Source organism: Trachypithecus francoisi, unplaced genomic scaffold, assembly GCF_009764315.1.
Source record: "Trachypithecus francoisi isolate TF-2019V2 unplaced genomic scaffold, Tfra_2.0 Lachesis_group2, whole genome shotgun sequence".
In the NCBI taxonomy this organism is placed as follows: Eukaryota; Metazoa; Chordata; class Mammalia; order Primates; family Cercopithecidae; genus Trachypithecus; species Trachypithecus francoisi.
In genome coordinates, this window is record NW_022681465.1 from 75,393,978 (window position 1) to 75,682,335 (window position 288,358).

The 288,358-nt window shown below is 37.9% G+C and overlaps 2 protein-coding genes and 1 long non-coding RNA gene across 7 annotated transcripts; 1 reads left to right on the top strand and 2 right to left on the bottom strand.

The window, feature by feature from the left end:
- Positions 1-10,844: 10,844 nt before the first annotated feature.
- MROH2B (maestro heat like repeat family member 2B) lies at positions 10,845-81,649 on the bottom strand. 4 transcript variants are annotated; one of them, XM_033179452.1, is made up of 42 exons: positions 81,133-81,649; positions 79,999-80,060; positions 77,426-77,536; positions 75,653-75,812; positions 74,793-74,891; positions 71,297-71,451; positions 67,796-67,936; positions 67,000-67,092; positions 66,841-66,910; positions 65,417-65,530; positions 64,443-64,516; positions 62,136-62,258; positions 60,665-60,778; positions 58,950-59,106; positions 58,771-58,811; positions 58,006-58,147; positions 57,384-57,427; positions 54,789-54,896; positions 44,947-45,063; positions 42,290-42,397; positions 41,584-41,736; positions 41,268-41,294; positions 40,478-40,597; positions 40,179-40,258; positions 32,165-32,300; positions 31,973-32,068; positions 31,627-31,716; positions 31,132-31,252; positions 28,663-28,760; positions 26,124-26,276; positions 23,179-23,336; positions 22,537-22,663; positions 21,859-22,046; positions 20,576-20,716; positions 18,780-18,894; positions 18,023-18,169; positions 17,595-17,777; positions 13,493-13,648; positions 13,017-13,148; positions 12,501-12,603; positions 11,436-11,501; positions 10,845-10,983 (listed from the first exon to the last, which is right to left on the bottom strand). In XM_033179452.1, the coding sequence occupies exons 1-42, from the start codon at positions 81,158-81,160 to the stop codon at positions 10,877-10,879; spliced, it is 4,758 nt and encodes a 1,585-aa protein (XP_033035343.1). In that variant the 5' UTR covers positions 81,161-81,649; the 3' UTR covers positions 10,845-10,876. The 4 variants fall into 4 exon arrangements, with proteins under 4 accessions (XP_033035343.1, XP_033035344.1, XP_033035345.1 ...); XM_033179453.1 differs by lacking the exon at positions 42,290-42,397; XM_033179454.1 differs by lacking the exon at positions 13,493-13,648.
- Positions 81,650-81,716: 67 nt separating this feature from the next.
- LOC117065061 lies at positions 81,717-147,893 on the top strand. Of its 2 annotated transcripts, XR_004429807.1 has the most exons (6): positions 81,717-81,997; positions 82,379-82,534; positions 91,223-91,279; positions 124,353-124,459; positions 125,458-125,544; positions 147,475-147,893. It is a non-coding gene; the product is annotated as an uncharacterized LOC117065061 (long non-coding RNA). The 2 variants fall into 2 exon arrangements; XR_004429808.1 differs by lacking the exon at positions 82,379-82,534.
- A 3,281-nt stretch (positions 147,894-151,174) lies between these two features.
- C6 (complement C6) lies at positions 151,175-229,535 on the bottom strand. The gene is given in 19 exon segments (XM_033179456.1): positions 151,175-151,943; positions 158,154-158,395; positions 158,844-158,934; positions 162,759-162,947; positions 163,915-164,047; positions 167,937-168,048; positions 168,345-168,405; positions 168,408-168,515; positions 175,594-175,819; positions 177,148-177,314; positions 187,925-188,047; positions 192,191-192,431; positions 196,965-197,165; positions 201,974-202,112; positions 212,003-212,144; positions 216,082-216,226; positions 217,863-218,019; positions 219,431-219,593; positions 229,319-229,535. Coding segments are annotated over 18 exon segments (2,802 nt in total). The 5' UTR covers positions 219,574-219,593; positions 229,319-229,535; the 3' UTR covers positions 151,175-151,761.
- Positions 229,536-288,358: the final 58,823 nt, after the last annotated feature.

Sequence of the window (288,358 nt, forward strand, 5' to 3'; positions counted from 1 at the left end):
CTTGTTAACTTTCTGTCTCGTTGATCTGTCTGATGTTGACAGTGGGGTATTAAAGTCTCCCATTATTATTGTGTGGGAGTCTAAGTCTCTTTGTAAGTCTCTAAGGACTTGCTTTATGAATCTGTGTGCTCCTGTATTGGGTAGTAAGCTATTCATGTTGAATTGATCCCTTTACCATTATGTAATGGCCTTCTCTGTCTCTTTTCATCTTTTTCTGTTTAAAGTCTGTTTTATCAGAGACTAGGATTGTAACCCCTGCCTCTTTTTGGTTTCCATTTGCTTGATAGATCTTCCTCCATCCTTTTATTTTGAGCTGGTGTGTGTCTCTGCATATGAGATGGGTCTCCTGAATACAGCACACTGATGGGTCTTGACTCTGTATCCAATTTGCCAGTCTGTGTCTCTTAATTGGAGCATTTAGCTCTTTTATGTTTAAGGTTAATATTGTTATGTTTGAATTTGATCGTGTCATTATCATGTTAGCCGGTTATTTTACCCGTTAGTTGATGCAGTTTCTTCCTAGCTTCGATGGTCTTTATATTTTGGCATGCTTTTGCAGTGGCTGGTACCGGTTGTTCCTTTCCATGTTTAGGGCTTCCTTCAGGAGCTCTTGTAAGGCAGGCCTGGTGGTGACAAAATCTCTCAGCATTTGCGTGTCTGTAATGGATTTTATTTCTCCTTTACTTATGAAAGTTAGTTTTTCTGGATATGAAATTCTGGGTTGAAAATCCTTTTCTTTAAGAATGTTGAGTATTGGCTCCTACTCTCTTCTGGCTTGTAGAGCTTCTGCCAAGAGATCCGCTGTTAGTCTAATAGGCTTCCATTTGTGGATACCCTGACCTTTCTCTCTGTCTACCGTTAGCGTTTTTTCCTTTATTTCAACTTTGGTGAATCTGACAATTATGTGTCTTGGAGTTGCTCTTCTCCAGGAGTATCTTTGTGGTGTGTTCTCTGTATTTCCTGAATTTGAATGTTGGCCTGCCTTGCTAGGTTGGGGAAGTTCTCCTGGATAATATCCAGCAGAGTGTTTTCCAGCTTGGTTCCATTCTCCCCATCACTTTCAGGTACACCAATCAGATGTAGATTTGGTCTTTTTACATAGTCCCTTATTTCTTGGAGGCTTTGTTCATTCCTTTTTACTCTTTTTTCTCTAAACTTCTCTTCTCGCTTCATTTCATTAATTCGATCTTCAATCACTGATACCCTTTCTTCCAGTTGATTGAATCGGTTTCTGAAGCTTGTGTATTTTTCACATAGTTCTCGTGCCATGGTTTTCAGCTCTGTCAGGTCATTTAAGGACTTCTCTACATTGGTTATTCTAGTTAGCCATTCGTCTAATCTTTTTTCAAGATTTTTAGCTTCTTTGCCATGGGTTCGAACTTCCTCCTTTAGCTCGGAGAAGTTTGATCATCTGAAGCCTTCTTCTCTCACCTCGTCAAAGTCATTCTCCATCCAGCTTTGTTCCATTGCTGGCAAGGAGCTGCATTCCTTTGGAGAGGGAGAGGTGCTCTGATTTTTAGAATTTTCAGCTTTACTGCTGTGTTTTTTTCCCCATCTTTGTGGTTTTACCTACTTTGTAGGTCTTTGACGATGGTGATGTACAGATGGGGTTTTGGTGTGGATGTCCTTTCTCTTTGTTAGTTTTCCTTCTAACAGTCTGTAAGACCCTCAGCTGCAGATCTGTTGGAGTTTGCTGGATGTCCACTCCAGACCCAGTTTGCCTGGGTATCAGCAGTGGAGGCTGCAGAACAGCAAATATTGCTGAACAGCAAATGTTCCTGCCTGATTGTTTCTCTGGAAGCTTTGTCTCAGAGGGGTACCCAGCCGTGTGAGGCATCAGTCTGCCCCTACTGGGGATGCCTCCCAGTTAGGCTACTTCAGGGTCAGGGACCCACTTGAGGAGACAGTCTGTTTGTTCTCAGATCTCAAATTCCATGCTACTACTCTTTTCAAAGCTGTCAGACAGGGACATTTAAATCTGCAGTGGTTTCTTCTGCCTTTTGTTTGGCTATGCCCTGTCCCCAGAGGTGGAGTCTACAGAGGCAGGCAGGCCTCCTTGAGCTGTGGTGAGCTCCACCCAGTTCGAGCTTCCTGGCCACTCTGTTTACCTACTCAAGCCTCAGCATTGGTGGGCACCCCTCCCCCAGCCTTGCTGCAGCCTTGCAGTTAGATCTCAGACTGCTGAGCTAGCAATGAGGGAGGCTCCGTGGGCAGGGGACCCTCTGAGCCAGGCGCGGGATATATTCTCCTGGTTGCCCTTTGCTAAGACCCTTGGAAAAGTGCAATATTATAGTGTGAGTGACCTGATTTTCCAGGTGCTGTGTGTCATAGTTTCCCTTGGCTAGGAAAGGGAATTCTCTTACCTCTTGCACTTCCCGGGTGAGGCTATGCCTCACCCTACTTTGCCTCTCACTCCGTGGGCTGCACCCACAGTCCTGCACCCACTGTCTGACACACCCCAGTGAGATGAACCCGGTACCTTAGTTGGAAATGCAGAAATGCCCCATCTTCTGTGTTGCTCATGCTAGGAACTGTAGCCTGGAGCTTTTCCTATTTGGCCATCTTGGAACCGTCTCTGCGTCTTTTCTTTTCTGTTTCTTTTCTTTTTTTTTGAGATGGAGTTTCACTCTTGTTGCCCAGGCTGGAGTGCAGTGGTGCAATGTCTACTCACCACAACCTCTGCCTCCTGGGTTCAAGTGATTCTCCTGCCTCAGCCTCCTGAGTAGCTGGGATTACAGGCATGTACCACCATGCCTGGCAAATTTTGCTTTTAGTAGACATGGGCTTTCTGCATGTTGGTCAGGCTGGTCTCAAACTCCTGACCTCAGGTGATCTGCCCACCTCAGCCTCCCAAAATGCTAAGATTACAGGCATGCGGGAGTCACTGCACCTGGCCACCTCTGTCATTTATTTATATATTTCCTTAGTCTAAAAACCATTCAGGTAGTGTCTGATTTACCAGTTTATCTATTCTGTTAATCATGTCCTAAAGTGCTGATATTATCATTTTGCTATCTTGATCAAGAACTCCTTTTGGTTGCCCACTGTCTTCTGAATAAAGATTAACTTAATTTGTCATTCAACGTTTGGTCCCTTTGCTGTTTGGTCATCCTTATCTCTTAACAAAACTTTTCTGCTATTGTCAAAAGGGCTTCACTTTGTCCTCTGTTGAATGTAACAGATCAGGAAACTGCCACCATCAAGCCCTGCCCACAGGCCTATCTGCCCCATCCACAGGGCAGACACATTCCCACTGTCTCAACCCTGAGCACAGCCTCTCAGGATTGGATAATGAGTGGTTTTCTTACAATTCTACTGGAAGCAGATAAAGATAGATTCGAACACCCCCTATTCTCTTTGAAAAATTGAAAAAGTCCTGGTTAACCTGTACTGCAGGCTAATAAGCAGTTTCCCAGGCTCTCCATCTCCATGATAGAGCCTCTTTTGACCACGGTGCAGTTAAGAAAGTGCTAGGGTATTGACTATTTTAATCCTCAGACCCAGAGTATTTGGAGGAAGTGGCAGGTAATGTAAGAGAAGCAATTTCTTATCTTGTGTTTTTCAGTGGCTCTCAAACTGAAAAAGAAGCTATGAGTCACATATATTTGGAAAGTTATATTCCCCAAATTTATCTTGCCTTTAGGATAACCACATAACTCAATAAATAAAATCCAGGACAGTTTGTCCAGAAGGAATACAAATAAGTAAGGATGTTTTTGTTGGATAAAGAAAGTCTGACAAAGTAGAAGTAGAAAGCAAATGTCCTTTTTTCAGGTCATGACTTGGTGATTTTATACAAACACACACACATGTACACACACACACACACACACACACACACCACACACACACATTTTTGTAATGAATTCCACTGTCCCTCCCTCATGTTCCTCTCCATTCTGTCACATTTTCTACTTGGTTTAAGGGATACCAGCAATGAATAAGATCCCTGGTTTAAGGGATACCAGCAATGAATAAGAAAGAGAAATCCCAAGAAATGATAATTCCCAGGTTGCAGCTACATAAAATTGTTTATCAGAAAGTTTTTCTCTGCCAGGACTCTTGATTAGCTCACAGGTTACTAGCCCCTCTAATTGACTATGCATTCTCTACTTCTATACTCAGGAACTCTGAAGGATGATGGTGGGGTTGGAGACTAGCTCAAGTAAGAGTAAAGCACCATTAGAAAACTTTGCTCTAATTTTAGAGCCTGGTGAGTGCTTCAGAAGTGCCTCTTTCTGTACTTTATCCTTTGAAACAGTGGCAGTACTGGGGCAATTCCAGTTGAGCAATTTCTCTGGCTTCTTTCACTGGAAGCCTATTTGTTTCTTCCTGCCTGTGATCTTTGTTCTTCTTTTTTTCTGGTAAAACTGCCTTCATGGCAGGGTCAGCCAAACTAAACAGGCCTGATTTACCAGCAGAACATTGGCTTCCACTGTTGGGTTAAAGGGCAGAGTTCTGAGTATCAAAATAACATAATTTAGAGTTCTTCAAAGCAGTGCTCAGCCATTAGGCAGTTCATGAACATTACAAAATCTCCATCCTAAAGTAAACATAAATTGAAAAATGATTATGTGTGCAAATAATAGTGAGAAAAACAACAGGAGTGAGACTAAAAGAAATCTGTAATTTCTCCAAGAATACTTGAACATGCTTTTCCTCTGCAACTCTATTTCCCCTAGACCCTAAAGGAGACTCTATTAGCCCCTTCTCACACTACTATGAAGAAATACTAAAGACTGGGCAATTTATAAAGGAAAGAGATTCGACTGGCTCACAGTTCTGCATGGCTGGGAAGGATTCAGAAAACTTACAATCATGGTGGAAAGGGAAGCAAACACATCTTTCTTCACATGGCAGCAGGAAAAATAAGTGCTGAGAAAAGGGGGAAAAGCCCCTTATAAAACCATCAGCTGTCATGAGAATTCACTTGCTATCATGAGAACAGTATGAGGGTCATTGCCCCTATCATTCATTTACCTCCCATCAGGTCCCTCCCATGACATGAGGATTATGGGAACTACAATTCAAGATGAGATTTGGTTGAGGACACAGCCAAGCCATATTATTCTACCTCGGCCTGTCCCAAATCTCATGTCCTCACATAAAACACAACCATACCCTTCCAAAAGTCCTATCAAATCTTAACTCATTCCAGCATTAGCTCAAAAGTCCAAGTCCACAATCTCATCTGAGACAAGCCAAGTCCCTTCTGTCTATGAGCCTGTAAAATCAAAAGCAATTTAGTTACTTTGTAGATACAATGGAGGTAGAGGCATTGGGTAAATGCACCCATTCCAAATGAGAGAAACTGGCCGAAACAAAGGGGCTACAGGCCTCATGTAAATCTGAAATCCAACAGGGCAGTCGTTAAAACTTAAAGTTTCAAAATGATCTTCTTTGACTCCATGTCTCACATTCAGGGCACGCTGATGCAAGAGGAGGGCTCCCATGGCCTTAGGCAACTCTGCCCCTGTGGCTTTGTGGGATACAGCTTCCCTTCCTGGCTGCTTTCATGGGCGGACATTGAGTGTCTATGGCTTTTCCAGGTGCATGGTGCAAGATGCTAGTGGATCTACCATTCTGGGGTTTGGAGAACAGTGGCCCTCTTTTCACCGCTCCACTAGGCAGTACCCCAGTGGGGACTCTGTATGGGGGCTCAGACTTCACATTTCTCTTCTGCACTGCCCTAGCAGAGATTCTCTATGAGAGTTTCGTCCCTGCAGCAAACTTCTGCCTGGACATCCAGGTATTTCCATACCTCCTCTGAAATCTAGGTATAGGTTCCCAAACCTTAATTCTTGACATCTATAGACCTGCAAGCCCAACACCACATATAAGCCACCAAGGCTTGGGGCTTGCACCCTCTGAAACAACAGCCTGAGCTTTACATTGGCCCCTTTTAGCCATGGTTGGAGCTGAAGCAGCTGGATGCAGGGCACCATATCTCGAGGCTGCATAGAGCAGGGTGACCCTGGGCCCTGTCCACGAAACCATTTTTCCCTCCTATGCCTCCAGGCTTGTAATGGAAGGGGCTGCCATGAAGGTCTCTGATATGCCCTGGAGACATTTTCCCCATTGTCTTGGTGATTAAACTTCAGCTCCTTGTTACTTATGCAAATTTCTGCACCCAGCTTGAATTTCTTCCCAGAAAATAGGGTTTTCTTTTCTATCACATCATCAGGCTACAAATTTTCCAAACTTTATGTTCCGCTTTTTATTGAATGCTTCACCACCTAGAAATTTCTTCCTCCAGATACCATAAATAATCTCTTTCAAGTTCAAAGTTTCACAGATCTCTAGGTTGGGGCAAAATGCTGCCAGTATCTGCATAGCAAGAGTCACCTTTCCTCCAGTTCCCAACAAGTTCCTCATCTCCATCTGAGACCACCTCAGCCTGGACTTCTTTACCTATATCACTTGCCAGGATTTTAGTCAAAGCCATTCAACAAGTCTCTAGGAAGTTCCAAACTTTTCCACATTTTCCTGTCTTCTTCTGAGCCCTCTAAACTCTTCTAACCTCTGCCTGTTACCCAGTTCCAATGTTGCTTCCCCATTTTTGGGTATCTTTACAACAGCAACCCACTCTCTGCAGTACCAATTTACTGTATTAGTCCCTTCACATGCTGCTGTGAAGAAATACCCAAGATTGGGTAATTTATAAAGGAAAAAGGTTTAATTGACTCACAGTTCTGCATGGCTGAAAAGGCCTCAGGAAACTTACAATCATCATGGGAGTGGCAGCAAACATGTCCCTCTTCACAAGGCAGCAGGAAAGGGAAGTGCTGATCAAAGGGAGAAAAGCTCCTTATAAAACCATCAGATCTTGTGAGAACTCACTCACTGTCACAAGAACAGCATGAGGGTAACCATCCCATCATTCAATTACTTTCCACTGGGTCCCTCCCACGACATATTGGGATTATGGGAACTATAATTCAAGATGATTTTTGTGTGAGGACACAGCAAAATCATATCAGAGACTCTCTCACTTGAGTAACCTGCCTGTGTTTGAACTATAGAAATGAACCACAGAGGGCCCTGGGGGAGTGACTAGGAAGAGAAGTATCAAGGAGGAGGACTAGTGACAACTCTCTGAGGGGGAAATGGTAGAAATATTTGTTGAGGATGAAAAAGAGATCTAAATGTGTCTCCTGTTACAAAGCCTGACTGTGGTGTACTATATGTTATGAGAGCAGAAGACTTTGATGGGGTCTGGCAAGAGGAACAACTATGAAGAAGCCAGAGCAGGAGCACCAGATGCTGAGCTGAGATCTCCTGAATTAGAGGGGCCACCTCATCTTCAGTCTCCTATGAAGGGCAGCAATATTCACAGGGTCAGGAATATGGCCACATGGGGCTGAGATCATCAGCTGGGTTTATATACCAACCATTAAGTTTATGCTAATATTTGTGATTATAATGATAAATTTGCTAATATCATTAATATTTATATTGCATAGTTAACAATACAAATATTAATTAAACAATGATTCTGTGCTGGGCTTCTAAATGCTTTACTTGTGCTATAGAATGAATGTTTGTGTTTCCCTCTAATTCATTTGTTGAAACCTAATGCCCAAGGTGATGGTATTAAGAGCTGGAGCCTTTGGAAGTTGATTAGGTTCCACCCCCATGAATGGGATTAGTGCCCTTATAATAGAGGTCTGAGGAAGTTTGTCTGCCTCTTCCACCATATGAGGACACAGCAAGAAGGAACACAGCAAGAAGGAACATATGAAGAACGAGTCCTCACCAGACACCAAATCTACTGGCACCTTGATCTTGGACTTCTCAGTCCCAGAACTGTGAGCATAAATTTTGTGGCTTGCAGATTACTAAGATATTTTGTCTTAGCATCCTGAATGGACTAACATATTTAGTCAGATAATAATAATCAAATTATTATCCTGATTTTACAGTTGTGGAAATTGAAGTACAGAGAGGTTAAGGGGTTTTTCGAAGTCAAATGGCTAGTAAGTGGTGGATCCAGGATTTGTGAGAAAGAGAGTCTTAAAACAAATCTTAGAACTGTCTAAGATGAGGGTTTAGACAGTTAAAGTTTTCAGAGGCAATATGTGTTATGTGTGGCCATTCTACCTAATCTCTATCAATCAATCTATGAGAAAGGCCCTATGCTGCATGCCAGGATGGGGGCTGTGGTGGAGATATATCAATACCCGACAAAGTCCTATGTGAGTGAATTTACACTCTTGTCGAGGATGTCCTATAGTTCTGGGGTGGCTCAACCCAAATTCTATTAATACTTTTTGCCCTACATTCTGAAACTGTCCTGTGCAATACCATAATTACTAGCTACACATGACTATTTAAATTTCTGTTAATCAAATTAATTAATTAGGTTTGATTTTTAAAAAATGGTAAATAATAAAATTATTAAAATTAAATAAAATTAAAAATAGAATCCCTTAACTACCTACATTTCAAATGCTCAGTTGATACACATGGCTAGTGACTACCATGTTGGTCAGTACAGAAAGAAAAAATGATTTCCATCATTGCAGAAGTTATATTGGATAGCACTATTTTGCAAGGTCATCTGACTTAAAATATCTGCCAAAAGATTTCAACTAACCCATCTCTTTTGCCTTCTTTTTTTTTTTTTTTTTTTTTTTTTTTTGCTCTGTTTCACATATGTTGTGCTTGGGAATAGCTTCTGACTCCATTAAGAAGTTAATGAAAGCCATTACCCAGAAAATGCACCTATGCAATTCTATGCAGAAATTCTTATACAACTTTGGTGGGATCATGGACTCTCTGTGTAACAGTTACCTACTAGTGCCTAGCAAATTAACTCAAAACCTAGTGGCTTAAAACACCAAAGTTTTATTATTTCACACAGTTTCATGGTTCAGGAATTTGGGAATAGCTTGGTTAATGATTCTGGTTAAAGATTCTCATTAGATTTTGCTTGAATTGCTAGATTTTGCTAATAAAAATATAAGATGCTCAGCTAAATTTGAATTCACGATAAACAAGAAATAATGTTTTAGTGTAATATATAACTAGGTTATATTTTTACCAAAAAAATTCAACATTTATCTGAAATTCAAATTTAACTGGGCAGGTGTATTTTATCTCAAAATCCTAGGTTGCAATCAATGTGTGAGTGAGCTGGGGTTTCAATCATCTGTAGACTAACGGGCTCTTGGGTCTATTCCAGAGATGAATTCACTTACATGCCTTGCAGCTCAGTGCTCATTGCTTGCAGGAGTTTTTTTTTGCTACATGGACCTCTCCACAGGGATGCTTGAGTGTCCTTACAACACATCATGAATGAATCAAGAAAATGCACTGTCACTTATGACCTTGTCTTGGAAGTCATATTCCATCATTACTGAAATATTGTATTGGTTGCACAGGTCAGTTTTATTCATTGTAGGAGGGGACTTCCTGGGGGCATGAATACCAGGAAGCAGGAATCACTGGGGCTATCTGGGAGGCTGGCTCAATTCCTTGGAATTTATACACAGATTTTATAGAATATGAGCTCCATGAAGGCAAAATTTTTCTATTTTCCCTCCCTGTTGTGGTTCCAGTGGCTATAAAGATGCCTTATAAAATATATAAAATGTATTCAATAAATGTTTGCTAACTGAATAAAGAAATTAACTCCTAGTCCATAATCTCTTACCCAAAAGATTCTATTGCTCCCTAGGTTTTATATAAACAAAGATGTTTCCCCAAAGAGCTTGGAGATGAAGATATTAGAATATAAGTAATAAAAATTTGCAGGGACATTCTAAAGTAATATATTAACAATGGTGCTAATAAATGATCATGATAGTGCTTTTAAGTGAGTGCCAGTATCTGTGTTAGAAACTTCATTTTAGGGCTGGGGGCTGTGACTTTTGCCTGTAATCCCAGCACTTTGGGAGGCCAAGGTGGGTGGATCACCTGAGGTCAGGAGTTCAAGACCAGCCTGACCAACATGGTGAAACTCTGTCTCTACTAAAAGATACAAAAATTAGCTAGGCATGGTGGTGGGTGCCTGTAATCCCAGCTACTCAGGAGGCTGAGGCAGGAGAACGGCGTGAACCCAGGAGGCAGAGCTTGCAGTGAGCTGAGATTGCACCCCTGCACTCAAGCCTGGGTGACAGAGAAAGACTCCATCTCAAAAAAAAAAAAAAAAAAAAAAGGAAACTTCTTTTTAAGTACATAATTTCATGTATGTGACCTCTCACTTATGAATTGTGAAAAACAAGAAATAATAATGATCTCGATACTATGAAGAAATGAATGCACTCACGCACACACACATACACGTGCTTGTGTGTGTTCATATGCACTATTGCTCTGGGATAAAAGTAGAAAGGAAATGATGACATTTAATAGAATGTCAGACAGGGTCTTTTGTAGAAAAGTTCCTGGCATAGTCTTGACACATAAATTATAACCTGGGAGAGAATAGGTAGGTTAAAGTTTATCATAAGATTGATTTTAAAAAGAGGAGTGTGGGTGGTAATTCAAAGCTGACAAAGATCTGAGAGGAAAGGGCTACGTGTGGAAAACAACAGTGGACCTCTTTTTAGTGGCAGCAGAATTGTGTGGGTCAAGTTCTGCCACTTTTTGATATCTGCTGGGACTTACTTTCTCAAGATAGAGGGCTATCTTAGGCAAAGCCATGTGGCTGTCACTATCCAAATCACAGGTTATTCCTGAAGTGAACTTGTGGGATTTGCTTTTTGCTAATGGAAGCCACCAAGGAGATTCTTTAGAGGAAGAAGTATACCACCACTTCAATATCCCCATCCTAGGCAGCATCTCTTTCCTCAAAATGCTGCAAGTTTGTGAGGTAATAGGATGAAGACAGGGGTCAGATATAGGAAAAGCCAGCAGTTTATTTCTTGATGGCTTACAGAGGAATGCTTGTCTCTTTACACCTTCTCAGGAGGGTCTGCAAAGCAGCCTCAGCTGCTCTCTGGACACTAATACATGGGTCTCGACGAAGTGCTTGGAGCCCTGAAATGGCAAGAATAGCAAATAAGCACATGAGGAGAGTCAGAGCCTAGCAAGAAGGGCAAACCAAGCCAAGGCCCAACTTTTTAGCACTGAGGGTCAGACCCAAGTGGGACTCAGGTCCTCATGCTCACATTTTATCCTAAAAGGTAGGATGTGGAACTACAAGAACTGCTTTTAACATTGAAATAAGGGAAGAGAAGCCCTGACCCTGTGATCAGTAGGTTTAGGCAATTGGAAAGTTGTAGTCTATTGGTGTTTCTGATGCCTGCAAAGAGCTGGAGCTGGAGGTTGCTTTATACCCTGGAGAAATTCTAGTATCTAGAGAGCATCAGATACAATAATTGGTGCTAAGATTTTCAAGTTCTGGGTTCACATGGAACTTAGAGTAGCAATATTTTCTCTTTTCCTAAGAAAGTAACAATATGCTGGGAAGAAACTAGGTTGGTACTCACGTGTGATCAGTTGTTCTCTGTCTAGTAACTCCACATATTGGCTGGTCAAATTGAGAATAATGGCATCTAAAGTTAATAGGAGACAATGTTACTGATTTCATTATAGAGGAAGAAGCCATGAAAAGTAGATCAGGTTAGACTCTGCATCTGGTGAGAAGGTAGATGGTAGGCTGGTGAATGAGCAAACTATATGACTTCCTTTGCACCCCCTAAAATGACGTCAGGGTGACTTCTATTGGGTCCAGAGTGCCATGTCTGCAAGTAGTCACTTATCCAGAATATTTGGCAGAGTTCACAGAATGATCTTCTGAGGAGGCTAGTTGTTGTTGGGATTTCAAATGTGTGTAAGATAGGATCTCTGTCTTCAAAAAATGTATAATGTAGTTGGGGGATCATATATATGAGTCAAGAAGGAATCCTCATATTTTAAATTTGGTCTTAAAGGTGGTGAAGGGAGTGGGTCTGTAGTCTCTGGGCTGAATTAGTTGGAACAGGCTTCAAAGTAAGACTTAGAATTTCATGATAGAAGGATCTTTAGAGATTTACTTATGTTTTATTTTATACATCAGACAGAGAGGTAACATAAAGTTAAGTCAATTTCCAGAATCACATGGCAGAGCCAGCAGTTGCTGGCCCCCACATGAACATACTTCCCACTTGTATCATGTTGCCAAAGCTCTCAGCTTGAACTGAGCTTTGGATGTTGAGTGTGGGTTATCTTATGAGATGAGGTGAAGAAAAATATTTATGTAAGAGCAGCAGCTGGGAGCAAAGATTTGGGAAAAAGAAGGAGCAAGGACTTGGAGCCAGAAGAAGCATGAAGGGCTCAGATGGGAGGAGAATTAGTGGAGGTGAGTCAAGAGAGGTCATGAGTTTTCACTGTAAAAGGAAGCAGGTTTCTTTGAGGGAGGATGTTACAAGATGTAAGATAAAAGCCCTTCCTGGGATTTAATTTAAAAAGTTATATTGGTCATACTAGTGTTTATACTGGACAGCTTCTGGTCAAAGCAAAACTAGATGGAAAGAGCAGACATATCTGGGTAGGAAATGGGAATGTGTACTCACCTGTGAGTTTGACAGCTGCACTCCTGATCACCTCCCAGCTGCTAGTGAAGAAGGTGAAGGAGTGTGTGTGGAGGATCCACAGAATTTCCTGTTTTTTCTTGGCCTAGAAGAGATGTGAATTACAAAGAGGGCAACTGGAAAGTGAACCTTTGTGACATTCAGCATCCTATAGGTCCTCAGAATGGATCTGTAAAGGCCAGTGAGCACTCATATAGCCATAAATTAATTGACTGAAAATTGTCTTATGCGTATTTTGATCTACATTTAATCAGGAAGGCATCAGAGTTTAAGGGATTAATCAACTGATATGAATTTTAGGAACCAAGGAGAATATATCCCAGTCAGGACTTGGGAATGGAGCAGAGGGTCCTGTGGCAGGATACCAAGGATCACTGCCATCCTTCCAAGGCAGTTCTGGCTCTGGCCAGAGATTCCTTGCTACATTGTTTGCCCTTCTGGGATTTGTCTAGACCCTTGTCCTGCCTTTTTTGGAGGCGGCATCTATTGGACACTCACCAGTTTCACACAGAATTGCCTATAGAAATCCCTGACCCTTGGTAGATCCTGATGAAGAAGATGGTCTAATACCCTGTAGAGTTCCTGGAGGCCCAAAAAGCGAATGCAGACCATCAAGACATCACGGCAAGCCTGGAAAACAGAGTTTTCTGTATCACAGTCCAGAACATTAGGATCTCCTTCCAGAAGGGAAAAAGTGCTGAACAGTACTGGGAAAGAAGCAGTAAAAATCAGTGGTGTGAATGGCTTTATAGTCATTGCTGGCACCTTCCCAGTTTCAAGGATGGAGGAGTAAACTCGGGAAGAGATGGCAAGAAGAACCTAGAATTGGAGAAGAGGTTTTCAGATTCAGTTCTAAGGGGTGACTTTAGATCTGGCACTTTAGATCTGGCTTCTGGTGCAGCTAGACCAGGCTTATTGGTGCTTCTCAGGCATGGGGAGAGCAGGAGGTGCAGGTGTCTGTGGAGAGCACTTACAACTCCAATCTTGGGGTTGGGATCCCAAAGATGCAGAAGGAATGAGATCAGGCTCTTTTTTATTTCTTCAGCAAAAAAAATCTTCCACCTTCTTCCTGTTAGGGATGCTAGGTCCTCAAATAAGAAGATGGCAGTCAATCTCACATCATCCTGCTCCTGTGGTGATGAATGCATGTCGTGGTGAATATCCTCTCAGATGCCATTCCCTGCCAGCACACTCTCAGCTCTAATCCCACCCTTCCCACTTCAGCAAAAGAAGGCTGGAACCCAGGCACTGGTCCATCATAGTCACAGCCTCTAAATGTTCCAAGAACTCGCTTTCTTTCCCTGAAGCTTTCTCTCCACACTACATGAGTTTAAAAAAACCCTGGGTCTGGGGTTTATGTGATGCCAGAGAGTTGATTTCTGTCTTTGAGTAGCCAGTGGGGAAGTGTGCCCATGACCACAGGAATGATACACAGGGGTACTCATAGAGAAAGCCAGGGAGGGCTTCTGCTAGTTGTGTATTTTACTTAGTTTGGTTGCATTACTAGCTTAGAATTATGGGGTCTCTAATCTTAATTGTCCAAGGCCTAGTACTGTTCTCCATGACACCAAATATTTTCTAAAGGGATTACAGGCAGTTTGGGAATTTGGGCCTTGGTTCTTAGAGAGGTTAAACACAGAAGTGCTTAGCTCTACTCTTGAGTATGTGAAGTTATGGAACTTTCTTGTTTTTTTGGTCCAGGATGGCAAGCAATGATTTTAGGAAACCAAGAGAGGCCAGGTGCGGTGGCTCATGCCTGTAATCCCAGCACTTTGGGAGGCTGATGCGGGTGGATCACTTGAGGTCAGGAGTTTGAGACCAGCCTGGCCAAAATGGTGAAACTTTGTCTCTACTAAAAATGTATAAATTAGCCAGTCCTGGTGGTGTGTGCCTGTAGTCACAGCTACTTGGTAGGCTGAGGCACAAGAATTGCTTTAATCTGAGAGGAGGAGGCTGTAGTGAGCCAAGATCGTGCCACTGAATTCCAGTGATGAATGAGTGGGACTCTGTGTCCAAAAAAAAAAAAAAAAAAAGAAAGAAAGAAAAAGAAAAAGGAAAAGAAAAAAGAAAACAAGAGAAAGGTGGTGGAGGAGAGGAAGATGGCCTCCTGCTATCTCGTTAGAGTTATGTTTCAGAGTTCCGACAGGGAAGAAACGAAGTGAGATGAATTTCATGGAAGTTTTTTTTATTTTTAGGCCCAGAAAACCAGTTTAAAATACCCATATGAACAAAGAGGGATTAAAGAAAAAGCAGTCCTGAATAGCAGAATATTATTTAGATAAACAATAAAGTTAATATAGATCTTCTAAAAAAATGATGGTTTGTTGGGAAAAGGCAGGAAAAGCTCAGATGTGACTTTGTATAATGAAAATGAAAGTAGAAACACATTCTTTAGATTTATGAGGAATAAGGTCAGGATATATTTTTAAAAGATATCTCTTTAGAAAGAGAAAGCTAACCAAAAACAAGGTACCAGAAAAGTAGAGCAGCATCTGGTTAAACAAGTTTGAATTTTGCAAAATCAATGAGCTAATGATAGGTCCAGGAACAATCAACCAATCGAGATGATGAAAAATCTGAAAGAAAAAGTGGCAAAAGTGTTTTGGGTGCTGGGAGAAATATTAGAGAACGTCTAGTCCAATGTCCTCACGTTTGCTTCAGAACATTGAGTCACAGAGGGTAAAGCGATTGCTCAGGGTGACAGGGTGGGGAATAGTAGCAAGAAGGGAATGGAGCATGTGGCAGCAGCCACATTTCCTGTTCTATCATTTCATTCAAGTGTCACCATGTTTTGAAAAGTCTAATAAAGTATTTAAATATTGAAAGAACCAAAGAAAGGAAACTTGGAGATTATAGAGAGCTATGCTTAATCTACAGAAAAATATCGGGGCAATAGATCATAGAGTTAAATATACTTATGTAAAGATGGCATTACTGGAGAACAGATAAGAGCTAAAGTTTTGTCCAACTTTACTTTTATGCACACATGATGGAGCTGACACCTATTAGAGATGAGTAAGGTCTGAGCTAACAACCAGCAAGACTTTAGCACATTTTATCCTTCTCTGATGACACTGAGAAACATTATCTTGACCACGAAATTGTTAAGTGGACTTGTGATTTACTGGACGCTCAGATCTAAAAGAATGATTATCAGATCAACAACAATCCAGGAAACTTAACAGCTGGGGTTCTGAAGGAGTGACTTCAGCCCTGTGCAATGAAGAAAAAGAATATCGTTGTTATTTTTACCCCAGTAAGCATTTTTGAGGACAAGATAATTAAAAGTTGCTGGGTTTTTTGTTTTGTTTTGTTTTGTTTTTTTTTTGGAGACAGAGTTTCACTCTTGTTGCCCAGGCTGGAGTGCAGTGGCATGATCTTGGCCTTTCTCCAAGTGATTCTTGGCCTTATTCAAGCGATTCTCCTGTCTCAGTCTCCCGAGTAGCTGGGATTACAGGCATGCACCAGCACACCTGGTTAATTTTTGTATTTTTACTAGAGGTAGGGTTTCACCATGTTGGCCAGGCTGGTCTCAAACTCCTGACCTCAAGTGATCCATCAGCCTCAGCCTTCCAAAGTGCTGGGATTACAGGCATGAGCCACCATGCCTAGCCTAAAAGTGATATTGGTTAATTGGAGGAAATAGTTGGAAACAAGCAGAAAGATATTTTCAAAGGCCAGGTTTAGGCTAGCACATACACAAGAAAAACTGCAAAAATACAAAACTGAAGAATACTGTGGGCATATATTACAGACTAAAATCTAGAGGTTCATATAGTTAGCATGCCAAAATCAAGAAGAAAGGGCAAAATTTTACAAAAATGGAGCAAAGAAATAGGAAAAGGTTGGATTTGAGAGCTAATATTTCCTTAGATTCTATTCAATACTTCTTGAGCCTCATTTAGAGGTCCAACTCAGTCACAGGCTTGCAAAATATTTAATGAGCAGAAAAATTAGGTTTATGATGAATAATGAGGGAAATGAAGACTGCTCAAGTAAGGTAAACAGGTAATCAAATAAAGCCTTAATGTTTATGAAGAATGCACTAGAGAAGGCAACTAGCAGTTTTCCATCTCCTCTGACAATAGCACATGAGGAAATAGGTTTAGATTACAAAATAATAGGTTTGGGTTAAAAATATTTTTACATCGATGGCAATGAATAACCAAAAATAAATACTAAAATGTGCTTCCTGGAAGGCATAAGGGAAAATTACCCTCTGCCTAGGACTGCTCACTGATCTTTTTTTGAAATTGGGATTATGGAGCAGGCAAACTTTTTCTCTAAAAGGCCAGACAGTAAATAGTTTAAACTCCGTAGGTCCTAAGGTCTCTGTAACAGCCAATCAACCCTGTTAGTGGAGTGTAAAGGCAGCAATAGACAATAAGTAATCAATGAGTATGGCTGTGTTCCAATAAAATTTTATTTACAAGAACAGGCTGTGGGTGGGATTTGGTCCATGGACTGCAGCTTACTGACGCCTAGATAAAATGAGTCTCTGAATGTTGGAGGTGGAAAGATAAGTGTTAGAAGCAACATTGTCTTTATTCAGGTCCTAGTTCGTCTTTGAGCACTGTCATAATTTATGCTTCCCCTAAAGCAACCTTGAGATGAGGACTTAGGTGCAGGTAATTTATTGGGAGGTGAGCCCAGGAAGCATGCGAGGGAGTGGGAATGAGATAGGGAAGGGAGGAAAGCCAAGAAAGGAAGTATTAATGAGTGTGTTACTGTTATGAACAAGTGGAGCTCAATCTTTCTAAGGGGCGAGGAAGCCGGGAAATTTATTTACAAACTCTTGTTTCTTATTGTTTGGGGGTCCTTCCCAGGGCATTTCTTCCCCCAACAATTCTGGCTCACCCAGCTTAGACCAATCATGACTGCCAAGCCACAGAGCACCCTCAGGCAGAGACACACAGGAAGCCATCAGCTTGTATGGAGATTGTCTGCAGGTGACTTGTCTGGATCAGGTCAAGGAATATGGGTGGGACACTGACAAGGTCTTCTGTGAACACTACCTAAACCTTTTTCTGTTCCTTAACTTCTGGAGAGGGAAGATTCCTAAACAGGCTCACTTACATCTTCAAAGAAGGTCCTTGTTTGCAGCACTATTTCCTTGAAGTAGAAGCTCACGTCTCGGGCTGTGAGCAGATTCAGGATTTTTTTTAGAGCCTTCAAGCTTTCACAGACGACTTCGGTGCGAGCCAGGTGATACAGGCCTCTGATGATAGATTCTAGCATTAACTGCTTATGTTTCTTCACCTATTTTGAAATAAGACCTCTTAATCTTCAAAATTGTTCTATGCGTATCTGGAATAGGGAAGGAGTCCTCAGACAAGAGGACTGAAATTTTGTCAGGGTCACACGTACTTCAACCCAAGAACTACTACTTCAGCAATGTATCTGGATTTCCAATTAATTTTTATGCAACTACTAGGTGTGGGTTAGGAAGTAATTATTTCAAAACTCTACTTAAGTGAACCATTTCCCCTTAAAATGCCTTTTACCTTGTGAGGAGCCCCAGATGCTGTGTTGCCGAGCCCTCGGATGGCCATCTGCCTCAGAGTGGCGTTGGAGTCCCAGGCACTTTGATCCATCCAGATCAGCACATCTCGCAGATTCCCATGCTTCCAAAGGATTGGCTCCTTCATGAGCTGAAACCAACACACTCCTCCCCTTTAGTTAAGGGTGTGGCCCCCCACCTCAAGAGAGTGCCAAAGACATCATAAGTACAATTAAAGAGAGGACCCCACTGCTTGTGGAGCAGAGGAGGAAGCCCTCTGGGGAACCAGCAAGCCTTGCTGAAGCTGAGCTCTAGATGTGAGCAGCGCACAGGTCAGGCTTACATGGTGCTGTGAACCCGGTTACCTGCATAAGAGATGTCAAGTCTCAGTGGAAAATGGGGCAGGGAAAACAGGAATGACTATTGTTTTCCTTCTCTGGATTGGCTGGAATAGTCTTTAGGCCGGAATTTGAAGCATCAGTGCTACAATGCTTTGTTTCATCCCTCACAGATTTATTGTCCCCTTTTCTCTGTCTTGTGCAAACTAGAGGGCAGGAGGTGGGTGAGGTGGTTTATTTTTCCTCTTTCATCCCCTGCTTAGGTACCATATCTCTGGCAGTAGCTGGTCTCTCCTCTATTAAAGCCCCCCCCCACCTTTGAAGTCTCTCTTCCCTGGTTCCAGTGCACATTGGGCTCCAGACCCTAAGAGAAATACCCCAAGGGGACCCAGTGAGTATGCTCTGAGGGCTGCTCTCCCTTGCCTCAGAGAAGAAAGCGGTGCCGGTTATCCGGTAGTTCTCCGAGGAGGAGGTGAGAGATGAGAGCAGCTGTTCCATGATGTCCAGTATGACTCCGTGTTGCCACACTGCCATGCTCCTAGAAAATGCACGTTTTAGCAGAGACTTATTTTTCTAAACAATGGAGGAAATCTTAGTCTATTTGTTCATCAGGCAAGTAATTTGTCTAAAAAGGAATGCTTGGCTGGGGGTGGTAGCTCATGCCTGTAATCCTAGCACTTTGGGAGGCTGAGGCAGGTGGATTGCCTGAGCTCAGAAGTTCGAGACCAGCCTGGGCAACACGGTGAAACCCCATCTCTACTAAAATACAAAAAATTAGCCAGACATGGCAGTGTGCACCTGTAGTCCTAGCTACTCAGGAGGCTGAGGCAGGAGAATTGTTTGAACCCGGGAGGCAGAGGTTGCAGTCAGCCGAGATTGCCCCACTGCACACTCCAGCCTGGGCGAAGAGCAAGACTCTAGTCTCAAAAAAAAAAAAAAGAGACACTTGATGAAAGCCCACCAGGGCTTAAATTTTAAAATGACCTATCCAACTGTCCAATTTAAATGTAGTTTGAAATCCCATCAAAAAGCAGGCTAAGGACATGAATAGATAATTCTCAAAAGAAGATATACAAATGGCCAACAAACATATGGAAAAATGCTTAACATCACTAATGATCAGGGAAATGCAAATCAAAACCACAATGCAATACCACCTCACTCCTGTAAGAATGGCCGTAATAAAAGAAATATTTAAAAAAAAGATGTTGGCATGGATGCCATGAAAAGAGAACACTTTTTCACTGTTGGTGGGAATGCAAACTAGTACAACCACCATGGAACAGTGGAACTTCTTGAAGAACTAAAAGTAGATCTACCGGTTGATCTAGCAATCCCACTACTAGGTATATCTACCCAGAGGAAAAGAAGTCATTATACAAAAAAGATACTTGCACACGCATGTTTACAGCAGCACAATTTGCAATTGCAAAAATATAAAACCAGTCCAAATGTCCATTAATCAACGAGTGGATAAAGAAAATGTGGTGTGTGTGTGTGTGTGTGTATATATATATACACTATGGAATACTACTCAGCCATAAAAAGGAGTGAAATAATGGCATTCACAGCAACCCAGATGGAACTAGAGACTATTACTCTATGTGAAGTAACTCAGGAATGGAAAAGCAAACATTGTATGTTTTGTCTCATATGTGGGAGCTAAGCTATTAGGATGCAAAGACATAAGAATGATACATTGGACTTTGGGGGTTTGGGGGAAGGAGCAGGAGTGGGGTGAGGGATAAAAGACTACACATTGGGTACAGTGTACACTCCTCAGGTGATGGGTGCACCAAAATCTCAGAAATCATCACTAAAGAACTTATTCATGTAATCAAACATGACCTGTTCCCCAAAAACCTACTGAAATAAAAAAATAAAAAAAGCTTTTGAAAAGCTGATTAAAAAAATGTTCAACAGAATTCTAGGTATGTGAATATTAAATATTTCTTTCAAAAAATAAGTATAGTTTGTCTAAAGATATTCACCTGAATCATGTTTCTTGAGGTGAGTGGTGCATGTGGGGCTGATCTTACCATCTCTTCCCACTCCCTTTTCCTTCTTCCCTGTTTGTCCTCCTTCGACTATTAGTCCTAAGTGAATCATTATGCTCAGTGAAGTTGCCTGTATTGCACGTTTTTTTTCTGTCTTTTTGTTTGTTTGTTTTTGTTTTTGTTTTCTTCTTTGTATCTGGTTCTAGAAAGTCTGCACATTACCTGGCCAGTGAACATACGCCTACGTGATGGGTACTAGGACTGCTGAGGAGAGTCCATAAGTTGTCCCCCTCATCAGATTCCTTTGCAAGGCCTTCTCTCATGGCTTGGGCTTGCAAACATCTTAGAGTAGCAGTTGAAAGCCTAAAGAAGACAGTCAGCGTTACAAAACTAAGTCAACCCTTATAGGGAATTGCAAATTCCCAAGTTTACTTTCCCACTCCTCACAATGCTTTCCCACCCTTGGACTAGGGGATGTTGTGTAAGGGAAAAACAGGCAGCCCTATGCTCACATTTTAGCCTTAGGATCCTTGGGGACATTCAGATGACATAGACCAGTAAGTAATGCCACAAAATCTTGTCAACACTCCCCCCATAAGAAAAAATAAGCCATAAGAATAAAAAGTGAAAAATACCATATTTCACTGATTCTAAAACAACATCTCTGAAATCAGGATGCATCTTGCAGTAGATGTGTGTTACAATTGTTTTTGGCCAGACAGTACTTGTGACGTAGTTACTATTGTCTGTGCATTCACATCTGTTGCCTGTTTAGGTATAGCTCTTTATATTACCATCATTTTAGTAAAGTTACATGTATTATTGGAACTATTACTTTTAATAGTAAAAACAGATATTACTTTTGCACCAACCTAATACATGTGTTGAATCTAAGTGGTGTTTAAAGTGTCTTTAAAAATGCTGCACTATAATTTTATATTGGAATGAAAAGTTATGCAAAAGGCAAGGAAACAGAATGATGTGATATAAAATGAAAATTTATACCTCATAGTCCTAAAAGAGTTCTTTTGATAAGTACAGAATAAAAATTTTAAAGTTTAAGAAAGCATTGATTCACTGCTTACTTTGGAGTCCTTTTCTGTTTTCTCAATGGTATGCAAAAATGCTTTTTTTCAATTGCTGAAGTCTCAGAGTTTATGAAATATGGTATTTATTTTTATTTTTCTTCTTTCCCTGGTGGACTTGAAGATCACAAGATTCCAGCCTCTCTAGGAAGATCTCAATGATAGAAACCAAAGATAATACAGTAGTTCCTCTAGGAAAGAAAGCATAGACCCTTATTCTTTAAGTGACTATTCTGTGTAGCTACACTGGATACTGGCTCAAGAAGAACTATGGTGTCATGGCTTAGGGACAGTAGAGCCTTGTTTCTTCATGGACAATGGATGTTATGACAGAAAGGGCAGACCCTGACTTCTGCAATGCTGCTCCTGGAGTCTGGGATTAGGACTTCTGTGGAAGATGCTTCCTGATTGGCCATTTACCTGCAGGGGTCTGGGATCTGCTGCTGTTCTCCCTGCTGCATCACATGCCGCCTGCGGCTCCAGGAAGAAGTGGGCATCTTCTGGCCCAGTGTGCAGCTAACCAGCTTCAGGAGGAGAGTGAACAGCTCTGGATACAAGCCGGTGACAGAGGTGCCTATTGAGATCACTTCATACACAGCACAGGCCACCTGAGAGGAGAAAGGGCCTCTTGGTCAGGCAGTCTCATTTCCTCCAACACCATCTTCTCTCTGGGCCGATTTTCAACTTTGTTTTCTCCACCAGTAAAAACACATAGAAATGGGAGGGTTTATTGTCTGGAAATTTCTCAACTCAGGGACTGCCATGTTAGTCCTGTGACTGCCAGGGGATACTAGTCATGTAAAATAAAATGTTTTCAGCACTGGGGTTTTTCAACAAAAACGGGTCCTTCAGATATCTTCCAGATTAATCTAGAAATATAGATACATAGATTTTGGGGGTGGGGGTTGATGAGAAATTTGCTTCTAAAAATGACCAGCCACAGACAAAAGTACAGCCATAACTATAAACTGAATAAAGTTAGGGTATGAGAGAAGAAGGAGGTGTCATTAATGTGAGAGCACCAAGCTCCACGTGGGGATAGATCATAGAGGATGGCACAGTCTCAGGCAAGTGATGGGTTTAGGCTGTCCAACTCACTGAAATTGCCTCAACCCTGGCGATGTCATCTTCTAACTTGGTCTCCAGTTTGTCTATTAAGGCTTGCAAGAGTTTCCCACTGGAGGCTGGCTTTTCAGCCAGCGCCTTCCACAATGTCTTTGTGTCCCTAGGGTGGCAAAGCAGGAAATTGGTAGATAAGGCACAACCCCTCAGGCTCTAAGCTTCTCCATCTGACTCACTCTAAAATCACATTATGACTAAACATAATTTCAAGGGCAGATGGACATGTTGCCATGCCTGGGGATAAGAAAGATGTTTTACATAACAATTCAGCAACCTAGCCTTGGGTTACAGAACTTTGTTAAAGTCCACTAAGATGGGAACCTCTCATGTAGGTGCATTCTAGGCCACCAGAAAAAGGAGAATATTCACTTTTTAATATTCTCTTATTCCTATGGCGTATGGTTAAAAATATTATTATGCAATACATATATATCTTATATATATGAAAAGCACTTGGAAAAACCTTATTTGTGATTCAAATACCAATTGTTAAATTGTTATTCAGATGAGCTATTTTCAACCTTTGTTTGCTATCTTGCTCTCAAACCATAAATCCCTCCCCAAGGCCTTTCAGAGTGGCCTTCCCTAGGAGAAGGAATCAGTTCAATAAGGATCTACCTGTCAAAGGGCAGAGGCTTCTGTAAAAGGTTGACAACAACTGTTTCCATGTGAAAGCTGGCTATTTGGGAGATGGCTTCTAGCATGAACTGAAAACTTTCTTCTTTTTGTCTGAGGACTGGCATGTGATGGTAAATTGTGCTTAAGATCTCCAATAGCTAAAGAGAAAAAAGCCAAGTCAAACATTAAGTTGCCATTTTCCCTCTATGTGAATGACTCAGAACAGGTACCTGTCACGGGTGGGCAGTTGATGAATTCTAAATAATGTTAAAAATAATAATTGATTTCACATGTGGCCTATTTCTCACTTAGGAGGATTATTCATGAATTGGGTATTTATTCCTAATTCAATTTAGGAAACATTTTGTGAAAGAGTGTATTATGACAGTTTCTATGTTTGCCATTGTTGGAATTTACCAAAGATGAAAAAGATGTACCCCTTTTGCAAAAGGAGTGAGTGACCCAATAAAAAATATCAATCATAGACCTAAAGGCCTGTAGTTCAAGGCAGTCTATGGCAAATGGTATACATGAGGTGCATACAACCAGAATCCAGGAGGAACCGATTCACATTGGAGGGCCATTTGGTTTGGGTCTTGAAGCATTTGTAGCAATTTCAAAAGACAAGGTGGAGACAGATGGTGGGGAAGGGCATCCTTGTCAGAAAGAAGAAAATCAGATAAAGATGTGAAGTTAAAAGACATGAGAATAGGTGGAGCACAGAGGATTTTTAGGGCAGTGCAACCACTCTGTATGATCTTATACTGGTGGATACATGTCATTACACATTTGTCAAACCCATGACTGTACAACACCAGGAGTGAACTCTAAACTCTAAAGTCCATGGAACTGTGGACTTTGGGTGATGATATGTAATTGTAGGTTTACCAATCATAACAAATCTACTCTGGCGGGAGATATTGATAGTTGGGAGGCTGTGTGCATGTAAGGGGAGTGGGTAGATGGGAACTGTGCTTAATTTTGCTGTAAACCTAAAACTGCTCTAAAAAATCTATTTTTTAAAAAAAACCATGGGAACATGGGCATAAGAAAATGCTGAGATTTCTAGTGTAGGAGAATGGTCCAGGCTGGAGTGTAGAGAGAATAAGGGTAATAAAAGGAAGATGACTTTATAGAAAAGATGAACCCAGATCTCAGAGTACTGAATGCCACCTTTACGGATTTGGATGTCAATCTGTGGGCAGTAAGGAATGATATCATACATTTGGATTTTTGACGTGGAAAAAGGCATATATCTATGCTAAAGTAACTTTGCTTCTAGTAGACATTTCTCTCTCTTATTTTGGATAGACATTTAAGTTAGACATTAATTTAAAATATATTTTCTCTGAATTACAATTCCTTAGTTATAAATAGCCCCCCTTTATGATTACCACAGATTCCCAGCTCAATGAGGGTTGGAGAGTATTTAGGTCCCTATTGTAAGCCTTTGCCTACTGTGTGAACAACTCTTTATGCTATACACTCAAATATATGGACATTCCACATTTATCAATTTATCTATTTTGGCTGTCCAGTGCCTACCACATAGTATATACTCAATAAATGTTTTCAAAAAGACTTATTGAAAAGTAATTGGCACAGAGGAAATTTTTTTTTTTTTTTTTGAGACGGAGTCTCGCTCTGTCACCCAGGCTGGAGTGCAGTGGCCAGATCTCAGCTCACTGCAAGCTCCGCCTCCCGGGTTCACGCCATTCTCCTGCCTCAGCCTCCCGAGTAGCTGGGACTACAGGCGCTGCCACCTCGCCCAGCTAGGTTTTTGTATTTTTAGTAGAGATGGGGTTTCACCATGTTAGCCAGGATGGTCTCGATCTCCTGACCTCGTGATCCGCCCGTCTCGGCCTCCCAAAGTGCTGGGATTACAGGCTTGAGCCACCGCGCCCGGCCAGGAAATTTTCAATGCCCTTAACACAAAAGCTGTGCTTTGGAGAGTCTTTAAATTGAGAGTAGTTGACTGGACTATAGGGACAAGAACTTCTTTCTCTTACTCCCTTTGAATTGCTTTCATTTAGTTAAGACTTTTTCCTTTTTTTTTTTTTTTTTTGTTTTTGAGACAGAGTCTTGCTCTGTTGTCCAGACTGGAGAGCAGTAGCACAATCTCAGCTCACTACAACCTGTGCCTCCGTGGTTCAAGTGATTCTCCTGCCTCAGCCTCCCAAGTAGCTGGGATTACAGGCACCTGTCACTATGCCCAGCTAATTTTTGTATTTTTAGTAGAGACGAGGTTTCTCCATGTTGCTCAGGCTGGTCTCAAACTCCTGTCCTCAAGTGATCTACCTGCCTTGGCCTCCCAAAGTGCTGGGATTACAGGCGTGAGCCACCGCACTCAGCCCACTTTTCCCTTCTTATGAATATTTGAATAACTTTTATTCTGTTTTTGACTTCAGAAGGGAAAAGAGAGGTATCTCCACTTGGAGCTCTTAACCAAGCTTCCTGAATTTAAATCTTGTTCACTCTGCTTAACTCTCCAGTTGGGAAGAAGAATTGAGGACTTTCCCCAATCCAATGGTTATCAGACAATAAACACTATGGGGTGTGGGAGAAAAGCCTGAAGAGTAGCAGTGAAATTAGAAACTCCTGCCCTTGGCGGTTGTCTCAAAGGCATCCACATGGTCACTCTTATCCTTACAGCTCTAACAACCCAGTTTTCAATCATCCAAATGGCCTTGTTTCAAAGCTGCTTCCTCTAGCCAGAGTGAGACAGTTTGAAAAGCTTTTACATTAAAAGACAAGAGAAGCAATTGAGACAGGACCTCAACATGAGCCTTGTTGTTAAACACACAACGTGGGTCTCTAATGAGGCCTCTTGAGGCTGTACAAGCCTTTGCATGCTGTCCATCAGTGGACAAACAGAGGCAGTGGCTGACTTGGCATTTTAGAAGTGACAGAATTCTGCTCAGTTGTAAAACTGGCTATCAGTTCACCTGATCTTCCAGAGCAGCTTCCTGCTCCTTCAGGACAGTGATCATCCATATGCCACAGGCCTTTGTGCATGTGGGGTTGAGGCTCTCCAGACCATCCAGCATTTCCTCTAAGAACATGAGAATTTCTTCATTTGGGATGAATTTGCTGACAATCTGAAAATGCATGCAGAAAGATTCATGTAATCAACCACCCCATTTTATATCTAGATACTTACAACATGCTGTTGTGGTTTGTTTTAAGGTATTAGAAGCCACTGAACTTTTCAACAGTTTTGACTGAGGCCCCAGAAACTAGAGAAAATACTAGAACAGGGCATAGACATGACCTTTTATTACTAAGCAAACTTTTCATGGAGTTGCCTTTTTATCATTTCATATTTATTGAATCCTAAGCCTGCTAAGGCAATTTCCTCTCCAAGCCTAAAGTTATAGCATACTGCATAGGGAAAAATAATGCAGAATGTTTATATAGCAATATATACATTATAAATTCCTTTTACATACATTCATATATCATAGAAACATGTCTTGAATCTGCCACATAATACCTAAACCTTGAGGATTCAGGAAAATCTATCAATATGTACTAAGTACCATGCTGAATAGTCAGGTGGTGGACAATGTACATATGGAGTATGGGTTATTATGAGCCTTGTTTCTTGCTCTTCCATATTTCAATATTAAGAACAGTCCATAAAAGGTCAATAAAATGGAAGAACTTTGCAATTGTTGTCTCTAGGTGCAAGCACTATACAGAATGCTTCGTTGATAGCAGTGTGTGAATTTCAGTGTGTATGTCTGTGTGTGTGCATTAATGAAAAACGGGTGGGAAGGCAGGTGAAAAGTTGGTGTTTGAATGAGTTCCAGGATCATTATCTGGGGAATTAACTAAGCAAAATGGTAATGATTATGAGTTTGTAGACATGAGAAAGTTCCTATTTACAGTGGTCTTCCCCTTGCATTAAGTGGCCAGATGATATTGAGAAGATATGAGCTCCTTTCCTTGAATATTTGCACATCCAAGCCATTTGCTGAGTTATTATGGTTCTAAGATCAAAGGACTATGCCATGGCTACCATTCTATGTAACTCCAAATGCTTGCCTGTTGTCCAAGATTCATGATTAGCTGTTTTGTCTCACAGTGGGTTGGATGTTGATTCAGGAGCAAAGGAAAGAAGGGAGCTCATGTTTTTGAGCACCTATTATGTGTCGGGCACCTTTTAAGGCATTTGACATATGTTCCGTTCCTGTCTCCAAATGGCTTCTCTGTCATTTGCTGATCAACTACTCGTGTCTCCGCTACAGCCACCTTCCTTGGTCCTCATTGCCTCATTGGATAGCTGGAGTCTTGCAGTTTCCTCCAAACTGACTTCCCTAATTTTGCTCTTAACAGTCTACATTCAAGTCTCCACATAGCTGCCAGAGTGGCCCTTCAGAAACATAAGTCTTGTTGTGTTTTTCCTCTCAGAACCACTGTTAGCCTAGAAGAGGCATTTGCACACTAGGAATATGAGCCCCATCCTCAAGATATTTCACTTCTCTCTTTAAGTATATTGTCATAACGTACTGATTTTGCTGGATCCTTTATTGCCACCTGTGGAAAATTGCCATTAACATCAATATAAATCTGTAATGTCTACATTATGGATGATGTTGTCACACATGAGGGTGCCTTTTTGCATTTCAAAATTGGCATAATTATGTGTAGTGGCTTGACTCTTCTCAGAACCCTCCATTGGCTTTTGATTTCAAATAGAGCAAAAAAAAAGTTCCTTAAAAAGGCTCAGAAGGCCCTTGGATCAGCCTCTGGTTATCTCTTGGATCTCATTACTCCGTCTTTCTATACTTCAGGGGCTTTGCACTTGCTGTTTTCCCTCTGCCTGGAATTCTCTTTTCCAGATATTTCCATGATTATCTCTTTCAGGGTGTCCTTCTCCAGAGGATCACTTCTTACCTATTCTTTATTCCCTTTCTTGACTTTATTTTTCTTGGTTATCATTATCTGATATTATGTTTATTTTTTGGATTTCCTTTACTAAGATGCAAGTTCAGTGAAACAGGAATTGTATTTTCTGCTTTCTTAGTGCCTAGAATAGAGCTTTGCATATGGTAGGTGCTCAAGAGAAGGGAGATAAGTGAATGCATGACTGAATGAGTGATTGAATTGGTCGGCCAGTCCTCACAACAACCACAGAATGGTCTTTTGTTTTTGTTTCTTGAGGATGAGGAGACTGAACTTCAATCAGTGCACACAGAGTACATCTGATTAACTCCAAAGCTCTTGTTCCTTCCACTCCAACCCACAGCATCCCACATTCTGGGGAAGAACACTTGGTCTACAAAGTTTCCCACCATATGAAATGATCAGTAGTGAGTGTTGACTAGGCATGTGTACTCAGAGTTAGAAAATGACAGGACCATGACTCCTTCAATCAGCTTGAATATCTATCTTCCTTTGCAGTGGGGAGTATGTAGCTTATCCATTTGGAAATCAATCCAGAATCTTTATATCCACTGGCCACTCCTCCGTATTTATTACCTTAGCTATTTTAGAAGAAATCTTGATCTGAACCTGCACGTCATCACTTTCCAGCCCTTCCTGCAAACCCTGCAGTCTTTCCACTTCCAGGTGAATGCCTAAAATCAACAAAGGGAGAAATGTTTAAGCATTCAAAGACCTGACAGGCATTGACGAGGCTGGCTACATTTTGATATGACTCTAAATTAGCTGCTGTCTGTTGAGATGGTGAACATAAGTGCTAACATATACTGAGTGGTTTCTACATGCTGGGCACCATGCAAACACTCTGCATACAATGATCTCATTTATTACTCATAAGCATTATCTGAGGTAGACTCTCCTGTTCCCTTCTTGGTTTTGCAGATGAGAAGGTGGGAACAGAGAGGTGAAGACATTGCCCAAGGCACATGATGAATAAAAATAGGAGAGTCTGAATTTGAGCCCTGGTCTGTCTGACACAAATGCCCAGGCTCCAACTACTCTGCTATGCTGCTATCTCTCTTGGATTTCTATTCTTCAGTGAGCTCCCTCATTGGGGAAACTGAAAAGTAACTATTGTAATGAGAAGTTTACATCAGCAACTGTGTAAGTGATTGTTGATATCAATTTGTAAATGCAGGCCTAACTAATAAAGATTTTCTGTTTGTTATTTGAATGTATATTAATCATGGAAACTAACACATGAACCATTCTATGGAAGGCAGCCTAGCCCAGCACGATACACGTGGACTTTGAAGTCACATGCGCCTGAGCTCAAAACCCAGCTACTCTACTTTCAGTGGTCCAAGTAACTGGAAACTTCTTAATTTCAGATTCTCCCCTTTCAAGACTAAATGTCCATGAGTATTGATGGGTATTTAATTTAGCATCACACTTGTTACTTGTGTCTAGTAGGTATTTTAGTAGTACATGTTCTTTCTCTCCACCATGCTTGTTTGGTCCATCAGGGAAAATGTCAATGTAAATTACAAAGTATGGGAGTTTTATTAACAAAGAGTGTTTGAGGACCTGAATTTTTCATATTTTAGGAAAACGAAGTAGGCTAAAGGAAAAATAGGTAGAACAATAATAGAATCCAAATTCCTTTTTTCCTATGAGTTCCCTACAGGCATATTTCTGTTATTACTGTAATGGTTTTTTTTTTTTTTTTTTTTTGAGACAGTCTCCTAGGCTGGAGTGCACAAGTATGATCTCGGCTCACTGCAACCTCTGCTTTCCAGGTTCAAGTGATTCTCTTGCCTCAGCCTCCCGAGTAGCTGGGATTACAGGCATCCACCACCACTTCTGGCTAATTTTTTGTATTTTTGGTAGATGATGGGGTTTCACCATGTTGGCCAGGCTGGTCTCGAACTCCTGACCTCAAGTGACCCATAGACTTTGGGCTCCCAAAGTGCTGGGATTACAGGGTGAACCACCATGCCCAGCCTGGAATGGTTCTTTAGTTCTCACTTCCTTAATTCTGCTTTTTTCCTGACTTGGTAAAAACGTATATCCTTAACTATCTTCCCATATCCCAAAGGACTTTCATACCTACTTTGACTCTGCTGAAGAGTTTTTTCTTTTCTTTTGACTGACTGTCTCCCTCTAACCAAATCCTACCTTTTGGCTTTAACACACTTATAAAATGTGAATATTTGTACTGTAATATCTCTGTGTCCCCAGCATTAGAACAGTGCCCGACACATGGAAAGGCACTCAACAAATATTTTGAATACCTAAAAGAATGATGTGTGGAACATAGGCAGGCATGAGGTAGCATTAAGTCTAGACTGTTTCTGGCTGCGCCTGCTCTGCAGAACTGCACACACACAATGTACAGCTGTCCTTGATGAAACATGGACTCAATTAACCTGGACAGGAAGCCCTGATTGTTGGTTTCAGCCTGAGACGGAGGTTTAAAAATGCCTAATATTCTGTAGTATTGACAGTTATTCACACGTACTTGGAGAGCAGGAGGAGCTCCTGCTCTGAAAATTTCCACAATGTTCTGTCTCTTGGAGAGCTTTGAAAGGCACTTAGTACCATGATAATACTGCAATTTTCTCCTGAAGAAAACCATGTGATAGAGGAAGCATTGCTAATATGCCCAATTGCTTAGTGATTTAAATCGGAGACTCTCAAAACATCTTACCTACTTTAATGGATCTTTATAATGCTTTGGTGTTATTATCTCTATTTTAAAAAATGGGAAAACAGAGCCACCGAGGAAAGAAATACTTGTTTCAGATCTAGGAGACAGATTCTGTGATATAATTAAGGTATTAAAACAGAAATTGCTGAACTGGAGAGGGAAGGAGAAACAGAGAGAGAGAGAGAGACAGAGAGAGAGATGGGGAGTGGAGAGGAGAGGAGAAAAGGAGGAAAATGAGGAAAGAGGAGAGAGGAGAGGGGAGAAAGGAGAGAGACATAGGTGCATAGGAGAAAAGCTGAGAATAAAAGAAGATGGGTTTCTTTTCTTCATTTGTGGGCTCCCCACCTTTCCCTCACCTTTTATATAGAACAGACCAATAGTTGAGCTAACAGCCGCCTGACGGATGGTGGGCAGGGTATCACAGGAGTGAGGAGCCAGGAGTCCAAGCAGTGAACCAATTTTAAAGTTCTCTGGTGCCTGCAGGATAAAGGAGGCATCCTGTTGTGATGAGGTAGCTTGGTCATATCCCAGGATATTCCCAACACTGGATCTCAAGTCTCTTATTTTCTCTCTGCAGGTCCTTAGAATGAAATCTGATCTTGCACTTTCTCCTAAAAGATGCCTATTTTCAAGGGCAGTGGAAAAGTAAGCATGCATGTAAAGACAACCCAATAGCTCAATTTGTATGTGTGAGCTGCACTCTGAAGTTAGAGCTCTCTCCAAAAGTACTTCAAAAAGCACTTTGCTCTGAGATGCAAGATCCACCAGGCAGGAGTTTTGGATTCCAGACATCTCAGAGATCCCTGCTGTTCACAAGGAATAAAGTCTATTCATTCCAGAGGATTACTTACCGCAATATCATTTGTCAGCACTTTCGCTGTGATCTGGAAGGCTCTTTCTCTTTCCCACTCTTTTTGTGAAACAAGCCACATTCGGAGAAGCTGTTGGTCAAAGAATAAATGTTTTTTCTTTAGTATTCTTCATATTCATCTAGTTTCATATTCTCTCTTTCTGTCTCTGCCTCTTCTGTAACAGGGTGCTCGCTTCCCCACAATTTTTAAGTAGATGGCTGTATGTGGGGTGTGGGTGGGTCCAGCTGGATGTATTCATGTGAGGAAAATGCAGTAGAGTTTGGAGTGGACATTGAAGAACAGGTTAGGGAGAATGAGAATCAGTTTGAGTGGAGGCTCTACTCACATTAAACATTTCTTGACAGTCCTCTGCATTCACATTATCCCACATCATGGTCTTCAGAAGTTTTCCTAGGGCATCCATGGATCGTTCATAGAGAAACTGAAATCAAATACGTGTGTGTAAGTCTCAGGCTGGGGTGAGACAGTAAGGTCCCACTGCAGATTTTCATTCTGCTTAGGCCTTACTAGTGCATACTTGAATGTGCTCCTTGTCCTTATCTGTCTGGCCTTCACTTTTCAGATTTTCCAGAGGTGGAAGGGGCAGCAGCCTCCGAATATTCTCTTCAAGAATGTTAAGGTGATCTTGTAGTGAGAGCTGAGGTTTCAGTTGACTGAAATGAGAACCAGGTGGAGGAATGGATATTACAACGACCAACAGAACATACCCAGTGGAGTTCCCAAGAACTGCCAATCACATCTGACCATGTGACTAATGTGTCACATTTTCTGACATGTTGGGATGTTGAGAGAGGTGGTGACAGGAGTAGGGAGAGATGGGAACATAGAATCAGACTGCATTGGTGAGCATAGTCAATACGCCTCCATTCTTTAGATTGATGAACAAATCACCGCTCACTTTGTGTTCCTTAACACTTTATTATATGATCTGTGACAGCTTTAACCCACTTGTTTTCTCCATCTTGTGTGTGTGTGAGAGAGAGAGTGTGAGAAAGAGAGAGAGACAGAGAGAATGCCAGAGAGATATACATGTATCTCCTCAACTAGATTGTAGGTCTGCAGCAGTGACTTTTATCGATTTCATGTGTCTTTTCATGTTCTAAATAGTGCCACATATACTATAGATTCTTATGAATGCACAAGTGAACAAATGACACTGGAGTGTTTCTTCTTTTCTGCCTTTCTTTCAAATGTTTACTATAGACTTCATGAGGATATGAAAAAGTCTAGACATGACTTGGAAAAATGTACATGTTCAATAAGCATGAAAAACCACATTTACTTTTAAATAAATGTAAGTTAAGACAACAAGATACCATTAGTCAGCTACCAAATTAGCAAAGCAATTAAAAATGACACCATCAGGGAAATAAGGTTCTCTTAGAGAGGAATAAAATTCAGTATCAGCTGGGAAAGCTCTATGTAGTATTCTTGTCTTTATTGTTTGGTTCACTGCTAATCAATGTATCAAAGTATAATTTATGTATAGTAAGCTGCATCCATTAAAACAATTTTGAGAAGATTCACACTCACGAAAACACGACGGTTAGATAACCAATATAGAATATTTCTATCATACTCTATTTTTTTCTATTCCCCTTTCCAGGTTATCTTTTCCTCGCCATTGACAACCACTGATTTGCTTGCTGTCATTAGAAATTAGTTTTTAAGTTCTACAGCTGTGCTGTCTCTAGCCACATATGCTAGTGAACATGAGTTGTGGGCTGATCCGGATTAAGATGCAATATAAGTGTAACACATAGGATTTTGAAGATTTAGTATGAAGAATAATATAGGCCGGGCGCGGTGGCTCAAGCCTGTAATCCCAGCACTTTGGGAGGCCGAGACGGGCGGATCACGAGGTCAGGAGATTGAGACCATCCTGGCTAACACGGTGAAACCCCGTCTCTACTAAAAAATACAAAAAATTAGCCGGGCGAGGTGGCAGGCGCCTGTGGTCCCAGCTACTTGGGAGGCTGAGGCAGGAGAATGGCGGGAACCCGGGAGGCGGAGCTTGCAGTGAGCTGAGATCCGGCCACTGTACTCCAGCCTGGGCTACAGAGCGAGACTCTGTCTCAAAAAAAAAAAAAAAAAAAAGAATAATATAAATTATCCAATTTTAAAATACTGAATATATGTTGAAATAATATAATAAATATATTGGATCAAATAAAATATACTATTAAAATTAATTTTATCATTTCTTTCACTGGTTTAAAAGTGGTTACCAGACAGTTTTAAATGACATATGTGACTTGCATTGTGTTTCTACTTGACAACACTCTTCTAGAGCCTGGTTAATTCTTAATTCTTCTTCGAGGTTGATTTATTTGAGATTTCTACAAACCTCCCTCATTTTTGTTAACATGGCAACCTGTACTTTCTCTTATCTTGCCTCTTACCACATTTGGAGAAATTACGTGGGTGCTTCTTACATCTGTTTCCCCCAGTAGGCTGACACTCTGTCAGGGGAGTTCTTGTTCATCATCACTCTTTTGCAACCGAGTTCACTGACTGATATGACGTAGATGCCACTTAATAATACTTATTGAATAAAACCATCAACTATTATACTTAAAAGTTCAGAAAATAATTTTTTGCACAAAGGTGTTCATCAAAGTATTATTTATAGTTTTTAAAATAGGCAACAATTATATATAACAATAGGAGGTTGGTTAAGTCAGATGAGACATATTTATTCAAAATATTAGGCAGCCATTAAAGATATATTTGTTACCTCAATGTAATCAACATCATATGTTAAAAGCTTATAACTAACATTATACTCAATGGTGAAAGGCTGAAAACATCCCCTGTAAGATCAAGAATAAGACAAGGATACCATTTTTACAACTTCTATTTAGCATAGTACTGGAAGCCCTAGCCAGAGCAATTAGGCAAGGAAAATTAAAAAGGCATCTAAATTAGAAAAGAAGAAGTAAAACTATCTCTGTTTAGAGATGACACAGTCTTATATGTAGGAGCCCTAATGACTCTACCAAAAAACTGTGAGAACTAATAAATGAATTCAGCAAAGTTGCGAGATACAAAATCAACCTACCAAAATCTGTTGCATTTCTACGTACAACTGATTTGTTAAGAAATGAACAAACTGAAAAGGAAATGAACAATTCCATTTACAGCAGCATCAAAAAGAATAAAGTACTTAGGAATAAACTTAACCAAGTGAAACACAGAAATCCACTAAACATTGTTGAAAGAAATGAAAGAAGGCACAAATAGTGGAACGGCATCCTGTGTTCATGAATTAAACAATAATGTAAAGATGATGAGATTTTAATATTGTTAAGATTAGATCTACAGAGTTAATGTAATTCCTATCAAAATACCAAAGGTGCTTTTTGTAGAAATAGAAAAATTCATCCTAAAATTCATATGAAATCTCTAGAGACCCCAAATAGCCAAAACAATTTTGAAGAGGAACAAAGTTGGAGGTCTTATACTTACTGATTTCAAAACTTTTTACAAAAGCACAGTAATCAAAATAGTATGTAATTGGCATAAAGTTATACATGTAGGCCAGGTGTGGTGGTAGGAACCTGTAATCCCAGCATTTTGGGAGGCTGAGGTGGGCTGACAGCTTGAGCCCAGGAGTTCGAGACCAGCCTAGACAACATGGCAAAATTATGTCTCTACAAAAATAGAAAAATGAGCTGGGTGTGGTGGTGCTCGCCTGTGGTCCCAGATACTTGGGAGGCTGAGGAGGGAGAATCACTTGAGCCCAGGAGGTCAAGGGTGCAGTAAGCCGAGATTGTGCCACTGCACTCCAGCCTGGGTGACAGAGTAAGACCCCATCTCAAAAAACAAAAACAAAAAAAGAGACAGATGAATCCATGGAATAGAATAAAGAGCTTATAAGTAAACCATTAAATGAACTACGACAAGGGTACCAAGACCATTCCATGGGGAAAGGACAATTTTTTAAAAAACAAATTTTATTGAGTATATTTAAGGTTTACAACATGATGTTATAAGATATACATAGGAAAAGGTTACCATACTGAAACAAATTAACATAGCCATCATCTCACATAGTTACCCATTTCTCTTCTACCCGCTCCCACCTCTGCCCCATGGCAAGACCAAAAGTAGGAACAGCTATAATCTACTCACTTAGCAAAATCCTTAATACAATACATTATTATTAAATATAGTCCTACGTTGTACATTATTAGATCTTTAGACTTGTTCATCAGACTTCCTTGCTACTTTATATCTTTTGACTTACATTTTCCATTTCCTACCCACCACTGAGAATAAAACAGTAGCCACTGTTTTTTATTCTCAATTTCTGTATATCTGACATTTTAAAAAGTTCCACATACAAGTGAGATTACACAATATTTTTTTTTTCTGTGTCTGGCTTATTTTACATAGTATAATGTTGTACAGGTCCACTCATGTTGTAATAAATGGAAGGATCTCCTTTTTAAAGGCTGAATAATATTCCATTATGGGCATAAATATCACAATGTCTTTATCCATTCATTCATTGACAGACACCGAGGTTGTTTCTACATCTGAGCTATTGTTAATAATGCTGCAATAAATAAGGAAGTACAGATAACTTAAAATTTTTTTAATTTAAAAAGTATAGGGGTACAAGTGGTTTTTGGTTACATGGATGAGCTGCATAGTAGTGAAGTCTGAGATTTTAGTGTACTTGTTACTCAAAGAGTGTACATTGTACCCCAATAGGTAAATTTTCATCTCTCAGGGAGTGCAGATATCTTTACGAGGTGGTAATTTCATTTCCTTTGGGTATATACACAGAAGAGAAATTGCTGGGTCATATAGTAATTCTATTTTTAATTTCTTTTGGACCCTCCATCCTGTTTTCCATAATGGATGTACCAATTTACATTCCCACCAACAGTGCACAAGGGTTTCCCTTTCTCTATATTCTTGCTAACATGTGTTAGGGTTTCTTTTTGATAACAGCTATCTTAGCAGGTGTGAGGTAATATCTCAGAGCAGTCTTGATTTGTGTTTCCATAATTATGAGTGATATTGAGTATTTTTCATTTGCCTTTTAGCCATTTGCATGCTTTCTTTTGAGAAATGTCTACTCTGGTCCTTTGTCCATTTTTAAATCAGATTATATATTTTCTTGCTATTGAATTGTATGAGTTCTTTTTAATTTTGGATATTAACTCCTTATCAGATACATGGTTTGCAAATATTTTTTCCAATCCATAGGTTGCCTTTTCATTTTGTTGACTATTCCCTTTGTGCTGCAGAAACTTTATAGTTTGATGTAGTGCCATTTATTTATTTTTCCTTTTGTAGGCCAAGCTTTTGATGTGAGGACAATCTTTATAAGAAACGTCATTGGAAAAACTGAATATCCACATGCAAAAGAGTTAAGTTGGACCCTTATGTTACACCATATGCTAAAATCAACTCACAATGGATCAAAGATCTAAATGTAAGAGCTAAAGCTATGGAACTCTAAGAAGAAAACATAGGGAAAAGCTTCATGATCTTGAATTTGACAGTGATTTCTTGAAACACAGGCAAGAAAAGGAAAAATAGACAAATGGACTACTTAAAAATTATAAACTTCTGTGCATTTGGGGAATACAAAAGAGGGAGTGAGAGTGGGGAGCAAGGGTGAAAAAACTACTTATTGGGTACTATGCTCACTACCTGGGTGACAGATTCATTCGTACCCCAAGTCTCAGCATCATACAATATAGAAACTTGCACATGTACTCCCAAATATAAAATAAAGGTTGAAAAAACAAACTGAAATAAAACTTTTGTGAATCAAAGGATAGAATCAGTAGAGTGAAAAGGCAACTTATTAGATGGGATAAAGTATTTGCAAATCATATGTCTGATAAGAGGTTAATGTCCAGAATAAATTTAAAAAATACTATAATTAAACAACAAAATACCAAACAACTTGATTTTTAAAATATGGAAAGGACTTGAGTAGACATTTCTCCATAAAAAATATACAAATAGCTAACAAACATATGAAATGATGTTCAACATCACTAATCATTAAGATAATGCAAATCAAAACCACAAGAAAATACCACCTCATACCCATTAGAATGGCTATAAAAAATAAAGTTTTGGGTCACAAAAATCAATATACACAAATCAGTAGCTCTACTATATACCAACAATAGTCACTTTTACAACAGCTGAAAAAAAAATTAAATACCTAGAAATATACTTTACCAAGGAAGTGAAAGATTTCTATGAGGAAAACTACAAAACACTGCTAAAAGAAATCATAGATAACACAAACAAATGGAAACACATCCCATACTCAAGGAAGGGAAGAATCAATATTGTGAAAATGCCTGTACTGCCCAAAGTGATCTACAAATTCAATACAATTCTCATTAAAATACGATCATCATTTTTCATAGGACATAGGAAAAACAATCCTAAAATTCATATGGAATAAAGAAAGAGCCCACATAGCCAAAGCAATAGTAAGAAAAAAGAACAAATCTGGAGTCATTACATTACCTGATTTTATACAAAACTATAGTTACTGAAACAGCATAGCACTGGTGTAAAAATAGGCACTTAGACTGATGGAACAGAATAGAGAACCCAAAAATAAAGCCAAGTACTTTTAGCCAACAATATGAATGTACTTAACAATACTGAACTGTACACTTAAAAATGACTGATTATAAATTTTATATTGTATTTATTTTGCTACAATTAAACATTAACAAAAACTAAAAACTAAGAAAAGTATGATGTTTGTGAAGAATTGGTGATAATGTGGAAATATGTAAGGTGAAGTTAGAAAAGGCAGGATGAAAAATCATATGCAGAGTAGAATCTCAACTCTGTTATAAAAATGGAGGACTAGAAATAAAGACTTAAAGGAATGTATTAGCACATTTTCACAGTGCTATAAAGAAATACCCAAGACTAGGTAATTTATAAAGGAAAGAAGTTTAATTGACTCACAGTTCCACATGGCTCAGGAAGCCTCAGGAAACTTACAATCGTAGCCAAAGGCAAAGGGAAAGCAGGTACCTCTTCACAATGCAGCAGAAGAGAGTAAACATGTGAAGGAGGAACTGCCAAACACTTATAAAACTATCAGATCTCATGAGAACTCACTCACTATCACGAGAACAGCATGGGGGATACCACTCCCATGATCTAATTGCCCCCTTCCCTTCATACGTGGAGATTACAGGTCTCTCCCTCAACATTTGGGGGTTACAATTCGAGATGAGATTTGGGTGGGGACACGAAGTCAAACCACATCAAGGAAATAGACCAGAGTGTTGGCAACAGAGGCACGATGGTTGGTTTTTATTATTTCTTAAAATTTTTTTGTAGCTTCCCAATCTTTACAGAGGACTTCTATTTCTTTTTCTTTTTGTTTCTTCATCTTTTATTTTAGGTTCAGAGGGTACATGTGTGGGTTTGTTTTATGGGTAAATTGCATGTCATGAGGATTTGGTGTACAGATTATCTCATCAATAAGCATAGAACCAGATAGATAGTTTTTAAATTCTCACCCTCCTCCCAACCTCCACCCACAACTAGGCCCCAGTGTCTATTGTTTCCTTATTTGTTTCCATGTGTACTCAATATTTATCTCCCACTTATAAAATTAGTGGTATTTGGTTTTCCTGCATTAATTTGCTTAGGTTTATGGCTTCCAGCTCCATTCGTGTCACTGCAGAAGACAGATTTAATTCTTTTGTGTGACTGTATAGTATTCTATGGTGTAATGTATCACATTTTCTTTATCCAGTCTACCATTGATGGACATCTAGTTTATTTCATGTCTTTGCTGCTGTGAATAGTGCTGCAATGAACATATGCATGCATATGTCTTTATGGTAGCGCTATTTATATCCCTTGGGTATATACCAAGGAATGGGATTGCTGGGTTGAATTGTAGCTCCCTTTTGCGAGATATCCAAACTGCTTTCCACAATGGTTGAACTAGTTTACATTCCCAGCTGCAGTGTGTAAGTGTTCCCTTTTCTCCACAACCTTATCAGCATCTTTCTCTGAGTTTTTAGTAATAGCCATTCTGATTGGTGTGAGATGCTATCTTGTTGTGGTTTTAACTTCTATTTATTTTACTGCAGGGTGAAAATATTATTTTTAAATTGTGCCAAAAGTTATTTTCTTTTTCAGGATTATTGCTGCTAACCAACTAGAATGTGATTAGAGCTTTCATAAGATTTTAATTGAAAGTTTAAAATTTGCTTGGAGGCCAAGATCTAGAAAGAGGAATTTCCTTTTGCAGAGAAATTTTAGTCCATATATCAATACATGTAATTCTTCTGAGTAGCTCTTCAGTCTGTGTCAGTCATCAAATGACCAATCTTTCAGTCAGATCCGTAACTCTTTGGAAGGAGAAAAAGCCCCAGTTTGAAGCTCTTATTAATGAACTATGTTCAGTTTTGGGAGTGTGTACTGAAGTCTGCACTAATAGATGTTAGTTGATCAGGAGGAGGATAAGTGGGAAAATACTTTTGCAATGAAAACAACAAACAATTATCTACCTGAGATATCTAATGGCGATTAAGGCTTTCCACCGAACAGGGCTAGCTAAGGAATCCAGGGGCTCGCCTCTAATGAAGTCCTACAACACAAATAAGGAGATCAAATATTTCAGAAAGGCTCAGGAAAGTTTCCAGATGCAGCTGCAATCTCATCGGACCATTGGGTGCCCTGGGTCATAAACAAGGCAGAGATCTGTTATGTGGGACTGGTGAAGTCTAATCACTTTTTAAAAAGATAGCCCTGAAGTCTTGGTAATGGAATACTCAGGACCTTCCTTATTCCCTCTCTGCACACTCACCAGCATATAACCAATCAGCATCTCCTTGTAGGAAAACTGGAACCCCTGATCCTCAGCATCTTGGACAGCAATGCCAATCTCAGTGATGCTTCTTGTGAAACTCATTTGTAGATCCATGTCCTAAAGCAAAAGCATTCACAATGCAAGTCAAGGTCTAAGGCACCACACTCAGGTCTATTAACATGTGACCTAGCTTTGAAATATGTTCCCAGACAGGAATGAGGATCTTTGCTTCCTTTGCCATCTCTACTCCAGACTAGGGTCTAAGTTGCAGGGAAAGTGAGAAACAAAGGCCATTTTTCCTCCCTACCACCCACAATAGAATGAAAGTTCTCTAGAGCAGTGGCTTTCAAACCTTTTTGACCATAAACAACAGTAGAAAACAGTTTACAATTCCACCTAGTACCTAATGCCCCAAATATGTTTAATATATAACAGAAATAATAGTTATAGTTTTTATATGTAAAGTACTCTGTTATTTCATTAAAGAATTTTTCTGGTTTTGACCTATTAAACTGATTTCAACTGGTAGGTCACAACCCAAAGCTTGAAAAACGTTGCTTTAGTTTATAGCTCAACTTCTAAAGACCCTGGAACCAGAATATAATCCCTTGTTCTGCCCTGGATTAGGATCATGGATTCTGACTTCAGAATTGGATTGTTACATGTTGGAAACCTTTCAATTGGAATCAAATCAAAAGAACATCTTTGCTTGGTACACTTCAGGGGGGCATCTATCTATCTATCTATCTATCTATCTATCTATCTATCTATCTTCTATATCTCCTACCTTGTTCATCACAGACATGCCCAGAACCTAAAAAAATTAAAGGCAAAATTAGATTCTCAATGAGTAGCAGTCAGAGATACACTCAACCCAACAAAATGACCCACCCATCAACCTGAAGGACAATAGTAAAGCAGGAGGTAGAGCCTTGCCAAGGCGCGTAGTAATCCATGAGATATTTACTGTATTAGTCTGTTTTCACGCTGATGATAAAAACATACCCAAGACTGGGAAGGAAAAAGCCTTCCCAGGGGCTGAGCCCCTGCAAGTTTTAGCAACCTCAGCCTAGAAATGGAGGCAGCTCTGCAATGGGTGTTACCTGAGAGCACTGGCCATGAAGAAACAGGACTTGGGATACGATGTCTTGATTAAGTCTGGAGAGAAGTTGCTTCTTGGGAGCATGGAGGGCCACAGCTCCATAGATGACCATGACATCTGTCTTGGTCAGGCTCTTTTTCCCAGAAAAAAGGCTCTGAAGACCAGGAAAGGGAGATGTGAAAAATGTGACTGAAGGAGTTTTATTTTCTCTCATGTTTTTTTCCTAATCCCATGGACCACTATAGGGATAAGAAACCGAACTGGGATGATTCAAATAAGTCTAAAATGAATGTACTTTTGCTTGTTTAAATGTAAACACACAGGGTGGTCCTGTGGGACAATCAGGGCTTCCGAGAGATAACTGGGAGAAGCTTTTGTTAATTATTTACTTATCAGGCCCCTTTCCTTCAAGGTAAGCAGAGTATACATGAGAGGAGCTATTCCTGAGGGCTGAGTGGTTGGCAGAGCAACAAACCTAGTCACATGCAGAACGCATTTAGGATCTTCCAGATCAGCTTTAGGGTCAGAGAAAATAGACTTTTCATATAGCTGATCATCCTGCAAAGACTAGGCTTAGACAGTTCTGACCTGGAATAAGAACCTGGCGACAGGAGTAAGTATAATGTAGAGAAAGGCTATTCACTGAAGAAACCAGGGTTGTCTGGCCTTGCAATACCGAGAAACTTGAAGAAGATGATTCTTCTTACCTTACATCGATTCATGAAAAACTTTTCCTGATTTTGGAATGTTTTAAGAACTTTTAAAACAATATCCAAATGGTTCTCGGCACAGTATCCTAAAATAGATGTTATTCCCTAAAATCAGAGAAGGTATGACATTTTGAGTTTAACCATTTATTTACTCAACAGATATTTACTGAGTACCTATTATGGGCCAGGTACCCTTTTAGGTGCTGAGGGTACAGTAGTTTGCACAACATACCGAAGTCCCCATCTTTGTGAAGTATACAACCAGGAGAACTGACAGGGAAGTAACAGGGAAGTGAAAAAAGGAAACACATCAATTCAGTAAACAGGTAAATATACAGTGTGTGTGCCAGATGGTGACGAGTGCTATAAAGATAAGTAAAGCAGGAATAGGTAGTGAGGATTGGGGGAAGTTTGCATTTTTAAAATAGGATAGTCAGAGATGGTCTCATGGACAAGGTGACAATAAGCAGAGCCCTGAAATGAGTGAGGGAGTGAGCCATTAGACTATCTGGAAAGGAGAGTTTCAATCAGAGAGAAGGTAGGTGCAAAGCTCCTGAAGTCCACTGAGAGGGCTGAGTGAGCAGTCAGGGAGGAGAGCAGTGCAAAATGAGTCAGACAGGAGGTGGGAGGTTCATCACAGTAGGGCCTTTTAGGCTATCCCCAAGATTTTGGACTTGTAATCTATGATTGCTGGGAAGCTAATGGAGGTTTTTTCCAGCTTGAATTAGCAGATGCTTTTAACAAATCATTCTGTTCCTGAAACTTTATTGTATCTTAAGAGGTTAAATTTCTGAAAGTTGGCAGCTCTTGTTTCACACTCAGGTTATATATTCCCGCTGTCCCCACCTCTCTTGTCCAAAGCTGATTGCACCAGAGTTCCTTCGTGGCAATTTGTTCCTGAAACCTGTTATATGTCATTCAGTTGCATAACCCTGCCAGAGCCATCGTGAAAACTCATAGACTAGATCACTCTTGTAGAGTCTGGATAATAATTGTTCTAGTATGAAGCTAGAATTGGAGCTCTGGCATCACATGATTGAAAACATTATACTTAGGAGATTGAAAACCAAGTAGGTTTGGTGGGTTATGAAAGTCACGTGTTAACACTTTATTCATCCAGAGGTCATTTACTAAGCGACTTGAGTATGTAAGACATATTCAAGGACTTAAAATTAAGTAAAAAAGGCATTTGGGAAGCTCAATTGGACGTCACAATTTTTATTTTTTTATTTTTTGAAATGGAGTCTCACACTGTCACCCGGGCTGGAGTGCAATGGTGCAATCTCGGCTCACTGCAACCTCCGCCTCCCGGGTTCATGTGATTCTCTTGCCTCAGCCTCCCAAGTAGCTGGGATTATAGGTGCACACCACCACACCCGGCTAATTTTTTGTATTTTTAGTAGAGACGGAGTTTCACTATGTTGGCCAGACTGGTCTCGAACTCCTGACCTCGTAATCCGCCTGTCTCGGCCTCCCAAAGTGCTGGGATTATAGTCGTAAACCACTGTGCCCAGTCACGATTTATTTTTTAAGTTTGTGAAACTCTCAGACCTTGAATGAGAGTCTTATTATATGCTTATATCTAAAATCAACTTACTTTGTTTCCTAACCTATACCAGAGCTAAGATGGAAAAAAATGATACTGAGGTGGTGCCAACAGCAATAAATGATAATAATATCTGACAAGAAAAAAGGAAATAATAGAAATATAAAAGCAGTTTCAAAAGTTCAGTGAGGTTTAGTGGTTTCTGGTCATTTAATGTGTGAGAAAGAACCCTAAATACCATTTCTGAGGAGAAAGTATAACACTATACTTTTTTTATACTGGTGGTCTTTATCAGCCTGGGAACTATTTTTTATTGGTTTATTTGTTTGTTTTAAAAATATACATCTTCAGTGGGGCGTGGTGGCTCACGCCTGTAATCCCAGCACTTTGGAAGGCCAAGGTGGGTGAGTCACTTGAGGTCAGGAGTTCAAGACCAGCCTGGCCAACATGGCGAAATCCTATCTGCCAAAAATATAAAATTAGCCGGGCATGGTGGCAGACGCCTGTAATCCCAGCTACTTGGGAGAATGAGGCAGGAGAATAGCTTGAACCCAGAGGCAGAGGTTGCAATGAACCAAGATCCTGCCACTGCACTCCATCCCAGGTGACAGAGTGAGACTCTGTCTCAACAACAACAACAACAACAACAACAACAAAATACACATCTTCTGCTTCCTCCATATTTACATATGCTCTATAGCCACAGGCTATGGTAGGAAGTAGGTAAAGCTTTGCAGAAACACTTCAGGTTATCTTTACATTCTCTCTAGATTAGTCTATAAGTAACTTTCAGCTTATAAATTCAATCATTTCGATGCTCACAATCATGCTCTAAGTCAAGCCAAAGTCAAAATATATCAAAGATACTCTCATTAGGTAAGAATTATTGAAATTCATTTTTCAATATTTTCACAAACTTGGCTAAAAATGAAGTATTGATTTTTAAATAGAAAAGCCTAACTTTTCTGAAAAATTCTGTTAGGCTATTCTGAGTGTATTAATTGATAATTCTGATTCAGTAGAACATTATTATAAAAGCTGTCAGATGTTTTGTGGGTAGGATTAGTTGTTATCATCATAAGAGGAAATTGAGAGCAAGGGGTCCCACCTGTCTTTGATCCCCCAGTTGGTTGGGAGCAGTCAGAAACTCCTTAATCTGTGAGTTTACAAAGTCTGAATCTTGGCAGGATGCTAAGGTGGTTCCCAAGGCTTTCCAAAGGAATTTCTGGAAAACAAAAGATAAGCAACAGGATTTTAAAGGTTGGAAAGCAAGACTCTGATGAAGAGTGGAAAGAGTTAAAATAATCATCTGAAGGAAAGAAGTTGGGGTGACTTAACCACTTAATAACCAGGTATCTCAAGCTTTCTGTCTTCTTCAGAGTGTTTCCTTCCTCCAGGCTCTGCCCTCTATCTGTGCTCTCCTATATTCTTCTCTACTTTGTGCCCTGCCCCTAAAATATACTTCACTCTCCATTGTAATTTTTTGTTTTCTTGCTTGTCTCCATGCTTAGGATTTGGGTTCATTGTAGCAGAGGGTCTTATTCATTATTTCCACTGCATAGTTCCTGGTTGTTTATATGTGTTCTACAAATGCTCATTGAAGAGGGTTTTGTTGTTGTTGTTGTTTTTTAGATAGAGTCTCACCCTGTTTGCCCAGGCTAGAGTGCAGTGGTATGATCTCAGCTCACTGCAACCTCTGCCTCCTAGGTTCAAGCGATTTTTGTGCCTCAGCCTCCTGAGTAGCCAGGATTACAGGCGTGTGCCACCATGGTCGGTTAATTTTTGTATTTTTAGTGGAGATGGGGTTTTACCATGTTGGCCAGGCTGATGTCAAACTCCTGCCCTCAAGGGATCTACCTGCTTTAGCCTCCCAAAGTGCTGGGATTTCAGGTGTGAACCACCTTGCCCAACCGGTTATTTTGAAGATGGCTTTAATTTTTTTTATAAGGTTCAAATCATTCCTAGCCATATAGTATCAGATTGGCATTTATTTAGAATCTCCATATTGTCACACACAAGAGACAAAACTGGCTAGTTGGCGGTCGACTTCAAGGACTCTGCATAGCGGGCAGGACTGTTCCTAATGAGTGGTCATTATTGACCATAGGAGAATCTGTGGAGCAGGAGTACAGGACATTCTAATAGACACAGACCAAGTTAAATTAGTACATTCAGGAGAAATGTGCAGCTCAGTCTGGCTTGAAATGAGAGGGGTGCATAAGGTTAAAAAGAGGTGGAGCAGTTGCTGTTATCTCAACTCCCAGAGTGACAGTAGCCTCAATCAGAGTGAGAATCTGACCAGGTCGCATCCACCTCACTTTCACTTATTCAGGTCAAAGTTCCTATAAGGAAATTATACTAGAGAAAACTGCGTACAATACAGACATAAATACGAATTGGGGACGAAGCTGCTAAAGTCTATTTAAGCCCACCTTGAAGGAAAGAGTGGAAAGAATCTGGGAAAGTTGTGCTGCAGGAAAAAATTGATGTCATGAGGGGAAAAGTTCAACTTAGGTGTAAAATATGAGTCTTAGTGCCTTCCAGTCCTGTTGACCTGTTGCTTCTCTGCAGATTTTGGTCCAGTGCATAGTACATTCCTGCTTTGGGGCTTCACATGGAATCCAAGAAATCAGGAGCCTAGCACTGGGAGAAAATGTGGTAGGGTGCAAAAATAGAAAATTTTCTATCCTACTTCTGTCCATGTCTCCTTACCATGGGGTGTTGCAGCTCCTTCAATCAAAAAAAGAGTCTATTTTCCCATTTATTTGAACCTGGGCTGGCTTTTTGACTTGCTTTGGACAATAGAATGTGGCAAAAATGATAATGGGTCAGTTCTGAGCCTATGTTGTAACCAAGCGAGTGAGAGAGAAACCCCACGATTTGAGACACGAATTCAGGAGTCCTTTATTAGCCGGCGACTGAGAGACAGCTAACGCACGAAATTCTCTCGGCCTAAAGAGGGGGCTAGATTTGCTTTCATACTTTGGTTTAAAGAGGGCAGGGGTATTCTAGCTATAGCATTCTTACAGAAGTAAAACAGACCAAAAAGTTAAAAAGACAAACGGTTATAGGAAAACAAACAGTTCCAGCTACAGGGACTTTAAATTCATCACAGGGTGATAGGTGTGGGGGCTCTGGGTATTATTTGCCAGACACAAACACAGGGGCTTTATGGTACTCCCAAGTGAACTCCTGGGAACTGCAGACATTACTTGCCTCAGTACCTTTTCAGTTAATTGCACTCTTTGATATGTTGAGAGTCAGCTTGCACAAGTTAAGTCCTTCAGGAAGGGGGTGGGTAAGGAGCCCTTGATGTCTTGTAAATGAAGGAGCCAAGGGTTTTCTCAGCTAATGGAGAGCCTTCTCATATTAAAACAAGGTGAGATATCTAAGGGAGAGTCTATTCATGTTAAATACAAGGTTGGTTATTACACCTATACCTCAAGAGTCCTTGCATACTTTGTTGCTATCACCCTGAGAGTTAGCTTGGGCTAGCTTGCTAGAGGATGAGAGAACAACAGGAACAGAAATCAACTGTGCTATTTAAGATGCATCATAGGCCGGTGGTGTGGTGGCTCAAGCCTGTAATCCCAGCAATTTGGGAGGCTGACGTGGGTGGATCATGAGGTCAGGAGATCAAGACCATCCTGGCTAACATGGTGAAGCCCCGTCTCTACTAAAAATACAAACAAATATATTTGTATTTTACAAATACGTTTTGTATATTTTTATATACAAATATATATTTGTATTTGAGTTGGGTGTGGTGGCATGTGACTGTAGTCTCAGCTACTCGGAAGGCTGGGGCAGGAGAATTGCTTGAACCCAGGAGACGGAGATTGCAGTGGGCCAAGATCGTGCCACTGCACTCCAGCCTGGGTGACAGAGCAATATTCCAACTGGAAAAAAAAAAAGATGCATCATATACCAGCCAACCTCAAGTATACCTTGTAAGCCTAGTTAAGATTAGATGACTACCCACCTGAGCCCAGCCGAAAGTGTCAAGGTATAAAATTGTGAGATAAATAGGTGGCTATTATTTTAAGCCACTAGGGTTAGTTTGTGATAGAGCAGAAGCTAATTAGTACATTCTTACTTTACTCTTCTTCAGCATAAGGCTTGAGAACATCTAGCAGCTAATTACTAAAATTGCTTTGCCTACCAGTAACACCAGTATTCTGGAATAATCTTGTGAGTCTGGAAGCTGTTGAATACATGGCATGGAGCTTTGAAGACAGTAGTGGTTCTCCCAGCATAGAGTTTGAGATCTGAGAATGGACAGACTGCCTGCTCAAGTGGGTCCCTGACCCCCGAGTAGCCTAACTGGGAGATACACCTACAAGGGGTAGACTGACACCTCACACCTCACACAGCCAGGTACCCCTCTGAGATGTAGCTTCCAGAGGAATGATCAGGCAGCAACATTTGCTGTTCAGCATTATTCACTCTTCTTCAACCTCTGCTGCTGATACCCAGGCAAACAGGGTCTGGAGTGGACCTTGAGCAAACTGCAGCTGAGAGTCCTGACTGTCAGAAGGAAAACTAACAAACAGAAAGGACATCCACACCAAAACCCCATCTGTACACCACCATCATCAAAGACCAAAAGTAGACAAAACCACAAAGACGGGGAAAAAGCGGTGCAAAAAAGCTGAAAATTCTAAAAATCAGAGCATCTCTACCCCTCCAAAGGAATGCAGCTCCTCGCCAGCAACAGAACAAAGCTGGATGGAGAATGTCTTTGACAAGTTGAGAGAAGAAGGCTTTAGACAATCAAACTTCTCTGAGCTAAAGGAGGAAGTTTGAATCCAAAGCAAAGAAGGTAAAAACCTTGAAAAAAGATTTGACAAATGGCTAACTAGAATAACCAACGTAGAGAAGTCCTTAAATGACCGGATAGAGCTAAAAACCATGACACGAGAAATACGTGACAAATGCACAAGCTTCAGTAACCGACTCCATCAACTGCAAGAAAGGGTATCAGTGATTAAAGATCAAATGAATGAAATGAAGTGACAAGAGAAGTTTAGAGAAAAAAGAGTAAAAAGAGATGAACAAAGCCACCAAGAAATATGGGACTATGTGAAAAGACCAAATCTACATCTGATTGGTGTACTTAAAAGTGACAGGGAGAATGGAACCAAGTTGGAAAACACTCTGAAGGATATTATCCAGGAGAATGTCCCCAACTTAGCAAGGCAGACCAACATTCAAATTCAGGAAATACAGAGAACATCACAAAGATACTCCTCAAGAAGAGTAACTCCAAGACACATAATCGTCAGATTCACCAAAGTTGAGATGAAGGAAAAAATGTTAACAGCAGTCAGAGAGAAACATTGGGTTACCCACAAAGGGAAGCCCATCAGACTAACAGATGATCTCTCAGCAGAAACTCTACAAGTCAGAAGAGAGTGGGGGCCAATATTCAACTTTCTTAAAGAAAAAAATTTTCAAACCAGAATTTCATGTCCAGACAAATAAGTTTCATAAGTGAAGGAGAAATAAAATCTTTTATAGACAAGCAAATGCTGAGAAATTTTGTCACCACCAGGCCTGCCCTACAAGAGCTCCTGAAGGAAGCACTAAACATGGAAAGGAACAACTGGTTCCAGCCACTGCAAACACATGCCAAAATATAAAGACCCTCGATGCGAAGAAGAAACTGCATCAACTAATGGGCAAAATAACTAGCTAACACCATAATAACAGGATCAAATTCACACATAACAATATTAACCTTAAATGTAAATGGGCTAAGTGCTCCAATTAAAAGACACAGACTGGTAAATTGGATAAAGAGTCAAGACCCATCAGTCTGCTGTATTCAGGAGACCCATCTCACATGCAGAGACATACATAGGCTCAAAATAAAGGGATGGAGGAAGATCTACCAAGCAAATGGAAAACAAAAAAAGGCAGGGGTTGCAATCCTAGTCTCTGATAAAACAGACTTTAAGCCAACAAAGATAAAAAGAGACAAAGAAGGCCATTACATAATATAAAGGGATCAATTCAACAAGAAGAGCTAACTACCCTAAATATATATGCACCCAATACAGGAACACCCAGATTCATAAAGCAACTCCTTAAAGACTTACAAAGAGACTTAGACTCCCACACAATAATAATAGGCAACTTTAACATGCCACTGTCAGCATTAGACAGATCAACGAGACAGAAAGTTAACAAGGATATCCAGGAACTGAACTCAACTCTGCACCAAGCGGACCTAATAGACCTGTACAGAACTCTCCACCCAAAATCAACAGAATATACATTCTTCTCAGCACCACATTGCACTTATTCCAAAATTGACCACTTAGTTGGAAGTAAAGCACTCCTCAGTAAATGTAAAGGAACAGAAATTATAACAAACTGTCTCTCAGACAACAGTGCAATCAAATTAGAACTCAGGATCAAGAAGCTCAATCAAAACTGCTCAACTACACGGAAACTGAATAACCTGCTCCTGAATGACTACTGGGTACATAACGAAATGAAAGCAGAAATAAAGATGTTATTTGAAACCAATGAGAACAAAGATACAACACACCAGAATCTCTGGGACACAATTAAAGCAGTGTGTAGAGGGAAATTTATAGCACTAAATGCCCACAAGAGAAAGCAGGAAAGATCTAAAATTGACACCCTAACATCACAATTAAAAGAACTAGAGAAGCAAGAGCCAACATATTCAAAAGCTAGCAGAAGGCAAGAAATAACTAAGATCAGAGCAGAACTGAAGGAGATAGAGACACAAGAAACCCTTCAAAAAAATCAATGAATCCAGGAGCTGGTTTTTTGAAAAGAACAACAAAATTGATAGACTGCTAGCAAGACTAATAAAGAAGAAAGGAGAAAAGAATGAAAAGACGCAATAAAAAATGATAAAGGGGATATCACCATCAACCCCACAGCAATACAAACTATCATCAGAGAATACTGTAAACACCTCTACACAAATAAACTAGAAAACCTAGGAGAAATGGATAAATTCCCGGGCATGTACACTCTCCCAAGACTAAACCAGGAAAAAGTTGAATCCCCGAATACACCAATAACAGGCTCTGAAACTGAGGCAATAATTAATAGTCTACCAACTGAAAACAGTCCAGGATCAGATGGATTCACAGCCGAATTCTACTAGAGGTACAGGGAAGAGCTAGTACTACTCCTGAAACAATTCCAATCAGTAGAAAAAGAGGGAATCCTCTCTAACTCATTTTGTGAGGCCAACATCATCCTGATACCAAAGCCTGGCAGAGACACACACAAAAAAAGAGAATTTTAGACCAATATCCCTGATGATTATCAATGCAAATATCCTCAATAAAATACTGGCAAACTGAATCCAGCAGCACATCAAAAAGCTTATCCACCATGATCAAGTGGGTTTCATCCCTGGGATTCAAGGCTGGTTCAATATATGCAAATCAATAAACATAATCCAGCATATAAACAGAACCAAAGACAAAAACCCCATGATGATCTCAATAGATGCAGAAAAGGCCTTTGACAAAATTCCACAGACCTTCATGCTAAAAACTCTTAATAAATTCAGTATTGATCTAACATATCTCAAAATAATAAGAGCAATTTATGACAAACCCACAGCCAATATCACACTGAATGGGCAAAAACTGGAAGCATTCCCCTTGAAAACTGGCACAAGACAAGGATGCCCTCTCTCACCACTCCTATTCAACATAGTGTTGGAAGTTCTGGCTGGGGCAATCAGGCAAGAGAAAGAAATAAAGGGTATTCACTTAGGAAAAGAGGAAGTCAAATTGTTCCTGTTTGCAGATGACATGATTGTATATTGAGAAAACCCCATTGTCTCAGCCCCAAATCTCCTTAAGCTGAAAGGCAACTTCAACAAAGTCTCAGGATACAAAATCAATGTGCAAAAATTGCAAGCATCCTTATACACCAATAACAGACAAACAGAGAGCCGAATCATGAATGAACTCCCATTCACAATTGCTTCAAAGAGAATAAAATATCTAGGAATCCAACTTACAAGGGATGTGACGGACCTCTTCAAGGAGAACTACAAACCACTGCTTAATGAAATAAAAGAAGACACAAACAAATGGAGGAACATTCCATGCTCATGGGTAGGAAGAATCAATATCGTGAAAATGGTCATACTGCCCAAGGTAATTTATAGATTCAATGCCATCCCCATTAAGTTACCAATGACTTTCTTCACATAACTGGAAAAAACTACTTTAAGATTCATATGGAACCAAAAGAAGCCCATATTGCCAAGACAGTCCTAAGCCAAAAGAACAAACCTGGAGGCATCATGCTACCTGACTTCAAACTATACTACAAGGCTACAGTAACCAAAACAGCAAGGTACTGGTACCAAAACAGAGATATAGACCAATGGAACAGAACAGAGCTCTCAGAAATAATACCACACATCTACAACCATCTGGTCTTTGACAAACCTGACAAAAACAAGAAATGGGGAAAGCATTCCCTATTTAATAAATGGTGTTGGGAAAACTGGCCAGCCATAAGTAGAAAGCTGAAACTGGATCCCTTCCTTACACCTTATACAAAAATTAATTCACGATGGATTACAGACTTAAATGTTAGACCTAAAACCATAAAAACCCTAGAAGAAAACCTAGGCAATATCATTCAAGACATAGGCATGGGCAAGGACGTCATGTCTAAAATACCAAAAGCAATTGCAACAAAAGCCAAAATTGACAAATGAGATCTAATTAAACTAAAAAGCTTCTGCACAGCAAAAGAAACTACCATCAGAGTGAACAGGCAACCTACAGAATGGGAGAAAATTTTTGCAATCTACTCATCTGACAAAGGGCTAATACCCAAAACCTACAAAGAACTCAAACAAATTTACAAGAAAAAAAACAACCCCATCAAAAAGTGGGCAAAGGATATAAACAGACATTTCTCAAAAGAAGACGTTTATGCAGCCAACAGACACATGAAAAAATGCTCATCATCACTCGCTATCAGAGAAATGCAAATCAAAACCACAATGAGATACCATCTCACACCAGTTAGAATGGCGATTATTAAAGTCAGGAAACAACAGGTGCTGGAGAGGATGTGGAGAAATAGGAGCACTTTTACACTGTTGGTGGGGCTGTAAACTAGTTCAACCACTGTGGAAGACAGTGTGGCAATTCCTCAAGGATCTAGAACTAGAATTATCATTCTAAGTGCTCCAATTAAGGATCTAGAACTAGAATTACCATTTGACCCAGCTATCCCATTACTGGGTATATACCCAAAGGATTATAAATCATGCTCCTATAAAGCCGCATGCACACGTATGTTTATTGCAGCATTATTTGCAATAGTGAAGACTTGGAACCAACCCAAATGTCCATCAATGACAGACTGGGTTAAGCACATATACACCATGGAATGCTATGCAGCTATAAAAAATGATGAGTTCATGTCCTTTGTAGGGACATGGATGCAGCTAGAAACCATCATTCTCAGCAAACTATTGCAAGGACAGAAAACCTATCACTGCATGTTCTCACTCATAGGTGGGAACTGAACAATGAGAACTCTTGAACACAGGAAGGGAAACATCACACACCAGGGCCTGTTGTGGGGTGGGGGGAGTGGGGAGGGATAGCATTAGGAGATATACCTAATGTAAATCACGAGTTAATGGGTGCAGCACACCAACACGGCACATGCATACATATGTAACAAACCTGCACGTTGTGCACATGCAGCCTAGAACATAAAAGTATAATAATAATAAAAAAATACATGGCATGACATGAGGTGCACAGAGCTAGTCTGTGTTATAAGAAGATGGAGCATTACTCGCCAAATCTTTCTTATGTGCCTTGGTGGGTTTGATAAACCCATTTGGAAAATCAGTACTCTGCACCAAACTAGAGAGTTTTGAAAATTACATATGTGAGTCAAAGATTGATAATGAATAATTTGTGGAAAGAAATACTGAGTACTGGAACTGAGAAACGTAAATATTTTTCCAGGAAAATAAACTTATGAACAGTATTAACATAATAAAGACCGTATTCAAAGACCATGTTCCAAGCTACTTTTACATGAAGCACATGCCCTGTGTTAAGCACTTCACCAGGGACTTTATATACTTTATGTCATTGAACCCTCAGAATACTACAACCCTCAGAGGTGGGTATTGTTTCAATTTTATTGATAAGTATGGTGAGGATCCAGAGAGATAATATAATTTACCTAAAGCCCCATTAGTATTAAGTAGGGGGGAAACTGGCTCCAAACCCCATTGCGAATGGATGGCTACAAGGTGGAAGGTTAGGTAGGGGCCATTTAGAGACAGAGGGATAGAAGAACTGACTTTAAAAACATGGAAAGGAATAATGTCTGAAAAATACTTTATTGCTCTGACTTGGCCTGTTAACTGACACATGGATGCGGGGTCTTTAATCATTGTTCTCCATGGCCATACCTCTTTGTCACTGGAAATTGAAACATATTTCTTTGGGCACCCTTTCCTAGAACTAGCTTTTGAGTATTATTTTAGCTATAAGCCTATGTTAAATTGTAGTAGATTCTTTTTGATAGCCTGCATCACAAGACTGGCATAATGGAAGCCAAGACAAAAGCGGACATTAAGCATTGCTGTTAGCCTTCCAGTATCTATTCTTCTTCCTCCTCTAGAAAGAACTTCTGAATATTAGTCAGGCACATATCTATCTTATCTACCTCTCAGTCTTCCTCACAGATACATGAGGCCATACAAGTAAATTTGGGCCAAATGTGAGGTGCAGAGAAGGTAGTATTCAGCTTCAGCTAGTAGCCTTAAAAAGAAGGAACTCTTTTTTCTAAATGTGCCTCCCTCCCTTTGATTGTAATATAGACAAGATGGAGCTATAGAAGCCATTTTGGATCACAGGTAAAAGCTAAGGTTTTCCCCTTAGCTGAAAAACCAACCTTCTCAATGGAGGTATTGCTGTAACTGCCCATTTGCTGTTTGAAATCCCGAGTCAGTTGAATGGTCCAGGCCACGTCATCGATCTTCCACAAGGATTCTTTCAGCAACTGTTGTAGGAAGTGGAAGTTAGATATGAATATGACAGTTTCATGTGCTTACTTGGTATTTTTTTGGTTATCTTATCTTTTAAAAGTTTAAATCTATTTTAAATAGTATTATTACTTTTCCTATAAAATAATTAATTCCTTTGAAACTTTCCTGTTAGTTTATTCTAAAAAACATTTTATGATATGTTCTGAATTTGCACGGGGAATAAGATACACAGAATGTGGAAAAGCAACTTCCTTTTCTTCCTTTAAACATTGCTAAAAGACCTAAAATAGAAATTAATCTAATCTGAAACTTAAATTTGGCATTTTTCTAGTTTCGATAGATTTGGAAAAACTCCATTTGTTAATATTAATTTAACTTATTGCATACTTAAAAAAAAAAAGACCCAAACAGGATGGAGATTTTTGGAATCAAGAATTAAATGTCTTAAAGAACAGGCACATTTCGATGTACAGGTACATTTCTGCAGACTTCAACTCTAGTAACTAAAGATTCGTGGTTTTACCAATACCTATGAGACAGGGTCACATCAATCCTTTGAACCCATGTCCTTTTTCTTTGAACAATACATACAAAGGTGTTCTTTTTTCTTTTTGACAAACACATTGCAATATATATATTATTTCTCTTATATTTTTTCAACTTTAAGCTTAGAAAAGGACACAATGCCAAACAAAACCAATAAAAGGATGTGTATGTATGCTCTTAATAGGAGCTCATTCATGGGTTCTTTAAAGAAACTAAACAGTTTTGGAAATTTAAGAGAAGACATGGGCAGACAGTTTTGGGAAAAAAAAGACCAGAAATATATTCAAAATTGGAAGAGGAAAAGGAACTGTTGTCAAGGCTTCTCATTAGAAAAAAAATATTTTTCTCCCTAGTAGAGACAGTTATTTTAAAATGGCAGGCCGGGCGCGGTGGCTCAAGCCTGTAATCCCAGCACTTTGGGAGGCCGAGACGGGCGGATCACGAGGTCAGAAGATCGAGACCATCCTGGCTAACACGGTGAAACCCTGTCTCTACTAAAAAAACAAAAAACTAGCCGGGCGAGGTGGCGGGCGCCTGTAGTCCCAGCTACTCGGGAGGCTGAGGCAGGAGAATGGCGTAAACCCAGGAGGCGGAGCTTGCAGTGAGCTGAGATTGCGCCACTGCACTCCAGCCCGGGCGACAGAGCGAGACTCCGTCTCAAAAAAAAAAAAAAAAAAAAAAAAAAATGGTAGCAGAAGGAAATCTGGTAGGAATTTTGAGAGAGGGAATGGAACATAAAAGAACCATAAATAGGCCGGGCGCGGTGGCTCAAGCCTGTAATCCCAGCACTTTGGGAGGCCGAGACGGGCGGATCACGAGGTCAGGAGATCGAGACCATCCTGGCTAACACGGTGAAACCCCGTCTCTACTAAAAATACAAAAACTAGCCGGGCGAGGTGGCGGGCGCCTGTAGTCCCAGCTACTCGGGAGGCTGAGGCAGGAGAATGGCGTAAACCTGGGAGACGGAGCTTGCAGTGAGCTGAGATCCGGCCACTGCACTCCAGTCCAGGCGACAGAGCGAGACTCCGCCTCAAAAAAAAAAAAAAAAAAAAAAAAAGAACCATAAATATAGGAGAGAGGTGGATCCTAGAATTGAGGACCAGGAGAGTAGAGCAGTCACTTTCAAATCTTATATTGGATAAGAATCACTGATGGAAACCTTTAAAACATGCCAGTTCTCAGGTACCACCCCCAGAGATTCTAAATCTGGAAGGATGGAGATAGAAGGTAGAGGAGGTGCTGTGGAGAGATCATTGAAGACTGACTCTTCTAAGAAGCCATAGGTAATTTCTAGGTAGGTGCCTTATAAACTGAAAACCTTCTATATTAAAAGCTCCCTATCTGTGGGCTTCCTCCTTCCTGCAAGTTTCTGAAGTCACATCTTTGTAAAATCAATGTCCACCGCCTGTCTGCAATTTACTGTTTCTGGGATTTGGTATCACCTGTAGCGCTGTTAGTCGTAAAGCTCCAAGAAGTTTATGGGTGAGAGAGGAAATTCGTTTTTGGAAATGGGATACAATGTGGCCGTTTGTTTTTTAGACATTAGGAAAAAGACATTAAGCCACAAATAGAAGAAGAAATACAGTTGTGCTTAGGTGCAGGGAAGTGGAAATTATATTACTCTGTGCTTCATTATGTGGCTGGTAAAAGAATAAAGTTGCAAGAAGTAAAAAGTTGAAAATTAGAGAAGATTTAAGAAAGACAGAGGAAAAATATTGCTAAGTAAAATCTTCAAAACTGTCTGAAACTTACCCAAGTGGATTTAAGATTGTAGTTCAAATTATGGCGATTTAAAGAACGTTATCCTTAAGTGATCACTTATAACATTCTAGCTCTTTTCCAAAGAAAAGGAAAGGTTATTATCCTCGGGAATCTAGTTCCTTTAATTTAGGATGGGTAACTTTAGCTGATTTCATCATGCCATTATCAACAATTATTCTAGAAGCCAGCCTTACCTGAAGCAACATGGTTTCCCATAGAACGGTACTGATGTTCTTTCCTAGAAACAAAAATTGATGTAATAATCGCAAAAAAAAAAAAAAAAAAAAAGAAACAAAAACCACCCCTGGACTCAAATTCTCCCTGCCAGGCCTCCAGTGATGCTTGAGTTCAATTTTAAGCTTTCTTTTTGCTCATAATGCTTATCTGAAATCAAATTTACTACATTGGCAACATTAAAGTGCTAGGTAGAGAGAAGGTCTTCAATCCATCATAAAAATCTAGGCTTTCTGCTAATTTCGATGACTACTGAAATGACCATATTTTGATATTCTAACATGATTAATAACTTTTTAGAACAATACTAAAATAGAATTGCTCTAGATACGAGAAAAAGACAAGAGCGAAAGTAAAAATTCCCTAAGAATGTTACCCACTAGGTCTTCTTGTAGTATGAATATTGGCAGAGAAACAGAACATAAGGAGTCAAGAAGAAAAAAATAGCTATCTACCTTGTATATCAAGTTCATTGTTTTTATTGCCTGAAACGAGTAATAATGGCTTTACACAGAGAAATGGTGCATCATTTCTTTATGTTCCTGCCCTGCTGGGTAAAGACCTAGCCCCACTCCCTCGTACCTTCCAGAGGCTGCAGAAGCTCAGGTAAACGTATTTTCCATAGGTCTACCAATTTTGGGTGAATGATCTCAGGCAGTATCTTCAAAAGCCCTATTGCACCAGCCCCACGTAACTCCCCTAAACTGGCAGGCATAGATATTACCTGAAGAATAGAAGAGAAAGAGCTCATCAATTTCAGGGGCCTTTAAAAGGCCCACTTATTTTTTCCTTTTACCATTGTTCCAATTCCTTTGATTTCTGCATTGGATAATCTTTTAACAAATCATCACAGTCTGTTCTTATTTATTCTAGAATGAAGCTAATACTTAGCCCTTCTCCCATTTCTTTTTCCCTAAGGATGAAGGTGAAAAATATGTGGAAAGCACCAATCAAAAATAAATGGAAAGAAGACTTAGGTATATCAATTAATTAAATAAAGACACGAGGAAAGAGTGCTTGAGTAAATGACCCATATGGGGCCAAAGAGAGAGATGGGAAATCCAAACAACAGATGTGGAATTTGTTTGATGGTACGTACGAATGCGATTCAGTATATGCTCACTTTAAAATTATAAGTAAAGTTTAACAAGTATTTCAGAGTGGGAAGGTAATCATGTGAATAATAAATACTCATGAATGTCACTAGTATAGCAGAAATTTATTATGCCTTTTTAGTGTTTCTTTTTGTTTGGAGTCTCCATGTAATTTATATTACTGTTTATTTGGAACTGAATTATCCTTATCAGCTTAAATTTGTTGTAGTTTGGTTCTTTGTAACTCACTCACCAGAAGTCTGGCCAGTAGCTGCTGTGGTGAAGGAAGTTTCACTAGAAAGAGAAAGCAATTTTCATCATCACTGTAGGGGTTAGAGATTGGGGTTGGGTTTAAGGTCAAAGCACTGTAGCCTTCCTGGAAATGGATCCCTCATAATAGAAAAGCTTTTCTGTGTTTATGAATGTACAGACCAGCTCCCGTCGAGATGACAAGTGCTGTTGACTCCTTGGCACTGTGCTTCTTCTTCTCCTCTGCCATAATCAGAATTCTGATGATACTAAACAGGGGCTCCAGAGCTTCTGTGTATTCCGCAGGTACCACAAAAGTCAGGATCCTTGGCCACAGCACCTGTGGAAAATAGGGCAAAACGCAAGGATTACTTATTCTTTTCCATTACTTCTCCCTGGTCCTCACTACATGTTTTTCTCTGATGTAGAAGCTTTTCTCCTGTTATTATTTTGCTTTTCGGGCCAAGTCAAGATGAAATCATTAAATGAAGCCTCTGCATAGCACATTCGTTTTCAGATGTTAGCCGTAGTGAGTGTTGGTCAGTGTTTCTCCGTGGGGATGTTGCGGGAATGTGGGGCAGGACAATTCTTTGTCATGAGGGACTGCTCCAGACACTAGGGGAATGCTAGCATCCCTGGGCCCCACTCACCAAGTGCCAGTATTCCTCTTGTCAATGTGACAACCAAAAATCTCCCAAGTACTTCCTAAAACTCCAGGATTGGAGTGTGACTGCCCCAATGGAGAAGCTTGGGAGAGGATAGTGAATGGGCTGCTACTGTCCTCTGTGCTTCAGGCTCTGACTTGCCTGCTCTGGAAGGCTGAAACATTGTGTTTCTTTAGTATGTTTTATGTCCCTTAGAAAACTCTCTTGTGCTAATGGAAACCTTGGTGTCAACTTGTACTCTTCTCTCTTCTTTATCATCTATATTTAATTACCAGACTCAGTCTTTTTTTTCATTGTAAGATCTCTTGTGCCCTTCCATGTCTCATTTCTATTGTAATGACATTGCTGTAGTTCCTACAAGTTGCATCTGATCTCCTATATAGTCTCTTTGCTCTTAGTCTACTCATGTGTGAATCTACTGATTCCCTACAACTATCATTTTAAATGTTTAGCTCTTGCTTAAAATTTTCATTGGTTTATCAACCATAAGGTAAAAGTTTGACATTCCAGACCCTTTAGGGTTTGACCCTAGATTATTTTTTTCATCATTTACTTCTATATCAGAAGGTCTTAAACTTTAGTATGTATCAGAAATATTGGAACCTAGCTGATTGTAGACTTTTGGTCTCTAAGTCCAGTTTGGCTGATTCAGTAGGTCTGGTATGTGACCTGGAAATCTGCATTTTAAGTAAATATCCCAGATAACTCAGGAACCACATATCATCTTAGATGAAGCCTCTGATCTACTACTTAAATGGTGTGGTCTGTTGTTTGTCTTCTGACTGTGCTATGTACTTCTGGGTACTACAGATTCCAAGGCTCTTCCCCTTGAGCTTCAAGTGAATCAGGTCTCCAGTGAGGCCTGAGAATGGCTGCTTTTAACACTTTCCCAGATGGAATAGGGTAAGTTTGGCACTGGTTGCATTAAAACCACTACTTAATATTACCGTATGCATTAGAGGAAGAAGAGAAATAGTATACTAATATTATATATATAAATTGTCATGAACTATCCAGATGTAAGATACTTTATATTAATTATCTTAATTAATTCAACATCTGTTTTTGAGGAAGCATTATGTGCTGGACACAGTATTGCAATACACCTCCTCTAGTCAGAGCATCAGGAAGCTGATGACAAATGGAGCCTAAACTCATGCCTTTATTCTTACACAGGCTGGACTTTAAGAAGGTGATCAAAGTAACTGTAAGTGGTGACAAAAGACCCCTTACCTGAGGCATTCCAATGACCAGTGGGTCCAGGGTTTTTAAGACCTCAAGGCTTGTTTCTCGGACAGATTCCTCTTCCTTTTCATTCTCATGAAAGTTAGTTTTCACTGGTTTCTCCTTTAGGAAAGATCAAACAGGTGACTTGTTAATGACTCCTAAGGTTGGTCTCCTCTGTCTTTCCTTGGGTGCATTCTCAGACTCTGGAGTAAAGGATGTAGTCACTCAACTTAAGTGGCTCATGGAACCTAGAAATCTTGGCCTTCAACATCTAATCCCCGTTTGAAAGGGCCCCTTGGAGGAATTAGTTGGAAAACACACCCCTTGACAAAAGAGAGAAACAGAAATTGTGAGGCTCCTTTAACTGCAGATATCCCCTCTCTTTCTCAGACCTTTGTCATTTTCTTAAGGGCAAAATTTTCAAAACATGCTTCTTTGTGGAGGGAACTGTGATTTCAGTTGCAACTAATTTGCTAAAATCACAGAGATCATAAGCGCATATTTTTCAGCCAATTTATCCAAAGAAAGTTGACCTCAGTTGCTGCGGTCTGAGTGTTTGTGTTTTCCCAAAATTCATATGTTGAAATCCAAACACCCAAGGTGATGGTATTAGGAAGTGTGGTCTTTGGAAGGTGATTAGGTCACAAGAGAAAGGCCCTCATGTTTGGAATTCATGCCCTCATGAAGGAGACCCTGGAGAGCTAGCTATTCCCTTCCACAGTGAGAAGGCACCATCTGTTAGGAAGGAGACACTCATTAGACAGTCTTGGACTTCCCCGCATCTTGAACTGTGAGAAATAAATATTTTCTGTTTATAAACCATCATTTCACGGTATTTTCCTTTATATATGGTGAGTGTTTCTAAAGGATTTTAAAAGCATGCTCCATCAGCATACAGCTTTTTCTCATTTATATAACAGATACATTTCTGTTTGTGTACAGCAAAGGGTTAGAACCCTAATAAACTTGTTTATGATTTCAGAAGTAGCTATTTTAGAAATGCACTTCATAGAACTTACTTCACTGCTCCATGGTATTTTGCTATAGCAGCCTGAATGAACTAAGACACCATTGCAGCAAGTATTGATATCTCTTTTGCTTTCTCTGAAGCAATCCAGTCTCTGTGCCCCTCTCCAGACAATCCCAATCCAAGCTTTTGGTGGCTAGGTTAACTTAGAGAAAACTGATTTAACCTATCTTGTGCTTATTATAAGTTAGAGGTCATTTTACCAAATTAAAAAAAAAAAAAACTGAGAAGACTAGAGGCTGTAAAAATTATCAACAAAAGTGACAAGATTAAAATATTACTTCAAAATCAGTTATTTAATTAAACTCTAGTCATTGTTAATTTTTTTACAATTTTTTAAACTCTACTCCTGTGACAGATTAAGGACCCTAATAGTTTTTTAAAAAGAAACATAGTTGAGCGAACTGTACTTTTTATAGTACATCACTCAGAACTGTAGCCTCTGCATACCAGATTCCTGTTCAACATTGTAAACTGGGAGAAGACATAATCAATCAATGGCCATCCTTCCCGAGCTTCAATATACGACTTTTCACACATGGTTTGGATGAGAAGAAGAACAGAATTTCTTACCTAGGGTAAGAACAACGCAATAGCAACATTTTACTATGTTTTGCAGAAGAGAAATTTACCTTCCTTTATTCTATAATCTTAAGGATAATTAAGTGGGAACATTTTTGAAAAAGGAACATAAATTGAATAATATTAATACAAGTTGAATAATCCTTATCCAAAATGCTTGGGATCAGAAGTGTTAAAATTTTGGAATTTTTTTCAAATTTTGAAATATTTGCATTATACTTACTGGTTGAGCATTCCTAATCTGAAAATCCAAATTCCGAAATGCTATAATGAGCATTTTCTTTGAGCATAACCTTTGAGTGTCATGTTGGCTCAAAAAGTTTTGAATTTTGAAGCATTTAAGATTTCCTTTGGATTAGGGATGCTCAACCTGCAGAAAGTGACTGATAGGTTATGAAAGAGTCACCAGAAATGCTCTCTTTAGGCAAAATCTTTCTCCTTGGTTCCCAAAGACATATTGTCTATCACTATAGATTATGAATTTTTGGGTAACTTTGGGCTAAAACACTGCTTCGCTTTTAAAATACTCAACCAAAGATAACATATTGAACTGCAGGTCCACAACTGCTTATTCTCAATTTCAAAGTCCAAACAACTATGAAAACTGGAATTTTGTTTCTTAAGTTTAGTGCCAACTCATTTGGTGGCAAACCCAAACTGAACTGTTTTAAAGCTATTTGTAATCTTATTCTATGCTGTGTGGATATGCATTAATTTTCTTGCAGAAATATTCATGGATTTCGATTGTGGGTTACTATCAGAGAAATGTTTTTCTAAAAGCTGAAAAATTGTCAATTCTGAAATATATCTGGCCCCAGAAATTAGAGTGAAGTTTTATGAACTTGTATTATAGTATTTATAATAATTTGGTTTTAATTTGTTTATTATGTTGCTTCTCTGGTGAATAGAAACCTGAGAACCAATCCCTTAGTGAACAGGCCTTTGAAAAGAGAGTGGGAAGAAAAAAACCATTTTGAACAGGGAAGCAGAGTTATACGGTGGCCAAAACAATTAGCATAAAGACTCTGAGTAGTCTACCTAGAGAAGAGGTACACTTCTTCTCTATTTTTGCCTGGGGAGTTGGCCTTCCTCAAAGATCTATGCTCTTTATACTATCCTAAACTCTTCTCGTAATTCTTCTTTTGTCTTTTGCCAGTTACTAGGCCAGGTTTTTTTGTATAATCACTCTATTGCTTTTTATTGCAAAGCTTTTACTATTTTAAATGTAGTCACTGGCAGTCAAAGCTTCTTAAAAGAATTTATTCCTCTTAATTGGCTTCTGTCTAGCATTTTATTCCAAACAAAATGTGGTATTCTTACAAAAATGTAATAATTGATAATGTTTCTTGTTTTCCCAGTATAAGTTCTATAACTTCTAACATAGAATCCGCCCCCTGCTTTTTTTTTTTAAAGAGAGAGTCTTACTCTGTTGCCCAGTCTGGAGTGCAGTGGTGCAATCTGTGCTCACTGCAACCTCCACCTCCCGGGTTCAAGTGATTCTTGCGCCTCAGCCTCATGAGTAGTTGAGATTATAGGCATGAGCCACCACACCTGGCTAATTTTTGTATTTTTAGTAGATATGGGTTTCACCATGTTGACCAGGCTGGTCTCGAACTCCTGACCTCAAATGATCCACCTACCTCAGCCTCCCAAAGCATTGGGATTGCAGGCATGAGTCACTGCACCTTAGAACACTTTAATCAAATAATCAGAAATATTGAGCAATCCACTATGTGCCTTACTTGCTCTAGGTGGTGCCTGGTTGGAAAGTAGGATGTCTATGCTAAGAACAAGGTTTAGGGATTATTATTTCCTGGATGAAGATACATTATCTTTATAATTAACAAGCAAGTTTTAAACTATCTGAAGTACATTGGCATAGTGAGATACAGTCTCTTTGCTCTTATTCTACTCATGTGTTAATCCACTGATGTCCTACAATTATTTTAAATAAACAAAAATCTTCCTTTCACTGAGGTGTCTTTTAGCTGTGTGTACTTTAGGCCTCTACCTTGATGAAGTTTATCTTTTTGGAAAAGATGGAGTTCTTTTAAAAATGGAATTGACCACAGAGTTCTTTATAAAATAGTCTCATAAGTAGGTCATTACAGAATCAAAATAATTTCATTTATTCTTAAAGCTACCATCGACAAAAGTTTCTATTAATTCTCTTACTTTTGTATTGAGATCACCCATGACGATTTTGACTGTTCTTTCTATTGAAATGATGTGATCCCTCAACCTGGGCTCTGAAAGACAGAGGGAGAAACTGAGAGGCCTGACTCAACAGAAGCACAGTATGTTCTAGGATTGACGAAAAGCTATTCGAATTATGGCACATAATTGAGAAGTCTCTTATCTTTAACAACTTATTTTTTTTCAATTCCCTCCCATCCTCTTTGTTTCCAAATCTTTAATAATGTCCAGTGCTTTCTTGGTTTCTTATTACATTTGTTTCATTTTGTTTGAAATGTTAGGTTCCATGGTGGTTTCAATATATCGTTCCTGGTAGATCAGATCTAAATATTGTGCGGCTGCTTCATAGTCATCTGCTGATTCTTCAGTAAATCAAAGTGCTAACTGGATGTTAAAAAACTATATCATACTATGCAAAAACTAATTTTTGTATTTTAGCAAATCTAAGATATCACCAATTTTATGATGTACCATGATTTCATATTGTACCAAAAAATAGTAGCTAATTACAATTAAAGATGCATTCAATTGTAAGATGCATTCGATGTTATGAAAATATGTGCTTCCTGGAATAAAATATGGCAGTTCATTAAATTCTGCTTTTTTGTAACCATATCAATCTCTAGAGAATTGTACATGCTCTCCCACCCACCCCTTGATATTGGACCATTTAATCAACCTACAAGAGCTTCTAAATTCTAACTTTAATTCTCAAAAATTCTGCTCATTCTTCTCAACTGGGTGCATCCATAAATGTTATGAGAGAAGTGAAGTAACTAAAGATGCCTGTTGAAAGGAATTATAGATTGTGGAAGACTGAGAAGACAGAGTTTCATTTGCACATGATGTTATATAAGCATCCAAAAGATGTAGGATAGGATTAGAGAGTGCATAGGCTTCAGTCTGCTTCTTGGCATGAAGTAAACCACATTGGTTTCGACCCTCTTGCTTACCCTCAGCATTGACAGCCGATCTTAACAAAGTCAAGATTCCCACTCGAATGGCTTCGTTATTACTTCTTATTTGTTCATCAAAAAATTCCATCAGCTCTCCAGGATTGGAATGGGCTGCAGGTTCAAGAAACACTAGGGCTGTAAGAACTCATTTTCATCTTTGGTAAAATACTTGTGAATGGGAGGAGGGAAATTCACCATGAAGATTATCCAAGGCACTCTTCAGTTGGTAATTTGATTTTATTATGTCCATGCTTCTTCAGCGTCACAGAATTAATCAAGCAGTTTGGTTCCTAAGAGAGCTTGCTATGCCTAGGACACTTCTGTTCATATCCGTGAATGTGGCCTTATTTAAAAATGAGGGTCTTTGCAGATATAATGAAGTTAAGAAGGTTATTAGAGTGGGCCTGAATTTAATATGACTGGTGTCCTTATAGGAAAAGGAGAAGAGACATGGGGCACAGTGAGAACACCATGTGAAGATGGAGGAAGAGATGGCAGTGATGCTTCCCCAGCTGTGAGAGCTGCAGGCATTGAAGCAGGGAGGGGTGAACAAAGGCCTGGCTGGAGGACAGTGGTTTATTCTAGAAAGTATCACGTGTAAGGTGAATTAGTTAGGCAGGGATTGGGGAGAAGAAGAAAGTATAGCAACAAAGGGGCCAGTCAGGAGAGAAGTAGAGAGGTATGCATACACATGACAGAAAGATATGCAAGGAGGTAGAAGTGACGTAGTATTTAGGGGAGTGAGGAGGTTCAGGAGGTACTGGATTGCTGCTATCCCTCCTCCTCAGGGACTGTATGGGAGCATAGTTTTGTATTCTGACCCTGGGATTTTGGTGCCCCCCGTGCATCCCATGTCAGACCTTCTAATCAGGTGATATAACGTAAGGTCAAGATAAAGAAGGATAGAGTGGAGGACAGAGAGAGAGAGAGAGAGAGAGAGAGAGAGAGATGGAATGACTGATGGTTAAAGAGGTGTAGACATTAAGAGATAACCAGGAAGAAAAAAGGGTGACTTTGGATTTGACACAGACTCAAATAATCTCAAACACCAAAAAAAAAAAAAAAAAAAAAAAAAGGGCAGAAAAAAAAAAAAAAGAAATTTCCTATTTTTAGGGTTGTCAACTCACTCCATCACTCCAGTTTTACTGGGACTTCCTTGGTTTGAGAACTGAAAATTTTATCTCCCTGGACCTATCCCAGTCATGGGAACCCTGGCATCCTTGGCCATTCTTCCCGTCCTGCTCCTCCTGGGAACTTGTAGGGAGAGGGGCAGGCACAGAAAACTGTGAGTTAAAGAAACAGTGTGTGTGTGTTTGTGTGTGTGAAAGTAAGTTAATGTGACAGTTTGCCCTCCTTTTACCATTGTCATCATCATCACTTGGGGACATTTTTATTAAAAGCCTTCTGGATGCTGGTCCTACCTAGAATGAGAAAACAGCTTGAAGCTTCCATTTCATTTTCCTTTACGGGAGGCTCTGGAGCTCTGCAGATCTGAATGGGGGTGGAAATCAGGTGGTAGATGTTAAAAACAGAAAACAGGTTGAAATTAAAAATCGGAGTTGACAGCATGGTCTTCTTACCTGCTGCAGTAAATTGATAAAGATGGATCTTCTCAAACTCCTTGGAAGGCCAATGTCATAAAGAACTGCTGCAGTCAGTATTTGTTTTAGGCTCTAAAGTGGAAACTCCCACAGGTTAGTTGGAGGCTGCCAGGAAAGCAGCTGCACAGGATGTGGAAGGCAAATAATTGTGTTCTGAGAGAAAAACAAGCTCCTCATCTTCCTGCAGTTCCAAGTTTTCTTGAATGATTCTGGCCCCTTGTACCCTGTTCAGTGCCTCAGCAGCTTGGAATGAACATCCTCTTTTTTTTTTTTTTTTTTTTTTTTTTGAGACAGAGCCCTGTTCTGTCACCCAGGCTGGAGTGCAATGGCACAATCTTGGCTCACTGCAACCTCCGCCTCCCGGGTTCAAGCGATTCTCCTGCCTTAGCCTCCCAAGAAGCTGGTACTCTATGGGCATGCACCACCACGCCCAGCTAATTTTTGCATTTTTAGTAGAGATGGGGTTTCATCATTATGGCCAGTCTGGTCTCAAACGGCTGACCTCAAGTGATTCACCCGCCTCTGCCTCCCAAAGTGCTGAGATTACAGTTGTGAGCCACTGAGCCAGGCCCAGAATGAACATTCTTAATCCCCTTCTGAAGTTCCCTTCATCCAGTGATACAATCTTTTTCCTACCTCATATTCCTCGAGAGATACTTAAATTCAGCTGCCCAAACAGGAGTTTAAACTCCTTCGGCTCTTTTGAGACTTACTAGCCTCCGGGAGGGTTGCATGTGGGTTCTCTGATTCAGTTCTTTTAGGGTATGACTCTTACCTGAGTGACATGGAAATCAATCTCTTTGTCTTTATACTGGCTCAGGAGCCAGGGCACCTGGCCCAGAGCGTATCCGCAGAAGTCTTCCAGATGCAGCAGCAAGCTCACCGTGGGCCCGTGGGCCTTAATGATGCTCAACGTCTGTACAGGCAGCAAACAAATACCATTTCTGAAACTCCCTTGGGTTTTTCATAGGTTTTCAGAACACCAAGAGCTTTAGGTACTCCCCAAAACTTTCCTCGCTGCTTTCAGTCAAGAAATAGTTCTTTAAATTCTTTAAAATCTTTTAAAAATGCTCAGATTAAGATCATTGCATGGGACAGAGCTGTATTTGTATTTACATCTGTATTTATACTGATACTCATTTTAATACTTGCCCTTCTCTCCTATTTTTTTTTTTATTGTATTTTTTTGAAACAGAGTCTCACTTTGTTGCCTAGGCTGGAGTGCAGTGGCACGATCTGAGCTCACTACAACCTCCGCCTCCCAGGTTCAAGCAATTCTCCCCGCCTCAGCCTCCTGAGTAGCTGGGATTACAGGCGCCCACCACCATGCCTGGCTAATTTTTGTAATACTAGATTGTATTTTATTTTATTTTATTGAGACAGAGCTTTTCTATTTTTTAAACCTCTCTCTAATAGTCACTTTCTTTCAGTGTATTAAGCAATAGAACTTACCTCATCTTAAAGAATCTTCAAGCTGCTGTGGTGGCTCACGCCTGTAATCTCAGCACTTTGGGAGGCTGAGGCAGGCAGATTGCCTGAGGTCAGGAAATCGAGACCAGCCTGACCAACATGATGAAACCCCCATCTCTACTAAAAATACAAAAAGTAGCTGGGCATGGTGGTGGGTACCTGTAATCCCAGCTACTTGGGAGGCTGAGGCAGAAGAATTACTTGAACCTGGGAGGTGGAGCTTGCAGTGAGTGGAGATGGAGCCGCTGTACTCCAGCCTGGTTGACAGAGTGAGACTCCATCTCAAAAAAAAAAAAAAGAATCTTCATTGATTCTACCTCACTTTGACCCCAACTATTACCCCCACCTGACTCTGTTTCTCTTTCCTGCCCTTGGAGCAAAGCATTTCCAAGGTATGGTCTTTATTTGCTATTTCTACTTCTCAGCTCCCATTCACCTCCCAATCCACTAGAATCTTGCTGCCATTCAGTGTAGAAAATCAACAACTTCCAGATTATGAAATATAAATGTGATAAATTCTGATTATAAAAATGTAGAAATCACAAATGTTATGATGAAGAAAACGTAATACACAGAGTACCCATGGATAAACACTGGTATATTTTAGTATATTTTTTTATTTATTTGACTTATACTTTCCTATATTTTCTGTGAATTTTAATTTATTAAAGATGACATCATTCTTATAGAGTTTTATATTCTGCCTTTTCTATCTAATGTTTGACAGTTTTTTTGTATCAGCTACATTTTACAACAAATCATCTCAAAACTTAATGGCTAATGGCAACTATAATTTATTTCATTAAAGACTATGCATTAGCTGGGTGGTTCTTTCACCATATATTTCCAAGCAATGGATACTTGTCAAGATTTTTCCTGAGTGCTGTAACACTCAGGATTAGATCTTTGCTTCTTGAAAACTTCTCCTTTCTAAGCTTCTAAGACTTCATTCTACTTCACTTTCCTACACTCTTAGCACATTCCCTATTCTCTATCATGAGTTCTTCTCCCTTGCTTTCCCCTTAATATTGATGCCCTCCAGAACTGTATTTTTGCCACTTTCCCACTCTATATACTCGCTTTAAACAACTCCATCTAAATCCACTTATTTGGTTGTTACTTATGCAATGATGATACTCAAATCTATATGTCCAGTTTTTGCTTTTCCTTTTAAACTCCAAATGTGAATATCCTCAAACCTACTAATATCTCCACTTGACAGTACCATAGGTGTTCAAATCAAAATGTCTACATCAAACCCATTTTGTACTGTTCCATATTTGTAATTCCTCCTCATTTAAATTGATGATCCCAAGATCGCCTGAGTCAGAAACCTAGGAAACCATCCCAGGTGTTTCCATTGTAATAAGCTTCCAAATGATGCCAAGTCCTGGTCATTCTGTTCTTCAGCATCTGACTACTCTGATCAGTTCCAGGAACACTATGTTAATTGATCTCTTTACCACTTATGAGCTGGAATATTTCTATAGCCTCCTGGCCAATAGTCTTATTTTAGTCCACCCCATACCCCTCTATTGTTAATGTTGATATTAGAATGATTTTTCTACTACAGTACTCAAATCCTTGCTTAAAACCTTTCAAGCGTTTCTTGTTTATTAAAAAAGGTCCAAATTTGTATGTAGCAGCTAAGGCTCTTCATTATATGACTAAGATCATCTTTTTGGTTTCATTTCTTTCTGCCTTATGTCTTTTTTTCTCTCTTCCCTTCCCTGTCTCCCATCACACTAACTCAGGTATGCACGCTACCCCATTTTCAACCTCTGCCTCAGTAAGTTTTAGTCCTTCTGTAGGGAATGCATCTTCTCTGTGGTGAGCAGCTTCATGGGCTGCAAAGATCAATTCCAATGCTGCAGCTCACCAGGGCAGTTAAGTGCTTCCCTCTCTGTGCACCCTTCTCACTTTGTGTACCTTTTGTGCACTTGCCTGGCTCTTCCTGTGGGGAGCAAGAAGAGTAGTCGTTAAACAGATGTATTGAATTTGTTTTCCAGGTGCCTTGAAGAAAACACTTCCCTACAGAATATTTTTAAAGTTCCATGTTGCTAATGATTTAACTACCTCAGGATGTTAAAAAAATAAATGCTTTAATAGTTTAAAGTGTTGAAAAGAAACCAGAGAAAGTTGCTAAGTGTTAAACTTTTTATAATAAAGCAATGAAGAGACCTAAATAGGATATCATTTAGCCTTCTTAAAAAAGCTATAGCAGTTAAGCAAGATAAAGGGAAGACACTTTTAAAGCAAGATATGTGTGAACGTACTTTGTAATCTATTCTTTACAAGGACAAGGCACTGCAGTATTTTGAAGCAGCCAAGTATATTCTTTAGATGTTATTTTATTTAATCATGATATTCTTAGACACAAGAAGCATCTGTGAACTGCTATTTTTCCTAATTAGTGACTCAGCTCAAATATGAGTTTTAATATATAAAATGTGAAATATCTAACTTTTTGGGTTTTCTTTACTCATTTTATCTTATTGATTGTTCTTTCCACATACTGAAATGTCAGTTTCATGAGTGTGAGATTTTGGTTTATTTAATTCCTGCTATAACCTCAGCATCTGGAACAGTATCTGGCATGTCATGGGGATTCAATAAACATTAACTGAAAGAATAAATAAATAGTGATTTGAAATAGGTGGAAAAAAAAGAAAAAATTGATGAATCTCATAAAATACAACCAACGGCTTCCAAAAATACTGACTCTAATTATCATGTTACAAACAGAAGAGAAATTTCAACCAGCATGTAGGGACATCCAGCTTGAGGCATCCTGAGGCCCACTCACCTGCATGGGTGAGGCCAAAGGAGCCCACTTCTCCATTATATACCGGAACAGCATGAAGATCTTGTCAGACAGTCGGTTGGTATCCAGTCTCGGGTAGGGAAAATCTCTCGAGTGGTTGACATATTTGTAAATGGCTTTGCTGAATTTCTCAAGGGCTGCATTTAAAACACACAACCACAGACTGAGAAAAATATAAAGATGGGACAGACGATAAAATAATTTGAGAAGAGAGTGCTGATGATTAGTAAATATGTAATGGTCTTACGACTGCATCAAATACACATATAGAAAGTACTCAGCCACAATAGTGAAATGCAAATTAAAAGCATAATAAAACACTACTATCCAGAATGTCTAAAATTTAAGACTGTCAATGCCAAGTGTAGACTAAGGTGCAGTTGCTATTCTCACATACTGCTGTGGTTCAAGCATTTGGCAGGACTCTTTGGCACTATCTAACAAAGTTGAATATGCATTCTATTTGACCCAACTATCCCAGTCTTATGTATATAGCCATTAGATATGTGTAGATACGAGCACTAAAATGTTTGTATAAAAATCTGTTCACATTAGCTTTTTGTTTTGGTAATAGCCCCAAACAGAATATAGTATAAATATCTGCTAGTAGGTAGAATTCTATTACATTCTATAGACATGTAAGAGAATACGGAAATAAAAATGGGCAATAGCTCCACAGAACAGCATGGATGAATCTTACAAACAGGCAAAGCTAATGGTGTTTGAAGTTAGGACTGTGGTTACCTTTTGAAGGTAACATGAGGGGGCTTCTGGGCTCTGACAATCTCCCACTTCTTGACCTAAGTGGTGGCCACATGGGCAACTTCACTTTGAAATAACTCATCAACATGTACACTTCTGATCTGCGTGCTCTTCTGTGTCTATCTTTTACTTCAATAAAATTAAAAAGAAATCTAAGCCTGCCAAAATACCATTTGGGCAACGAATCCACATATATTTGCATGAAATGCATAAAATAATAATATTATTTTCTTCAGCCCTTGTGTGCCACTTATTTTGCTAGATGATAAAGAAAATTAATTAGTCCATTCTTCAGGGACTCCTCACATTCACAAAATACCCTGAAAAAGACCCTGAGCATGTTATAGCTGTAGAGTTGGCCATTTATTGGCTCATTCATGGTCTCTCCAAACTCCCTATAATTTCTTTGAGAATCTCCTGCTATACTTTCTAATAATTTATTTCTTGGTGTATGTGTGTATGTGTGTGTGCGTTTCTAACTGACTTGTAAGCAACCTAAAGTAAGGGATGATGTCTTGCTGGTTCATGGTATGTGAAGCAGCCAGCACAATGTCTGCTAATTTGCTGATTGATCAAATGACTAGGTATGAATGAATGGATGGACGGCTGAATGGTTGGCTGGATGGATAATTATTTTTTATACCTTTTCTTTAGTTGCAGTCAGGCAAAAAGTTGCTTTAAGACCAAAGGGCGCTTAGATAATTTTATAACACAGAGAATTCCCTTAGTAATGTTCATGAGGATTTCCAGTTTTATTTAATTTTACATTCTTGGTTGTTAATATTAAATGTAGAAGTGCTGTTACAGGCTCCAAACTTTTGTTTTTGCAGGAACACAGTGTTAGCTATGATAATAAGTAGGAATAGTAAAAAGTATTGAAAGTAGGTTAGTCTAGTATAGTTGCACAGGTCCTTGAGTCAGACTGTCATAGTTGACAGTCTTAGCTCTGCCATGTACTGGCTGTGTGACCTGAGGCAAGCTGTTTGAAACTTTCTAAGTCCAATGTTCTCACTTGTAAAATGGTGAAAAACATGTTACCCATCTAATGTGGTTGCTGTGAGAGTTAAATGAAATAGTAATCTTTTTCTTTTTCTTTTTTCTTTTTTTTTTTTTTTGAGACAGTCTCACTCTGTCGCCCAGGCTGGAGTGCAGTGGCGCGATCAAGGCTCACTGCAAGCTCCACTTCCCAGGTTCACGCTATTCTCCTGCCTCAGCTTCCCGAGTAGCTGGGACTACAGGCGCCCGCCACCATGCCTGACTAATTTTTTGTATTTTTAGTAGAGATGGGATTTCGCCATGTTAGCCAGGATGGTCTCATCTCCCGACCTTGTGATCCGCCCACCTCGGCCTCCCAAGTGCTGGGATTACAGACGTGAGCCACCGTGCTCTGCATGAAATAGTAATCTTTTTTTTTTTTTTTTTTTTTTGAGACGGAGTCTCGCTCTGTCTCCCAGGCTGGAGTGCAGTGGCCGGATCTCAGCTCACTGCAAGCTCCGCCTCCCGGGTTTACGCCATTCTCCTGCCTCAGCCTCCGGAGTAGCTGGGACTATAGGCGCCCGCCACCTCGCCTGATTAGTTTTTTTTTTGTATTTTTTTTTTTAGTAGAGACGGGGTTTCACTGTGTTAGCCAGGATGGTCTCGATCTCTTGACCTCGTGATCCGCCCGTCTCGGCCTCCCAAAGTGCTGGGATTACAGGCTTGAGCCACCGCGCCCGGCCAGAAATAGTAATCTTAAAATACCCAGGGCAGTGCCCAGGCACACAGCAAGTTCTCAATATATATGAGATAAAAATATTACTTTGATGACAGAACAAGAAGAAATGGGAAAGATGGAATAGAAGAGCCTTTGTTAATAGGTAAAGAAGACATTCCTGACAGCGTGGGCTTTTAAATTACAAAATAGCAGTGTTAGGGTATGTTGGAAGTGGAAGGGAACGTAGCAATCACTTATTCTGATGTTTTTAGAGTTGAAACTGGGACTGAGAGAAGGGCAGGGTCACTTGGTGGCTCAGTGGCTGAGCAGAGTCAAGGACTAGGTCTCCAGTCTCATCCAAGAAACCTCCCTGTACACTGTAAACACTACTTCCTAGGAATTCCAAGGCACGTTTTTCTCTGTAGGCTCTTGATTTCTGTGAGGTATTTCAGTTTTGGATAGAGGAGTTTGTGACCATAGTTTGCTTGCCTGTTTTTCTTGATTTTATGATTGCTTGTAGTTTGGTTACTTTGTTTAGTTATCATTATTACAATATTGCATTATAATCAGATGTCAAAATTTAACCTATGCTAAGAACTGTTAAGTGCTGATAATCATTGCCAAGAAAGTGTCCTCCAATTAGAAAGGGAGGTCAGTTGAAATGGAAGTTGTACAGGGCAGTGAAGAGTGTAGACTGGGTGGTCCCATAGACCTGGGTTTGAATGCCACCTCTGTATCTCATTGACTGTGTCATCATTTTGGGAAAATTCCTCACTTTCCTTGAACCTCAGTGTCTCCTCTATACAATGGGAAAATAGTACTTATCTTGCAGAATTGCTGTGATGATTGAATGAGATAACTCCCCTGCTGAGGACTTTCCATGTGGTAGGCACTCAAAAAGTGGTAGCTATTATTATTCAAAAGGACAAAATTGGAATTAAAGGGAAAACAAGACTTTTGCTTAATTTGTAAGACAGTTCATAGTCTGGTTTCAAGCAAAAAGGAAATCATCGGGATACCCACCAATACAGAAAGTCCCCTTCATCCTTTCATCCTCGGCCAGCCTGAGCATGGTTTGCATGGTGAGCAGGATCATCAACATGAAGGGAATACTCTGGGACACTGCAGTGAGGGGCAGAAAGGAAAGAGGTGTTATTTGTCTTCTCAAATTTGGGGTTCTATGACTTCAAATCAACAAGAAGTATTTCAGGGCTGCATGGAGGAGGCAGATGAGGTGTAGTAGAAAGATGTTTCTATAATTCCCCTATCTCTGCCCCACCTTAATACCAGGCTATAGTTAGATAATCAAGGAGGGGCCGGTTGAAAATAAGGTTTTAGCTACACAGCCATTTGTACCTGTTGTTAAGTGGCAGTTGCTTATTTGGAAGGCAGCTATTCTCACCACTATACCATCAATGCTGCCAGCAATTGCTTAGTTGGATAATTAATTTATTAATGTCAATCTCTCCCACCAGATCTTCCCTGTATCCCCCAAGTATATGTAAACATATATAATAGACGATTCCTAAATATCTGTTAAATACAGTAGTGTAGAAATAAATGATAGGGATCCCTATTTCACGTAAGTGTTCAGTGGTTAGTAGAATATACCTTACAGAAAATGTGCTTCTGCAAATGCAAAGCTGGATGAACGGGAAGGTGAGGATGGGAGAGTGGCCAAATTCAGAGCAGTCTAGACTAGTGGCTGGGCAGCAGAATCATCCATGCTCATTTTAAACAGCTGCCCATATCCCTCTATCAATATTTCTTGGTACAGAAGAAGGTAGAGATGCTATCTTTTCTACCATTTGCTCCCATTTAGCTTTTAGACAATTAGCAGTTGTCATTTCCCAGGGAAAACATGGAGAATATTCCCACTGTACCATAGCTGGTTGCCAATTCAGCCAGGGCAAGCACAACGAATTCATTTGGTAGCTCTAAGATCCTGAAGTTACTTTTTACTTCATACATAACAGAGTTGAAATCATGTGCAGCAAGAGACACCAAAACCTCAGCAGCTAGCATTCTGATTTCTCTGAGCATCTGAAGAGGAAAAGAAAAGGAACAATAACAACTAGAAAAGGGGCAGAGTGAGTCTATGGAGGGGAACTAGTCAGCATAATATTTATGTATGTATTTATTTATTTTTAAAATTATAGATTCACGGGGTACATGTGCCGGTTGGCCACATGGTTCAACTGTGTAATGGTGAGATTTGGGCTTCTAGTGAACCCTCACCATTCCTTCCTCCCACCTTCCCTTCTTTTGGAGTCTGCGAAAACATCTACTGACCCCCAAATCTGCAAGAACACTATTAAAACCAGTTTTTTAAAGTGCAATCAAGTTACCTCTGCTTTCCAAGCAACTGACACCTATCAAGAATCTTTCCCCATGGTTTTCTAGCAGCCTGTTCTCTACTATCCAGCCATACTATTTATAAGCTACTCTAGCGTTGGGACGAAGGGAGAACAGGCTGTTACAAAACCATAGTGAGAAACGCTTGGTAGGTGTCAGTAGCTGGGAAAGCAGAGGTAATTTGAATGCATTGAAAATGCTGGTTTTAACAGAGTTCTAGTAAACTTGGAGGTCAGTAGCTGTTTTCTTGCTGATTGACCTGGTACCATGAACACAGGACTTATATTTTATGTTTAAGTGATGCAAATTACTGTGGTTGAAAGACTGAAAGGAAAAGTGAAAGAAAATGAGCTAGGAATTGAGAGCTTTGGTTTCAGTGTTAATCTGGCCTAATTATCTCCAATATTGTTGGTACTGGGAAAGACTTCCGATTTTGGTGATGGTGAGCTAGGTAAATTTGGTCAACCCCTCCTCCTGAGGAAAATAAAAAAGACCCAGATAAGGTATTAAAAATATATACTCATAAAGCCATCAGCAAACTCACAATACAGGTTGGAACGAATTACTGAGTTGAGGCCTGGAAATGATTATTGATCTAGAGAGGTAAGTCCTGCATTTGAGACTGTTTTGTTGCATTTTGAAGCAATAGTCAGAGTTCAGGGCCAATCAGTGGTGACTCTGGTCATCCCACCTCTTGTCTTTTGGGCTAAGACACCAAAGGGCTGTGCTCAGATGAAAGGTTAAATTGGTATTCTCATGAATAACAGTCCAATTTTGAGTTATAGAAGTGACCCAGAAATCTCAAGCCCTGAAAGCAATCATAAATTGTTAGTGCCATTGGCGGGAACAAGTAATTCTTTCTGGAAGAGATGACATCATCCTAGGATTCAAATTATTTCTACAAATTATTACAAATTATTATTTTTTGCTATGTTGTCTATCAGACAATCTAAGATAAGTAGGTACACAAAAAATAAGTCATAAAGAAGCCAAGAAAATTGGTTTCTAGTTCTGTCAATAGACAGCTATATTCCTTCAAAAAAAATATATCTCTAATTGTGAACTTCCTCTTCTAAAAGGAGATTGGATAATATCACCTCTAAAATAATTCTTATCTTTGCCTCAGTTTCCTCATCTGTGAAGGAGTAAATATCAGGCATTATAAGGATATCCAAGTTACCGCAAAGAACAAATACAAGTGATTTGTGGTCCTGGCAACAGTGTAGAACAGCTCATTGATGTCCACATGGGTGCAGTTGGATCACTTAAAGACCCTTTTCACCATCATGAACCAAACTTACATTGCTGTCTCTCATGTCCTTAGAAGCATAATAAATCAACTGTTGGACAATTGCATCATCCAAGATGTCAGTATTCTGAATAACAGAAGTGAGATGACTGTAAATGTCTTCCTGTGAACATACAAAGGCATACACAGAAATTTGGATTGCAAAAATAAAGAATCAAATGAAGTCCTAATGAATAACACCATTAAAGTAAGCAATTTATCTTTACTACACAATGGATTTCATATTATATGCCTTAATTGAGACTTTCTTTTTTTTTTTTTTAAAGGTGACGTTTCACTCATTTTGGCCAGGCCGGAGTGCAATGGCATGTTCTCAGCTCACTGTAACCTCTGCCTCCTGGGTTCAAGTGATTCTCCTGCCTCAGCCTCCCGAGTAGCCAGGATTACAGGTGTGTGCCACTATGCCCGGCTAATTTTTGTATTTTTAGTAGAGACGGGGTTTTGCCATGTTGGCTAGGCTGGTCTCGAACTCCTGACCTCAGGTGATCCCCTTGCCTCGGCCTCCCAAAGTGCTGGGATTACAGGCATGAGCCACCGTGCGCGCCCTTAATTGAGGCTTTCTGAACATAACGTGCATCTTTAGGAGTCAAAGGCTACAGAGCAAAGTTAATTCTAGAAACTATTTTAACTTGGCTACATTTCTATGGCAAGATCTAATTGAAGACCAGGATAGGCTACCTGCCATTCCATGTCTTTTGAAAATCACTGTTGTGGGTCACTCAGGGGAATGGAAATGCCTGTCAGCCTAATTGCTGCCCTTACTACCAGGGAGTGATATGGTACTAGGGAACACACTGTAACTCCCCAAGAGGCTGCTAAACTATGAAACTGGATCCTAAGGGACATTTACAGGCCCTTGTTTCATTCATGCCTCTGCAGACAGAAAGTTGTGGACAACCTTTTAGACAGGGCCTCCGGTTGTGTGGCTTGACTCGATGCCCTGTGTGAGGGCTCTTGTAAATCTTTTAGGTGGCTATGTGTCCTCTGGAAGACGAGAGACTGGCGTTCTGAAATCTCCAACAGCTTCAATATGTACCTCCAGCCACTGCACCCATGCTTAAGTTGTTAAATAGCATTCTTTGCATTACTCCTCAGGGCTGGTCCTTGGGAAGTTTGAGAATAATGCGTAAGTTTTCTTTGCTTTCTTCCTTGTATTTTCTGGGCCTGCCTAACTATCTCTGTGAATCTTTTCCTTGCTCCACGTGCTTACTCTTCTGTCTGCAGGCCTTGTTCTTTGGCAAGGCTAACATTTATGGAGCTCTCACCACATTCCTGGAACTGTGCCAGACTCATTATCTGGAGCATTTTATTAATACTCACAAGTCCCTGTGTTAGGTACCACAAATATATTCATTTTATAGGTGAGGAAATTGAGTTCCAGGGAGCTTAATGTAGTTAGTATTACGTACCGAGGCTACAATTTGAAACCAACAGACTGAATTTTAGCTGGCAACAAACCTGTTGGTTATGCTGGCTATTATTATTCTTTAACTAGACTCACCATAAAATAACTCGGAAGTGCTTTCTAAAAACATATATTTTCTGATCCCTTTACTGGAAATTCTCCTTCAGTGCTTCTGGGATCCGGAGGTTATTCTCCAAGTGATTCCCAATGTTTGAGAAAGAGTGCTCTTTGGGAAAGGTGACTTCTACTGAGAGATTAATGTAATGGTTTTCAACCATACCTAAATGTTTGAATCACCTCCAGGAGCTTTAAATGCTCAAGATTTTCACAGACTGATCCAATAAGAATCCCTGGTGATAGGGCATGGGTGTTGATATTTTCCCAAAACTCTCTAAAGGATTCTAGTACGTGGTCAGGGTTGAGAACCACTGAATTAAGAGACAAAGGTATAGGCATTGCCCTTCACAAGGAGACAACACTGAATAATGATTAGGAACATTTTTTTGGAGTCAGATGGACTTGATTTTGGATATAGTCCTCTGTTCTTAGTTGAGCAAGTCGTGTAACTTCTCTGTGCCTAATTTTTTCTCAGTTATCAAATGGAAATAGCAATACCTACCTGATAAAATTGTTCTGGGGAGTGAATATTATACAATACACTGTTGTTTGGAAAATATCTAGCATTTTCCTTCCCAGATAAGTGTTCGATGAAAGGCAGTTATTTCTTTTATTTTATAGAAGGTTGTTGAAATGTGAAAAGTCTTCAATTCTTAGGTAAACTTCTAGCTGTGAAATAGCATTATAGATGAGCAGGGAAGAGCTTTAGGGATTTTTGTAACAACCCTCAAATTATAAAGGAAACAGTCTCATCCACATGTTTGTAAGTCTGACATACACCTTTCAACATCTGCCTATATAAAGTTATAAAAAGGAACTTTTTTTTTGCTGTTTTCTAGACATAGATGCTGTGATTCTTGAAATGCTAAATATCATTGCTTAAACATTACAATGACTTTCATTACAACAGCATTTACTGAAAAATTGAATGCCATGTAACACGCCAGAGAAAAATGAGAAAGTTGAGGCAAAGAAAAATATATACAAAATGTTGCAACAACAAGACTGAAAAAGGGAAAAAGATTTTTCTCTACTTTCCCTACCTTGTTAACAATATCTTCCTTGTTCAGCATGCCAAGAGTGAGGTTAATATCCTCAAACATCTCTAAAATGTACAGAAAAATACGAATTAAAATATGTGCTGAAATGTCATCCTGTTAATTATTTTGTAATCAACACAGAAAGTTCATTCATTCATTTATCCTCTCTCTCTTTGTCTCTCTCCCTTGACTGCTAGCTCTTTGACGGCAAGAACTGTCTTATTCATATTCATGACATAATTGAAACTAGCAGATGCTCAATTATTATTATTATTTTTTAAACCTAAATCAAATGTGAAAGGGAAGGTAAAAGATGCTGGATTCCTATTTATCCCTCCAGGCAAGTGGGCATTGCCTTGTAAATTCTTTCTTGCAGGGTTTAGCTCTAAGTGTCAATGAGGTGAATTTCTCACTCCTGACTTGAGCATTAGAAGGCAGGGGTGCAACATAGCTGTTTATTTTTCACTCGTCCTCCCCTCAATACCTCTCCCACCTTCTTTTTCCATGCCCTCTTCAACTCCATCTATTCTCCTGTGCCTGCTGACTCCCTCTTTTGGTCCCTTCCCCATGTCCTGTTTTCTGACAATGACCTAAATGTGTTTGACTTGCATTTTCTATGAATATATGTTTTGGAATAAAGCACTCTAGAAAACTGGAAGAAAATGGAGTCAAAGGAATTGAGCAATTTCAAGCTACATGGCAAGTTGGTAGGAGAAATGCTTTTGGAGATGAAGATTTCTCATGAATTTCCAAACCAAACAATATACTCATTTAGGGCAATCTTTTTGGCAAAGCAGAAAGGCAGCCATACCTGGAAATTGGGAGAAATACTTCCAAAGGACTCTTCTAGTATTTAAAATTAAATAACAAACTGCCTTTCTTTGATATGTAGCCACTTTCTCCTCAGGTAGACTATAACTTTTAAAGCACAACCATCTCTTAGGCTTCCAGTCTATTATTGATCCTTCACAATCAGCATGACTTTATTCTGTATTTTGCATACCATTTCATAAATCCTTTGAGGTATACAGACCTCCCACAATGACGCATCACCCCCAGACCTCATATATGCTTATAATTCCACAGACACAAAACACGGGGAAGAGCCTTGACTTGTCAGGATCTGATGATGCTTACCTATGAATTCCTCTGTATTGGGTGTCATGTCTTGGCTGTTTCAGGGTCTCTAAAAGATAGCACCTAAGTATTTGAAACAGTAAGGCTAGAAAATCAAACAGGCAGATTGGCAAGTTTCTCATATAAGGTTCACATAAGCCTCTCTAAATGAAAGTGCCTCCTCCACTTGATTAGCACAATGGTCTGGGAGCTTCCAGCGATGGGCTTGCTGTTGAGGTTGATACTGTATTCTACCACTATGACATTTTCTTGTGTCTGAACTCCTGCTAACCAACAAAATGGCTGCATCTCACCAAATATTTCCCTTTGATGACCAGAGTATTTGGGAAAGAAGTAATTAGAGACTGGGATTCAAACCATTGTTGTAGACCGAAGGTGCTCCTCTCCCTAAACTTGAGTCCATTGATCACAAATTCAGGAATAGTTTTCTGTGATTGCTTTAGTGTCCTGATGTTGGGAAAGGCTTTCTGGTGAACTCGTTGATTGTTATACTTAGTGAAAGTCAGTTATAGGAACTGAGCATGCTCAGTGGGCTGGAATGTACTTCAGGGGCAGTTGGATGGAATGTCCAACTGACATCCAACTGCCCGCAGCAAAGCGAAGCCCTCTCTACCTCCCTCTCCATTAATTCTTCACTGGCGTGTTCAGGATCTTGGCCTCACTCCAGGCTCAGGCTTTTTCTCTGTCTTCATGCTTTCTTTTTGTTTTCAAATTATTTTTTATCTAGACCAATTTTCCATAATGCTTTCAACTTTTATAGCATGAACTGAAATCTGGTTCCCAACTATAAATCTATGTGATGACAATCTTCGATATATGTCCAGACGCTATGTGAATATGGAGGATGATAGAGAATGGAAAGAGGGTACTGCTAGTCTGTAGGGCTAAATGTAGAAGGGGCTGAGCGGGGGAGCTCATGACAATTTTCATCTGCTACTGCTTTTTTGGCTATCTTACCTTCATCAGCAAAGCTTATTCCAGATTCAAGGGTCAAGTGCTTCCAACTAAACCTTTGAATTCATCATTCTTCTCATACACATTTTGCACTGTATTAAAGAGTTCCTCAACATTTTCCTCTTCCAAAGTCAGCATCACTTTCAGAGTTTTGTCTGCAAGTGACTTATCATGGGATTTACTTGGTATCCTTATTTAAAATGTGAATTCCCAGGCCCCACTTCAGACCCAGTAAATTGGAATGAGGGGGCAGCAATCTATAGTTTTAATGTGCGCCCCTGGTGATTCGTAGGTTCACTAAACTTTGAAAAGCATTGGCCAAGGTCCTTGCCCAAACATTCATTAGTGGATCAGTAAATAGCAGTTAACTGAAGAATGTTTGTTGTGGTTCGACAAGGAGCTCTTCCCCAGCATCATGACTCACTCACTGAAGAACAGGCCAAGATTGGTGAGTCAGGGAAGTACTGGGGTGATTAGAGGCATTCTGAAACTCTTAACATCTTATAGGGAAAAAAGATATTACAAATTATGCGCTCTTAAAGTCTTAAAGAACCATGGACAGCAGAATCGATAATAAGAAAGCTAGCCATTTAGGTAATTGTTACAACCATTTTCTTAATATTTTTGTGAATGGTGACAAATGATTTTTCCGTATGTCTGTACATAAAGACTTCCTTGATTTCATAGAGATTAGAGAATTTAGGAGATAACTGATTTATATTGGTTTTAATTTATTAATCACTACAATCAAAACATGTTTTGCTAAAATCCTTTCAGACAAAGCAAATTCACTCATTGAAACCAATACTGTAGATAGTTTAAAAATCCCCAAATCCTCAAAACAGCTAATTTGCTGTCATTTCATTTCATTTTCAGTGGCCTGGTTGTTGCATCTTCCCATCATTTCTTCCTCTTCTCATTACACGAGGCTAGCACAATATGGATTTGATTTCTCTAAGACTCTAGGAGGATTCTAAAGATGAATTCTCAAAGTGAATAGGATGGCATGTGCTATCTATGCCAAATCTAGCCTGCTAAGGAACTACAGTGCCTCATTGGGTATGTGGTAGCCATCCCCTTTCAATGTAACTTATCAAATGAAACTACCCAATCCCAGGCCTACTATATTACCATGTGATGTTATCAGACAAGAATATTAATAAAGTAGTAAAGGTAAAATATAAAGCTATGGAAGAATAGATACATAGAAATAATACAGAAACATTATAAAAATTGAAATTTTGTAGTTTTATTAGTTTTATTGTAGATGATTTTGATGTAGACTACCATTAATTTAAACTTTGAGATTTCTCCTTTTATTCTTCAAATGAAATGTTAGATTTTTATAAAGTATATTAAAAGTGAAATTAGGCTCTGTTTTGTTTGATTTGTCAGTTTCATGAGATAAGCCTAATCTCTTTTACTCTAAGATATAAAAGGGAAAGAAATATTAGCTGGCAATGTCATGTAGAAGTAATTATGCCTTTTGATGTTAGTAGCCCCAATTTCCCTTCTTTCCTTTTCCTTTCCTCCTCCCTTACTACTTCTTCCCTCTCCTCTTGTCTCTCCTGTCTTCTCTTTTCCTCTTCTTTCCTATTCCCTGGTCTCTCTTTTCTTTTCTGTTATTATTATTTTTTACTCTTTTTCCTTTGCTTTTCTACTTGTAGTAAGTAAAACAACAGAATAACTTGCAGTAAAATTCACGTTAGCTGAATTCAGCACACATTTACTGACTACTTAGTAGGCAAGAAGCCCATGATAGGGATTCCTGGACAAATTATAAAAAGAGAACCATGTCCTAACCTCAAGGAACTTGCACTCTAGGGGAGAAGCCAGTCCACTGGTTCAACAAATGGAAAAATGAGCCAGGATAGTGATCGTTGTAATAGAGGGGTAATCAAAGAACATGGAAGAGTTGTGAATTTTGTCTGCAAAGCATGATGGTAGGACTTGAGTTGGTCCTTGAAAGTAGAGATGAATCCTCTTCATAGCATTCAGAGAAAGCTGTCTTCTTCTCCAAGTAGAAGATTGCACATCCTCTAATTATTTTTTCTTCTTCAGCATGAGTAGCATGAGTAAATTGTAGCATTTTATTGATTTTTCTATTTGATTTAGCAAGATTTATTTTTTTAATTCTAATTTCTAAAATTTCAATAGCTTTTGAAGTATAGTTTTTGGTTACATGGATGAATTGTATAGTGGTGATGTCTGAGATTTTACTGCACCCATCACCTGAGTAGTATACACTGTACCTAGTATACAGTTTTGTATCACTCATCTAACTCCAACCCTCCCCACTCCTGAGTCTCCAATGTCTATTATACCACTCTGTATGTCTTTGCATACTCATAGCTTAGCTCCTATTTATAAGGGAGAGTATATGGCATTTGGTTTTCCATTCCTGAGTTACTTCAGTAATGGCCTCTAGCTCCATCCAAGTTGCTGCAAAAGACATTATTTCATTCTTTTTTTTATGCCTGAGTAGTATTTTGTGGTGTATATATGCCACATTTTCATTATCCACTCATTGGTTAATGGGCACTTAGCTTGCTTCCGTATCTTTGCAACTTTGAATTGTGCTGTGATGAACATCTGTATGCAAGTGTCTTTTTTTGATATAATTACTTCTTTTCCTTTAGGTGGATACCTGTAGTGGGATTGCTGGGTCAAATGGTAGATCTACTTTTAGTTCTTTGAGAAATCTTCATACTATTTTCCCTAGGAGTTGTATTAATTTACATTCCCACCAGAGGTGTATTAAGTGTTCTCTTTTGTACCACATCCCCACCAACATCTATTTTGTTTTGGCTTTTTAATAATGGCCATTCTGGCTAGGATAAGGTGGTATTTCAATGTGGTTTTAATTTGCGTTTCCCTGAGGATTAGTGATGTGGAGCATCTTTTTCGTGTTTGTTGGCTGTTTGTATCTCTTCTTTTGAGAAGTGTCAATTAGTGTAATTTGCCCACTTTTTGATGGAATTGTTATTATTTTTTTCTTGTTGGTTTGTTTACATTCCTTGTAGATTCTAAATATTAGTCTTTTGTGGATGCATAGTTTGCAAATATTTTATCCCATTCTGGGAGTTGTCTGTTTACTATGATGATTACTTCTTTTGCTATGAAGAAGTTCTTCAGTTTAATTAGGTTCCTTTTATTTATTTTTGTTTTTGTTACATTTTCTTTTGAGGTCTTAGTCATAAATTCTTTGCCTAGGCCAACATGCAGAAGAGTTTTTCCTAGGTTTTCTTCTAGCATTTTTATGGTTTAGGTATTAGATTTAAGTCTTTAATTCATCTTAAGTTCAGTCTTCTGTATGGTGAGAGATGGGGATCCAATTTCATTCTTCCACATGTGGCTAGTCAGTTTTCCCAGTACTGTTTATTAAACAAGATGTCCTTTCCCCAATTTATGTTTTCGTATGCCTGTGGATCAGTTGTCGGTAAGTATTTGGCTTTATTTCTGGGTTTTCTATTCTCTTCCATTAGTCTATGCATCTGCTTTTATACAAGTATCGTGCTGTTTTGATACTATAGCCTTGTAGTATAATTTGAAGTCAGGTAATGTGATGCCTCTAGATTTGTTCTTTTTGGTTAGAATTGCCTTGGCTATTTGGGTTCTTTTTTGGCTCCATATGAATTTTAGGATTTTTTTCCTAATTCTATGGAAAATGATGTTGGTATTTTGATAAGGAATTGCACTGAATCTGTAGATTGCTTTGGGACATATGTACATTTTCATGATACTGATTCTTCTAACCCATGAGTATGGGATGGATTTTTGTTTGTGTCGTCTCTTTCTTTCAGCAGTGTTTTGTAATTATCCTTGTAGAGATATTTTACCTCCTTGATTAAGTATATTCTAAGGTGATTTTTCTTTCTTTTTGTTTTGTAAAAGGACCTGAGTTCTTGATTTGATTCTCAACTTGTGATTTACCAAGATTTGGACCGTTATTGTTTTCAATTGCTTTTTATTGGAAATATATAGCGTTCAGCTGTTACTATGATAAAATATATATTCAACATCCTTTTCATGGAGCAGGATTCATATCTGAAATAAAAAAGAAGAGGAGAAACAGTATGAGGCTTCTAGCTCAGAAACTTGAATTGCCTTTAGATTCTGCTTCAAACTAGTTTTATTACTGTGGGAAAATCAACCCAGTTGATATGGTTTGGCTGTGGTCCCACTAAAATGTCATTTTAAATTGTAGCTCCCATAATTTCCATATGTTGTGACAGGCACCCAGTGAGAGGTAATTGAATCATGGGGGTGGGTCTTTCCTGTGTTGTTCTCATGATAGTGAATAAGTCTCATGAGATCTGATGGTTTTATAAAGGGAAGTTCCCCTGCACATCCTCTCTTGCTTGCCACCATGTAAGATGTGACTTTGCTCCTCCTTCTCCTTCTGTCATGATTGTCAAGGCCTCCCCAGCCACGTGGAACTGTGAGTCAATCAAACCTCTTTTTTTTTTCATAAATTACCCAGTCTCAGGTATGTCTTTATTCACAGTATGAGAACAGACTAACATACCAGTCCCTGGATTGATACATGAAAAAGGAGGAGATAAGGTTAGTTGGCCTAAGGATCCTTTCTTCCACCAAGCAACTTTGTTTTCACTTTCTTTGTACCACTAAAAACATTTGCAATGCTGTTTCTAATTTTAAAGCAGCAAAACTATAAATATAACTTTAAAATATTGGAACCTTGCTATGCATGCTTTGAATATATCTCTCAAAGTTTATGTGTTGGAAATTTAGTCCCCAGTGCAACAGTGTTGTGAGATGGGATCTTTAAGAGGTGATTAGCAGGGTCATCAGGTCTCTGACCTCATGAATGGATTAATGTGGTTACCAAGGGATTGGGTTCCTAAGAAAAGGTTGAGTTTGTTCCCCTTTTCCCAACCCCTCCCATCTTTCTTGGATGTGTGTGCTCTTTTGGTTTTTTATTTCCTGCCATGGGATGATACAGCAGGAATGCTCACCAGATTCTGGTACTTTGGTATTAAACTTGACGTCTAGAATAAGAAGAAGTACATATTGTTTATAAATTACCCAGTCTGTGGCATTTTATTAAGCATCACAAAATGGACTAAAACAAATCTTCTGTGAATAAGGTATTTCTTACACCTTTCCCCATATAAACCCAGGATGAAGATTTCCTTTTCCCTTGCAATTGATGTAGGGACAGGAGGTTAGAGAATTTTCTAAGGACTGAATGCACAGCAGCCATTGCTGTGGACAATAAGGTAAGGCAGGATAATACATCTCAAAGCTTAATAGAATGACCAAGCTTCAGTTAATGTTTTTTGATTAAAAATCCCTGAGAAATATAAGCTATAAATTGCTAATATGAAATGTGTAAGCAAAAGCTACTTTTCTGTGTGTCATCAAGGTCATGCTTGATGACACTTTAAAATTGTGAGAATGGTTTGAAAAGTATCCCTTTAGGAATTTAGAAAAAGCTTAAGAATATAATCTTGGCTGGGCATGGTGACTCACCCCTGTAATTCGAGCACTTTGGGAAGCCTTGGCAGGAAGATCACTTGAACCCAGGAATTTGAGACCAGCCTGGGTAACATGATGAAACCTCATCTCGACAAAAAATAATTAAAAAAAAAAATAGCCCACCCACTGTGGTGGTGCGTGCCTGTCGTCTCACTTACTCAGGAGGTTGAGACCAAGTGCGGGGTGGGGTGGGGGGTGGGGGGTGGGCAGACCACTTGAGTCCAGGAGAGAAGCTGCAGTGAGCTGTGATTGCATCACTGCACTTCAGCCTGGGAGACAGAGCGAGACCCTGTCTTAAAAGAAAAAATAAATTAATCCCTCTAGAATTTGCAGACGATTTAAAAAATGATTTCACTCTCAAGTGATAGAAAATTAAATTCCCTGTGGATAAGTAATTTACTAGTATGATATTTCTCAGAGCCTCTTTTATTAGGCATGTCTAGCTTTGCTACTGACAGTTGCTGAGAAAGGAACTCAGACTACCTTTATAATTTGGGGTAGTGAGAGAAACAACAGAGCCCTTTACCTCTGAAGACGTTACCTAGTGACTTGGCCTCATGATAATTGGGGCTTTCTGCTTTTTGGAGCTCATTATACCTTGGCCAGAACTTTTAGGACTAGATTTTAACTGTCAGTTCCTGAACCTGTAGGTCGTGTAGTGAGAAATTAGACATTTTTTTTTTTTTAACTGAACAACTCACTTTTTGTGGCAGCTAAATAATTCAAAGCAGGATACTTTGATTATCTCAGCTTCTCATAATGAATGACTTGGATATCATAATTGCCCAAGTAAGTAATCTTAGATGAAAAAGTTGTTAGTATTATATTTTTAAGGATTAAAGTACAAATTCATTGCCTCTGAATGATTCTCTTACATTTTGATTTTTTCCCCCTTTTTAAAGAAGAAATAAACATTTTCCTGTTGTCTTTTGTTTACCTTTATGTGATTAAAAACATGCTTTTGATTCATTCCTTTTGTAGTTTCAGTGGCCTCTAGATGTGCCAAAAAATGTGAAAATTCTCATGTTACAGTTAGAGACTTTTAGAATCCTAGAAACGGTCAGTAAGTTTTATAAAAATAATTTTTTAGGTGAAACTATTCAAAAACATTTAAATCAAAAAGTGATAGTAAAATATTAGATACAGTTTCAAGTAGTAAATTTTCTGGTTACCAATAGCATTCAAATATGATAGGCATATTTGCCGGAAAAGAAACAAATAAAAAAATAAAGTGGATCTAGGATTGAAAAACAAAACATAATTTTCATTGTTGGCCCTAGTATTCGTATATGTAACTCTTCATCCGTGTCTGTAGTGCACAGAAATGAGTACAGAAGCTTAGAAAGATAAACCTGGCACTCAATTTCATAGTTTGTACTTACTAAAAGAGGAAGTAGATAAATATCTGTTAATATTACAGATTTTTTACCAGTAAGATTATTTAATCCACCTGAGTCTTAGTTACATCATCTGTAAGATTGTTTGTTGTATAGATTAAGTGAATAATGCAAGGAAAATATGTTGTACTGAGGAAGCATTATTTGTTATCTGTCATTTTTGCTGTTGCTGCTTTTGTTGACATAATTACACTAAAATAGCCTAATGAGACCATCATTCTTGCAACCTTTCTGCTCATTGAGGTCTTAATATTATGATTTCTGGTTTTAAGAAAATGCTTGTAAGCTTTGTAAAATGTTGGAACCAAGCAATCTTAATATAGGGCTAACTTTAAGAGAAAGTGTTATATATGTAATGTGTAGTTTTTCTTCTAGCTGATTTTTAAAGTTCTTTTTATCACTTATTTTAAGCAATTTGGCTATATTGCAGCTCAGCATACTTTTCCTCATGTTTCTTTGTTTGGAGTTCACTAAGTTGCTTCAATATATTAATTTATAATTTTTATCAAATTTGGAAATATTTTAGCCAGTGCATTTCCAATTTTATTTTTATCTCTTCTTCTTTCTTCTGCTTCACTTCATCAGGGATTCCAATGATACATACGTTAGGGCACTTGAAGTTGACTTATAACTTGCTGATGCTCTGTTAATTTTTCATCTCTTTTTTATCTTTTTGTATTTTATTTGGGATATTTTCTATTGCTTTGTCTCCAATATTTCTTTCAGCATTGTCTAACCTGATGTACCACCTGGTGTATTTTTTGTTTTTCTGTCCTGAGATGGAGTCTCATTCTGTCATCCAGGCTGGAGTGCAGTGGTGCCATCTCAGCTCACTGCAGCCTACGCCTCCTGGGTTCAAGTGATTCTCCTGCCTCAGCCTCCCGAGTAGTTGGGACTACAGCTGCCCACCACCATGCCTGACTAATTTTTATATTTTTAGTAGAGGCAGGGTTTCACCATGTTGGCCAGGCTGGTCTCAAACTCCTAACATCAAGTGATCCACCTGTCTCGGCCTCCCAAAGTACTGGGATTACAGGTGTAAGCCATTGTGCCTGGCCTGTATTTTTTATTTCACACAATTATTTTCAATTCTAGAAGTTTTATTTGGAGCCCTTTCTATATATACCTTTTGTGTCTCTATCTAATTGGATCAATTTTTCCTCTAGCTTCTTTAGCATCTGTAATAGTTATAAAGATTGTTTTAATGTTCTTATCTATTAATTCTGTCATCTGTGTCATTTCTTAATATGTTTCTATTTGTTTTTTCTTATTATTATTGATTGTATTTTCTGCTTTTTTGAATGCTTTCCCTCCATTAGATAGTGGATATTGTGAATTTTATTTTGTTGGGTGTTAGATACTCTTGAGCTTTGTTCTGTGATTCACTTGTTATTTTGAAACAATTTGATCCTTTCAAAGCTTGCTTGTAAGTTTTGTAAAATGTAGGGACCAGACAATCTTAATATAGGGCTAATTTGGTGTATTCTTTTGAGTATATCTGATGTCCCATGAATTATAAAGCTTTCCACTCTGACTGGTTGAAAATATGGGTTAAGCCGAGCGCGGTGGCTCAAGCCTGTAATCCCAGCACTTTGGGAGGCTGAGGTGGGCGAGTCACAAGGTCAGGAGTTCGAGACCAGCCTGGCCAATATGGTGAAACCCCGTCTCTACTAAAAATACAAAAAACAATTAGCCGAGAGTGGTGGTGGATGCCTGTAGTCCCAGCTACTTGGGAGGCTGAGGCAGGAGAATGGCTTGAACCTGGGGGGCGGAGGTTGTAGTGAGCCGAGATCGGGCCACTGCATTCCAGCCTGGGAGGCAGAGTGAGACTCCATCTCAAAAAAAAAAAAAAAAAAAAGAAAGAAAGAAAATATGGGTTATTCCTAAACCTGTGTGAACTTTGGAGATTATTGATTCTTTTCTTTTTGCAAGACTTGTTTCCCAGCTTCAGTTCTCCTCATATGCATATCCAAGTAGGTACTCAACTGAAGACTAGAGGGGAACACTCTGGAGATCTTCAGAGTTCTCTCTGTATACACCTCTCTGCTGTCCCTTATTCTTCCACTTAAACTGTATCTACTTTGCCATTCCCTGACTCCCAGCTCCATCTCTCCAACTCAAGGATACCTCCAGGCTCCTTCTGGTTTCTCTTTCCTGTGCTGAGGCTTAGAAACTTTCTCCAGAAAGTAAGCTTGAGCAATCATTGTGGCTAACCTCATATTTTCTCCCTCTCTCAGAGATCAATGTCCTGCATCAATGGTGTCCAGTGTCTGAAAACTGATATTTCTTAGACTGTGAGTACCTGGGTTTTTTTTTTTTTTTTTTTTCCAGTTGTTTCAGTGGAAGAGTAAATTCAGTTCCTGTTACTTCATCTTTGTCAGCATCGGAAGTCTGCCAAGATTCTTACGTATATTTATGCCGTTCAAGTCTTCTGAACTTCTGCCACCTATTTTGCTCCCAGGAATAGTAGTGTAAAAGTTAGGACTATGTTACCCTTCCCCTCCCGCCAAAACCCCAAATAATGAACCCCCAAACAAAAAACAGACCCAGAAAGCACTCTTAACAGTTGCTTAAATCTATAATGTTTTTGTTTACTTGTATAAAGCTCACCTGGAGACAGGTAGCCTGGGCTAAAACAGCTCTTCAGCAATGTGTTATGGATCTGTACTCTTTTTCTTTTTTGCTGTCTTTAGCATGTTATTTGACCTTTAGTTACAAAATGACCAAAATGACTGCTACATATCCAGAGCTCGTGTTTATACATTCCAGGCAGGAAGAAGGTAAAATACAAAACTTTCTTCATGTGAGAGTTTATATTTTCAATTTGGAAAGAGAAGACATCCACAGTGAATTTCATTCACATATTATTAGTGATAACTTGGTCACATAGCCACTCTTCACTACAGTGTAGGTTGGGAAACCATATATTTTAACAGTTTCAATGCTTCTCAATAGAGGAAGGTAAGGAAGAAAACGGCTGTGAATATCTTTCAAATAGAGTGTCTATAGTATCTATTAGAATAATAATTATTTCATGTTCCCAACGTTTAAGGATATGCAAGATTGCAACAAGCCTAAATCTGGAACTATGACTAAATATCTGTGGGAGCCAGAAATAGCCACTTATTTCCTATGTTTGATAACATTTTTCTTGTTAGTCAGTCTTCCATATGTAAATTATGAACAGTGAATGAGAGTAGAGGCAGGATGATAAAATTAGGTTAAAAGCGATAAATTCAAATAGAGACTATACTTTATATCATTGTCCTAATTTGTTAGTTTTACACCACATTGAATTATCATTTTATTTAATTCAGAAGCTCTCAAAAGTATTCATTTTTTCAACGGTCATTTAAGCTTTTGGGCCTCTTGATCAAAGATGTACAGATGCATATATACATGCATACCTGCGAGTATGTGCATGCATACACACACACAATAACTTAGATGCTGTTTTGATAATAAAATTTTTGGTAACACATCTTCTTTGTTTAAAATATCCTAGTGTAATGATATACAAGGAGAACCACACATAGGCTAGCTGATGTTATTATGTTTATATGTTTTATAGAACATATCTTTATATGTTTTAGTGTGAGAAGCAAGATATCAAAGGATAGGCTGTAAGCATAATTATTAATAATAATCTTTAATGTGCTCTTTCCAGGCTGGGGCTGGTTAGCTGCAAGACTTTTGTTTTTCTGTTTGAGGAATATAAGTGTGAGGTGAGAGCCGACTTATTTGGGAAAATATAGGAGTTTGGAAAAAATGTAGGGAAATAAGAAAGTTTGATGGTTGCTGGTTGAAGACTTTGGGAGACAAATGTCTAACTGAGATTGGACTTTATTTGTAAAATATGAAAATTATCAGACATATATAAAATGGAGATAATTGTATAATGAATAATTATATATGTTTAAATCCTAGTTTTAATAATTATCAAGTTATTGCTCATCATATTTTATTTCTATCCCCATTTCTTTCATTCACATATTATTTTGAAGCAAATACCAGATATTATATAATCTCATTCCTAAATATTGTAGATTTTCTTTTCCTAAAGTAAGGGTTCAAAAGAGTATGCCAAAAAAAATAAGACCTAGTCAGAGTTCAATTTTCTCATAGGACCGTTATATTTAGAGTTTGTTTAAATAAGATCCAGTTATGACTCATCTATTGCAATTAGTTGATATGAATCTTAAATCTCTTTTAATATATAGATTTTAATTGGGACTTTACTAATTTGATTTCTATGTAAAGAGTGAAAACATTTCTCCCTCATCTTCAAATTAAATAATCAATGCAATCTAAATAATTTAATTGTGCTATTTGAAACATATTAGTTTCTGATGCAACGAAATAATCATAGTATAAGAAAAAAAGCAGTATCAAGGGAAAGAAAAAAGTAAGCTTAAAGATATCAATACTATACAATTCAGCTATAAACACTTACTTATAAAGACAAATTTATATACTCTAAGAAAGAATTCCTTAAAAAGCATGCATGGATGTGTGTATGTCTGTATACCTTATTTGCATTATAAATTGGCAAAGTATCTTATTATGAAGTTATGGTATTTAGACAGATTTTTGGTTATAAAGTTGGCACTTAAATATTTATCTTGTCTGTCAAGAAATATCACTTAAAAATTTATTAAATAAGTACTATGGGCCGGGCGCGGTGGCTCCCGCCTGTAATCCCAGCACTTTGGGAGGCCGAGGTGGGCAGATCACGAGGTCAGGAGATCGAGACCATCCAGTTAACATGGCGAAACCCCATCTCTACTAAAAAATACAAAAAATTAGCTGGGTGTGGAGGTGGGCGCCTGTAGTCCTAGCTAATTGGGAGGCTGAGGCAGAAGAATGGCGTGAACCTGGGAGGCAGAGCTTGCAGTGAGCCGAGACCGCACTATTGCACTCCAGCCTGGGTGACAGAGCAAGACTCTATCTCAAGAAAAAAAAATAGTAATAATAATAAAATAAATAAATAAGTACTATGCACTTTTACATTTATACAGTTTTATTTAGGTATTGAATTAGCATTCTCAGAGGGGCCATTTTGTTTCAATTTGTGCTGACTTCATTGTCGGATGTAACTTTCTCCACTGTGGGAATATCATCAGGCTAATTACTAGGAAATCTCTCTCTCTTTTTTTTTTTTTTTTTGGTATATAGAGTAATATACATGGATGAAAGGACCTTAAAATTGGTGGATTTTTCAGTCTAAAATTAGATGCTCATACAAGAGAACCTCTTTCCTACTCTAGACTTCCTTCTCCTTCCGCTAATCCCCATCCTGTTCTTAGCAGATGGAGACTGGGCTTATGCTAAAAAACTTCCAGGGACAAAGACTTCGCTACTTGTACACAGGAAGACTATTCCATTTTGATACAACTCAAATTACTAGAAAATTTAACCTTATGAGACAATTTCTTTAATTATGAGTATCCTATCTTTGGCCATAGTTCTGTTCTTTGTAGTAGGAAAAATTTATCTTCTCTCTTCCATATAGTGGTACTTAAAATATTTTAAAAGATTTTCAGAAACCTTCTACACCTCAAAGATTTTTTATTTTCTAGGAAAAAAAGTTTCTAAATGATCTCCTAATAGTTCCTTTAGTAATTTGATTTCCAAGTCTCTTACTATCTTTCTCACTTTCTTTGAATGATGAATAGTGTTTAGAAGCCCCTCTATGTTATCAATAACTGATCAGAATATTTCATACTGATATGAACATGAAATTTTTCTTAGTTTAGCCTAAGATGTAAGGTTTTAAAATTTCTTTGCAGTTCAACCACATTGTGTTTCTATTCTCAAATTAACTCATAGACTTTTTTACTTGAACTACCAAAATAATAAGAACTTCCTTATATTTGAGAGAAAGAGATTTTAAATCAATTAAAATCAACCCCATCAAAAAGTGGGTGAAGGATATAAACAGACACTTCTCAAAAGAAGATATTTATGCAGCCAACAAACATGAAAAAAAGTTCATCATCACTGGTCATTAGAAAAATGCAAATCAAAACCACAATGAGATGCCATCTCATGCCAGTCAGAATGGCTATCATTAAAAAGTCAGGAAACAACAGATGGTGGAGAGGATGTGGAGAAACAGGAATGCTTTTACACTATTGGTAGGAGTATAAATTAGTTCAACCATTGTGGAAGACAGTGTGGCGATTCCTCAAGGATCTAGAACCAGAAATACCATTTAACCCAGCAATCCCATTACTGGTTGTATACCCAAAGGATTGTAAATCATTCTACTATGAAGACACATGCACACATATGTTTATTGTGGCACTAATTACAATAGCAAAAACTTGGAACCAACCCAAATGTCCATAAATGATAGACTGGATAAAGAAAATGTGTCACATATACACCATGGAATACTATGCAGTCATAAAAATGCATGAGTTCTTGTCCTTTGCAGGGACATGGATAAAGCCAGAAACCATCATTCCCAGCCAACTTACACAAGAACAGAAAACCAAACACTGCATGTTCTCATTCATAAGTGGGAGCTGAGCAATGAGAACACATGGACACAGTTAGGGGAACATCACACACAGGGGCCTGTCAGGAGGTGTGTGGCTGGGGAGGGATAGCATTAGGAGACATACCTAATGTAGATGACGGGTTGATGGGTGCAGCAAACCACCATGACATGTGTATACCTATGTAACAAACCTGCACATTCTGCACATGTACCCCAGAACTTAAGGTATAATAATAATAAAAAAAAATGTAGCCTAGTGATGTCAGCAAGATGGCAGAATAGGATTGTTTGTGCTCATCATTTTGCAGAAACATCAATTTGAAAAACTCATTGTGCAAAAATACCTTCATAAGAGCTAAGAAATTTAGGTGAGAGATTATAGCACCTGGGTATAATACAGAATTAAGAAAAAAGAATCATTGAAGAGATTAGGAAGGACAGTTTCAAATTATACATGTCACACTTTCCCTCGGCCTAGCCAGCACAGCACAGAGAAAGATATACTCTGCTTCTGAGTAGGAAAGTGAAGTGAGCACCAGACTTTGTTGTGGACCTGACTACCAGGCCTGTCCCAGTAAAACTGAGTGCCAATCTTGTGCTTAAGGCTTCAGGTTTTAGGTTGGCACTTGCAAATTGAGCTTCCAGGTCTTCTTGAATGCTAGACCAGCCCCAGTGGCCTCAGGCTCCAGGCCACACCTACAGACTCAGACTCCAGACTGGGTCTCACAGACCCAGACACATCATTATCCCCTGCAGACTTAGGCACCAGGCCTGCCTACCTGAAGGCTCCAACAACAAGCCTACTCATGGTCTCTGAATGGGCTGACTGATGAAGGACTTTGCTGGCCAAAGCCAATCTGTAAAGACTGGAATAAGTACCAATTTCTTCAAATGTGTGGACACCAATGCATGGCCACAGGGATCACAAATAATCAGGGAAACATTGTGTCACCAAAGGAATAAAATGAAGCTCTAGTAACCTTAAAAATGGAAATGTGTAAACTACCTGATAAAGAATTCAAAATCGGCTGGGTGTGGTGGCTCACGCCTGTAATCCCAGCACTTTTGGAGGCCGAGGTGGGTGGATCACGAGGTCAAGACCATACTGGCTAACACGGTGAAACCCCATATCTACTAAAAATACAAAAAAAAATTAGCCGGGCATGGTGGCAGGTGCCTGTAATCCCAGCAACTTGGGAGGCTGAGGCAGGAGAATGGTATAAGTAAACCCAGGAGGCGGAGCTTGCAGTGAGCCTAGATCGCACCACTGCACTCCAGCCTGGGTGACTCTGTCTCAAAAAAAACAAAAAAACAAAAAAAAAACCCCAAGAATTCAAAATAATCATTTTAGTGAATTATAAGAGAACACAGATAAGTGACTAAATAAAATCAGAAAAGCAAAAACAAATGAAATGAGAAGTACAATAAAGAGATGTAAATCATAAAAAACAAAGCAGAAATTTTAGAGCCAAAGAATATAATGTGTGAAATGAAAAATTTCATAGAGAGCTTCAACAGCAGCCTTGATAAAGCATAAGAATTTGTGAGCTCAAAGACAGTCCATTTGAAATTACTCAGAGAAATACAAAGAAAAAATTGAAAAGAATAAGGAAAGCCTGTGATGGAATACCAGCAAATGAACAAATATACGTATTATGGGTATTGTGAAGAAACAGAGAAAGAGAAAGGGAGCAGAAGCTATTTAAATAAAGCTCCCCAAATCTAAAGAAGAAAATGACCATCCAGACCCAGAAGTCCAAGAAATCCCAAATAGGAGTTAAGTTACATGTGATTTAACTCCAAATGAAACTTTGACTTCCATTAACTTGGCTAGGCACTTGCTCACTACTCTCATCTATCTTGCCTAATTTTGCTTCTTTTAACTTTTCCTTCATGAGTAATTCTCATTCATGGATAGGTTGGAAGCCACTTAAGATTGAATCACCCAGCTTTATCCCTTTTATGTGTTATCAGTTATCCTCCTGCAACACTGACCTACTGTACTTTTTCTAAGTCCTTCCTTCAAACACTGTCCTCAAAGACCTGTGGTCTTTCATGCCTGCATGCCTCACTGCCTTCTAAGTTTTGAACACCCCTAGATAATTCTTAGAGTCTCTTGCTTCTGTTTTGTATTTGTCCTTGAATATGAAGTACTCAAAAAAGAGAGGAAAGGTCCCACCAAGACAAGAATTTAAACGTTGTTCCCCCTTTATGCCAACTCTTTCTTTTGCACACCTAATAAAAACTTCATACAATAAGCTTCCATGGAAAGTATTTATTGAATACATACTATATCCCAGACAGTGTCTCTTAGTGCATTTTATTATTTTGATATTTATTCCTTCAATAAACCTAAAAGGTGAGCATTACTATTTATATTTCATAAAGGAGGAAATCAATACTCACAGAGGATGTGATAAGAGGGACTTGGGAAGAAAGCTAATTAACCTTTACAGCCAGACTTAATCCTTATTGTCTAGATTTGAGTTGAGTGATTAAGTAGATGATGTTTCTCTGTAACACTGCCTCCACATTTCTGTTTTGAGACAAATCCTAATTTCATCCTGCTTGTGTCCTACCCTAGCACATAATTAGTTCAGTTAAACTAGACTTCTTTATTCAGTCCAACTTTGCCCATGTTGTCCCATTTTCTAAGGTATCCAATATTCCATATGGCAAGACCAAAATGAAATAATCTGATACATTGCTCTCTGTATCTGCCCAAGGTAAAGGAGGTCAGTCAATCTTAACTATGTTTTACTACTGTGGAGACCAAAATTCCCAGAGATCTGGCAAACTGTCCAAGTTTTCTTGACTTCAGGGATAATCCCCCTTCCTACTATTCTTATTGAGGCCAGCAGTTGCTCATTGTGTGTTAGAACATGGAATTCTTGGTTGTTTAAGTCATGAGATTTTGCTGAACACTGAGGAGGAGAGCAGGAGCAAGACACTTGTGTGGGCTTAAAGGCAGAGATGAGAATTGAGTGAACATCATCCTGGAGCCCATGGGTGTCATGGTAGAGGCAACAGTGCAGAAAGGGGCAACTATTCCAGGAGGCAGGGGCTACAGAGTGGGATTTTGTAAGAGTAGTAGCCATAAGATACTGATAATAACATAGAAAAATATTAGTGTGTACAATGAAAAACCCTAAAAACAGAAACCATGGTTCTCTAAAAAGTCCTTGATAACATATAATCTGGAACTGCTACTTCATTTTGTACCTTACTCTCCTTTAAAGGAAAACCTGTTTCTTTTTTTAGACCCAGAATCTTGGCACAGCAATGGCAATTTCCCAGCATACTCCTTCATTTCTGCTGAGCAGTAATTGTTGGCAGTGCTTTTAATGAAGTCCATTATCATTTTGGCAGTTCAATAAGACTTCCAGGAGAGAAACAGAGAGCATCATTTGGTACAAACACATTCTTGAGCTGTTTTCTATTATTCATACAGGCTACTCAGCTTTTTTTTTTTTTTTTTTTTGAAGAAAACTAGATTAGAGTAAAAATTAATTGCTATATTAATACATCACTCTTTTTTTTTAATACATCACTCTTAACAGGTGTAACTCTGTGGTGTCTGGAAACTAATAAGCTAACTTTCTGAGTGGCACAGTTTTTGGGAATCCCTTAGGTCTCCCCTCAATGCAAAAGATACACAAAGAGAGCTAGAGTCAATGCTGGAGTGCAAAAGGAGAAACTTTTTGTGGTCTCTAAGGGCTCATTTATCTTCATATCCCCATTGTCTACATACTGCCAGGCACTCTGAATCAGCTTTAATTGCACTTACTTCCACTTGTAATCATGTTTCTATTTTGTGATTATGTGGTTGATATCATGAAGACAAGGATCACGTTCATTTTGCTATGTATTTGTATGCCCTCTGCCTAACAAAATGACTTGCCCATGGCTGTCCTTCAGTAAATAGATGACCACTAACCATGTAGTGAATAAATACAGTTCATCTGCCTGAGTATCATTTGTAAAAGTCATACGTTTTTTATTTCAAAATGAAGTTTACCCAATATTGATCTTGTGGTAGCAAGAAAAATCCTCTGACCATTTCAGGCAGACTAAAATTATGGTCCTATTTTAAATATATTTCTTAAAACCTCTTTCCTCAATATTTATTTAGTGGAAGTAAGGGAGAAAAGTGATTTGTATTAAAGAAATGTACATACAGATCTACTTATGAATTAACACGCACTGACCAAAGCAGAACGAATGTTTAAAAAGTTGTCAAAATGTTTATCTGAATGTTACACAGAGTCTAACGGTCTCTTAAATACATATTCTTTCCTTCAATAGTAGTTGAAAAGCTTTAGCTGGGTAGCAACATTTTCATAAAAACTACATTTCCCAGCCTTCCTTGCCATCAAGGAGCCATGTGACAATGCTCTGGCCTTTAGGATGTGAACAGAGGTGCTGTGCACAACTTCAAGGTCATGCCTGTTTAAGTAAAGGAGGCCGACCTCTGCTTCCTTCCACCTCCTTATGGACTGGAATGTGGATATTGTAGTGAGTCATTTTGACTTGAGAATAATGATGTCATTTAGGATGGCAGAAAAGTACTGTAGAAGACCTGTCTCAGACACTGATGAGTCCGTGTACCAACCAGGACAGTGAAACAAAACCTCTAGAGAGAGAAATAAACTTCTTTATGCATAACATTTTTAGTTATCCAGGATTAGTACGGCATCCAACTTTGAATTGTCAGCTTGTTGCTAAATGAGATAGCTCCTATTTGTTTCAGAATACTCAGTAGATGTAAGCCAGTGATGAGGAGGAGGCTTATCAAATTTCCGTTCAAGGGTCCTATTTACTTTTGTAGGGTTTATGTATGTAATGGTGTGTGGAAACTCAAGTTAGTTTACTCTAGTGATGACTCAGCATCGTTTTGAGATTGATCTGCCCATAATCTGATTCTGCAAAATACATTTTTTATCTTTCAAAAGAATAGATTTGATGTAAAGTGGCAGTTCTTAGGTAAAACATTAGGTTTTTTTTTTTTTTTTTTTTTTCTGTAATGGACAGAATGTTTGATATTGCAAAGACAAGAAACAAGGAAATTAAATAGAAGTACACTCACTATGAATGCCTATCATGTAGGACAGTTCTCCAGGTGTCCTTAGACCAACCCATGTCTCCCCACTTTCTTGCTTGTAGTTCTCAAAAATAACTGCAGAATGTGCTGAAGATGTAAGATCCTGAGATAAGGAGAAGCTGGCCAGAGTAGCCTAGGCTCTGTTCCAATCTCCCACTGGAAACATGATATCCTTCAGTGATTTAGCCCAGAGAGCTGCACAACCTTGGTGTATAAAACCCAGGGCAGGCTGTTTTTTGGGGTCAGTTATCTGTGGTACAACTAGGGCATGTGCAGTTGAGAATCCATCTGCTGTGGGCAGCTTTTCTGAGCCTTGCGGAAATCCTAGGCTTCTGTTTTCTCTTGTAGTCTATCTGTAAGTAATAAAGCTGCTTTATGTAACTTGTTACATGTGAGTGTATTCTGTCTCATCAGCCTCAGTCAAGCTGGTAAGCAGTGCACAGTGAACCTGTTTCACACTTCAAAAAACTCCCAGTAATGGAGGTTGAGACCTAGAGGCTGTGAGTGAAACTTGGTTACCAGAATGTTTTGTGCTTTAACTTTTCTCTTAAAATGTAGGGCCAATTTTAAAAGTCAGATTCTAGACACAAAAATGTTGTGTACAATACAACCCTGGAAATCTCAATGGCACACAACACATATTTGAATTTTTTGCTCATGTGTCTTCAGGTCAGCTGGGGTGACTCTGCTTGCAAATCAGGGTTCAGGTCGGCTTCATGTGTCTCTCATTTTGTGATCAGATACTACTGGTGGTACATTTAAAACTCTGGCTAGACTTGGAGTACAATGTACAGTCAATGCCTTTCTAAGTGGGGCAGGGTATTGTATTCTGCCCCAAGAAAGTGGGTATGTAATTTTATTACAGGAATAGAACGAATTCAAAACTCTAACGAAATCTACCATAGCAATATTTTAAGATGAATATTTTCACATAAAGTTGGGAAATTTTACATAAAAATGTGAATTTTTAAATCTTCTTAAAAATTGGAAGATTTGTCAACTCTGATCTTATATTCTCCTGCTGACAAAAACTAGGTGGACCCAAGTGCAGTTTTCTCCCTTCTGATGGGATATGCTCTTTTGTTTCGTTAGAACCCCCACTACCCTTGATTGCCATTCGCCAGCTCTATTTAATCATCATTTTCATCTTGGCTTCCGGAGGCAATTCAGCTTGTGACCTACTGTATAGCAGATGGGTTAGAATGCACAAAAATACCTCAAAACTCTACTGCAAAACATTAAGAGGCTATAAAAAGGGGCAGATAAATTGCCATGGAAAAACTGTGTGACAGAGATTATTTTTGGCTAGTGGCAAGTCATTAGGATAGAAAGGGAGACTAGCTGATAGCAATATTTATTAAAGAGAAAATTGGAGCTAAGTCTCCAAGTATGGGCAAAAGTTTGATATATAGCCACAAAGACCTATTCTAAGAGGTGGACTGCAGCCACTAAAGAATATATGAAATAGAAGCATGCCTTGAGTGTTAGTAAAAGGACAATAATAAGAAAAACTAGCAAGATTAAAAAACATTATAAACTTTAAATGGGACTTTTTATTTCATAGTTGTTTAATTGTGTATTATGGCTGTGTCATTTCAATATTTCAAAGACTCTTAGGGAACACTTCTAGGATTATTTCTTTGAAAAATTTCCCTAAACTGTGTATACAAACAATATTCAATCTTCTGTAAGTTGTGCAACCTGTAGGATTAACAAGAAAAGAAAAACATACATCACAACCCAATTCCTCATGCCTATGGTATAGAGTATAAGGAGGTATACTCATTAGCTATTGCCACAAAATTGTTGATAACAAATCATCTCAAAACTCAGTGGCTTGAAACAATAGCATTTATTTTCACAGATCTGTAGGTTGGCCAAAGTGACTGAACTGGGGATGGTGTGGCTGGATGGTTCTGGTGGTCATGGCTACATTCACTCATGTGCGTGCAACTCACTGGGCTCACCTGGTGCAAGCTGGGTGGATTTGATTCATGTGTTTTTCATCCTCTCTCTGGACCAGTGAGTCTTTCTCATGGTGCTGGTGCTCATTTGCATGATTGAACTTGCCCTGTTGCACAAGTCCAGTCTTGCAAATGCTCTTCAAGCCACTGCTTACATAATGCCTATTAATATCCCATCGGCCAAAGTAAGTTACATGTTGGAACTAGAGTTGAGATATAAGGGGCACCTCTTTCCACAGTGATAGGGCCATATGAAGTTTCATGACAAAGGGCATCTTAATAGGAAGCAGTGAAGAGTTGGGAGCATTAATACAACCTACCACGAAGGCCAGATCACCTGCTTATTCAACATATGCACTGTAGTACACAAAGCTGAAAAGATCAGTGGTTTTGTAACAAACAGACCTCGATTCACATCTTGGCTCTGCTATTTATATGATCAGTTTTGTCATCTGTAAAATGAGGATTGTAGTAATATCTACTTTTTATGATTGCATGAAGTATTTAGAACCTAGTAGGCACTTAACAAATGGCAGGTCTCTCCCTCTGCAAACATTTTTTCGTTCAATTACCTTTTCATCTTTCTTTATGGGGTGGTTCTTTATTTATCAGACTCATTTAATAATCTCTATCTTGAAATAAATCATCACCTAACATTGTTTGGTGACATGAATCAAATACCTAGGACACTTTAAATTCTACCAGAGAGGTATGGATGAACATATTCTAAGGCTATCATGCCTTCCTAAGAAATTAGTTCCTTCAATTATCTTTCACAACATGTTTATTGAAGCTCTCCTGGAACAAACATTTTTGTCAGAACACGAGTCTAAATTGAGTTAAGATAGATTTGTGATTTCTGATGGAAGTCATACAACTCTAAAAGTAAACATGAACCGCAGACAAACCACAGCATTCTCTAAAGCTGCAGCAGATTGAAGTCTAAAGTAACAGAGAGATGCTCCACCCTGGGAGTGCATAAGGGGATGTATTTAAAACTAAATTGACCTTATAAAACTGAATGGAAACAGATTTGTTGTCAAGGGATGCATCAAATTCTCCCCAAACAAAAAAAAATCAGGAATATTTTTATTGCAGAAGAATATAGGCTTTGGTCATGAAAGGATGTCAATTTGTGTAGATGAGGCAGAATGGAAGGATGAGACCAAATGAATTTTCTGCTTAAAGTGAAACATAATTCTGGGAATAATTATACCCTCTATTGGGTTCATTAGGACTATTCAACATATTTTTCTTTCGTAGAGCACCTCAATATTTATTGTCTACAAGTTGAATGGGAGTGATAAAATAACTCTTATGTCAGAGATAAAAATAAACCATGACATTTTGTCTAAGCTCATCAGCAACTGGAGTGCATTTACGAGCATGCAATAGAGGTCACCCAGCTTTGAGGATATTATGGGTATAATCTGGATAAAGTCAGTACTAGCTCCTAGTGGCTGTTTCTGCAATGTCAAAATTAAAGTGAAAGATGAGAATAAACCTCTAATTACACTCATTTGAAAAGGGTTACTATTAACTAATGTGCATATACAACATTAAATCACATTGAAGGCTATGGAATAGGGAAAATGCACGTGGATGTAGAAGATTCATTTTAGTCTTCGCTGTATGAATTCTTAATTGATTGTTTTTGAGCAAGTTACCAATGGAAATATCTGTCATACCACTTCTACAGAATTGTTTTGAGTGTCAAATGAAAGAAATAATATCTAACAAGAAAGTTTTCTTAAGTGTTAAATTCCAGTACATATTTAATTTAGTTGTTGTGAAAATTCTTATAGTGGAGCGCTCTTACATTTTCAGGAGCTTTTGGACTTGGAGGTTTCTTTGCTTTACAGAGTGTTTTTCAAGTCAAACAAATACCACGTTTTAAAAGTATTGTTGAGATTAGGCAGCATATACCAAGTGCTTTAGCAGTATTATCCTTTTGTGACCCAATTGCAATTTCACAAACAATGAAACAAGGATACCAATAACAGTGATATTTATAAAATGAAAATATATTTAAGACCTTAATTGTGCAATAATAAGAACATAATTGAATAAATTATGGCATATCCATAACACAGGCATTGTGATAATTTAAAAAATGCATTACATGGGCATAGTACACCTGTATGGTACAGGTGCAACTTATCATATGGGATTCTGACCATTATGCTGGAGTAGACATCTGGAACCCTCTGGCAGTGTCAGAAATATTCCTCTAGTTGATGAAATGTAAGGAAGTCCAGTAGTGGAGCTGAGGCAAGTTTCCTAGGGGCAAATGAGCAAACTTGAGGTGACAACCATTTCTGACCACGGTGGAAATATTTTAATATTTTGGGAACTAAAATGGTTGTACTGTGCTTTCCAGCTGAGTATCAGCCCATTTGTGAACTTAAAAGGATAGAATACAAGACTGTATTTATACTATTATCCTATTAAATTGTATTTACAGATAGGAAAAATACTGAAGATAATATTCCTATATTTTCTTCTTTATTTTTGCCCATATTTTCTATAATGAGAATTTTTGTGACACTTAGTTTATTTCTAGTTTTTCCTTTTTTTAAAAAAATTATGCTTAAAGTTCTAGGGTACATGTGCACAATGTTCAGGTTTGTTACTTATGTATACATGTGCCATGTTGGTGTGCAGCACCCATTAACTCGTCATTTACATTAGGCATATCTCCTAATGCTATCCCTCCCCCTTCCCTCCTCCCCACAATATGCCCCGGTGTGTGATGTTCCCCTTCCTGTGTCCAAGTGATCTCATTGTTGAATTCCCACCTATGAGTGAGAACAAGCAGTGTTTAGTTTTCTGTTCTTGTGATCGTTTGCTGAGAATGGGCACAAACTCATCCTTTTTTATGGCTGCATAGTATTCCATGGTGTATATGTGCCACATTTTCTTAATCCAGTCTCACTGAGGGACATTTGGGTGGATTCCAAGTCTTTGCTATTGTGAATAATGCCACAATAAACATACGTGTGCATGTGTCTTTATAGGAGCATGATTTATAATCCTTTGGGTATATCTCAAAGGATTATAATGGGATGGCTGTGTCAAATGGTATTTCCAGTTCTAGATCCTTGAGGAATCACCATACTGTTTTTCACAATGGTTGAACTAGTTTACAGTCCCACCAACAGTATAAAAGTGTTCCTATTTCTCATCATCCTCTCCAGCACCTGTTGTTTCCTGACTTTTTAATGATTGCCATTCTAACTGTGTGAGATGGTATCTCATTGTGGTTTTGATTTGCATTTCTCTGATGGCCAGTGATGATGAGCATTTTTTCATGTGTCTGTCGGCTGTATGAATGTCTTCTTTTGAGAAATGTCTGCTCATATCCTTTGCCCACTTTTTGATGGGGTTGTTTGTTTATTTCTTGTAAATTTGTTTGAGTTCTTTGTAGGTTCTGGATATTAGCCCTTTGTCAGATGAGTAGATTGCAAACATTTTCTCCCATTCTGTAGGTTGCCTGTTCACTCTGATGGTAGTTTCTTTTGCTGTGCAGAAGCTCTTTAGTTTAATGAGATCCCATTTGTCAATTTTGGCTTTTGCTGCCGTTGCTTTTGGTGTTTTAGACATGAAGTCCTTGCCCATGCCTATGTCCTGAATGGTATTACCTAGGTTCTCTTCTAGGGTTTTTATGGTTTTGGGTCTAACATTTAAGTCTCTAATCCATCTTGAATTAATTTTCATATAAGGAGTAAGGGAAGGATCCAGTTTCAGCTTTCTACTTATGGCTAGCCAATTTTCCCAGCACCATTTATTAAATAGGGAATCCTCTAGTAGAATTCGGCTGTGAATCCGTCTGATGCTGGACTTTTTTTGGTTGGTAGGCTATTAATTATGGCCTCAAATTCAGAGCCTGCTATTAGTCTATTCAGGGATTCAACTTCTTCCTGGTTTAGTCTTGGGAGAGTGTATGTGTCCAGCAATTTATCCATTTCTTCTAGGTTTTCTAGTTTATTTGCGTAGAGGTATTTATAGTATTCTCTGATGGTAGTTTGTATTTCTGTGGGGTTGGTGGTGATATCCCCTTTATCATTTTTTATTGCATCTATTTGATTCTTCTCTCTTTTCTTCTTTATTAGTCTTGCTAGCTGTCTATCAGTTTTGTTGATCTTTTCAAAAAACCAGCTTCTGGATTCATTGATTTTTTGGAGGATTTTTTGTGTCTCTATCTCCTTCAGTTGTGCTCTGATCTTAGTTATTTCTTGCCTTCTGCTAGCTTTTGAATGTGTTTGCTCTTGCTTCTCTAGTTCTTTTAATTGTGATGTTAGGGTGTCAATTTTAGATCTTTCCTGCTTTCTCTTGTGGGCATTTAGTGCTATAAATTTCCCTCTCCACACTGCTTTAAATATGTCCCAGAGATTCTGGTATGTTGTATCTTTGTTCTCATTGGTTTCAAAGAACATCTTTATTTCTGCCTTCATTTTGTTATGTACCCAGTGGTCATTCAGGAGCAGGTTGTTCAGTTTCCATGTAGTTGAGTGGTTTTGATTGAGTTTCTTAGTCCTGGGTTCTAGTTTGATTGCACTGTTGTCTGAGAGACAGTTTGTTATAATTTCTGTTCTTTTACATTTGCTGAGGAGTGCTTTACTTCCAACCATGTGGTCAATTTTGGAATAAGTGTGATGTGGTGCTCAGAAGAATATATATTCTGTTGATTTGGGGTGGAGAGTTCTGCAGATGTCTATTAGGTCTGCTTGGTGTAGAGTCGAGTTCAATTCCTGGGTATCCTTGTTAACTTTCTGTCTCGTTGATCTGTCTAATGTTGACATTGGGGTGTTAAAGTCTCCCATTATTATTGTGTGGGAGTCTAAGTCTCTTTGTAAGTCTCTAAGGACTTGCTCTATGAATCTGAGTCCTCCTGTATTGGGTGCATATATATTTAGGATAGTTAGCTCTTCTTGTTTAATTGATCCCTTTACCATTATTTAATGGCCTTCTTTGTCTCTTTTGATCTTTATTAGTTTAAAGTCTGTTTTGTCAGAGACTAGGATTGCAACCCCTGCCTTTTTTTTTTTTTTTCCATCGCTTATTAGTTCTTCCTCCAGCCCTTTATTTTGAGCCTATGTATGTCTCTGCATGTGAGATGGGTCTCCTGAATACAACCAACTGATGGATCTTGACTCTTTATCCAATGTGCCAGTCTGTGTCTTTTAATTGGACCATTTAGTCCATTTACATTTAAGGTTAATATTGTTATGTGTGAACTTGATCCTGCCATTATGGGATTAGCTGGTTATTTTGCTTGTTAGTTGATGCAGTTTCTTCCTAGCATCGATGGTCCTTACATTTTGGCATGTTTTTGCAATGGCTGGTACTTGTTGTTCCTTTCCATGTTTAGGGCTTCCTTCAGGGTCTCTTGTAAGGCAGGCCTGGTGGTGACAAAATCTCTCAGCATTTGCTTGTCTGTAAAGGATTTTATTTCTCCTTCACTGATGAAACTTAGTTTGGCTGGATATGAAATTGTGGGTTGAAAATTCTTTTCTTTAAGAATGTTGAATATTGGCCCCCACTCTCTTCTGGCTTGTAGAGTTTCTGCCGAGAGATCTGCTGTTAGTCTGATGGGCTTCCCTTTGTGGGTAACCCGACCTTTCTCTCTGGCTGACCTTAACATTTTTTCCTTTATTTCAACTTTGGTGAACCTGACAATTATGTGTCTTGGAGTTGCTCTTCTCGAGGAGTATCTTTGTGGTGTTCTCTGTATTTCTTGAATTTGAATGTTGTCCTGCCTTGCTAGGTTGGGGAAGTTCTCCTGGATAATATCCTGCAGAGTGTTTTCCAACTTGGTTCCATTTTTCCTGTCACTTTCAGGCACCCCAATCAGACGTACATTTGGTCTTTTCACATAATCCCATATTTCTTAGAGGCTTTGTTCATTTCTTTTTACTCTTTTTTCTCTAAACGTCTCTTCTTGCTTCCTTTCATTCATTTGATCTTCAATCACTGATACTCTTTCTTCCAGTTGATCAAGTCGGTTACTGAAGCTTGTGCATTTGTCACATAGTTCTCGTGTCATGGTTTTCATCTCTATCAGTTCATTTATGGACTTCTCTGCATTGGCTATTCTAGTTATCCATTCTTCCATTCTTTTTTCAAGATTTTTAGTTTCTTTGCACTGGGTCCATAGTTCTTCCTTTAGCTGTGAGAAGTTTGATTGACTGAAGCCTTCTGTCAACTCGTCAAAGTCATTCTCCATCCAGCTTTGTTCCATTGCTGGCGATGAGCTGCGTTCCTTTGGAGGGGGAGATGTGTTCTGATTTTCTGAATTTCCAACTTTTCTGCACTGCTTTTCCCCCATCTTTGTGGTTTTATCTTCCTTTGGTCTTTGATGATGGTGATGTACTGATGAGGTTTTGGTGTTTGTGTCCTTTGTGTTTGTTAGTTTTCGTTCTAACAGTCAGGACCCTCAGCTGCAGGTGTGTTGGAGTTTGCTTGAGGTCCTCTCTAGGCCCTGTTTGCCTGGGGTATCAGCAGCGGAGGCTGCAGAAGATAGAATATTGCTGAATAGCAAGTGTTACTGTCTGATTCTTGCTCTGGAAGCTTCGTCTCAGAGATGTACCCAGCCGTGTGAGGTGTGAGGTGTCAGTCTGCACCTAGTGGGGGATGTCTCCCAGTTAGGCTACTCAGGGGTCAGGGACCCACTTGAGCAGGCAGTCTATCGGTTCTCCCGATCTCATCCTTTGTGCTAGGAGAACCACTGCTCTCTTCGAAGCTGTCAGATGGGACATTTACATCTGCAGAGGTTTCTGCTGCTTTTTGTTTAGCTATGCCCTGTCCCCAGAGGTGGAGTCTACAGAGGGAAGTACCCCTCCTTGAGCTGTGGTGGGCACCACCCAGTTTGAGCTTCCTGGAGGCTTTGTTTACCTATTTAAGCCTCAGCAATGGTGGGCACCCCACCCCAGCCTCGCTGCTGCCTTGCAGTTAGATCTCAGACTGCTGTGCTAGCAATGAGGGAGGCTCCGTGGGTGTGAGACCCTCCGGGCCAGGCATGGGATGTAATCTCCTGGTGTGCCGTTTGCTAAGACCCTTGGTAAAGCACAGTATTAGCGTGGGAGTTACCCAATTTTCCAGGTGTTGTGTGTCTCAGTTTCCCTTGGTTAGGAGAAGGAATTCCCTTCCCCCTTGCGCTTCCCAGGTGAGGCGATGCCTCGCCCTGCTTCAGCTCTTGCTGGTTGGGCTGCATCCACTGACCAGCACTGACTATCTGACATGCCCCGGAGAGATGAACCCGGTACCTCTATTGAAAATGCAGAAATCATCCATCTTATGTGTCACTCATGCTGGGAGCTGGAGGGTGGAGCTGTTCTTATTCGGCCATCTTGGGCCCCAAGTTTTATTTTTTGTTCTCGAATTTTTCACTATTACAACCTAGAAATTATATGGACTTTTTCTCATGTCTGCAGGCAAGATGTACAGGAATTTCTCCAGGTTATACCCTTATAATTGGAATTGCTAAGTTGTAGAGTACATGGATGCTTAACTATACAGTATAATACTACAGTATGTTCCAAAGTGTTTATGATAATTTCACTCCATCAGCAGTACCTAAATGGACCCAGTAGTAGCTTACCTCTTATGCTTGATATTGTCAGATTTTATTTTTCCTAATAATATGGGAGTATATTTAGTTTTCATTGTGATTTGATTTGCATTTTCTTGGATATTTTTTGATTTTTTTTTCTATATTATGAAGGTCTGTATTAGTCCATTCTCATACTTCTGTAAATATACTACCTGAGACTGGGTAATTTATAAACAAAGGATGTTTAATTTACTCACAGTTCCACATGACTGTGGAGGCCTCAGGAAAATTACAATCATGGCAGAAGGTGAAGGGGAAGCAGGCACTTTCTTCACAAGGAGAAGTACGTGAAGGAGTAACTTGCCAAACGCTTTTAAAACCAGATCTCAGATCTCATGAGAACTCACTCACTATCATGAGAACGGCATGGGGGAAACCTCCCCCATGATCCAATCGTCTTCCACCAGGTTCCTTCCTCAACACCTGGGGACTATCATACAATTCAAGATGAGATTTGGGTAGGGACACAAAGCCAAACCATATTAAGGACCTATTCATTTCTCTTGATTATTTTCATATTTGATTGTTTGCCATTTCTTTATTTATTTGTAGGAATTCTTTAAACATCCTTGATGCTATTTTATTGTCAGTTATTTGTTTGGAAATATATTTTCCTGGTTTATAGCTTGTTTTCATAATTATTTGTTAAGTGTCTTACTGAACAAAATTTTCAAACTGAATTAATCGATTTTGCTTCATGGTCAGCACTCTGTGTATCTTGTGTAATCCTCCCTTACCTCAAGATCAAAAAGATATTCACCTCATGTTTTCTGAGGGTTTTAAAGTTTTGTTTTTAACATCTATGTTCTTAATCCATCTATAGTGATTGTTGAATATGAGGTAGAAATCAAATTTCATTTTTTTATATGAATGACCAATTTTCCAGCAGCATTAATTAAATAGGCTCCTCCTTTCCCAACAACCTGCCACTTGACTTTTACCATTTATTAAAGTTCCACATAAAGGTGGATCTTCTCCGAGGCTCTCTGTTCTGTTGCATCTGTTTATTGGCATTTCTCAGCATCTATGTAATACCATCTTAATTACTACAGCTCCATGAAAACAGCTTTATATCTAGTAGAGCAGCTACTTCACTAGTCTTAGCTATTCTTAGCCCTTTGTTCTTCTGTTTACTTTTTAGAATCTACTTATTAAGTTCCTGCTCATTTCCTCAACAAAACTTTCAGGAATTTTTATTCAAATTGCATTATATCTTTACATCAATTGGAGAACTGATATTTTTGTAATATTATTTTTCTATCCATTCATGAACATGGGATGGTATCTCCATTTACTTAGGTTTTTAGAAATGCCCTTCAGCAAAGTTATGTAATTTTCTATGTACCAGTCTTGCATATAGTTTTATTTATTCCTGAATACTTTATAATTTTTGTTATAATTGTCAATTTAAAAAATTATGTTTTCTTGTTCCTTGTTGCTGTAATGTAGCATTTTTATATTATATAAAGCTATCTTCCTATACTTCTATTATTTTAAATACTTTTTTAAGAGACTTTTTAGTGTTTTGTGTAGAAATAATATGAGCTTCAAATAATGACAGTTCTTGAATTTATACTGACTAGAACTTTCAGTACAATGTTAAAAGAAGTGGAGATAGCAGGCATTTCTGTCTTTATGGCAACTCTTTTAATGTTTCCTCACATAAGATCATGCTTGTTGTAGGTTAAAAAAAAATTTATCCTTCCATTTCTAGTTTTCTAAGAGCCAGATCTTTATCATGAATGGATTTTGAATTTAATAAAGTATTGATCTCAATTTACTCATGTAGATAGAAAATGGTATTTATAGATTTTCTAATATTAACTCAGCTTGTAATTCTGGGGTAAACAATTTGGGGATGATACATTTTCATACACTTTTGAGTAAGGTTTGCTAGTATTTTCATTATAGTTTTTACATCTATATTTATCATGGATATAATGAGCTTGCAATTTTTCTGTTGTATGCTATATCTTGTCTTCTCTTATTGTTAAAGACTTGACAAGTGAATTGAAGTCTATTTCCTCTAATACTATTTTCTGGAAGAATTGTTTAGATTACAGGGGTCCCCAGCCCCCGAACCATGAACCAGTGAGGAGGAGCTGAGCCCTGGGTGAATAAGCATTATCACCTGAGCCCCACCTCCTGTCAGATCAGCAGGAGCATTAGATTCTCATAGGAGCGGGAGCCTTATTGTGAACTGCACATGGAGGGACTACTTAGGTTGTTTGTTCCTTAAGAGAATCTAATGCCTGATGATCTGAAGTGGAACAGTTTCATCCCCAAACCATCCCCTCATCCCCTCCATTCCTCCCCTCCCTGCTCCATCCTGTGGAAAAATTGTCTTCCATGAAACTGGTCCCTGTTGCCAAAAAAGTAGGGGACCACTGGTTTAGAATAAACTGTGTGACCATCTAGACTTGCTCTTTTCTCTGTAGGAAATTTTAAAATTTTTACTTTATATCCTTTACTAGTTATAGGAAAATGCTATCTTTCTACATCTCCTTTAGTCAGTTTTGTTAAATTTTTAAAGGCATTTATTAATTATTCTTAAGCTTTCAAATTTGTTAGCATTAAGTTGTATTTCCTCATTTTCTTTTCAGTTTCTGCAGTATTTACAGTTATACTCCATTTTTCATTTAAAATACTATTTCTTGTCTTTCTGTTTTCCCTCCACTACCAATCATACCAAAAATATGGTCTACTTCATTAGAATTGTGAATTTGGTTTGGTTGATTACATTATATATTTAAAAAAACTTCATTTGTATCTTCTCTCATCTTTAGGATCTTTTTACTTCTTTTAGATTTATTTTGTTGTTTTAGCTCTTTAATCTCTAGCCCTAAAGGTGTATGATCTAAAAATATAATTATAATACGTGAAACACCACTGTCACTGCCTTCCAGAAATTTTGATAATATCAGTTTTGAATATCATTCATTTCTAAGTATTTAAAATTTTTTATTATGGTGTCTTTCTTGACCTGAGAGGTATTTAAAAATATATTTTAAAAGATTTTCTAACATGCAGGTATTCATAATTTGTCTTTTTTGTTATTAGCTCCTATCTGAAATATATTATGGTTGGAGAACACAGTTTTTATTGCATCGATTCACCAAAATTTGTTGGGCATTGATATGTTTCAGCAGATGGTCAAATTTTGTAAATGTTGTATGCATGGTTTGGAAAAATCTGTACTCTAGTTAAGTGCAGACTTCTACATATGTGAGGAAGGACAAACCTTTTGTGCCAAACGGCCATGAGGGCTTAGTTCCTCCCTCTCCTTTTGAGTGACTATGTAGGGAACTGTCCTTTAACATATCAGGGAAGGGAGAATCACAAGATCTCTGATTGCTATCAGCAGCATTGGTATGCAAATGGCCTAAATGAACTCCGGAATCTCTTCAAGATTACTTTCTGGACTGTGAGTCACATAAGAATATGTTCATGATGATACTTTAGTTGTGTTCAAATAATCTACAACTCTTCTAAATTGTTTTCTGCGTCACCTGTCAACATTGTGAGATATATTAAAATCATCTACTATTGGCCGGGCGCGGTGGCTCAAGCCTGTAATCCCAGCACTTTGGGAGGCCGAGACGGGCGGATCATGAGTCAGGAGATCGAGACCATCCTGGCTAACACGGTGAACCCCGTCTCTACTAAAAATACAAAAACTACCGGGCGAGGTGGCGGGCGCCTGTAGTCCCAGCTACTCGGGAGGCTGAGGCAGGAGAATGGCGTAACCCGGGAGGCGGAGCTTGCAGTGAGCTGAGATCCGGCCACTGCACTCCAGCCTGGGCGACAGAGCGAGACTCCGCCTCAAAAAAAAAAAAAAAAAAAAAAAAATCATCTACTATAAAGATGATTTACTAAATTCCCCTACAAGTTATCACTTTTGCTTTATTTATATTAAGATTACTTTATTTGAGGCATACATATTTTAAAGTGCTGCATTTTCCTGGTGAATTGAACATTGTATAATTATGTAATAACTCATCTCCATGATAAATTTTTAAAAAATTAACTATATATATCTCCATTTGCATAATAGAGTTTTCTATTCTTTTACTTTTAACATTTCTTTTTTTAAAAAAAATCAAAACTATGGGGTGCAAGTGTAATATTGTTATACGGATACGTTAAGCAGTGGTAAAGTCAAGGCTTTAATTTATCACCTGAATAATGTACACAGTACCCATTAAGTAATTTCTCCTCATCCTGAAATCATCCAGAAATCATGTCTTTTGCTGGAAAACAGAGTATCAGCATCCCTCCTGTCCCCTTGTTTCTTTCTCACCTGCCCCCACCATTCACAGTTAGATTTTTTTGTTATGTCCTCTTATAGGTTATTTGATATATGTAATTTTTTGGTATTGATTTCTTTTTTTTTAACAATAAAATTTATGAAAGTGTGTTTGATTACCCTTAATTTCTCTTACAGAATCGCCTGTGTTTGTTTTCTATTAATAATTTGAGTACTTTTCTCAAAGCTATCCAATAAGGGACTTTTTGTGACAAATCTTCTAAGGCCTTTATGTCTAGGAATATTTTTATTAAACCCTTACATCTGAGTGACAATTTGTCTGGGTATGCAATTCAAGGTTTAAGTTACTTCCTGTTAACATTTTAAACCTGTTCTTTCATTTTCTTCTTGCATCCATTGACGTTATTTGAGAGTCTGATTAAAACGGATTCTTTTTCCTTTGTAGGGAATTTGTTCTTGCTTCCCAGAAGCTTTAGTTTTCCTTTATTTTTTATATTGTATTTTTTGGGTGTGGGGTGGGGCGGGGACAGAGTTTCGCTCTTATCGTCCAGGCTAGGGTGCAGTGGCATGATCTTGGCTCACTGCAACCTCCACCTCCCAGGTTCAAGTGATTCTCCTGCCTCAGCCTCGCGAGTAGCTGGGATTACAGGCGTGCACTACCACACCCCGCTAATTTTTGTATGTTTAGTAAAAACAGGGCTTCACCATGTTGGCCAGGCTGGTCTTGAACTCCTGACCTCAGGTTATCCACCTGCCTCAGCCTCACAAAGTGGCGGGATTAAAGGTGTGAACCACCACACCCAGCCTATTTTTTATATTCTTAACATTTACTATACTGCATCTAGATATAATTTTAGTCTCTCTTGTAGGGTATTCTCTGTATTCCTTCAATATGAAGGTATTTATCTTACTTGACTCTGAAGGATGATAACAATTATTTTCTAAGTATCTCCTCCTCATTATTTTTATATTTGTCTGCTTCTGGAAGTTTTATTAACCAGATGCTGGCAATTGTAATCTTATTTTCATTTTTCTTAAATTTTCTTTTTATATTTTTGCACTATTCTCCTCTTTGTATTCCATCTAGGAATATTTCTAGAATTGCTAGAAAGAACCCGTTAATTCTTTGTTCAGGTGTATTCATTTTAGTGTTTATCTCATTGATTGTGTTTTTTCAATTTATCTTTTTCTGATTTAATATTTCTAATTTTATTTTAATTATTAACTTTAAAAGTTCATTATTTTTATTTACTACTCATAATTTCTTTCTTTCTTTCTTTCTTTCTTTCTTTCTTTTTTTTTTTTTTTGAGACAGAGTCTTGCTCTGTCGCCCAGGCTGGAGTGCAGTGGCTGGATCTCAGCTCACTGCAAGCTCCGCCTCCCGGGTTTACGCCATTCTCCTGCCTCAGCCTCCGGAGTAGCTGGGACTACAGGCTCTCGCCACCTCGCCCGGCTAGTTTTTTTTTTTGTATTTTTAGTAGAGACGGGGTTTCACCATGTTAGCCAGGATGGTCTCAATCTCCGGACCTCGTGATCCGCCCGTCTCGGCCTCCCAAAGTGCTGGGATTACAGGCATGAGCCACCGCGCCCGGCCTACTCATAATTTCTTAATTTCCTTTTGTATATTTATCATACTTATTTCAACATTTTTGGGCTGTTATTATATTCATTTCATTTCCAATGGTATATGTTGACCAATTTTTTTTGGAAGAAATTGTACTCCTTAAATTTCTTATTATTTTGGGTTGTGAGTTTATATTCCTTCAAAATGTTAGCACTTTTCTCTGACATTGTGTATTAAGCATGGTTAGAATCCAGTGAGCTCAATGAGAAACAAAGTGGTGGGCTGTAAACTAGAAAGTTCACAAAAAGAATTTGGGCAGTTTTTCACCTTTTTATTTTTGTAGGATTTTTATTTGAAGAGCAAAAATAATATATTTTTTGGAATAAAAAAGGTCATTGTCTTCATAATTTCTTCATTTATTTTATAACTAAAAATATTTGTCACCCTTCCAATTTTTTTACAGCTATAATGAAAAATATATTTAATCCTTTGATCTGCTTGGAACTTCTGTTTGTGCCATTATTTATTGATTGAAGCTTTAGTAAGAAGTTGACACAGACAGATTATTGAGGGTCTTTTAAGATTTTTGCTCCTTCAAAGCAGCATCAATTATATTTGCTATTCCCTAATAGCATGTAAATGAAAAAATAAGGTAGTATGTGACCATAACTTATAATTATTACTTTTTGTATATATTAAATATTTTTTCTGAAAAATAGTATGCAACCCAAATAATATTTGATGTCTTTTTGCTCTCAGACTGACAAAGGTAAAAAAATATATAGTAGCCAACATGGTGTTGAATAGAAAAGTGGGCATTTTTTAGAGCAGTTTTAGATTTATGTAAAAATTGAGTAGAAAGTACAGTGTCCTCCTATAATCTTCCCTGTCACCAGTTTCCTCTGTTATCATTGTCTTTCAGTTGTGTAGTACTCTTGCTACAATTGGTGAACCAATATTAATACATTATCATTAACTAAAGTACATAGTTTATATTAGGATTCACTCTGTGTTGTATAGTTCTATGGGTTTTAACAAATGTAAAATATCATGTATCTGCCATTGCAGTATCTTAGAAAATAATGTTACTGCCCTAAAAATCCTCTGTGTTCTACTTAATCACCCCTCTCTCCCCCTAATTCCCTGGCAACAACTGATCTTTTTTTTATTTTTTTATTTTTTGAGATGGAGTCTCTTTCTGTCGCCCAGGCTGGAGTGCAGTGGCCGGGTCTCAGCTCACTGCAAGCTCCGCCTCCCAGGTTTATGCCATTCTCCTGCCTCAGCCTCCCGAGTAGCTGGGACGACAGGCGCCCACCACCTCACCCGGCTATTTTTTGTGTGTGATTTAGTAGAGATGGAATTTCACCGTGTTAGCCGGGATGGTCTCGCTCTCCTGACCTCGTGATCCGCCCTTCTCGAGGCCTCCCAAAATGCTGGGATTAAACAACTGATCTTTTTACTGTCTCCATAGCTTTGCTTTTCCCACAGTGTTATGTAGTTGGAATCATATACTATGTATCTGTTTCAGACTAGCTTATTTCACTTAGTAATATGCATTTAAGGCTCCTCTGTGTCTTTTCATGACTTGAGCTCTTTTCTTTTTATTGGTGAATAATATTCCATTGTATGGATGTACTACAGTTTCTGTATCCATTCACCAATTGAACGACATCTTGATTGCTTACAAGATTTGGCAATAATAAGTAAAGTACTATAAACATTCATGTGCAGGTTTTTGTGTGGACATACATTTTCAACTCCTTTGGTAAATACTGAAGAGCATAATTGCTGGATTGTGTGGTAAGACAATATTTAGTTGTATAAGAAACTGCCAGACTGTCTTCCAAACTGGCTGTACCATTTTGGATTCCATCAGTAAATGAATTAGAGTTCCCATTGTTTCATATCTTTGTCAGTATTTGATGTTTTCAGTGTTTTGGATTTTAGCCCTTCAAAAAGCTGTGTAGGAGTATCTCACTGTTGTTTTAATTTGCTATTCCCTAATGATGTATGATGTGGAACATCCTTTCATATACTTATTTGCCATTTGTATATCATCTCATTTGATATAGAAATCCCACTTCTAGAAATCTGATACTTAGAGATACTTCTGGATGAAAATTTATGTTCAGTGATGCTCAATACTGCATCATTTGTAATAGCTAAATGTTGGTTGCCTCTTAATTTCTAACAATGTAGTAGAGAGAGAGAGAGAAATATGACTTCTCTGCACATTCCTTTGTGAGAAATACTCCAAACATATTAAGTGAAAAAATAGTCACAGAACAATATATCATAGTGTGATCCAATTTATATAAAAGTATATACTAAACACTATAGTGAAAATAATTTAAATACCTGTAGTTTATAAGAATGTTTTTCTGTAAGATGATTGCATAAATTGTTCAAGTTTGACATACAGCATTATGCCATTCTTGTATAATGAAGTTGCAGAGTATCTTTTAAAAATTTTATTTTGAAAAATATTTCAAGAGTTTTGGGGGTACAGTTGGTTTTTGGTTACATGGCTAAGTTATTTAGTGATGACTTCTGAGATTTTAGTGCAATCATCACCTGAGCAGTGTACACTGTACCCAATGTATAATCTTTTATTCCTCACTCCCCTCCCAATCTTCCTTCCACCAAGTCCCCAAAGTCTATTCTATTATTATTGTGTCTTTGCATCCTCTTAGCTTAGATCTCACTTATAAGTGAGAACATATGATATTTGGTTTTTCATTCCTGAGTTACTTCACTTAGAATAATGGCCTCCAGCTCCATCTAAGTTGCTGCAAAAGACATTATTTTGTTCCTTTTTATGGCTGGGTGGTGTTCTGTCATGTATATATACCATATTTTCTTTATCTACTCATTGGTTGATGAGAACTTAGATTGGTTCCATATCTTTGCAATTGCAAATTGTGCTTCTATAAATATGCGTGTGCATGTGCCTTTTTCATATAATGACTTCTTTTCCTATGGGTAGATAACTGGTAGTGGGGTTGCTGATCAAATGGTAGTTCTAATTTTAGTTGTTTAAAGAATCTCCATAGTTTTTTCCATAGTGGTTGTACTAATTTACATTCCCACCAACAGTGTAAAAGTGTTCCATCTGCATCACATTCATGCCAACATCTATTGTTTTTTGACATTTTAATTATGGCCATTCTTTCAGGAGTTAGGGTGGTGTCTCATTGTGTTTTTAATTTGCATTTCCCTGATTAGTGATGTTGACCAGTTTTTCATGTTTGTCAGCTGTTTGTACACTTGATCTTAGCCAAAAGGCCAAGAAGAAATGTTGTTGGCTGTTTGCATATCTTCTTTTGAGAAAAGTCTATTCATATCCTTTGCATACTTTTTGATGAGATTGTTCATTTTTTTTCTTGTTGATTTGTTTGAGCTCCTTGTAGATTCTGAATACTAGTCTTTTGTCAAATGCGTAGTTTGCGAATATTTTCTCCTACTCTATGGGTTGTCTGCTTACTCTACAAATTTGTTTTTTTTTTCTCTCTCTCTCTGCAGAAACTTTTTAGTTTAATTAGGTCCGATTTATTTATTTTTGTATTTGTTGCATTTGCTTTTGGGGTCTTAGTCATGAATTCTTTGCCTAAGCCAATGTCCAGATGAGTTTCTCTGATGTTATCTTCTAGAACTGTTATGATTTCAGGTGTTAGATTTAAATCTTTGATCCATCTTGAGCTTATTTTTGTATAAGGTGAGATGGAGATCCAGTTTCATTCTTCTACATGTGGCTTACCAGTTTTCCAAGCACCATTTATTAGGGTGCCCCTTCCTCAGTTTATGTTTTTGTATGCTTTGTCAAAGATCAGTTGGCTGTAAATATTCGGCTTTATTTCTGGGCTCTCTATTCTCTTCCATTGGTCTACATGCTCGCCCCTCCCTTGTTTTTTTTTGAGACGGAGTCTCGCTGTGTTGCCCAGGCTGGAGTGCAGTGGGTCACGCCATTCTCCTGCCTCAGACTCCCGAGTAGCTGGGACTACAGATACTCACCACCACGCCTGGCTAATTTTTTTGTGTGTGTTTTTTAGTAGAGACAGGGTTTCACCATGTTAGCCAGAGTAGTCTCGATCTCCTGACCTCATGATTCATCCACCTCGGCCTCCCAAAGTGCTGGGATTACCGGTTTCAGCCACTGTGCCCTGCTGGTCTATGTGCCTTTTTAAATAACAGTACCATGCTGTTTTGGTAACTATATCCTTGTTATATAGTCAGGTAATGTGCTGCCTCCAGCTTTGTTCTTTTTGCTTAGTATTGCTTTGGCATGAAGTTTCCTTTCCGGTTCCATATGAATTTTAGGATTTTTTTTTTCTAGTTTTGTGAATGATAATGGTATTTTTCTGGAAATGACACTGAATCTGTAGATTGCTTTGGGTGGTATGGCCATTTTCACAATATTGATTCTTCCCATCCGTAAGCATGGGATGTGTTTCCATTTGTTTGTGTCATCTATGATTTCTTTCAGCAGTGTTTTGTAGTTTTTCTTGTAGATATTTTTCACCTCCGTAGTTAAGTATATTGCTAAATATTTATGTATATGTATTTGAAGCTGTTGTAAACAGGATTGAGTTCTTGATTTAATTATCAGCTTGGTCATTGTTGGTGTATAACAGTGCTACTGATTTGTGTACATTGATTTTGTAACCTGAGACTTTACTGAATTCATTTATCAGATCTAAGAGCTTTTTGGATGAGTCTTTAGGGTTTTCTAGGTATAGAATCGTATCATCAGTGAACAGTGATAGTCTGACTTCTTCTTTTCCAATTTGGATGCCCTTTATTTCTTTCTGTTCTCTGATTGCTCAGGCTAGGTCTTTCCAGGGTATTGTTTTAAAAAAAATTTATCAATAATTGAACACAACTATCTTTTCTCACTGAAATAATTGTGTCTCCTTTAAATACTATACAGAACATCCCTCAAACCATATGAATCTTTTTTTATTATAACAATGACCATCACAGTTATATGAATTTTCCTCTATGATTTTAAGTGAGATCCACCTGAGTCCTAGGACATCTTCTCCCTTGTTGGAATGTTTTGGAATTGTTGGTTGATTGGGTTTGGATGATGTATTAAAGAGAGATATTCCTGTGTACATAGATGGTATTGCAGTGTAAACATTTGTGAACGATCTAAATATTCACTACATTAGTTTCCTAAGGCTGCCATAACAACATACCAAAAAATGGAAGCTTAAAATAACAAAAATTAATCATCCTACAGTTCTGGAGGCTAGACGTCAAAAAGCAAGGCATTAGCAGAGACATACTCCCTCTTGAAACCTTTAGAGCAGAATCCTTTCTTGCCTCTTCCAAGCTGGTGGTGGTCTGTCAGCAATCCCTAGTATTCTCTCCTGTGTCTGCATCTCTGTGTCTCTGTCTTATAAAGACATCAGCCATTTCAGCCCAACTTAATTCAGTATGCCTCATCTTAACTTAATTACATCTGCAAAGACTCTATTGAAATGAGGTCACATTCACCAGAACTGAAGGTTAGGATTTTAATATATCTTTTTGGGAAACACAAGTCAATCCATGGCATTCATCAGTTGGAAAGTCATTAAGTAGAGCATGTTATAATTATAATATAAAATGTCATGAAGTAGACCTATATGTACTGATATGACAAGATATCAAAGACCTATTGTTAATAGAATAAAAAGGTTGCAGACCAATATGTAAAATATGGCCCTATGTGTGTAAAAAAGATCTGTCTTTATATCTACATAATCTATGTAACTATCTTATTTTTATCTTTACTCATGTTTATATCTATACTCATATTATTTTCTCTCTTCTGTGACACTATTTATGGAGAGAAGAGTAGGCAAATGGACAACAATGAACAGTCTTTCATAATATGAATCTTATCATGTATTACTGGTATAGTTTTTCAATTATTAGAGAAAAAACATAAATCACCAAAGAAACAGTGATGGACAGAGATAGGAAAGATTTTTTTTGGTGGTTGTCTTAAATTAGCTTTGTTTTTTCATTTTTGAGACAGTCTTGCTTTGTTGCCTAAGCTGGAGTACAGTGGCATGATCTTGGCTCAGGGCAACCTCCGCCTCCCAGGTTCAAGAGATTGTCCTGCCTCAGCCTCCTGAGTAGCTGGGACTACAGGAACGCACCACCACACCATCTTATTTTTGCATTTTTAATAGAGATGGGTTTAACCATGTTGGCCAGGCTGGTCTCGAACTCCTGACCTCAAGCGATCCCACCTGCCTCGGCCTCCCAAAGTGCTGGGAAATTAACTTCATTCTTATTCATTTCAGCAATGTGGACAAATCATTTGTGGTTTCTGAAACTTTCCTTCTTTTCTAAATCTACAAAAGTTATTTGCTGTTTTTTCTCTCAGCCTCATAATTCACTTTACTTACATAACCATTTGAAAACTTGATTGAAGTATCTCAAAGAAAGGAAATGAATGCAGTGTTATATTATCACTTGAGTTTAGTATCTGGAACTTGCTTATGTGGGAACAAGGTCTTTCAATTAAAGTGAAGGCAAGCAAAAAATGTTGAGGAGGTGGTATTTCAGTTATATATAAGTTTTTAATCTCTACCAGACCCTATTATATACAAGGCATTCCTTTTCTTCTCCCCCTTCCTCCTCCTCCTCCTCTTTTTCACTTCCTCTTTCCTTTATCTTCTTTCATTTGCTCTGCTCTCACATTGTCCGATCTCATTACATTTAAACCTTTCTTTTTACCTTCCATTAAAAAAATCCAACATTGAAACTCCACAGGAAAATAAAATATTTGAAGCTTTCTAATGTCTTTTTGTTGTTTATCTTTTCATTATGGATATTTTCAAATATACACACAAAAGAGGGAATTTACAATAATAACCAAACACATACTCTTATGTGTCTATCAACCAGTTTCAATGGTTACTAACATTTTCATATTCTAAGTCCATGCATAAACGTATTTTATTTAGCTTTCTGTTGGAATATTGAAATAAAATTACAGATATCATACATTTCAGTTGCAAATATTTCAGTTTGTATTTGATATCTTTTTCAAAACAAAAGTAAGACTTCACTGACTTAGGAATACTTTCTCAAACATGGGATTTAGTACCCTGTCAGAGACCCCAGGGGATGGGTAAAGTTAACTGCTTGGATGGTTCTTAGAAGCCTGGAAAAAGTGGTAGCCCTGCTGAGTGAAATTGAAATGCTTGAGTTGCTAAGGCAGATTTTAGAGGAAGCAAAAATGCTGAGGGAGGTAAGCATGCTGGAATGGATATATTATGAGGCCAGAAGACTCACCAGAGGATTACCTTACATGGAAAGACCCAGAGAACACTCTATTCATTCAGGTCATTGGGTATGGCTCAGAGGGGCAGCCAATGAGAGTGATAGCCACAGGGTGTCCTGCCTACATTTACCATCCAAACAAGACAAGAATAAGGGAACTGAAGGATGGGAAATGGCTGCTAAATAAAACGTCATGATTCCTTGCTCAGCTGACTTTTCCATACTTAACCAATTGTCAAATTAGGAACTCAATAATTCTAGGGATGGCCAGATCAAGAAGAAAAACCCTGCAATGCCATTGCAAGTATGTACTATAAAAATATCTCTAGGCCTTCCCCAAATGGACTTAGGGCCATTTACTTGGGTCACAATACACTGTACATAGGGGAAATGACAATGTCCAAATATTTTTGAGGACTAGTGGACACAGAGTCCGAGTTGACATTGACACCTTGAGTCTTGAAGGATCATTGCAGCTTCCGTCTAGGGTGGAGACACCAGGAAGACAGATAAAATATGGAGTGCTGGCTAAAGCCTACCTTACAAGGGGCCCATTCCTTGTCACTAGTGTATAATTGGGATTGCCATAGTTGCCAACAAACCTTCACTGGAGTTGTTGACTTGTGGGTTAAGATCTACTATGTGGGAAAATGACAAGTGTAAGACTTGAAAGTGTCTCAAATGCAAGACAAGATATTACATATAAAACTATTCTGGTGTGTATGTATGAAAACTACTGTCAAACTTAAAGATCTAAAAAATGCATGGGTGGAGGTTCCTGTCATATCCATCTGGTTAGCCACTATGGCCCCTGTAGAAATTGGATGGATGCTAAAGAATCCACTACTCCACTGTCACCCAAGAGACAGCCCCAACTGCAGCTGCCATGCCAGCCATGGTATCATTGGTAGAGCAGAGTAATTATGTCTCAGGGACATCCTATGTGGTCTTTTATTGGGTAAATGTGTTCTTTTCCATTCTCAGTAGAACAGAAACAATGTGCACCCATGTGAACAACAGTTTATTTAGTGTTGCCTTAGATACTAACTCTACTACTTTCTGTCATAACATAGTTCAAGGAGATTGGAACCACCAGGACCATCTGGATATCCCACAGAAGACCACACTGACCCATTATTACACTGATGACATCATGCTGATTGGGCAAGACAAGCAAGTGGTAACTAGGTCTTGGTAATCCAGAGGATGGAAGATACATTTATGGAGACTTATGGCCTTGACACATGAGTAAAGTTTTTAGGGAACATACTCAGGAGTGTGTCAGGATATCTCTTCCAAAATAAAAGATAAATTGCTGCACAATGCCTAATGGTCTTCTTTTGGTTCTAGAGGCAGTATATTCTATACCTAGAAGCTGTGCCCTGGCCCATATACACAAAAGGCTATCAGCTATGACACAGCACCCTTGCCCCTTGCACCATATGGTCCAGTCAACACGATGCTATTGGAAATACGCTATGTTTAAAAAAGATTCATTATGGAATTTATGGCCAGCAGCAGTGAAATAATTACAATGCAGGCTTCTGTTGTTCTGGAGAAAGACCAAGCCATATGCAGTAGAGAATGATATACTTTCTGAGAAACAGTCCCTGGAGTGCTACTGAGTCCTTGTAGAATACTTAATTATGGGTACCAAGTGACCATGCATCCCTAATTTCTTCTTATGATCTGGGTTCTGCCACACCTGCCAAATCATAAGGCCAGAGAAGCCAGCTGTGGCCCATTACACAATAGAAGTAGTATGTCCAGAATTAAGACTTTAGAGATCAAAATGATATAACCAGGATCATGTAAGTAGGGATGCTTTAACAATGGAAACAGGCACAAATATACGGTATTTCAAGGAATATGGAATCCAAGGGATCCAGGTGGGTCCATTTTGTTACTTTCTTACCCACTTGTAATTGTGAATACACAAATGCTGCAACCCTGTCCTGAGGAGAGTCTGATTATCAGAGTCTCAGACCTTTAAGAATGAGGCTTTGGGTAGTATCAGGTAAGCATTAAAACTCACAGCAATGATAGCAGAGGGTAAGGAGAATTGAGGATGGATAGTGAAGTAGGGAGACAGTCAGCTCCAGTCACAGCCCATGGTCAGCCGTAGTGGCGGGGGAAATAGTTTGTCTTACTAACTTTCCTTTTCTACGTTTCTCTCAGGAAGGAAGGCCCACAGAAGCTGCTGTGTGAACATGTGTGGAGATGTGAATCCATACAGCACAAAGGGTGGACTGTGACACCTATGAGGTATGTTGCACAGGTATTTTTAAGAGAGAAGCTACTGTAAGGATGGTTGTTAGCTGACAGCCTCCAACTGCTTTGGGATCTACTGCTGCATTCAGCCCAGGGTCATTCTTTACTTAGGTTGCTCTCAATCAATGAGTAAGCATGACAGGGGTACTGGAGCCAAGCTTTTTATTTCCCGTGTCTGGCAATCTTTGCTCTGAGGCTCCAATCAGCCTGGCTGACACTGCCTTAGAGCTGCATTGCAGCCTGACATTTTCCCCTCTCTATCCTCCTTCTTTCCTCTTATTTTTCTGTACATATCAGATCTGCATGATGGTCTGAGACTCTTCCTGTATACTTCTGTTTTCTCTCCCCTTTTATTTTTGCCAATGAATGTTTTGTACCTCTCATTTCATCTTGGTGCCTGCTTCCTGGAGGACCCAAACTGATAAAATATACTTGTTTTAAATTTAATGTAATTGATATATATTTATTATCCTGATATTTGCCTTCTAGTTGTCTTAACTATGCTTAATCTTTTTCCTTCTTTTGACTTGTTTTAAAATATATTTTATTCCATACATTTAAAATATTAAATTTACTTATTATTATCTATGTTTTTATTATTGTTTAGCTGTTATTGATCCAGAGAGTACAGTCTGCAATCCTGAGCTATTAAAGTCTAATATAAATTAATACATGGATATGTTTTAGACAATGTGAAGACTTTGGAAGACTTTAACTTCATTTATCCTTTTCTCAAATTATGTGGTGTCATTTTCATATATTTAATTCTCTCTTTATTTTTCTTCATATTTTATTTTAATCTCCACTAAGATATATCCCCACACATACTGTTTATTCAGTCTGTGTTCACTTACCCACAAATTAGCCTTTCTACTTGAATCATTTTCCTTCTATCTGCATAATGACATTTGTTATTTAGTGCAGCTTTGTTCATGAAAAATTCTCTCAGTTTGTGTTTCTCTTTAAAAATTTATTTTTATCAGTTTTGTTTTTGGAAGGTATTTTTTTTTTTCTGTATATAGAAATCAATATAGCAGATGTTTTCTTTCTGTTCTTTTAAAATATAATTTTATTGTCTTTGGCTTTTATTATTTCTGCCTAGAAATCAGGTGTGAGGTTAATCTGTTAATTAAAAGATTAATTCCTTTGAAGGGTTTTTTTTTTTTTTTTTTTTTGGCTTTACAACTTTCAAGTTTTTGTTTTTGTTTTTTTTTCTGTCTGGTTATTAACCGCTTGACCATGATGAACCTACATGTGATTTAATTCTAGTTCAGCATTATTCCTGGGGTGTAGCTCTATAACATTTCAATCAAAACCACGTGCTATCTCTTGGGGATCCTCTTTGTGTGTGATCACTGAACTCAAATTTTTGTAGCCTCATGAACTGGTATAAAACTCCACTCAGCTTCTCGGCCCTCAGCTGCCATTTTCAGAGTTGTCAATTCCCTTAAGGGGAAGAGCTTAGCTCTCCGGGCCTCTTTCCTCTGCTTAGACCGTGGCACCCCCGATCTTCACTTTCTTGGGACCTTTCTTATACATAAACTTTTACATAAACTGAAAAATATGCCATACTTCTGAGTTGTTCTCAGTTGGAAGGATAATCTGAAAAACCTGCTGCCAGAAGCAGATTCCTATGTGAGGCACTCAGAGCAGTGTGCAGCCCTATGCAAACATCACCCTTATCACAATACAGCTCAGTGATGTGGATTTACTTTCATTTGTTCTGTTCGGCACCAAGAATTTTCCTCCTGATGACATCGGTTTTTCTTTAATTCAGCAACATTTTCAACCATGTTCTCTGTTCTTTAATTTTGGAAAAATTATGAGGTATATATTGCAGTTTCTCAATCTATTCTCCTTATTTCGTATCTTCTAAGTTTTTTTTCTTTCTTTATCCTCTATATTTTGTTTTGGGTACATTCCTAACTACAGTCCCCCATTTCACCAATTCTCTCATCAGTTGGATTCTTATCCTAACCTTTCTTGTTTCAGTGATTGTATTTTTCATTCCTATGATTTTAGTTTTCCTCTACTTGTTTTTCATTCATATCTTCCTGTCTTTGCTCCATAATTATTAATTTTGCTTTTGAAAGTGAGAGTAAGACTCAGGGGGATGAAGGGAAGTTCACAAAGGAATCTCCAGTATTTGGCACCATGTTTATTTCTCTTAGGGTGTTTGCTGATGCCAGTGTCTAGAAATTGAGAAGCTAAGTGGAGTTTCAGTGATTTACTGGGATTCAAGCAAAAATTGCAGTTTCCCCCTATATTTTCCTAGTGATTCGTTGTATTAAATAAGTCAGTCAACTTTAGTGACAAAAGTACTCAATATATTTTAGCTGTCATTACTTTGTGTCAATATTGTTATAATTTTTATTATATTTCTTTTCCTCCTCCTCATAACTATGAGGATTTTAAAGCCCCTCTTAGAAGAATGCTTTAATATTTGCTATTATTTTAGAGTAATTTCTCCTGTCTTTTGATCTTTATGATGCTCGTTATTCTCATGTGCTTGGAAATTTTCATTTCCAAGTTCATCTTGTGTAGAATTTATGTGTATGTTTATGCACACATGTATGTGTTTTCTCCCTCCTCTTGCCCTGCACGTATCACTGTGTTTGTATTTTACAACTGCCTTTGCCCAGTATGCTGAAATCCTCAGCTTGGAGTCAGACCTTATTTTGGTGGCATGGGTGTGTCATCCTGAAAGATTATCAGAGTCATTTTGTAAGTCAGCAGGTTTGCTTGATCCAAGTTTGAAATCTTAAATGTTGATACTCTCTCTAGCATGGATGGACCTTTTTATAAAGACTTTGGCCATGGCAAGGAGCCCTGGTTACCCCTGGATTCATGCTACAAAACTCACCCTGATGTCTAAAATGTGTTTGGGATTTATGGTTTTTAATCAATCACCCAGAAATTGATCACCTACATATTTGTTCTGGATTGATCTGGAAGCTCACGAGGTCTGGGGTTCTAACCCAATTTAATGATTTCTGATTTATGAATGTCAAGTTAATATCATTTTAAGCACAATTACAACTTGCAAAACATATGCACATATTTTATCATTGCTATGGGTAGATTTTCAAGTTGTTTATTTAACAGGTAATCTTATAATACTACTTTGACTAGAATCAAATATTGCTATTATTATCAGTGGTAACAGTAGTAACAGTAGAAGCAGTAGTGGTAATTATTGCAGTACTGGTTCACACTAAGCTTGTCATCACCTAAAAGTCTCAGATATTTTAATATGAATTATTCTAAAGTCAGTGTTTGATTTCCTATATGCGCACAAATTTTAATGTACACTCATATATTTTTCTAAGCAGAAGGGCAGAAACTACTAAATTCAGCTGGGAAGCCATCCAGCTAAAATATTTCTTGACAGTTTTGTAATTTCTAAATTACAAATTAATAATTAAGAGTTAAGCATATAATCCAGGCATTTTGTCAAAGGCAAGTACATGGATCCCTGCTAAATTTGGTTCTATATTAATATATTTAGAAATTACAAACTGTTAAGAAATTTTAGCTGAATGTCTTCCAGAAACATAAACATTTTCTTTAAGCTAAAGTAATTTCATGAAATAGATGTAAAATAGTTTCTTCTGTGTCAATTTTTTCCCCAAAGGTTTCTTGTTAAATACCCATATGATAAAATTGCTGGCAGCAGCTTCTTTGTTTTCATCCTTTTCTTCCTCTTTCTATTGTTTCTTCCCTCCGTGATGAGGTTGAGATTCCCAGCATCATATCTTTAGGGAAAAATTAATGTATCAGGCAAGATAATCCCATTGATTAATTTGGTTTTTAGTTGTAAAGTGTTGTATTAATCATAATCCCTGCATTGCAGTACATTTGGATCATTAATTTAGTTAATTAGGCATGGCCCTGTTTTAGTTCTTTGTTTATGGAATAAAATTTGAACTTCTATGTTAAATATAAATATTTATGAATATTTATATTAGAAACACATTGTAATTAGAAACACATCACTGGCCAGGTGCGGTGGCTCATGCGTGTAATCTCACCACTTTGGGAGGCAAAGGCAAGTGGATCACCTGAGGTCAGGAGTTTGAGACCAGACTGGCCAACATGGAGAAACCTCATCTCTACTAAAAATACAAAAATTAGCTGGGTGTGATGGTGCATGCCTGTAATCCCAGCTACTTGGGAGGCTGAGGCAGGAGAATCACTTGAATCCGGGAGACAAAGGTTGCAAGGTTGCAGTGAGTCGAGATTGACCCACTTCATTCCAGTCTGGGTGACAGAGTGAGGCTCTGTCTCAAAAAAAAAAAAAAAAAAAAAAAAGAAAGAAAGAAAGAAAGAAAGAAAGAAAGAAACAAGAAATACATTGCCTTTTTCAATAAGTGGTTAAGCAAAAAGAGGGTACTTAGACAGGAATTGCCTATCTTTTGCTTATGTTCAAAGGCAAAATAACATGGTACCAAACATATTTGCATCTAATTAGCAGGTAAACTATATCTAATAATCTGCTTCAGTTTCATCAAGAAAGTGGTTGAAAATATTTTTAAAATTGAATTTGGATGCCTCCTCGTGGTATATACACTGCAGGTTCATCAAAGGATGCATCCACCCCATTCTCTATAATCGTACAACTTGATCTTTATCCATCTTAAGTTTCCTAGCTCTGAAAACATTTTCATTTGCTACCTATGTTGAAAGCCACATAATTAGTTAATTGACCACTCTTGGAAACTGGACTTCTAAACACAATTTTTTTGTGTATGTTGTCTTTAAAATATGTATAGATGTAATACTACTGAACACAATTCCTAAAGAAAAGTTAATTTAGTATGGTAGAGAGTACTGGACTAAGAGTCAGGAGACCTATATTCTAGTGCTGTAGTGCTTGTTTTTGTTTTGTTTTTTTTTGAGACAATCTTGGTGCGAAGCCCAGGATGAAGTGCAATGGCATGAACTTGGCTCACTGTAACTTCCGCTTCCTGGGTTCAAGCAGTTCTCCTTCCTCAGCGTCCTGAGTAACTGGGACTACAGATGCACGCCACCAAGCCTGGCTAATTTTTCTATTTTTAGTAGAGACAGGGTTTCACCATATTGGCCAGGCCGGTCTTGAACTCCCAACCTCAAGTGATCCACCTGTCTTGGCCTTCCAAAGTGCTGGGATTACAGGCATGAGGCACCATGCCCAGCCTCTAGTCCTTGTTTGCTACTAACTAGTTGGTAATCTTAGGAAAACCCCTGAACTTCAGTGGGACTTTCCTTATGCTCCCTATTATATTTTATTACCAATTTACTGCCTCTTGCTTAACCAGCAACCTGAGAGTTATCTTTGATGGCTTTCTTTTTCCAGTCAATTACATTAAATCCATCAGAAAGTCATGTTTGTTCTACCTCCAAAATATATCTTGAATCCTCTACAACAATCCCAGTCAAAGCTACCATCATCTCTCACCTGGATAAGAGTTATAGCTCCTTACATGGTTTTCTTGATACTGCTTTTTAAAATGTAAACTGGGTTATTTTACTTTCTTACTTAAAACCATGACTTAGAATTAAAAAAATATATATATATATTTTACCATGACCTAGAAGTCTCTGCATGATCAACTCTTGCTTATTTCTTCAGTCTTGTATTTCACTTGCTTATATGATCTATGGTCTAGCTACATTAGCCTTATTTCCTTCTTCTTTTTTTTTTTTTTTTTGAAGGTCTGCAACATAATAACCATAGGTATTGTAATGTCCTATTTCTTTTTTTTTTTTTTGATGTCGGAAAGAATTTTTTTGTTTTTTTTTTGAGGCAGAGTCTCGTGCTGTCGCCAGGCTAGAGTGCAGTGGCATGATCTCGGTTCACTGCAAGCTCCGCCTCCTAGTTCAAGTGATTCTCCTGCCTCAGCCTCAAGAGTAGTTGGGACTACAGGCATGTGCCACCACGCCCAGCTAATTTTTGTATTTTTAGTAGAGACGGGATTCCACCATGTTGGCCAGGATGGTTTTGATCTCTTGACCTCATGGTCAGCCCACCTTGGTCTCCCAAAGTGCTAGGATTACAGGCGTGAGCCACCACGCCCGGCCGATTTTGGAAATAATTTAATATATTCTTTATTGTTAAGTGTACTCGATGCTGGACTTCTGCAGTCAAATGCTCTACCCCTGAGCTATACCCATAGCAATGCTGACTTCTGAAGCAACAATCATGCTTCAGCATAATAGCATATTCTACATATTTATTTTCAGGATGCTTGTTCCTCTGGTTTGCCTGGAATCGATGAATCATGTTCCAAGCACTGTCCTAGGCACTGAGGATACACAGCAGTGAATAAATTTGAGTGCCTGGTAGGGAAGTCAATAAACCAACTGGTAAATAAAGTATATGTCAAGCAAGTACGAAGGAGAATACAGCAAGCAATGGGTCTAAGGAAGCTTTCTTTCTCTCCTCTGTACTTCCATCCTGCTTTGTATGGTGGCTCCAAGCTTTGGGCACCAGGTCTCTTCTGTGCTGGCACAGCAACTAGCACTGAGTGGTTGCTCAGGAAACGTTTGTCAAATGAAGGAATTCACTTCTTTGTTCACCATTCAACAAACCTTTCTGAATCTGGGCTAGAAGTCCAACGAGGCTCTAAACTCAGAGGCAGCCAGGTGTGGTGGCTCACGCCTGTCATCCCAGCACTTTGAGAGGCCAAGGAGGGAGGATCCCTTGAGGCCAGGAGTTTGAGACCAGCCTGGGCAACAAAGTGAGACCCCCCCATCTCTAAAAAAAGAAAGAAAAAAGAAACCCAGAGGAGATCACACAGTTAAGAGTGCTTTATAAACTTTAAAAATGAAAATTGTTCTAGAGAAATAATCATACAACAGAGGCCAGACCTCCAGGGCCTCAGCTTCTTCCATGAGGCTGTGGGGCCAAGGGAGAATTCAGCACCTAAGGCTATGGGCCAGGCATTGGAACCCCAGGCAGGCCCCTGTTTTCCACCACCAGGGACCACATTCAGCCTCGGCCCCCAGGAGGCACCCAGGGGCACTCACCTAAGCTCAGAAAGGCAGACCCCAGATCACGCTAGCCCACTACCTCCGGAGATATACAGTCACCATGCGCGCACCAACTGTGTTGCCCTGTCAATTCCCTGTTTCTTAACTAATATTTGAGTTACATGACATGATGGTCTGCATTTATTGTCCAATTTGTTTCTCTTAGTTATTGGTTATGTAACTCTTACATGCTCCTGTCTGTTTACATGCCTAGTAATTTTAAATATCAAGTATTATATATTTTAAAAAGTAGAGGTTCCAGTTGATATTATTACCCACTAGGGAATTTCAACTCTTTCTTTCGCTGGGCAGATAGGGTATGGAGGCTATCACTTGGACTGAGATGGGTTGAAGCTGGGTTGCAGTGTATTTCTAGTTCACCCTTGTTCATAGGGCTTGGTCCTCCAGGGAGTTTTCATCAAAGAGTCTTTGGGATTTCTTCTTCTCAGTGGTGAAACATGGTAAGAATTTCCACTCTGATTTTGAGACATTTTTTAAAAGCAACTTTACTGAGAAATAATTTACAAACGATTACATTCACCTATGTTGAGTGTACAATGGTTTTTAGTGTATTTACAGAGTTGTGCTGCAGCCATCACCACTGTCTAATTTTAGACCCTTGGAGAGGTTTTGACTTCACTCTTTAGCCTACCCCATGTACCTTCAGCATTGGCAGATGTCTTAAGAAAATGACTTACCCTATAATGATGCTCCAGAAGTCTCCATTTTTGTCACTCTTGCCCTGTAGAACTGCCAGGCCTGCTGGCTTTTCTGTCCCCAGCAATAGCTCTTTGATGGGGACCCAGCTTGGATTCTCAGCCTCAAGATTTGCTGACACTCCCATATTGGCAAATGCCCTTGTGAAAAGGTGAATGGAAACCACCAGAGTTATTTCTCAGGGCTCTAACTTTTTTTTTTTTTTTTTAGATGAAGTCTCCCTCTGTCTCCCAGGCTAGAATGAATGGCTCAATTTTGGCTCATTGCATCCTCCACCTCCTGGGTTCAAGCAATTCTCCCACCTCAGAGCCTCCCAAGTAGCTGGGATTACAGGTGCCCATTGCCACACCCAGGTAATTTTGGTATTTTTAGTAGAGATGGGGTTTCACCATGTTGGCTAGGTTGGTCTTGAATTCCTGACCTCGGGTGATCCACCTCCTCTTGGCCTCCCAAAGTGCTGGGATTGCAGGCATGAGCTATGGAGCCTGGCCGAAAGCCTTCAACTCTTGTGATTTTCCTCCCAGACTTTTTGCTGTTAAGCACTAGGAGAGTACAGGAAAGCTCTGCCTGCTTTTCTGAGGCTTCAGCTTAATGTTTTAGCCTCTGACACGTACCCACTGGTACATGTCAACATGTCTGAGTGTAATACTTGTGAAGAGCCTCTTGCTCTTCACAACCAAAAAATCCCACTGGTTCTGTTACCACTGGAAACTCCACGCAGGGTCAACAGTCCTCAATTCTTCTCTTAAAGACTTGGGAGAAAGAATTTGGCCAAGAGACAGAAGTAGATTTAAGGCAGAAACGAGAGTTTAATGAAGAAGAAAAAAAAAAAGTACACTTTTAAGGAACCAAGAGTGCAACTCAAAAGATTGAGTGCCCTGCCTCATTGTTAGCTCGGGGCTCTTACAGATTTACTATTTTCTGGCTTTTTTCCCCAGACTTTTCTAGTCATCCCTCCACAAGGAAGGCTGTTGGCTACTAGCGGCAAGTGCAGTGATGCGTCAGTATCTGGGAGAGGCTGCATGCACCCTTTGGTAGTCGAAGTTATGCGCTTACTCCCCTAGGGCAATATTCCCATACTAGTGTAGCGCCCTCAGAGGAAGGTCATATATGGGTCAAATTCCGCCAGTTTGCTCCTTACTGTGCATGCCTGGACATGTCCCAGAGGAAGGTGAATGTCTGCCATTTTAAGTTCTTATCGGGAAGTTGTTGCTCACAAGTTCAAGGTGTCTCCTGTTTGTTAGGAAATTTTCCCCTCCCTGTTGTCAGCTACCTGACCATTGCTTGGTAGTCACCCTTCAGCCACCTGACATTCTTTGGGGCCCTATCCTGACCAGCTCATATCTGCCTATCTACCTACTCTAACAGCTTGTCTGTCCCCCAGCAGTGGAATGCTACTTGTGTTCCTGATTTGTAGCCTCTAGCCTATGTCCAAGACAACCTATGCCCCAGGAGGACAGTGGCAGAACCTTAGCTCACCTCTCAAAGGTTCTTTCTCTGAAATGTATTGCCTTCAGTCCTTGTGGCCTCTACAGTCCTCTTGTACCTTAAAAATGTGATTTTTAAATTTTTCCGACTTTCTGTTTTTAGTGGCACATTGGCCTTCCACCTATGTGACAGCAGAAGTTAAATTAGCCTTATTTCTTGGAAAAGTCCCAGACTCTTTTTACTTTGGGGTCTCCACATGTGCTGTTCATGCTATGTGGCACCCTCTCCATAAAACGTCTGGTGTCTGGCTCCTTCCACTTCTTCGTTCTCAGCTTGAATGCCTTCTCAGAGACATGTTTCCTGACCACTATTTAAAGAAGGTTTTCAGTCATCATTCATTCCCATTATTCTCTACCATAGCATTTTTTTTTTCATTCATAGCACTCATCACAGTTTGGAATGACTGATTAATAATTAATAATTTTTTTATCTTCTCTGTGATAGTTTATGCTCTTTGAGACTAAGAATCATATGTGTCCCTAATAATGCTTTTAGTAACCTCTCAATTAAACACAGAAAGAAATGCTGAAATGAATTAGTGAATAAATAATTCAAAAAAGAAAATTGAGCTTCATTCTCTTAGGAAGATTATTTACTGATATAGTTTTTATTTGTCTGTCTTTTGAGAGATAAGGTCTTGCTATGATGTCCAGGCTGGCCCGGAACTCCTGGGCTCAAGTGATTCTCCCAGCTCAGCTTCTGCAGGTGCTTGGGACTACATGCATATGCCACTGCACCCAGCCCTACTTACATAGTTTTTTTTTTTTTTTTTTTAAACTGGTAAATGACTTCCAACCAAATACTTCTAACATAATTTTTTTTAAATTTCTCCATGTTTTTACCTTAATCAATTAATATATTTTGATTGCTTGCTGTGTAAATAGCTCTGTGCCAGTTATTTTGAGGTATAAACATAGCTCTTTTTCTCATTTACATTGTGATCCATTTTAGGAGATACAATTTGTAAACCTTACAATCTCCCATTATACATGACACTTAAAATAACTTAAACTAAATTCATTTTGTTACCCTAAGACCATTCTCTTTCTACAATCTATATTTCCATTAGAATCACTGTCCTAGGTACTGAAGCAAGATATTTTGAAATTATCTTCAGTTCTTCTCATTTTCCAAAGCCTAACAAACGTATGCTAACTTCTCATTCAGGCCCTTCATGTGCTTGGAAAAGTTATCTTCTTAGAACTTTACTGTAAAATGGTTAATATATAGATCAAATAAAATACGGAATATATAAAAAAAGATGTTTTTCTTGTTATGGCAAGATTAAAGACAAATAGATAATGTCTCACATTATTAGATTAATGGACAAGTTTTATTGGCAAACTTACCAGTAAAAGGTCAGGAGAGGAGGTATGTGGGGATGAAGCAAGGGAGCTAGTAGGCTTGCTCTAGAAGAACCCTTCCTACCCTCCTTTAACTCTCCCATCCCCACTCTGCACTTTGATGAGAACAACCCTGTATGCAGGTAATTTACTACTGGGGCTGAAGTGCCCCACTGGTACATGTCAACATGTCTTGAGAGTAATACTTGTCACCCTTGGCAGAAGTTAAATGAGGACTTCTTGTAGGAAGATAAATTTTCCCTGTCTTGATCAGTGTGTTACCAGAGAATCTGAACCTCTGTGATCATTCACCAGACAGTCTTGCTTGTTTCTTTACATAATGTCACCCCCTGACACAACCTGAGATGTAAATCAATTGGATTTTTAATGGCATCTTCAGCTTTTGTTATAAATGAAAGTACAGGGCTCAAGTAATAGTATGAGGGCAATCATGAATACTTGCAGAGTCTCCCACAACCACCCAGCTGTGGTATCCATGCTGAGATGTGAAAAACAAATTCCAAAGCTTAGATGAAACAGTAGCCAGGAACCAGATTGTGTCCAAGAAAAAAGCATGATATATTTGTCTACCCCCCGGTTAGGAAAAGTGATCTGGGATATACAAACATGGTGATCCCCCGGCACCTGTTGAAAATTAACCCTCTGCATTCATTTTGCATCGCCACCATGAATGTGGGAGTGCAGGAGCACAACTGTTGGAAGCCCAGCCAGCAGGGATTGAGACTGCTGCCAAGTGGAAGCAGCACCTACTTTTATGAAGGGTGCAGGAATAATTTGCACTCAGTCCCTCTAGAATGTATGGATTAAGGCGTAACACCTGAAGCTCTGTAAAATCTTCAGTAAAATCCTTATTACTCAGTAACATTTTGGGGGATATGATAATATGCTGTCTTCTGCTTCAAGATGCACCCACCTAGAGTGTCCATATGGAATCTAGTTACGTCTGCGTTGCATTAAGTATTCTACATATGCAACGTATATGTAGACACAGCAGGTGCTTAATTATTCAGCTGAATTCTGTCTTCAGTGCATCTCTGATATTTGTCCTTTCTTTTTGATTTCTCCTGCCTTGGTGAGACCCTCTTGTCCTCAAGGACTTCAGACTGTTTAAACAGGTCTCCTTATCTCCAATCTTTCTTGCCTCCAGCTGGCCTTTCATATTAGGCTAAGAGTTAACTATCTAATCTAAAATCTAAATTATCTTATTCCCTGCTTTAACATATCCAAGGACTCCTTTTATAGAGATGAGGACCGAGAGATCTAGTTAAAATAAGAGTTCCTGAGTGCTAAACAAAGAGATTTGGGTTCATCAGATTTCTAATAAGAGTGATGGATGTCCATATCCCTGTGTGCCCTTGAGCACATTTTTGGGGTTATTTTTGTTTCAGTTTTTTTGTCTTTAAAAATGAAGAAAATATTACCCATCTCAAAGGATTTTAGCCAGATTCAAATGTATTAATTTATGTAAAGTGCTTGGAACTATGTCAATCATATAATAAGTGTTAAGTATATTACTATCGTTGTTGCTGTTGTTTAAATAGTACCTTAGGTTAAGTATACTTAAAGTGCCTGTGTGAGAACAGATTTTTGCTGGTTTTCATGGGATGATGAACTTGTAACAGAGTGTATATAAAGTTTATCATTGATCACACTGTTAAATTTAGTCAACTATTTTTCTTGCAGCAAGATTTTGTGGATGAAGGAAGTAGTTTGATGATTTACATTCTAGTGCTATGATTTAAATTCTAGTTATTATCTTGTTGGATACCATAATAAATAATGTACACAGAGTTCTCTTTTAGTAGCACTATTTGAGGTAATTTTGGTCCAGGTGATCTTGGCTCTATCTTTTGACAAATATTGACTTACAGGATAAATTGCATAACCCTTAATATGACACCCCAGTTCATCACAGTATTCTCATTTTATCCATTCTCCGTAATTTTCTCTTCTTAATTTGGCTCTATTCCTCACTGTTTTACAATAATAAACAGTATGGAGACAATAGGAAAAAATGAAACACTTCACTTACAAGTGGAGGCTGATTCCTGTGATTCCTCAGCTTAAAGCTAGAATTAGAGTTGGCCAATGCAGTTGGTCAAGCAGAGGACTCAAACATGATGGTTAAAGGAACACATTTTCAGAAAAAAGTACTGGTAATCATGTAATCTGATTGCATTGGCACAGATTTAGGAAAGGTAGCAAAGCCAAGAGGTGGGTGTAAGAAAATGGATGAGAAGTAAGAGTTTGGACTAGGGCCAGCATTCAAGAATTTGGAGCAGGCAGGCAGTGTGATTCTTGATACACATCACTTGCCTCAGCCTAGATCTGAAAACGTTTTCATGATTGGGTTTTTAGCAACTGTGTGCTATTATCCAAGTTCTAGAGATTTTGTTTTAGTAGGTGTGGGGTGTGATTTGAGAATAAATATTTTTTAAAAGCTCTCCAAATGATTTTGATGACCACCAGGTTTGGGGACCACTACCAGGAGATCTCTTATTTTTGTAACAAATGTCTTCATTTCCTGAAGTGGGTATCATTACCCCAATTCAAGACCCTTCATTGTCTGGCAGGTCAATGGAAAGTTTGAAGTGTAGTTGTTGTATGGCGCTGCTCTATGTGTTACAGTAACTAATCTCAAGGGAATTGGACATCCCTATCACCTGCCTCCCACACACACGCTGCCAGAGGACTAGTGCCACAGCTGTTTTGCTCTTACGTGAACTTGCCCTTTGACCACCGTTGAGTGGCCTAGGAGTAACCCACTCATTGAAGTAGAACTAATGAGTCTTCTTTGAGGTTTTTAACTTTAGATTAGAAAGCTGAAGTCTTCTCTCTTATTCTTTTGTTAAATTCTGACTGCCATGTTTTCTACTATGAAATATAGCTAGTCTGTGGAGTCAGAGAATAAAGAATGCATAAGAAAACTGAAATATGAGATGGGAAGATAGTTCTGGCAATATTCAAAGTCCAAGTATTCTGGAAAATTCTGGTAGCTCTGGACCGATCCTTTGGGATCAGAAGCAAAGAGGTTAGGATACCCTTAGTATTAGCAGATATTTGATATTTTGATATTTGATACTTGGTATTTTGCTTTGTAAAATCATTTATAATCAATTTTAAAAAAATCTCCCAATTTCATGGAGACCCTAAGTCTAATGCTGTCTGAAGTACAGCAGATATGGTAGGCAGAATAATGATCCTACAAAATATCTAAGTCCTAATATTCCAAATTTGAGAATATATTACCTTACATGAGCAAACAGATTTTACAGATGTGATTAAGTTAAGGATTTGAAATAGTGAGATTATCCTAGATTATCTGAGTGAGTCTAGTGTAATCACAAAGGTTCTTATAAGGGAAAGTGGGAAGAAGAAAGAGCATGAGAGATGGAGGGAGAGATGCGATGACAGAAGCAGAGTTGGAAGGATGTGATTCCTGGGTTTGAAGATAGGGAAAGGGAGCCGTGAGCCAAGGAATGCAGGAGGCCTCAAGAAGCTGGAAGTGACAACAAAAAAGATTCTCCCCTCCAACTTCCAGAAAACTTGTAATCTTGCTGGCACATTGCCTTTAGCTCAGTGAGATCCACTTTGAACTCCTGCCCCTGCCAGAACCTTAAGATAATAAACCTCTGTTGTTTTAAGCAATTGAGTTGGTGCTAATTTGTTACAGCAACAATAGGAAAATGCACCAGGCAAAAACAAAGGTGCAATTAGGAATTTCTCAGTGGTCAGCCTTGTGGTGCTAAGGGCATGGTTTCCAGTAGCTGAGGGCCCAGAAGCACACTCCTTAGTTACTCTCAGTTCAGTTGCCCATAGTTCCATGAAAGCATGCCCTATGGTCATTAATTTTGGTGACTCTGCATTGGCAGAGGACCTTGAGCTCTGGCCTTAGCCTTCCTTTTTTATTCCTGCCCAGTTACTTTTTGAGAAAGGAGGCAAGCAATAAAGTCCTCCAAAGATCAAAGGCATTGTTTAGAACTAAGAGCAAAAAGTCCCAACAATCCAAAAAACAAGTTTCTATTTGTGAGTAAAATGGCATATTGATCACCTGAAGAAGACAGCTACGCCATAACAGAAAATTCAGCCTCATAGCTCTGCTGTTAACTTGTCTGCTCAGGCTCCCTACGACAGGCTTGTGACCAATTGTGCTGTGATTACCAATGCTCAGTGTAGCATGATCAGCTGCTGTCAGCTCTCATGTGCAGCCAGGCAAAGAACAGAAAACAATTCTTGTTCACAGTTTAATGAAACCCAGTTCCGAAGGGACTTTTTATTGTATTTATTTTTCCAATTTGCTCTCACCTAGGTTTTTGAATTTGCAAGATTATAAAACTGTCCACGTGATTACTTTTCTGAAGAGCCATCGACTCTACCCAGCTTCTTGGGTGCCTCTTGTCTTTTAAATAATTATACAAACAGGTGTTTTGGAGAGGAAACCATAGTTTTCTTACAGCTGAAAAGCCAACTTTCAGTTTGCAAATAAGTACATGTTAAAATATGTCCTGTATTCCAGGTAAAATCATAATGCTGTTGTGATTCTTTTCCTTCATTTTGAAATGCAGAGGAACTCTATTTTACTTCTCAATATATCCTTCCCAGATGAATACTGATGTATAGAAATGAAGTGATATGGTCTGTACCACGTAGCTTAGCAGAAAACTAGATACTGCATTGTGTTGTTGGCAATGGTTTTGCACAGGTATGACATCTCATTCATGTTACAGTGAAAAGCCCATGGCTTCTCTTTTTAAATTTATTTTAAAATAATGTTGGACCTACAGAAAAGTCTCAAGAATAATACAAATAACTCCATATATATTCACTCAGATTCATCAATTATTAACATTTTGCCAAATGTCTTCTCCTCCTCTTCCTCTTTCTCCTTCTTCTCCTTCTTCCTTTTCTTCTTCTCCTTCTTCCTTTCCTTCTTCTTCTTCTTCCTCTTCATCTTTTTTCTCTTATTTCTTTTTCTTTCTTCTTCCTTCTTCTCTCTCTCTCTCTCTCTATAATATATATTACATATATATTACCTTACATGGCCAGAGTATTGGCTATGTATATATTTATATGTATAAAATTACATTATATATGTGTATTATACTATCTTCTCTGGGTCACTTGAGAGTGAAATGTGAACATTATATCCTTTTATTCCTATACACTTCAGTGTATATTTTCTACGAGTAGAGACATTCTCTTACACAACTATTTTGGTCATTTATTGCTGTACAATAAACTGATCCAAAGTTAATTGTGTAAAATAACAGTTGCTTTTTTTGCTTATGGAGTCCATGGGTCAGGAATTTGGAGTGAGGACAGTTGAGATGGCTTGTCTCTGCTTCATGCTGTCTGGAGCCTCAACTTGGAAGACTCAAACCTCAGAAGGTGTTTTAAACATATGGAATCTGGAAATATCTGAAGCCTTCTTCATTCACATGCCTGGTGTCTAGATTTGGATGTGTCAAAATCTGGGCTAAGCTATACCTCTTGCCAGAACCTCTACATGTGGCTTCTTCATGTGTCTTTTGTTGTCTCATGGTATGGTGACATCAGGGTCATTGAATTTCTATCATGGCAGTTCAAAACACCAAGAGCAAGTGTTTCTGTAAATCAGGTAAACGCTTCAAGGCCTTCTTTTTTGACAGCTTCAGAAGTCACAGTGTCACTTTTGCTGTACTCTATTAGTCAAAGCAGCAACAAGCCTGTCAAGATTCAAGGAGGAGGAGAATTACAAACCACATCTCAATGGGAAGAGTAATAATTCACAGCCATCTTTGTAACCACTGAAATCAACAGCATAATTATAAAATCAATTAATTTAACTTTGATACAATACAGTCAGCTCCCAAGTTCTTCAGTCAGGCTGCCCAGGTCTGAATTCTGTCTCTGCCTCTTATGAGATATATGACATTTGGCAGGTAACTGTAGTTACCAAATCCTCAGATTCTTCATCTCTAAATGAGGCCAGTAACACCTACATCTCTTAGAGTTGCTGCAAGGGCTAAATAAAATAATTACATGATGAGTCTGATGTAAATAGTGGCTTAGTAAGCATTAGGTCTTCCTCCTCAGAGAAATAAACATGGTACTGAGTACACAAAAGACCAAAAGGCCTATAATTAATTACGGTTATTTGGGAAGCTTTAGAGGTGCCTGGCTTTCTGAGAAATAATGGAGAGATTCATTACAAAATTAAAATGTTTCTTATTAAGTTCTATTTCTGAAGATTTTTCTTCATTTTTTTTTTGATGCTAGATAAGTATCTTCAACCAGCAGAGAGAATCCTTCAATTTTTTAAATACAAATTATAGTCATTTTAAGAGAAAAACTTATGCTATTCATCTATCAACATCATGAAAGTACAAACCTTAAAAACATGATTAACTTCTTTTAAAAATTCTTATTATTACCCCTATTTATGTATTTATGTATTTATTTATTTATATTTTTTATTTACATTGGTTTTTGAGGAACAGGTGGTTTTCATTATATGAATAAGTTCTTTATTGGTGATTTCTGAGATTTTGGTGCATCCATCACCTGATTAATACACACTGTACCCAATTTGTAGTCTTTTTACCCTCACCCCCCTCCCACCCTTTCCCCCCGAGTCTCCAAAGTTCATTGCATCAGTCTTATGCCTTTGTGTCTTAATAGCTTAGTTTCCACTTTTAAGTGAGAACATACAATGTTTGATTTTCCATTCCTGAGTTACTTCACTTAGAATAATGGTCTCCAGTTCCATCCAGGTTGCTGTGAATGCCATTATTTCATTTCTTTTTATGGCTGAGTAGTATTCCATTTTTTATGTGTATGTGTGTGTGTGTGTGTGTGTGTGTGTGTGTGTGTATGTATATGGGAAGGGAAATGGGACCACGCTGACTGCCTTAAACCAATTGGAATTCACTTTTTGGAACTGGGGTTGAGACTGGGACTAACATCTCCTGAATGTATGTACATATATACATATGTGTGTGTGTGTATATACACACACACACACACACCATGGAATACCGGTAGTATTCATTATATATATATATATATATATGTGTGTGTGTGTGTGTATTTATATATATATATATTTTTCACCCACTCTGTGGCTTATCTATTTACTCTGCTGACTGTTTCTTTTGCTGCACAGAAGCTTTTTAGTTTAATTAAGTCCCATCTATTTATCTTTGTTTTTGTTGCATTTGCTTTTGATTTCTTGGTCATGAAGTTTTTGCTTAAGCCAATGTCTAGGAGGGTTTTTCTAATGTTATTTTCTAGAATTTTCATAGTCTCAAGTTTTGGATTTAAGTACTTGATCCATCTTGAGTTGATTTTTGTATGAGGTGAAAGATAAGGATCCAGTTTCATTCTTCTACATGTGGCTTGACAATTATCCCAGCATCATTTGTTGAATAGAAAAGAACATGATTAATTTCTGAATCAGCATATATTTGGCTACGAGTAGCAGAAAACTCAAAATCACTTAAACAATAAAGAATATTTATTATTTTATAACAAAAAGACAAGAAGCGTGAACATTCCACAGTTGGTTAATTCAGTAGCTCAGTGATTTCATCAATGGTTCAATTCTTTCCATGTTTCTGCTGAAACCTCCTCCGTATGTTGGCCAGACCAGAAGTGGAAATTTCATGGTAATAAGAAGGCTGAAGGAGCTGCCAGCATCATATTCAGATATGGTAACATTTACAAAAAGAGATGATTTCTTCCTCTAAACTGTTGAAGAGTAAGAAAAATCCTTCTCAGAAGTCCTCCAGAAGATGCTTCTCACCTTTCATTCGGCAGACTTGCCGTGCATGTGTCTGATCCACATGGGAAGGGAAATGGGACCGCATTGACTGCCTTAAACCAATTGGAATTCACTTTTTGGGGCTGCGGTTGAGACTGGGACTAACATCTCCTGAAATATTGCCCATTGGGAGGGACCTGAATGAGTGCTGGGAGAGATGGGGCAATAAATAGAACCTGCTACAACATATGAACTGGATTTTATGTTTTATTCAAGGATTAGAAATCAGAATAAAGAATCAATTTTTAAATATGGGCATCATTTGTAAATGCCCGAAGTTCTTTATAATGTATTTTTGACAACCAATTGGTTTGAAATATAATGAAGATGATTTGGTAATCAAGAAATATGAAGCAGGTTCAACAACTTTGAAATGCTTTTAAAAATAATAAACATTTCCAAGATACTACAGAATTATTCAAATTATAAAATGTTTCTTAGAAAGTGTTCATCATTTTTTTTTTGCATTTATGTTTCTTTTTAGTCCTAGCAAGTAAACTCTATATAGAAGGATTTATTTTTTCTTTGCAACTTTAAATTTTCCTATTATATTTCTCTATAAAATAATGGATACAATTCAGAATGTATTTTAAAACTAAGCATTATCATTTTCCTCTTCTAATTTTAATTTGTTTATGAATTTTCCACCCAAGTATACTCATGATTATAGGCCATGTTCAAGGGAATGGCAATTCTTACTTTTTAATTCAGTAATGCCTGGAGAAACGTGAAATTGTTCTGGAATGCAATTTGAAGAAGTGAAAGAGATCAGCTTTTAATGATATCATGCCATTTGTTACATTATAGTTAATGTCAGACAGGTAAGCTAGGTAATGATATAATGAATAACCGTCCCGAAATATCAGTGGCGTAAAACAAGAAAGGTTTATTTTTTGCTCAAACCACATACCCATAGATATTCAATGGAGTATAATGGGCTCTGTTCCTATTAGTGATTCAGGAACTCAGGCTGATGAAGAAGTCACTATCTCAAATGTGCCATAGAGAAAGGGAAACTGGGGGAATCTTCATGCCAGCAACTAAATACTTGACCAAGAAGCTCCACACGTATATCTGCTCACATTTCATCCATCTGTAAAAATTGCATAGCGCTCCTACCACAAGAGCCAAGAAATGTGATCCAACCCGATTCCTGGGAGATGGAGAGCCACAAATATTAGTGAGCAGTATTTTTGACTATTGCAGAGATGTACATCACCACATTTCAACAGAAGGGTAGACATGGCAGAACAATTAGTTTTCAGTTGTGATAAACAAAATGAAAATTCTTCAGTTAGGGTATTTCTCTAGAAGCTGGCATTATTAGAAATAAAGTGCATGAAGGACAACAGCTTCTAGTCTCATGGCTTTGAACTGTGATGTCACTTTACCCTCATGTTAACGGCCACGTTTTAGTAAAATGGAGACTCTTCTAAATAGACGATGTCCTTGCCTGTGGGACAGGGAAAGGGTGACACCAAACAAGTAATCCTTGGAGTATATTTCCAATTACTCCATATAATTTTTTCCTCATTTTCTATTAATGAGTCTTCTGTCCACATTGCTTTGACATCCTTAATTTTTATTTTTTTCCCCATTTTGTTTTCAGTCGCAAAACATTGGTCCATGTCCATTTTTCTGGCATACATGATGAATACTCTAAAAAGAACTCAAAACTTTTACTTCTGTTGTTGATACATGAGCACAGTGAACAGGCACATTTTCTCTGCTTCGTTTGATATGGATTCTGAATACTCCAGCTATTTCTCTCCCCTGAGCACTCCACCACGAGGTCCTTAATAAATCAGGTTTCAATAGCAAGATTGGCAGTAGAGGAAATATGTCATGTAATAGAAAATAAAGTGTGAACTGCAGCCACTAGTCTCCATTGTTGTTGTTAATAATAGTAACAATAAACAACACCCAAGTAGTAAATGCACTTCTCATTCTAGGCTCTCTAGTGGTAATTGTGATATATACAGATATTTTTTATATATAATTTTTTTACCCCACTCAATCCTCAGAACAAATAGAGTGAGTTAGCTGGTGTTATCCCCATCTTTCATGAGAGGAAATTGAGTCTTGGAAAGACTTGTCCAAATTTAAACAGCTACTAAGTGTCTCTAACTGCTATCAAACTTTGAAGATTTAGGCTTGATTTTACTAACTGTCTAGTTTTTAAAATTTATTCCTTTAAGACATTATCTGTACCTAAAATTATTTTAACAGTAACTCATTCCTTTCACTTTATGTAATACTGTTTTAAGTATACCTTTATGATCTTTTCATCATACTCTTAAGTGCCTCCAAAACCTCTGCATGATTATAGCCCTAACTCCTGGAACTTAGCAGGTAGTCAGTAAGTGTTTGTGAATGAATGAATAATATATATGAGGTTCACAAGTTTCGCTGAAAGCTGCCACACCTCCCCATGTGGTCAAGCTCAGACCAGGGAGATCGCTACCATATAAGCCATCAGTGTGTCCATACAAGCAGAATTAACTGTCTGCCCTTCTCGCCTACATAGAAGAGAACAAATTTTAAATGACTCTTCATACACAACTATAAAAAATTGCATGCCAATTGAAGAAAATCTTGAAATACAGAAGCTATATAAATAAAAGCCAATCCAAATTCCAACAGTAGATGCTGTTTTCCCAATCATTGTTTTTAAAGCCATTTATATACACACACAATTTTCATAGCTGTAATCATGTATAGTTTTGTAGTCTGGTCTTTCACTTTTTATTATGTCCCTTAAAATCATTAAAAAAAAAATGTTTGTCAGTGACCTCATACTTTCCTTTGTATTGAGGGGCCATAATTTATTATTGGACAGTTAGGGTCTGTCATTTTTTGTTATTATAAATAATGTTGTGATGAGCATCTTCCTATGTAAATCTTTGTGAGCATGACTTTCAGTGTGCCATCTGTTCCTTGGAGTCCCTTCATTGGTGACACACACCTCTGTTAACTGATATTTGACACTTGGAACTGAAACCATGCAGCTAGAACTTGTCAAGAAGACAAATGGGGTAGCAGTGGCCTGTCTTATGTTCATAAAATGGACTGGATACAACTATAATTTTGCAGGCTATTTGTTTGGTTAGAAGCTCAATGCCTCATTGATTCCACACATGGTGTCCAAAAGAATGAAGGTGACCTTGGAGAGAGCCAGCCATTTAGAATCCAATTAATCAAGCTTCGGGGTAGTTTTGTACCCAACACTGACCAGAAATCTGTCAGATTCTTGTTACTCAGAATTAGATTTTAGTAAGCTAAATCTGTGGTTTAGGCATAGCTTATAGGTGCTCTTTTGGAAATAACAGAGGAGCTCAATCTTTAAAACTATGAAATGTGGATTGTAGGAGTTGAAGGCTTTGGTAGAAAGAGAAAAAACAGTAACATATTCTAAAATTTAGTGGGCTTTATTGAAGACTGCTCAAAATAAGAAACCTTTGATTAAGCTTGATTGTCAGATAAACAGAGGACTGGAATTTTAAAATCATAGTCTTACAATTATTTTTGTGTCTTTGCTTCCAGGACATCAGAAATATATAACATGTCATCATAAAGTTCTTTAAGCTGGTGTCTCAGTTTGTCAGTATATTGCAGAACCATCAACAATTCAAATTCATATTTAAAAAAGAGCTGAATTGATTTCCAGTTACTTAAGCTACAAATATGAAGACTTAGTATTAATCTCTAATAGCCAAAGAGATAAAGCTTTTACCTTTGATCTGGAATTTATTTAATCTTCTAGGACAGAATTGGAGATTGGAGGGCCAAATTCCAGGTATTTAATATGTTTCAGTTTTGTTCTCTGTTTCATGTTAATAATTTTATCACTAGCTCTTAACACTTACTGTACTAAATTGCTATCTTAATATTAATATGAAAGTGTAAAAATTTTGATAAATTTTTACAATTTGTAAAATTTTTTTTACAAATTTTGTACAATTTTTTACAATTTTGTACAATTTTTGTAAAATTTTGTACAATTTTGTACAATTCTGTACAATTTTTACAAATTTTACAGCTGGTAAATGGTATGCAAATCAGCCTAATGCAAACTTTAATGGATTAGTGTACTCAAAAAATTCTTTGAAACAAAGGTAGCTGAAGTGATAAAAAGACCAACTAATCACGAGCCTCATTACAGAATTTTCTGGGGTTTAAATACCCTCTAGAGGTTTCCATTGGTTACTTGGTGTATGCCCTATGGAAATAAAGAGGATGAAGTAAAGTTACAAAGTCATTTACTCCATGCACACCCTAGGTAAATGGAGAGGCTATTTCCTGTCATAGCTGAAGTGTTTCCATTTGATTTAGTTCTAGGAAGTCAGTGTAAATCATCAATCGGCCTTGTGTTCCTTACCTCCAGACCCTACTCTCCTGCCTCATTTGATGTAGGCCTAGTCTAACAAGATTATAATCCTTATAAGACAATGGAAATTTGGGCAGATATTGACAGAAGGAAGACAACAAAGATGGACACGTGGTGATGAAGGCAGAAACTGCAGTGATGAATCCAAAAGCCAAGGAATGCCAAAAATTGCTGGCAAACACCAGAAGCTGAAAGAGGCAAGGAAGGATTATCATCTACAGGTTTCAGAGGAACCATGCCTCTGCCAACATCTTTGTTTCAGATTTCTAGCCACCAGACTTGTGAGACAAAAAGTTTCTATTTGTATGACTTTGTTATGGCAGCTCCAGCTTTGTATGACTTTGTTATGGCAGCTTCAGCTTTCACTAGCTTTCACTAGTTTGCCAAATTCCATTCTCCTTAGCTCTGGCACAGATCAGACAGATTTCTGGTCAGTTTCTGTTTTTTGAAAGTTGCTCCAGTTTAAGTCTCCAATCTCATATCTGATTTTCATTTCATCTCCTTCTTCCCTCCAGTGCCAGTGCTGGCCTCTCCTCTTCTCTGTGCTCCACAGGAGCCACCAAGTTTTCATGATTTCCCTGTGCCATGGGATGCAGATGGAGAAAAGGGCTGTATCCATCTTCTCCCTAGTCAGGCTGCAACTATGAGAGAGGCGCAAGGTGCTAATCCTCAGAAACCTTGCCAGTAGCAGCTATAAAATCCCACAGCCTCCAGCAAGCTAGGGCAGCACCATATATCCATATTGTGGGCAACCCCACTGTAACTGTCCAATGAGTTCATTTTGCCCACTGCTCAGAGACAGCTGATTTATCAAGACAGGGGGACTGCAATAGAGAAGGAGCTTAATTCACACAGACCAGCTGAATGAAAGACCTGAGTTTTATTATTACTCAAATCAGTCTCTCTAAAAATTCAAAGGCTAGGATTTTTCAAAGATAGTTTGGGGGAAAAGGGAGGAAGGCTAGGCAATGGGTACTTGCTGCTGATTGGTTGGGAGTGCAATTATAGGAGTGTGGGAAATGGTCCCCTTATTCACTGAGTCACTTCTGAATGGGGCCACAGAAGCAGTTGGTGGATCCAGGTGGAGCCATTGGTCATCAGATGCAAAAAACCCAAAAAGACATCTAAAAAGGCCAATCTTAGGTTCTACAATAGTGATGTTATTTGCAGGAGCAATTTGGGGAAGTTGTACATCTTGTGCATCTGGAATAATGTGTGGGTAATCATGTATGTCTACACCTTAGTGGAATTCAGGTTCCTCTCATCCTCCTAGTGTGGTGGTCTGTCATTAGCTTTATAAATGTGGTTGAGTTTTGGGGAGAGGCTATTATTATTTTAACTATAAATTAAATGTCTCCCAAAGTTAGCTTGGCCCAAGTCCAGGAATAATTAAGAGTAGTTTGAAGGCTAAACGCAAGATGGGGGTTTGTTAAATCAGATCTCTCTCACCGACATAATGTTCTCACTGTTATAATTTTAGCAAAGGTGGTTTCATCACACCCTCAACCTAGTTGTCTTGGGGCTTTGGTTGCCTGGCTTCAGTGGACATTTTCAGCATCCTCCTCCTCCTCACCAAAGGGTGAGAATGGACTTAGGAGAAGAACAGGACACCCGCTGTGAACTCCACATTCCTGTGGCTGCAGATTCACATGACTCCCTTCCCTACTCACCTAGTCCCATTTTATAGCCTGGAAAGGTGTAGGGCTGGCATGAGAGCTGGGTTGAACAGACCCAGTTCAATCCTGGGGAAAGTTTATTGATTTGTTAGTGGCTCTCCTTAGGATGTGGGAGTATTTAATACCTCTTTGCTCTCAGCTGATGTCTCGGGTGTGCTGAAGGCTTATGATGCTTACAGGAGTGGCCTGCACTCCTCAGAGTGAGAAGGGAGTGGGGTGGTATGACTGGAAAATAGTTGGGTTACTGACTCCTGCGAAAGGAAAAGGTCATGTTCAACCTCTGTTACACCAGGAAAATGATTTTTGTTTATAGGTGTTTTCATTCCTCACTCTTCTCCTTTAATATTATGATATATGTGAGATTTTTGCGGACATCCTATGATCAATGAGATGAAGGAGGAGCTGCATGTATAAGGTCTGGGGATGGGGTTGGCAGGTAGCTGTGACTCACAGCCTCCTTCCAAGAGGTGAGGATCCCAATGAGTTTTGCTGGAAAGGAATCTGCTTTCACTCACCTCCCTGGAGATTGGCTATGGTTTTGAGATGAATTACTTAATCAGAGTTAGCTGCGTGATGACTCCATCTCTAAATTCGGTATGCTCAAAATGTGGTGTCCTGATGATCATAAGCACTACCACCTGGAATGCTGTTAGAAACACACGTTCTCAGGTCCCACCCCAGAACTACTGAGTTAGAAACTGGGGTGGTTCCAGGCATCTATCTGAACACACACACCCTCTAGGTGATTCTAGTGCACTCTAATATTTGAGAACTGCTGCTCCAAAGATGCCTCTCTTCTCCAATTCAAATTGATACCCTCGCCTCTCTAATAAACTGGTTTCTGCTTTGTATGGCCTAATGAAAAGATATGACTTACCTTAAACATTATTCCTTCAAAATTCTCTGACAATTTTCCATCCATCACACACTTCAGCCTAAAACTTTCTGATGCACTTTAGTTGAGGCAAAGGGAATCTCTTTTCTACTTTCTGAGAGAATAGAACTCCAGAAGTTTATCCTTAACAACTTTATATAAGATAATTTCTACTGGAGTTCAATCATCCTTACAGTGATGTTTACTGTTATGGAATATTTCGTTGCATAAGATGATAATTAAGGATGGGACTCATCCTTCCATGTTGTATTTTCTCCAAAACAATTATCACCATCAAACATGCTACATATTTTACCTGTTTATTTCATTTTTTGTGTGTCTACCCCTGAATGAGTGTATGCTTCATGAAGGCAAAGGCTTTTGTCTGTTTTATTATCTGCCGAGTTCTCAGGACTTTGGTCAGTACTTGACATCCTGTATGCACACTCAGAAATTATTTGTTGAATGAAGACATGAAAGTTGGGCTTCAAGAATGTGTTTTAGAGGCTCTGGAGATTTCTGTTTATTAATTCATTGAAGAAAATTATGGGTTTTATTCTTATTTCTAATTGTGAGAGTGCTTAATGTCACGGGCTACATAAGGGTCTCAGAAGTCACGTTATTTTTGTGCAATGTGAACAGGAGAATTTACCAGACTGCTGTGGAAGTTGGTACCTAGGGGTATGCTACAGGGCATCATGAGCTGGAACTGAGTAAGACATGCCCAAACAGGAGAGTCAAGGGAGAATAATGATCTCAAACTAACACAAAATGATTTTTGTCAGTAACTTTGAGCATTCCAGTCTGCTGTTTGTACAAGAATTCTCATTTGTAGGAGCTGGTTCTTCTGGATGGTAAATCTGTTAATTGTGCTGGACCTAGCAGTAATTGTGCTAGGCCAAACACTTTCCAGGATGCAGTATTTCCACCTTCCTGTTTGCACATCTTATAGCTCCCACTTCACAGATGTTCAGTGTTTTCTCACTTGTTGATGATCCCATCTTGACACAGTAGAGTTGGTTTCCACCCTTGAAGCACTGTGGGGGCAATAGGCAGACACATTTGGAAGTGGAGACTGTAATGAGAGAGAGAGAGAGAGAGAGACAGTGTGACTCACCACAGTACATTAGGGTTTGGTTTCATCTAAATCATCCCCAGGGTGGCGAGCTCCTTGATGGTGTTAAGTTTGGTCCAAAGCTTTCTCTAATGAATGAGAAAGCCAAAACATAAAAATTGAAAACAAAACAAAACCAAAACAACAAAACAACCCACCAAAGGCAATGACCCCAAAGACCCAACTGTGATTAAATAGAAAGATCTGTATACAAGAGACTAGAGGGCACTAGTAAGCCAATAAGCTTAAAGAGTTGGCCTATTTCGGGCAGTTCCCCCTGTCTCACTGTCCACATCCAATGAAGATTTGTGCTGTCTCTGGCACCTCCCTCTCACTCACTGCCTACATTCAATCAGGCACTAGTCCTATCAATCCATTTCTCCAATGTCTTCAGCCTGTCCTTTTATTTTACTTTCATTTTTAACGTTGGCATTGCCTAAGTACCTTTATAGTTATCATTTGTAGATCATGTACTGTGAAGCCACACAATATGCCAAGCACTTTATATGCTTTATTTTTTCGAACCCTTACAACAAATGTATGAACTAGGCTATCATAATAATTCTACAGAAGAGGAAACTGAGCTCAAGGAATTTAAACCCTTTGCCTATGGCCACACAATTTAGTAAATGGTAGAAGCAGGATTTAAATAATACATGACTCACAGGCCTGAGCTTTTTAACATAACTCTGTATCACATTTGTTTCTTTCTTTCTAGAATATTATTGGGTTATACCTGGGGATCTGTATTTTTAATAGGCAGTTAAATTGGGTGATTCTCTTATGAGGCCTGCTTTTGGAATCACCAAAGCACTTCATAATTCATTTAAGTCTTATGTTCATGAAATAGGTTTAAAACAATCATTTAGGGATAAAGTTACCAAAACTGAGTATATTAAATTAATTTTGAACAAAGGTTTATAGGCTTATATATTCTACACGTATGTTTTAGTTAAAGGTCAAGGTCCTCCACAGTTTGCCCTCAACTTCCATTTTCAACATTGTCTTTTTTTACTTTCTGCATTTCAAGTAGATTAACTGTCTGTTTCCCCAACAAGATCCCAAAGGTATTCCAGTTTTTGTCCTTTCTCCCATGTCATCTGCCTCTTTTGCCAGACTGATGTGCTCTTTCCTACTTCTCCCCACACGTCCAGTTTCTACAAGTCTTGCCTCCTCAATGAAGCATTTCATAGCAACATAACCATATTCTGATCTTTTGATCTTTTCTTTTCTTTTTTTGAGACAGTCTTACTCTGTCTCCCAGGCTGGGGTGCAATGGCACAATCAAGGCTCACTGCACCCTCGAGCTCCTAGTCTCAAGAGATCCTCCCACCTTAGCCGCCCGAGTAGCTGGGACTACAGATGCACCCAACCATGCTCAGCTAATCGATTACTCTTTGTAGAGCCAGGGTCTCATTATGTTGCTCAGGCTAGTCTCAAACTCCTGAGCTCAACTGATCCTCCTGCCTTGGTGTCCCAAAGTGCTGGGATTATAGGCGTGGACCACAGTGTCTGACCAGATTTTCTCTTTTTGCTTTTTCTTAACTTTTATTTTAGTTTCAGGGATACATGTGTTAAGTTTGTTATATAGGTAAATTGCATGCCATAAGGGTTTGGTGTACAGATTATTTCATCACCCAGAATAAGCATAGTGACTGATGGGTAGTTTTTAAATCCTCTCCCTCCTTCCACTATCCACCCTCAAGTCGGCCCTGGTATCTGTTGTTTCTTTGTGTCCATATGTTCTCGTTGTTTAGCTCCTGCTTATAAGTAAGAACATGTGGTATTTGGTTTTCTGTTCTTGTATTAGTTTGCTTAGGATAATGGCTTCCAGCTCCATCCATGTCACTGCAAAGGACATGATCTCATTGTTTTTATGGCTGCATAGTATTCCATGATATATTTGTACCACATTTTCTTTATCCAGTTTACTGTTGATGAGTATTTAGGTTGAGTCTATGCCTTTGCTAATGTAAATGGTGCTACAGTACAATACATGTGTATGTGTCTCTATGATAGAATGATTTATATCCCTTTGGGTATATACCCAGTAATGGGATTGCTGGGTCAAATGGTAATTATGTTTTAAGTCCTTCAAGGAATTCTGTTTTAAGTTCTTTGAGGAATCTCCACACTGCTTTCCACGATGGTTGAGCTAAACCGTATCTTATATTTGGCTAAATTTTAGTGGTGTAAACTTGTCAGTACCATAGGTGACATTTTTGTGTACATTCTTAGTAGTTAGCTTTCATGTGTCTTTTCCCCAAGACAATGAGAAGTGCTTTTTTGGAGAGCAGTGTGGCTCATCCGTCCGATCAGTTCTTAACAAGGCACTCAGTTCATTCTTCTGGATCAACTGATTTGAAATTCTGAATTGTGGGTGCAGGTATAAGTGTGCAAAAAAGAAATTTACTTAAAGGATCTGGAATAATTCATGTTGCCAAAATACCTGAGTCAGCGTGAGTATTAGCAATGAGGTCATGAATGAATAGCTCATTTTAGGTGACATCAATTCTTTCCCAGGTGTCTCAACTGATGGGAAAAAATAAGGAAAGGAAGTAGGGAGATACTCATATGCACCACATGCCTGGGTATCTTGCCCTTGGTAGGAAACATTTTATGAAAAAGCATGCATTTCCTTACTATGCTCTCTGTCAACCAGCTAGAGAAGATACTTGTTCATTGTTGGAAAGAATGTTCTTGTCCACTGTTGGAAGGGATGGAGTTTGGTGAAAGATAGGGGACTGTTCCACCTCTGGTTAGGACATCCGTTCCTTAGGTTTTTAAAAGGGCCATGGTCACTATTCTTTTAGTATGGATATAGCTTAAATGTTCTTTGCCTAATTATTTTCAGACTACCAGCACCTAAAGACCCCACCACCTCCACTAATTGATCCTTCAACACTCAGTTCTCACGCTCCTGTGCTTAAGAAACTCTTCCAGACCAGAAGCTATTTCTCTCTTAAAGCTCTTATCGCATCCTGACTTGCACTAAAATGATTCATGTAATTATTGTCTAATGTTACTCCTCCAAAAATTTGAGGGGTAAAAAGGGTGCCTCATCTTAAAACCATCATCATGCCTTGAACAGAGACTTATACATTGGCTGCTAAATGGATGTTGATTGAATAAATTTCCCCTTCCTGTTGGTTGGTGGTTGATATTTCTGAAATTCAGATAATATACTTAATATCTATAAAATAGGCTTCTGGGGGATTTCATTCATGTTGTAACTTTTGAAAGGTGACCTTCATATTACTTTGAAGTTCCTTTTTAAAGTTTTTAAAAATTTCATTTTAGATAGAGAAGGAAAAGAGTAGCTAAGAGCACAATGTAATCAAGAACACAGTTTAATCAAAGTGACACGCAATTGAACTGAAAATTACTAATATTTCAACTTCCCATGAGTGGCCTGGGTATAAAGTACATTTTTAGCTTTCTCTGTCTTCATAAATGCTATCATTTGTATGTTGATAATTTTCTATAGTGCTAATCCAAACAGAACCCTCTGTGACGTTTACTTTTGCTCACCAGTTAAAGAAAGCTAGCAGAGACAGATCATATCTTTAGAGGAAAAAAATGCTTTGAGTTTCCTGATTGTGTGCAGAACCAAAAAATGTTTTAAATTGCCTAAATAAATCTTCTATTAAGAAATGTTCATGTGTTAGTTTGACTGCCCAAAGCATTCTGTTAATTTCACAGTTTTTAGTACTTTTTTTTTTTTAAACAAACTTAGACTACTCAAGTATGTGATGATTTAGGTATGTGTATAGCAAAGGGGTCATATTAAAGACAGGTATTTTGATAAAATTATCAACTGTTATTTTTCACTCAGGCAGATTTGAAAAAAATAATTTGTGGGAAGATAGCAAAAAAAAAAAATATTTCCAATAGAAGAGTTCTCTGAAGACTGCTTCTCTACGATAAATAAGGAAGAATGGAAGGTAACACTAAATACAGCCCCAAATGCCTGACCTATCTATTACAGTATAGTCAGGGATTAGTTCTTACCTGCCCTGCTGACCACATTTTATTTTCTCTATGTATTTTTGACAATAATGTTCTTACACTACATTTCTCAGATAAAAAGTTTATATTTAAAATAAAAATGATATTGTACATACTTTCAGCTCTTTTCTATCAGAAATTATTGTCTGCAAGAGATGACAGTTGAGTAACGGTGTTGATCAAGCACCAAAAAAATGAATAGTAGAGTTTTTGTTTAAAAATTATTTAATAGTGATTAGAATTAATATCAGGCCCCGGTTTTCTGTATGTTATATGGAATTGCCTTGTTTAGACATGGCATGAAGGTTGAAAACCCCAGATACTGACTTCCTGAGTTGTCACCATCAGATGCCAGCTATGTCCACCCTCTGTCATGTTTCAATCCTGTGGCCTGTCAAGGGAGCTGAAGCTTGATAATCAGCTTGAAGTGGATCAGGAAAGACATGGTTTTAAGTAATAAGACCTCTCCCCTTTCCAGGACTGAGCTGAAGAACACTGGGCCACAAAGTCAAAAAAGAGTCAAGGAGAACAATATGGTTTTTGTCTTTCTTTTTACAAAAGTAAGATGGTTTCAGCAAAGATTCCTTTGCATACTTTATGCCCCAATTTAAGATAATTTTTTTGGAAAATGTTCCACAAAGGAAGTATCTCTAACTGCTTGGGTTCTATTGTAATCTCCAATCCATCTTTTGAAAAAGATATAAAGCTTAGTTGGACTATTTCAGGGTCAAACTTCATCTTGGAGCAAATGTACTGCTGTGAAGTCCCTGCCTCAAAACAACTCACAAATGTAATGTCTATGGTCAGTAAATTTAGGGAAAATGGAAATAGAATGCTGCTCCTTAAGTATTAAATTGGCAGAGATACAAAGGAGTGATAACTCCAAGGTTTGGTGAGAGTGTGGGAGAGCAGTCTTTATTATCTGTTCTAGAGTGAAATATAATATGGCAAAAAATTTCTGGATAGGGAGCCAATATATTATATTTAACAATAATATTTACCTAGAAATATCCCTTTATAAGCTATATCTGAACGACATAATCTTAGATCACAGATTGATTTGTGATAGACTTAGGTATGATGGCACTATTTATGATAGCAAAATACAGGAGAAAATTTAAATGGCTAACCAGAGATTGGCTAAATAAATCATAGAATACCCATATAGACTTTTGCAGACATTGAGAATTACGTGGCTGAATAATATATGTTGACATGAAAACAGTTCCATGACACAGAAAGTGAAAAACAGCAATATATAGAATAACATGTAGAGTATGATCCAATTTTATATTTTTAAAATTTGTATTATATGCAGGACCACTCCTGAGATGTTTGAGACCCAGGGGCAAATTTTTTATGGGGTGCTTATCTATAAACAATTAGAGTCACCCCAAATTAGAGTGTTAGCATCATACTAGCTTTCTAATTTCAAGCAATCTTGAGCAAGAATGCCCTGCTGGCTAGCAGGAGCAATTTGTTCACCAAGCTGTTTTCTGAGAATGAGAATCTAGCTCTGGGCCAGAGATGACTCCACAGGCATGAGCCCCAGAGCTCTTTGGGGCATCTGGCTGACCCCATGCATGGTGGGGAGGAGAAGCAGTAGAGAGTTGGAAAGTATAACAGTGCTTGCGTTTGTGTGGGATGTTGTCTGGGCTCAGGGTGTCCTGCTTGAATAGTATTGTCAGCCTTGGATTGACCCAGGCACTGAAAGAAGACTTAAAGAAATTTCAGGAAGATGCTTTGGCAATGCAAAATCCAGTCCTACCTGGACAGCACTGTTGGCCTCAGACAGTCCCAAACACCAGAAGGAAACTTAGACAATTCTGGTGAAGGCCCTCCAAAGCTGGGACTGGGAGGGATGCCCGAAACATGAGATCAGGACAGGTGCTCTTCCCACTAGGGCCTAAGGGTGGTACTGATTACACATATGCATAGAGAAAAGATTGGCAAGATAAACACCCACATTACTACCGTAGTTATGGTGGTGGGTGACCTACTTGTGGGTGATTATAATTTTCCTTTCTGTTTAAATCATGATTTCTTTTTACAATGAAAAGGAAATATTTTTGATTAAGGATAGGCTATTTTTAAGGAAGATGATGTTCAAGCTGAGATGAAGGTTAAGTGAGAGCATTTAGTGTGGTCACCAGTGGAACTGACCTGAACATTTTTCCCAGTCGTAGCAGGTGTCATAGCCACAGGATTCTTTCTTTGTGCTGTTGGATGAAAGTCTTGTCCTTTCAAGACCCCATTCTAACTGGCGGCCATCTTGGCAGGAACCAATATGTAGAAAATGGAGTTGCTGATTATTTAAACATTTCTCAGCCAGAAACTTACAAGCAGGTGAAGTAAAGTAATCGTTGGAGTCTGTGTCAAACACACAGAGATCTTCTGAATGATGGCTGCCCAAGAGAAGAAAGCAAGCATTTCCATATGAAGATCAGAAAAAACAAGGGCACGTAGCCAATGTAGTGTGTTCACTCACCAACCAGTTTTCTTGTGCCTGTTTTCCCTACCCCACTCCAAGCCCTGGGCTTGAGTGAGAGGAAAAAGAAGGTGTTGATATAACTGAGTTTAAAGTTTTTACATGTGCAGAAGTTAAGTCTTTATAACCAAAATTAGACTGTTTTAATAAACAATCTCATTTTAAACAGGGAACTGGGCTGAGAGATAATTAAGAAACTTGCTACCCAATGGCGAAGGAGGAATTCAGCAGAGCACAGGAATATCAGTTATGTGAAAATTTCATTTATTTCATGTCTGTGCTTCAAGAAGCTCAGCTCTTCCATCAAGTTTCTTACACTAGACTGGTTTTCGCAATTTCCAGACAGTCTGTAGGGTATCTCTTACCTACAGTCTTCTTCTGGAGACATACAAATGCATTCAGATCCTGATTGTTTCTGTCCCAGCTGACAATGGCCTTTTAATTTTGTTAGACTATCTGAAACAAAGGAAAAAAGGAGAAAAGAACAGTGCACAGCATGGATTCTAAGTGACAAGCTTGAATTCAGAGAAGAGGCAGTGGTAAAGGATTCATATTTATCTCTTGGAGTTAGAGCATTCATTTTGGCTTCTCTAAATACATTGTCATTAAATATTCCATCTGAAAGGTCCTTTCCAGTGCACATGAGGTGTCATTTTCCAACCTAAAATTGCTATTATGTTCAGATAACTAAAGAAAATGGAACTGTTGAAATTTTTGTTCATTTATTTTTCAAATATTTATTGCATATGCATGATATTCCCAACACTATGTAAGGTTCTGGAGAGAGTAGATTGAGCATAAACTGACCCAGATCCTGGGCTCACCAAGCTAATAGTCTTGTGGGTGCAGACAGACATTAATCAAATGAGCACACTAATATACATACAGAATTGTTGCCTTTCTTAGTGCTATTAAACAGAAGCATATAATAAAAAAATTGATGTAGCTAGAAAGATTAGAAAAGGTAAAATGAAGAAAGAAAAGTGAGGCTGTTCAATGCAGAGGAAACATAAGGTATGGAAATGTTCAAATGAGAGGCAGTGGCCGGGCTTGGTGGCTCATGCCTGTAATCCCAGCACTATGGGAGGCTGAGGCGGGCAGATCACAAGGTCAGGAGTTCGAGTCCAGCCTGGTCAATATGGTGAAACCTCATTTGTACTAAAAATACAAAAATTAGCGGGGCGTGGTGGCATGCACCTGTAGTCCCAGCTACTCAGGAGGCTGAGGCAAAAGAATCACTTGAACCTGGGAGGCAGATGTTGCAGTGAGCCGAGATGGTGCCACTGCACCACAGCCTGGGCAACAGAGTGAGACTCCGTCTCAAAAAAAAAAAAAAAAAAAAAAAAAAAAAGGGGAGGCAGCTTGTGAGTTTCCTGGAACTGAAAGATTCCAGTGTGGTTGAAGTGCTGAAAAACAAGAGCGTGGGACAGATGTGGCCAGAGAGGTAGGTGTGTGGTAGGTTGTGTAGGGGCCTAATAGGGTCTTTGAAGGGTTTTTGTCTTCATTTTATAAATAGTAGACAGTCTCTGATGGGTTTTAAGCATGGAGTGTTGTGACAAAATCAGTCTTGGATTTTGAAAAAAAGAAATTAATTCTGGTTTCTATGCAGAGAATGGATTTGAAGAGGCATGGTGGTCAATAGGGCTCCAGGGAGCTAATCTATGAGGTTATTGTGGTAGTTCAGGTGAAAGAGGATGATAATTTGGACCAAGGTTCCAGAGGTAGAAATGGAGAAAAGTGGATAAACTTGAGATACAGCTAGCAGGTAAAATACGTGATATTACCTATTGTGGGTAAGTTATGAGAGCTGCCAATTATATGATTCTTAGGTTTCTGATTTGCATAAGAGAATATACATTGGTGCCTTACCTGAAATAGAAAATATTAGAAAATGCTTAGTTTTAGGAAGGAAAGGTGATGAATTAAGAGTTCCCCTCTGTAGATGTTGAATTTACGGTATCTTTAAGACATCCAAACAATGTAGATATATATGAATTTAGATATTCATGTCTAAATCTCAGTGGCGAAGTATGTGCTAAAGATTTAAATCTGTTATTAGTCTATGGGGGAATCACTAAAGCTATGCATGTGGGTGAGATTCTTCAGTAGGAGAGTACAGATCCAAAACTTGGGAAACAAACAGTGATTAATGTCCAAGCACTGGCAGGAGCCTGCCAAAAATAGAGGGCAACAGCCAGAAATTCGGAGCTAAACAAGAATATGAAGCCAAGGAAAGAACATACGTGCAGAAGGTCAACATTGCTGAAGGTTGCTGAGAGATCAAAGAAGATAAGGAAAAAAAAAGTTCACTAGATTTAGCAATAGGGATGTGAATGGCTTGAAAGTCAGATTTTCTTACAAGAATCAATGGAGAAATGCAGCTCCTAAATGTAGGTATTAATTCCTACATGACATTCTAGGCACTAGGACATTATGGTGGGAAAAAAAAGAAAGGAAGGATGGAAGAAAGGTGGAGGAGAGGAGAGTAAAGGAGAGGAAAAAAGAAAGAGAAAACAGATATTAATCAAATAATTATAATAATGGATTTATAATTAAGGGCTGAGACAAGTATTCTGAAGAAAGGGAACATAGTTTCAGGAGACCACTTACCATAAAGACTCCAACTGGGAAGGGTAAGGAAGGATTCGTAAGGAAATTACGCTTGAACCAAGATGAGGAACTGAATAGCATGTCAGTGAGGGAGGAGGATGAAAATAGAGGGAGTGACACTGGGGGTGTATTTATGAAAGAGGGAACCTTGGTTTCTTTGCTCATGTTGAGGCCCACCTAGAGAACCTGGACCTGGAGCCAAACTCCTGAGTTCATTGAATGAAACAAAATTTTTTGATCCGGATCTGACTATTCAGCCATCCCCAGAACCAAAAGGACCTCGTGAGCAAGGTAATTGTCAGGGCAGAACTGGAGGCTTAGCTCACTCTTCCTCCTCCTAGCTTATCAAGTAGAAGGTTTGATAAGGAAAGGTGGCTCATGTTAGAAGCAAAAATAAAGGTATAAAAAATTCCTAGGTTTTCTTATTCACAGTTGTTTTCATTTCCTTCTATTATCCCCATGCTATCTGGTGAAACTTGGCCCAGAACTCTCATGAACTTGGAGACCTATCCTTCCGATAAGGCTTTAGCTACTATGGTTTACATTGTGGTGATATTGTTTACTTATGCCTCTTTGCCCTTTGTAATTCTACATTTAGGCCAGGGAGGAGCAGCAAGGTATACCCTGTTTCCAAAAATAATCAATCAGTTTTCAAGTGGCACAGAGCCTTGCTCTTTCACTACAGGTTTGAAATTGCCAATGATCTTATGCAAGGAATCTGCTGTTCCAATCAGCCTCAGGTTGAAGCAGTGCTGAGACTCAGCTGCCCACACCTCCCAGCACAGGAGCAGCAATACTGCACAGTCTGTAAAGTGCTGAGGGCAAGAGGATCCTCTGAAGAGCTACTTGAGGAGTCCAGGTCTGGGAGGAAGGAAAAAAGTAACCGTGTAGCATCTCACATCTTTATGAAGCAGAACTTTTTCACATTGAAAGAATTAATAATGTTTCCCTGCCTGAAAGTGTCTTTACCTCACAGTGTTGGTTTTATTTATGATTGTCTTTCTCTTTCTGTGACTCCCCGCATTGGTCTTTCTGTCAATATTATTGGAGAGAAAGTATATGAAATAGGCTATGTGTTTCCTTTATCTAGCGGTGGAACATTTCCTATTTCTCAGTTTGAATAACAATTTTAATGGAACATTTCCTATTTCTCAGTTTGGATTATAATTTTAATTTCTAATCTAAGGGGATGTGTGTGCACATGCATGCATCCGCTCTGATGAGGATACTGCCTACGGTGTCCAAAAGATCTTAACTTTCTGAAGTCTATGGCTTCCACATACATTCATTCCACTGACACTTATGCTCCTTGTAATTTATTATTATGATCAGGAGTCTAGTGAAACCAAGACACAATTCTTACCTGAAGTTCTCACTAATTTCCATGAGATCTTTTTACTGATAATTTTATTTAAGGTTATTCGAAAGGTTAACTTTTTCCCTTTCTTTCACACATCATAAAAGCCCAGAAGAGAATAAAGGAGGCAGGATGGCAAAGAGCTTAGGGAATTAGCAGAGCCATTGCAGAGTTCCTGTTTGACCCACAGTGTCTAAACTTGTGTTTTATTTAGCCTCTCAGTGCTTAAGACATAGAATGGCTGTAGAGGCTATACTACCAATCTCAGGGTGCACCACCTTATCAGATCCCAGGACACTGAGCTGCTACGCACCTTTTTCGCAGGTGAGTGAGTTTGAAATGGGTGGTGTCCAGGAATTCCCCTGGCATGTGTATCTCGATGGCCCAGCAACAACAAAGCCTTTGGGGCAAGTTAGCTCAATGGATTCACCAATTCTATACAATCTCTGAAATGGTGTAATTGTCAGAATTTCCTGCACAACTGGCTTGATGCACTCTGTCCCTGCAAGACAGCAACATTTCATATGTGTTTAGTGGAGCAGAATAAACAACAAATTTAGGCAAATTTTATGCAACCAAAGAGGTGATTTTGATGAGATTTACTGCATTTGTTCAACTGTGGTGCCTCCTTTTGATCAGAAAACCTGGGGGATAAGAATCCCAGGCTTTCCCTCAGACCCTTCATTGAAAAATTCCCTTTAGTTTCATTATCTGAGGTTCCCTTGCTAAAGAACTGGCTCCAGACACATCCAACTTTTATGAACTCATTGGGCCCTTTTCCCTTCAAGGAACACTTTCTTTTCTCTTATCCTTAGTGGATTTCTCCAAATGCAAATTACCACGCTGTGAGTGATGCAGAGTGATGGGCATTCTAATTGACACTGGTCTCAACGCTGCTTCATGGTGCCTCAAAATAAGTCTTTGGAGTCCCACTCAACCCTTATTTGAATCTTGGTTTTTACTTTACTTTAGTACAGATATGTGCAGAGCCTAAAGCTTATTTGCTCTTTCTCAGCAAAGAATGTGAACATGTGCCAAGGAGTAGTGTCTTGGTGAAAACTGCATCTTACACAAAATCCCATCTTACACAAATTCCCATTTCTGATACATAAAGAGTGTAAATATCATCTTCTTGAGACTCAGCAATTTGCGTCAATTTGAACATTGGGCAAGGCAGATGTCTGTGGTCAGATACAGCTTGCCGACTTCCTGGATTTCTTTCGAAGTGCATACTTCGCAGTCCTGTGTGTGTGACAGTAATATGTAGGAGCAGGAACACTGAAATACGGAGATATCTGGAAATCCAGTTTTAGCAAATGAGCCCTCCTATTTATTTTCTGCTTCACAAAATCTTTCACCAGATAAAAATGAGTAAAATGTATTGATCTAAGGATGTGATTTTACTGTTTTTATATTGGGCACATTCATTCTGTAAAGTTGTCAAGCAAAATTGTTTGCCCAGTTCTCACGTTGGCATTCCACATCCCCTTGTCTCCAGGTCCCGTCTGGTAAGCATCTGAAGTACTGGTATCCAACAGTTTCAAAGCCAGTAAGGCATGAAATTTCAACATCTTCTCCAACCGAGTATAGTTTCTTTTCATTCTTAATTAAAGCAGAAACCAGAAATTATTAATGCTATGAATAACACTCTCTAACTCTTTAGGCTCACACTGAGCCTTTCTATCCTTCACTTCTGGATCTACTCAGTCACCGAGTCCTCTCAATTTAACAAACCTGCACGTTATGCACATGTACCCTAGAAATTAAAATATAATAATAATAATAATAACAATAATAATAATAGGTTCTCTCCTTCCCGTTGCCATCATTGTTTTTCTTCATGGTATTTATTGTTTCTTACGAGGGCAACTTTTTAACTGGTCATTCTTCTAATCTGTCTCCCTGAATTGATTAGGGCTTTGTTCATTTGTTTTTTTTAACTTGAAAACTTGCTCCCCTGCCAAGAATGGTGGCTCATGACTATAATCCCAACACTTTGAGAGGCTGAGGCAGGTGGATCACTGGAGTCTAGGAGTTTGAGACCAGCTGGGGCAACATGGCAAAACCCTGTCTCCACAAAAATACAAAAAAAGTGGCCAGAAGTGGTGGCATGTGCCTGTGGTCCCAGCTACTTGGGAGGCTGAACTGGGAGGATTGCTTGAGCCCAGAAGGTTGAGGCTGTGGTGAGCCATGATTGTTCCACTGTACTTCAGCATGGGCGACACAGTGAAATCCTGTCTCAAAACCAAAACCAAAAAACAAACAAACAACCCCCCCCTCAAAAAAAGAAGAAACCAAAAATCTTTATATATGGGATGTCCTTCTATTGCTAGAATAGAAAACCATATGCTCACCATGTAGTGACTATAAACTGAATAAATAATATATCTTATGTATAAAGCAAACATATGCAGTTGCTATTGTGACTGAGTGCAGATCATTTAAAATTGCTACTCGATTCCTAGTAACCCACTGGTCATTATATATTTTCCCAATTAATGGATTGTACAACTATTATCATGTTGCCGGGGGCGGTGGAGGGGGGGTAGTTCACTACAATTTTCAAGGTAAACTGAGTCTTATACTTCTTAGATCGGAATATTTATTTTAACTTACTTTACCCCCCTCACCTCCTGCCATTTCCTCCCATAAAACCTATGCTCCAGCAAAGCAAAACCCTGCCATTCTTTGAACATAAAATTCTTTTTCATGCCTCCATGTCTCCACGTGGCTGTTCCTTGTATCCTCAACACCTTCTCTCTTCCCCTCAAGACCCAGCTCAACTAGACCATCCTTTGCAAACACCTTCGATTTCCCTGGTTTCATGAGGTACAACGTCCTTTCAGTTCTGAGAGAAACTCATGCAAGGCTCTATTTTTATAGTGTTTATCACATTTATCAGCCCCAGCCCTGACCTTTTAGTGTCAACTCCACAACCAGATCTCTGTCTCATAGATCTTTACACGGGCCTGAATTCTTTGCTGAAAGAATACAAAACATTATCCTTCTTAAGGAGCTAGTAATGCAATACAATTTTCCTTTACTAAGAGGGATAAGAGTACCAAGAATTGACTAAGAGGCCGGGCGCGGTGGCTCAAGCCTGTAATCCCAGCACTTTGGGAGGCCGAGACGGGCGGATCACGAGGTCAGGAGATCGAGACCATCCTGGCTAACACGGTGAAACCCCGTCTCTACTAAAAAAATACAAAAAATTAGCCGGGCGAGATGGCGGGCGCCTGTAGTCCCAGCTACTTGGGAGGCTGAGGCGAGAGAATGGCGTAAACCCGGGAGGCGGAGCTTGCAGTGAGCTGAGATCCGGCCACTGCACTCCAGCCTGGCGACAGAGCGAGACTCCGTCTCAACAAAAAAAAAAAAAAAAAAAAAAAAAAAAAAGAATTGACTAAGCAGTTGTTCTCTGATAATTGAAGTTGGGAACTTGAGGACGGTGAAAACTTAATTGTCAGCTTATGTTGTTACTTGGTCATATGGTTAAACTTGTCTCCTAGAAGATTCTTAATTTTCTGGATACAAAACTACCATTCTACTGTTGGTTATTACTGATATGGCTTTGTTTCCAAGGGAAATGGACTAATGATTTGGATGTTTTATTCAAAGGCTGCACAGTTTTTTCTTGCATTTCTTCTGAAATAAATTATTGCCTTAAACTTTTGTTTGTATTTCTTGTTTTTTCAATGAATCTGTAACATATAAGTGTATGTTGCAATAATCAAAGTTAGGGAAGTACATTTGGTAGACTGACTAAACAAAAAACCTTGCCAAAAGTCCCTGTCACTTGCATACAGAGGTTGGACTTGTCTGTTACTCATTAAATAAATATACTTGTGTGCAATAACATCATTGCTCTAACCTGGAATTAGGCATATCTACCTCTATTTGAATCTATACAAGGGGCATTTTGCCACTAGAAATTCCAGAAGATGCTTATTAGGAAAAAATAAAATTTTATTACATTTGAGTAAAAACTATTCCCAGATACAGACCAGGCCTTTAGTAAAGAGCAAAATAAAATAAGAAATGAATTTATCCATGAAAATGGGAATCTATAATCTAACCTTATAAAATGAGTTAGAAGAATAATGCATCACTGCTGAAAGCCTTTGTGTGTTTTTAAAATGAGAATGTCAATAATTTTAATGGTCTTTGTATGCAACCGGAATAAATAGATTAAGTTATTTTGGTATCTGGATCTGCCAATATGTGATTTTAAGGATAATGTTCTAGGGCAGGGGCCAGCAAGCTTTTTCTATAAGTGGCCTGGATAGTCATATGTAGGCCATGTGGCGTCTGTTGAAATTACTCACCTCTGCCTTTATTGTATGAAAGTAGCCATAGACGATATGTAAACATATGAATATGGTTATGTTTCAATAAAAATAAAACTTTATTTTTTTAAGTGGCAGGTCAAATTTGGCCTTTGGGCCATAGACTGGTGGCTCTTGTTCAAAAGAATTGGTTCCCAAAGTGTGGCTCCTAAACCATCAGTGTCTGTATTACCTAGGAATGTATTAGCTATGGACATTTCTGTGCCCTTCCCAAAACCTTCTGGATCAGAAACTCAAGGAGTGAGACCCAGTGATCTGTGTTTTAACAGGTCTTTTGGCACACTGTTGAGTTTGAGAACCTTTTTTCTAGAGTAAAGACTAATTAAAATTACCTCCCTCTGAAATATTTCCTGCCCATAAACTTTAATGTATGATCCTTATGCATGGACAGAAAAATAAGTGAATATGGAAGATACATTAACCCAGACTATACTCCATGAATAAAACTATTTGCTGACCTTAGAGAATTGAGTGTTATTGATCTTTTATCATAAATGTGATACAGTTGGGAAAAGATTAATGTAATGATATTACTAAGTTTAAGAAAGGTAAAATGAAATAGGGAGCATGCCTTCTGTGATCAATTTTAAATATCATGTATCACCTGAACTATTTATGTCTAAGGCCATAGATCTGTTTGACAAAAAGTATTCAGCTTTTAAAAAGGTAATAGAAACATATTGTGGCTTAGTAAAGGTACGTGAAAATGGTTTTGACTGCGTAAGAACTCTACAGGTTTCTAACCTAATAAAACAATGCAGAATAAACACCTCCTGTGATTATAGCCAGTCTAGTGTGTTTCTCTAAACACTCCTTAGGTAAAGGTATCAGTTTGCTCAGACTCTGAAATAGCCAGATCTTACTTGCAAATTCTCACAAGTCATACAGTCCTATATTATATTGAAGTTCTATTATCTTTCCAAGAAACCCAAGCAATCTGCTATCCTTTAGTTTAACAACTGGCTATGAAGACATCTCTAGGAAATTCAAGGTGGAAGAGTGGCAAAGTGTTTCTAAATATTATTTTGTACTTTTAAAGTCAACAGGAGATTATTCGAATAGGAAAACAGTAACTCTAATTAAAAGACAATTTATACTTTTCGAGGTTATTAAAACTATAAATCAAAAATGAGGGTTAGGATGCTGACCCGGATAAATCCATTTTCTGGAGGAACTGGCTGAGGACACCCAGAATCTGCTTCTATCTCAGGAAGATTGACCTCTTTCATTTCTTCATCATCATTGATACATGGTTGTCCACTAAAAGGGAAACATAAATATGCGTGTATATGTATGTATGTACACACATTTACATGTGTGTATATGCTTATGTGTATACATATGTACACATTACATACATATATGTATTAAATAGAAAACATTACACACAGAAAAAGGCACAGCAGCAGACCCAATGGCTCATTAATATTCTGTGTTGGCATAGGTAAAGTTCTAATTATTTCTTTACTTAGCAGTAGACTAATAACCATTTGAACTCTCAATGTTATTGAGAGTTAGGGCAAAATGACCCATTCTTTTCCCTTACCCAGTCTTACTTGTTTTCCATGATTGAAAATGTGCAGTCTTCCTCTTGTCGCTTCTCCCCCTCACAGCGTTCCCTCCTCTTTCGGGGGCAGGATTATTGCATTCTCGGGTTTTCGATCTCTTGTAAGTAGCATCACAGGTACTCCAGGAAGACCAACAACCCCAGTGTCCATCTACTGCATCTGGAACAAAGGAAGACTCACCCCCATGGATCATGGTGCAGCTGAATTTTGGTTTTGAAGCAAGGCCAACCTGGTTTCCTCACTTTTTAGCTGAGTAACTTCCTTTGTGGAATATGATAGGGTTCTTCTGAGGATTAAAAGAAATTACCTGTGGAAGGGGCCTGGTACATTGCCTGATTTCCTTTTAGACATTGTTCCCATAAACTTAAATAAAATGGCAACAAATGGCAGCCATTATGAATTATTTTCAACTGTTAACAAACCTCTTTATTCTTTGCTTTGTAGACCTTTTAAAAATGTGCACTCATATATGTATAAACATGAACATCTTCTTAATAGGATGCATATTAAATCACCTTTTTTTATTATACTTTAAGTTCTAGGGTACATGTGCATAACGTGCGGGTTTGTTATATATGTATACTTATGCCATGTTGGTGTGCTGCACCCATCAACTCGTCAGCACCCATCAATTCAATTATATCATGTATAACTCCCCAATGCAATCCCTCCCTCCTCCCCCCTCCCCATGATAGGCTCCAGTGTGTGATGTTCCCCTTCCCGAGTCCAAGTGATCTCATTGTTCAGTTCCCACCTATGAGTGAGAACATGCAGTGTTTGGTTTTCTGTTCTTGTGATAGTTTGCTAAGAATGATGGTTTCCAGCTGCATCCATGTCCCTACAAAGGACTCAAACTCATCCTTTTATGGCTGCAAAATATTCCACGGTGTATATGTGCCACATTTTCTTAATCCAATCTGTCACAGATGGACATTTGGGTTGATTCCAAGTCTGTGCTATTGTGAATAGTGCCGCAATAAACATACATGTGCATGTGTCTTTATAGCAGCATGATTTATAATCCTTTGGGTATATACCCAGTAGTGGGATGGCTGGGTCATATGATACATCTAGTTCTAGATCCTTGAGGAATCGCCATACTGTTTTCCATAATGGTTGAACTAGTTTACAATCCCACCAACAGTGTAAAAGTGTTCCTATTTCTCCACATCCTCTCCAGCACCTGTTGTTACCTGACTTTTTAATGATTGCCATTCTAACTGGTGTGAGATGGTATCTCATTGTGGTTTTGATATGCATTTCTCTGATGGCCAGTGATGATGAGCATTTTTTCATGTGTCTGTTGGCTGTATGAATGTCTTCTTTTGAGAAATGTCTGTTCATATCCTTTGCCCACTTTTTGATGGGGTTGTTTGCTTTTTTCTTGTAAATTTGTTTGAGTTCTTTGTAGATTCTGGATATTAGCCCTTTGTCAGATGAGTAGATTGCAAAAATTTTCTCCCATTTTGTAGGTTGCCTGTTCACTCTGATGGTAGTTTCTTTTGCTGTGCAGAAGCTCTTTAGTTTAATCATATCCCATTTGTCAATTTTGGCTTTTGCTGCCATTGCTTTTGGTGTTTTAGACATGAAGTCCTTGCTCATGCCTATGTCCTGAATGGTCCTACCTAGGTTTTCTTCTAGGGTTTTTATGGTATTAGGTCTAACATTTAAGTCTCTAATCCATCTTGAATTAATTTTCGTATAAGGAGTAAGGAAAGGATCCAGTTTCAGCTTTCTACTTATGGCTAGCCAATTTTCCCAGCACCATTTATTAAATAGGGAGTCCTTTCCTCATTTCTTGTTTCTCTCAGGTTTGTCAAGGATCAGATGGCTGTAGATGTGTGGTATTATTTCTGAGGACTCTGTTCTGTTCCATTTGTCTGTATCTCTGTTTTGGTACCAGTACCATGCTGTTTTGGTTACTGTGGCCTTGTAGTATAGTTTGAAGTCAGGTAGCGTGATGCCTCCAGCTTTGTTCTTTTGACTTAGAATTGTCTTGGCAATGAGGGCTCTTTTTTGGTTCCATATGAACTTTAAAGCCGTTTTTTCCAGTTCTGTGAAGAAACTCATTGGTAGCTTGATGGGGATGGCATTGAATCTATAAATAACCTTGGACAGTATGGCCATTTTCACGGTATTGATTCTTCCTATCCATGAGCATGGTATGTTCTTCCATTTGTTAGTGTCCTCTTTGATTTCACTGAGCAGTGGTTTGTAGTTCTCCTTGAAGAGGTCCTTTACATCCCTTGTAAGCTGGATTCCTAGGTATTTTATTCTCTTTGAAGCAATTGTGAATGGAAGTTCATTCCTGATTTGGCTCTCTGTTTGTCTGTTACTGGTGTATAAGAATGCTTGTGATTTTTGCACATTAATTTTGTATCCTGAGACTTTGCTGAAGTTGCTTATCAGCTTAAGGAGATTTTGGGCTGAGACGATGGGGTTTTCTAAATATACAATCATGTCATCTGCAAACAGGGACAATTTGACTTCTTCTTTTCATAAGTGGATACCCTTGATTTCTTTCTCTTGCCTGATTGCCCTAGCCACTACTTCCAACACTATGTTGAATAGGAGTGGTGAGAGAGGACATCCCTGTCTTGTGCCAGTTTTCAAAGGGAATTTTTCCAGTTTTTGCCCATTCAGTATGATATTAGCTGTGGGTTTGTCATAAATAGCTCTTATTATTTTGAGGTATGTTCCATCAGTACCGAATTTATTGAGCGTTTTTAGCATGAAGGGCTGTTGAATTTTGTCAAAAGCCTTTTCTGCATCTATTGAGATAATCATGTCGTTCCTGTCTTTGGTTCTGTTTATATGCTGGATTACGTTTATTGATTTGCGAATGTTGAACCAGCCTTGCATCCCAGGGATGAAGCCCACTTGATCATGGTGGATAAGCTTTTTGATGTGCTGCTGAATCCGTTTTGCCAGTATTTTATTGAGGATTTTTGCATCAATGTTCATCAGGGATATTGGTCTAAAATTCTCTTTTTTTGTTGTGTCTCTGCCAGGCTTTGGTATCAGGATGATGTTGGCCTCATCAAATGAGTTAGGGAGGATTCCCTCTTTTTCAATTGATTGGAATAGGTTCATAAGGAATGGTACCAGCTCTCTTGTACCTCTGGTAGAATTCAGCTGTGAATCCATCTGGTCCTGGACTTTTTTTGGTGGTAGGCTATTAATTATTGCCTCAATTTCAGAGCCTGCTATTGGTCTATTCAGGGATTCAACTTCTTCCTGGTTTAGTCTTGGAAGAGTGTATGTGTCCAGGAAATTATCCATTTCTTCTAGATTTTCTAGTTGATTTGCATAGAGGTGTTTATAGTATTCTCTGATGGTAGTTTGTATTTCTGTGTGGGTCGGTGGTGATATCCCCTTTATCATTTTTTATTGCATCTATTTGATTCCTCTCTCTTTTCTTCTTTATTAGTCTTGCTAGCGGTCTGTCAGTTTTGTTGATCTTTTCAAAAAACAACTCCTGGATTCATTGATTTTTTGGAGGGTTTTTTGTGTCTCTATCTCCTTCAGTTCTGCTCTGATCTTAGTTATTTCTTGCCTTCTGCTAGCTTTTGAATGTGTTTGCTCTTGCTTCTCCAGTTCTTTTAATTGTGATGTTAGAGTGTCAATTTTAGATCTTTCCAGCTTTCTCTTGTGGGCATTTAGTGCTATAAATTTCCCTCTCCACACTGCTTTAAATATGTCCCAGAGATTCTGGTGTTGTATCTTTGTTCTCATTGGTTTCAAAGAACATCTTTATTTCTGCCTTCATTTCGTGATGTACCCAGTAGTCATTCAGGAGCAGGTTGTTCAGTTTCCATGTAGTTGAGCGGTTTTGATTGAGTTTCTTAGTCCTGAATTCTAGTTTGATTGCACTGTGGTCTGAGAGACAGTTTGTTATAATTTCTGTTCTTTTACATTTGCTAAGGAGTGCTTTCCTTCCAATTATGTGGTCAGTTTTGGAATAAGTGTGATGTGGTGCTGAGAAGAATGTATATTCTGTTGATTTGGGGTGGAGAGTTCTATAGATGTCTATTAGGTCTGCTTGCTGCAGAGATGAGTTCAATTCCTGGATATCCTTGTTAACTTTCTGTCTCGTTGATCTGTCTAATGTTGACAGTGGAGTGTTGAAGTCTCCCATTATTATTGTATGGGAGTCTAAGTCTCTTTGTAAGTCTCTAAGGACTTGCTTTATGAATCTGGGTGCTCCTGTATTGGGTGCATATATATTTAGGAGAGTTAACTCTTCCTGTTGAATTGATCCCTTTACCATTATGTAATGGCCTTCTTTGTCTCTTTTGTTCTTTGATGATTTAAAGTCTATTTTACCAGAGACTAGGCTTGCAACCCCTGCTTTTTTTTGTTCTCCATTTGCTTGGTAGATCTTCCTCCATCCCTTTATTTTGAGCCTATGTATGTCTCTGCATGTGAGATGGGTCTCCTGAATACAGCAGACTGAAGGGTCTTGACTCTTTATGCAGTTTGCCAGTCTGTGTCTTTTAATTGGAGCATTTAATCCATTAACATTTAAGGTTAATATTGTTATGTGTGAACTTGATCCTGTCATTATGATATTAACTGGTTTTTTTGCTCATTAGTTGATGCAGTTTCTTCCTAGCCTCGATGGTCTTTACATTTTGGCATGTTTTTGCAATGGCTGGTACCGTGTCCCTTTCCATGTTTAGGGCTTCCTTCAGGGTCTCTTGTAAGGCAGGCCTGGTGGTGACAAAATCTCTAAGCATTTGCTTATCTGTAAAGGATTTTATTTCTCCTTCACTGATGAAACTTAGTTTGGCTGGATATGAAATTCTGGGTTGAAAATTCTTTTCCTTAAGAAAGTTGAATATTGGCCCCACTCTCTTCTGGCTTGTAGAGTTTCTGCTGAGAGGTCTGCTGTTAGTCTGATGGGCTTCCCTTTGTGGGTAACCCGACCTTTCTCTCTGGCTGCCCTTAAGATTTTTTCCTTCATTTCAACTTTGGTGAATCTGGCAATTATGTGTCTTGGAGTTGCTCTTCTCGAGGAGTATCTTTGTGGTGTTCTCTGTATTTCCTGAATTTGAATGTTGGCCTGCCCTACTAGGTTGGGGAAGTTCTCCTGGATGATATCCTGAAGAGTGTTTTCCAACTTGGTTCCATTTTCCCCCTCACTTTCAGGCACCCCAATCAGACATAGATTTGGTCTTTTTACATAATCCCATACTTCTTGCAGGCTTTGTTCATTTCTTTTTCTTCTTTTTTCTTTTGGTTTCTCTTCTCACTTCATTTCATTCGTTTCATTCAGCGATCCTCAATCGCTGATCCTCTTTCTTCCAGTTGATCAAGTCGGTTACTGAAGCTTGTGGATTTGTCACGTATTTCTCGTGTCATGGTTTTCATCTCTGTCATTTCATTTATGACCTTCTCTGCATTAATTATTCTAGCTATGAATTCTTCCACTCTTTTTTTCAAGATTTTTAGTTTCTTTGCGCTGGGTACATAATTCCTCCTTTAGCTCTGAGAAGTTTGATGGACTGAAGCCTTCTTCTCTCATCTCGTCAAAGTCATTCTCTGACCAGCTTTGATTCGTTGCTGGCGATGAGCTGTGCTCCTTTGCAGGGGGAGATGCGCTCTTATTTTTTAAATTTCCAGCTTTTCTGCCCTGCTTCTTCGCCATTTTCATTGTTTTATCTGTCTCTGGTCTTTGATGATGGTGACGTATAGGTCCATCTGATGGGGTTTTGGTACAGGTGTTCTTCCTGTTTGATAGTTTTCCTTCTAATAGTCAGGACCCTCAGCTGTAGGTCTGTTGGAGATTGCTTGAGGTCCACTCCAGACCCTGTTTGCCTGGGTATCAGCAGCAGAGGTTGCAGAAGATAGAATATTGCTGAACAGCGAGTGTACCTGTCTGATTCTTACTTTGGGAGCTTCCTCTCAGGGGTGTACTCCACCCTGTGAGGTGTGGGGTGTCAGGCTGCCCCTAGTGGGGGATGTCTCCCAGTTAGGCTACTCATGGGTCAGGGACCCACTTGAGCAGGCAGTCTGTCCCTTCTCAGATCTCAACCTCCGTGTTGGGAGATCCACTGCTCTCTTCAAAGCTGTCAGACAGAGTCGTTCAGTTCTGCACAGGCCTCTGCTGCTTTCCCTGTTGTTTTTTTAGCTGCGCCCTGTCCCCAGAGGTGGAGTCTACAGAGACAGGCAGGTTTCCTTGAGCTGCTGTGAGCTCCACCCAGTTCGAGCTTCCCAGTGGCTTTGTTTACCTACTTAAGCCTCAGCAATGGCGGGCACCCCTCCCCCAGTCTCGCTGCTGCCTTGCGGTTAGATTGCAGACTGCTGTGCTAGCAATGAGGGAGGCTCCGTGGCAGTGGGACCCTCCCGGCCAGGTGTGGGTATAATCTCCTGGTGTGCCCGTTTGCTTAAAGCGCAGTATTGGGGTGGGAATTACCCGAATTTCCAGGTGTTGTGTGTCTCAGTTCCCCTGGCTAGGAAAAGGGATTCCCTTCCCCCTTGCGCTTCCCAGGTGAGGCGATGCCTCGCTCTGCTTCAGCTCTCGCTGGTCAGGCTGCAGCAGCTGACCAGCACCAATTGTCCGGCACTCCCCAGTGAGATGACCCCAGTACCTCAGTTGAAAATGCAGAAATCACCAGTCTTCTGTGTCGCTCGCGCCGGGAGTTGGAGACTGGAGCTGTTCCTATTCAGCCATCTTGCTCCGCCTCCCCTTAAATTACATTTTTAAAGGTAGTAGAATACATTCTTACTCCCATGCGTTACCCTGTTTCTAAGGAGGATTTGAGGTAACTATGAACATTACTTAATCCTGTATAAAAACTTTCGTTGTGGCTTAATTTATCTTTTATTACAAAGTCATCCTCCTTCTATATTACAATACATAAGAGGCTTATAATATCAGTATCATATATTTTATTTGATGTTATGTTTGATTTTTTATGTTATGAGCATTGTGCATGTACTCTTGATATACAAATACTTATATCATATATTCATATTCCTTAGATAGATACTGGTGTTATCCTCATTTTATGGATGAACAGATTGAGGCATAGGAAAACTAGGTAACTTTCCCAAAGTCACATAGTTGGTAGGTTACAGTTGAGATTCACACTTTTTGGAGGTTTATCTTCTCTCTGAGCCTGTATGAGGTGGAGGCTGCTGATAGAAGTTTTGTTTCTTTTTAATTGACTAATTTAGAATACTCTTTGGAGGGGAAAACGTATCTACCTCACAATAGATTCCTGATACTTACTGGATTTATAATCTGGAGATCGTCTCTCACAGTTCTCACCGTAGGTGCCGCTCTGACACACACACAGACATTCAGTGCCGGAGAGGGTGGGTCGGCCATTATTAGGGCATGGAGCACACTGGCAAGGATCGAACTTGGCTGCATACTCTTGGAAAGCTTTCCTGAGATTGTTCCGTTTTGTCACTGCACAAGGAATGTTTCTTACCAAGTCCACGATGGGGGCAAGCTAGGAGCAAATGGGAGAGAGGAAGTCCAGTCACATCCACTTTGGTAATAGGTTGCCATTACTGCCCAGTTCTCATGAGATGAGAGGGAAAGCCTGAAAATTCTACACTTCAAATGGATTACTGCAGAATATAGTATTGCCACCTGTTGAACCAGTAGGCAAAAGCCTTCTACCTGTGGACCGGTGTGATGTATATGGCATGTACCTTCCCTGCAATTTTACTGTGAAGGAAGTCACATGGGAGGTGTTGCTTACTTGGTTGTATGTCATGTTATTTATTAAGTATTCTATGCATGCATCAAAGCACTGAGATAGGTGACCAAGAGTTAGGCAACTCTTTACTGCTCTGCTGAAACCTCGTTAAATTTGACTTAAGCAACAAAAGATCTAGAGAGGATAAGAGAAGCTTTCCATGTTCTTTTTTTTCCAGGGACAGTTTTGGCTTTTGTTGGAGTTAGATGAGAAAATATGGAGGGGGAGAAAATGAAGAAATAAACTTGCCAGTAGGATGAATGGAAGAATTACAGTAACAAATAATGGGCTAATGATAAATCAGAGCTCATTTTATTAACATCGTAAAACCTCAGAGAAATGACCGTCTAGTGCAATATAACTTGCAAGTACCCGGAAGGGCAGTTGGATCTCATTTTTCTCCCATAAGTTGTAGAGCTCAATACATCTTCATGCTGCATGCAAATGATTCTATTTTCATAATGATTGAACTCTTTTATCTTCATTTAAATGAAATGAACATAATAACTTCTTTGGAGGCCTTTTAAAAATGTGGATATGTTTGGGGGAAAACAGGTTCTAAATAGCATATGGCTGATACGTGAGTAAAGCATTCCATAAATAATAAATATCATCTTTTAATGCAATTACAACAAATACAAAACTGGTAAATTCAATCAATAGTTATAGAAACAGGAAGTAAAATGGATCTAAAATCTCATTTATCTCACCGAGCTACAAATGAAGACTTAGGAGTGTTCATCAAATAAGGAGTTGCAAGAAGAACACAGAAACCAGATTTATTGTATACATGGAAAAATAAGTACTACTCAAGGTAAGTTTGAGCATTTTTATTCATTAAGTTCCATTTCCTGGTGTTTCATGCATGCTAGGAATTCTAAATACTGTACTGTTAATAGCAAAAGCAATAGACATGCAATTTAACATTTAACAAAAGGTACGTTGTGCATGAATACTAAAGAAAGGCATTTCTTCTATTGTCTGAGAAGAAAATGGAAAACAAATTGTGTGATGTGCAATTTGGGCCGCTAGAGAACTACTTTAGATCTCTTACCTGGAATAATTTTTACTCTTACCTCAAAGTCAATCACAGCAGGATTTTCCTTCACTGATTCTAACCAGTCAGAAAATGTCTTCTCCTCCAGACCAGAGCTCCCTTTCTCCCATGCCAAAGCTGCTGCATATTCACTCCTTCCACCTCGAATCAGGGATATGGATTTCTCTGCTCCCTGCAAAAATGAACCTGCAAGGTGTTCCAATAAAATGCCCATTTAATTTTAGTTAAAAAAAAAAAAAAACAGCCTATTTGTACAGAAGGCAGAAGTAGATGGTACAGTATGTAGCTCCATTAAGTAAGCTAAGTGAAAAAATAAGAGAACACTCCTCCTCCCTGTAGGGAGTTTAATAATAGAAATAATAATAACAGTACTAACAGCTACCATTTATTAAGCATCTGGTAGATGCCAGGCACTTTACACACATCTTATATAATTCTCATGACAATCCTGAGAAGTAGTTATTATTATAAACTTTGAAGCCAAAAGTAACTTGTCCTGGAACACATGGTTACTAAGAGACAGGACTAGGATGCAATTACAGCCCAGTCCTTGACTACTCTCTGCCCCTTACTCTTTAATGTCAACCCCCCGCTTCTGACTTTTTTTTTTTTTTTTTTTTTTTTTTTTTTTTTTTGAGACGGAGTCTCGCTCTGTCGCCCAGGCTGGAGTGCAGTGGCCGGATCTCAGCTCACTGCAAGCTCCGCCTCCCGGGTTTACGCCATTCTCTTGCTTCAGCCTCCCGAGTAGCTGGGACTACAGGCGCCCGCCACATCACCCAGCTAGTTTTTTTGCATTTTTTTTTTAAATAGAAACGGGGTTTCACCGTGTTAGCCAGGATGGTCTCGATCTCCTGACCTCGTGATCCACCCGTCTCGGCCTCCCAAAGTGCTGAGATTACAGGCTTGAGCCACCGCACCCGGCCCTGACTTATGTTACCTACGTTTTGGGTGCCCAGAATAAGTCACATGACTTCTGATAGCCAATCAATTGACTGTCACAGTGAAACTTCCAATTACAGGAAAAAAATGATAGAATGATTTTATATTTAAAGACAGAGGTGAAAGCACAACTAACACAGAAAAAAAATTAAGCATCAGGTTAAGAGTTGGCACAATGTTTCTTTAGACACAACGACATTTACTGTTAAAGTATATAGCACAATTCTTTTATACAAATTTCCATAACAATTTCCCCTACCCAAATGGTAACTTTAATTAACAGAGATAGAGATCGACTAATAAGGAATTGCAGTAAGAAATAGTAGCAAATAAAAATAAAACTAGTGATATGAGTGATAGTGGCATTAATTTGGTGTCTATCAGTAAGAATTAGCTATGCCCCCACTATTCAGAAATTCTATAGTAAGATAGTCTAGAATGATTAGAAAATGATGAAATTGTCTTCCTATGAAGAAAGTAGTATGGCTGCTTTTAAAGTGAAGTGCATAACAAAACACAGGTATAAGGAGTAACAAAATAAAGGTATACAATGAAAATTTTAGAGGTTTTCGTACTTATTTTTCATATAAAAGTAGAAGCGAAATTAGTGTTTGTCAATATATCATGTACAGACTGACAGTGGCTTTGTCATGTTATTTCGTATTTAGATTGATACCATATATTTCATAAACGGATTGACACTGGTAATGGTTATCTGTGAGGGCAATGGGATCCTGAAGAAAGAGTAAGTCTGTTTACTGTTCCATTGGTTTACTCTTACAAGTGAACAAGTGCCTTAAAAAGATTCCAGGAAGAAAATGCAGATTGAAGATAATGCCAATAATGCAAACAAAAGAAAAAAAAGCTAGTAAAAGACAGAATGAATATTTCTACTTACACAATCTTCTCAGAAGCCGCATCATAAGATGAACACCAAAGCTGGCCAAAAGCATGTCAAAAATTTCAAGAAACTTTTGTAATATATGGATTTATCAATGAACTTTTTTTTACTTCTTTCTTTCTTTCTTTTTTTTTTTTTTTGAGACAAAGTCTAGCTCTGTCTCCCAGGCTGGAGTATGGTGGAGTGACCTTAACTCACTGCAGCCTCTGCCTCCTGGGTTTAAGTGATTCTCCTGCCTCAGCCTCCTGAGTAGTTGGGATTACAGGTTCGCACAACCAGGCCTGGATAATTTTTGTATTTTTAGTAGAGACCATGTTGGCCAGGATGGTCTCGATCTCCTAACCTTGTGATTTGCCCACCTCAGCCTCCCAAATTGCTCAGATTACAGGCGTGACCCTCTGTGCCCAGCCTGAACTTTGTTTTTAAGTGTGTGCAGCCACCACTATGAGGAAGATAAAAATTCTGTTTGTTCCATATACGCTATTGAAAAAAAATTCCATTTTTTATATTTGCATATTTTAATGCACATTTTTGAATAATACCTTTTTACAATTCTTTAGTAAATATATATATAAGTGATATATCCTCAAAAAATTTTAATGATATAATTACAGACTTGAGAAGTTTGAAGTCCAATGATTTACTTGAACTAGTTCAGGGTTAGAAACAGGCAAATCTATGTTCTCGTGTGTGTTTTGCTCTTCAATGTGTCTGTGTCTTTGACTTTAGGCAAATTGTCATCAATAAATATTTGTTGAGAATCTTCTATATGTCAGGCCCAGATAAATATCAAATATCGTGTTAAGAACTCAGACTCTCAGTGAGTATATGGAATAGGTACATAAATATATTAGCAAGACTGTGGAGAAGTAAACAAGGATGGAAAAGAAGAAAGGAAGGAAGGTAGAAAGTGGCAGGGAGGGAGAGAGGGAGGGAAAATGGAAGAAAAGAAAGGAAATTAAAAAGACCAATAAAATAATTTTTGCTAAGTATTATTCAATGGTAAAAACAATGAACAATTAATGAGTTAGGAAAGTGAAATAATTCTGTCATCTTTGGCAATTAGGGAGGATGGCGCTCTGAAGGAAGACTGACATGTTCCTGGAAGGAAAGGTGATTCCTATTAGGGAGATCATGGCCCTAATATTAAGGAGACAATGGCCTTCTATGCCATGGGCACACCGTGGGCAAGGACCTGGAGTCAGGGCAGATGTGCCATGCTCTGGAGACAGCACATACAGTCATCAGTTTGAGTTGAAGTGGAAGGTCCGGGGACAGGGAAGAACAGCAGAACTGAGAGAATCTGGATGTAAAGTCAAGGAAATTAGACTTCATTCTTCAGGTTTAGAAACAATTACATTTCCTAGAAACAATGAAAGGTTTTGAGGTGGGGATTTAAAATGATTCAGGAATATCAGCAGTATTGTGTCATCTGGGTAGCAATGGGTAATTGAAAAACCGGTTTGGAGCCTATTGCAATAGTCTCTAACTTTGCAATGTCCTCTTGTTCCTACAGTCTGAAAACTGGGGTCCATATTTGATATTTTCTCACTTAAATTCCTCTACATTAACTCAGTTTCCTAAGTAGCCCTGATTCCAGTCTAGTATTTTCTTATATTTTAAGTAAACTTTTATACTGACGTATAATATTGACATAGAAATGTAAACAAATCATTAAGCATACAGCTCAATTAATTCGTAAAAAGTGAGCACACCCATATAATCACTGCCCACGCCTAGAAATAGAACTCTAGCAACACCCAAAAGCCTCCTTCATGCTTTTATCCAGTCATTATTCCATCCCCAAATGCAAACTCCAATTTTATTATTATTGCTATAGATTAGCTTTGCATATTTTTAACTTTATACATAAGATTATAAAACACGTACACTTTTGTGCGTGGTTTCTTTTGCTCAGTTTTATGTTTGTGACATTCATCTATCTTGTTTGCAGCAGTAGTGAATTCATATCGTAATTGGTTCATTTTACTCTTGATACACATATGAGTTGTATCCGATACATGAATAATGTGGCTTTTCTTATTTTTTGCTCCATGTTTGTGCATATTTTTGTTGGTACACACCTATTAGTAGAGTTTCTAAGTCATAAATGTGTGTGTGTGCATTTATGTTTCACTTTAGTAGATATTGCCAAATAGTTTCCAAAATGATATTAACAATTTATACTCCTACCAGCAGTGTATGGCAGGTTGTAAAGTTCTACTGCCAATACTTGTTAATTTAAGTTTTTTCACCATTTCACGTATTTTATGGTTTTAATTTTATCCTTTTGATTCCCAGTTATCTTTATCATCTTTTTATGTTTATTGCTTTTTAAAATATGTTCTTTTGTTAAGTGCTTATTCAATATTTTTGCTTATTTTACAATTTCAACAATAATTTTCCTATATTATATGTCTTTACTACATGTCACTTGTGCAACCACAAAATAATTATAGCAGACATGAATTGAATAGTTAGTATAGGGTAGGCTTTGTCCTCATCAATTTATATGAACTGTTTATTTAATTCTCACAATAAGCATAAGTAAATACTATCGTTATTTTTAATGTACTTACAAGAAGAAAGATTAAACTCTTGATGTTGATTACATAGCCAATCAACAGTGGAGCTAACACTTGAATGTAATCTAGTTGATATGCAATGAACTTAATACATCACAGCAATAAATAATTTATGTAAATAACATTTTATTTTCCTACTGAATAATTTTTACTGCTTTCCTACTGAATCAATCCAGCAAAGTGTTCTGCTCAACAGTAGTCTGTTAATTTCTTGGCAAGGTATTTGAGGGGAAAACTGCACAGTATATCAGCTTCTTAAAAAATTACAATGTTCTTTATAATTTTAAAAGCTCTGAGAAATTCTCTTAAACACTGTTACACTCAAAGTTTTTCAATTTAAAGATGGAGCTCCCTTTTCACATGCAGCACCTATTAACATTCTATAGATCATATGTGGGATAGTGACAATATTTAATAGGATTAAGTCTAATTTTTTTAGCAAGGCATACAAGCCCTGTTCGATATGGACCAAACCTACCTTCTCAGCTTTATTTCACAAATTTATGCTCAAGCCAAATAGAAGTACTCGTTTATTCATTTACACATTCATTCTTTTCCTCTCTACGCCTCTGTTTCCTCATCTATAAAATGGTGGTAATAATTGTACCAGTCTCATGGGGTTGTTGTGAGAATTAGAAGTTAACACACACAAACACTTAGGACAGTGCCTGGAGCATAGTAAGAGTTCAACAAATGTTAATTTTCCATTCATTTATTCTTTCAAGCATTCATGTGTTCATTGAGCACATCTATTAAACATTTATAATGTGCCAGACATGGTACGAAGTCTGGTACCATAGTATGAAGTCATGGTACGAGGACATAAAGACCACACCAGTGTCCTGAATTTGCATACCATGGAGGAAATAGAAAGTAAACATAATACAGTGTGATACGTGCTATGATGTTGTGAATGCAAGTTGCAGTGAGTACGTATAGGAGGGCATCTAACCTTAATTATGAACAACAATAGAGATGGTAATCAGGTAAGGCTTCTTGGACTGTCTGCTAAAATTTACAATTTCAAGATTTTGTCACTTCAAAATAGCTATTACATCTTTAGCATATTAAACACTTAAGCAATGCAGAAAAACACAATAATTATTCCCCTTGTTGTTTAGTCTTAGTTTTATATAGTAAATGAATCTATTTCTCATTGCTTCATCTTTGCTGTTTCTTTACTTCTGGGCTCTGTATTATCTATTGGATTAATGTTTTAACATTAATTTTTATGTGCTTTTATAATTTCTTTATTTCGATTATTTCTTTGATAATTGAAGCTGAATCATGAGTTTTCTACATGTACAGCCTCAGGCTGGAGAGAATCAAGAGAGAAAAAGAGTAAAATTTTGTCTTTTTAGATCTCAAGTACACTTTTATAAATCTAGCAAAAATCATAGATTTGAAGGCTAGGGTTTTTAATGTCAAGGGCCAGGCTCTTGAGAGGGAAAAAGAATTCTTGAGATCTTAATGCTTGAACTAAAATATCAAGAGCCAAACATTTTAAGATTCAGAATCATTGAATTTATAACATCAACCACAGAATGATAAAAAATGTATAAGATAGCCATTTTTCTTCTCAAAAGTAGAAAAGATTTTGAGCAGCTTGGAGAATGGGGGAATACTGGACATGTGGTAACTAAAATATAGACTTGGTGGATTCCTTTGTGCAGGCCTAAGATTCTACCACTTTGGAGAAAATCTTGGAAAGAATAGTTTGACAAGTAGAAGTTTGATAGAAGCTCATAAGAGGCTCTTCAATAAGTTAATGGAAAATGTGTATTATGAAAAGAAAATGCATGGCTTTCAAATTTTTTGCACAAAAATAAACTCATACTAACTTATCATAACATAGCTAAATAGGATCAAGTTTGAGGCACAAAGAGGGATAAGACATCAGTTTGAAAAGAGTCCCTATCAGAGCAACTTGAAATCTGCTAAAATAGAAGTAAGATCAAACATCAAATTTATGGTGAAACTTGGGTGGAAGAATGGTGAAATCACTGATATCTTAGGAAAAGTTTATGTGGACAATACTTCAAGGCAATCAGCAGTTAACAGATTCATAACTCATTGTAGGAAGGGAAGAAATAATGTTGAAAACTCCTAGCAGTAGATAATCTACATGAATTTGTGAAGAAAAAATTTACCTTATTCCTGCCCTAATTGAAGAGGACTGATGATTAACAGTGGGAACAAGAGCCAACACTGTAGATATCTCAATTAGTTCAGTTTACACAATCATAACTGAAAAGTCAAAGATGAGCAAACTTTCCACCCAATAGCTGCCAAAACGATTGTGTGCAGATCAGCTGCAGACAAGAACAGAGCTTTCAATAAAAATTTTAAACATGTAGGATCAGATCCTGAAGCACTTTTTAAAAAGAAATGTACATAGGAGATGAAAAATGGATTTACTAGTATGGTCCTGAAGACAAAGCACAATCAAAGAAATGGCTACCAAGAAGTGGAAGTGGGCCAGCCAAAGCAAAAATGGCCTAGTCAAGAGCAAAGGTCATGGAAATGGTTTTGTGGGATGCTCAAGGCATTTTTCTTGTTGGTTTCTGGAGGGTCAAAGAATAGTATCATCTTCTTATGAGAGTGCTTTGAGACAGACCAACTTTTAGCAGAAAAGTGCCCAGGAAAGCTTTACTAGAGACTCCTTCTCTATTATGATGATGCTCCTACTCATTCCTCTAATCAAACACGGGCAATTTTGTATGAGTTTAGATGAGAAATTATTAGGTAGTCACCTTACAGTCTTTCTTTGACTCCTGCTGACTTCTTTTTGTTTTCCAATCTTAAAATATCTTTAAAGGGCACCCATTTTTTTCAGCTATTAATGTGAAGAAGATTGCATTTTTGCAATCTCCAGAAGTTAAAATCCTAGGACTCTCAGTTCTTTACAGATGGACTAGATGGCTGGCATCATCACTAAGAAATGTGTCTTGAATTTGATGAAACTTATGTTGATAAATAAAGTTCATATTTTCTATTTTTATCTTTTACTTCCAGTTCCCTGTGAACTTTCAAACTTTTCAAAGTCCTCTCATGTACATTTAATCTTCTCAAGTAGTAGGATGGGAATGGCAAGTTTTGTAGAGAATCTTTTGTATCCAACATGGCATGCAAGCAAGTAGTTCCTTGGTAGTCTCAAGGCCCTCACATTTCACTGTGATGTACAGAAAACAGGCAGGGGTTCCCTAAAGCCTGAAGAAGGTGAGGAAGTCTTGAGAAAGACTGGTAGACAAAAAAGGGCCTGGCCTTTTTGTGAGGAAGATTTAAGGATGTGGATTTAATAACCGAAAGCTAAGGCAGGACCATCAACATTGGCAATAGGTGCCAGTGCGTGATTGTGAGAACCAGAGGAGGCAAATGACCTATCAGATGAGGCTAGCCAAGGCAAACAGAAACATGCTAACAAAGGTCTCATTCTTCCTGTGACTCTAGGATACTATCTGACTGCCCTTCCCCAACACATATGCATATGCATATGCATGTGCATGCATACACACACACACACACATGCACACACACACATGCGTGCTCTTAAATTATCCCTGACAAGCAGCAAAGGAGAAGAGTGAGGGAATCCTGAGTTTGACTAAAAATTGAAAACTGAAACCCAGAATGACTGGGTTACATTACACTGGCAATTTTATACTTTTTACCACTTAAAATAAATAGGAATTTGAGAGTATATTAGTTCATTGTTGCATTGCAATAAAGAACTACCTGAGTCTGGGTAATTTATAAAGAAAAGAGGTTTAATTGGGTCACCGTTCCATAGGCTGTACAGGAAGACTGGCAGGGGAGGCCTCAGGAAACTTGCAATCATGGCAGAAGGTGAAGAGGAAGGAGTCACCTCCTGCATGACTGGAGTAGTAGGAGGAGGGTGAAGGGGAAAGGGCTACATACTTTTAAACAACCAGATCTCATAAGAACTCACTATCACGAGAACAGCAGGGAGGAAGTCTGCCCCAATGATCCAGTCACCTCCCACCAGAGCCCTGCTCCAACATTGGGGATTACAATTCAAAATGAGATCTGGGAGGGGATACAAATCCAAACCATAGAAGAAAGCTATGTTAAGTTCCATTAAAATATCCTAACTTTGAACATCTGAATTATTCAAATTGCTTTTTTATTTGCCTCTTTGTTGCATGGATTTTATGGTTAAGTAGTTTTTTCCAGTAGTACTTAATAATGCATTTCTAGAATTTGTCTTGAAGTTGCATATTTGGACAATAGTTCCAATATATATAATCAAGAAAAATTTCTTCCTTTATTTCAGAGACATGTTCTTATATAGCATTTTTTAAAAATACAGTTTTTCTATTTCATTTATTGGGATCTCGTTTTCATGGATATTAATTTTCACATATTAAATTACATTTGTCATTCCATTTCCATTAAATTTTCTTTAATAATATCTAAATGTTTTTCCATGTTGAGATTGCTTGATATCTTTCTTGTATGTGATTACTTTGATTAATTTTATTTTTAAAGAATTATATTTTGTCCTTGCATTGTAATAATTTATTTATAATTATAATGATTATATTTCTCAATGCTTGTTTTTGTACCTCAGTTTTGAAATCTGTTTTAATTAATTCTTTTATTTAATCTATCTATCTCTTAGTTCTTGATTTATTGAACTCATATTCTTATTAAATTATTCTACTACATGATAAACTGATACGGAATCTATATCCATATTTTGGTTAATATTACCAGATTATTTGTTTGGCATTCCATATGCCTTTGTGCCCTCTTTTTCTTCTTTGCTATAATAGGAATGTGCAGTTGTCAAGCCAGTTCTTTTCATTTTGCTTATGCATAACACAGTCAAGTATATGTAGACTATCTGTTCTGACACTGTATTTAAAATTATCTATTTATTATCACACTAAATCTTATATTTTATTTGTTTCTTGTCTGTCTTCGCCATGAGAAGGTAAGCTTCAAATGTGGGAATTTCTGTGATTCTGCTTCCCTTTATTCTAAGTAATCAAGCAAACTAAGGAAATAGAATTTTACAGAGAGGAAGGAGTTATTTATAATGGCAAGGCCTAGGAGAGAGCATGACCTGTTTAGGAGACTGCATAAATATTAGCTATGCAGAGAAGGACAGGAACTTGTGCTTAAGGCCATGTGGAACCTGACATGTTCCAAGTATGAAGATTTCATGAATAAGATTTTCCATAGAGAAGATTCCTCTCATAAAAATGCATAGAATAGACTGGAATAAAGCAGACTACAAGCAGGAAGACCACTTAGGCTGCTTCTGAGATAATCCAGGTTGGAAATAATGAATGGATGGTTTGCCTTCCATGGAAGGTTTTATATCCATGGAAATAAAAATATGAAGACAACTTGCAGAGACATTCAGGAGGTAGAATGAATTATGCATGGTTACTTATTAGATATAGAAAAAGGGTAGAATCAAAGACAATAGCCAGGTTTCTGGTTCGACTGACTTAGTTGATGGTGATACCATCATCAAGCCTGGGACTGCTGAAGAAGAGGAAAGGTGAAAGGAGCCAACCACTGCTGGTCACCCTGCAAGGCTCCTTATAAACATCATGTCACAACAGTCCTATTAGGCTGTAAAGAAAAGGCTATGCTATTAGATGTGAGTGAGAACCAACAGCAGCAGGGAGAGAATACATAAAGCATTGTTGCCTAGAGACTTTCTAGTAGAGATGTTTAGTGGACAGTAGGTGTCTGGAGTTCAGAAGGGATGTCTGGGTTGGGGATTGGGATAGGGAGTGAAAACAGTGGCTAAAATTGGGAAAGAGTAAGATCATTCTGCAAAACATAACTTGTATCTTCTTTTTTCAGGATTTTTTGCCTGGATTTTCTTTCTCACTCTTTCCATTTGCCAAAGTCTTCAGCCATTTTTAATACATGGCCCCAGAATAATTCTCTTCACAAAATCTGATGTATTTAAATTCCAGGATTTTCTTCTGCTCATAGTCCTTTATAGCCTTTTAGAAACTATACCTCTCTTAAACCCTTGTCAATCTGTATTTTTAATGGATGTTTATATGTTTCTTTACTTTGTAAGGTCCTGGTTCGCAGCCATATGCACTTCACAATGCCTAATATTGAGTTCTTCCCATGAGCAAAATCAATAAATTATTCATTAAACAACCTAAGTATGAGATAAAGAAAACCTTAACAATTTCCTTTTTTAAGGTAATGCTAATGGTATTTTATTTGTATCCCCTATTCCAACACACAGAGTTCTGAGGCAGAGAAATGAAATAAGTGAAAAGCTAAAAATAGCACAGTGACATCCAATATGGTCTGTAAATGACAGCCAGGCTCAGGGCACACTGGATAAGCTGCTAAGAGAGTACTGTTACCTTCATGTTTCTCTGACAGCTTGTTGGTGGTGCACCTATGCTCCACTTTTGTTCTCTTAACAAATAAAACACGTTTCTTTGTTTCAATCCGGACACAGTGTTTGGCTTCTTCCTCGGTTAAACCTAGGAGATGAAGTACAAACAAAAACCACTGAGAATGCACCATTGACAATTCAAAGAAGAACATGATGCTTTGGTCACTTCGGAGTTACAGATACCTTATATTAGCCCCTTTCTTCCCCAATCCCTATAAACTTTAGTAGCAGCTCAAATTAATTTTACCTACAGATTCAATCCTGCATGGGCACAGAGATGGTCCTGAACAGAAGAATCCTGTGAGTGCCCATCATCTCCCCCTTCAACACTGACCCTCAGAAGCACATATGAGCCGTTGTGGCCCTTCCCATGGGGACAGTGATGTCCTGTCCCTGTTGCCTGCCCCTTGTTGCCACTCAACACATTGGAGCTCTAAGCTTTCCCTTTCTATTGGCCACTGCACTGTGTAGCCCTGCAAATCAAAAGATTATGACATGCTCTGATCTGTTCTCTAAGACCTACTTTCTGGGCCACTGCTGATTTTGTGATACCTGAGTCCGCTTCAATTGCTTCCCTGTTTGTCACCTAAAATGCAAATCTTCTGGGCCATGCTTCTTCCCTGAACACTCATTCTCATACCTCTCTGGGCTTTTTCTCCCTAATTCAGCTGCTCACTCAACCCCTACCTTAAAATACTGTTTATTGTAATCTCAGAAATTCTGACTTCCTGACCTATGAATTATTTTCAAATTCCTCCTTGGCTATTCTATCTCCCCATGTTAATTCAAGCCTGTACTTGATACTGTTTCCACTGTCATCTCCAGCAGAAGTTCAAAAGGCCATATTCTCACCCCATTCATGTATGGGAGCTGGGAATGATATCTTCCTAGTTTCCCACTGCTGCTTTCATTGGATGACTCCCCATGGACTTTCAACCTGCAAAAACCTTGATGCCCTGAGGCTCAGGCCATCTGGTTTTAATACCTTTAGTCCTCATCGTTCTCCTTTACCAAACTCTCTAGCATCACTTGTTGAAGATTTGGGCATCTGAAACACTCCCGCCGCCACAGTCCTGTGATCATTCTCAATGGCCTCAGAATCTGTGTGTTAGTGGAAGAGTGCAGGGAAACAGATCTAGTATTTTTGTAGGCTGAGTTAGTACTGTCTGGGGTAATTGAGGGAAATCATTTTCTTTTTCTTAATAGCTTCCCAAGGCACCTGACTCACTGCTGGAAACATCAAAACTAAAATCCAGGTCTTTTGATGTTTAGTTAAAATTTGCCTTGCAAAATACAAGTACATGAGAGGTACAGCTGTTAATATAAGCTCTTAAGCACCTAAAAGCAAATACTAGTATTTGGGGTTATAGGTCATAATAGGCAGGGATGGGTGTTTTTAAAGCTTGAGGTTCTGATTACGTGTGATACTGAAATGGAAATCTGAAGGCATAGATTGCTGAGAAATGAGGCTGGGTAGATGTGAACTGGGTCTGTCTACCTCATTTTTTTGGTGACAGTTTGAAGAGATGCATTGTTAGTTGGGAGTAAAAAATTCTTGGTTTGAAGCCCTCGTGTTTAGTTTGCATATTCAACTCTAAAAAAAAGATAATTGTTTCAGTCTAGTTGAATAAATATGGTTCATTTTTCTTCTGGTAGGATTGTTTTTATAAGTGGGTTGTCAAATATTTAGGCCATACTTGGAATGTAATGCATTTATAGTGCATGACTCCTTAATCATTCATTAGGCTCTTATTATTTATAAGTAATAATTAAATTGGATGTGTTGAGTTAATTAACTATAACATAATGAATTAACTATAACATAATGAATTAACTATAAACTTAATTTCATCTTTGAGGGCTATAGATGAATCGTTGAAGATTTGAATGATGAATATTTTTTATGACATTGGTCATGCAGTGATCAAAGTATAAGTGAATTTCTGTGCAACCCTTTTCTTCCCTGCAGTATGTCCACTTTTTTGCTGCCAGACCTCTATCTATATGAACTAACAAGCTACTTGATACTGCAGTACCTCGTATCTTAAACCTGAGTGTTCCTCTGCTGTGGGGTGCAGGAATGAGTATTTCAGTAATGTCTTTAGCTACTCTGATGCCCAAAGACAAGATTGTTAGTTGAAAATTTCATATTAATAATTAGTGTGGTGAATAATTTTTGACCTCCAATTCAATGTAGAAGATGACTTCCCAACAAAAGGAGTTTAAAATTATCCTCTTGCATATTATGATATTTTTATTGTTTGATGTTTTCACTGTGTTTATGAAACTCTTTTCACCTTGCACACTGAAGCAATGTCAACTTTTATTCAACGTTTTAACTTGACTATGGTACATTGAACAATAGAGAAATAAATCAACACATGCAAATAAAAGGCAATTTAATTTTGTTTTCTTTTTCTTGAAGGAAAGAAACTACTATGAAATATTCAAGTCATTTTTCAAAAATTAACAACAGGGGATATAATTCTTATTGAATAAAGCATAGAAAAAATTAAATCTATACTTTAGTTTCATGTTATGATGAGGTAAAAGGAGAGAGAATAGGAGGAGAGAAAAGGGAAGAGGCCAGAATATATATTTATCTAGAGAGTTGGGAAAGCCAGACAAACACATGAAGTGGAGAATTTCATTTTCTTGAGAAGTTGTTTCTGTCTGGGTGTGCTTCATTTTAACCACAATTAAAATTTTACAGATAAATTATTACATATAAACTTATTGAATATGAGAATATTGAATACATCTTATTGAGAGCTTGTTTGGAGGTTCTAGCAGGGGAGTGCAGCTACTAATATACCCTTGACCTAAGACCAATCCTCCTCTATTGGGGATGGTCATCCTCTTTGACCGAGCATGCAGCTTTGGAGGGACACACATGAAGTGGTGAGGGAGGAAAGGGACACCCACCTAGCCAGCTAGATCAGCCGAATCAACCCTGGAGATCAATGAAGTGACAGATGTCACAGCCAGATCGTCCTCACATCCAGAATACATCTTACTGATTATATATACACACACATATATATATATATGCATATATAGACATATTGTCAATACATATATACAGTGTATGTGTGTGTATGTATGTATTGTGTGCTTGCATGTATATATGGATATGCATGGGTATTTATTTATTTTGAATTTCTTATCACATCCCAAACTCCTTTTCTTTCCTTCATTATATGTAACAGTCAATCTCTACCTCTACAGAGAAAGAGATGGAATGTGAGAAGGTTTCTGTAGGAAAGTATAACTCATCACTCTTCATTTTAGCTATGGGGCTTTAACTTTTTAAAGGATGAATAGTTGATTAAAGATTCACCCAGTTCTTAACTGACCTGAACTCTAAGCATTTAGGGGCTCTGCTCTGAATGCATGAGGATTATACTCATCAAGTGGGAAATTATTGTCTGGGCTATAGCAGAAGTGACCAGAATAATTTCATCTGAGGGTGAGATAAAACCAAGTCAAAGACCAGAGATTTCCCCTAACTACTTTTGCTCAGCATTGGTGTTGATACTATTTGCAGTAGCAGAAGACATCAAATTCATCATGCAAGAGTTGCTCCAGTGGAAAGGATAACTGAAAGGAAACATAAAGCATGCAGGCAGTGTGGAAAGCCTACAATAACACAAATCTTTTGCATTTAGTTTCAAGTTTCATCACCCGTAGGTGCTCATCTGGCCCACTCCAGCTTAGTTGTTTGTCAAGTTTCTAACTTTACTTTCATCACAGGTTTCATCTTGGCTTTCAGTTAAAATTATTATTTAAAAATTGCTATTTAATTTGTTATAAGGTATTGCTCTATGAAATTAGATCCTATAAAATGTTATTCATAAATTATCTTTTAGAATTTAGTGCCAGTACAAACTTTGTTTCCCTTGAAATATTGGCATGCATCTTCCTCTTTGGGTAACCACTGCTGTGTCAGCTTATGATGTTCCCAGATGTTAGGAAATTTAGAGACAAATATGATGCCTAAAATCACAGTGGTTAAGCATACTTATTTTTCTTATTTTTTGGTCTTAGCTTTCTATTTTTGTTTTATTTATTTGAATGTGTATGTTTTTTATCCTTCATCACATTTTGGAAATAAAGCAGGATCTAAATAAAGTCAAAGCAGAATAATTAAAATGAGAGAGTAAGAGAAAAATGAAAAATGTACTGCATGCTATCATACCAGTTAAAAAGAGTAAGGACTGAAGAAAGTTACCTGAGTTCTTTAGTTCCTCACTGCTAAACTGATAGAGGAGGTCATACACGCCCCCCAGGGTGCCAGAGGTGAAGTAATGAGTCCCAAAGTCATCAAATATTCGGCTGTACAAAGCAGAGTTGTATTCTAGAGGCAGATGGTTAAGTGCTTTCAAAAAGACATCAGAAAGGTACAGATCTTTAGCTTTCATTGTGAAGTTCAAGACTTTCATCACTTTATGGATCCTAATAAAACTAGAATCCTAAATGAAAGAAAGAAGTAAAAAGATGATTAAAGGTAATGAAATTTTGAAGTACCAAGCATTTAAATGTCATTGATTTATCATTGGTTTCATTCCCACCATAGTATTACAATTCTCACTCTCTATTGCCTGTTCTCACATACAAAATTATAAATTTCATTTTGCTTTCCAATACCAATGTTCAAGGGACAAAACAGATAAGATTATCTCAATAATGTAAACTGTGTAATGGGGGCACATGTTCTCTAAGAAAGAAGAATTCAATGATCAAAAAAGTCATATTTCCCTCCTAATTGCCAATCATGGCTGCATTTCTACTGAGTTTTTATTTAGAATGCTTGCTAATGTGAATAATTGAAAAAGGATTGTGTGAATTTTGAAATGGAAGTTATGCAGCTGAGATGGAGGTTATGCAAGTGAGATTCAAGTTACAGCTTTGTCACTCTGGAAAAAATGTTTCGATTCTCTAGACTTCAGTTGTCAAATGATAAGACGAGGGCTTGCACCTGGTAACATTTCACATCTCCTTTCAACTCCAAAGTGCTGATTCTAAATTACTTAGGGGGTGAAATCAAGTAAAATTATTTCTATTCTCTCTCCTCCACCCATATGCAGAAATACATGAGTTTCTTTTTTGCTGTTTACAAACTTATTTATTTATAATTTCTTTTTATGTCAGGTTAATTTAGAATTAGCTGGTGGATATTATGCTTAAAATCTCATTTCCTCAGATTATTTTTCCACATAGCCACTGAGGTTTATAAGTGTATTTATGTATATTGTTTTAAAACATTTTATGTACTTTATCTGATCTCTCAATTTTAACAAATTGCAGTAATAGTAACAGAGTAAGGACCATATTTTAGCAAAATAACTGTATTATAACTGTTAATTATTAACCATATTCCTCTTTGCTATAAGCATGGCACAAGATGACTGCTGACACAAAAGATAAAAAATAATCCCAAGGATGGAGAAAGAATCAGCATTAATCTCCCTTCTCTCTTTCCTTGTCCCTCTCCCTCTGTTCCTTCATTCTACCTTCTGGCCTTCTATACATGTATTGCCTAGCTATCTGAGATGCTGTAGATACGGAAGTAAAGAAGGCAGACAAAGTTCGTGCCTTTGTGGAACTTACATTTTAGTAAGTTCATTAATTCTATTTTTAAGTTTAATACTTGAATTTTGTCATAGAACCATAGTTTCAAAAGTTGGAGAGCCCTTGTGCTTTTAATAAGAAGCACACTCACTCCCTGAGTATCTGAAGTGCCTGTTCTGGAAGGTTCAGCATTTCCAGGTTGCTTTAAAGTCTCAGTCATGGAAAATACAAGTTAAATTTTGGTAGCTCAACTTAGCATAATCATTTCATGGTGTTCTACTTGCTGGTCCATGATACCTGAAACTGGCTATTTTAGATTAAAAAAATACATTACTATAGGTTATTAAACTACATATAATCTATTTCAACAATGTGTGAGGTCTTACTTTATTTTAATAATATTATTGTGGTTTCAGTTTTGTAAAGTATATCAGGAAAGTACTGAACCTTACTGAGTTAACTGGTATTTTGCTTGGAAACAGACTGTTTGCCCAACAAATGTCTAATTTGATCTGTGATTGTCGAAACAGCTAAAGCATCATGCTCTACTGAAAGGCTTGGATTGATTTTCAGTTTTGTGGTATCTTGTTTTCTCTACTTGAAGACTAAGAGAGGCTACAGTAGCATTTTTTTTCTTCCTTTTTTCTTTTCTTTCTTTCTTTTTTTTTTTTTTTTTTTGTGAGATAGAGTCTAGCTCTGTCACCCAGGCTGAAGTGCAGTGGCGCCATCTCGGCTTATTGCAACCTCCGCCTCTCGGGTTCAAGCGATTCTCCTGCCTCAGCCTCCTGAGTAACTGGGACTACAGGCCCCTGCCACCACATCCGGCTAATTTTTGTATTTTTAGTAGATACAGGATTTCACCATGTTGGTCATGCTGGTCTTAAACTCCTGACCTCAGGTGATCTGCTTACCTCAGCCTCCCAACGTGCTGGGATTACAGACCTGAGTCATCGTGCCAGCCTTATTTCCTGTTTAGACTGAAATTCCTTAATTCTGTTCAGACCTAATCAAAGATGACAGTAATGATGTTGGATTGAACTGTATGAGGCTAACAATTTTGCTCTATCGCCCAGGCTGGAGTGCAGTGGCGCCATCTCGGCTCACTGCAACCTCCGTCTCCCAGGTTCAAGTGATTCTCCTGTCTCAGTCTCCTGAGTAGCTGGGATTACAGGTGCACACTACCTCACCCAGCTATTTTTTTTGTATTTTAGTAGAGACGGGGTTTCACCGTGTTGCCCAGGCTGGTCTTGAACTCCTGAGCTCAGGCAATCCACCCGCCTTGGCCTCCCAAAGTACTAGGATTACAGGCGCGAGCCACCGCACCCGGTGAGGCTAACAATTTTGCAAGTCAGAAATGGTTGAATAACAGTAGTTTAATATGTTCCAACCTGATAATGTGAATAGCTCTAAATTTTTTTGCTTTGGGACAGACTATTAGAGGATCAAACAATAGTTGTTTATCTACGTATAAAGGTTTTACTAATTTCTCTAGCATGTTTGAAATACATATAAATCATATACGTGAAGCAAGACATAGGACTATAACTATGTCTCATTCAACATGTCTATCTCCCTTCAACTTTGACTATGTTTATAAGTAGTTATTTCTAATCCTGCATGCTATATTATGCTCAGCTAGGGAGCTAAAAAAGGCCATATTCTCATGCCCAATTCCAGATATTCTGAAATCAGTAGATTAAGGGAAAGGCCTAGAGATGTATATTTTTACTTACAAGAAATTCTGATAATATCTTGTCTTACAAATATAATTTGTTAAGTTTGGAGGGCACTATAGGAACCATAGCCCATTCTAAACTAAATTTTATATGTATAATTTATACATAAAACGAATCTATTTCATTGTCATTTTTACATGTCCATATCATCAGAACTGTGTTCCTTCTGTAATTTGCTAAAATTATGAATGAATGAATAAATAAATAAATAAATAATCGAATATCTTGAAGTGTAATGCAATGGATAAGAAAAGTAAACAAAAATAAGACAAATTGATTTCAGTTCCCAACTCTGGCATTTATTTACTGTAAGATCACTGGAAGTCACTCAGCTTCTTGGACTTTAGTTAGTGCCTGCCTCATGGTAGGTATTTGATAAATGTTTGTTGAATTAAAAATGCATATATGAACTTCAATTTATTCATCTGCAAAATGATGTTTAAATATCAACTCTGATAATCTCTTAAATTTTTTGAAGATAAATGAAATACTTGGGAAAATTATCCATACAGTGCTGTTAGGTCTTATATTTATATAAGCGCATAAATGGTTGACTAAATAAAAGTAGAAGAGCAATATGATAAAGGTAGGAGCAACCATAATATAATTCCATGGTTCCATGATTAAGGGCTTATTCTCTTCATTCTTCTCTTGGGGAAGAGCAAATGCTGCTTAGAGTGGTGGTTGTAGCAAGCAACAGACAGTATTTTAAAAGACCTTTGTAAATGTTTAAAAGTTTGCGATAGAAATCTATCTCCTAAATCATTTAAGCACTGTGAGACATATCTAAGAGATTTAAAATGCAAGTAATAGGAGAAAATTAACAAGGGGAGTTGTATCTTTGTATATTAAAAGGATTCCTTGAGTCCCTGGCAAGATTAACAGGCAAAGTCCAATACTTGGACATACCTTAAATTCCAAGTGCAGAAAAACAATTGTAACTTTTTAAGCAGGGAAAAGAAAATGAAAAAATTTGCTCTGAATGTGATTTTTCTTATACAACAATGGAAATTAGAAGACAGTTGAATAACATCTACTATCAAGAGAAGAAGATTATGATACAGTCAGGATATTCTTTATATTTATTGCTCAGGGAAAAGGCAGGCAATGTTAGATACACAAAGATTTAGAAAATATACCTTGCATGTGTCCTATATGAGGAAAATACAGGAAAAAAGAAAAGGCAACTGAATGAGAACAGGGATCTCAAGAAAAGGATTATAAGAGGAAAAAAACGGAGATGGGTAAATGTGTGCGTGTTTATGTAAATGTAACAAAATATTATACATTTTGTTATATTTTATATATGTATTTGTATATGTGTACAGATATATACATCTATACAAATATATATATAGAATATAACAAAAATATAAAATACAGATTGTCATATTTCATGAAAGGCCGAAGTTCTGTTATTTGGAGTTTATAAGAAGCACACCTACAACAATATCAAAAAAAAGTTAAGATGAAAAACATAACAATAACAGTCAAATGCATGCAAAACAGAACCATTAATATACATAGTATTTCTATAACTTTTGAAGTGAGATATAACCAAAAATGGGAAAATTACTTGTATCTGTATTAGAAGTCACACTGGTACAATATAAAAACTCTCCTCTCCTTATTGCATGATTGCTAGAATTGGTATTAAATTTCAAGAAAGAATAAAAGGTTAGAAACTATTTTTGATACCTTTTTGTGAGAGGCTTGAATGGCTTGTTTGAAGGCAGAATTATGGTTGATATTTTCACTTCTCGTGGAGGAGTAAAAAATTGGTACACTGAAAGAGCTCCCCCCCTGACTTGAAAAGGAGCCTTGTTGATTTTCATTGTGTCCAAGAGAAGTTAAATCTTTGTAGAAATCTGTTTTCAAATCATCTTCTGCAGTTTCTACCTGGAGAAAAATCCATGTAAAATAAAATGTAATTTAGGAAATACTGGAGCTACTTGTGGATATCTAATGAAAAGATTTACTTATTTATGCACTCAGCCAATATTTATTGAGGACACATTTTGCTAGAGAACAAAGAATAGTGTTAGTTCCTGCACTGAGGAGTTATAGTTTAGTTAGAGAGAGGGATAATCACAAACACTTAATATGGTAAGTATTGTGTGGCCAGTGGAATCCCAGAGGAAATATAAGACCCTGAGAGGCAATATCAGGAAACCCTCCCTCAAGGAAATGCCACCTAAGCTGAGACTTAACAGGGTGATAAGCAGTGAGGGTTATTTTTTATTATGCCTGTGATTTTGATGCAGTGTGCAATCTAACTAAGATACCTTTCAGTCCTGACAACTGGGCTTGTTCTTTATAACCAAGTCGTCCCGCCTTGTTTCATACTTATTCAAGAGATGAGTCTGACTTTAGGATCACAGTTTCTGAGGTTGGGTTTCCATTGCCTGCTACCAAAGCCCCCAGTGATGCTCAACTCTTGATTGACCTTCGTGTTAGTCATTACGCTGTTTACAACTACTCTAATCTCTTTCCGGGCACATAAAAAGCATGCATTTCCCTACTCTCTTTGGCCAATGAAATGTAAACATAAATGATATCTGTCACTTTAAGAGTTGATGGGCAATACGTCACGTTCCCTTTTTTTTTTTTTCTTTTTTGCAATTCATCGTGGAAGGATGTGTCAAAGCAGAATCCCTTAAGTCTCTTGCTTTCTAAAGGACTATTATGAGTAGAAAGTACAGTATGAGTGAAACTGTTTTAAGACACTGACATCTTAGTATTGATATTGCAGTGTAACCTCACTTACCCTGATTGATAAAATGCTGGGTCTGGTGTCTGTATTCCATCATCTATCCTGTAGTTTTTCTAAGGTCTTCTAACTCCCTGCCCAGTTGCCTTCTCTTCCCTTCATGAGCCTCTTTAATCTTTGTGTACCAGAGAGCCCATTATTTCATCTATCTTCATAAGTTACAACACTACAAAAGAAGGGAAGTGAGATGCCTGCTATTTCTCCTCCTCTATTGTTTTCAGTAAGGTATAGCTTAGGTTTACACAGCTGCCTGCTAAGGCATGCCTAAAGAATGAAGTTATACAGAGATCAGTTAAAAGAAAACCAATAGCGGCAGGGCGCAGTGGCTCAAGCCTGTAATCCCAGCACTTTGGGAGGCTGAGACGGGCGGATCATGAGGTCAGGAGATCGAGACCATCCTGGCTAACACAGTGAAACCTCGTCTCTACTAAAAATACAAAAAACTAGCCAGGCGAGGTGGCGGGCGCCTGTAGTCCCAGCTACTCGGGAGGCTGAGGCAGGAGAATGGCGTGAACCCGGGAGGCAGAGCTTGCAATGAGCTGAGATCCGGCCACTGTACTCCAGCCCGGGCGGCAGAGCCAGACTCCGTCTCAAAAAAAAAAAAGAAAAGAAAAGAAAACCAATAGCTCGTGACCTTGACTCTAGTCATTCCCAAATTTTTGTTTGAAGAAATACTATTATGACCTTCTTCAGCCATATCACTATGACTTCAGCCATACCACTATGGTGTAGAGTTAAAGATTAGCTCAGGTAGCTTCCTAAGGCTGGACAAATCTTAGAGCTACATTGATAAGAAAATGAGTTTAATCTGCTGTAAAAGAATTTTCAGGCTGTATTTCCTCATGTAACTTGTTATCCAGGCTTGCGTTATCAAACTTTGTGGGTTAACCCGTTGATCTGTTAGTAAATGTTTAACAGCTAGCTCTCTGGGAAGGGGAAGAAAGCCCTGATTTACTATAACATTTGCTTTTTCCATTATGTATATATTACTACCATGGCTGATTTCAAGCTACCTATGTGATGTCCTGAATTCATACTTGGGAAGAGATGCACAGTAGCAAATTACAAAGTATTTTCAAAATACAGATCCAATAGATGTAAATAACCTCTAGAGCATGGGTAATGGTAAAATGTAGCAAAATAATTGAAAAGTGATCAGTTTTTAGTAATTATAACCTTTGTTTTTAGTACGTTTACCTGTGAGATAATATATTTGATACTCAATAATGACTGTTTTGACCAACAAATATATGAAAAAATGCTCATCATCAATAATCATCAGAGAAATGCAAATCAAAGCCACAATGAGATACCATCTCACACCAGTCAGGATGACTAGTATTAAAAAGTCATAAAAACAACAGATGTTGGCCAGGCTGTGGAGAAAAGGAATGGAAATACACTGTTGGTGGGAATGTAAATTAGTTCAGCCACTGTGAAAAGCACTTTGGATATTTTTCAAAGAACTTAAAACAGAACCACCATTTGACCCAGCAATCTCATTCCTGGGTACATATCCAAAAGAAAACAAATTGTTCTACCAAAAAGTCACATGCACTTGCATGTTTATTACAGTACTATTCGCAATAGCAAAGACATAGAATTAACCGAGGTGCCAATCAGCAGTGGATTGGATAAAGATAATGTGGCACTATGTGCCATGGAATACTAGCAGCCATAAAAAAGAACAAAATCATGTCCTTTGCAGCAACACGAATACAGCTGGAGATCATGATCCTAAGCAAATTAACACAGGAACAGAAAAACAAATACTACATGTTTTCACTTATAAGTGAGAGCTAAACGTCGGGGACTCATGGACATAAAGATGGCGACAACAGACACTGGGGTCTACTAGAAGGGAGGGGGCAAGAGTTGAAAACCTGCTGGGTCCTCTGCCCAGTACCTGGGTAAAGGTATCATTTGTACCCCCAACCTCAGCATCACACCATAAACCCAGGTGACAAACTTGCACATGTATTCCCTGAATCTAAAATGAAAGTTGAAAAAGAAAAAAAAAGTCTATGTTTCATAATTGGATTCCAAAATTCCTGAAAATTTAACAGCTGACTCGTGAACTCAAAGAGCTGGCTCCAGCACATCCTTGTCTACCTTCATGGGGGATACATTTTAACTGATAGTTTATGAAGGTGCTCAGACTTTTAACCTACTGCGAGGAGTTTTAATGTCTTTCTTGATATACTATGTCTCATCTAACATAGGCCGCCCTCGACTATAAGAGCCAGAAGCCAGGAGTTCTTATTTTTCTGTGCCATTTATTTGCTGTATAACTCTGAGAAAGTTGTTTAACTTCAATAAGCCTAAATTTTCTTTTTTTTTTCTTCTTTTTTTTTTGAAACAGACTCTCATTCTTTCGCCCAGGCTGCAGTGCAGTGGCACGATCTCAGCTCACTGCAGCCTCCACCTCCCAGGTTCAAGCAATTCTCATGCCTCAGCCTCCTGAGTAGCTGGGACTACAGGTAGGCACCACCACGCCCGGCTAAGTTTTGTATTTTTAGTAGAGATGGGGTTTCACCATGTTGCCCAGAGTGGTCTTGAACTCCTGACTTCAAGTGATCTGCCCCACCTTGGCCTCCCAAAGAGCTGGGATTACAAGCGTGAGCCACCACACCCGGCCGAGCCTAAATTTTCTGTTAGTAATGTGGATGTAAACAATTTGCTACCTTTCTGGGGAGGTTGTTATGGGGATCAAATAAAGCAATATATGAAAGTACTTTGAAGACTCTGAAGTATCAGAGAAATATGAAGTGTTATCTAAGCCTCAATTTGCTCCAATCTCGTATACTTCCTTTAATTTGTTACTTGTAAAACTACATGAAATAGATGCTTGCTGAAAATGTAGGCAATATGCTTGTGTGAAATGATTGTATTTTGAAAGTAAGCTTGTGGATTGGTTGTTTTGGAACTAGAAAGCAACTTCCATCAGAACAATATTACATATAAATGTTTAGGTTTTAGCTCTGTCTACAAAGCCTGTTCAATACAATGCATCTCAAGAGCAGTATTATCAGTCTTCCCAGAGGTATTCAAATTTGACAGTTAGTTCCCAAAGACATTCCCCACCTATTAGTATATATTAGATGGTTTTAAATTGAGTGAATCGAATTGGGAAATGCCTGTATTTATATGTATATAAAGGTCTTTTTAAAGGAAGGATTAAATGACTTTTTGCTGAACTTATATTACCCATACAGTGGTTCTCAGAAATAATTACACCTTTTGAAATTCTCTCTAGCTTGTCAAATTTCTATGCATGAATGTTACCATTAAAACTGTGTATTTTCTGTTCTTATCACAATTTAAAAGAAGCAGATTACTCACTTTAGTGCAACGAGTATGGAGCACTTATGTGTAAAGCCTGGGTTAGATTCTGAGAGTAGGTAGTATGCTGCTCATTATAATTTACTAAAAGAAACAAATAAACCAAACCAACTAATAAAATAGGAAGAAAAGTAAGCAGAACTGTCTCATTAGACTGATTCATCATGATTTTTCTTATGAACCTCGCACTTAAAAAAAAAAGTCTATATTTTGTGGTTATCTAAGATAACTAACTAGGTTAGGAGAAAATCTGAAGAAATCAAACTGTTTATCTGTGTGGAGCTATTTTAGAGGTGAATACTCACTGGAGAAAGCATGGATTCGAAGCAGGAAAACCTGGTCTTGAATCTCAAATTCACTTCTTGCTAGCTGTTTGACTTCTGGAAAATTAGTTACCTTAGATTTTTCATCTGTAAATTCATGATAACATTGGCCTCACTGGGTGTGCATGGATAAAATACAAACACGTAACAGGTGATTAAAATTGTTCACTACCTTTTCATTCTGTCCCTTCATTCATCACTAATTTTGCATGAGAAATTTAGCTTATAATCACTGATAGTGTTGGAGTTGCCACCATGCTAGACTGTCATACCTCAAAGCCAACATTTTCCAGATTGGCCGGAACACGGTATGGATTACTTGTCCTACTGCTTTTGACAGTTTTACATATTCCTCCAGTGAAAGAGTTATCAAGGACTTCTCCTCTGGGCTCTCCTGCCAGAAAATGAAACCTAGAAACAAAGTAATTTTCAGGAATTCAACAGATGTAGAGCAATCTTTAAAATTTATCTTAGTTACATGAAAGGAATTCCTCTTCTAAACATTTTTGACTGAAGACAAATGACTTGCAGGAACTCCACACACCCTCGCTTTTTTTCCCCTCGTCCATAGTGAGGCATACAAGGGAGCTGGAAAGCCCAAACTCAGCTTTTCTGGCTCTATTAGGTTCTCCTATTCAACTTACTTAATTGTTCTTGGCTTTCAACTTACAATAACAGCTGGATTTATACTTTTTTATGACTTACAATGCCAGCGCAAAGTTTGGAAGCAGATTATGAAATAAGTTATTATATAATAAATGCCATTCCGGGTCCACTTCTTTCTGAGTGGAATTCTAATAGAGCGCTCATAATAAAATAGTAACAGCAATATTTTAATGGAATTGTACTAATATTATAGTTTTGCTAATAACTGACTATAATATTTAAAATATTTTTTATTTAACAAATGCTTACATACTATTTACTATAAGCCAAGCAATAGTAAGTGCTTTAAAATATTAACTTAGTTAAGTGCTTTACTAAGTAACTTATATTTATTATAACCATGTGATGTAGATATAATTATTATACCTGTTTTACAAATGAGGACATTGAGGCACATAGAGGTTAATTAGCTTAGCATAAATCAAGTATTTAAGAGATTATTTTGTTATAGATTAAAAAAACTTCTCCAAGATGCTAATACTTTTCCAAATTCTAAGAGATATCAATATGTATTCTGTGAAAAAAGTAGTTTTTTTGTCAAACAGTTTGGTAATGCTATATTATATAGATTATAAAAATTGTTTTCTACAGGTGATGTCACAGACTTAAAAACATAAATTTTCAGTCTCCAAATACATTTGACCAAATAACCTTGTCTTTCATAGAACACATAGTATAGTTCTCCAGAATATTACTGGAAAATTCCATGTAGCAGAAGGAATAGCACCAATGACCTTCCTTTCTCATGACCCTTCAGTACAACCATCCTTTCTGATAGTTGCAGGGGCTCAAGGGAACTCTAAACATCCTCAAGAACGTCATCTACCACTTACATGTCTGTTTCCCTTGTACTTCTATAGCATTAACTCACAAGACAAAATGTACCTGAAAGGCACCACTTTTACCAGAAGCTGAAATATTAAATTTTGTAACTATCACAAAGATCTGAAAAAAAGACAAATAGATTCATCCATTTGTGAGGGAATCAAGAAGCAGTTCACTATGTGAGGCTTTTGTGATCTGCTATTAGACATTTTGATTTAAAGTAGAAAATTTGATCATTTACTCAGGTACTTCTAACCAATGGACACAATAGTTTATATCAAAGAGGAGCAAGGATAATTTGAAAAGTTGTAAAGTGATGTTAGAATACTGAAAAGAAAGTAAAGCTAATATAAATACTTGTAAATTCTCTACCAGTAAAATTGTGCTAATGTAAAAATACACACACACACACACACACACACACACACAGCTTTTAAGTTTCTGAAATGGTTTCTTCATTTGAAAATGGAGCTAATTGCTTTTTTATAGTAGTTGTGGAAATTAATAGTGATTAGCACAGGCCTGGTCTGCCCTATGAGAGGAAACAACACATACTAACTCTCCGAATTTTTCCATCAGGGAAAGTATATTTTAATTTTATTAAAAGGTTGCATACTAAATTCAAAAGTAACTGCTTGCAGAAACAAAATCAACAAACAAAAATCAAATGTATTTCCATACAAATAGCAATGAACAATCCAAAAATACAATTAAAGAAAATTCCATTTCTAATAGCTTCTCAAAGAATAAAATTCTCAGGTATTTATTTAACAAAAGAAGTCTAAGACTCATATACTGAAAAGTATAAACAATGTTGAAAGATATTAAGTGAAATGTGAATGAATAGAAAGACATTCGATATTAATGGATTGGCAGAATTTCTATTGTTAAGATAGCTGTACTTCCCAAATTGATCTATAGATTCAAGACAATCATTATCAAACTCTCAGCTGCCTTTTTTTTGGTAAACATTCACAACCCAATTCTAAAATTCAAAAGATCCAGAACAGCCTAGACAATCTGGAGAAAGAAGGACAAAGTTCGAGGAATTACCTTCCTGATACACAATTTACTTCAATATTAGGGTAATCAAGACAGTGTGGTAGTACTGGCGTGAGGATAGATGGACATATAGACCAATGGAGCAGAATTACATCTAGAAATAAACCCATACATTTATGGTCAATTAATTTTCAACAAGGGTGCCAAGACGGTTCAATGAGGGAAAATAGTCCTAAATAAATGCTGCTGTAATGACCTAATAGCTATATTGCAAATGAATGAAATTGGGCCCCTTTCTCACATAATGTGAAAAAAAATTAATCAAAATACATAATAGAACCTAAATTTAAGAGCTAAAACTATAGAACTTTTAGAAGACAATATAGGACTAAGTGTCTGTGATCTCCGGTAAGGCAAATCCTTCTTAGATATGACATTAAAAGCACATTCAACAAAAGAAGAAATAAATATGTTGAACTTCACCAGAATTAAAAACTTTAGCGCTTTAAAGGACACCAAGAAAAAAGCGAAAATACAACTCATATAAGGGGAGAAAATATTTCCAAATCACATATCTAATGAGGAACTTACACCCAGCATATACAAAAAATGCTTGGAACTAAATAATAAAAAACAAATTACTCAATTAAACAATGAGCAACTAATTTGAGTATCTAAATATGTATTTCTTTAAAAAATATGAAAATGACTAATAAGCATATGAAAAAACACTTAATGTTATTACTCATTAGGAAATACAAATCAAAACTGCAATAAGATACCATTTCATAGCCATTAGAATAGCTTTAACCAAAAGATGAACAGAAACAGTTTTGATGAAGGTGTGGACAAGTTGATTTTCAATCATGTAACTGGGGGAAATGAAAAATGGTGCAGCCATTTTGGAAAATAGTTGGGAGTTCTTAAAAAATTAAACATATGATTACCATAAGACCCTGCAATTCCATTCCTAAGTATATATGTGAGAGAATTGAAAATATATATCAACGCAAAAACTTGAGCATGAATGTTCATAGCAGTGTTACTTGTACTAGTCAAAGTAGGAACAAATCAAATGTTCATTAGCTGATGAATGAATCAACACAATGTGATAGAATGATACAATGGGTTGTTATTCTCTCATACAGTGGAATGAAGTATAAACATATGCTTTATATGGGTGATTTTTAAAATTATGTTTTTAAAAATTGTCACATAATTGTACATATTTATGGGGTAGGTAGTGATGTTTAGATACATACAATGTATAGTAATAAAAGCAGGGTAATTCATCACCTCAAATATATAATTTGTTTGTGTTGGGAACATTCAAAATTCTCTCTTCTAGGTATTTGAAAATATGTACTAAATTATTAACTATAGTCACCCACAATGCTATAGAACACTAGAATTTATTCCTCTTATCTAGCTGTAATTTTGTAACTTGTAACCAGCATCTTCCCATCCTCCCCTTCCCCTACTCTTTCCAGTCTCTTGCAACCCTTATTCTACTCTACTTCTATGACATGAACTTTTTCATGAAGTTTCTACGTGTGAGTGAGAACATGTAGTATTTATGTTTTTGTTTCTGGCTTATTTCACTTAATATCTTCCAGGCTCATCCATGTTTCTCCAGCGACAAGGTTTCATTCTATTTTATGGTTGAATAGTATTCCATGTTGTATATGTACCATGTTTTCTTTATCCATTCATCTGTTGATGGACACTTAGACTGATTCCATATCTTGGTTCCTGTGAACAGTGCTGCAAATAAACGCGGAAGTGCAGATACCTGTTCAGTATACCGATTTCCTTTGCTTTGGATGTATGCCCAGTAGTGGGATTGCTGGATCATATGACAGTGCTGTTTGTAGTTTTTTGAGGAATCTCCATACTAGTCTCCATAAGAGCTACATTAGTTTACAATCTCACCAACAGTGTATGAGTTTCCTTTTCTCCACATCCTTTCCAGCATTTGTTATTTTTTGTCTGTTTGATACCAGTCATTTCAACAGTGGTGAAATGATACCTCATTGTAGTTTTGATTTTTATTTCCCCGATGATTAGTGATGTTGAACATTTTAAAATATATTTGTTGGACATTTTTATGTCTCCTTTTGGTAAATGTCTTATTAAGTTCACTGGTGAACTTAATCCATTAAATTGGATTATTTATTTTTGCTGTTGAGTTGAGTTCCTTATATATCCTGGATATTAACTCCTTGTCAGATGAATAGTCAGCAAATACTTTTTTCCACTCTGTATGTTGTCTTTTCACTCTGTTATTGTTTCCTCTGCTGTACAAAAAGCTTTTTAGTTTGATATAATCCCATTTGTCTATTTTTGCTTTGTTGCTTCTGCTTTTGAGGTCTTTTTCATAAAATGTTTTCTCACATCAACGTTCTAAGGGTTTTCCCTTATATTTTTCTCTAATAGTTCAATAGCTCTGGAATTTTACATGTAAATCTTTAATCTATTTGGAGTTGATTTTTGTACAGCGTGAGTGGTGGGGGTCTAGTTTCATTCTTCTGCATATGGATATCTAGTTTTTCCAGCACCATTAATTAAAGAGATTCTTGTTTCCCCAGTGCATGGTCTTGGCACCTTTGTCAAAACTCAGTTGGTTGCAAATACATGGCTTTGTTTCTGGATTCTGTATTCGATTCCATTGGTCTATGTGTCTGTTTTTATGCCCATAGTATGCTGCTTGGGTTACCATAGCTTTGTAATATGTAACACATGTTACAAGTATATTTTGAAATGTGATAGTGTGATCCCTTTGGCTTTTTTTTTTTTTTTTTTTTAAACAAGGTCTCTGTGTGTTGCCCAGGCTGGAGTGGAGTGACATGATCTCCGCTCACTGCAACCTCCACCTTCTGGGTTCAAGCGATTCTCTTGCCTCAGCCTCCCAAGTAGCTGGGACTGCAGGCACCCGCCACCATGCCTGGCTAATTTTTGTATTTTTAGTAGAGATGGGGTTTCACCATGTTGGCCAGACTGGTCTTGAACTCCTGAACTTGTGATCCACCCACCTCGGCCTCCCAAAGTGCTGGGATTACAGGCATGAGCCAACACTCCTGGCCTGTTCTTTTTGTTCAAGATTGCTTTGGCTATTAAGGGTTTTTTGTGGTTCCATATGAATTTTAGAGCTTTGTTTCTTTTCTGTAAAACATGCCACTGGTGTTTTAATAGGGATTACCTTGAACTTGTAATTTCCAAACTCATTCTTTGGACAGTTGAGTCACTTTAACGTATTAATATTCCAGTCTATAAAAACATGATGCCTTCCCATTTCTTATGTGTCCTCTTCAAGTTCCTTCATCAGTGTTTTGCAGAGATCTTTCACCTCCTTGGTTAAATCTATTCCTAGGTATTTTTTTTATATAGCTATTATAGATTGCTTTCTTGATTTCTTTTCCCTCTAGCTCGTGGTAATATATAGAAATGCTACAGATTTTTGTATATTGATTTTGTATCCTGCAACTTTACTGAATTCATTTATCATTTCTAGGGCTTTTTTCTTTTTTGGTGGAATATTTAGGATTCTCTTTATATAAGATGATGTCATCTACAAACAGGGACAATTTGACTTACTCCTTTCCAATTTGGATCCATTTGTTTCTTTTCCTTGCCTAATTGCTCTAGCTCAGACTTACAGGACTATGCTGAATAACAGTGGTAAGAGCAGGTATCCTTGTCTTATTCCAGTTCTTGGAGGAAAAGTTTCCAACTTTTCTCTATCCAGTATGATGCTAGCTCTGGGCCTGCCATATGTGGCCTTTATTGTGTTAAATTTTTTTCTATTTCTAATTTTTGAGAGTTTTTATCATGAAAATATGTTGAATTTTATCAAATACTTTTCCCGCAACATTGAGGTGATCAGATGTTTTTTTCTCTCTGTTGATGTGATGACATTATTGATTTGAATATTTTGAACCATCCTTGCATCTCTGGATTAAATGCTATTTAATCATAGTGGATATCTGGGATGTACTGTGGGGTTCTGTTTGCTACTATTTTATTGAAGATTTTTGCATCAGGGATGTTGACCTGTAGTAGATTTGTTGTTGCTGTTGTTGCATCTTTATCTGGTTTTGGTATCAGGGTTATACTAGTGTTGTAGAATGAGTTTGGAAAAGTTCCCTTTCGATTTTTGGGGATATCTTGATAATAATTGGTATTAGTTCTTACAAAATTTGGTAGAATTCAGCAGTGAAATCATCCAGTCCTGGGCTTTTCTTTGCTGGGAGAATTTTTATTATTGATTTAATCTCATTATTCACAATTGGTCTGTTTTCTATTTCTTCTTGATTCAATCTTAGTAAGTTTTTTTTTGTATCCAGGAATTTATGTATTTCTTTTAGATTTTCAAATTTGTTGGCATATTGCTGTTTATAATAGTCTTCAATGATCCTTTGTATTTCTGTAGTACCAATTGTGAGTATATGGATGAATCTTAAAAACATTATGCTAAGTGCAAAAAGGCAGACACAGGCTGCATTTTGTATAATCCCATTTTTATGAAATGTCTAGAATACACAAATCTACATGAACAGAAGGTGAATTAGTGGTTTCCTAGGGTTAGGAGTCAGGTAGAAGGGGGAAAGAAATGAAGCTTGATATCTAATATGTACAAACGTTTTATTTTGAGTATGTTGAAAACATTCTAAAATTATATAATGGTGATGGTTATATAAGTCTGTGAATATGCTAAAGATGATTGAATTAGACACTTTCAATGGGTGAATTGTATGGCATGCAAATTACATCTCAATAAGGCTGGTTTTTGTTTGTTTTGTTTTTGTTTTTTTTTGAGACGGAGTCTCACTCTGTCGCCGGGGCTGGAGTGCAGTGGCCGGATCTCAGCTCACTGCAAGCTCCGCCTCCCGGGTTCACGCCATTCTCCTGCCTCAGCCTCCGGAGTAGCTGGGACTACAGGCGCCCGCCACCTTGCCCGGCTAGTTTTTTGTATTTTTTAGTAGAGACGGGGTTTCACAGTGTTAGCCAGGATGGTCTCGATCTCCTGACCTCGTGATCCGCCCGTCTCGGCCTCCCAAAGTGCTGGGATTACAGGCTTGAGCCACCGCGCCCGGCCAATAAGGCTGTTTTTTTTAAAATGAGTGAATTCTGTGGGTTGTCTAAGATGCATATTATATTCAAATAGCTGAAAGCATAACAGTGAGGACTAAAAAACTATTGACTTTATGCTGCTTTACACTATGTACTTATGTTTGTCACAAGCGAAAAAGAGCGTGAGAAAAATGGCTTTCAGGTCACGAGGAATCTACGAAGGTGACCAGCTATTTGTGGAGAACCTGAAGATAGGATTTTATGGAGGTATTTCCAGCAGACCATGCCTGAGAAATCTTTTAGGAGCTAAGTAAGCTATGAAGAAATTTTCCGTTATATTCTTTCCTTCCCCATCTCAAGTTGTTGATATTGATTTAAAATAATTTAGTGTTTCACATACAGTGTTGTTTCTAAAGTGCATTGATCTAAACTGATTTATGTGTCATACTTTGTAACTTTTTGAATATAACTAGAAATATATAAATCAAAAATATATACTTGTGTGTATGCATGAATTTTCACATATATATGTGTGTGATCCCTACTCACAGGTCTCAGTATTTTGCCACATAGATGAATGTGTCCTTTCAACTGTGTGTGTATCAATACACACACTAAGCCTGAGTGAAAACAAATAGCATGCTATTATTGCCTGATTCTTGCTTCATATTTAGGACTTAGTGACTGATGTTGGCAATGTAGAAATTTTTATATCTCTTGTTAAAATTTTTCATGGAGAAGTATCATTTAAAAAGAAGGACAGCCACTCAGGGAGCTATTTTTTTTGTGGTTAGAAATATGTTGGGGAGCAGGATATAGAGGAGAGGCAGAGATTCTAAGGCCAGCAGATTAGAACAAGATTACAGTAAGCAATTCTCAAAACTCTCAGTCCCTGGGGAGGCAAGGAGAGGACTGGTTGTCCTGAGCCAGCAGGCTTTGCTCATTTCTGAGAATCACTAGGACAACAGCTCTGGTTGTCAGAGGGCCACATGGTCCTTCAGCCAAAGTACACATAGCATGTGGTCCTCCCCATCTGTAACTCTAGAGTTTAGATCAACTGAACAAAAGGGTGATTTTGTAATGTCACCCTTCATCAGTCAGAACATTAGAAGATGTGATTATCAGTGGGAGTTTTTGGCTGACGTTTTATTGTAGGCAAACCAAGAGAAGTAAACCATTTCTGCACATGGATAAGAACATGTTGTTGAAGCACTTTAATCAAAATCAGCACTAATTAGAAATTCTTAGGACAGAACCTCACATCAGTTTATAGTCATCCAACATATAGTTGAGGAAACCGAGGCCCAGCGTTGTTAAATAACTCAGCTGTGGTGTAGTGAGATAATGTAGAACTGGTTCTAGTTCTACATTAGAACCAGCTGAGTTATTTAGAACCCAGCTCCTCTTACTTTCAGGCTAGTGGTTTTTCTGTTTTACTGTTGTCCTTGGGTTTGGTTCAATATTTTCTGGGTTTTATTCTAAATCAAATGAGGTTGTATTTGCAATTGTGGCTGTTTGTTTTTGTGCCTCGAGGTTTCATATTATGCAACTCTGGCAACATTAAGTGAAGATTCTAATTTTTAAAAGTCCAGCATGAAGCAATAGAAATTGATAGCAAACTTCTGCCTTCTGGCCAAACATTTAAGAGGGGTTTGTTTATTACGTAAAGGGAAGAGGATAGATTATCTTTACTGGTTTTTCTTATGTTTCAAATTAAGGCTCAGTTTTTCTGTTTTGATAGCCTTCTCTTCTATTTCCTAACATCTTTCAAGACACTGGTTCAGTCTAATGAATTTACAACCCCTCGTAAAACCCCCACTGTGGTCATAATTGGGTATTCCTGTAGTAGGAACAATAGGAGAAAGAGCTGTGTGATCTTCTGAGGTTTCTTCCAAAATGTCTCATTTGTAAGGTGGATGTAGTCCTGAGTCAGCATGAAATGGTGAGAAAAGCCTGGGTTTTGAAGTCTGGTTTTGAAACTTGATTCCACCGTTTGCTAGTTGGTAGACTTGGTCAGGTTATTTAAGCTTTCTGAGACTCATTTCTCAGTTTGTAAGCTGAGACTGGATAGTAATATGGGTCTGGCCTCTGCCATTAGGCTCTACTGACCTACCCACACATCACACAGCCTATGGGAGAGAATACCTAGCTATATTCACTTCACCTCCTACCCTCTTATGTTTTCACACCCTTGTTGCTTAGCCCTCTCTTTTTTTCTGTTTGCTTAACTTCTTTCCTTTTGGCTTTATCATTCATTATTAGACTCTGGGTTTGCTTCTCACGCTGGAAGACTGGTTTTGTTTCTCTAGTGTTTTGGCTTTCAAGCCACCCATAGGCATACTTTTATCGCACCTTCTTTCTGCATTTGCTCCTGACATTTCTGAGTGGTTACTCACCCACTCAAGGCCTAGCTCCAGGACCCCACCCTGGTACCTCCTGGCTTGGGCTTTCTACCAGTCTGCTCTAATCCATTCCAAAGCTTTCTGAGAGATATATGAGAAATAAAACAAGTCATGTTTATGAAAAGCCCATAGCATTGCCTGGCACAAACTATATGTGAAAATGCTAACTTTTACTTCTTAGGAGTGAGGATCATGGCCTCTAAGTATCAGAGACAGGGCTGGTAGGAGTAGTAAGAAGTTAATGAGGAAGATGGACAATGATGTATCTTATTGCTCCTTCTGACTCATTTGTTCTGATACCTGTTCTCCCCAAGATGATAAAAAGACATTACATACCCATTGCCTATCAACTGTACACTAGGGATGGGATTATACTTCCGTGCACATACTGCCTTTGTCCTTCCACAGTCCCTTTCATCTGAATTGTCTCCACAGTCATTTTCTCCATTGCATTCTAACTTTCTGGCAATGCAGCGGCCTAGTCAAGAAAAACAAACATCATCATTGCAACAAATTATCATTTTAGAAAATATTTATTAATCTGAAACACAAATGCTTTAAGTTTCAAGGTAAAGTTGAAGGCAAGTCTTCACTATTTTTGATAGAGTTTTAGGTGCACATAAAAATGGAGTGATAAACTGATAAATTTCCACTTGTAAGATTAAAAGGGTCGCCACAGAATTATTTAGTTGCTATGGGCTGATTGTCTTTAAAAAGAGAAGTAATCTTAGAATATCATTGCCATTACAGTGAGATGCTGTAGAGATCATGTTCCATAGGAGAAAGTTAATAGGAGGTTCAGAATTTTGTTCTAATCCAGGATGGGACACTCAAGGTCACTGTTTTGACTTAAAAACCTGTAATTGTACAGATACACACACAGTAACACACAATAACATGGTTGGATCTCTCAAATTTTATGTTGGGTGAAAAAAGCCAGACACATGAGTCATGTCATGTGATTCCTTTATATAATGTCCACGAAGAAGGAGGGGGAACTAACTAGAAAGGAGAAGGAGGGAACTTTTTAGGCTTATGGGAATTTTCTATATCTTGATATAGAAATCTGCATTTTCTGTATCTTGACATAGGGTTGTTTATATGATTGTATAATTTGTCAAAGCAAAATTACACACTTAGAGTCATATATTTCACTATGTATAATTAGTACAGATTTTATTAAATATATCTACTATGTATTCTACTATATATAATTACTGTACATAATTGTTTTACTGCATATAATTTGCTATAGCTATTTTTTGGACAAGTTAAGTGTCTAAATACTACAGTAGGAAGTTGAGTGAACAAATTTAGAAAATGGTACAAATTCCATGTACCCAAATAATTACCTTCCTTTTTTGACTTACTGAATTTCATAAGGATCCTTGGAATCAGTGTATAACTATATATTATAGAAATTGAAATACTTATGTGCAATGACAGATATCTCCTCTCCTGCCTTTTACCTTCTTGCCTGTCGTCAATGATGTTGACATCTGTACCCGTATGTACAGGTCCAACTGACAATGATTAAAGGTTTTACTTGAGATTATCTGGTTGATTATTTTAAGATGTGATTAGCATCTCACTACAATTGTGCACGACTATTTTGACTAAAATGCTTGGGAAAATTGGGCATTCTGTTGAATTAGTTCTTTTTTAATTAATAGCGGGTTCCCAAGAAAGTACTTGGTTTCAACTTTTTTGGTTAATAATCTTCACTTAGAAGGTAGAGTGTAATTAAAATAATTACATCTTCCATCTTGCATTATGTCGGGACTATTATTATAAAGAATTATAGCTACGAGCAGCATAATCACACAGGACTGAAAATACAGATTGAATTGAATGTCTGTTCATCCCATGACTTAACCTGAAAGATGCTCTATTTTTAAACAGTGCATTTCTAGCTTTTTTTTGTTGTTTTATGTTGTTTTCAGGGCAGAAGAGAATGGGCATTTTAGTTTGAAATAGAGAGGCTATTTATTAAAATACGAATCTATACATATTACATTTTAAAAAAAGTGTTGCAGCACACCAACATGGCACATGTATATATATGTAACAAACCTGCACGTTGTGCACATGTACCCTAGAACTTAAAGTATAATTAAAAAAAAAAGACAAAAAAAAAGTTTTGAACCTAGCACTTAAAATTTAAGCAAAGGTTTATTTTTGATATGGTTACACTAAAATCACATTTTATTAGACAGAAAGAGGGATACACATGTATAATATAGTTCTCATTAGCTTAGTTTTGTGAGCAGAGTACCAGATTTGTGAGAATAAAGAAATTCTATTCATTTAGTACTTATAGTGCTATCTTAGAGAGTCCATTAGCAAGGGCAGAGATGAAGGGAAGAGGATACCTCTTGAGTGATGTTTAGGAATAGGCCTGATGTGTCATGGTTGAGAATGGTTTCAGGCCAGAAAAACTCTATGGAATAGAAAGCATAAGGGGAGAGATATTGTAAGCCATATATATATTCTATACCAAAGAAGGAACGAGAAATTAAAGGATAGTTTGAATATTGCAGGATTTGCAGAAGGCAGCATGCTTAGCCAGCACATGCATATGTACCTTTGCACTTGGAACCATGCAATCATTTAAAAATTGCACGTTTTTCCTATCCATTGGAAGTGATTTGTGTCGCTGTAATACTGTATTATTTTTTAAAACCAGCTGCAAATTCTCTAGCCTTTTATGATTAAAATTAGGGCTCTGAAAGAAGAGTTGGTATATTGCATGGGAATTAACCTAATGGGTAATTCTTAAAAATCCATGTATATATCTAAATAATCCATTTAGTCTTGGGGACTCTTGGGAGACTCTGAACATCAGTCATAATGGAGGAAAGGTAAGATGGTCAATCTTTTCAGGAGAGATAGTTCTTTGTTAATTGAGGGCCAAGTATCATCTTGAGTCAGAAAAACAATCATTCATAAACCTCTTATTCCCATTGACAGTGGCATTAGTAGATGCAAAAGCAAAAGGAGAGCAAAATAGTATACCATCTTCAATGGAATATTTGACAACCAAAAGCCTACGGCATCACCCAGTCAGAATGTATGCCAACTATATCTGTGCCAGGGATTTACCAATCAGTTCCTGGATCATGAAAATATCTAGGGACTTTGGGCTCTGGGAAGCAGGGCATGGGTTACTCAGGGAGTATGGAGTAGCAGTTGCTTGCCAATCATTACAGACACATCTTCATAATACAGTTATTTGAAAATCAGTGGTTATGGACGTAACTGTTGATGAACTGGTGATCAGCTGTGCTTACATTGCTAACCTTTCTAAAATTGTTCATTATAAATTGGTGACCCATTGATGTATCTCAAGGCTTCTCAAACTTTGAGTATTTTTGGCCTGAATGCAGCTCTTTTGTAATTTTTCATAGATTTATCATCTACTGAATTAAAGAGTATTTTTTGCTTATATGTGGTAAAAACCATCTTTCAAGCTTCAAATAGTTATATTTCAGTTCTAGATCTTGATTTTGATACTCTGGATATAATGATCAGGTCTGTATTACCCTCAGCCATTGTCATTGAGATTTTGCTCTGATTCCCTCCTTTGTCAATTTGTGACATGACCTTATTTATATAAGCACAAAGTATATCTCCCCACCCAAATCTCACTCTCATATTCAGGTTTGGGATGGAAGTGGATAGAGGAAAACCCTGACCCCAGCATTCCTGTCTGACATTCAGAAAAAGCTGGAAAAGCTGAGGGCAGGGAGTAAGAGGGGAAAACATGGGTTCCAAGGTCTTGGGTCAATTTTCTATGGAATTGGAAATTTGCTATCTAGTTATAAATACTTCACTTTTCAGGATATCTCAGAGCACACAGAAATGATAGACATTTCATTCATCTGAAATTTAATTTTATTGTAACTTTAAGTTGACTGTTTAGATAGGAGGTCAATGAACTATGGCCTGTGGGCTAAAACTAACCTGAACTATGGCCACCTGCTTTTGTAAAGAAAATTTTATGGAAACACAGCTATGCTCATTTGTGTATGTGCTTTTGACTTACTTGTTTGAAATTAATTTTAGAGCCAGTCAAGAAAGTTTTGTACATCATCTCTAGTCATCTTCCACCATGATATTTTAATATTCTTGTCACAATAAATTATATTAAAATTTTTTAAAATATGTGATTTCTTTTAAAATTATCCTGATTATAGATTTGTGCATATCAGGTAAGTGGTCAAAATGGTATAACTGAAAAGCCATAATTTTACAGTGGAATATCTTGGGAATTGGCGGCATAACACTCCATTCCACTCTGCTTAAAACGTGGTGGGATTTCTCTGTGATGGATTCTACTGTTAGTCAATTGGAGTAAGTTTGATTTAGTCAAGTTGTTTTTAGTGGGGACTGAACATTTCACAAAAATACATTACCACTGTCACAGCGAAATTTATTCTTGCAGTCAGCCTCTTCAATTTTGCAGAGCTTAGATGGAATGCATGGCTGAAAGGCTACCAGAGGCTCAGTGCATGGCTGTCCCCCAAACTGACTGGGACGCAAGACAGATCTAACTTTAGACTGAAAGGAAAGAAGAGAAAGATAAAACTCTGAGACAGGGTCAAGGTTAAAATGTATCTAAGAAAACTGGGCTTCTCAATCACAATAGTGATTTTTCCTATGGTAACCTTTCTTAAATTTTACTAATGATTCTTCCAATTCCATTATTATGCTCCCTTAGGGAAGTAACCACCTCTGTGGGCCTCTGTTTCCCAACCAGTAAAATGAGGAAGTGGGTCAAAAAGGTTTCTAAGGCTTCTTATAACTCTGAAACCATATGGTTTATACATTTTCAAAATAAAATGTATAAATGTTTGCTGAGAGTCTCTTGAGCACAGTAAATTCCTCCAGGCCATAACAGTAGCCTTTCCTAGATCTTAAAGATAATGTCAAGGGATAAATGTGAAATAATTTTGAGGTTCTTTTGCATAAGAAAGTCCCTGTGAAAGCCAATGCTAATGTGGTCTACACTTTAAAAAGATTTTAAATGGTGAGTAAAAAAATGGTGAGTTAAGGGAGAATAGAAATATGATAGGACTAAAAAGTACTGACTTTGAAGTCAGAAAAATTCAATTTATTAATTAATGGGTGTATTCTTGGGCAAATTGCTTAACCCCAAATGAGCAATAACTTTCTCATCTGTAAAATGGGTAGAGAAACATAATATGATGTGAAGCTTGAATAAGATGACACATGAAAGGGAGCTAGAACAGTTCCTGTTGGAAAGTAAGTGTTCCACAGATGAGTTTATTTTCCTTCCCTGCTATGTAAATGCTCAGCACGACCCTGACTGTGGTTCACATTGGCCAATGCCCTTACAGGAATGAGTGTGTGGTGGGTAAATATTCCAATCAGGAACAATAAACAAATTGAGGGACTGCTGTGAGGAGAGGGAATGTAGAGGAAGGGCAAGGAGTCAAGGTTTTGATTCATTTCCCTCATTTCTGTCTGGTTTAAAACCTTGGCCTGAAACCTGGTTGTTGTTTTTTTTTGTTTTGTTTTGTTTTGTTTTTAGTACGAGTTGAGCATACCTAGTCTGAAAACCCAAAATCCAAAATGCTCCAAAATCTAAAAATTTTTGAGTGCCAACATGATGCCACAGTGGAGTACTGTATATGTAAATACTTATCATAAATTTGTTTCATTAACAAAATTATTAAAAATATTGTTTAAAATTATCTTCAGGCTATATGTATAAGGTATATATGAAACATAAATGAATTTCATGTTTAGATTGTGTCCCATCCACAAGCTACTACATTATGTATATGCAAATATTTCAGAATCCAAAAAACATCCAAAATCCAAAACACTTCTGATACCAACATTTCAGATAAGGATTACTCAATCTGTATACATTTTTGCTTGCAGAATTCTCAGAAGGCACAGGTAGTAGAATTCAGAACTGTGTAAGTACAATATCAATACTGGGAGCAAAATTTCCTTTTTGTGTTCATATGACAGTGAAATACATAAATAAATAAATCCCCTCTTCCCCCCCACAAAAGTGCTAAATGGAATTTTCCCTCAATGGAAGCTGGGACAGTTGATTTTCAGAAATTGAAGTAATTTAGCATTACTGTGCTGTTAAGTGTGTCAGGGAATCAGAGTCCTCTATTGTGACTTGTATTTCCTGGAAATGCCCATGATTGCCTACCTGTTTTTCAACACAAGGGTCACAGTCTGACCATGGTCCAAAATCTCCCAGGAGGCAGTTGATGGGGCAACTTTGCCAGTTACATTCTCTAGTTTCCTGCTTGCTGCAAATCTGTTCACAAAAGTTTTCCTGGTAGTACTTATCTACTACTATTTGTCTGTAACAGTGAAGAAAAAGTTGCTTAGAATGAGTGTATTCACCACACAGCCTGCTCCATAATCAAAGTATCATTGAGCATTAACTACAATAAATAGAAAAGAAAGAAAATTTTCATGGAAAAATTAGGCAGGTTGGCATATATGCAGTTCTCATCACTTAATAGAACTCAGGACATACTTTGTGAGACTCAGTATAAAATGAAAATGAGAAACCTCTTGCTCAAAACTAAGAACTTCAGGGCAGCAATGGCAGATCATTAAGCCAAGTACGAAGCCCTTCTAAGTGTGGGGCCTGTGTGACTGCACATGTTACACTGTGAAGCCAGCCATGCTGGAGCTCCTCGAATGGACTGGAAGGCAAGGGAAAATGAAAGGAGAGAAAGATCTTGCAAATTGCTTGGAGGAGAACAATACAGGGTGCTGTGGGGCTAAAGATTCAAAGAGAAATTGATGTGAGAGAAACATCCTGAATAATTCACATGAAATCTCCAGGTAACAGAGGGAAGGGAATTTGGAGGAAGTGACATGTGCAAAGATTTGAGGTAGAAGAGAGCATGTCCAGGTAGCTCTCCAGGGAGGAGCTTGTGTGACTGGCCAGGAATATTTGCTGTTCTTTGTAGGCAGCAGGGAGCTACTGAGGAATATTGTAACAAATCTGTTTTCACATATGTAGTAGATGGTTTATTGGGGAAGTCAATTGGTAATTTTAATGAGATTCACACTATATATGTAAACATAATTTTCTAAAATAAGGATCCTAAAAGATTCTGTAATGGTGAAAACACATTAAATGTATGCTTTTCTCCCCTAACATGTGAGCAACTCCATGGTATGGAAACGTTTAACAGAGTTAAAGAAACTGTGGGGGATGAGAAGATGAGAAGTCTGAATTGGTGAAAAGACTGAATTATTAAATGTTATCAAGAAAGAACAGTTTTGTTGCCATTTTGTATATGCCAACAATCCAGCTAATAGCTAGCAGTTCTGCTCAATTGAGGTCCTGTTAGATTCGATTTAATGAGTAGAAAATTCTCTATAATTAACTCACTAACTGTAGGCAAGCAGAGTTGTATGCTGATTGAAAAAAAGCTTGGGTAGTGATTCTAAGCAAGTTGAATAGTCAACTGAAAGTGTTGCACGGATTCTTAATTAAATTTCTTTGAAACCCTTCGTTTTTGTAGAGAGAACAAAAGTAGACTTCCTTTCAACCTCATAAGAGAAAAACTTCAAATTTCATCCAAATTTGTAAGTTCTTACTTTGAGATATATATATATATATGTGTGTGTGTGTGTGTGTGTGTGTGTGTGTGTGTGTTTTCCTCCATTGCTCACTGTGGCACTTCTGATGTTGCTGACTTCATCCTCCAGTCCTTCCAGGGCACAAAGAAAAGCTACAAAGCTCACACCCACCTGTGTCTGCTCTGGGTTCCAGAACTGCAGGTTTTTGAGCAACTGGACCACTGAGTCCATGGGTAGTGATCACAGAAGCAGGCTTGGCCCTTGTTGATCAGAGCACTCAGCAGGATGAAGTACAAGATGGAGTGTCTGGCCATGCCTTGAGAGCCTCCAGGCCCTAAAATGAAAGAATATATACCACATATCAAATGCTTTTTCGAGGGTAAACCTTCACAAGTCATCCTGAGTCACAGATTCAAATGTGATTTTAGAAAATATATGCATTTTTCTGCCTTCCTTAAGGCAAGTCAACACCTACAAATTCACATGCTCATGAGTACAAATCCTACTTTTAAAGATTTTTAGGGTGGAGATTACCATAGACACAACCTCCAGTACTAGTAAGTTTCTTCAAATGGTTAGTGATAGGCTACAAGACAAAGTATGTAGCATGTATTTGTAATCCATTTCATTCCAAAAAGTATTTTAGACTTATACAATCTTATCCTTCTCAAAACACCTGCTCCTTTTGTGTGAGCAATAGCTTCAAGTACATTTCAGCTGTTCCTACTTTTCTGGGACCGGGAAAGAAGTTTGGATCATGCTTCTGGATGCTCTTTTTCATTTCCTGACATGCTGGAAACCTGCTAAAGAGAATGTTCACTGACTCCATATAGAGCCAGAGAAATAAGAGCTGGAAAGGGTCTTTGAAACCTCCAAGTCAAACTCCTTCATTTTATGGAGATAAAATGAGGCTCAAGGCAGTGCAATAGTGTTGAGGCTGCAGGTCAAGTAGGAGCTCATGAACCCTGGTTCTTAAATGAGGTGTAGCCCTTCACTGAGTTTCTAACAATCCTAAGTACTGTGTTACTGGATTATCAAGATGCCTGGAGCTCCACCACTCAGACCACAAGAGGTTGAACAGAAAAATCTTTGACCAGTGGTTCCCACTTATGGTCTTGAAGATCCATGAATTACTTGCAAAACCATATCCACTGCCTGTTATTGCCAGTTTGATCATTATATCCCTAATGAAACATGCAACATGATTATGTATGTATATGTCAATAATTCTGCTGTAATTAATATAGTAGTAACTTTTACTTTAAAGAGTCAAATACCATTCACCTAATTTTTCTGTCTCAGTTTCACTATCTGTAAAATACCTACCTCATAAAGCTTTTGTTAGGATTAAATAAGAAGGTTCATGTAAAATGCTTAGAACAATTATTGGCATAGAATCATCAATCAATAAATACTAGCTTTTCAAATTAGTAATAACTTTAAGAATGTTACAGATTTAATAGTAGCTGTTGGTCACATATTTTTAATAGATATTTCCAAATTGCCCTGCTAAAATATGGCTCTCTCATGTCTCAGAGGATGAGTTTCTGATTATATTCATATGTGGTTAGTTTATGTTTCTTAGTTTTGATTAAAGGATACCTCAGTAAAAATAAATGGGGTTCATCATTTGATAAATCTCGGTTTAAGCCAAAAGCTTGAGATCAGATATAAAAATTGTTTCTTCAGTATGTTCAGAAACTAGGCTTAATAATAGGGTTAATAATTCTTGTTAATAAATCAGTAAGCTTTTTAAACTCTTCTACAAGCTCAAAGAAAAATGCCAGAATAAAAGCAACCAAATCCATTGGCATATGGCTGAATATGTCTTTCAATTTAAGATGGAATGAACATGCATTTGAGTATTCATTGTGTGCTGCTAGGCATTGAATGAGACACAAAGAAATAGAAGCCTTTATCACTGTCTGGGAGGGTAGACGGAAATTGAAAATACTACCTATGCTTTTTACCCAAGCTTTTTACTCCAACTCATAGATATGCTGCTATAGCCCTAGACTATTTCAGTCATAACAATGAAGGGCTTTTGGGCATTATTCAAGATGGCCAAATAGGAACAACTCCAGTCTACAGCGCCCAGCATGAGTGACACAGAAGACAGGTAATTTTTGCATTTCCAACTGAGGTACTAGGTTCATCTCACTGGGGCTTGTCAGACAGTGGGTGCAGTCCACAGAGTGTGAGCCAAAGCAGGGCAGGGCATTGCCTCACCCGGGAAGTGCAAGGAGTTGGGAAATTCCCTTTCCTAACCAAGGGAAGCCGTGACAGATGGTACCTGGAAAATTGGGACACTCCCACCCTAATACTGCACTTTTCCAATGGTCTTAGCTAATGGCACACCAGGAGATTATATCCCGTGCCTGGCTCAGAGGGTCCCACACCCATGGAGCCTTGCTCACTGCTAGCACAGCAGTCTAAGATCGAACTGCAAGGCAGCAGCAAGGCTGAGGGAGGGGCATCCACTATTGCTGAGGCTTGAGTAGGAAAACAAAGTGGCTGGGAAGCTCAAACTGAGTGGAGCCCACCGCAGCTTAAGGAGGCCTGCCTGCCTCTGTAGACTCCACCTCTGGGAGCAGGGCTTAACTGAACAAAAAGCAGCAGAAACTTCTGCAGACTTAAACGTCCCTGTCTGACAGTTTTGAAGAGAGTAGTGGTTCTCCCAGCATGGAGTTGGAGATCTGAGAATGGACAGACTGCCTCCTCAAGTGGGTCCCTGATCCCTGAGTAGCCTAACTGGGAGACACCTCCCAGTAGGCAAAGCTTCCAGAGGAACAATCAGGCAGCAACATTTGCCGTTCTGCAATACGTGCTGTTCTAAAACCTCTGCTGGTGATACCCAGGCAAACAGGGTCTGGAGTGGACCTTGAGCAAACTCCAACAGACCTGCAGCTGAGGGTCCTGACTGTTAGAAGGAAAACTAACAAACAGAAAGGACATCCACACCAAAATCCCATCTGTGCATCACCACCATCAACAACCAAGGGCAGATAAAACCACGAAGATGGGGAGAAACCAGAGCAGAAAAGCTGAAAATTCTAAAAATCAGAGCACTTCTGCTCCTCCAAAGGAATGCAGCTCCTCACCATCAATGGAACAAAGCTGGATGGAGAATGACTTTGACAAGTTGAGAGAAGAAGGCTTCAGATGATCAGTAAAACAAACTTCTCTGAGCTAAAGGAGGATGTTCGAACCCATTGCTAAAAACCTTGAAAAAAGATTAGATGAATGGCTAACTAGAATAAACAGCATAGAGAAGACCTTAAATGACCTGATGGAGTGGAAAACCATGGCACGAGAACTACGTGATGCATGAACAAGCTTCAACAGCTGATTCGATCAAGTGGAAGAAAGGGTTTCAGTGATTGAAGATCAAACAAATGAAATGAAGCAAGAAGAGAAGTTTAGAGAAAAAAGAGTAAAAAGAAATGAACGAAGCCTACAAGAAATATGGGACTATGTGAAAAGGCCAAATCTATGTCTGATTGGTGTACCTGAGGGAGAATGGAACCAAGTTGGAAAACACTCTGCAGGATATTACCCAGGAGAACTTCCCCAACCTACCAAGGCAGGCCAACATTCAAATTCAGGAAATACAGAGAACGCCATAAAGATACTCCTCAAAAAGAGCAACTCCAAGACACATAATTGTCAAATTGACCAAAGTTGAAATGAAGGAAAAAATATTAAGGGCAGCCAGAGAGAAAGGTCGGGTTACTCACAAAGGGAAGCCCATCAAACTAACAGCGGATCTCTCAGCAGAAACTATAGAAGCCAGAAGAGCGTAAGGGTCAATATTCAACATTCTTAAAGGAAAGAATTTTCAACCCAGAATTTCATATCCAGCCAAACTAAGCTTCATAAGTGAAGGAGAAATAAAATCCTTCACAGACAAGCAAATGCTGAGAGATTTTTGTTACCACCAGGCCTGCCTTACAAGAGCTCCTGAAGGAAGCACTAAACATGGAAAGGAACAACCAGAATCAGCCACTGCAAAAACATGACAAATTGTAAAGACCATTGATGCTAGGAAGAAACTGCATCAACTAATGGGCAAAATAATCAGCTGACATCATAATGACAGGATAAAATTCACACATAATATTAACCTTAAATGTAAATGGACTAAATGCTCCAATTAAAAGACACAGACTGGTAAATTGGATAAAGAGTCAAGACCCATCAGTTTGCTGTATTCAGGAGACCCATCTCACTTGCAGAGATGCACACAGGCTCAAAATAAAGGGAGGGAGGAAGATCTACCAAGCAAATGGAAAACAAAAAAGCAGGGGTTGCAGTCCTAGTCTCTGATAAAACAGACTTTAAACTAACAAAGATCAAAAGAGACAAAAAAGGCCATTACATAATGGTAAAGGGATCAATTCAACAAGAACAGCTAACTATCCTAAATATGTATGCACACAATACAGGAGCACCCAGATGCATAAAGCAAGTCCTTAGAGATCCACAAAGAGATGTAGACTCCCACACAATAATTGGAGACTTTAACACCAGACTGTCAACATTCGACAGATCAACGAGACAGAAAGTTAACAAGGATATCCAGGAATTGAACTCATTGCGGCACCAAGCAGACCTAATATACATCTACAGAACTCTCCACCCCAAATCAATAGAATATACATTCTTCTCAGCACCACATCACACTTATTCCAAAATTGACCACAGAGTTGGAAGTAAAGCACTCCTCAGCAAATGTAAAAGAACAGAAATTATAACAAACTGTCTCTCAGACCACAGTGCAATCAAACTAGAACTCAGGATTAAGAAACTCACTCAAAACCACTCAACTACATGGAAACTGAACAACCTGCTCCTGAATGACTACTGGGTACACAATGAAATGAAGGCAGAAATAAAGACGTTCTTTGAAACCAATGAGAACAAAGACACAACATACCAGAATCTCTGGGACACATTTAAAGCAGTGTGTAGAGGGAAATTTATAGCACTAAATGTCCACAAGAGAAAGCAGGAAAGATCTAAACTTGACACCCTAGCATCACAATTAAAAGAACTAGAGAAGCAAGAGCAAACACATTCAAAAACTGGCAGAAGGCAAGAAATAACTAAGATCAGAACAGAACTGAAGGAGACAGAGAACAAAAAACCCTTCAAAAAATCAAAGAATCCAGGAGCTGGTTTTTTGAAAAGATCAACAAAACTGATAGACTGCTGACAAGATCAATAAAGAAGAAAAGAGAGAAGAATCAAACAGATGCAATAAAAAATGATAAAAGGAATATCACCACTGATCCCACAGATATACAAACTACCATCAGATAATACTATAAATAACTCTAAGCAAATAAACTAGAAAATCTAGATGAAATGGATAAATTCCTGGACACATACACCCTCCCAAGACTAAACCAGGAAGAAGTTGAATCCCTGAATAGACCAATAACAGACTCTGAAATTGAGGCAATAATTAATAGCTTACCAACCAAGAAAAGTCCAGGACCAGAAGGATTCAGAGCCGAATTCTACCAGAGGTACAAAGAGGAGCTGGCACCATTCCTTCTGAAACTATGCAAATCAATAGCAAAAGAAGGAATCATTCCTAACTCATTTTATGAGGCCAACATCATCCTGATATCAAAGCCCAGCAGAGAAACAACAAAAAAAGAGAATTTTAGACCAATATTCCTGATGAACATCGATATAAAAATCCTCAATAAAATACTGGCAAACTGAATCCAGTAGCACATCAAAAAGCTTATCCACCACGATCAAGTTGACTTTACCCCTGGGATGCAAGGCTGGTTCAATATATGCAAATCAATAAATGTAATCCAACATGTAAACTGAACCAAAGAGAAAAACCATGTGATTATCTCAATAGATGCAGAAAAGGCCTTTGACAAAATTCAACAGCCCTTCATGCTAAAAACGCTCAATAAACTAGGTATTGATGGGACGTATCTCAAAATAATGAGAGCTATTTATGACACACCCACACCCAATATCATACTGAATGGGCAGAAACTGGAAGCATTCCTTTTGAAAACTGGCATAAGACAGGGATGCCCTCTACAACCACTCTTATTCAACATAGTGTTGGAAGTGCTGGCCAGGGCAATCAAGCAGGAAAAAGAAATAAAGGGTATTCAACTAGGATATGAGGAAATCAAATTGTCCCTGATTGCAGATGACATGATTGGATGTTTAGAAAACCCCATCATCTGAGTCCAAAATCTCCTAAAGCTGAGAAGCAACTTCAGCAAAGTCTCAGGATACAAAATCAATATGCAAAAAATCACAAGCATTCCTATACACCAATAACAGACAAACAGAGAGCCAAATCATGAGTGACCTCCCATTCACAATTGCTTCAAAGAGAGTAAAATACCTAGGAATTCAACTTACAAGGGATGTGAAGGACCTCTTCAAGGAGAACGACAAGCCACTGTTCAATGAAATAAAAGAAGACACAAACAAATTGAAGAATATGCCATGCTCATGGATAGGAAGAATCAATATTGTGAAAATGGCGATACTGCCCAAGGTAATTTATAGATTCAATGCCATCCCTATGAAACTACCAATGACTTTCTTCACAGATTTGGAAAAAAACTACTTTAAAGTTCACATGCAACCAAAAAAGAGCCCATATTGCCAAGACAATCCTAAGCCAAAAGAACAAAGCTGGAGGCATCATGCTACCTGACTTCAAACTATGCTACAAGGCTACAGCAACCAAAACAGCATAGTACTGGTACCAAAACAGAGATACAGACCAATGGAACAGAACAGAGCCCTCAGAAATAATACCACACATCTACAACCATCTGATCTTTGACCAACCTGACGAAAACAAGAAATGGGGAAAGGATTCCCTATTTAATAAATGGTGTTGGGAAAACTGGTTATCCATATGTAGAAAGCTGGATCCCTTCCTTACACCTTATACAAAAATTAATTCAAGATGGATTAAAGATTTAAATGTTAGCCCTAAAACCATAAAAACCCTAGAAGAAAACCTAAGTAATACCATTGATGCCATAGGCATGGGCAAGGACTTCATGACTAAAATACCAAAAGCAATGGCAACAAAAACCAAAATTAACAAATGGAATCTAGCTAAACTAAAGAGCTTCTGCACGGCAATTGAAATGACCATCAGAGTGAACAGGAAACCTGCAGGATGGGAGAAAATTTTTACAATCTACCCAACTGACAAAGGGCTAATATCTAGAATCTACAAAGAACTTAAACAAATTTCCAAGAAAAAATCAAACAACTCCATCAAAAATTGGGCAAGTATCTGAACAGACACTTCTCAAAAGAAGACATTTATGCACCCAGCAGACACATGAAAAAATGCTCATCATCACTGGGCATCAGAGAAACGAAAATCAAAACCATAATGAGACATCATCTCACACCAGTTAGAATGGCAATCATTAGAAAGTCAGGAAGCAACAGGTGCTGAATAAGATGTGGAGAAATGGGAGCACTTTTACACTGTTGGTGGAACTGTAAACTAGTTCAACCATTGTGGAAAACAGTGTGGCGATTCCTCAAGGATCTAGAACTAGAAATACCATTTGTCCCAGTCATCCCATAACTGGGTATATACCCAAAGGATTATAAATCATGCTCCTATAAAGACACATGCACACATATGTTTATTGCGGCACTATTCACAATAGCAAAGATGTGGTACCAAGCCAAATGTCCGTCAATGATAGACTGGATTAAGAAAATGTGGCACATATACACCATGGAATACTATGCAGCCATAAAAAAGGATGGAACTGGAAACCATTATTCTGAGCAAACTATCGCAAGGATAGAAAACCAGACACCGCATGTTCTCACTCATAGGTGGGAACTGAACAATGAGAACACTTGGACACAGGAAGGGGAACATCACACACTGGGGCCTGTTGTGGGGTCGGGGGAAGGGGGAGGGATAGCATTAGGAGATATACCTAATGTAAATGACGAGTTAATGGGTGCAGCCTACCAACATGGTACATGTATACATATGTAACAAACCTGCACATGTACCCTAGAACTTAAAGTATAATAAAAAAAAAATGAGGGGCTTTTTTTTCCCACTCCACTTGCAAGGTGACTCACATTTCCTGGTTTTCCACAGCAACACAGAACCACACGGTATTGGGACAAGAATAACCAGATAGAATTTAGGTTTTGATCAGACATATGATGTGAGTCCCAAACAACCAACCTGAGTTCAAGATTGGGTGGTGTTTCACTGGCTTCAGGGCCCTTGGGAGCTGAGGCTCCCAAATATTGTGAAGTTTTCTTTTCAACCACTAGATAGACTAGAGAAACCACCTCCCTATACCCTTCACCCTTGCTCCCCACTGCCAAAATTGGAATCTTCTCATACAGGGATCTTTTCAGCAAGAAAAACTAAATAGATACTTTTTTGTCTAATTTTTTTTTCTTTTTAGATGTTGGATGAGACAGATATCTTCCAGAATATTTCTCTCAATTGTAGAGAAAACAAATTCTTAAAGCCTCTTGTGAAATTTTCATGTAAATAATTTGGAGAAGTTAAATTGCAGGAGATTACTAGTTCTCAGTTCTCAGCAGACACTATGTTTTAACTTCCGAAAGCTTGAAATGTATGGGTGAGTTTTATTCCAATTATTATCAAAAACTGCAAAAACAGAACCCTTATAAAATATTCTGATCTCTCTTTAAGCTGTAACTGTTTTGAGGCAATATGGAGCCTGATATAAGATGGAAACATTACAACTTATTTGATGAGGTACTAATGAAAGAGCTAATTGGTAGCTTTTCTATTTTAATATTCTGTTGTTAGGAAGAAAAACTGTTTTATGTTAAAACAATTTTATTTTTATTTATTTATTTTTTGAGACAGAGTTCTGTTCTGTCACCCAGGCTGGAGCACAGTGGCACGATCTTGGCTCACTGCAACCTCAGTCTCCTGGATTCAAGCAGTTCTCTGACTCAGCCTCCCAAGTAGCTGGGATTACAGGCACCTGCCACCATGCCCACCTATTTTTTGTATTTTTAGTGGACTTGGGGTTTCACCACTTTGGCCAAGCTGGTCTTGAACTCCTGACCTCGTGATTCACCTGCCTCAGCCTCCCAAAGTGGTGGGATTACAAGCCACCGCACCCAGCAACAATTTTCATTCAAATAAAAATAATTACTTCTCTGAACTTTTTTGTTATGATGACCTAGCATATCGTATCATATGGTTTCTAATTTATTAATTTCCACATCTCCAGGCATTTTGGAGGTATCTAAAATTACATGCAGGCATTTTACCCATTACTATACAATTTTCATACAAACACAGAAAAAAAGAATGTTCAGTGAATAGAGGAAGATAGGAAAAAGTCTACCAATTCAGTACCATGGTAGAAGAGCAGAAATTCTGCAGTTTTCTCATAGTTGCCATCCTCTCTTGAGTTTTCCAAAAATCAGTGATCCCATTGAACCATTGATGATAGCTTTATGAGCATTTAGAGAATTTCAATTAAAAAGAAGCCCATCTTATTCTAACCTGTCACCTACTAATGTATTTCACTCACATGAACCATTTGTCTGCAAGGCAGTTCAGCATATCTTACCCAACAGATTTCAGAGGATGCTCTAGTTTAGCCCCAACTATAGATTCTTGCTTTACATCTCCTTTACACTTACTAAATTTCTTATTTCTTAATTTTTTTTCTGTGCATGCCCAGAGGCTCAAGAAAGGATATTTACTATAGCCAAGGTAAGCTGGGTAGTCCAGGTGCATGATTGACCTTGGCTAAAGAGTATGTTTGCTTTACTTTTAATCAATTTAACTCATAGAGAAACTTGATCTCAAATGTCCTCTGGAATGACATTTGTTTAAAAAACATGACCTCTGATTCTTTTCAGATTTAAACAAAGCGATTATAAAAAAGAAAGACAAAGAAATGGTTATAGTCTGAGTTATGTATTTTTATGAATGAAATGGTAATTTTGTTGGAAACATGATCAACAATTTTGAAATATTAAGATTGAAAATGAAATCATCATATTACTCACGTTTAAGGAGAGTTCGTGGCGTCCTTGGACCTAACCTGTAAATTATTTAGGAAAAAATAGATATGCACAATGAAGAGGGTATATATGTTAATCCAAACAAAGCTTCTTTTCTTATTGCTAGCTAACACAAGGTAATGCTGTCATATCCCGAGGCCTAGCAACACCTAGAGTGTTCTCAAAATAAATGTTCTCTGGAACTTGAACTTTGCAAATGATTACACCAATCAGCAGTAACCCTGAAGCCCTGGGTGTTGGATGTTACACAGAGTCCTGAATTTTCAGTGAGTTTTCAAGTCAAGGGTTACTCTAGTAGCTATTGCTACTGCATAGAAATCTCTCAATTTTAAAGAATCCTTTAGATTAATTACTTAAAATTGCTGCCCCCCTTAGGAATGTATAGATTCTTAGGTTTTGATTATAGAATATTTATTGGTAACTATTTAAGAAATGTTATTTGTAGACAATGTGATTGTGTATGTAGAAAATTCAAAATAATCTACAAACATTAGAATTAGTAAACGAATTTAGTATGATTTATTGACACAAGTTTATTATAGGAAAAAGTGTTTCTATATGCCAGCAAAACCAAACAGAAAATTTAATTTGGAAAGAATTAAAGTAGCAATAATCAAATGGGCTCTTTGTATGCAATGATGATTATGCTTCTCTGAAATGGTTGCAATATAACCTGAGATTGACTAAAATGGATTTCATCCTAAGGTGAAGCAGAACAAAATAGTGCAATAGAAAAGAAAAAACTATAGAGAATGAGAATGTGGATACATATTCTGGTCTTGTTTCTGCACTGAGCAGCTACCAGCTATGCAAGCTTCAATAAATAACTTTACCTCATTGGAACACTGGTCCCTCATTTGTAAAATAGGTGTTTTTCAAACTTTTTTCAAATCAGTAGAAAACAGCTAAAACAAATATTCCTTAGACAACTTGAATTTTTATCACATGGTGGGAAATGATGATCGCAGCAAGTCTAAAGATTACTTGAAGCACAGCTGGGAAACCACCACTCAAAGGTCATATAGTTTAACATACATGGTAGTAACTTTCCCAAGGACAGAGTGAGTCAGAACCAGAAAACAGACTATCTGATTTCCAGTCTTTTTTTATCTCTCTTATACTACATTGAGACTTTACAGATTGAAATTTGAGCCTAAAGAGGAAAGTAGAGTGGTGTGCTGCAGACCAGTGTTGAAGCTAGTTTGGGGGTGAGATGGCAGTTTCACCCATTATTACCTGAGAAGATAAATAGGAAAAGAAATCTTCAGTGACTGGACAAGAATATATGTCATTTAATTTGCATACTTCTTTCTTGAATTGGTCTTTGAGGCCCTAAAATAAAATTCATTTGTCCTGAGTTCAAGGTGTTTGGAGCTAAAGGCAAATTCTAGAAGTCTTAATACAGAGAGATGGAAAGTTAGTTGCCAGTAGGATGAGCTTAAAGAGGGCTTTATTTGTGTGGGGTTTGAGGAGGACAGAGAAGTAAGACTGTATGCTGTAGCACTGGAAAAACACAGGTGGAGAGAGTTAAGGGTGGTATGGGGAAATCCTTGAGATGGAATGCAAATGTCTGTGATCCAAACACTAAAACTGAGCCAGCACCAACTAAGAATCTAGAATTTTTTCAAAAACATACTTGGGTTCTCCATCTTGGGTTCTTCTGAAAGGTTAAATGACATATCCCACTCATGAGTCCTTTTCTTTTCTTTTTTTTTTTGTTTCCATCCTTTTATTATTATTATTATTTTATTATACTTTAAGTTCTAGGATACATGTGCACAATGTGCAGGTTTGCTACATATATATACATGTGCCATGTTGGTGTGCTGCACTCATTAATTCCTCATTTACATTAGGTGTATCTCCTAATGCTATCCCTCCCCCCCACCCTCTCCCCACAATAGGACCCAGTGTGTGATGCTCCCCTTCCTGTGTCCAAGTGATCTCATTGTTCAGTTCCCACCTATGAGTGAGAACATGCGGTGTTTGGTTTTCTCTTTTTGTGATAGTTTGCTAAGAATGATGGTTTCCAGCTGCATCCATGTCCCTACAAAGGATGCAAACTCATCCTTTTTTATGGCTGCATAGTATTCCATGGTGTATATGTGCCACATTTTCTTAATCCAGTCTGTCACTGATGGACATTTAGGTTGATTCCAAGTCTTTGCTATTGTGAATAGTGCCGCAATAAACATCCGTGTGCATGTGTCTTTATAGCAGCATGATTTATAATCCTTTGGGTATATACCCAGTAATGAGATGGCTGGGTCATATGGTACATCTAGTTCTAGATCCTTGAGGAATTGCCATACTGTTTTCCATAATGGTTGAACTAGTTTACAATCCCACCAACAGTGTGAAAGTGTTCCTATTTCTCCACATCCTCTCCAACACCTGTTGTTTCCTGACTTTTTAATGATTGTCATTCTAACTGGTGTGAGATGGTATCTCATTGTGGTTTTGATTTGCATTTCTCTGATGGCGAGTGATGATGAGCATTTTTTCATGTGTCTGTTGGCTGTATGAATGTCTTCTTTTGAGAAATGTCTGTTCATATCCTTTGCCCACTTTTTGATGGGGTTGTTTGTTTTTTTTCTTGTAAATTTGTTTGAGTTCTTTGTAGATTCTGGATATTAGCCCTTTGTCAGATGAGTAGATTGCAAAAATTTTCTCCCATTCTGTAGGTTGCCTGTTCACTCTGATGGTAGTTTCTTTTGCTGTGCAGAAGCTCTTTAGTTTAATTAGATCCCATTTGTCAATTGTGGCTTTTGCTGCCGTTGCTTTTGGTGTTTTAGACATGAAGTCCTTGCCCATGCCTATGTCCTGAATGGTACTACCTAGGTTTTCTTCTAGGATTTTCATGGTATTAGGTCTAACATTTAAGTCTCTAATCCATCTTGAATTAATCTTCGTATAAGGAGTAAGGAAAGGATCCAGTTTCAGCTTTCTACTTATGGCTAGCCAATTTTCCCAGCACCATTTATTAAATAGGGAGTCCTTTCCTCATTTCCTATTTCTCTCAAGTTTGTCAAAGATCAGATGACTGTAGATGTGTGGTATTATTTCTGAGGACTCTGTTCTGTTCCATTGGTCTATATCTCTGTTTTGGTACCAGTGTCATGCTGTTTTGGTTACTGTAGCCTTGTAGTATAGTTTGAAGTCAGGTAGCGTGATGCCTCCAGCTTTGTTCTTTTGACTAAGGATTGTCTTGGCAATGCGGGCTCTTTTTTGGTTCCATATGAATTTTAAAGCAGTTTTTTCCAATTCTTTGAAGAAACTCATTGGTAGCTTGATGGGGATGGCATTGAATCTATATATTACCTTGGGCAGTATGGCCATTTTCATGATATTGATTCTTCCTATCCATGAGCATGGTATGTTCTTCCATTTGTTTGTGTCCTCTTTGATTTCACTGAGCAGTGCTTTGTAGTTCTCCTTGAAGAGGTCCTTTACATCCCTTGTAAGTTGGATTCCTAGGTATTTTATTCTCTTTGAAGCAATTGTGAATGGAAGTTCATTCATGATTTGGCTCTCTGTCTGTTACTGGTGTATAAGAATGCTTGTGATTTTTGCACATTAATTTTGTATCCTGAGACTTTGCTGAAGTTGCTTATCAGCTTAAGGAGATTTTGGGCTGAGACATGGGGTTTTCTAAATATACAATCATGTCATCTGCAAACAGGGACAATTTGACTTCTTCTTTTCCTAAGTGGATACCCTTGATTTCTTTCTCTTGCCTGATTGCCCTAGCCAGAACTTCCAAGACTATGTTGAACAGGAGTGGTGAGAGAGGGCATCCCTGTCTTGTGCCAATTTTCAAAGGGAATTTTTCCAGTTTTGCCCATTCAGTATGATATTAGCTGTGGGTTTGTCATAAATAGCTCTTATTATTTTGAGGTACGTTCCATCAATACCGAATTTATTGAGCGTTTTTAGCATGAAGGGCTGTTGAATTTTGTCAAAAGCCTTTTCTGCATCTATTGAGATAATCATGTGGTTCTTGTCTTTGGTTCTGTTTATATGCTGGATTACGTTTATTGATTTGCGAATGTTGGACCAGCCTTGCATCCCAGGGATGAAGCCCGCTTGATCATGGTGGATAAGCTTTTTGATGTGCTGCTGAATCCGGTTTGCCAGTATTTTATTGAGGATTTTTGCATCGATATTCATAAGGGATATTGGTCTAAAATTCTCTTTTTTTGTTGTGTCTCTGCCAGGCTTTGGTATCAGGATGATGTTGGCCTCATCAAATGAGTTAGGGAGGATTCCCTCTTTTTCAATTGATTTGCATAGTTTCAGAAGGAATGGTACAAGCTCCTCCTTGTACCTCTGGTAGAATTCAGCTATGAATCCATCTGGTCCTGGACTTTTTTTCGTGGGTAGGCTATTAATTATTGCCTCAATTTCAGAGCCTGCTATTGGTCTATTCAGGGATTCAACTTCTTCCTGGTTTAGTCTTGGAAGAGTGTAAGTGTCCAGGAAATTATCCATTTCTTCTAGATTTTCTAGTTCATGTGCGTAGAGGTGTTTATAGTATTTTCTGATGGTAGTTTGTATTCTGTGGGGTCGGTGGTGGTATCCCCTTTATCATTTTTTATTGCGTCTATTTGATTCCTCTCTCTTTTCTTCTTTATTAGTCTAGCTAGTGGTCTGTCAATTTTGTTGATCTTTTCAAAAAACCAACTCCTGGATTCATTGATTTTTTGGAGGGTTTTTTGTGTCTCTATCTCCTTCAGTTCTGCTCTGATCTTAGTCATTCCTTGCCTCCTGCTAGCTTTTGAATGTGTTTGCTCTTGCCACTCTAGTTATTTTAATTGTGATGTTAGAGAGTCAATTTTAGATCTTTCCAGCTTTCTCTTGTGGGCATTTAGTGCTATAAATTTCCCTCTACACACTGCTTTAAATGTGTCCCAGAGATTCTGGTATGTTGTATCTTTGTTCTCATTGGTTTCAAAGAACATCTTTATTTCTGCCTTCATTTCGTTATGTACCCAGTAGTCATTCAGGAGCAGGTTGTTCAGTTTCCATGTAGTTGAGCAGTTTTGATTGAGTTTCTTAATCCTGAGTTCTAGTTTGATTGCACTGTGGTCTGAGAGACAGTTTGTTATAATTTCTGTTCTTGTACATTTGCTGAGGAGTGCTTTCCTTCCAATTATGTGGTAAATTTTGGAATAAGTGTGATGCGGTGCTGAGAAGAATATATATTCTGTTGATTTGGGGTGTAGAGTTCTATAGATGTCTATTAGGTCCACTTGGTGCCGCTATGAGTTCAATTCCTGGATATCCTTGTTAACTTTCTATCTCGTTGATCTGTCTAATGTTGACAGTGGAGTGCTGAAGTCTCCCATTATTATTGTATTGGAGTCTAAGTCTCTTTGTAAGTCTCTAAGGATTTGCTTTATGCATCTGGGTGCTCCTGTATTGGGTGCCTATATATTTAGGATAGTTAGCTCTTCCTGTTGAATTGATCCCTTTACCATTATGTAATGGCCTTCTTTGTCTCTTTTGATCTTTGATGGTTTAAAGTCTGTTTTATCAGAGACTAGGATTGCAACCCCTGCTTTTTTTTTGTTCTCCATTTGCTTGGTAGATCTTCCTCCATCCCTTTATTTTGAGCCTATGTATGTCTCTGCATGTGAGATGGGTCTCCTGAATACAGCAGACTGAAGGGTCTTGACTCTTTATCCAGTTTGCCAGTCTGTGTCTTTTAATTGGAGCATTTAGTCCATTAACATTTAAGGTTAATATTGTTATGTGTGAACTTATCCTGCCATTATGATATTAACTGGTTATTTTGCTCGTTACTTGATGCAGTGTCTTCCTAGCCTCGATGGTCTTTACATTTTGGCATGTTTTTGCAATGGTGGGTGCCAGTTGTTCCTTTCCATGTTTAGGGCTTCCTTCAGGGTCTCTTGTAAGGCAGGCCTGGTGGTGACAAAATCTCTAAGCATTTGCTTATCTGTAAAGGATTTTATTTCTGCTTCACTGATGAAACTTAGTTTGGCTGGATATGAAATTCTGGGTTGAAAATTCTTTTCTTTAAGAATGTTGACTATTGGCCCCCACTCTCTTCTGGCTTGTAGAGTTTCTGCCGAGAGATCGGCTGTTATGCTGATGGGCTTCCCTTTGTGGGTAACCCGACCTTTCTCTCTGGCTGCCCTTAAGATTTTTTCCTTCATTTCAACTTTGGTGAATCTGGCAATTATGTGTCTTGGAGTTGCTCTTCTCGAGGAGTATCTTTGTGACATTCTCTGTATTTTCTGAATTTGAATGTTGGCCTGCCCTACTAGGTTGGGGAAGTTCTCCTGGATGATATCCTGAAGAGTGTTTTCCAACTTGGTTCCATTTTCCCCCTCACTTTCAGGCACCCCAATCAGATGTAGATTTGTCTTTTTACATAATCCCATACTTCTTGCAGGCTTTGTTCATTTCTTTTTCTTCTTTTTTCTTTTGGTTTCTCGTCTCACTTCATTTCATTCATTTGATCCTCAATCACTGATATTCTTTATTCCAGTTGATCGAGTTGGTTACTGAAGCTTGTGCATGTGTCACGTATTTCTCGTGTCATGGTTTCCATCTCTGTCATTTTGTTTATGACCTTCTCTGCATTAATTAGTCTAACTGTCAATTCTTCCACTCTTTTTTCAAGATTTTTAGTTTCTTTGAGCTGGGTACATAATTCCTCCTTTAGCTCTGAGAATTTTGATGGACTGAAGCCTTCCTCTCTCATCTCATCAAAGTCATTCTCTGACCAGCTTTGATCCGTTGCTGGCGATGGGCTGCGCTCCTTTGCAGGGGGAGATGTGCTCTTATTTTTTGAATTTCCAGCTTTTCTGCCCTGCTTTTCCCCCATCTTTTTCATTTTATCTATCTCTGGTCTTTGATGATGGTGACGTACTGATGGGGTTTTGGTATAGGTGTCCTTCCTGTTTGATAGTTTTCCTTCTGATAGTCAGGACCCTCAGCTGTAGGTCTGTTGGAGATTGCTTGAGGTCCACTCCAGACCCTGTTTGCCTGGGTATCAGCAGCAGAAGTTGCAGAAGATAGAATATTGCTGAACAGCGAGTGTACCTGTCTGATTCTTACTTTGGAAGCTTCCTCTCAGGGATGTACTCCACCCTGTGAGATATGGGGTGTCAGACTGCCCCTAGTGGGGGATGTCTCCCAGTTAAGCTACTCATGGGTCAGGGCCCACTTGAGCAGGCAGTCTGTCCCTTCTCAGATCTCAACCTCTGTGTTGGGAGATCCACTGCTCTCTTCATAGCTGTCAGACAGAGTCGTTTGCATCTGCAGAGGTTCTGCTGCTTTTTTTGTTGTTGTTGTTTAGCTGTGCCCTGTCCCCAGAGGTGGAGTCTACAGAGACAGGCAGGTTTCCTTGAACTGCTGTGAGCTCCACCCAGTTCGATCTTCCCAGTGGCTTTGTTTACCTGCATAAGCCTCAGCAATGGCGGGCGCCCCTCCCCCAGCCTCGCTGCTGCCTTGCGGTTAGATCGCAGACTGCTGTGTTAGCAATGAGGGAGGCTCCATGGGTGTGGGATCCTCCCGGCCAGGTGTGGGATATATTCTCCTGGTGTGCCCGTTTGCTTAAAGCGCAGTATTGAGGTGGGAGTTACCCGATTTTCCAGGTGTTGTGTGTCTCAGTTCCCCTGGCTAGGAAAAGGGATTCCCTTCCCCCTTGCGCTTCCCAGGTAAGGCGATGCCTCGCCCTGCTTCAGCTTTCGTTGGTCGGGCTGCAGCAGCTGACCAGCATCGATTATCTGGCACTCCCTAGTGAGATGACCCCAGTACCTCAGTTGAAAATGCAGAAATCACTGGTCTTCTGTGTCGCTCGCGCTGGGAGTTGGAGACCTGATTGAGTTCTTTATAGGTTCTGGATATAACCCTTTGTCAGATGAGTAGATTGCAAAAATTTTCTCCCATTCTATAGGGAGACCGGACCCTGTCATTACGATATTAGCTGGTTATTTTGCTCGCTAGTTGATGCAGTTTCTTCCTAGCATCGATGGACTTTACATTTTGATATGTTTTTGCAATGGCTGGTATCTATTGTTCCTTTCCATGTTTAGTGCTTCCTTCAGGAGCTCTTGTAGGGCAGATCTGGTGGTGAGAAAATCTCTAAGCATTTGCTTGTCTGTGAAGGATTTTATTTCTCCTTCACTGATGAAACTTAGTTTGGCTGAATATGAAATTCTGGGTTAAAAATTCTTTTCTTTAAGAATGTTGAATATTGGTCCTCACTCTCTTCCAGCTTCAAGAGTTTCTGCTGAGAGATCTGCTGTTAGTCTCATGGGCTTCCCTTTGTGGGTAACCCGACCTTTCTCTCTGGCTGCCCTTAAGATTTTTTCCTTCATTTCAACTTTGGTGAATCTGACAATTATGTGTCTTGGAGTTGCTCTTCTCAAGGAGTATCTTTGTGACATTCTCTGTATTTCCTGAATTTGGATGTTGGTCTGCCTTACTAGGTTGAGGAAATTCTCCTGGATGATATCCTGCAGAGTGTTTTCCATCTTGGTTCCATTTTCCCCATCACTTTCAGGCACACCAATCAGGCACGGATTTGGTGTTTTCACATAATCCCATACTTCTTGGAGGCTTTGTTCATTTCTTTTTACTCTTTTTTCTCCACACTTATCATTTCATTTCATTCATTTGATCTTCAGTCACTGATACTCTTTCTTCCAGTTGATCGAGTTGGTTACTGAAGCTTGTACATTTGTCATGTATTTCTTGTATTATGGTTTTCATCTCTCTCAGTTCTTTTAAGGTCTTCTCTGCATTGATTATTCTAGTTATCCATTCATCCATTCTTTTTTCAAGGTTTTTAGTTTCTTTGTGCTGGTCACATAGTTAGTTCCTCCTTTATCTCTGAGAAGTTTGATCAACTGAAGTCTTTTTCTCTCAACTCGTCAAAGTCATTGTCTGTCCATCTTTGTTCCATTGCTGACGATGAGCTGCCTTCCTTTGGAGGGGGAGATATGCTCTGATTTTTTGAATTTCCAGCTTTTCTGTACTGCTTTTTCCCCATCTTTGTGGTTTTATCTGCCTTTGGTCTTTGATGATGGTGATGTACTGATGGGGTTTTGGTGTGGGTGTCCTTTCTGTTTGTTCGTTTTCCTTCTAACAGTCAGGACTCTCAGCTGTAGGTCTGTTGGAGTTTGCTTGAAGTCCACTCCTGACCCTGTTTGCCTGGGTATCAGCAGTGGAGGCTGCAGTAGATAGAATATTGCTGAACAGCAAGTGTTGCTGTCTGATTCTCACTCTGGAAGCTTCGTCTCAGGGGTGTACCCCACCATGTGAGGTGTGAGGTGTCGGTCTGCACCTCGTGGGAGATGTCTCCCAGTTAGGTTACTCAGGGGTCAGGGACCCACTTGAGCAGGCAGTCTGTCCGTTCTCAGATCTCAACCTCTGTGCTGGGAGAACCACTGCTCTCTTCGAAGCTGTCAGATGGGACATTTACAGCTGCAGAGGTTTCTGCTGCTTTTTGTTTAGCTATGCCCTGTCCCCATTGGTGGAGTCTACAAGAAACGTAGATTGGACTCTAATTTAGACCTTTGTGGGAAAATGTAGATTAAAAAGGCCTATTGAGGTCAGACGAATTGTACCTAGACTCTTGGGTCAGCTTTCTACTTTGTTTCTTGTCCTCTAATTGTCCCAAACATCTGGAATACTGTTACTAAGCTATTTTTTTCTAAAGCACTACTATAATGAAAATCACAATCTAATATTTGGGTAGCGTTTTATGGCTTGCAAAGCACTCTTCAATGTGCCATAGGAGGAATAGTATCTTGATTCATCCATTTCACTCAATTCACAAATATTTACTGATTATATTCCAGGCATTATGCTGGGACTTAAGATTCAAAGATGAACACTTTTGGTTAGTTCTTTCTAGAACTTCACCTCATAGTAATAGTAGTTGGATAGAAAAGAAAAAGAATATTAAGAAGTACTAAAAGTTATAAGAAATCCATCTATTCACAGAAATTGTAACTTCCCTTGTTCATGCAGTCACTTATTCTCTTATCTTTTCATAATATTCACTGTATTTACCACTGTTGTCATTATCCAAAGGTTTTATTCATGAATTTTGCAAAAATTTGCTGCAAGGAACTGTTCTAGGCACTTGAACAGTAAACAAAACAGAAAAAAAAAATTCTGCCTTTGTAAAATTTACAATCTCCATAAAGAGAGGAGAGAGAAAACAAAATAAATAAATGACTTATATGGTTTTAAAGAAATGTTTCTTTAATATTTATTCAACTATTGTGTCTTCTTAAAATGCAGGTCATTCTTTCTGCCTCTTTTTTTCCTGGGTCTATGCTTTCTTGAAGAAAATCTGTACAGCCTGATCTCAGAAAATTTAATCCTATAGGACCCACTGAGCCAGTTTCAGATCTTATGATCCTGCCCTTGGACAAAGGTGATAGGCCAGGATTGGGTATGGGTCATTAGGATTTCATGTGCCAGGGCTGGGGAATGGGACTTGGAGATACTAGTTAAATAGAATGTGAAGCTTGCTTAAGCTGCATGCAGGGAGAAGAAGAGAATGCCTGTCTGTAGAGAGAAAAAAGAATGAAGTAAGGACTTGAAGAAATGTAAGTGTGAGAACATATGGCCCTGGAGAATGTAAACATTGTCCCTGTGAAACTCAGCTGCACTTCCTTCCCTTGTCTTTCGTAAGGTCCACCTTTTCCCTTTAGTAAACTATACTTTGAATACATTTTTGTTACTTGCAAGGAAGTTATCCTAACTAGGATGTCTTTTATGGTTTTCGAACAATTGCAAACAATTTCAAAAAATATACTCCAACAATTTCACAAGTGGCACTGCTTAATGAGAATGGATGATGTCCAGTTTATTCAAGCCACACGTGCTGGCTGATGTCAGCCCTAAGCTTGATGCACAATTATGTCACACAATCTCCAGCAATTGTAGAAATTAATAAATTAATTTAATTAATCAAGATTCTTTACCTCCTAGGGTGGTATAAAAACAGGAAGCTGGAAATCATGCTTCCAAATCTGGACATCTAATTTGAGATAGGGTCATCTAGATTTGTCTGTAGGATGGAAGTGGGGAAACTGAGAAAGAAAAGCCATTCTGTGGTCAGATTAAGTTGTTGAGAGAGCTTTGGGAGGGCTGTATTGAGCCCCTTTGTTCTCTGAGGTATAAGTAACTAGTACGTGAGGCAATGCAAGCAATGAAGGGAAATGTGAAGTCCTTGAAATAACTCTGACAAAGTACTTTGAGGGAAAATTTTTATTCTGAGTTCTGAGGTTGTGGGAAACTACTGAAAAACTAATGATAGCAGTGATGTGATGCTCTGGGCAAAGAGCAATACCTAAAGCATGATGAAAAGAAGGAAGAAATAATTCCAAGCCAGAGGTTATTGAAATCTTAGCTAAGTTCATAGTAACAAGGCAAAGAAAGACATGCTGTATTGTCATCTAAGCAACTCCAAGTTTTAACAACATCTAAGGGAGAAAGGCAGTGAGAGGTAGAAAGGCCACTCTTTGAGACATGAATCACACAAATAAATATCAATTTTTAAAAGTTCTTCCAGGAGAAAGATTGTCTCAGTTAAATGCTTGAATGCCTGACAATCCCATTAACATCATATGCTCTGGGTATTGAATCCTGCATGGGAAGACAGCAGTTTCCAATCATCTTTCTACATATTATTAGGAGTGTGGCCAAAGTAAAGAGGGAAATGAAAGAACAGGAACAAATTGAAAAGTGTTTGAGGAGGTCATTTTTTAAAATAATCAAACTCTGATGAATAGTTGTATTTTTTATTAATGATGACAAGAAATAGTCTCACAGTAACAAAATGTCAAAATCTACTGACCTGGGGTGGTGTGTAAAACAAGGACAAACAGTTTCCCGATTTCTTGCCATGTTTTTCAAACACTTGCAAAAATGAGGCTGGCCATTTAGCTGTGTTTATTCGTTTTATGATAAAAAGCTACTTTTTCTTACCAATCTGTCAAAATTTGAACTTAAGAGAGCTGAAAATGAATCCAAACTATTTCCCAACCCACCTTCAAACTAGAAGTGTTTTAAAAGTCTATTTTTTAGGTTCAGTTAAAACCCTAATATAATTATGAATAAAATAGAATCCTTCCTCTCATAAGTGTACTTATGGTATATTAGGTAAAAACTGATATTATTAAATAAGCACACAGAAAAAGTATATAATAACAAATTTGCTAAGTGCCATAACAATTATAGAGTACTATGAGAAAGTATATGGAATAGATCTGGAGGTCAGGAACAGATAGAGGACAAACATCTAAGCTGAAACCTATTAGATAAAAAAGAGCTTAATAATTAGAATGGAGGCCAATAGGTACAGAGTAGAAATTAATGAATTATTTTCTTCAAGCCTAAAAGGACTTTGAAAGCTTCCCTGGACAGCCCTCATTTTTATGCAGGTAATGTATTATTTAAAAAGGAGAATCTAAGGCTCTGATTACTTAAGCAATTAGTCAAATTAATGCAACAAATAAATGGTGGAAGAGAAATTTGAAGTCTTCTGCTCTCTGGTGGAAGCTGTTTTACCTTGTTCTTTATTATCTTCCAGTATTCCCTGGCTCCCTCAAACCATCCTGTTTTGCTTATTTTCCTTCAAAAGACTTACTAAGGTTTTGTGTGTAATCAGAAAGAAGGCTGTTATATAAACTAGATTTATTTTTCATTTTTTTTTTTTTTTTTTACTGCCCATCTTTTTTATTATAACCATACGAGTGAGGGTGCAGTCATATCTCATTTTGGTTTTGATTTACATTTCTCTAGTGATTAATGATGTTGAGCATCTTTTCATGTGCCTGTTGCTCATTTATACATATTCTTTGGATTGTCAATTTTTTTTTTTTTTTTTTTTTTGAGACGGAGTCTTGCTCTGCCGCCCAGGCTGGAGTGCAGTGGCCCGCTCTCAGCTCACTGCAAGCTCCGCTTCCCGGGTTCACGCCATTCGCCTGTCTCAGCCTCCCGACTGGGACTACAGGCGCCCGCCTCGTCGCCCGGCTAGTTTTCGTATTTTTTAGTAGAGACGGGGTTTCACCGTGTTAGCCAGGATGGTCTCGATCTCCTGACCTCGTGATCCGCCCGTCTCGGCCTCCCAAAGTGCTGGGATTACAGGCTTGAGCCACCGTGCCCGGCCTGGATTGTTAATTTTTTAAAAAGTGAGTTCACCTTTTATTTTAGATTCAGGGGGTACACATGAAGGTTTGTTATATGTGTATATTGTATAATATCGAGATTTGGGGTACAAATGATTTCATTATGCAGGTAGTGAGCACAATACCCAATGGGTAGTTTTCCAGCCCTTTCCCTACTCCTTCTTCCCCGACTCAATAGTCCCCAATGTCTATTGTTCCCATCTTTATGTCCATGTGTGCCCAATGTATAAACAGATTTTTAAAAAAGAGCAAGTATCTAATATATGTTCTTGGCAGTTTAATTTTAATATTTCATTAAAATATTATCTTTTACAACTAATCTATTTATGTAGCTAAAAAAATAGAAGCACAAGACTTAAAGCAGCAAACCAAAACCACTGCTCCACCCTGTCCCAGCCCTGCAGTTTTCTTTCTAGTACACTTTCAAATTGAAGGTTTTTTTTGTTGTTGTTGTTGCTGTTGTTGGTTTTCATCTCCATATTTCATAGTATTTGCTACTATGTAGTTGCATTTATCCTGATCCCAGGCCTTTATGCTATAGTTTTCATGAAAACTCTACAATGCACTGTCATGATTTTTGCTTTAAGGTATACATTCTCAACAGGGATGATATTTCCCTCCAAAAGGATGAAAATTGGTTGTTCATGGGGTTCCTGAACTATTCTCAGCTGTTACAATGGTGTATGGCCTGTCAAGTTCAACCGTGTCTGACACAATCTCATTCTTTGGAATTTAATTTCTCATGTTTGGTTTTCATGGGCATCCCATGAGCAGCATTGACATTGAGTTCATGGAAGATACACAAAATGTATGTAAGATCAGTGCTACGGGGAGTAGATAGCTTTGTTTCCTTAATAGATTGTAAGAAGTGGCCTATTCAAGTTTATTGGCTGCCATTGGCTACCTTATGGATGTTGTTTATGTTTGATCCTTATTGTTTCGATGTGTGACTAGGACTTTGAGAATTAAATAAAAATAGTGCTTTAATAGTTTTTCAATAGTTATTTGGAATAATTATTCAATAGTTATTCAAAAGAGTTATTCAAGTCTATAAAAGTTATTAAATCCATCATTATACAGGTGCTGAAAACAAAAAAAGTAACAATATATAAATGAATATCTGGCAGCTAGTTAAGTTAAAAGTTATTTTCTTATACTGAGCAGAAGTTAAAAGTTAAGGTCACTGGCCAGGCACAGTGGCTCACGCCTGTAATCCCAGTACTTTGGGAGGCTGAGGCAGATGGATCACCTCAGGTCAGGAGTTCGAGACCAGTCTGACCAACATGGTGAAACCCCATCTCTACTAAAAAATACAAAAATTACCTGGGCATGGTGGTGGGCACCTGTAATCCCAGCTACTTGGGAGGCTGAGGCAGAACAATTGATTAAAGCCAGGAGGTGGAGGTTGCAGTGAGCTGAGATCACACCATTGCACTACAGCCTGGGTGACAGAGTGAGACTCCATCTCAAAAAAAAAAAAAAAAAAAGTTAAATTCACTAAAAATAAACTTTAAGAAATTTAATTTTGTAATTATTTTACTTTTGCTGAAAATTAATAGTGTTGAAAACTATTACTGTGTATTTATATATGTTGCTAATTTATATAATTATATAATTAAATATATTAAAATTTGCAATAATCATGCAGTTACAAAGTTGTTATATGCTAATAGTTTTTTAATTTTTTTTTTTTTTTTTTTTTTCTGTTTGAGACGGAGTCTCGCTCTGTCGCCCAGGCTGGAGTGCAGTGGCACAATCTCGGCTCACTGCAAGCTCTGCTTCCCGGGTTCACGCCATTCTCCTGCCTCAGCCTCCTGAGTAACTGGGACTACAGGCGTCCACCACCACGCCCGGCTAATTTTTTGCATTTTTAGTAGAGACGGGGTTTCAACGGGGTTTCCATCTCCTGACCTCACGATCTGCCCGCCTTGGCCTCCCAAAGTGCTGGGATTACAGGCGTAAGCCACCAGTCCCAGCCAGTTTTTTAATTTTTTAAATATTACATTTAACTTGTAAAATTTAGTCATTGTGAAATTTGCATTAAACAAAAAAGTAAGTTTTATATTTTTTATTTTGATGTATAAAGCACAGATATATCTATAACATATAAATAAGAGCACAATGTATCTTGGGTATAAAAATGTCAAGGAAAGAATGAATAATTACAGTGAAAAGTTTCTAAAAGTTTTCTTGGGGGGAAATAATGGAAAAAAGTTTGAAGATTTAATTTAAACTATTGCATTACTTTGAAGGAATTAAAAGAAAAAAATTTATTTTTATGAATCTCTATATATTTACTATTTCTGATACCTTTTTGCATATAGCTTCCCCTGCTCTTATGAGTCAAATAGTATTCTACTGCTTTCTGTTTTCCAAAATTTGTTAAAATATTATGTTTACTGGGATCTCCTCTATTCTCCTAGTCCTTCGGGTTTATAGCATTTTATTTCTTTTCTCTTGTAGTGAAAGAGTAATGAAATAAGTCTACATGGCTAATTACTACGTTCAATAGAAATTCATGTAGTCTTTTAAATGAGAATACATTTAATCTCTTAACTATATTCATTCAACCAGAAACTTTCCCTATCCCCGCTCCCATTTTAAACTTTAACATGCTTAAATTCTCTGGAATTTCTATTGTAAATACAACTTTCCAATTTGTTTTGATCACAGATCTAAATAATGTAATTTATGTTATTGTGAGGGATAGATTTGTACTTAGCCTGGAGCTGAACTTACTTCAGGTACCACTGTAATAAACAAAAGCTTGGTTTCTATGGTTTCTCCTATAGCTAACATTTAGAGATTAACAGGTATTGTTACCACACTGGGCACTGGGGCGATATATGCCAGGGGAGGCAGGAAACAAAGAAAGCACCAGATAATTAGAGTTAAAAAAAAAAAAAAAAAACCTGTGATGATTTCATTATTCTACAAGGACTAGATGGTTGAATAAACCTGTACTTGGATAAATATGCTTTTTCTGCTCTTCTCTCTGGAGTAATTTAAGAGAAAACCAAAGAGGAACAACAATTACACAATAGGCTGGGTGGGTGGGCAATCTCAGGTCCCAGGGTACCAAGCAAAACTCTCAATCTGGCTTGGACATGGCACCTTCCTAGCCCTACTCCACAGTAAAGGATAAATTGAAATACCTTTTCTTGACATCATGGAATATACTCAATCGGCCTTTTGTCTGACTATATTGGCTTAATCTTTTCTAATTGGTTAAGTTGGAGGTGGATGAGAAGCAGTTTATTTTAATAAAAACCGTTCCATTAGGCTTAGATGTATGAAAGACAACAAAAATACATGTCATTGAAGGAAATTCACAGTTTATTTATGCAATCTACTCTTAAACCAAGTATAGTCATCAAATTTAGAAAAGTTGGCAACAGATACAGTACTTTTATTTAATATATGGTTTGTTTTGTTCATATTTCAACAATGTTTCTTTTTTTCTTTTTCCAGTACAGGATCCAGCCCAAGATCATATTTCATTTAGTTATCATATCTCTCCATCTCTTTAATATAGAGAGCAGTGGCTAAATTTTCATTGTCATTCTAGACATTGTCAATTTTGAGCAATAAAAGCAAATTATGTTTAGAATATTCTTTACTTTGGGTTTGTCTGACAGTATCATATCCAGAAAGAATACCAATAAATTTATTACAGTTAATTTTATTTAATTGACAAAATTATACATATTTGTCTATATTTACAGTGCACAACATGATGTTTTGATATATGCATACATTGTCCAATGGCTAAATCAAGCTAATTAACATATCTATTACCTCACATACTTAACATTTTGTTTTTTATGGTGAGAACACTAAATGTGCTCTCAGTAGTTTTCAACTGTAGAGTACATTGTGACTAACTATAGTCTCCATGTTATACAGTAGATCTCCTGAACTTATTCCTCCTGTCTAGCTGAAATTTTATGTCTCGTGAACAACATCTCCCCATTCCTATCACCTCTCTCCTGTGACCCCTGCTAACCGCCATTCTAATTGCTGCTTCTATGGGTTTTACTTTTTTAGATTCCCCACATAAGTGAGATCACACCAGGTTTGTCTTTTCCTGCCTGTCTTATTTTATTTAGTGTAATGTCCTCCAGGTTCATTCATGTTGCCTCAAAAGATGGGATTTCCTCATGTTTTAAGGCTAAATCATATTCCTTTGTGTGTGTGTGTACATATATATATATATAATAGTCAATTTAACAGGTGTGTGGTGATACATCATTATGATTTTAATTTGTATTTCCCCAGTGATTAGTGATGTTGGGCAGTTTTTCAAATTCCTGTTGGTCATTTGTATGTCTTCTCTTGAGAAATGTCTGTTCAGATCTTTTGCCCATTTTTTAATTGTGTTTTTTTCTAACTATTGGGTTGTTTGAGGTTTTTTATATACTTTGCATATAAACTCTTCATCAGAGGTATGGTTTGAAAATACTTTCTCCCATTCCGTAGGTTGTCTCTTCACTCTATTGATTGTTATCTTGACTGTGCAAGAGATTTATAGTTGGATGTAATCTCACTTACCTATCTTTGCTTTTGTTGCCTGTGCTTTTGGGGTCATATCCAAAAAATCATTGCCTAGACCAATGTCATGGAACTTATCCCTGATTTCTTCCAGTAGTTTTATAGTTTCAGAGTTTTCTTCCAATAGTTTCAAATCTTATGTGTAAGTCTTTGATAACTTTTCAGTTGATTTTTGCATACAATGTGAGATAAGGGTCTACTTTATTTCTTTTCATGTGGATATCCATCTTTTCCAACACTTTATTTAAGAGACTGTCCTTTCCCTACTGTGTGATCTTGGCATCTTTGTGAAAATCAATTGACCTCAAATGTATGGATTTATTTCTAGGTTCTCTATTTTGTCCCACTGGTCTATGTGTTTGTTTTTACACCTGTGCCTTTCTGTTAGTGTATTTTGAGGTCAGGTAATGTGATGCCTCCAGCTTTGCTCTTTTGGCTAAAGATTACTTTGCTATTTGAGGTGTTTTTGGTTCCTTACAAACTTTAGGATTTTTTTTTCTGTTTTCTGTGAAGAATGCCATTATAATTTTAGTACAGATAGCATTGAATCTGTAGACTGATTTTGGTAATATGGACATTTTAACAATATTAATTCTTTCAAATTATAACATGAGATATCTTTCCATTTGCTTGTGTCTTCTTCAGTTTTTTTCAGCATTAATATATAGTTTTCGGTATATAGCTCTTTTACCTCCTTGGTTAACTTTATTCCTTTTTTTTTTTTTTGTGGTAGCTTTCGTAAATGGGATTATTTTCTTGATTTCTTTTTTGAATATTTGTCATTGGTGTATGGAAGTACTATGATATTTTAAATGCTGATTTCATATCCTACCACTTTACCAAATTTGTTTATTAGTTCTAATAATATTTTAAGTGTAGCCTTTAGGGTTTTCTTCATATAAGATTGTGTCATCAGCAAACAGAGACAATTTACCTCCCTTTCCCATTCAGATGTCTTATTTCTTTCTCTTGTTTAATTTCTCTGGCTAAGACTTCCAGTACTAGACTGAATAGAAGAAGAAAGTGGGCATTTTTGCCTTATTCCTAATTGTTGAGAAAAAGCTTTCAATCTTTCATTGTTGAGTATAATTTTAGCTGTGGGTTTGTCATATATGGCCTTTATTGTGTTGAGGTGCATTCTTTATACACCTAATTCATTGAAACTTTTATCATGAAAAGATGTTAAATTTTGACAAATGTTTTTTCTGCATCTATTGAGATGATAATATGGTTTTTGTTTTTCCTTATATTAAGGCACTGTATTACATTTATTAACTTCCACGTGGTAAATCATCCTTGCATCCTGTGGATAACTTCCACTTGATCATGGTGAATGATTGTTTAAATATACTGTTGAATTCAGTTTGCAGGTATTTTATGGAAGGCTTTTGCACCTACATTTACAGGAATATTGGCCTGTAGTTTTCTTTTTTTGTTGTGTCTTTGTCTGATTTTGCACTTAGGCTAATGCTTACACTGTAGAATGAGTCAGAGAAAATTCCCAGCTACTCGGGAGGCTGAGGCAGAAGAATCACTTGAACTTGGGAAGTGGAGGTTGCAGTGAGCCAAGATTGTGCCACTGCACTCCAGCCTGGGAGACAGAGCGGGACTCCATCAAAAAAAAAAAAAAAAAGGCCGGGCGCGGTGGCTCAAGCCTGTAATCCCAGCACTTTGGGAGGCCGAGACGGGCGGATCACGAGGTCAGGAGATCGAGACCATCCTGGCGAACACGGTGAAACCCCGTCTCTACTAAAAAAATACAAAATTAGCCGGGCGAGATGGCGGGCGCCTGTAGTCCCAGCTACTCGGGAGGCTGAGGCGAGAGAATGGCGTAAACCCGGGAGGCGGAGCTTGCAGTGAGCTGAGATCTGGCCACTGCACTCCAGCCTGGGCGACAGACCCAGACTCCGTCTCAAAAAAAAAAAAAAAAAAAAAAAAAAAAATCAACTCTTAATTTTATTGATCATGTTAATGTTTTTTTCTATTTTCTTTTCTTTTTTTTTTTTTTTTTTTTTTTTGAGATGGAGTCTCGCTCTGTCGCCCAGGCTGGAGTGCAGTGGCCAGATCTCAGCTCACTGCAAGCTCCGCCTCCCGGGTTTACGCCATTCTCCTGCCTCAGCCTCCCGAGTAGCTGGGATTACAGGCGCCCGCCACCTCGCCCGGCTAGATTTTTGTATTTTTTTTTTAGTAGAGACGGGTTTCACCGCGTTTGCTGGGATGGTCTCGATCTCCTGACCTCGTGATCCGCCCGTCTCGGCCTCCCAAAGTGCTGGGATTACAGGCTTGAGCCACCGCGCCGGGCCTCTATTTTCTATTTCATATATTTCTCCTCTAATATTTGTTATTTTCTTTCTTCTGCTAAGTTTGGGATTATTTTTTCTTTTTCTTGTTTCTCGAGGTGGAGTTTGTTTATGTGTGATCTTTCTTTTTTCTTTAATGTAAGTGTTTATCTCTATAAACTTCATTCAGAACTTTTTTACTGCTTCATCCATAAGTTTCAATATGTTATGTTACCATTCTCATTGTGCCAATATGTTTTTAACTTTTCTTTTTGATTTCTTCTTTGACTTGTCAGTTGTTCAGAACTGTGTTTAATTTACACATATTTATAAATTTTCAAATTTTCCTCCTGTTACTGATCTCTAGTTTCATATTATTGTGATCAGAAAAGATGGTGCAATTTGATTTCAGTATTTTTTTTTAATGTGGTAAGACTTTTTTTTGTGGTCTAACATGTGATCTATTCTCAATAACTTTCAGTGTGTTCTTTAGAAGAATGTGTATTTTGTTGTTGGATGGAATGTTTTGTATATGCCTTTTAGGTCCATTTAATCTGTAGTGTTATTCAAATCTTTGGCTTCCTTATTTATTTTCTATCTGGATAATGTGGTTATTGTTAACAGTGGGTATTAAAGTTCAATACTAATCATATTGTAGTTTATTCCTTCAGTTCTGTTAATATTTGCTTGATATATGTTGGTCCTCTGATGTTGTTTCCATATATATTTACTATTGTTATATCTTTTTGATGGATTAACCAATTTATTAATAATAAATTCTATTTAGTGTCATCTAAGTATAGCCATTCCTGCTCTCTTTTGGTTACTATTTGCATGGAGTATCTTTTTCTATTCCTTCACTTTCAATCTATGTGTGTCTTTAAAGCTAAAGTGACTCTCTTGTAGACAGCATACAATTGGATGTTGTTTTCTTAAAATGTATTTATTTTTATCCACTTAGCTACTCTTTTAATTGAAGAATCGAATTCATTTGTGTTTAATTATTGAACGATACAGACTTGTTTCATTTTTAAAATTGCTTGATATTTTGTAGGTATTTTTTGTTTTATTCTTTCTTTTACTGTCTTTGTGATATTTATGATTTTTTTATGATGGTATGTTTCATTTCTTTTTCTCTTTAATGTACATACTATATGGCTTTGCTTTATGGTTACCATGAAGCTTACAGAATTCATCTTACAGTTACAGTTAAAGTTGCAGATTCATCTTACAGTTAGTTAAAGTTACAGAATTCATCTTACAGTTAAAACCAGTCCAGTTTTAACTGATAATGGTTTAATTCTGTTCACATACAAAAATTACAATTTTGCTTCCTCCATTATCTTGTGTAATCATAATATATGTAATATCTAAGCTAATATGCTATTAAAACCATCTAGTTTGTTTTTAATAGGTTATATTTTTCATTTTTAAAAAATTCTTTTTAAAAATAAATTCTGGTCCTCTGGTAAAATTCTCCATTTTGACGTTTTTAAAAAAGGTACTAATTAGACTTATTTTAAAGTCAGTGGTGTACCTATGATTCTGTTTCTAACATGTTATTCCCCTCTTGTTTGACATTTGGTTCTGTGTCTTGTCTTGCCTGGTGATTTTTTTTTAAATGGTAGACATTGTGCATGAAAAAATCATGTGTTCCTAATTAATAATTTTATTTAATATAAGAATTTCTTTAATACAGTTTTGTTTTCCTGGTACAGTTAGGGTAGTGACAGATAATATTGCTTTACTCAGTGATTGGGATAATTTGTGCTGAGTTTTAGTGTCTGTGGGGATGACTATATCTGTTTTTTTCTGTCTTCTTAGGGTTTTACTTTTTAAGAATCTCAAAAGTTTGTTGTTCTTGTTAGGACTCCTAATTCATAGTTGTCTTTGTTGTATCCCCAGAACTATGAGACTTTCAAAAATTCTTCTTAGCTTTTTTATATATTGCTTTCTGCTTTGTTTCTCCAACTCTTAAAGTGTTTCTTAACCCTTCAGGAATGAGGAAATATTTGAAGATAAAAGCGGAATCAAATATTGAGTTTACTTCTTTGTATGTTTCCCCCTCTCCCTATCCCTTGAGTTGTGGCCGTCTTAGTAGTCCTTACTCACTTCTGTTTCCCTACTACACTACTCTGAGATAGTGGAAAGCTCTGATCTGCTGCTCTGTGCTAAATCTTTTGGCCTACTTCAATTATCAGTTAGTAAATCCCTTAAAAGAAAAGTGGCAGAGATTTTGTCTTAACCACATGGATTTTTCTTTCTCAGGTTTCTTGATTAGTAAAGTATATTTTGCCTTGGTTATTCTCTTTTTAATTTTAGCTTTTATGGTTGCTTTTGCTAGGAAGTTTGGTAGTACTAATAAGTATTCCGTCAGAATCAGAAGTCAAACAAGGTTATTTTTTATAAAGTAGCTATGCATTGTTTCTGATTAGTAAAGTTGTGTGTGTTTTCTTAGAAATTTGGAAACACAGAAAAGTAAAAAAATAAAATTAAAGTCATTCACGATCTTTTTTGCTTCATTATCCTCACTTGATTAATTCCTAATTATTTTTCTATTTTCAGTCTCGATTAACTTCCTCAGAGTCAAATCAACTCTCATATTAATTAGATGCTATTCACAGCACCTTATTTTTTGTTCTTTCTTCTCATATTGTGTTGCCATGTTTCTTTTTGTGTTTATTTGATTTGTATTTATATCTCTCATTACATTATTAGTTTTACTGTGGCAAGGACCATGTCTACTCTTTCTGTAAACCCAGTATCTATTACAGCCTAAAAAAATAGCAGATATTTTATAGTTATAGAATCTGCTGCACTACCATTATTTCTGCTTTGTATGCATATCTTTTCAACTAATATTCTATTATGTATATAATTTTCATGTGTATTACTATATTTTCTATATTTAAAAATTAATGACAACATATTATAAACATTTATTCATATAAAGTTTTGTTTCTAATATCAGCTCAGTCACCAATTATTTGATCTTGGAAATTTTAATTAACATTTTTAGCAGTCAGTTTTCTTATCTGTAAAATAGGGAAATGATAACTGCTGTAACTACTCATTCAGGTCTTTTTCAAAAGTAAATGAGACCACTGATCTTCATGGATCTTGTGGCATAAAAACTATTGGATATGAAGTGGTTAAACAATAATGTCTTAAACTATTGTTACCATTGTTTCTTGATGGATAGTCTACAGAAAGTGTAAGTGGGCTATATGATGTAAAATTCATGTTCACTTTAGAATTCTAAGGCATAATTCTTTTTCACTATAGATGGAGAAGCTCTTCACATATAGAATATTTACATGATGGCAAAAGGAAGACTGTCAGGAGCAATTGTGTAAGAAAACAAAATAAAGCTAAAACAATATGCAACTATTCTCATTACAGCAAAGTAGGCAATAAGCTTTTTGTAGAGCACGTTGGAAGGAGGCAGACACATTTGTAGACATGTAATAAGCACTCAGTTGCTACAAGTAAGTGCATGAGCAAAAAAAAAATAGTTGCAGTTATTAATGAGAGCTAATAATTAAAAAAGCTATCCTATCTTAGAAGATTTGAAAGAATAACACTGAGACAAACAGCAAAATCCAGATGAGACCTGATCATTTGCTCTAGCCACATTAAATTACTGGCAGGCTATATGAGAACTCCATCTGTCTCTATATTTACAGTTTATTTATTTCTTTCATAAAAATTTTATTATTTTCTTTTGATCATAATAAATATATGACAGCATTAATAGTACCAAATATTGCTTAAATGATTTCCATAAATATTTCTATTTCCATAATAAATCTGTGATATTAAAATAAAAACCTTCAAATATTGCTATATATGATACCTAGATGGGTGAACTTTGCTTAACCATAGTCAAGGTTTTGGTAGCCAGAATTTATAAAACAAGTTATATAATATTACCTACAGAATTCTTTGCCACAGGGATCATTCTTTCCAGATGGATCTCACATTACTACTTTTGAAGGAGAAAAGTAGAAAACACTACATAATTGCAGTGTATCAATATCAATAACTTCCAGGTGAAGTAAATTCATTGTAACAATAATAGAAATTCCACTTTTCAATAGTGTTCAGGGGAAAATCCTAGAATTTTCCAATGTGGGGTACTTTGTTTTTCTACCTTTTTGTTGCTTGGAAAATGTTGCATAACTTAGTGAATGGAAATCATTTTGTCAGATAATTTGGCAATAAATATATTTCCCACATGCTTGGTCTTGTAAATCCCATCTGGCAAAGTAGCCATTTAATCAACAGAGTAAGAAAATAGAGATTTAATCTAGAAAGCAGCTGAACTAGCACTGAGTGTAGAAGCTGCACAAAAATGGAAATATCATTGCTCTATAGTTTCTCCAATTTTATAAATGATTATTAACGAGTAATGAATCAATTGCCTAGTTCCTCTGTACAATTTGGGAAAACAGAAGAGCAGAAAATCCTCTGCCTTGAGACTGCTGTACTATGGTGATTACAAGGGAACACAATTAATGATGTTCACTAATAACTTGTTAAATCAAATCAGCTTTATAATCATGAAAAACTAAGAAAGTTATGAGGAGCCAATAATGCCAACGTGAGAAAATATGAAGGCACATTTGTAAATGTGAATTGTTCAGAACATGAGGTAGATAATTTATTGTTACCTGTTCCTATAATAATTCCTTACTTATGAGACTTTATTAATTTGGAGTTTGGGATGATTTGGAATCTTGGCTGAGATTTGTCCTTCTATTCACTATGAAAATGAGATTTGGAAAGCAAGTTAGTAGCCAAACAATGAGGATAATATTTTTGAAAGTCCAAGTCCTACATTCTTATTCTTTGTTAATAAATAATAAATGACATTATTGCCTTTTTTTTTTTAACCCAGAAGAGGAGAACATGGGGCAAGTCTATTCACACCAGAAGCAAAAGTAATAAAACCCTTAGACCACTGGAGAAAAGAGGAAGAGAACAGACAAAGGGTTCAGGAAGTGATGGGCAAGAGGTGAGACATGAGCAGTGATGTGCTGACAAATGATTAACAGTTGCAGCATTTGATAATTTTTATGGTGTAATATCTCGCATCATGAATAAAATTTCAAGTTACCAGTCTGATGTCATTGAATGTAGAATTAGAAAGATAAAATATACACAAAAGACCTGAAGGGCATAAATATTAGTAAAAAATAGTAAAAATGTACTAAAATTATTAGACTATGGTGAATTAGAGTTTTTATTACCTTTGTTTTAAATATAATTAATTTAAATGTAGGTTCATATAATTTAATTTAAAAAAACTTATGTGTTTAACAGCAGGCTAACAACATTCCTAAAAATCTAAAAGTCAACTTCTTTGAACTTTTATTGATACATAATGTTTGTGCATACCTATGGGCTAAATGTAACATTTCTTTACATGCATAGCATGTGTAATTATCAGTTCAGGGTATTTTGGGTATTCATCATCTGGTGCATTTATATTTTCTTTTCCTCTTTTTTTTTTCTTGGAGACAGATTCTTGCTCTGTCACCCAGGCTGGAGTACAAATGACGCGATCTCGGCTCACTGCACTCCTGCCTCCCAGGTTGAAGCAATTCTTCTGCCTCAGCCTCCCCAAGAGCTGGGATTACAGGCCCACACCACCATGCCCAGCTAATTTTTGCAGTTTTAGTAGAGATGGGATTTTGCCATGTTGGCCAGCCTGGTTTCGAACTCCTGACCTCAGGTGATTCACCTGCCTCGGCCTCCTAAATTGCTGGGGTTACAGGCATGAGTCACCATGCCTGGCCGAGCATTTATCATTTCTATGTGTTGGGAACATTTCAAGTCATCTCCTCTAGCTATTCTGAAATACACAATACATTGTTGTTAACTATAGTCACCCTACTCCGCTATCAAACATTAGAACTTATTCTATCTAACTGTATTTATACCTATTCTCCTCATCCCCCACCCCTCAAAACACCTCCACATCCTTCTGAGCCTCTATTAGCTATCATTATTTTATATCTCTCTGTAAGTTCAATGATTTTTAGCTCCCACATATTAGCAAGTTTTATTATTCTGTGTTTTGATAATATCTCTCACTTCTGGGTGTTGGACTCCCTGAAGTGTATCTTTCAGGTCTGGTTTAGTGATGATAAATTCCCTCAGTGTTTGCTTGTCTAAGAAAGGCTTTATTTCTCTTTCATTTATGAAAGGTAACTTTGCTGGATATAGTGTCCTTGTCTGGCAATTTTTCTTTCATAACTTTGTATATATCATCCTATTCTCTCCTGGCATGTAGGGTTTCTGTTGAGAAATCTGCTGTTAGTCTGCAGGGTTCTCTTATATGTGACTAGACACTTTTCTCTTGATGTTTTTAGAATTCTTTTTTTTTTTTTTTTTGACTTTTGACAGTTTGACAACAATGTGTTAGGGAGAATCTTTGAGTTTCCTGTATCTGGATTTCTAAATCCCTTTCTAGACTTGAGAAGGTTTCTAGCTATTATTTTGTTAAATAAGTTTTCTAGGCCATGGGTCTTCATTGGTCAGAGTGCATTGTTAGTGGAAGCTCTGGTGAGATTTTGCTGGGAACAAGGACACCTGTCCGGTCTTGTTGCCCCATAGGTGCTAGTGGTGGGCCAAGAGCACCTGTTCTTGGACCCCTGCGCAGTGTACACAGCCACTGCTGTTAGCAGGTTTAGGCAGGCCAATTATTGAGCCTCCAGGTGGCTTGCCTGGGTGCCAGTAAGAGCAGCTGTGGATCAAGCAGATGGGTGAGTCCTTGGGCCCCTGAGCAGCATGCATAGTGTGGGCCATGGCAGTAAGGTGATGGGATAACTCTTGGACTTTCAGGCAGCATTCCATGGTATTAATGGTGGTTGTGATGGGCTGAGTGGGTCATTCCCCATTCCCCCAGGTGGCACATATGGATACTGATGTTGGTGGTGGCAGCAGGCTGGTCTGACCCATCTTCAGGCCCCTGGGAGGACTGCACAGATACCAGCAGTGGTGGACAGGGTGAGGCGATCCTCAGGCTTTCAGACAGAATGCTTGAGTGCCAGTAGCAGATTTTCTGGGCTTGTGGTTAGGGCCCCTGGTGGTGCACACGTGTGCCCAGAGTGACCGATGGGGTGGAGTGATACCCCAGGTCCCTTAGTGGCATTCTTGCATCCTAGATGGGGAATACCAGGTGAGGTGGGCTTCTCTTTAGGTCCCCTCTCCGTAGAGTGCATGGGTGTAAGGTGTAGTGGGCACAGTAGGGCAGTCCTTGGGTCTCCAGATTGTGTGTTTGGATGACAGTCATTATTGGGCTGCTATTAGAGCCCCTGATGCTAAGGTGTGCACCTGGGGTAACTTACAGAGCAGGACAACTCCCCAGGCCCCTGGGGAGCGTGCTCGCGGGAGTGATGGTGGTGCCAGGCCGGGTGTGCCTATTCTGAGGCCCCCAGTGGCACACACAGGTACAGGCTGTGGTGGACAAAGTGGGGCAATTCTCAGGACCTGGTTGGCATGTCCCAGCAGCAGCAGCAGACTATCCTCAGCATGTATGCAAGTGTGTGGCAACCTTGCTGCTGGAGGCAGGGTGGGGTTCTGCCAGTGGCAGCCAATCTAGGCAGGTGGCTCTCAGGTTCTGTGGAGCTCATACAGCTCTCTGGCAGTGATAACAGCAATGGTAGTGGGTGGGAAGAGTCTAACAATACATTTTATGAGCTTATATAAGCTGGCTCTAGCATACCCCTGGATCTTGGCTTCATTCTCTACCAGGGTTGAGCCCCTGAGAGATAGTAAACCATATCCAAATAAATTTGGAGGAATCAAAAAATATTGTACATTGAACTGTGATTCCCTGGACATAGAATGAAGAGTTTACAGGTCTTGCAGAGAAACCATGAATTCAGAATGGCACCACAAGCAACATGGTTGCAGAGCAAGAAAGCAGCAATGTTGGAGGAAGTGAATGGATATGGGGTAATATTTCAAATTTCATAAAGCCTACATGTGGTTTCCACAAGGTCAGTGTGCTAGTGGGGTGACAAAAAATTGTGAGAAAATTCATGTAACAGAGGAGACCTTAACTAGATGCTATGATGGGAAACATGGGTTTCAAAGTGGATGTTACTACATATAAAGCTTCAAAAGACTAGATAGCAAGACTGGTTCAAGATGGATACTGTTTGAGGATGCTTGGTACTTAGGTAGGACAGAACACTCACAATAGCCGCCAGCATAGTGTGAAATGACAGCCGGTGGACCAGTGTCCCCATCACACCTGTCCCATGAGTATTTGGATGAATCTTGAAAAGGAGAAGGTAAAATAAAAAAAACCTATAGCAAGGCAAAAATAGTCCCAATAGGGAGTTTGAGTTCATTAAATAGTTACCTTGAATAATATTAATTGAAAAGTTTAAGACTTTTTTCCTCATTAATTGGGATAGGAGCAGGAAGGAAAGAAAAACTTGGAGAAAATAAGGTTACATTTTTTGGTGTATGATATGGTTTGGCTGTGTCCTCCCACCCAAAATCTCAGCTTGAATTGTAATCACCATAATCCCCACGTGTCAAGGGTGGGACCAGGGGTAGAGGTAATTGCTTCATGGGGGTAGTTTCTCCCATCGTGTTCTCGTGATAGTGAATGGGTCTCACGAGATCTGATCATTTATAAGCATCTGGCATTTTCCCTGCTTGTACTCACTCCATCCTGCAGCCCTGTGAAGAAGGTGCCTGCCTCTCCTTTGCCTTCTGCCATGATTGTAAGTTTCCTGAGGCCTCCCCAGCAATGTGGAACTGTGAGTCAATTAAACCTCTTTCCTTTATAAATTACCCAGTCTTGGGCAGTTCTTTATAGCAGTATGAAAATGGACTAAACAGGGTACATCTGAGTTCTAGCAAAAGTTACATTTTAGGGTACATCTGAGTTTCGATTTCTCTGTAGTTAGCACACACTTATAAGGATAATGTTTCCTTAATTAAGAAATTGTTTTCAAAAATCTTTACTTAAATTATGTTTCATTTCAAAATAAATTTCTAACCAAAATTTTTCTTTCAATTCTCTCATGTTTGCAACAACCTTAGAAATCCCACATTTATGCTTTCCTGTCACCTCCAGAATGGTACGTCAACAGATGAGTGGATTAAAAAAATATATATATATACACACTAAATGGAATACGATTGAACTTTAAAAAAAGAAGGAAATTCTATCATTTACAACATAAATGGAACTGAAGATTGTGCTAAATGAAATAAGCCAAGTACAGTAAAACAAATTCTGTGTGGTTTAACTTACACAAGGACTCTAAAACATTGGAACTTGTAGAAGCAGAGAGCAGAATGATGGTTGCAGAGGCTGGAGATGGGAGGAGGAATGGGAAGATAATGGATAAAGGATACAACATCTCAGACGGGAGACATTTTCTTTTCTTTTGAGTTCTATTGCACAGCTTGGTGAATATAGTTAGTGTGAATATAGGATAGTATACATTTCAAAATTGCAAAGAGACTAAGTTTCGAATGTTCTCATCACAAAAAAAGTTAAGTATTTGAGATGATGACATGTCAACTAGATTGATTAACTAGGTTGATTTAATTATTCCACATTGTATTCATAAATCATAACATCACTTTATCTTCACACATTTATACCATTATAAATTATCAATTAAATATTTTTACTGTGTGATTTTTTTTTTTTTTTTTTTTTTATGAGACGGAGTCTCACTCTGTCACCCAGGCTGGAGTGCAGAGGCCGGATCTCAGCTCACTGCAAGCTCCGCCTCCTGGGTTCACGCCATTCTCCTGCCTCAGCCTCTCGAGTAGCTGGGACTACAGGCGCCCGTCACCTCGCCCGGCTAGTTTTTTCTATTTTTTAGTAGAGACGGGGTTTCACCGTGTTAGCCAGGATGGTCTCGATCTCCTGACCTCGTGATCCACCCGTCTCGGCCTCCCAATACTGTGTGATTTTTATGTTGACACTCATATCTCAGGATTTGTGAGCACATTGTTTTCTCTTATTTTGTGCCATTACAGCCATTGCAAATAACTGTTCCCTTAGTGATTCATTATGTTAAAAAAATTTTATTCTAGACCTTTCAAGCTTGTGTAGTGCTTCATAAAAATACATTAGGCTTTTTGAGCAGAATTTCTTGACTCTAGCTGCTTTACACATTGTTTTAAAGTTCTTTTTGATTTATAAAGTTTCTTTGGGAACAATGAGACTAGTTACTAAACTAGACATGACTGTTATTACTTAGTATATCCTTCCTAGAGTAGCAATAGCTGTAGGTGGTCCATCGTATCCCCTTAGCTCTCACTTCTACACACGACAGCCTACTTAATGAAATCTCTGCTACTCTCTGCCTGAGGGCTTTTTAATAGCCTTGGGGAAACTCTTAGCATATGTAAAAGGCAACCTAGAAATAACAGAGAGTTAATGATGCTACAGTAGCACTCAACCTTGGACAGTTGGGGAGTTGGTAGAAAAACACTCCCACTTTCTCTTTCCTCAGTTGGAGTAACTCTGAGATGTGTTCTACATTGTCTTCTAAATGTGTAATTAACTCTCATTTGCCTACACTAAAAGTCAAGGTCATAACACACAATATTGGCTTCATTTCTTTCCCAGTCTTATAACCTTCCATTCCATACCATTGTTTCTTGGATCACCATCCATGTAAACTACATTTATCTCTTTGACTCAGGACCTGCTTTTGAGAAAACATAATCTAATATTAAAACGGAGTCACAACTATAGAGAAAGATACTTTTGAACTTTATGAAAAATAAACAGTTTTATAATAAAGATGCAAAAGCAATGTTATAAATATGAATGTTCTAAACCAAATAACTTATTATAAGTTCTTCTCTTCTTTTTATTACATTTTCTTTCTTTCGAAACAATAATAACAGCAGCAAAATCTAAAATTTTTATGGTGTTTAGTAAGTGCCAGGACATGCTCTAAATATTTTACACATAAAATTTTGTTAATTCTTACAACATCTTTGTGGTTGATAGGTGTATCATAATGGTAGGCATACAGAGAAAAAGTGATAAGTTGAATTTCATGTCCAGGATCATAACTCACAAATGGTAAAGACTGGGTCTAACTCAAGCAGTGAGATTTCAAAGCCCATACTAATAAATACCATGCTATGTAGCTTCTATGCAACCTAATCTGTAACTATTGCTTCAATAACTACCTGCACAGACATGGCTCCCAAATTTATAATTCTAATCTATGCCTTGTCTATGACCTCCAGAACCGGACAACCACTGTCCCCCTTGGAAATTGTTGTTAGATGTCTCCAGGGGGAGAGCACTTCAAAGCCAATGTATTAAAAGTCAAACACATTTTTTTTTTCCTTTAAATGTGATTACCTTCTACATACTAAACTTTAGTTAATATCACAAAATTCAGTGAGTGAATATAAAAAGAGTTCAGGATATCACTTTATCTTCTTAATTTTCTGAGAGTTTTAAATCATGGATGAGTTATGAATTAGCAATGAATTTTTCTAAATGCTTTCCCTGCATCTAATGATCTAATGAAATGATTGTATGGTTCTCATTTTTTCAGTTAAAATGGTGAATCATGTTGATTGATTTTTTAATGTTAAACTAAGTTCACACTCCTAGGATTTATTGCACTTGGTCGTGGTTTATTTTCCTTTTTGTGTTTTGCTGAATTCTATTTGTTAACATTTTTTATAATTATTTTTGTATCTATTTTCATTAGTGGTCTGTGATTTTCTTTTATTGCAGTATCTTTTCTCATACTAGTATCACAGTAATGTTGATCACATAAAATAAGTTGTGAAGCTTTGCCACCTTCCCTACTTTTCTGAAAGAGTTTATGTAACATTGGCATTTTTTCTCCCTTAAAAATTTAATGGCCATGCGTGGTGGCTTACGCCTGTAATCCCAGCACTTTGGGAGGCCGAGATGGGCAGATCACCTGAGGTGAGGAGTTTGAGACTAGCCTAACTAACATGGTGAAACCCCATCTCTATGAAAATACAAAATTAGCTGGGCGTGGTGGCAGATGCCTGTAATCCCAGCTACTCGGGAGGCTGAGGCAAGAGAATCGCTTGAACTCGTGAGGCGGAGTTTGCAGTGAAGTGAGATAGCACCATTGCACTCCAGCCTGGGCAACAAGAATGAAATTCTGTCTCAAAAAGACAAAAAATATTTAATAAGATTCACTAGTAAAGCCATCTGGGCCTTGAGATTTTTTTCCTGTGGGTAAGTTTTTAGTTAAGATTTCAATTTCTGTACCTTGATTTGCAAAGTGGCTTTCAAAAAAATCACAATCAGTTATTGAGTTCTATCAAATGCTTTTCCTTCATCAGTTGAGGTAATCATATTATTGTCTCTTTATTGTATTAATATAGGACATTACATTGTTTTTTTAAATCTTGAAATTTAAAACTCGGAAACCTGGAGTAAACCCAGGTTAGTTGTCATGTATTATCTTTTTAAATTACTGAAAATCCTTGTTTAATGATATTTTGTTTAGGAGTTTTGATATTTATTCATGGGAGATGTTGGCCTATGATTTTCCTTTTCTTAAAGTAATGCCATTTTAGTTTGGATGTCACAATTATTTTGGCCTCCTAAAATCAGCAGGAAATTATCCCTCTGAAGAAGGTTTCCTTCCCTTTAGGTTTTCTTCCCTTCAGGAAGGCATTTAGAGTAGAGGTAGATCATCTTAATACCCTCGAAGGTAAAGATGAGTCAAAGAATTAGTCTTCGACAAGGTTAAACTTGACTCCTATGACGTTTACCAGGGCCTCCTTTTCGGCAAGCCATGAACTCCAAATTTTAGTCCCAGTCTAAAACTTTGCTACTCTGTCAGGCTCTTGGTGCTATGTTTTTCTTGGATTCCATGCCTCTTGGCTTCTTTGCTGTTAAATCTCTCAGTTTCTAGTTCATTGATCCTCCAGGATCATTCTAGATCCTCCAGGTTTAAAGCTAGGCCAAAGGCTGGGCTCATTTCTGCACTTTGCTTCTCTCTAGGATCTTGGTCTTTCACATCCTCACTGATGCCTTCACACAGATGTTTTTGAAATTGCATCCAATTATTCAAATTATTCTTAGTGGGAGTGCTGATCTGATAAAAGTTTCTCTGCCATATGTGCAGGCAAAGAGTGTCCAAAGTCATCTTCAGGTGCAAAAAACATTAGTCATACCGCTTAAAGCAGTATTAGCTGCATCAGTGTGACAGCTCAGTCATAGGTGACTCATTGGACCAGGCTGCATCTAACTAAGAATTTTTGAAAAAGCCTGGAGACACTGTGGAGCCCGTAAACTAGTCCTGAGCAATCTAACTCTCGGCTGTTTCTTTGTGAGAAAAAGACATTCTTATGTGTTTATACTATTGTAGTTGGATGATTACTCCCAGCAGCTAAACGCAATTCCTGTTTGATTCAGAAGAGGACAAGACAAACAAACTTATTTGATGAGGACAAAAATGATGACTATATGCTTGAGCTTGAAAAGGAAAATTTGGGATAAATAAGAGCAATACATCTTTACCTCTGGGAAGTAATTCAGTAAAAAAATTAACCTCTAGAAGTAACACAATAAATTTATATGGTTATGAAACCAGATTTAGAAAGAGTTAATTCCATGCAATAATGACAGATATCAGTTAAGTATTAATAATAAAAATTTTGGTTAGATATTATACTCTGATCATTACTTAGATCAAATGTGAGAAAACCTGTCTTTCCATTTGTGCCTATATGCCATATAAAGTACTAGGCTGACTGTGCACAGTATTAGGCCTAGATTATGCTATGTTTATGCTGATTCTACCTCTCTAAATAAGCCAATTCAAGGAAGTCCTAGCCAGAGCAATCAGGCAAAGGGAAAATAAATAAATAAATAAAAGGCATCCAAATAGGAAAAGAAGAAGTCAAACTATCTCTCCTCAGTGACAATATGATTCTATACCTAGAAAACCCTAACGACTCCTCCAAAAGTCTCCTGGAATGACGTCAGTAAAATTTTAGGGTACAAAACCAATGTACAAAAATAAATAAATTAGTATACATTAATAATGTTCAAGCTGAGAACCAAATCAAGAATGCAATCTAATTTACAATAGCCACAAAAAAAGTAAAAATAAAATAAAATATTTAGAAATAGATCTAACCTATTTGGGTGGATCACGAGGTCAAGAGATCGAGACCATCCTGGCTAACACAGTGAAACCCTGTCTCTGCTAAAAATACAAAAAATTAGCCAGGCATGGTGGCAGGTGCCTGTAGTCCCAGCTACTCGGAAGGCTGAGGCAGGAGAATGGCGTGAACCCAGGAAGTGGAGCTTACAGTGAGCTGAGATCACCCATTGCACTCCAGCCTGAGCAACAGAGCGAGAATCTGTTCAAAAAAAAAAAAAAAAAAAAAAAAAAAAAAAAGAAAGAAAGAAAAAAGAAAAGAAAAAGAAAAAAGAAAAAAGAAAAGAAATATATCTAAGCAAGAAAGTTAAAGATTTCTACAAAGAAAACTTGTACAAGTGAAAACAAAATATTGCTGAAAGAAATCAAAGACACAAACAAATGAACAAATATTTTATCTTCATATATTCAAACCAAAAAAGAGCCTGAATATGTAAAAAGAACAAAGCTGGAAGTATTATATTACCCAACTTCAGATTGTTATGTAAACCTACAGTAACCAAGAAAACATGGCACTGGTACAAAAACAGACACATAGACCAATGGAACAGAACAGAGAACGAAGTTTGCATGCCTATAGCCATTTAATCTTCAACAATGTTGACAAAAATAAGCAATGAGGGAAGGACCCCTTATTCAATAAATGATGCTGAGATAGCTGGCTAGCATATGCAGAATAATGAAACTGGACGTGTATCTTTCACAATATACAAAAATTAACCCGTTAGATTAAAATTTTAAAAGTAACAACTCAAACTATGAGAATCCTAGAAAAAAACCTAGGAAACACCATTCTGGACATCAGCCTTGGGAAATAATTTATGATTAAGCCCTCAAAAACAATTGCAACAGAAACAAAAATTGACAAGTGGGACTTAATTAAACTAAAGAGCTCCTGCACAGCAAAAGAAACTATCAACAGAGTAACCAGATAATCTACAGCATGGGAGTAAATATTTGCAAACTATGCATCTGACAAAGGTGTAATATCCAGAATCAATTAGGAACTTAAACAATTGAAGGAGCAAAGAACAAATAACCTCATTAAGAAATGGGCAAAACATGAACAGACGCTTCTCAAAAGAAGACATGCAAGTGGTCAACAAACTTATGAAAAAATGTTCCACATCACTAATGATCAGACAAATTCAAATCAAAACCACAGTGAGATACCATCTCACACCAGTCAAAATGGCTACTATTAAAAACTCAAAAACCAATAGATGCTGGAGAAGCTGTGGAGAAAATGGATGCTTATACACTACTGGTGGGAATGTAAGTAGTTCAGCCACAGTGGAAAGCAGTTTGGAGATTTCTCAAATAACTCAAAACCGAACTACCATTTGACCCAGCAATCCCATTACTGGGTATATAGCCAAAGAAGATAAATCATTCCACTAAAAAGACACATGTACTCACATGTTTATTGCAGTGTTATTCACAACAGCAAAGATATGGAATGAATCTAGGTGGTAAACAATGGTGGATTGGTATACATACACTGTGGAACACTATATAGTTATAAGAAAGAAAGAAATCATGTCCTTTTCAGTAACATAGATACAGCTAGAAGTCATTATTCTAAGAAGTTTAATGCAGAAATAGAAAACTAAATACTGCATATTCTCACTTCTAAGTGGTAGCTAATCATTGGGTACTTACATAAAGATGGAAACAATAGATACTGGGGGACTACTAGAAGGGAGAGCGAGGTAGCAGGACAAGGGTTGAAAAACTAACTGTTGGTACCATGCTCAGTATTTGGGCAATGGGATCAATTGTACCCCTTAGCATCACTCAATATAGCCAGGTAAAAAAACTGTGCATGCATTCCCTGAATCTGAAATACAAGTTGAATTTACTTTAAAAAAAGAAAAGTCAATTCAAGTTTTTAAAAACATAACAATAATACTTGAGTATTTCTTTTATTTTTTCCCAATAGTTAAAATAATAAAAAATTCAAATGCTTGTAAATACTGAAAATGATAGTAGAACTATTATATTTGTATTTGCTCTTATAGATATCCAACCCCTACTTTACTTTGATATAGTAAATCAACTTTAATTTTAAAGCTCTAATTTTGAGAGTCACAGAGGAGACTTTCTTTCATCCATAATCTTTCTGCTATAACCTCCAGCAAAGCATTAGATAAATTAGTGTTAGGGATTAGCTAGATGTGTTTTGAATATTGGCTAAATTGTTTTCATAGCTCAATCTACCATACCTTTGGCTTTATTTGAGCTCTCCCTTGCTGATGAGCTGAAATTTTATATGTGAGTGCAAAGTGTATTTTATCTGAAAGCCAGGAGTCAGAACTGAATAAAGCCATGGATATTGATTATTCCTCATTAACGCTGAGTTCTTAAAGCAAATAGGTTCATTTCAGATCCAATCCATGCTACGGATAGAATGACTGACTTACAGGAGTACTCATAAGAAAACTGACAAAAATGTGTTTCAAAGAGTCATGTCTAAAAAAAGCAAAAGAAGAAAAAAAAACCATGGATGGACAGCTTTTAATAAATAATGTACTACTCTCTTAAATGGAGATAATTATATGCTCCAAATTCTTTAGGTGGGTTTAGATTTGGACTTTTTCAGCTGCATGCACAGAGTCAATTCTTTCTCAACTTGTGGTCAACAGCTGTTAACCGGGGACAATTTATCCATAGTTAATGGTATCAGGGGAATTTAATATGTGGCTCTGGATTTTCCAGCATCATGCCTATTTAACAGACTAGGCTATACATTCCAGAATAGAAAATTCCACCTCCACTCTCACCCTAGGCTTGAGGAGAAACCTGAAGTTATGTTACCCAATAGTGGGACCAAACTCTGAGGGAATTTGCATATGTACATAACCTTGTGGGTCTCAGCTTTCCATCCTTTAAAATTACCTCCATGGATTGGATGATTTCTAAGGATGTTTTTTAGAGCTGTTGTCTATCTGTGGTCCTAGAATTAATAATTCCACTCCACAAATATCCTTTAAACACTTAATTTGTACCCAGTTATATTTTAGACCCTGAGATGAAAAAGTAAAAGTTATTGTCTCTATCTTCTCTGTCCCATTCATATTGGGCCTAGTCAATGGAATGTGAACTGACCTGAAGTACATCATACCTGAGCAGGATTTAAATGTCCTGGCAGAGTTTGATTTGGCTTCTTGCATTCCTGTTATCCACTATACACACTATACAAAGTGGCCCCAAGAGTCACCGGCCTTCTAGCTGGACCCCAGAATGAGATCACATAGAGTATACCAAGCCTGAGCCCAAATGACCCCAGGTGAGCCCAGGTAAGCCACAGCAAACCTTCAGACTTGTGAGCAAGAAACAAATATTTGCTGATGTAAGCCACTGAGATTGTGTAGTTGTTTCTTGCTACTTCAGAAGCTGAATAACATAATAGCTTATTATTTAGAAGGAAAGAGATGTCATCTTCCCAGAAATAATTTTAGTGTAATGTGAAAAGATTCTATGTTTAAAGCCTTTCAATATCTTAATTTGGTATAAAGAAAATAAGATACATTATTTTATTTAATTGTCAATCATTTGATCAGGCTGTTTTCTCTACTTTATATCTGAAGACCTTGAGGCTCAGAGAGGATTTATTACTGGCCACAAATCAACCATCTTGAGTTGGGAGAACCATGATCAAATCTAGAACCTCTGAGTTTTGAATTGAAACTTTAGGTCCATCTTATATATTATTCTCCTGCCTCTGGCATAAGTATTTTAGTTATTATGTATTGAATCAGATTTACATGCAAGTTCTTAAATAAATTGATGGTAGCTGATTCAGGCCAAAAGGAACTTATTTAAGAAAAGGATGAGTAGTCCAAATAAGCAACAGGCAGGCTGAAAAACCTGGATGGGGCAGCCTGAAATTGTACCCCAAATCATCCCAGAACCATGCTTTTTTTTTTTTTTTTTTCTACCGAGTACCAGATGCAATAGGTTGCATTACTGGCACCACTGGCATTAGACATTGAATGCTATTGCTGCTATTAGTGTGGCAGGCATATTGTCCTTGAAAACTTGATCTTGTTGCCAACAACCCTGTAGTCATGACCAAAGAGAATTCTTCTTGATATCCAAGATGTGCTTGGGAAATAAAGGGGCTGTAAATGCATGAAACTCAAGGAGAGAGGCAAGAAGCTAAATCCATATCCTAAGTAAAGCTTATGGCAAAGGATTTTACAGCATGGCTGTCTTTTCTAGATTCCTGGGCCGCATGTGTGTGCACAGATTTGTTAAGGTTATATGCAAATTCTTATACCTAAGATCATTTAAAGGTGCTTTGCAAATATTCTGTGATTGACTTTCAGACTTGGCCCTATTTTAACTAAATAGACATCCCTAAAGCATTGGAAAGCATGAGCATTGTGTATTCAAAGAAATATGTTAACTTCATTTGGCTGGTAGGGATTCCAGAAATAAGATGTAAGCCAAAAATTAAATTCTTAGCCTTCCACCAGTCTGTATGGAGGCCCCACCTTGGCCAAGATGATCTCAAAGAACAATTAGTTCAGGCCATGTTAGGAGGGGAGGTCAGATATGCCTATTATATCCCCTCCCTTTGGAGTTGAGGCATAACTGATCAGCACTAACATTAAAATAGAGACCATAAGACATACGAGACAGACTCTTTGTAGCAGTACGATACCCAACTCCAATCTGATTTTGACATAGCATCTTATGACAGATAGAAGGTCCTGAAGAAAAGTATTTTACCCCCCAATGTAGTTCTTTGATATATTTTGAAATGGCCCTGCAAAGCCATCTCTTTTGGGAGAATTTTACCTTCTGCAGAGAGTCTCCTTCCCTTTCCAAGTCTTCTCCTGATTCAGGGGAAATTTAAGAGTTTGATACCTTTTAAGTTCTAATAAGGGACATTTACCATCTATTCTTTCTGAAGCTTGCTACCTAGAGGCTTCATTTACATAACAAGAACCTTGGCTTCCACAGCCCCCCTTATCTTAACTTTTTCAACTAATTGCCAATCAGAAAATCTTTGACTCCACCTTTGACATATGAGTGGGCTGAACCAATATGTATCTCACGTTTATTGATTTATGTCTTTGCCTGTAACTTTTGTCTCCCTAAAATGTATAAAACCAAGCTGTAACTCAACCACCTCAGGCACATGTTCTAACAACTTCTTGAGGCTGTGTTCCAGGCCATGGTCAGTCATATTTGAGTCATATTTGGCTCAGAATAAACCTCTTCAAATATTTTTGAAGAGGGGAAGGCGGCATGGGCTTGAATTGAAATCTAATTATATGTTAAGAGTGACATGTAATTGTTTTAAGCATTTGATTATGAAGTCACTTGGTGTACTTTTCTTCGTTTATGTTATACATGGGGTTTTTCCTTTCTGGCTGGTGGGAATATAAGCATCCCCAACCTTGTCTGAGCTCTGTGGTTTGCATCTGTAATCCAACCTCTTGGGTGGTTCTTTGCTGGGCCTCGGGTGGTTTCCTCACACCTGTGAGATGACTGATAGTCACCCAAAGGCTGGAGAAGGGCCGTCATCAAATTTTTATCTCATAAATCTCTCTCTGTGTAGCTCTCTCCTTTTTGTTACCCTGCCCTGTGAACTCTAGTTGGCTGTACGTCCTTCAGTCCCAACTCTGTTTTCTTAACTCTGGGAGACTCCCAGGCTCCACTTGGGATTTTCTTCCTTTTCTTGAAGCCTAAAAACTTTTATCAAGGCTGTAAACTAGGGCAATTGTAGGACCCACCTAATTTGTTTTCTCTTTCCCAGGAATCACTGCTCTACAGTGTGTAGGGTCCAATGGCTGAAAAACCATTGTTTTATTTAGCTTGTTTTTAGGTTATTTTGGCTTGTCCTTGTTACACCTTCTTGATCCAGAGTGAAACGCAATTGTACGGATAATTTGTGCTATTGTTTATATCAACATCAACAATAAAGTAAGCATTTTTTAAAAATATGGTATTTTATTGTTATTTCTCCAAATTGATATTTCTTAAATTGATAGTGCTTCCTAAAGGTGTCTTTGAGTTATAAAAAATACATTGTATGCAACAGTGAAAAAATATATTGATAATTATGCCCAAAAGGCAATGTGTAATTTAGGATTTTATAACATTCCAAGTTCTCAAAGTATAGATCCCAACCTTAAAAGTTGCAAATATGGGCAAATTTCACACAGTTGACCTTATGTATTAATAGTACATATTTCTAGGAATGGTTTATGTATAGAAGTAAGTCCCTGACTGCAATATACATAGGAAACAAGTATTACATAGAAAAGAAAAAATAGTTTTGGCTGGGCATGGTGGCTCATGTCTGTAATCCCAGCACTTTGGGAGGCCAAAGTGGGCGGATCACGAGGTCAGGAGATCCAGACCATCCTGGATAACACAGTGAAATCCCATCTCTACTAAAAATACAAAAGAATAAATTAGCTGGTGTGGTGGTGGGCGCCTGTAGTCCCAGCTACTTGGGAGGCTGAGGCACGAGAATGGCGTGAACCTGGGAGGCGGAGCTTGCAGTGAGCCAAGATCGCGCCACTGCACTCCAGCCTGAGCAACAGAGCAAGACTCTGTCTCAAGAAAGAAAGAAAGAAAGAAAGAAAGAAAGAAAGAGAGAGAGAGAGAGAGAGAGGAGAGGAGAGGAGAGGAGAGGAGAGGAGAGGAGAGGAGAGGAGAGGAGAGGAGGAAAGGAAGAAAAGAAAGAATAGTTTTATAATTTTTGTCTTCTCCTTAGCTAGTAAAATAGAGTTTCTACAGAAGTACCTACATCTATAGCCTCCATTTCTTAGGTTTAATTAAAATATTACTTATAGATTATATCACCAGCCTCATTATATAGCTACCAAGTGGAGAGTGAAGAGAACCTTGATAACTCTGTTTGCGGAACCTTCACAATTATTCTAATTATTATCTGATAGATCAGAGATTACTGCTGTGTGTTTCAGCTCAATGTAAAGGTTAAGAAATTCCCTATAGCAAGGAAATCATAATACAGTGTTGGAACAGACTTTAATCAATTTGACAACATTTAGCTTTATAATTTTTTAACTGAAGAACAGTTGCAATCCAGAAAGCAAGATTTACAGGAAGCACACAGTGACTAGTCCTGCAAGAGTTTATGTGACTTCGGCTACTATGGATCTCAGTGAAAGCATTTTAGTCTCCTAGATAATTTTGCAAATGAGTAGGCAGGTATAGAGGGATTGTGTCACTTTAAATTTTGCAAGAAATGGTGAAGACCCAGTGTATAGTGCACAGGTGTTCATGTCCCATTCCTGGTCATCCACATCAACTTCCCAGAGAATAAATGCTTTGAGGGGCCAACTAGAAATTATCTTTAAAAAAGGGTAAGAGTCTTGGCCAGGTATGGTGGCTCATCCATGTAATTCCAGCACTTTGGGAGGCTGAGGTGGGCAGATCACTTGAGGTCAGGAGTTCAAGATCAGCCTGACCAATATGGTGAAACCCTGTCTCTACTAAAAATACAAAAATTAGCCAGGCATGGTGGTGAGTGCCTGTAATCCCAGCTACTCAGGAGACTGAGGCATAAGAATTGCTTGAACCTGCTAGGCAGAGGCTGCAGTGAACTGAGATTGTGCCACTGCACTCCAGCCTGGGAGACAGAGTGAGATTCCATTAAAAAAAAAAAAAAAAAAGTGATAAGAGTCTTAACATGGTTCCACAGGATCCACTTTCATTCTTTCATATTTTTGGTAGAAGGGAAATCCGACTCTTTGGGCTGCCAGTAACGGAGATAAGGGCTTATTAGTAGGAAATGTATATAGCAGTACAACTGTGTCTTCTGGAATCAATGACAGTCATGAAGCCAAGCCTTGGGAAGAGACTTTAATCAAGAAATGGGAAACTGTGAAGCCTGAGCACATCTCCACTTCTCTCTGCGTACCGTATGCATTCTTGTACCTGTCCTGATTAGCTTTTGCTGTATGCAGTCTATGAATGGAAGACAATGTTTCACAACTGAATTTATGTGCTATGGATCTGTCAAAAGTAAAAACAGCTTGGCAGTTCCAATTCTTAATTCCCAGAGAAGGGAATATGAGTGTCCAGCTTGGTCAGAAGTTGACCTGTGGTCCAATGAGGAGATTATATTACCGTAAAAAGTCTATCTTTATAGTTCAGCCTCTACAGAGGGAGTAGTTCTCAGGTAAGGCAAAATCATTGTGAAAAGATGTTTAAGCATCTGTGAGTGGATATGTGCTAACGGAAAGGAAGTAGGGGGTTACATTCCCAACTTTTGAAAAGTTTACTTTTTATGACTTAAAAAATGACAACAACAAAGAAAAAACCCACCAGGCATGGTCCTCACAAGCAAAAATTAAATTGCTTTAATTTCTCTCATCATAAGGTTGCTGTGCAGTGAGAACAAATGTCCTGTTGATGTAATTTGGGGTTAAGAGTCTCAGATTCTACAGGCATCAGGCTGGACTGCACCACCCAGACTGCTAAGCTTCCCTTAACACCACCTTTTCAGTTACTGAAATCAGAGGGCCCCACTGCTGAGGGAATTTTGTGCTTTGATGTCAACTAATCTTTGTATCACACAGGGATTTCTCAATGTTGGATTTAAGTTCCCTGGCATAAAGCTTGCCTGGTTTTATGTTGTGATATCCTGCCTCTAATGACCTCAATAACGTTATCAACTGCATCATATTCCAAACCAACCTTCTTTTTTCAGGAACATCTGTACCTTATGAGCAGACTGAGTCTCTTATTAGAGAAGTTGAAGGCCAGTCAGCTCCTTGATAAAAGGAAACACATTTTATAAATGGGTAAAGGAACAATTGCTTCACGGTGCAATATCAGTGGGAAGTTCCCAAACCCACTTCCCATCCCCAAGTCCAATGGGGTGTTTTGTTTTCTGAATGAGGTAGGCTTTCTGCAATTTGGATGAGGCTTTTATCTTTGTTTACACTAAAAATGCTACAGAGAGTACTTCCAACTCTTATTTATTTATATTTATTTATTTATTTATTTATTTATTTATTTATTATTTTTCAACTTTTATTTTAGGTTTAGGGACTACATGTTCAGGTTTGTTACATTGGCAATTTGTGTTTCACTGGGGTTTGGTGTACAGATGATTTTGTCACCCAGGTAGTAAGCATAGGTAGTTTTTTGACCTTTACTCTCCTCCCACTCTCCTCGCTCAAGTAGGCTCTGGTGCCTATTGTTCCCATCTTTGTGTCCATGTGTAACCAGTGTTTAGCTCCCACTTATAAATGAAACCATGCAGTATTTGGTTTTCTGTTCCAGCATTAATTCACTTAGGATAATGACCTCCAGCTGTATTCGCGTTGCGGGCAAGGACATTATTTCATCTTTTTCATGGCTGCATAGCTTTCCGTGGTGCATATATACCACATTTTCTTTATTCAGTCCACTGTTAATGAGCATCTAGACAGATTCCATGTATTGGTATTGTGAATAGTGCTGTGATGAACATATGAGTACATGTATCTTTCTGGTAGAATGATTTATATTTTTTTGGGTACACACTGAGCAGTAGGACTGCTGGGTTGAATGGTTATTGCACTTGATGAATACAGTGTTTGGGTGTAGACTTCAGGCTTCTTTAGGTTTAAGGAAGGGTTACCACTATGAAAATAGAAGCTATCAGAATGGAAAGCCAGAAACAACTATATCACATCTACTCACCTACCTGCTTTTGTGGGCACATACTCTGCCCTCCCTGTTGTTAACAGTCTATTCTCCCATCTAAGGCTGACATATATACTACCTCCTAGCCCCCTCATGCTGAATTAGGAAGATTCCACCCACATACTTCCCTTTTTATTTTTTTGGCTAGTTATCCAATTTTCTTGCTTTTCTGGATTGTCCCCATGTACATGTATGTATTTGATATGATTTACTTGAAAGAAGCTTAACAACTATCAGCACAAATTTTTTAAATCAAATTTAAAATTTCACATAGAAAAAATCTTTTTACATAATTAACTCATTTTTTTTCTACCAAATCATAAAACTTTACTTTTTATGACTTTAAAACAGCAACAACAAAGAAAAATCCCACCAGGCATGGTCCTCACAAGCAAAAATTAAATTGTTTTAATTTCTCTCATCATTCTACAATAACGTAGTCTTGGTATTATCCAAACGTCGGTTTAAAATTCTTGTTAATGTATTATGAGGAAAGATAAAACACATCTGAAAGTCATTATTATTGCTTTGCTATACAGATCTAAAGACCCAAAGATGACTTGTGAAGTCAAATTTTATAAACTTCTTTATTCTATATGAAGTGAAGAAGGATTCTGACACTTATTCATTTTTTTTTTTTGGCTGAAGTCTCTATACTGTAGTAATTCCATGATTCTGTTTAATGATTTTATTAGCTGAAATATGAGACAACCACATTGAATGAAAATAAGAAGGTTATATATTAATAGAAAAAGCTTCAAACTGGAAGGCCAACCCGCCCTTTTTTAAATGTCAGACCTTGGATCCCAGTCCTTTAAGTGTTTTGATGCTGTTTAGGTGCAAAAAAATATTTTTGAAAGCTCTCAAATAATTTACTTACATTGAACAGGTCGTAGAGGGAAAGACCTGTTGAATGAAAGTAATCATATCTATACGTGTTGTATTAGCGATTCTCATGCTGCTATGAAGAAATACCTGAGACTGGGTAATTTATAAAGAAAAGAGGTTTAACTAAATCACAGTATCACATAGCTAGGGAAACCTTAGGAAACTTACAATCATGGCGGAAAGCACTTCCTCACAGGGTGGCAGGAAAGAGAATGAGTGCAAGCAGGGGAAATGCCAGACACTTATAAAAGCATGAGATCTCATGAGATTCACTTATTATCATGAGAACAGCATTGGGAAACTACCCCATTATCCAATTACCTTTATCTGGTCCCACCCTTGACATGTGGGGATTATGAGGATTATAATTCAAGGTGAGATTTGGGTGGGGACACAGAGCCAAACCATATCACACATACATATACAGTGAGACCAACTAACATGCTTACAGGTTTTAAGTTCACTAATAATGAACTGGACTCTGGGTCACTATCACAGATGAGAAGTTTCATTTTAAAAGCTTTAAAAAAGAGAATGTAATAAATTGGTGTTGCCTTTAGGGGATCTTGCTCTAATGTACTTGAAAACATTTACTTATTCAAATTCAAAATGATTAAATCAAATGTTTAATGAAATTATGAAAAAGATATAAATCTAACCTTAGTTCTTCTTAATGGAGAAGCAAAGAGTAACAATAACTGGCAAAGTGTGAACTAAACACATGGCTTATTTTACTTTGCATTCCTTGGTGAATGCATATGGGTTTCTAGAATCTCTTGTATTTTATTCCATTGTTAATATAAGCAATGATGTCCAGGCTCTTGGCAATATTAATATCAATTTTAAATTCTATTTTTCAGGTCAGGTCCAAGGACATTAAAAACTGCATAGTTGTTCCAATTTTGAGCCCTTAAAATTGCAAAAAATAATCTTTTGTTTTCTGAGATAATAGCACCATTTTCCTACAACAAGATTTAAACTGTTTTCAGCACATTATCACCTTACAAAAATCCAATAAACTCCTTGGCACAAATACTGCAAATTTAACTTGCCAATTGCTTACAAGTGGTCCTTAACTCTAATTTTAGGAAGAGAAGGTTTCTGTTTCCTAATTAGTTCATGTTATTAGCCTCAGGCTGCACTTAAAAAGAATAAAATTATTCATTAGGTTTTCCTAATATCTCCCATATGTCGTACCTATTAAGGATAGAGACACCATCAGCTTTCAATAGGGGTGCTATTGGCATTATGATGTGCCAATTCTTCCTTAAACCAGAATGTCTCATAGAAATTGAGGCTTATTTTATATGTCTGGTCTGAACCCACTAAAAGCCTGGGGCTGTCCCCACACATTTCCAAATGGCCTGTAGAGAGCAAACCACTCCCAGCTGGAAATCTAAACACCTCTGAGGAGAAAGAACTATTTTATTCGATATATCTGCTTATTATCCAGTTATGGATAATGATTTCTAGGTTATTCATGAGTTGCAGTCAAAGCTTCCTATAGTTTAATTTTTTTCCTCAAAAGTAATTCAGATGAATATTTTGCTTTTCGTCTACTACAAGGCTATTATAAGATATAAAACAGAAGCTGATTATTTTTTAAATTTTCATTTGCCTAGGCAAATGAAGTAGTAACTTGAACACACACATACACACCACAAATACACACACCCCACAAACACACACACACACGACACACACACATACGCCAGCTTTGTGACTCAGTTACATAACTTTCTTCAGAAAAAGGACATATTGCAAATATTGGAGGCACAGAATTTCAAACACATTATATCAAGACTTGTAATTAGTGCTTTCAGATACCTTCTCTTCAGTAAATCCAGAATTGTTCAATAAAAACAAACAAACAAATAAACCCCCCTAAAACAAACAAACAAAATACTGCAACTGCTGGCGCAGTGGCTCATGCCTGTAATCCCAGCACTTTGGGAGACTGAGGCGGGTGGATCACCTGAGATCAGGAGTTCGAGATCAGCCTGACCAACATGGAGAAACCCCATCTGTACAAAAAAACACACACACAGAAATTAGCTGGGCATGGTGGCGTATGCCTGTAAATTCCACCTATTCAGGAGGCTGAGGCAGGAGAATCGCTTGAACCTGGGAGGTGGAGGTTGTGGTAAGCTGAGATGGCACCGTTGCACTCCAGCCTGGGCAACAAGAGAGAACTCCGTCTCAAAACAAACAAACAAACAAACTGCAACTTCTCTAGTCTTAAACACACCAGTCCTACAGATGGATACTGTGAGTAAGGAGAAACAGCATGAATGAAAATGAAACCATGAACAAGTTAGATTTGACAAAATTACACTTCAATTAGTAATGACAAGATACTATATAAAGGTTTGTTTTCCAAATGTGAAATCTCCATTGACTTCACAAAGACATTGTCACACAGCAATCACATATCATAAAAAGTACCATCACAAATGTACCCAAAACCATATTCTATAAAAGTGAACTACTGCCTTTGTAAACTTTCATCTGGAAATCTTTTAACTGGCCATTTCAAGAAGCACCAACCTCATATGCATGCCCACCAATTAAAAAAAAAGACGAAAAAAGTAGAAAACTTACTATGCATCTATGACTTGAAGAAATGCCAGCAGACACTTCATCACATCAAAATCCAAGTCTAGAGTAACTAGTTTCATATTTCTTATTATGAGCTCTCAGCAGGAATGTTATTATATGCTGAAATATTTAAACTAGAAACATTTCTCTTTAAAAGTATTTCAATTTTTAAAACTCAGTTTCAGAATAAAATTTAATGAATGTTATGTTGAAGACATACAAAATTAAGAGAGACAAGTATATTTTAGGGAGAAACTCTTATGTATGCTAAAACGGATTGAGAATCTCTACATTTTAGTTTCTTTTTTAAAAGAAATTGCAATAGAGACTCAATGCAAATCCAGACACAACTGTGTTATTCTATCTTCCTACCCCCATCTCCTGCTTATTTTTATCTTTTAGAACTTTTTCACACAAATTAAACATTGCAAAAACTTTCTATTTCAATTTTTAAAAATCACAAATTCAGAAAGTTTGGGGTTGCATCTCAAATATTTAAAATCAATCTTACAATTAAAATTTTCAAATAAAAACAGTAGTTTAAAACTTATTTAATTATCACTTATCAATCCAAAATTATTACTATCTTTCACTTCATTTTTAATGAGATTGATTTTCTTTTTTGAGTAGCAATGTCACTACATCAGAATGTGGTGATTTTTTTCTGCATTCAAAATACTTTCAAATTCTATGTTTTTGATAGGTTTTTAGAAAACACAAAAAATTAATTAAAAAATTCTATTGAATAAAATATACTGAATTATATAATAAGCAAGACACATTCCTTTGGAGGATAAACTGCTGACAAAAAAAAAAAAATCCTGTGTATATATAAGTGAGCAAGAAAATTATTTCTCTTTTTTCATCTTTTTCTTTCTTTTTCTGTCTCTTTCCCTTCTTTTCTTCCTTCTTTCCTTTCTTCTTTACTCTCAAAATACACTTTTCCTAAAGTATGTTCCACAAACCTGGAATTGAGAATTAAGGTGGGCAAGGAGGAGAGGGAAAATGAACAGATAAAATAAAGAGGGATGAAACTATAGCAAACAATTTGTAAAGGCTACAGTCACACTCCAAGATGGTAGACACTGTTTGAAGTAATTTAAAATGCAGCAAGAGCTCAGATTTTTATTGTGGTATGAAGATCTAGGAGGAATTTAACACCTGAAACCATTGTGCCTTTTCATTGCACATGCTGCTTCCTCCTTCCTGCCTCCACAGAAAGGACTTTTTATTTCACTATTTCTTCCTCTTTGAGGTCCTCTAGGTGTGCATAGTGAGCAGGAAGTTTGTGTCTTCTGGGATAACTCAAAAGATATCTTAAAAGTTTCATTTTTAAGACTGTGTACATCTGTATGGATAGGGCTTGTATAACTAATTTCCCAATTTTGGGGTGAAATTCAACCTTTTCTTTTGTTTCCATTCAACCTTCTCTTTTGTTTCCATTCTTAGAAAACATGGAGAGGCATTCTTTTATTTAGAAAAATTGAGATTATTAGAAATTTTGCTTTTCTGTGTACTGTAATCCATTTGGTTATGACAAACTTCATACGTGACTGCTGTTTGGAGTCAGTGTGCAAACAAACATTATCATATTATGAAGAGATTTAATTAACTAGGTAATATGTTTGAACATCAAATACAAGGTGAAGGCTGCAAAACAAATTAGTTTTACCCACTATCTGAAAAGCATTCCTTCAAACGGAGGGATTTTCAACGTACTTGATTCTTTACTCATACATATATCAGGTGGTAAAACAACTAGTTTTATTTTTCTATTTTGACTAAAGTGTTTTTATCTTTTCTTTGCTACAACCTAAGGAAGAAAGCTATTGTAATATGAGTATACGACTGGGTAATTTTTTGTCTTTGTTTTTGTAATTGGGATTGAATTGAAGCATGATGTCATTTGCAAGGGTGTAAAGTGACCAAACTTGGAAATAAGCCATGGCCATCTCATGGAATTGGTTCCCCTACATTTACAGTTTTTGCAGTGACCAATAGAACAAGTGACCACGTGCACGTAATTTATAGGCTGATAGATAGTTCACCATTCCATGTGAGAAGGATGAATCAAAACTTAAGGTACACTGGGTGAAAGATGTTTGCTATCTTTAAGATTATTTGACTTTTTAAAAACTGTAAATACAAATTTCAAGTAATTTATTTGAACAATGTCTACTCCTTCCTAAGGTCATTTGATTTCCTCAAAATTCAAGATCAGACAAGGTTAAGCTTCAGCCAAGATTTGCTTTTGGTCCCATCTTACCTTATCTCTCCTCACCACCATCACTCTCAACTTTGCCTGGAGTTCCCCTCCTCCTAGACCTCTCAGTTGTTTATCCCTAAACATTGCCTTGGTACTCAGAATGTGTATGACAGCTGCTGAGTGTATAGTGTCCTTATTTTTACAACATATAATATCTGACCTGCTTAGAAATCTTTCCTGGTTTCCTGAATCTAAAGCCAATCTTGCTTCTCTTTATGGCTTTAGATTCAGGCTACCCAATATTAACAAAACCTGTTAAAGTACTCTTTGGGAGCATCAGTAGGTTGGTGTGTGTGTCTCCCCGTCTAGGTAACATTCTTATGTTTTCATAGAGGTCACTGGAACCAGAGCACTTAAGCTCAAATATAGACTGTACTCTCCTCCCTCAATATCATGGCACAAATAGGTGCCATTGGTCTTAATAAGGACCAACGGATGCAATATATTAATAGATGGTTCTATTTCCATCCCCTTCACCCATAAGTAGCATGAAATACCTGCTTTTTCTGATGTATGATTGTGAAGTTATGGGATAGGGTTCAGCAAAAGCATTAATAGCAACAGAAAGCAAACTATTTATTCCTCTTTCATAACATGAACCAGAATCAAATAGTTGGAAGCCAATTTTGAATCTGAAGCAGATAATGTTTCCTGTTTCCTGCTATTATTTTTCTCCCCAGCATGTGTTCAATGAAGATAAGTCCTGTGAATAATTATCTGACTCCATAAAAACCATTAGGCCAGAGTCCAATGAGGTACCACAGCTGTGTTAGGGACCAGATAATAGAAAAAGGACAGCATTCAAAGCTTTTCATATTATCCATGTATACTATGAAGAGGGTAGTGGACAGAAGACAGGACCCAGAGTGACGTGGTCCTGACTTCCCTGGGCTGGCATTGAGGTACTTGGGATGCTATTGGAGTTGGAGCCAGCAAGAAAAGTTATTTAAGAAAAGAGCCAAGAGAACTGTTTTATGTTATTTATCTCCTGAAACCTAGAGATTGGGATAGTTCTTTTTTTCCCTCATGTTACTGTGGAAGAGTAGGATGCAACCAAGATGTTACAGTAAACTTTAGCCTCCTAGATAAAGCCAGAAAGCAGGATGAGATTGATGGTTCAGGGGCACAGACTCTGAAGTTAGTTGTCAGGAAGTGCCTATCATAGGTTGAACTAAACCAAGTCATGAGAACATATATAATTCTATCCTAGTAAGGCCTAAAAGTTGGCTAATGTGCTGGTGCCTATATTGCCTCCTCTGTCCAAACTGCAATGTTCGATTTCTTTAATTGCTGTCTTTTCATTAAGCCTGCTGACACAACCAAATGGAGATTTCTCAGCCTGTCGAAAGGATAAGTCTGACCTCTGTTTGTCTATGTTCTTGAGGCTAAATTTTTGCTTAATTTTTTAAAAGCTGTCTTAAAAATATGACTTCAGGCTACATTAGTAACAGAGGGAAATATTGGCAAATCTCACTGACAAGAGTGAGTGAGAGCCTCAGGGGTTTGTGCCCCAATGGCCAGGCTTCATCCAAGAGCATTTGTGTCTAAGTGTCAGAATCAGGATATTTTTTAAAACGTGTAGATGTCTTCTTCATGATTAGGTCAAAAGAGATCAGCTCTACTTACTGGGATCCTATGTTTTAAATAATAAAATGTTTTCTATCTAACTCAAAATACACAGTCAAGCTATGTCTATATACCATCAATACATAGAGAAAAAAAGTGAAATATTTACTCCTTCTCTTAGATGATTTGTTTTTATCCTATAAACATTTGTGGTGCCTAAATATTATTCTGTCTCTTAATAGATTTGTACTGATACTTGCAAGAAAGAAGATGTCAGAAAGATCATGGTAAGATGAGTTAAATGTTCAGAAAGAAGAATGAACAAAAGAAGACTTAGGAAGATGTAATGGTCTCTTAGACCTAAATAAAGAGAAATAACAAAACGACCACATATGCAACCATTGAACACAAATGTAGTCACAACTGCTGCAATGAGTGGCTATCTCCCACGAGTTTTTGCTTTGGTTTACAGCATGTCCACACTAGTCTTGGCTGAAATTAAAGGAAGATCTGGTTTGCACAAATATTTCTTATTAAAATATAATATCAACAATTCCTTGATTTGGAAAAACATGAGGAAAGCATCTGTGGGCAGAAAACAATGGCTCAAGGAATTTTTAGAGCAAACGATTTTGATATCAGCAATACATTATTGAAGCAAAAATGGAAATGTCACTCCCTTTGTCTTACTTTTTAAAGAGAAGTGGAATGTTTACCTATTATCCAGGGCATACCTTTGTAGACCAAGTGAATCACTCGAGAAGAAAACGTCCTTATAAATAAGAGGCACAGAGGGATTGGAAGCTGTTCCCTGATATATGGCAAACACTAGCATTCCTTCCCTTTGGAAGAGAATGACTTTAATCTCATTTTTGCATACATCCAAAATGAGAATATAGTTTTCTTAGGGTGCTCTAGCAAAGCGCTTTCATTTAGACATGGACACTACCTGGGAACCAAAAAGTTGAACTCTGACTTAAGCTCTGGTCATTATCTATGGAGTCTTAGAAAAAAAAACTACTATCGTCTGGCTTCAGCTTCCATATCTGCAAAACATGGAGATTAATTTAGAGGTATTTAAGGATTCCTCCCGGTACCAATATTTTGGAAATCTGTATTTCTTACTGAAAGTTCAGAGAAAGAAAAGAAAGCTCATAGAAACCATGTCTCTAGTACATGTCCTGCTGGTTATAGGTGTTAAAAAATAAAGAAAATACTGTGGTTTGAGTAATGAAGACATTTTTATGTTTGTGAACAATTGTGTTTTCTATGCTAATCTCCAGTTAGGAATTACAGGACAAATAGAATTAGAATTTGTGGTGGTATGCTTAGTGTGTATATAGTTAGGGACTTTTCTCCATGGCCAAAGAAGTTATGTCAACATGTCACAGCCTAATTTCCAAAATTTGTGAAGCAGAGAGATTAAGACGTTCTCTTCATTAAAATAGCACAGGAATTTTGGAGAAGATAAACAAAGTACAATAATACTTACAGGGCTCTGGGTTTTAGCACTTCAGTGGGCAAAGAGATGCTGGACCAAAATGTCTTCATAGGCAGGCAGATCTGTGAGATGAAGAACATGCTGGCCTGGCCTGCCGTGTAATGTAAACAAGTCCCTTAGCCTCTTTGTGTCCCAGATTCCTTGTCCATAAAAGAAAGGGTTGAATATCTTATCTTCCTAGTCACTTTCAGTTCCAGAGTTTTATGACTGTTTAAGAACAGATTAAAATGTGGTCAAAGTAATAATATAAACAAATTGTATGGATGCATATTTTAAATTCTTAAGAAAATATTAATAAGTTCTTCAAAGACATTCATGTAAATACAAATTATTTATGAGCTAATTAAAACTCATAGAGTCACATCACTTCAGATATGAAAGAAACCTTCAGTGTTCAACACATCACTGTATATCATGATTATTTGTGAATGTGTCCCTTCCTTGAAAGCTTTTGAGGACATCGTCGATGTTTCTTTGTGTCATCCGTGCTTATACCAGAAAGATATAGAGTGTTTACTAAATAAAGATTAGTTAAATACATTTTGCAGATAAAGAAACAGAAACCTAAAAATATCTGCTAAACTAGTCAAAGTTACACACATAGCTAGAATGAAACTTCTCCCTCTTCTGATACCCGATGCAGAGACGGTTGACTTCTTCTTAAGGCCAAATTGTGACGTTTTCTAAAAAGTATCATCCGTAATAACATTTATTTATAAAAACAGGCCTTCTAAGGACTTTCAGGCAGGACTCTGAGCAGAGACTAAGGCACACAAGAAACATTCAGTAACTATTGATCAATTGAAACATGAATCAAATTACTCTTATCTTCTTAAAAGTAATAAAATTATATCTCTGTGGTAGCCGTCCCAAGATGGCTGCCTTTCTTTCTCCTGTGCCTGTATTACATGCTATTCCCTCACCAAGAGATGAAGCTTATTCCACCACATCCTTGAATCCCACCCTGCCACTGCTTTAACCAATAGAGTACTGACTCTGTATCAGTTCTGGTCCCGACCTTTGGGAGTATAACAGCTTTCACGTTGGTCTTTTGGAGGCCAGAGCCACCATGTATAAAGTTCAACTTCAGTGTTGAAGAGGTATTTAGACTACATGGAGAGAGAGGGGCCCATCTTAGACCAAACTTCCAACCACCCCACCCTGGCTCTTGGAATGCGAAGAAAGCTGTCTGTAATCCTCCAGAACAGCTCATCTAGCTAAATATCACAAAGTGACCATAGTCAGTACCCCAAGGAGCAGAAGAATTATACAGCTGAGTCCTACTTGAATTGAAGTCAGATAAAATCTTGAGATATAATAAAAGATTATTGTTTTAGATCACTTAGTTTTGGGGTAGTTTATTATGAAACAATAAATAACTGGAACACTTCTTTATTGAACAAGTATATAATTTTACTTTTCTATTTTTCTAAATTAGGAAATTAGGAAATAATTCTAATTTTCTATAAGTAAAATTTTGCTGATCCCCTACTCTTATCACAAATAAATACAAGTTAGAAAGATCTAATAATGCTAATTTCAAGCTTTGCTATGTTAAGAATATGTCCAGGATATCAGAATTAAGAAAAGCCATAGCTAGCTTCTTTATTTTATAGAAAAGAAGTTAATTTTAATGTGATTTATGGTGTATAAGCTACAGTATCAATTTATTCCCCCATAAATGAGCCCTACCTTTTAGAGAGAAGCCAATTGAAGCAGTAAAAATTTAAATAATATTTTTTATTATTTAAATGTTATTCTATCAGTACAGGCATTTATCTGGCTAAAAGAATCCTGAAAGAATGACTGTTGTAAGTAAGTTGTTTCAGTGCCTTTCTTCCCCTTTTCCTTATCCTTGATTTAATATTTCCATTTTCATTTTAAACTCCTCACTTACTTATGTATGGATTCTTTCAGGAAATCTTTATTGAGTCCCTGAATTCCTGATACAATCCTAGGTCCTGGAAAAAAAGGGTATGATTAACAAGTGATAGATATGTACGTCAAAGAATGTGAATTCTATTACAGAAGAAAAATATATTAACACCCAGTGTCCACAGGGTACACAATAAGTGTAAAATAAGTCTAAAATTGAAGCCACCGGGTACAATAAGTGTAAAATAAGTCTAAAATTGAAGTAAGTGCAAAAGTGAATGGGAACTTAGTGCCTACAACAGTAGGGGAAGTTATCCCACAGAAGGTAAAGTTGGGTCTTGCAAGATAAATTTTGCAGACAAAAAAACAATAGAGGCATTTCAGGCAGAGAGAATGACATCTGTAAAAGCATGAAAAAGTAAGGCGAAAATAGCGAAACTTCCATTGTGAATATAGCAAAGGATTGACAGGAGGGCAGGGGAATAATAAGAGATAAATAACGGACTACAACAGTTGTGGGCTGCGGGCAAAGTGAAGAATGCATGCTATGAACCAACAGTCAATTAATGTTTACCCAGTGCTACCTATGGGGCCTACTAAGTGGGTAGCATGCCCACCACCACCTCCAACTGATTAGACCTGGCCTGCAGCTAGTCCGTCTTTTGGCTTGAATGTGACCAAGCAGTTTCTCCTTCTTGGGCATTTGCCTTATAGATGAGGTCAATGACTGTACCTGGCCATACAGTATACTGAATTGAATGGTTATGTAGGCATGAGATCACTTCTGGAGTCATGGCAAGCCAGGACCACAAGCAAGTGGGCAGCAGAAGTGCTATAGCCTTGCTGAGTCTGTGGATAGGAAAATGGAACTGACATGCTGAGAAAGGCAGAAATGAAGGACCATGTGATCAGAGTAAAAATTAGAGCGAGACAGAGCCATTAAAAGATCCATGAGAAGAAGATCATATCTGGGAGAAGGGTGTGACATTAGACAGGCCAAAGGTAGCAGACACATCAGCCAGATGGGGACTTGGTTTCATCTATTGGCTCTAACAGTTATTTCTGACTTCAGAAACAATGCTTCTCAGGTAACTTGATGTCAGAATCCAGACACTACCATTAGGAGCTCTGAGTCTACATGGAGTGTCTGTGAAATAAGGCAAATAAAGGATAATGTATACCGATCATTTCCTATTGACTAAGGTAATGGGGCATGGCTGCAAGGATGAGGAAATTCAAAGCACGTTCAAATGGGCCACCTCTCTCTAAGTATGTTGTGATGGGCTGGCCTTCCCTTTCTTCTAATTTGAGGAAGGATTTGAGCTCTCCATTCTTCTGAGATGTGTTGCTTCCTCTTTTATCAATGATCACAGCTAATGCTGGTAATATTCCATTGACTTAGTCTACTTAAAACTCAGCAAGGGCTGCTGGGTGTAATGGCTTGCTTGAGGCCAGGAGTTCAAGACCAGCCTGGGCAACATAGTGAGAACTCATCTCTAATTTAAAAACAAAAACCAAAACAAACCAATAAAACATAGCAAGTCCTCACTTTAGTCTAAGTAGTGTACATACATTGAAATATTGGACATGGTATTTCAGAAAATTTCACTTTTTTAAGGAAAATAGTGTAGCATGAGGCTGGGAAAAGTTGGAGTGAAGTAAGCTAGGTTTTGCATTGTGATTTTCCTACCCTTGGGATCTTCAGACTGTGGTTCTGGAGGGTGCTTCTTGTAGGCTATGGTTGCGTATCTAGTAGAACAAATGCCTAAAATATAAGAAGACATTTCCTTGTTGATGGGATAGTTGTTGATGCCTTATCCACAGCTGTCCTTGGATTCTCTTTTTTCTGGTGATATTGAAGAGCAGGAAGAACGGGTGTAACAAGTAATCCATGGAAACAGCAGGTATCTTTAAGGGGGTCCAAAGCTGCTTGAGAGCCACTGCCTATTGTCATATCACCTCCACCCTTCAAAGGATCCAAGGTCTAAAATCTTTGAGAAAACCAGTTCTTGACTTTAGAGCAACAGTAGAAATCTTTACTTCTTTTCCAATACAGTTTAGAAGAAGAAACTAGAAAAAAGGGGAAAAAATTAAGCAATGAGCAATGACCAAAGGAAGGAAAACAACAACAACAAAAGAATGTCCTCTGAGGAAGATCAGAGTTGAGTTTTATTTGTTTATTACTGGATGAGATATAATGGCACTTGAAACCACAGAGCTGCTTTCCCTAGTTGATATGTTAGCCAAGTCCTTGGAGTCTGACTGCCCTTTGCTTACCACCAGGGTGCACCAGTGCACTCTCTATTCCAAACTTCTAACTCATCAGGGTTTGTTAGCCTTTACTAATTTGGCTAGTCAAAAGTTACTCACTTTTAAAAAGACCATTGGGAGGGAATTGAACCTGTAAGATACTGATTACCAAACCACAATTCTGAAATCTTCTGGATTTTAAAAATTACATCTACAGTCTGCTTTGCTACAACATGTATTTTAAAATGAAAATTAACTCACATGCAATTGGTAATTAGGGGAATTATGTTAGCATAACAGGGCAGACAAATTGAACCAAACATGATTTTTCCCAGTATGTTCATCATTTGACATGATCAAGGGTAAGTTTCCTCACAGTTAAATAAAATAAAACTGTAATGATATTTGCAGATCTTAAAAAAAAGTTGAAAAATCTCAAAATGTCTTCTGTTTAGTACAAGATAGCAGCTGGTTAATGGCCTTAAGAGCTGCTGTGCTGTCCATTGTGCTAAATTATCTGAGGGTAGTGTAAGTGAAAATTAGAACCTGGAAAGACATTTCCCTGTGTTAAAACAAAGTGACAACAACAACAAAATACATTCCTGAATCACATTTTTATTTTAGATGTAACTGGCCTGTATTAAAGCAACTTTTTTTTTTTTTTTTAAGTATACTAAAGTCCAGGCTTTATTTCTCTGAGTAAATGACACATTCTATAATTCTGGAGTTGCAGGTTTTTTGTACATTGAAGTTCAGCAGTTGAATTTTGAATATCTTCCTCTGTACCCTCCAAATTGAGAGACTACACTTGTCATATTTACACTTTTCTGAAGTTGTTCAGCATTTATATAACATCTTATCTGTTACCATGAGCACAGATAAATTACCCCAAAGAGGATGGAATTTGTGAGACCCCCTCATAGTGATCACCAGTATAAAAATCTTATATGCAGCCATGAAAACTCATTGGTGTATATTCTGAAATTCCTGAGACTTCAGAAGGGAAGGCAAATCATTGCTTTTTTCGTGAACTATTCTATTTATGCCTTTTCTTGGCATTTGTACAATACATACAGGCATTGTTTCTTTTACACAATGTATTTCTTAAATTAGATGGTAAATCTCCAGAGGATGGGTATCCTGATACTATCTTATTATATTATTTTTATATATTTCCTATTTATATATTTTTATTATTTGTATTTTATTATATATATTTTATTTTACTTATTTTTTTCTTTTTTTATTATACTTTAAGTTCTAGAGTACACGTGCACAACATGCAGGTTTGTTACATATGTATACATGTGCCATGTTGGTGTGCTGTACCCATTAGTTCGTCATTTACATTAGGTATATCTCCTAATGCTATCCCTCCCCCCCCGCCCCAACTTCCAACAGGCCCCGGTGTGTGTTATTCCCCTTCCTGTGTCCAGGTGTTCTCGTTGTTCAATTCCCACCTATGAGTGAGAACATGCGGTGTTTGGTTTTCTGTTCTTGCCATAGTTTGCTGAGAATGATGGTTTCCAGCTGCATCCATGTCCCTACAAAGGACATGAACTCATCTTTTTTATGGCTGCATAGTATTCCATGGTGTATATGTGCCACATTTTCTTAATCTAACCCATCATTGATGGACATTTGAGTTGGTTCCAAGTCTTTCCTATTGTGAATAGTGCCGCAATAAACATACGTGTGCACGTGTCTTTATAGCAGCATGATTTATAATCCTTTGGGCATATACTCAGTAATGGGATGGCTGGGTCAATATCATACTGAATGGGCAAAAACTGGAAGCATTCCCCTTGAAAACTGGCACAAGACAGGGCTGCCCTCTCTCACCACTGCTATTCGACATAGTGTTGGAAGTTCTGGCCAGGGCAATCAGGCAAGACAAAGAAATAAAGGGTATTCAATTAGGAAAAGAGCAAGTCAAATTGTCCCAGTATGCAGATGACATGATTGTATATTTAGAAAACCCCATCATCTCAGTCCAAAATCTCCTTAAGCTGATAAGCAACTTCAGTAGAGTCTAGGGATACAAAATCAATGTGTGAAAGTCACTAGTATTCTTATACACCAATAACAGACAAACAGAGAGCCAAATCATGAGTGAACTCCCATTCACAATTGCTTCAAAGAGAATAAAATACCTAGGAATCCAGCTTACAAGGGGTGTGAAGGACCTCTTCAAGGAGAACTACAAACCACTGTT

Coding starts and splice junctions, on each gene's coding strand:
- MROH2B (XM_033179452.1), bottom strand. CDS start 81,160: ATGACACCCAATACAGAGGAATTCATAG. Junction 13,649..17,594: donor CAAGGACCTTCTTTGAAGAT/GTAAGTGAGCCT, acceptor TCATCACCACAG/GAGCAGGATGATGTGAGATT. Junction 11,502..12,500: donor TGCAGCTGTCAAACTCACAG/GTGAGTACACAT, acceptor TATTAACTTTAG/ATGCCATTATTCTCAATTTG.